The sequence below is a fragment of the Plectropomus leopardus genome, chromosome 2 (assembly GCF_026936395.1).
Source record: "Plectropomus leopardus strain MGB_pleo_1.0 chromosome 2, ASM2693639v1, whole genome shotgun sequence".
NCBI classification, from domain to species: Eukaryota; Metazoa; Chordata; class Actinopteri; order Perciformes; family Serranidae; genus Plectropomus; species Plectropomus leopardus.
Window position 1 is genome coordinate 23473828 of NC_142177.1, and position 203980 is coordinate 23677807.

The 203980-nt window shown below is 38.2% G+C and overlaps 3 protein-coding genes across 5 annotated transcripts; 1 reads left to right on the forward strand and 2 right to left on the reverse strand.

The window, feature by feature from the left end:
• Positions 1-467: 467 nt before the first annotated feature.
• On the forward strand, positions 468-167289 carry LOC121951744 (A-type voltage-gated potassium channel KCND3-like). Of its 2 annotated transcripts, XM_088088675.1 has the most exons (8): positions 468-750; positions 40697-40796; positions 68754-69920; positions 145308-145470; positions 155753-155854; positions 161461-161553; positions 162623-162882; positions 164408-167289. In XM_088088675.1, the coding sequence occupies exons 3-8, from the start codon at positions 68818-68820 to the stop codon at positions 164643-164645; spliced, it is 1959 nt and encodes a 652-aa protein (XP_087944801.1). In that variant the 5' UTR covers positions 468-750; positions 40697-40796; positions 68754-68817; the 3' UTR covers positions 164646-167289. The 2 variants fall into 2 exon arrangements, with proteins under 2 accessions (XP_087944801.1, XP_042354135.1); XM_042498201.2 differs by lacking the exons at positions 468-750; positions 40697-40796 and adding an exon at positions 66519-66937.
• Positions 2394-18909, reverse strand: LOC121949524 (protein Wnt-2b-A-like). Of its 2 annotated transcripts, XM_088088668.1 has the most exons (6): positions 18618-18909; positions 18289-18541; positions 14212-14432; positions 13093-13370; positions 11116-11380; positions 2394-7346 (listed from the first exon to the last, which is right to left on the reverse strand). In XM_088088668.1, the coding sequence occupies exons 2-6, from the start codon at positions 18447-18449 to the stop codon at positions 7117-7119; spliced, it is 1155 nt and encodes a 384-aa protein (XP_087944794.1). In that variant the 5' UTR covers positions 18450-18541; positions 18618-18909; the 3' UTR covers positions 2394-7116. The 2 variants fall into 2 exon arrangements, with proteins under 2 accessions (XP_087944794.1, XP_042351177.1); XM_042495243.2 differs by having other exon boundaries at positions 18289-18909.
• Positions 26705-44393, reverse strand: LOC121950164 (CTTNBP2 N-terminal-like protein). Its single transcript, XM_042496087.2, has 7 exons — positions 44279-44393; positions 39978-40082; positions 31719-31952; positions 30510-30617; positions 28995-29183; positions 28715-28885; positions 26705-28548 (listed from the first exon to the last, which is right to left on the reverse strand). Exons 1-7 carry the CDS (start codon positions 44315-44317, stop codon positions 27592-27594), a joined length of 1803 nt encoding a protein of 600 aa, XP_042352021.1. The 5' UTR covers positions 44318-44393; the 3' UTR covers positions 26705-27591.
• Positions 167290-203980: the final 36691 nt, after the last annotated feature.

Below are 203980 nucleotides of genomic sequence, written 5' to 3' on the forward strand. Positions count from 1 at the left end.
TATTTTTGCAGGTACAAACACAAATTCTCTAAGTTATAAGTTTGTATTTTTTCTCTTGGAACTGAAAGCTCTCATTAAGACACTCAGTTTCCTTCACAGCCTATCAAAAACAAACAAAAAAAAGTGTCAAGCTGTTATGACCGATTGCGGTTTTCTATTTACATGTTTGTACCCGTGTTATCTTTTTTGTTATATGTTATTTTTTGTGTTATCTACCTATTTATTTTGTCATCTGCTTATTTGTCTGTCTTGTTTTTGCCATTTATACCCGTTTCTTTCAGATATATTATTTTTTTCACCTGTCGTGTATCTTTTACCTGATGTTTTTTGTATGTTCGGTAAATAAAATAAATAAAAAAACAAACAAAAAACTTTACTGTAATGTGACCCCTCTGGTCATGTGACCTAGTCTTCCGGCGGAACACAAATCAAGATCGGGCGGGCTCGTTAAACAGTCTGCGCGCTGCGCAACCGTTAAAACTACCGACCTGCCGCTCCTCACCGTGCCCGTTAGCTAACTACACTTATGAATCTACGTGTGTTGATGTAGCATTTCACTACGAAGCTCGCCAGCTCACAGTCAAGTCTAGTTATTGGGTAAAGATGGCTTTGTGCTGCTCCTGCTGTAATTCATCTATCAGTCAAACGCCACTTCAGGCGGGAAGCTGTTAACCCGTCGCGGTGTTAGCTAACTGTTTGGGACTATGGCAACTCTTTCCCAAGGTGTGTACGCCTCTTCACCTTACTAAGGTAAGTGTTGCCTCTGCTAATATGCTAATAATCTGTGATGTGTTTGCTCCACTGTGTCTGTGTTTGGCTCTGCTGCTGCTGGCTGTCCTGTTGTTTCCCTTCAGATTGGTTGTTTTGCTAATTTTTGCTTTGATGCTACCTGCGTGTACCTGTGGGCCTACTTTGTGTTTGTTGTCTGACACAGTCAATTATGATGCTTTTATTTTGTTGTAAAAACTCATTTTTTCCCAGTGTTTTTAGTGTCACTGTATGGGCTGATCTGTCCTGTGGCATTTTTTCTTGTCTCTCTGAGATGTAGAGCATGATGTTTTTACATATTGGCTTTGGGAAGGCAAACATGTAACTGTTTCCTTGCACACGTTGTTTCTGTGTCATATACAGAAAGCTTCATAGTGAATTCAACGTGGTTTTGTCGTAAACATTATGTCAGATGCAGAATATGGTTTATTACCCATAAGGTTTTCACATTAACCCTTTAAAAACTGAGCATATTGGCATGATTTTGTTGAAAAACATGGGCTGAAGGCCATGAGCAATTTAACAAGTAATGACCCAAATTTTTAGCAAGAAATTAGCAAAAAATTCTAATAAAATTAACTGAAATTATCAAAAAAGTAAAAGAACTAAAACAGGAAATGACTTGTTAAAAGTGCTAAATTGAAATAAAAATAATAAATATAAATTTTTTTTTTTCTGTAACATAATTTTGAATATAATTATGATAAAGCCAATAAATAATAAATCCATAATGTTTTATCCACATACTGTAGTGTTTGGTTATCTGTGTGTGTGTTTGACATTTCAGAAGATGCTCTTGCCATTCATTTTTTGTCAGTTTAATATGTGTAGCTTGTCTAGCTTGTCTGAATGTGCTGCTGCACATCAGGTGGGTTGTTGGTGGCTTGACTCGCCTCAGTTTGCAAGATAGTTCATTCCCTAATGGTCTGTGGTGAAGAAAGAAGCCACGTGGCGTATGTAAAATAGATTTAATATAATGGTTGGTGTCTCTGTATGTAATATACCTTTTAGGAGAAGTATTTATCACCACTCTTTGTCTCTGTTGTGCAGATCAGTTGTGAAATATCAGTTTACTATCTGTATTCATATGATAAATCCACTGCTTGAGAGTTGGTTGAATGGATTTTAGGATTATACATTTGAAGATTTGAGGTGAACCCCAATATGCTCATTTATTGTATCTCACTGGGGACATAAGTATCAGCTAGATGCATACAATGGTCTTGGGATATGCTGTAAAGGTAGTTTACAGAGTTAATCTTTAGTTTGTGGGAGTCTTTTCCTTTGTCAGTGCTTATAGAAACATGCTGCATGTGAGATTTACAGCTGGATTCTCCCAGTAACAAATGATGTCACTTGGCAAGGACAGTAAATACAATAGCAGCTATAATCAAGTCCAATTTCATGTCTACATAAAGCTCTTAATTACTGCTGATAGGGTCATTGGGAGCATCCTCTATTCCAAGAAAAACAGGGAAACTACAGGGACAGATTTTCAACACTTTTCTAAAATAGTCTAGAGAGCAACAATTTCACAATGTGCACATATCAACATATTTCCCATATTGCTGTACATCATAGATATTAATCATGTGATTAGATGTGTTTTGGACTAGTCAGACAAGTTCAAGGAGAATATTAAACATGTTTAATATGAGACTGACACAACACCAAATTGTTTTTGACTCATTACCATTTGTGAACATGGATTACAACATTTCTCTCTCCTGGTTTTCCTGAATGTGAAACATCCGTGTGGACCACACGGCTAGTCTCTCCCCCGGGCCAATTTTAGCTCTGAAATGTTGTTACATTGAGATGCCCGTTTGATATCACTATGATGGTAGAGAATGCCTGCGATGTCACTCCTGTTATTTTTACAGAGTTCAACTGGATCACACATTGTGGGGAACAAAGCGGCATGGATACTATGACAGATTTAAAGATCAGCACAGTGTTATTAATGTACTCTCTGTGTATACAGCTTAGCTAATTGCTCAACAAAAATTTACAAAAGTCCTTCGGTGTTAAAATTGCTTAAAGATGATGTTACTTTTATACCTTAGAGGTGTCTTGTGATGTTAATTCTGTTGCTACGCCTGCCATCTGCCAGTCCAGTTACGCTGCTGGAAAATATACTCTGGAATTACCTGACATTGAGCCTACTGAACTTTTAAACACCAACATGGTGGGTTGCATTATCTTTATCCTCTCCCTGCCATAACTGAATCAGGGCTGAAAACACAGGCAACCATACAAGCTGTAAGAGAACGGAAGACCTCTAATAGGAGTGACCGGGGGTGGGGATAAACAAGGTTTAATATAGAGCCTGTAAGGTATTTTGGGACCTGCATTTCAGAGGTGGAAATACCTCCCTAGACAGTTATACAAAGTAGGACACTGTTGCACTGAACGCTGACCAAGGAAAAGATTGATTCAGACGTGGAAGTGTGGCATTAGCCTTAATTGAACAGTCAAAAATTAATTGTATCAGTTACAGGTAAAAACATCATTTTTTTTGTTGGCTGATATTTATCTGCAGTACATCTAAAAATGAAATCTTTTAAACTATTATTGTGAATGGAGTGAATAGACGCAAATGAAGTCATGCACAAAAACAACGACATTCCCCCCTTAACTAATCTAAATCCATAGTACAGATTAGGGCTGGCGAATATATGAATGTTGTATCAGTATCACCATATGAGACTAGATATCGTCTTTTATCAGTATCATAGGTGTTGCTTGTTCTGATTTTAAAGGCTGCATTAAACTAAAGTGATTTTTCTAGCCGTTCTAACTTATTTGTTTTTATTTTTTTCCCAGCTGGCACTCAGTGATGTAGGTTAGTTCTTCGTGTTTGTTTCCTGCAACTGGATGCTGTCAGATAGATTCAAAGAAAATGAATCTAGGGAATTAAGTGTTGACTTGTTTGGACTGAAAAGTGTTAACGTCAATTAAATCAGGAAATGAATTGATTTGTGGCACACTTTTAAACATACCTTTTCATTTTTTGGCCTGGGTGAGGGTATCAAATATTGTGAAGTCAAAAGGCTCAAGTCTAAGACCTCAGGAGTCATTGTTGTTGAAGTCCAAATTGAATTGCAACTCTTTTTTAATTTTGTTAAGTCAAAAGTTTTCAAATTTGTGACTCAAGTGTGATGCAAGTCCATGTGAGTCCACTCTGGTATTTTCTGGTGGAAACTGATTTTCTCCATATCCCCTAGCCTTTGTACAGATCAGTCCAGGCACAGTAGTTTCCAATGTGCATTTATGAATAAAATGTTACACGTTTGTAACGGACTGAAATTGCAAGTGCAACGCAGTACCACACTCAGTAGAAAAAAGGAATAGTCTTGTGAATTGTGAGGGCCAGAACAGCACAGGCCCAGGTCCGTATGTGAACAGCTCTCACCTTTCTAATCTTTTAGAAAAACACCACCAACTTGCCCTTCATTTACATTCAAAACCAGCCCTTTTGTTTGCAATTAACCTTTGACTTGTGAACGTTTGACATGGTGTGTCATTTGGCCTTGTTCAAAGCACTTTGCTTTGGCTCCGCTCCTCATTACGTGGACTTGAAAAAATGTGTTGACTCTTAGCATCCACAGCTTGTTGTCAGATTCATTTAGATCTATAAACCCCTGTGAGGATTTTGTCTCCAATGGCCTAGCATGATGTCTGGCTGCATTACCAGATGTTGAAAAGTCAAATTCAGGGGTCTGTAGCTACTTCACTGCTCTTTCTGCAATGTCTTGGCCCAGCTTTATGAAATACTTCACTTCTCACAAACCAGTCAGAGCCAGTGAGTATGCGCACGGAGGACTGAAAGCACAGTTGCATAAGATTGCATTGTAAAAGTGTTCTGTCACAATATGATGACAGAAGAAACATGCTTTGTTGGCCTTTGCAATGAAGACCAACTGGTGAGAAAATTTGCACTTAAAACCTTTAAATACAACCTACCACTGAGGAGCGTAAACTGAAGACAGAGTCCAATTACTGTTTGAAAATGGTATGAGGCAATCAAACAGATTCAAGCTCTCATAAAGATACACTTTGTGTTTTAAAATGTTACTGTATAATTAGGATATTCAGCTTTACAGTGCATATCTTACTGTTCACTTTTAGTTAAGATCTATGACAATATAGCAGCATATAAATGTTTTTAATGTACATTCTAAGGCTTTCTAGTCTGAGGAAAGTAGCAGTATCTTATTAGCAGCATAAACAGCTGTATTAAAGCTGGCAGTATTGACAGTGAGGCTAATTAAGAATTAGCTCCACGTACCACCACAAGTTACTGATAACATGAACTTTAATTTAGATTTTTTTTTTTTAAATATATAGTTTCAGGTCACCAACTGAGACAAAACAGCACAGAGAGAAAACAAAACACATTTACTGGCACATAAAGCTCCTAGTGATCCAAAGGGGAGCACTGGGTCCAATTCATCTTAAAATTAATTAAATGTGTCTCTCCTTCAGTAATCCATAGCTTTAAAAGCTAACTTGAACTTAGAATAGCATTAATGCAGGCAACCCAAATGCCAGAATAAATGTTAGCATTGTACATTTCTGCAAACCACGGATATGTAACATTTATCCATTATTATGTATTGGATATGCTGAAACTCTACTTTCAACAACGTTGTGGTTAACATGTGGTTATGTTTAGGAAACCCATATGGTTATGGATGGGAAAATATCACATTTTAAAATTCCTGTTTTTTTTTGTGTCACAATTGCTGCTGGAAATGCAGCAATGTCTTGCTAAAAATTAACCACTTTCAGTGGCACAAGTCCCACTGGAAACACAGCAAAACAACCAGTGTTGTTCTTTGTTGTTCTCTAACAGTCTGCGGTGGTCTGCAGTTTGGCAGCTGTCTTGCCTAGATGTCACGCCATCCACCTTCCCCTCACCTATACCAATGAAATGTACAAGTGTAACATATCCAGAGTTTGCGAAAATGTACACTGCCAACAGTTTCTTTTGGCTACTGGGTTGATCCAGGATGTAGCGATGTTCTTTTTTCCAGAGACAAAATAAAAAATTACATCCAATCAAGAACTTAAGCACAGTGTCTTAACTTGATGTGGCATGTGTGAGCATCAGCGACTACTGCCATCTTACTTCTGTGACCAAGAGAAACTGTAAGTAGGTAAATTTTGGCAAACAACAAAGGCTGCAGGTATGGCTGACTGGGTGTTCGGATCGAGATCATCTTCTGGTGGAGGCATGTTGTTTAGTAAGCAGTTTAAGTAACAAATCCATGAGTTTGAAGGTTCATCAGACACCAAATCATTGCACAGAAGTTTGTAATATTATGACTCCAACATTGTGCACCTGCATGTCTTTTTATTGGCCTTCACAGTGCCTTGTATTGCAGAAACTGTTTTATACTACATGTTTTGATCAGTATCCTAATTGAAATGATGAGGGGTGTGTATTTATGCAGTGCTGTTACATGTCTGAACACGGACTAAGGCTAATTGCTTGAAGCTTTAGTGTAGCATTGAAACAAAACATGGAAACAAAAGCATTCAGAGGTAGAAATGATAAAAGTTCTCAATGAGACAAAACAGAATTTTTTAGACGAATTACAGATAGTCAAACATGGGATGATGTATGAAAAATGTAAAATAGTCCATATGAAGCTTAGTTTTTTCCTGTTTAATGTGTCCTTTTCTCCCGACACTGCCAAAATTAAGCCCTGCACCACGTGTGGACACTTCAAATAAAAGTCCTTCCTTGTTCTTCTGTTCGCTCGTCCTTTCGGTTCACAATGTGATTGTCTGATCTTTGAATGAGAACTTTTTCACAAGCTCCTGCCAACTTTTTGTCCATTCATTAGAGTTGCACTCATTATCAGCAACTGTTTTTGTATTTTAGTTGTTTTGTTGAGGTACTGCACAATAACATTATCATTTCAAATGATACAATGTCAGTGTTTTTACAATATCTCAAAAGTTTTCTCCATCGTCCTTTCTTTATCTCTCTCTTCAGGCTAAATATTATACATACATTTCCTAATATCTCTGCGTCAAACAAGGTAGCATTTACAACAGAATAATGTAATCTTACGCCATTTTGTATCAAAGATTCAAAGTTCGTCTTAAAAAAAGCTCAACAAATTCTTAGAAACACTTAGTAAAGCAGCACACGGTCAGTAACTGGGCCTAATTTCCAGTTTAGCAGTGAAGTCTCTGCTTCAGGAAGTGTCAAAGGATCAAAAGCCAGAGGTATTACAGTTAAGAGATCCATATTATATATTCCATAATAAAATACAGTCATTAGTGCGCAGGTTATTGATTCAGTGGTGACTTGCGATTGGTCAGGTCTCCTTGTTAAGTTATGTCCAGCCAATCAGGTCGCTTGTGGGGCTTGCAGGTGTGAACGTCCACCACATCCTCGCAGTCTTTGCACTCCACAGCACAGCACCACTTGAACTTGCACTCGCACTTGGTGACACGTTTGACACGCATGGTGTCGTAACCCCTCCCACAGCACATGACCTCGCAGCCGTCCGTGCCTCTTGAGGACTTGTTGCACACTCTGCCTGCTGTTCCCAAGGAGCCTGTAAAGACATGCGTTGCAAATCAGTTTTCTTTTAGCTCAGTGAAACATTATATTTGGTTCACAGAAATGTTGTTGTATATCGCCTGCACTTTACTAGTTCTCCATAATTAATGGATAATTTAATTATCCATTAAAATTTAATGTTTATTTTGTTTCATAATAAAAATGGTGATTTTTAAAGAACCTTTAACAAGAGAAACTATGATGACAACCTTACCTAATAGCTTAGCCAGCTCCTAACCCATAAATAAGTGCAGTTATGTAGTTTTTAATGAATAAAAGATGTGTAATTTTTTAGAGCTGCCCCTTGAAAGTCGGAGGCTCGAAAGCATCAGTCGGAGTACCTCAGTCAACGAAGATTGCTTCAAGTTAAGCAGTGTTTTTGTCTCTGTGCAGTGTACTTCTGGGGATGTTTTGGTCCCCAGATTTTGCTGCAGAGTGAGTGCTTCTGACTTTCATGCTACTCTTTGCAGCTGCAGACATGTTGCAGTTGCATGGAGGGAGAGACAGAGACCCCACCATAAGATGAAGAAGTGGTGAATTTACAGCTCACAGCAAGTTAACACAGTACAGTCTGACTTTTGTTGATACCTAGTGTCTGCATAAAAAAAATGTATGCGATCTGCTGTTAAAAAACGTGCTATTGTAAAGACCGAGAACAGCCGTAGACTAAAGACTGTACATAACCAACATAAGGAACATAAGGTTCTAGCCTCAAAAATCTACATGCTCATAACTGAAAGTCTATGGATGTCCCATTTTTAGGACTCATCATCCAAGGGAAGCAAAATTTTCCCTATGTCACCTAAAAGTTTTACAACACTTATCTTCCTTAAAGTAACAGCAAGCCACTGTTCGCTGTGTAAATACATAGTGGAGTGATGGCATCCTGAGCAGAGCATAAGGCATACCTTAATGTGTGGTAATCTGAGCTTTTTTTGTGGTTTGTTGTTGTAAGACCCTCCAGTTGCATGTGTATGTTTCCCACAGGCTAGCTCATCGCTGTCACTTTGCTCTGTGCTCATACGGTTACTGCTTAATAGGGGCATGGGGTTGTTGTGGAGGTGTAGCGCCCACCCTCAGGTTCCTCGCGTGGTTAACACCCTTGGCTCTGTCAGCACTGTTGCTGTTGTTAAGCACTGTTTATGGAGTTTGCATTGTTAGTTGCTGGCTGCCAGCTCAGCCACCTCCATATTACAAACAGCTCTGAATTTCACAGAGCCCCTTCAAAGACTTTTTTATTGGCAACTTTGTCTGTCTGCTTTTATTCAGTAGATATTGCTATAGTTGGATAACCTGATCCTTTGGCTGAAAACAGATCCATGCTTCTGCTTGAAATGAGGTTGGTGAACTGAGTATATGAGCTATAAAACCAAAATCTAATATCTAATTAGGTTAATAGTGTACTCATCACCACAGCCTCAGCATGTGAATAAGTTCCCTTTGGTCAGCAGTGATGCAGTGTATATGTCTAGTGCTTGTATTGTGAAAATAAAGAATGGATGATGTGGAGCTAATGCATTTGTGTTGCTGGTGTAAAAGGGAAAACAAACAATGGGGTCTCCATATTAATATTCCACAATCTTCATAAGTATACGTGCAATGCTAGCTAGCTGCAGAGCAGCAGCAAATGATAGTTTAGCTAATAAGCTGTCTGTATGGTAAACAGTGCTGCAAAACAAGAAGCACTTGAGACGTTTAGATTGTGCACCACCGGCGCCCCTAAATGACACCAAAATGTGCACAGACTTTCAGGAAAGTTTAATTACATGACTATTTTGGTATAAACATTTACCTGCCTGTGTGGCCTTGCGACGCTTACTGGCCAGACAAAACATCTACCCACATTTGGTGCTTGGCAGGTGTTAATTTTGGATCCTGACTACAAGGCTCTGTAGAGCTGAGGGGGACAAGAGGGTTGGGTGATACGTCTGACTATGAGTTACCCTTTTTCAGATTACACATTATCCAGAGAAAATACATTTATTGATAGTGTAGCTTTAAAAGCATTAGAAGCCACCTTTCCCATTGTACATACAGTAACTCTGGTCACCTACCAGCTGAACTAAATTCCATATTGGAGATCTTCCAAACATTAAACACTGTAGAGCTGCTAATGTTGGCAGTTGACCACCTCTGCACACCAGTGAATATTTTGAAAGCAAAATATCACTTTTCCCACACTCTTTGGCAGAGTATTGGCTTACCCTAACAGTATAGTCTCAGGCACAAACACAAAGGTGTCCATGTACTCAGGTGTAAAATCTTAGCCTAAGATCAGATGCCACATCCAATAACAGAGCATCCCTGAAGTAAAGAAAAGAGGATAAGAGCAGATATTCCCCTCAGGCTCGAAGGAGTGGAGCCTAACACTGACCAAAGGAAGGATTTGAAAAATAAGCCTGCATGTATCCTTAGGCTATAAATTCCTATACAATGGAGATTAGTGGTGGGGAGGGTCATAAGTTCCTCTTAAGATCACCTTTTAACAAGGAAAGACTGCCTTTCCTTTGAGTGAACACACCTTCATTACCACACAGCAACCAAGCTAACAGCAGGGAGGAGTGGGACAATCCAGTTGTGCCATTATGTCCCCTCCACTAGGCTATCTTACCTAGCCTATTAACAGAGTCCTCATGCTCTATTGCAGGGGCTGGACTGGAGGAAAGAGACAGAGCTTAACAAGCAAACACTGAGAATAGATGGAGATGTTAAAGGTCAAATCATTGAATGTTAAGCTGTGAAAAAAATGCAAGCCTTCAGCGGACAAGTCTCTGACTCTCAGACCATCTATTGGACAAACTAAATACTAATTCTAATACTTATTCTTTAAAATGAAAATTGGAAATTTTGCGTTGCAAATATTTAATTTTAAAAATTATTATATAAACTATTTCGCACAAAAATGCGTCAGTAAATCTTAGAATGTAGACTGACAGTGTTTCGCTGGTATAATACCTGAATAAAATATACAGTAGGAACATGTCTTAATTATGAATTATTCCAGGGATGTCCCAATTAAGCTTTTTCTTTTAGCCTGGAATGGGTTGACTCTGGGACATCTTTACCAAACACAACGCAGAGTGGAAAATTAAAACTGTTCATAACAAGGACTTTACCAGGGACATCCTGTTTTATTCAGAGAAATTAGTTGTTTTTAGTCTGAAATTAGACAAGTAGTGATGTTCCAATCAAGTTTTTTGCTCCCGATCCGAGTCACTTGATATTGATATATATCTGCCGATGCCGAGTCACAATCTGATACTTGTATTTACCTGGATAATACAGCTGCACAATGCAATGTTTAAGTACTATGTTATTAACATACATCTAGAGTATATGCCTGACAGTTTAACTGCTCTGCAATGCAATATAAGAAAAATGTTTTTATTTTATTTATTTATATTTATTTATTTTTACAAAATAACAAACTAAAAGCTAAAAATGTTTTTACCATGGCTCTTATCAATTTCATTTAATGCAGCATTTGTTTTTCAACAAAATAACGAAGTAAACAAACTAAAATATGTCTTCATAAATTGCTCTCAAATCCACTTAGAGTAGCATTGTAATAAAACAGAACACTATTAATAAGCAATATAATCCACTTCAAAGTAGTATTATAGTTTAACTATAGCTGAACTTACTTTACTAAAGATGAAGAACAAAAATTTGAATTCCACTTAAAATGGTGTAGCAGCTCATATTGAACATGAAAATAATCATACTTCTCGATTACAAAACCGAATCTTCATTAATTCACTCACCTGCTGCGCGGTCCGTGAGACAGTAATCTGGAGAGTTCTCGACATAAACTAACTCATTCTTGGTGCTTCCTTTGAAGTCCTTGTCAGCCACCATAAAGCCTGTCCCGTCCTGGTTCATGGTCACCTCAATGGCTGTGTTGTACTTCTTGCGAAGGTAGTCCCCGGTTCGCCTGAAGTCTGACATTGCTAGCCAGCAGGTCCTCAGAGAACAGGAGCCGCTGACCCCGTGACACTTGCACTCCAGCTTCATAAAGCGCTTCACTGCCTAGAGCAGAGGTCAAAGGTGACAGGGTGTTAATGTTGCCCATGGCATGATGCAGGTGTGATCAGCACTGCTGACTCTGACTTGAGTTAACTTTTAAGTTATGGTCCTCTAGAGACTTTCTGAAACAGCCTACCCTGTATGTGTTAGGAAGGTGTGTTGTGTCTCAAACTTAATCTACTGATAAAATCAGATTCATAATGTTTGGTGTTAGATGGTGTTAGAAGTTTTTTATCTTATTTTGTGCCTGTTGAGTGTTGATTTTGCAAGAAACCAGAAGAATATTCTACCCTTACTCTCTTTCGTCAGGTTGGTAACTTGAACAGTACCACACTTGAGATCACTGGTGAACTACGAACCGTAGATTAAATGTCTGTCATGGTATATTTACTTTTATACTGCAGTATAAGTTGCATAAGAAGTTGTTAAATGCTACATTTTCTGGAAATTCAATTGAGATTGGACACGTCAATCAAAATCTAATCAGGAACTATTTTGGTAATTGCTTAATTGTTTGAGGCCTTATTCAAGTAAAAATGACAATTTTACAAGTTCTCTAGCTTCTTGTGAAAATCACTGCATAGCTTTTAAGTTAAGATGTTTAGTGCATAAGCATCATAGACCTGGGTTAGTAGGGGCCCGTCACACCTACTATTAGATTGGAAAGGCATCTATCAGTCCATGAAATGAATCTTTCTGCTAGTAAGGGCTCTCACCCAGGAGACAAGGGTTTGAGACTCATATGAAACCAATATTTACACCCAACCACAATCTTTCTCTAAATCTAAGCAAGTTGTTTCTGAAGCCTGAACCTAAAGAATGTGAAAGTGCAACTTACAAACTGGTAAAGGCCACTGGGTGGGCTCACACTGGCCTTCCGAACCTACCAGTAGATGTAGAGGGCCACTCCTTGTCCATATCTAATATGGTTTATAACCACAAATAACACACGTTTGATGGGCTGATAACATCCTAATCGAGTGGTAAGTCTGCCAAAACAGGAAATTCAAATACATTTTTGAGAGACAATATAGTTCATTGTTTTCTGGGGTTTTATCGATCACATGACTAATTGGTTAATTGAAAATTAATTAATTGGCAATTATGACAATGATCATTAGTTGCAGCCCTAATCAATATACAATAAAGTGACCTGGTAGGGATGTGTATTTTTTTCTTATCCAATAAAATAAATACCTAACAAATAAATGTTGTGTATCACATTGATGCAAAACTCAGGTACAACTTATGAGCCTTTTTTCTGGAGGTTTAAACCACGTATCTTAAGCGCAGTGATTTGTAACTCTAGCTCTCTATATATACTGTAAACTTTGATACTCCCACTCCATCTGATGGAAAGCTCTGGAAAAAAAGCTAGTGAAATACAAGATTATTTCTATGACTTTAATGCTAAAGTATCATTTGCAAGACTGCCCTCTGTGCAGTGGTTTAAAACAAACCAAAGTATTAAAGGAACGGCAAAGTGATACTTGATAGAAACAGTACAAAATAATCTCACAGTACACCATAGCATGCTTGAAAGAAAATGTTCTGTAAATAATTGATTGTGCCTATTCAGTATGAGGTATATTGTGTTAAAATTTGCTCTTGTATTTTATAGTCTCTTATAGACACAGGAATATACGTATAGAAATAAGTCTCTCAACAGCAACACAGAGTGATGCTAATTTATCAACTTAAACGCTGCTGCTCACCATCCGACCGCACCGGTTGTTGTGCAGGTTCATCAGAGCACGAGCATCTTTAACCATCCTCTCTCGAGCATCTACAAATGCCTTGGCAAATTTGATGCCATAATTGATGTTGTCGCTGCATCCACCCCAGTCAAAAGCACCCCTGTCATCGCTAGCTCGCCCTCTCTTTTGGCCATCGCAGTTGCAGATCTTTAGCTCCCCCTGGCTGCAGGCCCTGGTGATGGCGTAGACCACTCCTGCTGAAGAAATGGCGTACACAAACGCTGCCTCGCGGCTGCCTGGATGCACAGAAAGAGAAGTGTTGGAATGAAACACTTGAGAAAATAATGTTGCATTTTTCAATGGAAAAATGTTAGCATTTTTTTCTGCCGCTTTTCCTTTGAAAGTTTGGAAATATTTTTGGACGCTGTTACTGGTTTTGTTTCTTTCTTTCATAAGAATGGAGCTGTTGCCTAGGTTCACCGTGTTACTGCTCAGTAAGGCAGCCTTTCTCTAATATTTTCCAGACAGCAGGAGCTCAGAAATCAGACCATTTATGGCGGATGGTCCAGACAGAGGTAGCAGCATGTCAGCTATAACATCACAGTCCAGTCGACTCTCCTTTCACCTTTTAATTTTCACAGATGGCAGCTTTCTCAGTCACTGGGCTGTGTTTTCATTTCAGACAAGAGGAGATTTTGGGGGTTATTTGGTCTGGCTTTCCCACCCACCTCCTGTTCTCATTCCTGCTCACGCAATGAAGCAGAACACAGGCGATATGTCAGGGAGTAAAGCTTCGTCTGGCTGCCAGAAACATCTACCCAAATATTTACATCTCCTATTACTGTTTATACATCACCAGTGTGGATCTCTCGATCTGCTACTTGTTTTCGGAGAACATCCACTTTCCTAATCTTCCCTCATTCCAGAGAAAGTTAAAAAGAAACACAACACTTTCTCTTTTTGTTTGTATTCCAGGGCAAAGTTGATTTAATAAGACACCTATTAATTTTCTGCTTATCTGGTAACAGCGGAGACATTTACGAGGTTGATTAACTCGAGTGTCACTGACATAAACAACCACTGTCACGCAAATGAACCTCACAGATAGAAGTCCCAGTCACACATGTGCAGACTCACTTCGCAGCATCACCCTGCCAAACACAGTGTGGTCCCGGTCCAGCGTGCTGCAGTTCCAGCGGTGGTGTCTGAACTGGTGCTGGCACTCTTTGATCCACTCTTTGGCTCCCTCACCGATGGACTGCATCAGGTCCGGGTGCCGCTGGCACAGCTGCCGCTGCTTGTTCACCAGGCCGGGAATGTTGTCACAGATCACCCGAGCACCCAGCGCTCCGATGTACCTGCAGACACAGTAGTGACCATGATTAAAGGGGCACTTTAACACACAATGTTTATTCATCATACTGGACAGCATGCTAGCCTGTGTGAAGTTGTATAGATTATTGTCTCCAGTGGTTCTAGAGGAGCTGTGTCAAGTGAGAAAATTCTGATGTCATAATAATGCCATCATAGTTATTTTAGCTTGGTCTTATGTGGCATTCACACAGTGTTAACATAATGGCATGTAAGAGTTTTCAAGCATTATTGCAAGATGGTCACCCTGTAGCTCACTTTTTATTCACACCAGTAATAAGCCTAAATTACCTCATTTTTTGTGTTATGTATTGGTGGAGGTCCATTACCGGTAAATCCAGATACAACCAAACCATCTACCTCACTTTAAATAGCTAAATAAACTGTATAAGGTGTTTATATTTGATTGTATTTAAGTGTAACTGTCAGCAATGATGGCTTTGCAGCTATTTGGCCACTGGTTTGTTTACCCTTTAGTAATACTTGTCTCCAAATGTGGCAGTAGAGCGGGTTGTCTAATTATTGTCCATTTACAGTTTACCAAGCGAGAGATAGTGTTCCTCTCAGAAATACCCATGGATGTTTGTGTGACTGTTTTTTCTGCTTGTGATTATGATCTGAACAATATGAAAGGAAGGACTACAATTTTATAACAGAAAGTCCATATTGCCAACTTTGGCTGTGGAGTTTGAAAAATGTGAATGTTTCCCAGGCAGGGAGGGTCTTACAACGCTTAAAAGTTGCATTATGGGTCATGTTGTATCCAGCAATTTTGGAGTTTGATGCCTTTATAAGGACTAAAAAAATCAGTCTCTGCTGCTTTGATGCTACTTGAATCAGTCTTTCATGTCCTACAACCTAATGGAAGTGCAGTACTAAATCACTGGATTACCCTTTAAATGAAAAGTTTGGGGGAATGTGCTTATTCCAGAGCTCACCAATTAAAACATCATTCGTCATTTGTTTAATCTGTGCTAAAGCCAAAACGGAAATCCATTTATGGTGAATTTGTTTGTACACTTTGGTTTTTGAACACATTAAACAAACACGATTGAAAGTGTAAGTGACCTTTACAGATGTTGGTAGTTTTTATGCTAAGCTAAGTTAGCTGGCTGCTGTTTGCAGCCTCATGTTTGCCATGCAGACAAGAGGAGCTGTGTTTTGTTTAAAAAATTCCGATACCAGTATCCGTAATGTGATACAGATACCATTCAGTTGCTTAAAATGCCTCCATACTTTCGAACATTTTGATGGCACCTCAGCATACTGAACTACCGACTCCACCTCACCACACCACAGACTGTATTGATCGTAGCTGCTGCAATTGAGGGCCAAATACATGTTGCATTAAATCGTGGAACGCTTCAGGTGATTGGCTGTGAACAAAACCATAGAAATAGTCTTGTTTAGATCTGGATACAAAAAGTATCAAATGCAGGTATTGTTTTACTGGAGAAGGTTCAGTACCACTCAGCACTGGGTCATTTCAGTGGATATCTTAAAGGTGTCGAGTACTGATACCCTGCCCTACAGACAAGAGAGTGTATCTATCTTCTGTATCAGCCAATCTTCTTGGCTGATGATTGATTTGATTTCTAAAACTGACTCTATTTTTCCTCACATCCTATTGTCTACTTGAGACTCAAATATTCAGGACGTAGAAGAGATTATTAAATTCCTCACGTTCAGTGAAAAGCACCTCTGTCCCTGTGACAGGCCTTTGCTTCCTGCTCTATTCAGACATAATCCCTCACTTTGTAGCAACTCTTAAAAGGGTGGATCACATGCTGGTGGCATTGTGACACTGGGGGGCCTCTTATCAACAGGACATGAGGACAGTCATCTACAGTGCAAGTGACCGCTCAGGCCTTCCCTCCCAGGCTCACAGATCGACCACATGCAAACGCAACCCCCCTCCAACCCCCTCTCCTCCCTCCCTCTCTAAGCCTGCACGCTCCACTCTCCATCCGGATATCATTATAGTCCCTAATCGCAGCCACATTTGTGTCGCCTGGCCACCGAGACAGAAACGGGCGTAGCGGGCAGTTTCCACTCCCGTTATGGCTGTCCCAGTCCCGTTCTTAACTGCGACTATCTGCCTGAGCAATAAAGCAGAGCAGAAGCACTACTTGTGTTTATTGTGTATTGTACATACCGGCTGTGCCAAAAGACCCCTGACTGTCTCCAAGAGGACACACACATAGAAAGAGAGCGAGGGAAGGGGGTCCTCCGCTGCAAGACACACGGTGCTCATCTAAATTATTGCAATGGTTAAAAATAGGCCCTAACAATATAAACCAGGATTGACTAAGTATTAATCATGTGGACACAAGGCTTCCAAACCTTTCCTGCTCTTTGTCTCTCTGCTTCTCTGGAATTTCTCTGTGATTTAATCATTTTTTTCCTAACATATTTGCATAAGACAGCAAAGGAATTGCACAATGGAAAATAGGATAACATATGCTTTTGGCTCTCTTGGGAAATTACCATTCATAACATTATTTGCAAACGGTGCATTTTAAAATCTAAATCCATCCTTAAAACAGAGGCTTATTGTTATGGGTGCAGCCAGGGCCATAATTCAAAGATCTGCATCACTGTGGTTGGTTAAATATAAAGTGCACATCAAATACAATATCTGTAAGTGTGACCTGACACATGAGAACAACTATATCAGGTGGGTGGGATAAGGAGGGGGAGGCTTACACCCCTCCATGTTTTTTTTCTCTCCTCTGAGCATTTAAAACCTCAAGAGAAATCATCAAGGGGCATTTATTCATGCACCAGCGCCTGCACCTGCCACTTGCTCTGGGCAAGATGGATGGATAGGGGAGATTCCCTCCAACACCATTAATCTTCATAAACACATGATGACACACATATCTGTGCCCAACATCTCATTTTGCATTGATGTTTTTGAGGAAAATAGTACAAAAATTCCCCCTCAGAGATAAAAAAAAAATAGTGTTACATTTTAACCGTTTATTGGACTAGATGTTTTATAAGTTGATTATTTTGTAGATTTGTTGGCAAAAAAAGCAACAGAATGCCTTTATCAGGATGACAGTTTTAGATTATGTTTGTCAAATAAGTGAAAAACCTTTACCTCCTTAATTTTGTTTTTTTTTTTGCATTTTGTAAAGGAGAAGTTTTCATCTTTATACCTGACACAGGAAAAAAAGAAAATAAATGGTAAACTTGAGGGTAAAATTTAGGTTTTGTTTTAGTCATGTTTGCATCAAAACTTTCTTTCTACGTCACTCAGCCTTTTCGCTTTATAGATGTTTATCTAATTAATAAATAAATTGTAATTTTGAATGAAAAATATCACGACCTAAGAAAGGAAACAATGAAAGTCAATAGTAAACTTGACTGTAAATTTAAGATTTAGTTTTAGTTGTGTTTACATCTAAACTTTTTTCTGTCATTTAAGCTTAAAGTTTGACAGATATTTATCTAATTAATACATAAATCTTGATTATAAATTAAAAATATCATCAACACCTGACAAAGGAAAAAATGAAAGTAAACGGTAAACTTGAGATTAAAATACAGGTTTTGTTTTAGACAAGACTTTCTTTCCACACTAAGCCTATTAATTTTACAGATGTTTATCTGATAAATGAATAAATCGTGATTGCAAATCAAGAATAGCATTAATACCTAACAAAGGAAAAAAATAAAGTAAATGGCAAACTTGAGCTTAAAATACAGGCTTTGTTTTAGTCATGTTTTGCATCAAAACGCTCTGCTTCACTTAGCATATTAGTTTGGCAGATGTTGATCATATAATTAAATTGAGATTGCAAATTAAAAAATCAAATCGTCAAAGATTTAACTCACCACCACGATGAATCCACTCTCGGTGTGAAAATGAGCAGCAGCAGAATAAAAAAGTATATTTTAGAGATTGGTTTGGACTGATGTTGGATACGTGTCCCATGTCTGATCCCCATAGCCCCGCTGGTGTCTGATAAACTCCGAGATTTCATCAGACAAAACATGTTTCTCCTTTCATGTTTTGGCAAAAGCTGCACAGTCAGGTGTGAAAGTCCTTGACGAGTGTCCACCGTCCATCATCTGGGAGCTGAAACAACTTCACAGGGAGGAAAAGTACGTTTAAACTCCACCGCTTAACATGTAATAATGCCATACAATTTTTCTGTCCTTACATCCATAATCTTCACCGGCGTGGGAGATTGTAATGAATGAATGAATGAACGGAATAAGTCATCCGTAGTCTTGTAGTCCTAACAAATTTACATTTTCTCCTCAGTTGTAGCGCACCGACTTTAATATCACTAAATCTGCGGCTTGTGAAGCACAAAATCCGTCGTTAGCGACAGAAGAAAAAGTCGCTTAAAGTCAGATATGAGTCGAGTGGAAGAAATATTTCCGAGCATGGCAAGACAGACATTGTGCGCACCTTTCGTCCTGCAAACAGGAATGAAGATGCGCACTGAAACGCGCAGCTCTCCGCTCCGGTGCGTCAGCTGTCTGTGACCCCCTCCCTCCACCCCCACCCCTTTGTCTGAAAATTACAGATAGCGGTATGCAGACCAACAGACAGCAGGGAAGGAGATGTGTATATTTAGTCTGATAGAAGGTAATCCCTGCCTGTGGTGTCTACTGGTTAAAAATCAACACTTGTTACTTCAGAACAGCCATTACAACTCAGCCTTGACCAGTGAAATTCCCAAAATATGTGCATGCCCTCACAGTCATGTTGTTTTACATACAATAGAGTTGTGCCATGTTTCTCTTGGAACTTGCTCCCTGGGTTATTCCTTTGCTTCTTGAACAGTTTAGTTTATTATCTGAGTAGTTCTCAAAAATTATTCTTAACTTCAGAACCATTAAGGCAGGGGTGTCAAACATATGGCACATGGGCAAAAACTGCAGCCAAAGGGTCCAATCAGGCCCTGTGGATGACTTTGCGAAGTGTGAAATTTCAAAAAAGTCAGAAATACTTTAGCCCAACTAATTTCATCTCACAAATTAAAAAAGCAAATGCCACTAGACTGGGGGGGAATGTCTTAATTCTTTGTGGTTTTTCTTTGGTTTCTGGAAATAAACAATTCCTGACACTGACTTGTACATCTCAGTGAGGACATCTCTAACTACAGACACAAAATTCAAGCATTTTTATTGTAGAAATTTTGAAATATTACAACGTAAAAGTCCCACATCTCTACCTTAAAATTACTTCAAATCTGAAAATTGAGGCACTATAAAAAACATTGCTCCATAATTCCTGAGAATTATTGAAATACACTCATAGTAAAAATCAAGCAATTTACTGTATCAGTTTGTTAAACTGTAACTGTGTAACTGTCCGCTCACAGAACTCTTCATGAGTCCTTTTTTTCTTCAGCAGCAGTTTGTGGAGTTTGAGTTGTGGGGTTTGATGGTGGATCTGTTTATGCGATCAGACCTGATCAGATCGATAGATGAGGAGAGCAGCTGCTGCAGAGGCCAGCGCAATGAATGGTTTCACTTTCACTGCGCCTGGCGTTCTGCTGCTCTGTCTGTGCCCAGAGTACCACTCTGTGCTCCAAGAGTGTGGTGCAATAAATGACTGAATGTTATATGTATCAACAGTGCACCTAATGCATGGTTCTTCTCCAGAAATAGAAAATCAATATGTGGCGCCAGCTGTTGATATTGTGGCGGGACACCGCAAATACATGAATGTGTGGGGAAACCTTGGAAACCATGTTTGCTGTCAAACCTTCACTATGCTTATGCAAAATATGCCTTCTGTGCAGTCGTTGAAGTCTGTTCCTCTGCCGGCATGTGTTTCATTTTAAAAAGCAATTGGCTTATGTATTAGTCACATTGAATCTTAGATTTTAGGGAAGTGCACAGACATTGTCCCCTTCAGTAGGGCAATGTGAAAACTGTTGACACACCTTGCACTGATAAAAGTTAGTATAGTCTAGGACATTCATTTTAGAGGACATAAACATGAGAAAAACACATTTTTGAGTGGAGGAGGACTTTATTGTTGGGAAGTTGTTATTCACAGAAATTATTTGTACTGATATAAATGAAAACAAGACCAAACGTTTCCAATGATTACAGTTGGGCAAGTAGATTATTTCCAATGTCTTTGTCATCAGTGTAGAGGAGAAAGTTTTACTTGGGAACCGTCAGCTATGAGCAGTCAAGCTTTTGTGCTTTGACACATCATTAAACAGGAACTTGGTGTCTCCATAGAGATAGGTAATCCCTCCCAGGGGGCATTTTAGACATTGTTTCATATGCCTGCTGGTCTGGTGTGGTTTAGTGCTCTTGCAGAATTAAACACATGAAAGCATATTTGGTGTTGCATGAAACCCTGCTATTGACTAGTGGTGTTTAAGATTTTAACTGGTCCAAGAAACCCATTGTAAAACCCTTTCACAACTGTAGCACAAATTTCAATGCAAAATTAAACTTGTTTCCTGAAAGATTGCCCAAAGGTTTTACCAGCTAAAAGAAATTTGCCTTAAACCTTTTTTTTTAGTCTGTACAACATAGGACACAATCTGTCCTCAGAACAAAGAAAAAAAAAGAAAAACTGCAGGGAAAAGAAAACAACAAGAGGAGAGATTACTCCTTCAGGACAGATAGGCATGCAATAGATGTATGCACAGAAAAGAAAGTAATAATAATAATGAAACTATGAAGAAACAGAATGGCAACGTTGGGTAAACATACTGCTGCAAAGGTGACAAATGTGTATCTGGGAAGACATCAAGCAATTTCCAGGTGCCATTAAAACCAGTCAGACTTGAAGATACAACCTCCTCTCTAATACCAAGACCTAAAAAGAGCATGACACATATCCTACACTCAAAAGGCAAAACTCAGGGATACCACTGGCACAGAGGGTTAAGAGACAAGAGGTAAGGGCCAAGTGTCCAACCATTTTGCACAAAACAAATATTTTACAACAAATATGCAGCCTAATTTAAATTTCCTCCATTTAATCTTAAGAATAGGAAAGGATGGAGAGAATACATTGGCCTTGGTATTTATTTGTGGTCCAAATCAGACTTTGCTCACTTGTTGCAGTGTAGGTCACGAGTTCATCACAAGATGATTTTATTTTGATCCTTTGAACAAAGCATGTCACAATATGATTTTTAATCAATTCAGAGGTCTGTGATTAATATGAGACGATACCAGGAAATATCCTTATTGTCTTTTTCTTGGATGCTTACCATTATCTCCCTGGTGTGAGGCCATTAGCACGGTTTAAAATGTTTAGGGAGTGCTTGTATGGAAATAGTGACACAGGTGTCTCATGAAGATAAGATATATCAGTGTTTTCATTTTGCATCTATTTCACTGGATCGTTGATTGTTTAATTGATATAAAGTTCCAGATCAATATATCGTTAAAGCCCTACCAGTTTGGGGAGACAACTGCACATACAGTAAAAGTGTGCATATATAATTGCATTTCGGCTGACTTTTGACGTCACTAATAGCCATTTTTTTTCTGTGGGCCAACCCAGTAGCTAACGTTACCCTGGTTCCCTCGTCCAAAAGCCTTTGGGTTTTTTCCATTGGATTTTTGATTATTGAGGGAAATACGATCTGTGGTAAACAAATGTTGATGATACTTACACATTTTGTTTAGCAAGATAATCTTCACAAGTAACAGCACTTTCAGGATTTTTGAAGCCTAAATGCAGTTGCCATAGGTAAAAAGGTAATGCTAGGCTAAAAGGAACTACACTGAAGTTGCATCGCTACAACAAGGCTGTAAAGCCGTGTTCAGCGCGGTTCAGCGTGATGACGTTCTATAGTCTCATTTGCAATTGTTAGCAACCGTCTTTTTTTTAAGACACAGAAAGCTTCAGATTCTCAGTGAAGTATTTACTGATGTATTTTATGTTGTAGAACAAAATGGGAAAGCCTCTTAAGCTTTGAGTAACTACAGACCTTATTTAAGGCTTACTAAACCAAAATAACCAAAAATCCATTAAAAACCCATTGACTTTGAGACGAGGGAACTGGAGGTGCTGAAATGCTAACGGATATTCGGGTTTTGGGACTCATTACTGGGGTTCTTTAAATCTGGTGTGCTATAACATCTCATTTCTCCATCTTTAGTATGGGCTTGATATAGTCCTTTTCCAAAAATGATTAATAAGTTCTACCTTCATGCCACAAGGCTCAGGGTGGGAGAGTAAATATCTTCCTCTCAGCTCCAGGCACTTGAAGCTCTCCTGTAATGTCAGTGGAGTGCGTATTTGTAGTTCAGCTCATATCAACAGTCCCGATCCAGAAACAGGTATGTCTCATCGAGCCAGTGTGGAAACATATGACCTGCCTCAAGGACACTTCTGGCTTTAATCCCTGAGACTGCAGTTAGTCATTCGGTCGGCGGTGCTTTGTGAGTCCAGCAGGTAAAGAAAGATGCTGGCGAGACGCTATGTGGACATAGTATGTGTGTGAGAGTGTGTGAGGTCATTTTAATCAGTGCAAATCCAGGGGTGTTAGTTAGAGACCTACATAAAGGTCAGTAACAATGTGGCTGACTAAAAATACCACAGCGTGTGGACAGCGAATGTAATAGTGTGAGTGTGAATGCAAACTGTAGGATATTCCAAATAACACATTCTCTTGCAAGGGTTTTTTTTTTTTTTTTTTTCAATTTTTCCCCCAAAACAACAAATAAATGCTTATAAATTTGTGTACTTTATCTAGATTAAATTTCCATAGGCCTCAGATTGGCATCATTTCAGTTACTGCTGAATATTCTCCCCTCGTTTCTATAACACACATAGACAAACACACACATAGCCCAGCTGTTTGTCCTTCAGTTATGTCATTTCTGGATTTGGAGCGACACTCGGATCCTCATTACATGTGACCCTGTCTTTCTTTACCCCAGGACAAGCTACGGATTTTACAGTGACAACTCTATAACAAATTGCTTTACAGGGAGCAGGTGATGGTAGCGATAACACTCGTCATCCGGCCCTCCCTCTCCCTGTGTCTCGCTTTGAGCCAGCTCCAGCTGTGGTCTTCAAGAGGCTCAGTGTGGGGGCCCGATCTCCTATTCTGGGCCCATCTCATGGCTTGGGCTAATTTTGGACAGAGTAGAGGGGACGAGACGAAGAAAAGAAAAAGAGAGCAAGAGGATAAGAAAGAGATTGGACTGGTTCATGCCACGGCACAGATGAGATGACGGTGGTTATGACATTGTTGTGGGAGTAGTACAGCAACAGCACTCATCACTGACAGAAAAGAAATATGACTGCGTTTTGCTTTTGTGTAACAGGTCTGGAACGAGAGAGGGTCGTAAATTTGTGGTTTAGCTCATGACAGCTTACGTGCTCCCTCCTTGACCTCCGTTTTGTCATCTCATTCACACAACATGACACTGCAGCCATGTGTGTCTTATTGTATGTCTGCTTTTGTGCCCCGGTCATAAAGTACAGCACTTACCAAGTCGGCCCAGGAGGGACATGTGGCGGCCGGCTGTAGCAATCCTTTTCAAGTTCAAGTTCATATATTTATATATATAGCTTTATCATGAGCACGACTCACACGACCTTACGAAGAAATTATCCAGCGAATCTACTTCAGAACAGTTTGCAACAACATCAAATTTTCAAAGTCCACTCCAGGAAAAAAAAACAGAATTTGCCAACTTTCTGAGGTCGGGCACTTAAAAAGAAATGTAATCCACTGCTCTGAGATTTATTTCTAGGGGAAAAAAAAGTTAATTATTACCCCTCTTGTCATGTGGAATCCTTACAGAAATAGAGCCAAGACGCATTTTGGGTCATGACCCAGAGTTTGAATAAAAGTTTTTAAAAAGGCGTCATTTTTTATCCAAGTCATGCAGTCCTAAGCTTTAAGTCCGTGTTTGAATATTAATATTTACAAAGAAATTTCAGGTCAATGCAGATATGTATGATGTCCAAGAGGCATACTCAAACAAAGCCAAGAAAGAAACTAGAAACCAGAATATGTGCTGCATAAGCTGTCGTTCACAATTAGGGTTTCTCACAACAATCAGGCAAGGTTTTGCAATACAGACGTCTTCTGCTCAGCATTGTGGATTGTCTCGCAGCAGAGTGCAACGGTAGAGTAGAGTGAGCAACCACGCTGGCAGTGACAGCAGCGAGGACGAGGCCTCTCACAGCTCATCAACCTGAGCCTGTGTTTATGGAGGCTGAGAAAGATGGGGCTTTGCTGGAGGACCAGGCTTGCCTGTGCTGGATTTGGGATGTGGCCCTGCTGTCCTAAACTGGAATGTTAATTAGGTGAGCTGAGCAGAGAAGAGGTGACCCCGTCCCGTTAACCAGCCAACCCTTCCCCAACAACCAAGAGGGGGGATTTAGTGTGACGGAAAGCCCAGTCAGCGTGTGCTCTGCATATATCTGTTGGTTATGATGTCAGGCCACAGAGAGCATCTGTGTGTTTGTGCGTGTGTGTGTCTGTGTGTGTCTGTGTGTGTCTGTGTGTGTGTGTGTGTGTGTGTGTGTGTCTGTCTGTCTGTGTGTGTGTGTGTGTGTGTGTGTGTGTGTGTGTGTGTGTGTGTGTGTGCGTGCACGCATGAAGGAGACAGAGGCACTATATACTGTGATAGTATATAACTCAGAGAGGATATTTGTCTAGTGAATGAATCTTTTTTCATTTTTTTGTGTACTTACACAATTGCAAAGTTGCTACCACCCAGTTTCTCTCCTAAGTTGCACCACTTAAACAACATACCACTAGAAAAATGTTTACAGTGGAAGCAACACAGGGCGCAAAGTAACAAACAGCTCAGTCCACTTAAGGGTTTCACAACTTATCTTCGCAACTAAACAAGGGCAAAAGTTCTTTTTTTCAGCATACAAAAGACCACGTACACACAAATACTGAAATGTGAAATGTACAATTTGCAATCTTCACAGCATCGCCACTGAAATGTATTTGACCAATTGTAACTTTTGTTAGTGTTTAAAAACATTATAAGGAACTGAATGCAAACTCTGTTTATTGAATGAACTATGGATCTTTGTATTTTCCTGCCTGCTGGAAGCTACTTATCAAACACTGACCTCTAGAGGACATACTTTAGCAGTACAGGACTAAACACACTGTGTCCGTACTGCAGAGTTATATATCAGTGGAATTTTGAACACAAAGACATAGCAAATCAGTGTCATAAATATGTAAATCATTATCTGAAGGTGCTATATTCAAAGTAATTTTTTATTAAAATGCATTTTAGATGTTTTAAGAGATTCATTACTTACAGTGTTGTGTCTTGGCCAAAGAAACTCAAACAAAGACATTTTCATTATCCATTGAATAGAGGCATCAGTGTTTATTGGGCAGGGCAAGATATTCTGCTTATTGTTAGCACTAACAATTACAAATGCTTGGATTATCACTTAAACTGGCCAAGTATAAGCATGAAATACAACAGAATTTTAGAATTTAGAAGAATTTGTCTGCATTGGACTAAATTAGAGCTGTGATGATAAGTCAATTATTTAGTCAGCCAACACAAAATCAATTAAATAAGATAAACAAAAAAATAACATTTCAGTCGTCATTATTCAAGTAAAAATGCTCCACTAATGCCCTGGCTCCAGCTTCTCAAATGTGAAGATTTGATGCTTTTTTATGCAACCAGCAGCTCTATAGCTTGCTCTTTTGGTTGGGTGTTTTGTCCACAAAAAGTTTCCAAACCTTTTGGCACTACAGTTTTCCCTCGCAGTCGAAATTTGGCATGGAGGTCAAGTGAACGTATGTTAAGGTGTGTGCTTGTGTTCATGCCAGTTGATTAAAAGGAGGTGTGGCAATGAGGGAATGCATGTACGTACATGTTCGCAGCTATTGTGAATTCACACTTGCTTTTAGACATATGATAGTAAACTAACAATCTTTGGATTTTGTACATTTGATTAAAAGCCCTGTAAACACATTATCTCAGGCTTTGACAAATTAGAACATTTTTTCACAATATTTTTAATCAATCATAAACACTTAATCTTTCGTGGCCAGCTCTTAGCTTAAACATAATTTTATAGGCTTTTTGCCTTTAATTTGATAGGAAAGCTTAAGCTGGAAAGAGGGCGGGAGGGGATGACATGCAGCTGCTGTGGCGAGGATGTGGCCTCTGTTTATGGGGTGCCCACTCTACCATCTGAGCTACTGCATGCCCCTGACTACTCTCAGATTATTGTTGGCAATGCATTTAAAAAAGTATTTACACCACTGCCTACTTGCATCATAGAATAAAAATAAAGTACATGACAATCTTTGGGATTAATTTATTATATCTGTTACTTTCCAGCATTTACAGTACTGTGAAGGATCTGATAAAAGTATAGATAACCGACATGGCAGTTGTTATGATAATCAAAGCCATAGTTGACTATAATACTTGTGTGTTTTAATATTATTTCTTATAAATGATAAAGGCCAGACATCAGTCAGAATCACTTATATTAAACAAGATATTGTACAATGGTGTCTGCGTATACTCTGAGCCTATAAAATTATCATAACTGCAACATTAAAGTAATACATGAACAAAGCTCAGTACAGCACTGATAATTAGATTATCTGTTGTGTAGAACTATCAATATCATCAACATCAATATCTAAGGAACATTTATAAAATGAACTGTACACTTTTATAAAAAAACACATATGAGTACACACTGAATTGAGTCATACATATTATATACATTTTAACATAGATTGGTCCAAGGACAACTTGTTACTTTTGGTCTCAAGATTACAGTATTTGCAATAACAAGCAACATACTATAGGAAAAAAATAATACCTCATTAGGTCATAAACTGATGTAAAAATCTTTGGATAAATGACATCATAAAAAAGTATTATAATGTAACAGTATGGTGTGCCTAAGTATAGGCACATCTGAAACTAAATATATGAGTTGTAACTCTTCATTAGTACCAGCCCTTTAATCACTATCTAAAATAGTGAGTCAGCACTTAAAAGAAAAACAATCTAATAAATACATTAATAACAGTGTTTGAAGGGACCTCTGTTCAATGAGCATAGGATATAAATCCTGTCATGTACAAAATAATATCATCATAATTATGAGATGTGGATTAAACCATCGTGTCACAACCAGAGCAGCAACGGACTAAATTATTGACTAATCCGTTAATTAGAAGAAACCACCATGTCTAGTTCTTTGACTCCCTCCTGGCTGGAGGTGAGGCCACAGCTGCCTGACAGCGGGCTGTCGGAGAAGTGGCTGGCAGACCTGGGCACTGCGGCCGGGGAGGGAGGGGCCTGCGCCAGACCAGGCTTCTTGGGGGGGATGGGTGGAGGGTTTCCCCTGTCTGCTCTGGAGATGGTGGGTGATCTGATCCCCTGTGGAAGCGCCGCTGCGGCCCTTCCAATGATCGGGGACAAGGGCGCTGCCAGGCTACGGTAGTCTGTGCCAAAGGGTGAGTTGTTTGGTGGCATGAGCTTTGGCGTGGCGCTCTGCTGGACGGTGGTGAAGCGAGATAGGACTTGAGTGACTGTGCTGCGAGCCATCTGCTTGACTGGGCTGGCTTCTGGGGAGGAGCTGCTGGTCACAGGGGGGACGTCCTTTGGCGAGAGAGGAAGAGCGGGCTGTGGCGCTTGGGACTGAGGCTCTGGGTCTGTGGTACCCTGGAACTTATGTCGAGCAGCGTGGAAGCGCTGGTTGATCCCGGCCTGGTAGGGAGACTGGTAGCTGCCAGGGCTCGGGCTGCCTGGTGTGCGTTTGGTAAGGACAGGCGAGACACATGGGGAGGAAGGAGGGATTGTGGAGGGAAATGATGTCTGGGTCTGATGGATCGGAGAATTTTCAATCCCATTCTGTAGGCAGATGTTCTCTGAGAGTGTGTTCTTTGGACCGTGGAGCTGCCCGTTAGTCTCCATTGGACAGTGGTGACCGTTAACTTTTGGCTGCACAGGTTTCTGGCTTCTGTCTTCCTCAATGTCCTCTACTGCAATGTCTACTGCTAATTTTCCCGGAGAAACTTTTGTGGCCCACTCCTTTCCTCCTGCCTCTACTGGAGCTGTAACTGCCTCTCCAACATCTCTTGTCATATTCCCCTCCTCCAGCTTCTTTCTCAGCTCTTCTACCTGAACACAAAATGAGAAAAAAGATTGATTTCAAGTAGAAATTTGGCCGTATAATGCAAGCTAATTTTCTTCACCTTCATCAAGATTAGATGCAAGAGGTAGCTATTGAATCCAAAATGTGCAATCTGCTGCCACCTGCATGATGAATATGTTCCAGTGTTCGCACCTGTTGTTGGAGCTGACAGCAGTGAGCTTCCTCCTTCTTCAAACGTGAGCGGAGCTGCTCTCGCTCTGTGTCGAACTCGGCCAGCTGCTCCTCCACCCTCGCCTCCATCCTCAGGGCTCTCCTCCTCTCATCCTCCAGCTCATTTCTCAGGGCCTGGCAAGCTGCCGCCTCCTGCAGGAGAAAAAGTCTGTTCACCCAGAGCGCAAAATACAACCAGGCCTAACATTCGTACCAACAATAGGAATTAAATTGCCTTACTTGGATTCAAAAATGTAAATACCTTGTCAAGTTTGCGGCTCAGCTCTGTCAGACGGTGACCCTCCTCCAGAGCTCTGGCACTTGCCCACTTGCACTCTTTGGCCAAAGCGCAGGAGAGCTGTTTGTGCTGAGCCCGTTCTTCTTCGAGCTGGTCAGTAATCCTCCGCTGCTCTTTTTCCAACCGTCGGACCTGGCTTCGCTCAAACTCCAGCTACACAGACAGAGACAAGAAGCACAATAAACTAACTTGTCAGAGGAAGTAAACATTGTTTTGTAGACTGGTTGGATGGTTGCAGTTTACTTTTAAGTTTCTGAAACCAGCTCTTTTAAAGCTCCATTAATCACTCTGTAGCTCTGCTCCTATTTAATTGTCAAGGAAATCTAATGCAAACTTTTGAAATGTTGAAAAATAAAAATGCCCATTACACGCATTTAAGAAGGCACTTTTGATAATCCCCCAAATGAGATCTGAGCGCACAGAACCATTCTTGCGTGCAAATTACCTGTGTTCTGCAGAGCAATATTGTCGGCTGAGAGGAGGAAACCGTGTTTTGACACTTAATCTGAACAACTACTGTCAATGCTCCCCTGCTTGCAAGGTTCACCTGCTCGCAAGTTTCGCCTGCTTGCTCACGAGTGTTTTTTTTCTTTTTGACAGTAAGTAGGAGGACCAAGTTGCGTTCCCTAAATCACTGGTTAGCTTACCATCTTTTTTGATTGGTCGTTGTCTTTGTATCTGGGCAAGATGTAAGGAACTGCCTGATAGCACATGCGTAATAGTGTCTACCATCTATGGCAACATGACAGGGACGAACAACATACAATACTACAGTATAAGCAAAAATTTACATTACCATCAATGGTTTTAAGCAAAGAATCATATCTCCTTGACACAGTTTTGTTAGAGGTTTGTGCTATAAGCACTACTTTACGCATGGTTGTAATCTGGCAGTAAACAGAGTAGAAAAAGTAAAGGTTTTGATGTGGAAACAACATCTTGCTGTGGCCATCTAACCCATCTACAATGGAAAAACAATCTGTCATGCCGTTTCAAGACAAAGACAAATTAATGCAATGACTCTGTAACCTCTTTGGTTGAGTTTCCTTTTAGCAAGTTGCTCAGAGTAGATTAAAGTTAGGCTTTTATTGTGAAAGGTAAAACCAAGAGGGGTAAAGTTAGGATGTGTTGATGTGAAATATTAAGTCTTACTGTCTTGGCTCAGACTAAGGAGCCTTTGCGTTTTTATTTTTTTATGCGCAAGTATAGTTATCGTACTTAAAAACCTCGGCTACAGTTCAAATGCACACTAATGCTCTGACAGCTTTAGCAACTGATCAGTCATGTGACTTAAATGTTCGCTACGCCAGAACTTATTTGGTGAGGGCTTTTCCATACACCATTTATCACATTAATTCTTCTTTGACAAAAGCAAAAATGATCCCAAGCAAGCATCAAAAAGTATTTGCGAAATTGAAGATTTTCAATCCATTACAAATATGTACACTGTAGTCCACGTGACTGTTAATTAGAGTTCACCTGTTGTTGTAGGCGCTCCCTCTCCTTCTCCAGGATGTAAGTGACATCATCTCCCTCGGCTGTGTCCTCGGCATGCCTCCTCTTCTCCTCCTCCAGATCTGCAATGACCTGAAGCAAACATAGTGGGGAGACAGAGAGTCAGGAATGAAATTATCTCACATGAGTTTGGCCTGCTTAATATTACAGCCAATAACATTTACTTTCAAGCAATATGATTACTACATTTTAAGCAAAAATGCCGATGGAAGTCAAGCTAAACAGCTACACATTTTAGGTCATCTAAATGAGCACCATGTTCAGCCCGCCTGCCGAGAAAAGTATAGTCTTCACTCTGTGGTTTTACGGTGCCTGAAAGGATGGAGTGTTTCGTGTTTGTACAGTTCCAAAAGATGCAATGGGGGTCATTATTTGCGAATTTAATATGAAACGAAACAATAAAAGGCCAGAATGACTTTTTCTCAAATTAGACTTCTTACTTTATTTCAAACTGTGAGGTTTACCTTCTGTCTCATATTTTACTATGCAAAACAGTTTTATTTGTGGTCCATGTATTCAAATACTCATAATATTTAATACTGAAGCAGGGCTTGGGCCAATCCATTATGCTTTTACCAGCAAGCACTGCAAAGTTTTAAAACCTGCCTCTAGTTAATGATGTTTTACACGAAAAACTACAGGAATTTAGTGACCATACATATTGTCCTTACATATAACTCATAATGAATGATGTGCTGCTAAAAACATTATTGTGTTTATACTCTAACCTCAAGCTCACATGAAACAAAAGAAACTGTAAACGTGACATCAGTGTGCAGGTATTTAATTTTTCTTTGTTCCTGTCTGTTACCCTGCATCTGTGAAGTGCTTTTCAATGTGTGTGTGTGTGTGTGTGGCTGGTAAATAGTTCATGCTGAAAACAATGCTGATTTTTTAATTTGTTATTCTGCTGTCCCTGAAACAAACGGTTTTAATGAAGAGGGCTGATTTAATCACATTAGGTTTGTGTACCAAGCTTTTGTTGCCAGCAGTTTTTTTTTTTTAACTTTTAGAAAGAAACTCCTGGTTGCTGATTGGATTCTTCATTCACATTCTTTTAATTATTTTTGCATCACCAGGCCAGTTTTTATCTTTTATGTCTCCCAATTAATTTTTAAACTCATTTTGCTCATTTCTGCCTCCCCCAACTAAGAAACACATATCCACACCCACCCTTCGGTGCCTGCTTTCCGCTGCGGCCAGCTGGGCCAACATCTTCTCCTGCATCCTCCTGCAGTGGCTCACCACCAACTTGAGAACCACCAGAGGGTTGGAGGTGGAGGAGGAACAGCCCGGGTCCTTGTTCAGGTCCCCGACAGCCTCGCTGTCTCTCTGTAGGGCCAGGAAGGGGTCGCTGAGGTTGTACCTGCCATAGCGCTCCTGGATAAACAGCTCCTTACGTTGGGCCTGAAGAGAAGAGTGAGATGGAAAACAGAGAGGAGCAGTGATCAGTCAACTAGTTACAGTATGTTTGTGGTCTGATGGTTCTGTGGTAGGAAATGTTCATGTGTGGAAATGCTTGGCTTGGTCATGCTTCTGCATCAATGTCCTTGTTTACAGAAGGATTGTAACTTGGCTTAGTGTGTGAATCTTCTCTTGGATCACTTTTCTGGCTTCTCAGACTTGTCTGACTCTCAGCTGGTACTGGATGCTGACTCCCGAGTATACATTGTCAAATAGACATTTTTAGTAGTGGCATGACTTTAGATGACGACGCTCACCGCTTAAGTCCACACTAAAATATCTCAACGACTATTGCATGCATTGCCATTATATTTGGCACAGGCATTCATGTTCCCCAGAGGATACATTCAAATGATTTCATGGTTTTGAATGAAATATCTCAACAATCACGCAATGGATTTTCATTTAATACCAATGATGATCCTGACTTTTCATCAAGCAACAGCATCATGGCAGAATTTTTATTTGTCAAGTACTTTTTTCAAATGTATTTTGTGTGTAGTGCCGATTAGTGAATGTTAGCATGCTGACTCGCCTAACTTAAGAAATGATCCAGGTATACATCAACACCTGCTATACATCAACATGTTGGCACTGTCATTGTTAGCATGCTGTTTTTAGAAATTATCACAGAACACTGCTGTTTTTTCAGTAGCTTTGGGGACACTAGCATGGCTAATCCACCTTCTGCCTCAAATTGCAAACATGAATAGCACCAATGTATCAGTACACAATGGTACAGTTTTTAAAAAAACTACTTTAACAGTTTCAGTTAATTTAAGCAGGCAATATTTTTCAGTTAAAAATCTGACATCTCTCTCTCTTTTCAGTTCGGTTGGTGTGTTGGTGTGATTTTCAAGAAACTTGGTGGAAGGGTGTAGCGTAGGCTAAGGAAGAGTAAATACTAATCATGGGGCCAACACACTAATTATCTTTAACTTTTGTTAAAATTAGAAAGATAACATGAGACAGAGAAATGGACGGAGTGAAGTTTGCACTTGTGGACTTCAGGCACTCTTCACCTCCGCTACTTCAACTGTTTTGATTTTCTATCTCCTATTTCTAATAGTTTTAGAAATATATCCAAACATATATAATGGTTACATGTGCAGATTTGCATATCATAGAAGACAGCACTAGAGGCCTGGCGAAGGTCTGTGCTTTCAGACTGCCCTTCTAGTTTGATATTATTTGATTACATAATTTTTTTTAAGTGTTACTTATAAGTTATAGCCCCTGGCAGTAAGGTTAACACATGCTGCTGTCATTTCACTCACATTTAAAGAGGAAATTGAACACTGTGTTCTAAAAAACATGATCAGCATCTCGAATACTTCAGTGGTAAATGATCTGTAGATAAAGGAAGGGGAAGAGAGGGAGAGGAAATGCATAAAAATACAAGAGAAAGACAGCTAGAAGGAGGAAGGAGCAACAGATGGTGTGTGTGTGTGTGTCTATCTTTAGCAGGGCAGCTGCTATGGACTGGGCCTTGGCCAAGGCAGACCTGTTCTCTGTTTAACTCATGACAAAGGAGGGATGAGAGCAGCAAGACATTTCAGGTTCAGCAGATGCCTTTGGGCCTGCCGTGTAAGAGGGCTGAAGCGGGGGAAAGAGAGAGCGAGGAGGAGGGCTACAGCGGAACTGGCAATGTGTCTTTGTGAGGTTTCAACAAAAGAGGATCAAAAGATTAGAGAGAACAGTATCCTCTCTGGCAGGGTGAAGACAGAGCTCCTGATGGCTGATACCAAGATTACTTGAGAAGTTAAAAGTGTAGTCAAGAGTGTGGATGGGCCTGCACAGTAAAATTCAGCCGATTCGCTCGTCTTACAGAGTATTTAACCGCTGACTGTGTGTGGGGCTGTTACAGCTGAGCACACAGGTTTAACATGACCCCTCCCAAATTGTACTTTACTGGCAAAGAACCACGTCTACTTTAACCAGAGATGCGCCTGTCAGACTTTATCTATTCCAACAACAGTTCTGATACTCACTGTATCAGCCAGTGTCAAGTATGTTATGAACTTTCATTTTCTAGAAATCTATATACCTTGATGCATGGACCTTATTATCTTCCCCAGGAGTAAGCCTGGATCATGCGTTTGGTCGTGAGTGTGTCTGTCCGCAGCTAATCTCACAAACTACTGGACCAATCAGCCTCATATTTTGTGTGCATATTTAGGACTGCATGCTCAAGGGCCTCTCATGTTTGCTCTGATTTACAATTGTTGAAAAACCTGTTTTAATGACTGCATCATGCCATCACAGTCTGCTTACTCCCCACTTTTCTTTACCAGCCGCTAGGGGCCACCAGTTTTCTAGAACTTGGCTTGCCTAAAAGCAACAGACTTTGCAATGTTGCAGGCCACATTATGACTTTCAGTGCGGTTAAAAAACGGACATTTATTGAAAAGTTTTCTCAATCAGCTCGGTGTGATGCACTGCAGCTCCATCTGAAATGGATGAGGCCCATATTTTTTATTAGTTTCCAAGATGCTTCTGAAAGTCGCTGCAGCATGTTTGCTGGAACAGAATAATCTAGAATGACCTCGATCAACTTAGGTGGCTGTACAACAGAGACTTGCACTCAACTAAGTGCACATTTGTAGTTGAAAACATTTTTATGCAAGTTAACACGAGGGATTGCTTTTGGCATTAAAAGACTGAAACCTGTGTGACTGAATGCATGTACGTGACAGTAAAAAACGCTAATTTTGTAAAGACATTTAGATTTATGTTAAGTAACTGGAGTTAGTTAGCTCAGTTAGAAAACCAAAAGGCATGATGATGGACAGCTATAGACACAGAAGTTTGAGCCATATTCCACAACAGATCACAGGCTTTGTGATTGTCATCTTCAATAATATTAGCTGATCTGGCACAAAGACAGGAGGGCAAAGCTGCAAGGCTTTGCTGCTGTTATTTGATCCAGTCCGCTGAGGACTGTGTGAAGGCGGATCAAACAGCATGGATGGGTGAGACAGGAAATACGGGATGCTCAGGAGAATTCAAAAATGCCTCTCAGCTGTGGGCGCTATCTAAAGCCCAGTGACCACACAGGACCTCACCAGACAGTCTTGTGTGCGATGTAGAATATGTTATGAATGTGACATATAGTCTGTGTCCACACTGTTAATACCACAGGCTTGAGTGGTAACTACTTTTCATACCTTTCTGACATTTCACCAGGATATACACTCTATGACAGTATTTTTGTAGAAAAACAAACAAAAAAAACATACAGGCTATAGATGGCTCTAGAGGGCGGAGTCAAAAGTTTTGCACAACAACAAACAAGGCAATAGTGGTTTAGGTTGTATTATTGTTATTATTGTGTACATGTACATGTATACACTGTAATACATATTCATTCTGTTCTGCCATTATTTTAATTTTTCCATCGTACAGTTGTGGCTTGCTTGAACTACGCTACACTGCCGCCATGATCTCCAGTGGTACTGCTCCGTTTTATCTATATCCATAACACTTCAGAAAATGTGCATAAACATGGAAAAAGATCTGCCAAAGTTCCTTTTTGAATTCATACTTTTGATTTATATAAACATTACAGCTAAAAATGAAATACCTTCAGCAAAATTTTACATTGTCCATTTTTGATGTTGGTCTAGTGAAAAAGGTAGATATCTAGTTTTAAAGAGAAATCTTCAAAGAGAATTATGCCTACAGATTTGGCTGACAGCCCATTCCTGTTCCTGTCAAGGACTGTCTGCTCTGAAGTGTCATTTTATGGACGGAGATTAACTATGCTTAGATCAGGTTTCCATTCTTGACACTTACTCTGCTCAAGAATATATACCGACTTTCATCACTGCTGTTGCATGTAAGCCTTTGCTCATACAACAGTAAAACAAATGCAACTCACAAAGAAAACACATTTAATGGAGATTTCTGTACGAGTTAAGTGTTTTCCCTGTTATTTTCTATTTATTGAGTCTGCGCACATTTTCCTGACTGGATAATCAGCCTTTTTTCTTATTCACAGTACCCCTATTACACAAAGGTTCACTCCCAAACACAGACTCTGTGTCTCCCTCAGCTCTCTGCCCAGCCCCTCAATGCACAGACAGACTTTCACAACACAAAGGGAGGCTGTTTTCCTCTGCATCAGTCCTCCGCTGCTGCAGAGAGGGAGGTGGAAGTGAAAAGAGGGATTACAGGAAACACATTTCTAACATTACTTAATACTTAAAACCAGACCTACCAGAGCTTAGTCATTACATCATACTGTACATACAACAATAACCACAAATATTCAGCGCATGGCTGCTATGCATCACAGTCTACCTCCATTTTTCATGCTTTTGTCTGTTGGCTGCAGTTCTTGGCAACCTGTGTGCTTTTGCTTGGGAAGTCTTTGTGTCATGGCTACACTGGTTCCAGTCCAGCTTATCTTTTGCTGACACATGCCTGGACTCTTTCAGTTGTGCAATGTTGAGGACAAGAATCTGTATAATACAGAGGGAAGGTGATATATGAATGTCTTACCCTAGAGTCCTATATATTTCAGAGCTGCTTAGGTATATCACTAAATACCCTGAAATGCTCATGCATGTGAATGGAAAGGAAATGGATATCTGAGGAATACTATCCATCATAAGCAACATGGTTCTGACACTGAATCAGTCAATGCATCTCAAAGCTAGAAACAGAGCTATTTTCTGTGTATCAGTGCTGCCCAATTACCAAAGAACACACACGGTATACCTGTTTTAAGTGTGTCCATTTGGAAGCTGGAGTCAATCACACCTTGTGAACTCGACAGTTAATTAAAAGGCTCATTTCCATATTTGAGTCCCCTTTGAACTTAAAGTAAAGACTCGTACTCCTCTCCCAAAGCAAAGGGACTACTGGATCACTGCAGGGATTTGTGTGCCAAATACAAGCATTGCCAGAGACTAACTTCCTTTTGAAAGCCACAATGTGAGCAGCTGCAGAAGTGAGTCACACAGGGAAAAATCCAGCGGATAGCTCGAATGCCATTGATAGTTCTGCAAAATTAAATATAGAGGACCATAGAAAAACCACATCATTAACCTCACATCCTGTACTTGTACTATATCCCGTAACAAATCACTGATGAGAGTGTTAGATTTTTAAAATGCCGAGAATGGAGACTACAAATGAAAACTTGCAAGTTCCTGTACTTTTAACCAGATTAGCAAAGACATGAGATACAAAGGGAGTAGTGTTGTTATTACCATGGTGATTTGTGGTTGAGCTTAACTTTTCTTCACATGACATTTAGTGTAGCAGTGACATGACAGTTAAGACTGACATGAGCAACATGACTGGATCTACTTCCCTCATTACTGTAGGTCCATGAGCTGTTTTATTGTTGGAAGAAGACTTAGTTTACAGTCACTTTAGCAGTTCTGTAAGGCTGTTATTAAACACGGCACCACCTTTAGCAAAATGCTGACATGCTGATGTTTAGCTGAGTGTCAGGTTGATGGGAATGACATTAATTGGCAGGTTTGGGTTTACACACCATTGGATAAATTAAAAATTTGACCTGAACTGGTACTAGATGAAGACTCAAGGAGTCACCAAAAGTTACTGCAATTCATGCTGTGGAGAACATGAATGTTTGAATCAATTTTTTGGCTATCCATTCAGTTATATCCAAAAATGTATACCTCATGGTGACGCCAGAGGTTAAGTCATGGAATTGGCCATGTCAGTGGGATTCATCCTCTGGAAACAATGATATTTATACTACCTCTTGTGCCATCCATCCACTGGCTACTGAGATATTTTTGGGATTCATGTTCAACATTCATGTTTTTTTTTTTTTAACTTGCCCAGTAGGGCAATTGAGTCAGAAATCTACTTGCCCGGAGTCAGTTTTTACTTGCCTTTATATAAATCTTTTTATATAAAGATTAAAGTTAACTGTCATGAAAAACGACCCCATTTTATCCAGCTTTCCCTAAAACTTATTGGGCAATTGGGCAAAACATAGTTGGAGTTTTGCCAACATCCCTTAACGCAACAATAACTTCCTGGATATGCTTCTTTGTTTTCATCCGGCACCATTTTCTCACGAGGGCCCAAATTGGTACTGAGCATATGCAACTCTCAACAGAGGAAAGGAGGATACATGCTTGCTTGCTTACTCATTACCAGCCATGGAAAAAACTATGTGTTTAATTCTTTGATCGGGCAATTGACTTGCTAGATATACTAGCCCAGCATGGATTTTTACTTACCCTGAGCAATTTGGCAACTCTTATTGTTGAGCCCTGATTTCACTGAATAGGTCAAAAGTTTGACCTGCTGGTGACGCTAGATTAAAAGTCACCAAAGCAGAATTCATCCTCTGGGGGCCATGAATGTCTGTCTTAAGTTCATGGCAATCCATACAACAGTTGTTGAGATATTTAAGTCCTGATCATAGTGCTCGACTGACAAACACTGCCATGCATAGCAACATACAAAAGAATTATGGAGGGATGTTTTATCAGAAACAATCTGCGTTCATGTGAGGGCGAGACGCGTAATTCCACATCGCCAGTTCCTTAACAGCAGAACAGCAGAAAGGTATAAAGTTCCCTTTTACCTCTGAAAAAACATGGATGCTGTGCTGCAGAGAGATCAGTTTACTTCTCTTACTCCCTGTAATTGATTTCCTACAGGTCAGTGAGTATACTCTTGATTAAAGCTCCGTTAGAGTCAACACTGCAGCACTGATCCCACCCTACACCTGAATGGGTTAACAGTTTGTTCCGCTGGAGCCATGAAAGAGACACAGCCATATTCCCCTCAAGCTCCAGTTAAGGCTAATGTTTATTTGTTCACTCCTACTCTCGCTCACATTGAGTCATCAGGCACCCAGCGTGCTGTAACTCTTCTTGCCTTAGATGGCCAGATCCCAGGAGAGATGTAGGAATGTGGTCTAGACACAACACATGAACATTGAGCAGTGCGGCTTCTCTCCAGTTCGCTGGCTGCCTCTCCAGTTTGTTCTTTCAATGGTGCATTTTACACCAGGAAAGTGAATAGCATTCCACCAGCATAACGTCCGTAAAGCTCAAATATTAACGGTGAGAAGAAAATCTGCAGCGCTGTATAAATGTCTCGTCAAGCATCTTTTTCAGAACTGTTCCATCATTAAGTTGCTTATTCACTGCATATCTTAAGTTTGTGGTTTTTTTTAACAGTGTCACGGTGACACAGTTATACAGAAGTGTGTTTACAGCTGTTAAAATAAACGAACAACATCCTTAAGGCAATCGAAATGGTCACTGAGAGCTTGAGTATGTGGGCCTGCAGGACGCAGCACAGCACAGCACAGGACACAGTGCAGAAAAATAGACTGACAATCCTTTAATTGAAGCATTAACCCTGCCAAAGTAAGACATCCTAGGGTGGGAGCTAGCTGCTCTGTGTCGAACTGTGTGCACTAATTGACTTTATGCTCAGGCTCACTGAGATGTCTATTCATTAAAACTTCTGAAAAGGATGACTTCTGAGACAATGCCACAACAGACTCCATTCTCCAGAGGCAGAGACACTAGTTTGCTGTGAACAAATTGGATGTATCCAGAAGAATATTACATTAATAGACACATAGCTTTGTTGCTTCCATAAAGAGAACTTTTTATGCAGGAAATAACTGCCATTAACAGATTTTTTTTCTCCCCAAATCGTTGCCAGATAGTTATGTAGCTGGCTACAGCATAGCAGGCACCCATAACTGTATATATCCATAGCAAACATATCTCAACAGGCATCGATAACTGTGATGTTACAGCATCATCTGTTTCCCTGCTGTCCACCTTTTGTGTCAGTCAAATATTGCATGACAAACTTTTCACTAAAGACAACTGGAACAAGCCCTTTATGCAAACTACAAAAAAAGTTAAGTTAAGTTAAGTGTTAAACATTAAAAAGTTTGTGTGCATGATACTTTAATGTTATTATTATTTCACCAGCTCCATTAAAAGGTACCTTTAGGGCATCAATGACCAGGTCCCGTGCCTCCAGCTCTCCCTCCAGGATGCTGAAAAGCATCAGCAACTCTGGCTTGGTCAAACTCTCCATATTCAGCTTGGACTGTGAGGGCAAAAGATGAAAGAGAAAAAAATATTATTTAACTTATTAAAATTGATACAATAGATGTTTGTGGCAGTTCATATTCTTAGCCTGTACTTGATTTATTATTCAAGATTACTTTTCAACTCTGAAAGAAACACTGAGAAAACATCAACTAGAAAAACTGTTTTCCCACAGTAATTTCTCATTTATTTAATTCCATCTTTAAACAAAGCCCCGTGTTTTCCAGATTCCCCCACATCAGACATCCAGACAGACATCTCGTCTATCTGATCTAGCGCACTGATTTATGAGCTTTACGTGGATATGTGGTTATTATCTTAGGAGGGGGGGATGTTGCAGCAAAGACCCAGTGCACAAGTATGTAGTAACATTTTTCTCTTTTATGAAAAGAAACCAGACAACTTTTATTGAGTGCAGTTCAGACGTACATAGCATTAAAGCAGTATTATGCAAAATGCAAATGCAAATTGCATGTGCAGGTTGGAAAATGTTTATACTATCCTGACGGAATGACAGTCCAACAGCAAAGTGTACATCCCTGACAATGTTATTTATCGAGGATTTCAGTGTAGGTCGTAACCTAAACAGTGTCATCCCTATCTGTCTCGCAGAGTCTCATGGACAGCTGTGCACATGCAGTTGTGGACAAGCTGAAGGATTTGGAACTGGCAAACGCGACGTCAAAGGCTGAACAACCATGTCCACTGAAAGGTAGAGCACTATTACAGGATTTTACACAAATGTGACCCTGCAAAGTTTTATTTATTGTGATACTGTGGATTTGATGGGAGCTCATATAACAAAAAAAAGTTTTGCATACATACTTATAGAATTTTAAGCCCACATACATAGTTTAAGTGTTTAAATGTGACTTTTGGCATCTAGAAAAACTACAAAACTCAGTGATAGTTGAAAAAAAGTAGTTACCAGTTAACTTAAATGATAGAGCACAATGATAGTATGGAGTTGCTCATTTCATTTTTCTGGTGGATTTTGGATATTTGAGCCCAATGAGGTGACACAAACATGGCAACAATACAAGCTGACATATTCATCAGGCGCAGATGGATCACATATCAAAGAGTCGGCTCCCAGCATCCAAGCTGTTCCATCATCTGTCTTAAGTACTTAAATCTGACCAGCTGACAACAGGCACATGACTTTTAAGTTCAGTGTTGAAAATAATATTATACCACGTTGTTTTGTTTTTTCCCGCTGCATGCTCATTCATAATGGCTCCCGTGACAGTTGGTTATTTTGTGTTGGAAAAGTGATGTGGTCTCTTTGTAGTGTCTCTGTACTCTAATCTCACAGCTGTGTTGGTTCTGCTGACAAGCCCTGCGGTGTCCACACCTCAAACATCCAACCGCACTGCGGCCAGGAGAACGTATGCGGGCCCCCCTTTGAAATAAGATCAAAGCTGTTGATGTTATTACACTAAATGTCCTTTTCAGATCACCGTGTAGGATAGATGCACTGGCTGACTACTTAATAACAGAAGTCTACTTAAAACAGAGTAGATTCACAAATATTCCTTTTGAAAAGCGGCTGGAGAAAAATCCCACCCACTGCTGTTTGCTACACCTGAACTAGCATTCATTTAACGGCTGCGGCTCTGCTCTGAGCTCTCTGTGGTCGCCACAACTTTCCACATCATGAAGTCACCCAGAGAGGGTGGGCTGATCTCCTTGTGCACTGGTTGCATAATGAGAGACCCAAGCCAACAGCCTTTCATATCTAAGCTGGGTAGCTGCAGTATTTCCCACGTATCTTCAATAACATCAGCAGTATAGAAACCTGAATAGCAATGAACACATTTGCAGCATTTACCGTGACTCGTATGATAAGTATGCAAAAGTGAGAAGAGGAATGAGCCACGACCCTGCTGACCTGCACCTATAGCTCAATCCCTACAGCAGCGTCCACTCACAAAGAAGGCACACAGTGTTTCAGCTCTGCCTCCACCAGCACTCATGGTCTGTGGCTTAACCACAGGGGTAAAATGCTAATTAAACTACAGCATACACACCTCCCTTGGTTTTGCTTTTACGGGCTCGCTCGCTAATTTCACAGGCCGCTGTAATCACTGTGCGAAGAGTGTGCGCTGTGTTGTGAGAAATGTCTGGGCCCCAAAGGGAGCCTACATGTGTCATCACGCTTGTTTAGATCCTCATCATTTTTATATTATTTCACCTAATCCCCCCGAGTTAGAGTTGGTAATCATGTGGGTATACAAACAAGAAGCGACAGCATGGGAAACACAAATATTCCCACACGGTAGCTCCACTTCCGATGACGAAAGCCCTGTGTCCATAATCCTTTTTTATCCGTGTTTGTTTTAAGCCTGGTCAGCCATGTGCCGCGTCTGCAACACTGTAAACTCATTAAAAAACACATAGCAGCTCCTACTGCAAAAACATATGCTTCGCTGTGGTACAGAGAGGCCTTCGGTTTGTAGCGGCTGCTTCAGACTCTTTATGAGCTCAGTACAAGTGGAAAGTAAACCTCCTTCACTCTCAAATCATATCAAAGCCCATTAAAAACGACTTTTCTAAGTCCATGGACAGTTTCTGAATCCTTAAGTTGAATCAAAAGTTGTACCAACAATCAAGGCTGTAGGTTTCATTTCAATATTGTTGAGGACACACATGAAATGTGTGTATGTGGGGTTCCTCAGAAAAAATGCTGAGTAACAAATGCATAATTGTCTTTCCTTTTTTGGGATGCAGCAATCTGTGCCCTTTCTGCAACACTTTAGGCTGTAAAACGTCTAATTTTGGAAGAGTAAAAGTCCTCTGTGACTTTAATGTTTTTAATGGGGGGAAAAAAGGAAGGTTTTAAATATTGAGGGTCGCATGTGTCCTGCATCCCCTGCAAATTTACACCTATGCTTACAATTTGAACAATATAGTAGATGGCAATCGATCGGGATAATATTGTACACTTACGGTGTAATAAACTGCCTTGTGTCTGAACTTTGGTTGCATATTTTTATGAAAATTTTACGGTTGTCATACTGTATACATTTTCATGTCTACAGTATTGAAAAAAATGCTGGACTGGGAATCTCCCCTTTATTTTGGTTATTTTTAAAAAGGAGACATTAAACAGATATTTTCAATTCCATAAATTGTTTTCAAGCTTTAAATATAGCACTAAAATGTTTGTTTACATAAAAAAAAACTATGTTTTCATTCCTTGAAGGGCCATTATAACAAATACTTATAATAACTATTGCATACCATGATACTGCAACATTTTCTGAGACAGTTATCAAACCTTGAAAATCTCATACCCCTGCAAACCAAGGGGGACAAATGTACATGTTGTCGAAATAATGAGGGAACCATGAACCCTTCACCCCCCCACCCCTGAAATCTACGCCTATGCTGATATATGAACAATATTTTGGATAAAAATCCAACAGGTTGTAACAAATTGCCATCTCTCTAAACCTTTGACCCTTTGACAAACCTTTTAAGTCACATCATCTTCCAGCTGGTTTTACTGGAAAGAGATGGGGGAAAATACAAAGTGTGCTTGACTACATGGCCCAGACTTTAGCCCACAAAATGAGGGTCAATTGAGAGGAAGTCCAGCCTGACAGGTCTGCTCAGTTTCCGTGTTCTGCTAATCAGGATGGCTGACCAGATGCAGCATGTCTGGACACTGCTGCAAATTGGATTTGTTTGCCAACCTATTTTTTTGTAGGCCACTTGCCTACACACCTCACTTCCTGCCTACTGGCTTTTGATGCAGTCTAGTCTTTAAAGTAATATTAAAACAAATACACTAAACTAGAGTTTTCGTACTTATGAGTGAATAAGCGTTATTTAACAACTGGAGCCACTGTAAACAAATTCAGTCATCACTCATTAATATCGAGCAGTCATCAGCAGCAGTCTTACTGTTGATGACACATCACTGTCGCCTTTCTTCTTCCCTGACAGTATGTTTTAAGCATCTTTAATGTATTTTGCCACAAACAAAAAGCATCTTTGTGACATTTATAATCTTGAGAAGATGCAGTCCAAACGGTTCGGCCTGCAGCTTTGACGACTTTTGCTAACGTTACATCTTTTTTTGCTCTTTTCTTTTAGACCAAAAGTGGCTAAAACGCGGCAAAACATTTCAGATAATCGTCTCCAACTACAAACCGCCGACACACAAGCGTTTTCTGCGGGTCTTCTTACCTTCATAAGGCCCTCTGAGGTCTTTGAAAACTCCAGCATGAACTTTTCTCCTGACAGGAGATTTGTTTCACTTGATTTGCGTCCTCTGATCCCAACACAGAGGAACAGTTAGCGGCCGAGCAGTGTTCTAACTGACGGCTGAGCTAGCCAATAGGCGAGGTAGAGCTCTGAGCTCTGACCAATCAGGGGCCAGCTTGCGGGAAAAAAGGGGTGGGGACAGTGACGTCCCACCTCCTGGATGTTAGTTGGACTTCTTTGTTTAGTGTGTCTTGAGAGCCTGCCTCCTCCTTAGGAATTCCTTACGGGCACGTTTAGACTTTTAACACGCTATTTTAATGACTTTACACCGTATACTACTCAACGAAATTATAAAACATAACTTATGGTATGTTTGTGGCTCTAAATAGTGACTTTGTAGTGACTTTATTGCGCATTTATACAGTGTTGTAGATTCCTTTATAAAAGGGTGAAGTCAGGTAATGTGTTACATCAAGTTAAATGGGAAAAATATGGTTTTACGTCTTTGCCTCTTTATGTCAGTAAGTCACCGAACATGTTATTGCATTGCCACTGCAAATGTACATGAAACAATAATTTTGATTAGTCTTAGATAACTAAAATGGGAAAAGCAAAGACTTAAAAAAATAGGCTAACCTGGTCCCAGAACTCACAAGGCAAAAACAACGAGGGGATAACAACAAAAATGGTTGCATGATGTAACTTACAACCAAAATGTTTTTACAATACACTTAACTTTTGATTGGAAAGGGTTATGATAAAGTGCTTAATACATTCAGGTAAAATGGAACCAAAAAAAGCAAATCCAGCATATTTTTAGTCTACCAGTTGCCAAAAAATCCTGACTTTTGTAAGTGTGTGCCTCACCCTTAATATTACAGACATTTTTAATGTTTTTGTAAATAAAAAAATGTTTTAAGATGATACAGTTAGTCCATGTGAGCCACAATAGTCCACAATTAGCAATCAATGATTCATGCACATATGTCCACTGTAAACAGGCACCAAGGAAACACCATGCAAAAGCATGGCAGTGAAGGTGGACAATCTTTTTTTTTTTTTAAATAGGATGTAACAAAAGCAAAATGTATGAAGAAAAGTGGACATGACACAGCATAATAAACATTACATAAGTCCATAATTCATTTTGTCTCACCGAGGCAATAAATGCCACCATATAAAACCATCTGTTGATTTTTTTCTGTGAATAGTTCCAACATTATTAATTTTTCCAGCAAAAGCATCCCTTGCATTGATTCTTGGATTTGAGGGATTACAGTATTATTGACTGCCATCTGGTGGCCCAGTCACTGTAAGAGCCAGATTATTCTAGTCTACAGAGCTCTGGGAAGGTGTGCGTGTGGTGGTGGAGAAATGTCAGTGGGTTTCTGAGTTTACCTGGGAAATCACAAGGTTTACATGCTGTAGATGGAGCTAATATAACAGTCAGCTTCAAACTAGAAGCACTGACAGCTCTCAGAAGAGCAACAGTTGGAGGTATTAAGGTAACATACCTGACGTTTCTGAAATCACAGAAACAGACCTTCCACAACTCCTGTCTCCTAGTGGCACTCAAGAACAACACAATGTTGACTGTGGAGGTCTAATTCTATAGAGGGTGTGTGGTTAAGGTACAGCTGTGTCGTTGTTGTTTTTGTTGTTGTTGTTGTCAGCCGTGAGGCACAGCGCTCCAGATGCCATGTGACAAAAATCAGATGAGGTATTCACTGTTGAGCGCTTGAAAATTTAAAGCTGTCAAGGCCTGTAATACATAATAGCTGCCAGTAGAGTGCAATGCTGATACAACTCAAGTCAAAGTTACAGAAAGTGGTTTTGTCAGAAAATATACATACAGAGAATAGTACAGAAAATGCAGACTTTTCACCATAAAGATGAACATAATGACAGTCCGGCACTTTGACTGTTACCGGTTGCTTGTAATGCTGCAGATAAAGCTTATTCTACTGATGCACTTGTAAATCATTTCAGCTGTGATCATCCGCCAAATACTCAAACTGTGATTGAAAATATAACACAGCAATATCACTGTTGGAAAAGAGCAAAAACATGAGTGCACTTTTGTGTGTTAGACAGCAATTTTGCTCGAAGTTACCAGACATACCACCTTGTGTCAGCGCTAAATTGGCACAGCTTGCACAACAGAGAACCTCATATCTATGACTATGCAGCATCTTTGTGCCATTTGATAACTGTGTCCCTTTTTTTTTTTGCTATCTTGAGGGTATACAGGGAGCAAAGTCAGAGAATTGTCGCTCCTGATAGGCCGCTGGTGCAGGGAGCCTCTTCAGCCCCTAATAGAGAGTCTCTATTTCAGGCTCTTCAATTAAGCTGCTCTGTTCAGCCTGCTGACTGGCTGCTGTGGAGAGCTCTGTCCTTTGAGACTTTGTCCTGTGTCCTCATCTCCCTTTGCAAAACAATTTACAAGGTTACGTTTTCCATCTACTCTGGTCCGTGCAGGAAAAAAGTGGCCACAAAGGTCAGTTGCTTCAAATTGTACAATTTAGAAGGATTGTTGAAAACCAGAACGTTTGCAGAGGTTGGTGGAGAATGGCATTGGCAAAAAAAAATATACCAGTTTACCGGTTTAATAAATGCAGTGAGTGTGACTAACATTTACTTAACTACTGCAGTTTTGTACAAATTTGACGTTCTTGTAATTGGCGATTTCCATTTCATGCTACTTTATACTTCTACTCCTTCACATATCAGAGGGGAATATTGCCCTATTACATTTAATCAGCAGCCACAGTAACGCCTTAAAAAGCATTTTCCCCATAGACCATCCCTATAAAAGTGATTTCTGTAATACTGTTAGAAGGACACATGATACTGCAAACAAGATCAAAAATGACTTTCTATTATAAATTTTTGATGCATGGGTTTTCTATTTTTAAGACTTTCATTGATTGGAGGAAAGAAATCTGTGATGTCATCACAATGTGAAGTCTATGAGCCGAGTGGAAACTATGGACCTTTTTGGCTTATGTGCTTGGTGACTAGTTCTCAGCACTGAATAGTTGAAATCTTTGGGTCTGGTATCCAGATGTCCCTGACCACCTCACTAGAGGCCTTATCACTTTTTATGCAGTGTGACTTCCTTCCTTTGCTCCCATCATAATTACTAATACCACTAGGGGTTGTCAACTACATTAAATGTAAATATGGCTAGTAAGCTGCTTGCACATTTGATATATTTTTGAGGGTAGGACAATATCATCAATAATATTGTATTCTTCTGGATTTTCTTATTCTGTTTTTTTATATTTTTCTTATTTGCATTGGTATTATTGAAAAAAAAGTAATACCTAGACCCTGCAGTCATACAAATTCTTTTCAAAGGACTCAAAACTGAAAATTTTGTTGTGTCAGCATAACTTCTTCTTGTTCTTTTGTACTTTTTCACACCAATCTTCCCCCACACTCTATTTCTCATCTCTCCTGACATAATTGCTGACGGCGGTGTTTTTGTCAAGTCCATAGCTCATTTTTTCAAAGGTGTCCTGGCTTTCAGTGAGTTCCCAAATCCAAGTCTAAACAGAAAAATCAAATTTAGCTCAGCACAGACGGAGCATCATGAAAAAAAGTACGCTTTGACTTTTGAAATACTGACTTGGATGATGAAGAAAGTTTCCCCTAAAGGTCATGGTAAACTCAGATTGGGTCTCTTCAGCTGTGTGAAAGTTGTGCCAGGTTCCATCAAAAGAAAATGTTTCAAAATTTCTCTTTAAACTGCAGAAGCCAACCCTCAACATCTGGGGCCCCAATCAAGCTTTGAATGAATGTAATACCAAACTTCAATCTCTCCTACTTGTGCCGTATCATTCCCTGCTTAAGTGAAAGTATTCTGGCATTCAGAATGAATACTTCATCTCCGTTTCACACCTGGCGCATCGTAGATGCCAGACATAATGTGGAGATGACACACCACGGTGGCAAAGACATGATCAGAGGAGGGATGGAGAGAGGGAGCGGTAAATATAGCATCATAGTCTTGGCAGGAGCCGACGACAATCTAGGACCTAATCTGAGGCAGTTATCAGCATCTGTTGCCTGGCACCCAGTTCTGTGGGGGTTTTAGTTATTCATCTATTGCTCCATATCTGTCACTTTTTTTGCATCTGATTCCCCGTGCAGAGGATGCATTCAAGAGTGTAGGAGGATGTAACCTCTCAATACCCCCCAGTGAGTCAGTCTGTCAGTTATACACACATGGCTACTGTGCTCACCTGATTGCATGTGGAGCTGCGAAAGAGGTTAAGGCAGGGAAATTGATTTGTTTTGCCAGTGGCCATGTTAAATGTAAATTGCCCGAGTGCCTGACCTTGAAGCAGTCCTGATTAGTCATTTGCATATCTCCAGAGTGGAAATGTGTCTTCAAGCAGCAGACGGTGTTACTGTTACCAATGTATTTGTTTTCTTATAATGTGGCAGCAGCTGGATGTTGAATTTAATATCTAACAACTCCTTAATTATTCATTTATTCACTATATATGAAGGTTTGTGCTTACTTTGATGTAAGGTGCTGATTGGATCCTTAAAACTGTGATAAACCAAACAAGTGCTCCCTTTTTCTATATGTTGACTTCAGTAACCAAAAGATGAACATAATCTCTGTGAGGATTAACTGAAAAAGATGTAATTTATGGTCAAGACAATAAGAAATCTTTGAGCTTAGACAAACTAAAGCCCACTTAGGTATGAGCTGACAAAAATGGAGCCTACTACAAATCACTGGCTTACAAGAAAACAGAGACAAATGGAGGTTTTGCGTGTTAGATGTGATTTATCAGCCCACCGGGTGACATTTGAATCAACTTTTTTTTGACAAAGGTCCTCTCTCTCCAAGTAGACAAACCAACCCCATCAATTTGGATGTCCGCTGCAGTCTTTGTTATCAAGCCTTGTGAGTTATAAACCAAGAGTGTGTTGATCAGCATGGGGCTCGGAGAGTTTTATCACCCTGTCTGAGCTGAATACACCTCAGCTCATTTTCCTGAAGGTGAGTTGTTTTTCTAAACTATGCAGGGAGAAATTCATCGACTTAGCTTGACTGCTTTGGGGAACAACGGGGCCAACAAAGTTTGATTTAATACATCATTACAACGAGAAACAATTGCTATCTTAAACTCAAATACTCTTCAACCTAAGTGGTGTGGAAACCTTAAAATGTGACTGAGTCCTTCATGATGTAGACACAGAAATGAAAAGGATCATTGCTTTCTTTCAGCTGAGGTTAAACAAGTGTGCCAGACTCAGTACCTCAACACATAACCATGGGTTAGAGGGTTCCTCTCTGCAGCTGGTAACAGAGGTGGGACCAAGTCATTGTTTTGCAAGTCACAAACAAGTCTCAAGTCTTTGCATTCAAGTCCCTGGTCTCCAACACATTAATATATTTGTCGCGGCCCACCACGTTATCAACATCTGGCGCCACATAATTTTGTTTTTATTTTTGGAGTAGGACCGTTTATTAGGTGCGCTGTTGTATTATACTCTATTTAGGCTACTCTTTATATATATATATATATATATATATATATATATATATATATATATATATATATATATATATATATATATATATATATATATATATATATATATATATATATATATATATATATATATATATATATATATATAAATTATATATAAATTGTGGCTCAAGTCTGATTACAGTCCACACCTCTGGCTGGCAGTATGACATGATCAATACCGCACATCCAGACAACTGATAAAATCATTAAAGGCATCAACATAAAAGGGCGATGTGGCAGTCTGACGATATCATGTCTCTCTCCTGCTCCCAAATTATGCTCAAAGTACTGTCTAAAAACGGCTATTTGAATAAATAATGGCACAATACAGAACAAGCATATCTCTGTTGGAAGAGACAGCCTGTTTATCCAGGCAACCATCCAGGCTAAAAGCACCAGATAGCAAAATTATGAATGGTAATTTAATCACATAATGGGTCCTACACTCTCCAAAAGTCTAATTCCTTGTGTCTGCTCTTCAGTAGCAAGTATGCAGTGTGAATTTTAATGACGGGTATTGAGGACAATTGTTTTATTCCATTTTAAACAACTCTGTTCATGACTGATGGAAAATGATCTCCAACTGATTCAATATAATAACTCAAAAGAGAGCGCATGGATGTGTGTGCCTGATATGAATACTGTTATAAAACTGAATTACATTATCTTCTTCATAAGAAATCTCTACACTTTAAGAACTCAAAGGAGGCCCTTTATCATCTCTTCTCCGGCTTTACAATGCATGTTGACATATTTATCTACAGAGCTAGAGTATTCAAAGAGACAGTTGATACAATTTTGTGACTTTTTTTTAAAACATAATGTAATTAAGTCTGTAAAAATAAATGGAGTTCCATCAGAGGTGACTGGTGTTAGTAAGTCCATTCATTGTTGGTTAATGTCAAGTCTAATAGGAATTTAGTTGTCTGTGGCACTCCTCACTCGCAGCTGTCTGCACAGAAATGCAAAATGAACTTTCATATTCAACCCTTTTGCCAGGTAACAAATATTAATCTTGGACTATTCTTCTAAATCACACTGACAGTGATTTTTTTCTTTTGCATTGTGCAATATTAGCATTTGGCAACTACAAAATGGCTAGAGAAAAAACATGGTTGCAGTTATTTTATGTTGGTTGCAGGTATGTGACATGAAGTGCATGCTGGTCCCCTGCATAAAAGTTAAATGCGCATCCAACATACTGACGTCTACGCCCTTACTTTTAGCCTCCTTAGTGTGAGCACAGTATTTGACTGGTGGGATTCCAGCCAATGACCACTGAATTTGACTTCAGTGTTAAACATTGGTGGTAGATTTAATCAGCTAGAGCCATGGACTGTATGAAGTAATGGACGTAGCTACCTTGAGGTCACCCATTGGTTTGTGAACTGTTGTTTTGAAGCCTTGAGTTTGGCATTTTGGCTGTCACCATTTTTTTTGAGCCAGAACTGATCATATTTAAATGAGTTGGAGCTGTGGAGGAGTGAAGGGTGGATCTAACTGTAGTGACGCCTCATAGACAGCCTGTCACTCTTAATTTTGTGTAACTTTAAGCCTTAATAAAATGTAAAAGAGTGATTTATATAAAAATTCATCACCCGTAACAGTTGTCATGACTGTTGAAATTAGCTCTGAAGACCAAAATCCTCTTTTGATTTTCACAATTCAGTATAATACAATTAGTGTAATGACCTCTAAAGAATTAGTAAGTATTGATTTTGTAGAGCTGTTTCATCAAGTTCTCCATGACATATAGTTGACAAGTCTTAAAGTCCTCATTAAATGGAACTTAAATTGATGTTAGCTTCTGTGCTGTGATATTTCCCAGTTAAATAGAATATTTGAGTAGTTCAAAGTTATAAGAGGAATTTAAATCACATCCCTCACATTTGATTAGAACTCTAAAATGTGGGTGGGCTTAAGAGTTTAGCAAAATATTGATATATAGGTTCAGCCAGGCCCACAAAGCAGCTCACCTGCGGTATTATAGCAAATATATCCCCTGTGGTCAAATGCCTTTTAGGCCGCAGCGATGAGATGGTTGGGAACTCGAGGGAGGGCCAGCATGAAAAACGCTACTTCTTATACTCAGTGGGCCACATATCTCAGAATTAAACTAACTTCTTCACACACACACCTCTCTCGCTTTTAGATCAAGAGGAGGAAGTGGGAGGGATGAACAGGTTACACCTCCACGACACTCTTTTGGAAGAGACAACGAAGGTTTTGCCCACTGATATCCAGACACACCTCTCCCTATCTTTCTACATATTGCTCTGTTAACCTCAACTAACTAATGGTTGCGTGCGGTTTTATTTGTACTGTGTGACTAGCTAGTTGCCCAAAAGTGTAATTTGATTGGGTGAACTTTCGTAAATGCACATGAGTGCGGGTTGAGTCCTCAATCATTTAAAACTGTTACCTGGTTTAACAGAAAGAGAAAAGACAGGGATTTACTGTATAAAACAAACAAACAAACAAAAAAACAGACCCTGATATGGATAATTTAAACATATATTTGGCATAAAACAAGAAGCAAATCATCAGCTAATACAATTAAACGGTGTTATGGGGATTTTTAAACCATAAGGCATTTGATCAGATTTGACCAGTCACTTTTAATACAGGATGTTTCCTTTCAATATGTATATTTATCACTCTGGTTTACATAAAATACATTCAGTTGTTCTTTTTGTTTTTCCCCTCACTAATTTTGGTTGTAATTAATCAATAGTCAAAGGATAGATTGCTTTTTAGTGCAGGTGGAAGTCTCCCACAGGACAAAGTGTGGCAGGGTGTTATTCAGCTGGTGCTGCTCTGAAAGCCAGGCACTTTTTGCTTTTATGTTGAAATGGTGGTGCTATCGATTCAGTAACACAAACGGTGAGGGCTTTCAAAGCATCCCTCTACCCCCCTCCTGTATCAAAGATCTGTTTGAGGGGATTTGCGGGAGAAAACCAAAATCTGAGCAAATACTCCAAGATATCAATGAATGATGTGAAGTGTTTTTTCCCCAACTACTGTTTAGAGGAAGGTGAGCAGCAGGTAGCAAACACTTTCTGAATAGAAGATTTTGTGAGACAGAATGATGCCCGCATGTCCAGATGAAGTTACTGTTGTTTTGACCTCATCAAAGTCCGTGTGCTAAACACAATCACACTGATCTGCAGCTGGACTTGAGTAAACACCATTTGACTTTGCAGATGAGTAAAGTAATTGTCTCTCTGATGTGAAATGGCAGGCTGTGACTGCTCATATAGTGCAGTGTTTACCTCCAGCTTTGTCATCATCACTCAGCAGTCGGATTGATTCAAAGGTCCAATCAGACCCGCTGAAGTAGATTGTTTGTTTATACGTTTCTCTGGCTTTGGGTATTCTTTGCGCACTGCCCTCTTTCAGTCTCAGAAAAAAAAGGCCACAATTTCTCACTGTGGCAAAGATCCTCAGAATAAGCACCACATTATGTCATTTTCATCAGTTAAAAAGAGAAAATTGGAAAGTCTGAGATGACAGACAAATTGCAGAGTGCAGATTTTGGAACAGCTCCTGAGAGAAACTTAACGAAGGAAGAGAAAAAAGTTTTTTTCTCAGATTTGAACTGAGTTTGAAAGAATCCAAGCATCATAGCCGAGGAGGGAGAAGACGAGACTTAAAAAAAAAAAAAAAATCAATCTTATACAGAAATGCCAAACGGATGTAGGTATTTAGATAAGGTATTTACCGCATATCACACACATACCACGGCAGGGAGGAAATTGGACACAGCCAAGAATGTCTGAATCCCGCTGCCCAAAAATTTTAAGTACTCAGTCATACTTCACTCTAATCTAATTGAGTTGGAAATTAAAGCCCCAGAATAAGGTTACTGACAGAGCTTTTATAAATGAGGTATAATAATAGCCAAAGAAAATTGGATGTAATGATATCATCAAGTCAGTTTTAGGATTACCGAATCATACGGAAGGTAAAGTACCCCGAGACAGAGGAATTTAAAATGTAATTGTATTTGTGAGAAACAACAATCAGATGGATGCCAGTTGCACAATATAACCATACTGTGTGTGTTTGTGCGAGAGCTACATGTGCATCACATACATTCATACTTACTCATTAACAGAATCTCGCTTTATTTTTGATCAGCGCTGCTGGTGGTAGTGGTGCCTACTTCCTGATCACAAACTCCTGTTGTTACAGGTTAACATGGCACAAAAATGTTTTTCTAAGAACATTCTAAGAGAATGGGCAGTTAAGTCACATATTAGCACCAGTAACATATTTGTACCCATGTTGCTATGACACAAAGCTGGTTGAAAATTGGCACAGCATCCCTTTAACTGTGAAAGAATACACTGCCTTTAAAGACTAACTGCACATAAATGTCACAACAGAAATCTTCCTTACCATTATTGCTGTAGGTTTGTGACAGAGCGAAGGCTTTTACATATAATCCACTGAATAAATTACTCTATCAGTGACGGAAATGTAGCAACATGTCGAATAGACGATGTCCAAAACCTTAACTGTCTTCATCAAAGTAGCAGATTTAATATGTTTTTGTGTTTGTGACTTTTAAAGCAATCAGGTTCAGAGCATGCACATAGCTTTCAAGCTCAAATTAAAGTTGTCCATGAAAATATCATCTAAATGTCATCACAACATCGTACCTTATATCTCCCTGTGTGTGTGTGGCCGCTGACCCGCAGCTGATTGGTCAGCGTTCACACCCTGGTAGCTACTGTACCCGTTTCTTTGATTGTTGTGGTCTTTCATTTTTGTGTCTCTCCATCTTCCTCACACACACGCACACACACACACACTACTAATACTACTTATATTTTGAGCCCTCAGCATCCCAGACTTTCAGGAGTGATGACTCTTAAAATTCAGAAAGTCCACTGCCTAAAAAAAGTAAATGTTTTTGTGTTATTGTGCATAATATTTCCTCGATTATATATAAAAAATGTTTTCGTTTACATATCAGCTCCTAATGCACCCCCAAAATGTGATAGGTCTGCAACTAACAAGTATTTGATTTGATTTCATTTTATTAGATAAACTCTGAGGCAAGATAATCTTTACAAATTTCTAAAAATTCACATAAATACATTTTAATACAAAAAAAACCCCACACAAAACACAAAAATTATGTAGATAAGCAGTTCATCACACTGGAGAGACTGGAGAGTGTTTTGTCATTTTCAGCTACACTAGGCGAGGTGCTAGGGATGACAAAATCCTTCTGTCAACCAGACGGCTCACTGCTGCTTTAATATATTATCATATCTATGGTGTTCAGAGGATGAATTGTTATTACTCTGGGGATCCAGCCTGGTCTCTCTCTCAGGGCATCAAAAAAAGACTCTGGGGCAGTGGCCCTTGGTGCCAGATTTGGATGCACTATGCACCCTTTAGCAACTATATGAGACACAACACCCTTTTAACCAACTCCAATGTCAACTAAGGGTAAGGGAAAATATTGATGCCATATAGTATTAATATATTTTGCTTGTCAATATTGTGTCTCTCTCTCTCTCTCTCTCACACACACACACACACACACACACACACACACACACACACAAATTGCCAATTTTACAAATACAATTAAGCATTGGTTGCCTGTTAAAATAATTAAATCAATTCTTTTTTGTTTTTTGTTGCAATAAAATCACTGAAGTGGCATGAACAGACTCAAAACTTTCATATCTTATAAGATAAAAGTGATTCTGACCAAAAAAAAAATCCCCAGGGAACATAATTTGCAGTTAAAAAGCTAGTAAGTAGCAATATATTACAGCATATTGTATCTTGATGCTCAGCATACAGCAAAATGTTTAAAATCCCAGTGATATTGTACTGCGGCTTAAGTACTGTGATAATATCATATCATGGGGCCTCTTGAGATTCCCACACCTAATGTAAATCCATCCACATCATTATTAGATACTGAGTGTGACAGATGTGGTATAGACAGCAGGGAAGTCTGGATAGGTGGACGGGTCCAACAAGCACAGGACATTGACCTAGGAGACTGGTGTTTTTGTCCTGTGTGAACCTAAAAGTCAGTGTTAAGTTATTTTGTCACCTGGGTTGACTGACATGAATCATAAATATGTATCTGTAGAGCGAGAGATTAATTCAGGGACCACTGCCCAAGCGTTGAAATATGACAAGAATGGATAAGATCATTTTGGGTGATCCCCTGACTTTATCTCTAGCCCTACCATCAGGTAAAAGTTTATAATTTCAAGTACTTTTTTTTTAACTGACCACATAAAAACTAATGATATTCCCATTATCCTCAGTTGTAATTTGTGTTTCTGGCTAATTAGCAAATCTTAGTTTAAGCTAAACATGGTGAACATTATACCTGCTTAATTTTGGCGTAGACACTGTGAGATTGTTAGCAAGCTGCCATTAGCATTTAGCTCAAAGAACCACTCACCACCTCACAAAGCTGCTAGTATGGCTGTAGATTCTTAGTCTTGTTGCTCATTAACTTAATTAAACAAGTGTTTTTTAGAATAGCTGCAAATCAAATTTCTGTCACTAAACTAATAGGCTAAACAGCTCTTTGTTTCGGCACAATGTTATTTATTTAGATGTTATTGTGGATTTCCTCAAACTTGTTCAGTCCGCCTCCCTCCGACGACAATCTAGTGATTGTCTTGCATCTGTTTAATGCTTTGAAGTCTCTGAATAACTGTGTTGCAGATAATGATGTAAACCATTATACAGTAACTAGGTCAAGACAGGAGAGACCCAGTTGGGCTTTTACATCCTCCTGTTGTCACTTTGCCATCTATCAGCTTTGTGTTCATGTGTGTGGGGGTATCACTCATTTGCATGAGCACATGCAGTACATGCAACTGTAAATAATGAAAGTATGATGAAAACACTTCTGGCTACCACGTCAGATCCAATCTAATCTGTTACAGGATGAAGTTTGTCACATTTGAACCCATTGAGGTAGATGATTTTGTCAGCCAGGACCTCTATAATTGAAAATATTCATTACTGTATGTAATTTATTACTTTGTCATAAATCAGACTTGGAGTCCTTGGACCATTCACTGTGCTCATTAGGGTTTTAATTAAAATGCTGAACTATGATAACGTTGCTATTTTCTGAAGGGCAATGAAATATAATGGGGAAAGTTCTGTCCCTTCTCTTTTGCATTGTATAGTATGAGGTATCACCTCATATGACAAAGTAACATCAACACGAGGTCTAAATCGTCTTGGCGACATATTGTACATCTTCACATATTTACCCTATAATTATTCAAACTGAAAATGTGACTTTGTCCTTCAAGGTAATCATTTAGAGCCTTGTGTGATATTACAGCTCAGTTAAATTTATTTATATTCAGCGATGGACACTGTGGTGAACATTTGATCACTTATTTATATTTACTGTATGCTTTGTACTTTAAAGGCATATTCATTCATTCATTAACCATAACCGCTTATCCTATTAAGGGTCAAGGGCAGTCTGGAGCCTATCCCAGCTGACATTTGGCAAAAGGCAGGGTGCTCCCTTGACAAGTCCCCAGACTATCGCAGGGCTGACACATAGAGACAGACAACCATTCACACTTACATTAATACCTGTGAGTGTGTTTGATTACAGGTGTGGATCTGGTCGAAGAACTTTTATCAATGGGTGTGGGCCGGTGCGACATTGACTTAGACATATTAACTGGTAAAGTGTTGGTTCTGGTGCTGAGCTTTACAGGTATGGGGGGGTGCAGGTTTTCAAAAATTGGTCCATGCACAACTCTGCTGACCACTACCCCACAGTGCTACCCTTTAAAGGCATATGCTAATCTAAAACCAAAATCTGCTGCAGCAGCAAATATGTAAAGGATGCCAGAAACAAACAACTTTCAGAAAGAATAATTAGAGCCCAAGCGCCTAGCGGTGTGAGGACCCTCTCCAATGAATCGCATTTTTGGAGGTCTAAAAATACACAAAATTCAGGAAAATTGGTATGGTCTCAAACTCCATATGCTGCATGAGTTTCCAGGCCTGAAAACATCTACATGTCAATATTTAGTTATACGTATAGCGCCACCAACTGACAAAAGGAAACAGGCCTGGAATTATATAGTACCAGATTTAGTATGCGTACAGCCAAGAAGCATACTTTGATTGGGGGACAAACTTGTAATACAGTGTCCCAGTATCATTTTATTAATGTCAGCCACACAAATCTGATATATGATATGGGGGGAAGGAAAAGAGAACTTCGAACCTGCTCATTCGGAAGCTGCTGTGTGTCATCTTACTCAGCTCACAAGCAGCCCAGCCAGGATCACACAGGCTGGCTCCACCCTTTTTTGACTGCTGCAGCTCTGCTCTGGCTGCGCTACACGGAGGAAACACTAATTCACTGCTGCTCCCTTCCACAGAAAGACATGGCCGCATCAATTAGCGTACTGCCAGTAGCCCCGACATACATGGAGGTGCTTGGGCCCGTTCATCACTGCTCGCAGCTTTAATTTACAATAGAGAGTTGTAACATCACTGCTTTAATGTGTAATTGGTTGGTTTAACACCTGAATTTTCTGGATCCATTTACTGTTTACAAATGGGTTTTAAAACTCCCCCATAAAGCTTTCTATTCATTACTTCAGTAGTCAGACTTATGGCAATGTTTATATATGCTGATTCCTCATTTAACTCCCAACTGACTTGAATGTGATCTGCAAGTGCTGTTGGCGGGTTTGAATTTTACATAGGGTGTTTATGTGGTGTGTTTTTGCTCCGCAGCTCACATTCCTCAATTCGAAATCATTTCCCTCTAAGTGGTGGGCTTCCATGAGCAGCTGTAAACATGACAACTATCCTGCTGGTGTTGGTCAACACTGCAGCCAGTTCATCATTTGTCTCTGCCTTTGCACATTTTCTCTGCATCGCCACAACAGGCTGGATCAGCAGGATTCCAGCGTGTTACGCTGTAGCGTGGTTTGTGTTTTGGATAATGAAGCCTGGGCTTTTTTGTAAATGAGTCATAAAATGACAAATACAACCAATGCCACTGGCTTTCATCTGAACACATTTATCCACACCCACACATCTCTTTGGGTCTATAGTCTGTCAGGACTGATGGGCTGACTTGGTTTTCCCTCTTCAAGATACACACTTGTGATTTTTCATACTTGCAGTGATTCAAACTCCTCCATCGTTCTATTAGCTTCTTCCTTTGTTGTTCTTCCTGTCCCCTCTCAGGGCAACTGCTTCTCCAGCTGTTCATGCTCTGTAATTGTTCAGAGGACACCTGTGGCCCATGTCCACCTCATTACCTCTACTTCCTTTTGTTGACCGCCACATCCATATCTTTCTCACTCTATATTATCTGCCTATCGTTCTCTCTATATGATAGGCTAGTTAAATGGGAATCGTTGCATTCTCTGACTTAACAAAGACGTGATATCCGGCTTCATTCCCTATTGAATCTCACTGAATCTATCTTAAAAAATGCAGCATTATAGCATGTTTTACTGATAAATGGGTAATGGCTAATGCCTGCAAACTGATTCTTAGCAGATAAAGAAGAACTTCAAACCCTCTATAGCCTGTTTAAACCATTCCTGCTCATGATGAATGTTCAATAGACCTCAGTTTGGCAGAAACATTACAGGATACTAAACCATTTGCAATCATCATGGGTCACATCGTGAGCTCTGTTTATATACAAGTTATGCAGAGTGAGATGATGCAGAGTAATTTATTGCTATAGGATGTTTTTTGATATTCATCTAAGCATGAAAAGACATTTTGAATAATGTGAGAGAGATTAGTTTAGTGGAGAAAAACAGTGGTTTACTGTTCTGTTAAAATCAGCTCACAGCTACATTTGTGAGAGAAGACAAGGCTTTTAAAGAGTACAAGGCACCTTCAGCATGGACTCCTTAAACACTGTTGGACTCTCTATGGAGAGTATAAAAATGACAAAAAAACCCAGAGACATCATCGTATTTTAATTCCATGCATTCTTCTTTATTGTCAAAACTTGGTACCTACGTACGTATTTCGCAATGCAACTTGCTCGTCAACAGCTCAGCCCGAGATTCAGGTGTGGTATGCTAGCAGCTCATGTGGCCTCTAACCAATAGCCTCAAGCAGAGATAATTACTGGACTAAAAACAGACGTTTGGCCCTTTCATTCCTGAAAGTCCGAACTAAGGTTTGTGTTTTCGTTACATTTGCAATATTGCAACTATGCAAGTGCATTAAGAAACCCACATGACATACCCACGTCTCGTCATCATCATCTACATGACTTGGAATGAATTGGTTTTTAGACAGCTGTGTGACATGTGGCTTGGGGGGAGGTGTCATACCTGTTATTTGGATTTGAATCAGACTGATTAGTCTGAAACCTCGACCAGATGAGGTAGGTGTTCGCAGGCCTAGATGTTTTTTTATTTTCAGACTTGTAGTCTCCATCCCCAACCAATGTTGAGTTGTTTTTTGAACATATGTAGTCGTACTCCCCCTTGCAGTGTTTCAAACTGAAATACATTCTACATGTGGCGGTAACTGGCGGCATGTGTCCCTTCGTGATTATTATGTGTCCCCTCTCTGAATTCAGAGGTTTTTGTGGGTCCCTGAACGCAGTGCGGGTGAAACTCTTCCTGAGTTTTGCTTTTCTCCTCTGCAGTTTGTTGAATTTTAATTCCAAGATCAAGGATCGAGGAACAAACTGTTTGATCATCACATTCAGGATTACCTTTTGATCAGTTTGAAGTTAGGTAGAGCTGATTAGACCAGATCTATAGAGCAGAGAGTTGGTTTTTACAGCTTTTTTTGTCACATAGCTACTTACTGCTGGAAACAACACAAAGTTGTGTTATGCCCTCCCAAAGCAATAAGCTAAAATATGCTAGAACATTCTATGCAGCGGAGTCAAACTCCGTTTCATTCATTGTTATAAGAATATTGATTAGTGCAGCTTTATAAAGTTCAACTTTGTCTTGGGTCAATCCCAACATTAGTCTGCTGTTCAGTTGCCTGTTTCTTTAGCTGAAAAATAAAAATGTCAGCTGGTCATTAAAGATGGAAATTCAAAGCTACAGCAAAATATAGTAGCAAAGACCAAGAGGTGCCAATAACTTTTTCTTAGAGTTTATTCTGCCTCTTAAGGTGAAGGTGATAGTTCTGAGCACAGTTACTGTAAATTGGGGGTACTTTCTTATTCATTTATACACATAAAGCATCTCTTTGTGCTTTTAAGGCTAAGAGTATTTTCCCCGTGGACCGAACGCTACAAGTACAGAGAAAGAAATTTTAGTTCATAAGACCATGAACTCGTGAAGGATAGGAGACTAAACATAGAAATAACCCTGACACAATACATTTCTGACATAATGATGATCAAACATGTAAATATGAGATCCGTTTTAGAGATATTATCTAATTCAGGTGTCTCAGTCAAAATGAGAAACAGCTCGCATAAATGACAGCAGATGAAGCCTGTATTGGTTTCTGCACTCTCCTGGAGGTGGTCTGTGTTTAGGGGGCTGTAATTCATAAAAATTGGCTTTCATCCAATCGGCATGCAGCGACCCCAGGTGCAGGACGGCCAGATGAAAAACACCGTAAAATCTCAGCTGTTGCTTTGGCTCTGGTCAACAGAAACTGGATGATGAACTGTTACAGAAATGATGCCAATTGCTGTGTAAGATTTAAATACATGATAAACAGTGATGGATTATACCTGCATTTTCTAAATGCCAACTCCCTGCAAAGATTAAATTAAGCCTTATCAGTGCATATTCAGATGATATATGATAGAATAGGAACTTTTTTTATTTTTATTTGCTTGCCTTTTTATCAGTGGAAATTTAAGCTAAATAAGCCTAAATAATTAGATTTACTGAAAAGCCATCCAAATGTGAATTAACTGTAAACGAGCACAAACTAACATCTCGTTTTTCCTCACACTTGAGAAAATGTAGTTTTTAAGATAAAGTATGGAAGGATTTAAGCACAATGCTGCAATAAACAAAATTGCATTACCTCAAAAGACATTTAGTTTGAAAAATGGTTGACATAATTATTCGGTTGGGAAGTTATTTACATATCAGTTTCGCTCCCTGCAAAGCATTTTAGTCCGTCCATTTTATTTTTTTCCACATGTATTCTTTTAAAATATCCTTTTTTTAAAATATTTGAAAGCCTCCACTGTCACAATCTCATGCAAAGTACTATGAAAAATTGCACGTAAGTGTTCTTCTCTAAAGTTCAACTGCCACCCCAGAGGTTTGAGCGTGTCACAAAATGGAGTAAGAGTGGGAAAAATGATCCGCAGCGCAGGCAGGATTATATCGGCATTTGGCAGATTGAGGTGAAACATTATAAAAAATCACAAAATAAAAGAGTGATTCTGCTGAAGACAAAAAGTGCAGTGTCAAAAATCCAAATGGTATCGTTTCATCTTACTTCTAGCTGTGTTCACTAATATATCTTTTAGACACGCTTATGCAGGAAGGCGCTGATGTAACTAAAGATATCGCTATTTGTGTCTTCAGATTTCTTCTTTAATGATATGGTGTCAGCAGGTCCATCGTGCATCCAGTGTATTCACTGCAAAAGAAGCCGTTACTCTACAGAGAAAATATAGGGGGAAAAAAAAAAGAGAAAAATATACCTCAAAAATATTTTCATTCTTAGACTCCACGCCGCTGAAAGACCATGGATGGAACAAAAGCAAGCCTCTTTGTGTGAGACTCCCTGCAACTTTAAGAAATGTTCAAAGACTCAATTCATGAATATTTTACACGATATGGCAGAACTTCATCTGAACATCTGAGTGTACTGGAGTCCATCAATAGCCTATCTGTCTTAACACCCAGGCCACACAGTCTCAGTCCCTCTCTCCCTTTCCTCGCCTCTGTCTCTCCTCCAATGGCCACACACAAGGCCACTCATTCAAAGACCCTCCTCATCCAGCCGCAGCGGTCCCCGAGGTGCCTATGTAGTATGTACACGCTGCCTGGGATTGAAGTGTGAGATAGGAGGGAGAGCTAGTGGGGTTCTTTGCGTCTTCCTCTCTGATGACGAGGCTCTATAGGGACTCCTTTGACACCCACTCTATGCTTCGCTTACAGTTTGATGATGAAGGCTTGTTTGAGAAAAATGATGGAGGATGGAGTTTTTTTTTACTACTGGTTTAATGCTAATGCTTCACTTTTTTTATAGGAGACTTTGGGGATATTTGTTAATACAAAAAGTTGTAAAAAAAATATCTCATACTAATTGGAATATGGCAGTATTTCTCAAACTCTGTCAGTCATATGGTAATGAATTATTTTGTAAGAAAACAGATAAACTTAAATCCATTAGACATTTTAATGCATGGCTTACATAATAAGTCGTGTCATGCAGTTTTCAAAAACATAGCCAAGTATTTCTAATACTAAGTATTACTATTTAACCAAGGGTTGGAAACCCCCCCCCCAAAAAACCCAGACTTTCATGCAGGAATCCAGTGTTCGTTTCCCATCTGAATGTGATTTTTTTTTCTCTGCACTTTACCATGTGCCTCCTTTCATTTGCATTTGTTGACATTCTGGCCAGGGCTGCCATGTGCTTGTGTTGTCTAAACAAAATCACGTGTATATAGGTAGGTAGATAGTTATTTACACTACATTTGAACTGTTTATCAACATTATTATTGTAGAAATGAACTTTTTATGGAAATTGGCATTTAGCAATCAGTTTTTTCTTGTCTTGCAAAGTAAACAAAGTGCTATGTTTAAACTGCACACAAGAGGGTGCTATTATGTAATAACGAGGGGGAATTCCTGATTGAACTTTGGGCACCTGCTCAAAACAGATAACCTCAGTTACTGCTCTGGTCACTGTTTTTGCATTTTTTGAGTCTCTGTCACTCTTTGTGCTGTTTTTGAACACAGCTGGAAATGAAAGCTGCCTCAGCTGGGTGGTTGCAGATTTTGCTGGCATGTGTCTGTGTGCTTTGTATAGTGGGAGAGATGTATACATTTTGCTAATGTTACTTTCAATAGTTTAATAATTCAGTTTGATAGCCTATAAAAATGATACACACAAATAACAGTAAGTGTAAGTCTGTCACTTCATGATAAGGCTCTAACAGCTCAAACCCGTGTTTATTAGCCTGCACACTACAATGGTGCACTAAAGTAGACTCAACACAATCTACAAAATCGCATCCTCATTAACGGAGATCTCCGCTCTGTATGTATGTATGGGGGCATGTAGTATGTTATTCATCACAGTCGCTAACCAACCTGTTGTTCTATGAATTCCTTAATCAAGTCGGCATATCTGTCTCCGAGATACTTTGGATGCTTTGATCTTTTAGACACAGGCTTTGTGATGTGCGTAAGATTACTCTGACTGACGGTGGTGTAAGAAAATAATACTATTTCGCTCTGTGTGTAATTTCCTCAAAGTTTGCGCAAACATCTGCTTTGAGTCAAGGATGAACTGATTAGAATTCGATGGTCAAATGTCATGGTCACTGTGACCTTGCAACTTTCCCACTATCTTGAACACAATATCTCGAAAATGCCTTGAGGGAATTTCCTCAGACTTGGTACAAACGTCTACTTGGACTCAAGGATGAACTGATAAGATTTTTGTGTCCTGTGACCGCACAAAATATGGTTTTGGCTATATATCCAGAATTCATATGCTGATCACGATAAAATTTCCCACAATTTACTAACAGCATAAAATAATGAAGTGATGACATTTTATATCCAAAAAGTCAACTTGACTGTGATATCATAATGTTCTGCAAAAACACCTTTCTGGCCATTATTCAAAGTCAGAACTCAGGAACAGAGGGGGAGACATTTGGTCTGGTACTGAATTGGTGACACTAAACTTGGGTGTCCACCTTGAAACTGCCGATCGTATAGATCTTCTGTGCTGTCTGGTTTTAGATATGTGTGAAGCATCCATGTTTTCAAAATTTTAGCTTCTCTGCAGCAACATCCATATTTGAAGCATTTCCTACTCCCATGGCTATATTTGAGTCTGAACAGACATGAATGTAAACGGTAACTGCAAATTGACTGTTTGGCAAAGGCATACAACCACCAAGCTGTAATTCCAGTTTTGTGAATATTACATTTGAAAAAGTGAGGGTTATGTTAAACTCGAGGACAAGACATTTACATTTTCACAACAGTAAAAATTGTTTTTGAATGGCCTTCAAAATCATCAGCCTCCATACTCCTGACCTCTTAGACCTCAACAACAGAGACATTACAAACGCAAAGCACTCAATATACCAAGAGGCACTCATGTCCCACTCAATCTACCCTTCACATTATTCTGTCTGGCCTCAGATACAAGAGTTTAAAAATGGAGAAAGAACTATTTTGTTCCTTGTGACATATCAACCTCAAATGAGATACTTCACTGAATTCTACATGTATATGTGAGCCTGTGTACTTGTATGAAGAGGCATGAATGAGTATGTACATATGACTGTATGTCTTTTTTTTTTTTTTTACATTTTTGACATGACATGGTCATGTGCAAATTGTGAAAAACAACTCTGCTAAGACAAAGAAAACTATCTATCTAGATGAAAAGCAGACATTGTCTTATAGTCAGCGTCCTCCTATATTCTAACCCAGTGGTTTTCAAACAGAGGTCCAGGATCCCCAGGGGTTCATGAGGGGGTCCCCAGAATGATAGAGAGTGGATTATTTTTATTATTTCAGTAAACCCAATGTAAATTAGATTCATAAAAGTGGCTGTTTAGATTCTCCACGGTTACCTTACAGCCGGTAATGCTGCCCTGTTGGTGGAACACTTTGCTCTGAAAACATTGTGACCACCCTCCACTGTCCCCCTATGTAACCCCGGCGAGTAAGCAACTTCATTTTGAGCCTCAAAACCCTTTCAGTGCTATTTTTTTATGTTAGCATCACAAGCTATGGTGGTACCAGAGCTAACATTTAATAATACTAAAGGGGTTTTATGGCTCAAACTTGTGCTGCGATTTTGCTTATTCACAGGGGCGGACTGCGAGGCGACCAAACGGTGGAAAAAATGTTTCCACAGCAATGCTGCTGGGTTAGCATGGCCTTACTAGCACTAATCGCCAAATTAACAGCACCACTTGCTAGCTCCTACCAGACCAGGTTTCTGTACAGTGCAGTGAGCAGAAGAGAAGCCAATTTAACCAGTAAACAGCATATGGTACCATCCGAAAATATTCTAAGCGGTTAACTGCTAATCGGTAAACCACCAACAATATTTTTTTAACCGATTAACGATTAACCTAAAATCTTTTCAGATAGATGTCCCTGAAGTCTGACCAAATGTAAATCATGCAGCCCTACAGCTCATTTTTGCCCTGGGCCCTGTAAGAAGTTTGATCCAGTCATGTTAAAACCCTTCAGGAAAATGTAAATCATACTGTATAAGCAATTAAGAGTTAGTACTTTTTCTTCATGAAGTACTAGTTTACAAGTAAAGGCAGTATTTATGTACGTAACTCTCTGTAATAGGTGCAGTGTAGTGACTTTTTAAATCTCCTCCCATCAACATTGAAGTACCACTCTATTTATTGCTTTAGTAAGCAATGCAGCGTCTGAATACTGAATGCAGCCAAAGTGACAGGGTGAGAGTGTCACATATGATGGTAAAGAGAGGCAGAGGGAAGGAGGGCTGATCACACAGAGCTGGCACAGTGAGAGAGACGCACATTGTACTTTGTGCTGGAGAAAAAGGGAAGCGCGCTGCTCCTCTCCATCACGTTTCACTTTCCAAATACTGACGGCCGAATCAAAGGGGTCAGGATGTAAATATCCGCTCGAGGACGGCCTCAAATCCCGCTACAGACCGTTTTTACTGAGTCTGGCGGTCTCACAGACTGAATCATTCTGCCCCCAAAGCCGCGTTTTGGCGCTCTGCTCGGTGCCGGAGTCTGCCGACCGACTGTCGAGGTGCTGCTCGCAGCTTCAGCCCGCTGGATGGATACTCTCACTTGTTAACTGAGGACCCGGTCTTTACAGAAACTCTGTATCTGTTTGGAAGAGTTGGGATTTTGTTCCCCCCTCCACTTTTATCGGTGAGAGTCTTTATTTATTTGATACATTTTCACCCAGTTTCTGTCTTAATATAAGCTGAGGCGCGTTTAGATTTTGCATATGGAGAAAAAATGCATGTCGTGTTTATGATAGCCACGCGCATGGAAAAAGTAGTACTTTTCTGTGCACCAAACGTTTGTTACACAATATATATGCATATATGTGTGTGTGTGTGTGTGTATATATATATATATATGTGTGTGTGTGTGTATAAGATTTGTTTAAAAAAAGTAATCTGCATATCTGATATGCAGATAACTCTTTTTTTTTTTTTTAGAGATTAACTGTTTTTTTTGTTGTTGTTTCCGCTGATATGCACTGGTTATTATGATATTATCCATCAGATTATTTCTGGAACGATTTCAGGCCATTGCTTTTTTAAATTTTGAATTAAACCACTAGTAATAATACTAATAATAATAACAATAGAGCCACATATATAGATTTGAAGCAGATGCCTCTTTATTCCGATGCAACAGGTTAGTTTTGTCCCTGACAGTCAGCGTCTCCCTGTCGGTCAGTCAGTGATGCTCAGGGCAGAGAATGTACATTTCAACTTGTGTCCATTCTCATCTTGCTGAGTTGTTAGTTTCACTGTTTAATCCACTGAATTCACCACACATCTAATTTCTTATCTTTTGTAAATGTGGGCTCAAATGTTGGTTCACAAATTTAACTAAACACATTGTTTATCAGTCACCCTGGAAACAAAGTGTGCAGGATTTAGGTTTAAATACAAATTTCATAGAAACATTTTTTAGTGTTTGAAAACCTGAACAGAATTGAGCTGAGACTAGACCTCACCGTTACCTGTGTGCTACCTTATGTGTTAGTTGTTGCCACATTTCAGCCTATTTCTTGAATTTGGATGACATTTTGCGTGAATCTGGACTGAAAGCAGGGGGAGTGACTGGAAATTTAATAGAGAGGAAAACTCATTTGGAGCTCAAAATGTCACAAGCTCAATGCTGCTTCTGTCAGTGCAATGACACTCACTGTGTTTAAATCTAAATGCACAAAACAATTAGTTTTTGGTCATTATTCCAACAAAGACAATATTCCTACTAAGCTGTTTACATAGCTATTGAAAAAGAGTATCCCACTAATATTCCTGTTCACATGCAGCTGTGTATTAATGTGCCCTAACACGTCCTTTATCACATTAAAAAATAGAAAAGTAAAATGGCTTAAGTCATTTTTCATTTTACTAATTTGCAACAAAGTAGGAGTTCAAATTTCATACTAGTGGCCTTTGTTATTTCTTTAACCACCTTGTTAATAAAGACGGTGTTGGGATATTGTGCATATCCAAAAACCTGCTGATGTCTTTCATAATGATCAAAAGTAGGTGTGTTTCTTCATCTGACCAGAAATGTTGGCTTTTCTCTTGGACATAGATCTCTACATGAGCATTGGAAACTGTTGGCTAGTTGGCATGTTTACCGTGTTTCTGTGAAAACGCAGAGCTGTAAACAGACAAGATAGAGGTTGTGTGTGTGTCGCAAACTGCGATAAAAACCTCTGTTACCCTGCATATATGCACAAAGAATGGTTTTAAAAGACAAATAATACCAGCGTATCCCACATCACAATCAGAAAATGTTAAATTAGGAAAAAGGCCTAATTCGGAATATTTAAACTGAATATTCTGTTTACACAACCCACATCAAATTCAGAGTGGTACCATTTTCAAAATAACAGTGGAATATTAGTGTGCATGTAAATGTAGCCTCTGATAATGTGGTTTAGCTAGTGTGCTGCTGTTTTCAGTTTTGTTTCTTTTCCTTTGTCCCTCAGATGTTAGTTGACTTTGAGGAGAGCCAACTCTGAAGGTGAGGAGGACTACTTTGAAGACTTCACGATGGCGACAGGAGTAGCTGCATGGCTGCCTTTTGCCAGGGCAGCAGCTATCGGCTGGATGCCTGTGGCCAACTGCCCTATGCCTGTTGCACCAAGGGACAACAGTAAGAGACAGGACGAACTCATCATCCTTAATGTCAGCGGCCGTCGCTTTCAGACCTGGAGAACCACTCTTGACCGCTACCCTGACACCCTGCTGGGCAGCTCTGAAAAAGACTTCTTTTACAATGAGGAGATCAAGGAGTACTTCTTTGACCGGGACCCTGATGCCTTCAGAAGCATTCTCAACTTCTACCGGACAGGGAAGCTCCACTATCCTCGCCACGAGTGCATCTCAGCCTACGATGAGGAGTTGACCTTCTTCGGCATCATCCCTGAGATCATCGGTGACTGTTGCTACGAAGAGTACAAGGACAGGAAGAGGGAGAATATAGAGCGTCTGCAGGATGATCAGGAAGAGAACAAGGACATGAAGCTGCCCAACATGAACTTCAGGGAGACCATGTGGCGGGCCTTTGAGAACCCCCACACCTCCACCATGGCCCTGGTCTTCTACTATGTCACTGGTTTCTTTATCGCTATCTCGGTCATCACTAATGTGGTGGAGACGGTGCCCTGTGGTTCCACCGCCAACCAGAAAGACATGCCATGTGGTGAACGCTACACGGTGGCGTTCTTCTGCATGGACACCGCCTGCGTTATGATATTCACAGTGGAGTACCTGTTGCGCCTGTTTGCTGCACCTAGCCGCTACCGTTTCATGCGCTCGGTGATGAGCATCATCGATGTGGTAGCCATCTTGCCGTACTACATCGGCTTGGTAATGACCAACAATGAGGACGTGAGCGGCGCCTTTGTGACATTGCGCGTCTTTCGAGTGTTCCGCATCTTCAAGTTCTCCCGTCACTCACAGGGCCTGCGGATCCTGGGTTATACACTCAAGAGTTGTGCTTCAGAGCTGGGCTTTCTCCTCTTCTCTCTCACCATGGCCATCATTATCTTCGCCACAGTCATGTTCTACGCAGAGAAAGGCTCCAGCTCCAGCAAGTTCACCAGCATCCCGGCTTCCTTCTGGTACACTATTGTCACCATGACAACGCTGGGGTGAGTAACAGACATATACACAAACACACTCACACAGGTAAATACACAAATACACACTGTAGCCATCTTTTATCTCATGTTCTGCTTTACTTTATTTGTATCTGTTACAGAATTTAATAATCGTTTCTGATGTTAATAGATGCACTAGGTGGATTAAAAAAAAAAATTGAATAATTTATGAAAACAACTTTGAATTTCAAATGAGTGCTAAGACAGCCTGTCCCCATACTTCAGTATGCTACAGCTTATTTGAGGCTGCGAGTGTGAGTAATGGTGGGAAGTGTGGCATTTATCTACCAGTACAAACACTCATGGCATTTTGTTTGCTTCACTTAGAACTTGCCAAATAAGGCAACAGCAGTTGAATGCATACAATACATCTGAGTGTTGAAAAGATGCCCAGATACTACACAGCTTTTTGTGTGCACTAAGGACTCTATTGATCTATATTTAGTGTTTCTTTAGTGCACGGCTGCACCATTATGATTAAAATGATACTGAAGACTTATGGTTGGTCAGCACATTTAGAATTATCCAATAACCTTTCCACCTCTGCATATATATATATATATATATATATATTTATATGTATATATATATTGCATATATTACAATGTTATAGTGTCTTTTCTCTAAATTGAGACCACACCAAAAGCACAATATTTATAGTCGAGGCGTTCATCTTGAAAATGGCTTGTGAGGAATTAATTTAACTGCATTATGAAGTCGGATATGTCTGCTAGGTGCCTGGAGGCAAAGTGTCCCATGAGATCTCCTCTGTCACCTTTATTATGATTCCCCTCTGCTCTTAATCTTTCACACGAGCTCGCTGAGATTCGGCTCCATGAATGGCGGGGTGAACTTGAAAGTGTTCCCGAAGTTTGGCTGAGTGAAGTATTATGAAGGCACAGTGGAAGAATAGTTATGAGTTCCTGAAAATCACTTTTTCTCTGTGGCTCTCTTTGCAGTTAATGCTCTATATGTAAATGTAAAACTTCCTTTTGGAGTGAAATGGCATGACACAAAAATGAATATGGTGGTTTAGTAATAGATATTAAGTGACTGATCAGACAGAAAGCATTCATATGATAGGTTCACTTTTTTCAAGTCTGAAAGGCTGAAAACTCACCTGAAGAATTAAAAGCATTATTAGTCAGAGTAATTCTTCCTGCCCGTTCTCAGTCCAAAGGTGCCCCTTTCATCAGTGGCCGCTGCCATCTGATTCTGACACACAAGGCACCATTTAGGGTGTGTGTTTGAGATGCACTGGGATTTTAACTAACTCTAATCTGAACTCATTTGCAGCAATGTTGCAGTATAAATATAGGATGATGCCTGATGAGGCATCCAGTATCAGCTTTTAAGTAAAGGTGTGAACTGTCCGATGTGCAACTGTCCATAATCAGTTTTTCACGGACACCCTGCAGCCACTCAGAGTCAGGTATTCACCCAGACCGCAGTATAAGACCATAATATATAGAGTGAAATCCAAGTAGAGTGGCAGGGAGTGAGAGGCAGTGGACGGGTCAAACGAAGACAGGATTTATACCCAGGAGACAGCTGTTCATGTCCTGTATTAAACTAACCGCTTACCTGTTTGCAGTGTTGTTTTGCAGTTTATGTCACAACATATGTGAGAATGTCGTTAAACATCATGGTCATCATTAAACATTGTTAACTTGTATAAGTAATGTTATAAACATACTGATTTTTAACCCAAACCATTTTTCTAAACCTCACCAAGTAGTTTTGTTGCCTAACCCAAAAGCAGTTTTGGCGATGAAACCTTTGATTTCAGTGAAAACGGAAGTTCATTAAAGACATGTTGCATGAAACAAAAGGAAATCGACAAGCCATCCCTGAGCATCCAAAACTGATGCGAGGGGGCTACCTAGAGCCTCATAGTTTAAAGCATACTGGCCACTCATCAAGCTGCTGTATTTGACAAATCAGGAGTGAGAACATGTTGCCATAACATGATTTCAAAATTTCAAATTACTGACAATATCCATTGTTCTTTTTATTATTTTATATGAAAATCCTTTATTATCAGGCTTCAGCAGTCTGACAAATTAAGTGAATTGTTTCCAAAGTTACAGTCTCCACCCATAACTAATAATTATTTACATCATGGAGGAATCTTTCTGAATTATTGACTTGTGTATAAAATTTTAGAGGAAAGTGAAAAATGCTCATTACCATTCCCCAGAGCTGAAATTAATGCTCTCATATTGCTTTTTTTGTTTGACCAAAAGTCCCAAACCAAACGATGTTCTGGTTATGATTCTTCAAAATAGAGAAAAGCAGAATTTTAAAGGCTGGAACCAGTTGATATAAGCTTTTTTTTAATTAATTTTTTTTATCCTTGATTAATGACTGAAAGATACAGTCAGTAATTCTAATCCAATGCAATTTTTATTAAATTCAGCAAATATTTCCTCATAGTCTGCTAGCTGTCCCTTCTGTTTTTATCTGAAAATGTCTGGTGTACATACACAGCCGTGGCTCCATAAATGGGAAACAAAGAAAGTGGCTTAGACCAGGCCACATGATACTGTATCAGCCAATCAGCAACTGGGAGAGTTTGTGTTTGCGCACAGGACAGGAGGAAAGGCCATGGATGTACAAAGAGAAGGTAGTGGGAACAATGGGAGGGGTGTATTTGTGTGGGTTTTTATTTCAAATATCAAGAATCTTTTCTGAGAATCATGGACTCTACTTTTGGATGACTATACAATTAATCATTACAATAACTGTCAATATATTTCTGTCATGCAGATTATCAGTTAATTAACCCATCATTTCAGCTTTACAGTCTTTTTAGTAGGAAACACAAAACAGAATTTTGCACCAAATAGTTTGTTACTTTGGAAGATATACATTTGATTCATCTAACTCTGTTACTTACACTGATACTTTGTTAGGAAGGAGTCTCTTCAAAGTCAGTACACTCAGTGGGAAGTAAAGAAAAAAAAACAAAAAAACAAACCTCAAAACCTCATTTGATACCACGGCAAATAGAAAAGTCTCAGGCAGCATAATAGGATATAGATATATTTTTTCTTTTTTATGAATAACCTGTGCACAGGGCTGGTACAGAGGAAATCACTGAACCCATGCCTCCATCTGGAGAGAGTTTCCAAAACTTACAGGCTGAGGACCAGTTAAATTTTATTCCTGTTGTTTCAACTGTGCAGCCATTGGGTTTTTGAGTTTTTATTTTATACCTTCAGCTCTTTCAATGCTCTCAAATGTTTAATTAACTGAGATTGTATTGTTTTTAACATGTGGTATTGGAAAAAGTATCAGTACGTTTTGACAGCCTTATGAAGAACAACTATGGCAACTAATAACTCCATGTATGTAAATCTCCATGTGGTACTTATCATTGTCAGTGGCAGAGTCTGCCATTTTGGCACTGGATTTAAATTGCAAACTGGGACTGAAAATTTAAGGATACAGTAGACCTGGAAACATGTGAGCCTATCCTTATTTAGGAGGATCTGTATTGCCAAAAAAATAACCTGTTAATATCATGTCAGAAGAACTCTGTTTTCTGCTGTGTTCATTATTGAGAGTTATCTGCTCAGAGACTATGAATACTGAAAAGGCGTATGTGTGGGCTGTCATGTTGCCCCTCATTTGACCCATAACAAGATACTCAGTCATGTGACCATGTGGCTTTTTTTGCTAAACAAAGTATATTTAGTTTCCCTGTAGAGCAGTGACTTGTGTGGCTGGCAGACCTGATGAAACATTCTGACCTTTTCAGGATAGCATCACAGGAGTTATTTCTGTCGTTTATTCTTCAGGTTATGAACAGTGTGTCAAAGTTTTGTCTTTTCACAAATGAAGAAATGGAGACCAATGAAAAGTCAAGCATGGATCTCTAGACCAGAATAGCTCTATTAGTCGCTCTGCAGCATAGGGGCTTAAAAGGCTGCCTGACCTTACCTGTGCAACAATATTTGTGTGTATGAGTTTGTGTGTTTCTATGTGTATGGTGTGTTATAAGAGGGTCTTTTGTATCACACATACAAAAGGATAGAAATGCCAAGGTGAAAGCATTATGTAAATTGTGATCCCTGAACAATGTGTTTGAGTGTGGAGCCATTATGTCCGACACACAATAGACAGCAGCACTGAGAGTCTATCTACAGCTGCGACAATAGCAATCCTCATAGCTAACCAAGGACAGTCATTAAAAATCAGGAAAACTCTCAATTGATGCATGTTCAAGGCTCATGCAATCATTTTCAGAGTGTTTAAATTCAACATATTCTCTTCATACAACCACACCGTTCTACCTTTATGGTAAAGCTAGCACATATGTTTTTGTGCTAGATCAAATATCTAAAATCCAAAATCAAATCTAAAAGAACAAATTATTTTATGCTTAGGCTTTCTTTGCTCTTCTGGGGGAATATATATATTCATTTTATGCTTTTCCAAACAATATGGGACCGCATTTTTGTTAGTCAAATGCTGCTAAACAAGGGAGGAAATCTTGATATTTTTTCTGCGAAATTTCAGCATGTGTAGGAATTTCAAAAAAAAACAAAAAACTCTATAGCTCTATAGGGGTATTTTAAAAAGATACATCTGGATATAATCTACACAGTATCCAGCTGTCTGTGATTTGTAACCTCATTTGATCTAAACAACCAAATCACAGGCTTTTTTCCCCCATGAACGTGGAATAAATATGTAAAAGAGAAAAACAAAGGGTACAGTACCGTCTTCATTATGTAGAACTCCAACCCACACATACTCAACAAAAGCAATACCTAAAAATAAAAAGTACTGAAATACTGGTGCTTAGTACAGTATGAGCACCCCGACCTCCTCCAGTGTCTTTAATGAGCAGTAAAAGAGACTAATCTGTGCATAATTACAACTGCAAGTGAACAGCCAGCAGCTTTTCATAATGCTCAGTGCTTCTTCCTGCCTGTCGCCTGTCGATCTGCTCACCTGCTGAAGGGACATATGCTCAGGTGATGAGGTCACCAATACCCATCTGTCAATGCACATAAACGCCACAGGGGAGAAATATCAAAACTGCAGTATGCAGAACAGAACATAAAACAAATCCCAATGTTCATTTCCAAATCAGTATTTACTTCCACATTACAAAAATGCTGCAAGCTTTCATCAGATGTCGATTTACACCAGATACTGGAATGTGTTTTTGGCTCGATATATGTTTTGATAATAATTTTAAGCAAATCCAAAGCATTTAGCAACAAACACACATGCATGTACACCAATTTACTGTAGTGCACTTTGCATTGTCTATCCATCATTATAATCTCTCCCAGCTGATAGGTAACAAACCTTAAAGGTAAGCTTTGGTATTTTTCAACCTGGACCCTGTTTTCTTATGTTTTTGTGTCCAAGTGACTAATGCAACAGCAATTTTGGAAATTGGTCTATTATTGAGTGAGAGTATGTCAAAGTACGTCCACTAAAGGTGCTTGTTTTGGCCACTAACAGGCTCAGATTGTTCTTTTATGTTCTGCAGTGATCGTGCTCAATACTGGACTAATTTCTAAAATTGTATTTCCATTAGTCATTGAGACAAAAAAACATGACAAAATAGGATCCAGGTTGAAGGTTTTCCTTTAAAGGGCCTGACACACAAAACCGAACTCAAGGAACTAATGCAGACAAAAGCTGACTGCTGGTTGACCTCCCGTTGCCTGCCAATGGCCAGCCAGCATGTATATTTTGCACCTGCATAAGCGGAATTAACTCTCCAAACCAGCAAGAGTGTACCCCGAACAAGCATGAGTGAACAATAACACAAAAAAACTGCCCTTTAATTAGATCAGGTTTATGTTTATGAGCTCAAAAACACTACATCCTACACTCCCCATAATGCAATTCAAGATGGCAGAATAAAAAAAACAGAATAGCTGAATTGTATTTAATGGCCAAATCGGATTCGACTTACATAAATTCTGAGCTGGCTGCAGCCCTGCATTTGAGCATGTCAGAGCTGTTTTTAAGTTAATTTTCTGGAGATTTTCATGAAATCAAGCCCTTATTTTAATTTCTTCTGGCAAAACATGTGGATGTTTTTATTGTAAAGCAGTCACAGGATTTGCGATGTATTTGACTCCACGGCTATTTATCAAAAGTTTTGAAAATAAAACATGTCATTGTAGGGCAATTTTTTAACAGTGGCTCAGGTATAAATATAGCAGAGAGTAATGAAACAAGAAGAAGCAGCAGTGAGCTGTTGGATGAAGAGTTACAGGCGACAGGCTGCTCACCTCCAACTCTTCAGCGAGGTAGTTAGAGAAACCGTCCCCACTGAACGGGCGTGTTGTCTATAATATGTGTCCAAATATGGCCTCTGGCAGATATACACAATTACAAACAAATAGACACATTAATAACTCTGTGTAAACAAATCATAGGCCTAAAAATGAGAGTAGGACATAAAAAAAAACTAAACGCACTGCAACAATCTGAAAACTTCTGACAGTTGACAGTTAAGCCTTTAACGTGTTGATCAGATGAATATATATTCCAGAAGACCACATACACACATTAAAATGCAGATTAATTCACACACATACACACAAATACACAATTATTGCCTTTGATCTTGTCTCGCCTTTATGACCTGCCTCTCTGCGTCCTCCCTGTGTCTGCATAAGCCCAGACAGCGCAGCGCAGCAGTTCTGGATAATGCGCTGGAGCTGAGGGAGATGAGGGGGGAGAAAGGGACTGACTGGCTGTATAATCAGCCACTTTCACTGTCCAGGAACAGGGGTGTTAAATCAACCTCAGGTGGCTGATAAAAGGATCTCGATTGAATCTCAGCGAGGTGCGCTCCCTGCGGCTGCCTGCCGGTGCTCGCCGCTGTTGGAGCCGGCCGGATACGCGGTCATTGGCATCAGTGGGACAGGATCCAAAAGATTGATGAGGAAGGAGAAAGCCCTCTCTCTGTTTCTCTCTCTACCTTTCTTGCTCTCGCCCCGTCCTCTCCTCATCCCCCATGAGTCTCCCGGGGGAACAGCTATTTTGAGAACAGGCTCTGTGTGTGAAAGGGAGTTATCTGTTTTAACTCTAATCTGATACACGATACAGACACAATGGATGAGAGCGGCTTTTTTTTTTTTTTTTTTTACCTGCATGACAGGTGCACTGGAAGCGAAGGTTCGCTGGCACACCACCGGCTCTCCCAAGTCTCTCACGCCTCTAAAAACATTATTAACCCAATAATGAGAGAAATATTAATGAGGTGTGCATTGAAATCTGACTCTGGTGTTATAATTAGAGTGATTCTCCCAGTTGTAGAGTCCTGGTCCTGGACGGAGGCTTGTTCTGTAGCAGAAAGTGAGAGAAAATGTTGTTATGCATGTAGGTCATGTTCCCATCTCTGCCTTAATCAGTGGCTATATATAATCTGCTTCTTTCTTCAGAGAGACTTTTAGCTCGCTCCCCTCTGCGCTCTCTGCTCAACATCTCTATTAGACGATGTGGACTGGGCCTAGGGGCCGAAGGCAGGAAGAGGGAGGTCAGACGAGTCATGCCTCAGGTTCACAAGAACTCTGGCATGCAGGGTTGGACCAAACGAGAAGGAAGAGGCAGAGTGAAGTGAAAAAGGCCAAACAAAACTTTCTTTCTTTGACTGTTGCTTCAGTTTTGTTACAGTGTCCAAATTCAGGAATCATACCGTCATACATACTCATATTGCCACACAAGCTGCAAATAATGATTATTTTCATAATGAGTGTTTTTTTTCAGTGAATCCATTGAAATTAATATACATTCTGTGTATGTGCTGTCACGAGGTTCTGTGTGATGTAAAGTCTGTCATTTGCCCATGACTGCAAAGGTCATATAGTGTATGTGAGAAGAGAAAAACAACAGCATCCCAAAACCAACATGTCAAGAGACGAATGGCCATTGTAATTATGACTGTCTTCCATCAGGGATGAAACAGGAAGTAATGGGATAGAGCAATTTGTTTTGAGTTTTGAAACAGACTGACATATGATGCTGCTTCTGACAGAGGTGTCAATTCAGTCACTCCCGTGTGTCATTCTGTAGGACAAACACAAAGAAGACTCATTTGTTTGAAGCACCTGTTGAATAAAGCCCTGTCCAAGTTTATTTTAGAGTAATAACTGTTTAATCAATCTTCATCAATGGTTTTAAAAATGTTCAGAAATATTGGAGTAATGCCCATGACATGTTCCCGAGCTTAAGATGACTTCAGCAAATTGCTTGTTTTATTCAAAGTAGGGATGTCAGTTTTAGTTCATTTCGCTTTTGATAGCCCAGCACGCTTTTAAAAAAAACAAAGCAGACTGACGTGAAATAAAATAGGCCTTTCCTTTCAGTTTATTGCACCTCAGTCTCGGAGTTTCAGAGTGCACCGTGAGAAGTGGAATGGAGAGCATGTGAATGGAAAAACTGTGAGCAATTTATTGCTGAATTACAATGGAGATGAAGAATTTTTACAATAATCAGAGTATGCTAAACGCAGTTAATAAAAACAACTATATAAAGCAAGGACTTCAGGCCAAAGCAACAAACAAAACCCACCTATCTTTCATAGAGTGATGCAAAGCTTACAAACTAAAGAAGCAAACAAAAAGACAGCTTGACTCCCTAAATTAAATACAAAGAGAAAAAGGTGCTCAAATAGGCACTTCACCTTACAGCTTAGTGAGTAGCTAATACAAAACTGTGATAACAAAGTTAACAAAGCTAAAACCTGTTTGTGGCTCAAAATTGAGCTCCTTACTCACTGAGGGAGCGTGAGGGGAGAACAGAGGGTAGGCACGTTTCCACAGCAACGCTGTGGCATCACCACAGGTCGGGCTGATGTTAACAGTTTTAATCGCAGAATGAGCAGTGCCGCTAGTTAGCTCCCACCAAATCCAGTTGGTGCACAGTGCAGTAAAGAGTAGCCAAATTAACCTTTCAGCTGACATGTTATCCAAAAAGGGAGAAAATGAAAAATAAGGACATTTAGTTTACAGGAATATGAAATAAAAAAGTAAAACTTTGCATTTCATATTTGACTTGAGTAATAGATCAGTCATCAAACTTTTATAGAAAATTTCATGGAACATCTTGTGGTTTCACTTTTTGTCATTTTACAAACCAATTTTGCATGTGCTGAAATGCATCACATAATCTTTATTGACATAGAGACAGTGAACACATACACACAGACGTTTCTCGTGCGTCAACATTTCTGTTGTTTGTTTTGACCATTTGGAAAATTGGCATCTTTTAACAACAGAGAAGACGGGGTCTTTGTTTTGAGGAAGTTTGTGTTCCTCATTAATATTTTAGTAAACAAGGTTAATTGCCTAACTTGACCACTGATCTCCGTGGCACTCTGAAACTACACTTAAAGTCTGGAGCAGTGAGTTTGGTGACAACAAAGGAAGCAATAATCTCAGGCCTGGTTCTGATGAAAGGTATTCTTAACTGCGTTCTTAGCTCTGCACACAGCTCTGTGTAAAGGGATTAATTAACATGGGGTAGAACAAAGCATCCCATGTTGGGAGTTAATCAATAGTCTATGGGAGTATTTAGGTTTTCAAAGCATACATGTAAAATATAAAGTATGTTTTAAGTTTTGGGATTAAAAGGTGGTGTTGGTACAATATATCAATACAGTTTCTGGCTTTGTGTGTTTGTCTTTTGATTTGCATGATATGTAAATGATTCTAAGAGTGTTTGTGTGCTGGATGTGCTGTGTTTACAGTTAATAGATAATTGGTAACAGAAGTGAGGAGTTTTTTAATGGTCAGTTGATTCTGGAATGACATACATTGTTTTGTTAGTAATTCAGGATCTTCGTGCTGTGCTAGAACAGAACTGGGATGTCGAGCTGCATAGTTTTTAAGTGGGAATGTTCCTTCACACAAATCATCAGAAGTTGCATATTGTGGTGGTTTTCTATGGCAGCCTGTTTGCAGATAGGATTAATGGGCTATTTTGCTGCCTTGCTGAACCCCTGGGGTCAAAAGGAGTGCAGCTTGTAGGAAATTAGAAATATTCCTGCCTTTATCAGGCCACGATGCTCTTGGAGCCAATTTCCAAACACAAGGCTCTTTAATAGAAACCTTTCTAATGATAGATGTGGAATTTAATTTAGCTGCAACATGGGTTCATTTAACACCTAAACTCATTTAAAAAGAATTAAACTTGCGAAGGATAGTGGTGTCAGGGAAGCTTAATGACCTCTGGTCTTTCTTGCTATCCCTCTCTGTCTTTCTTACTGGTGTGATAAAATGACTACAGTTTTGTCCCAGTACATGTGCTCTCTGTCACACACTATGTGCTCCTTGTTACACACTACCCTAAACACAGAAATGCACACTTATTTCTAGTTTGAAGGTAGTAGATGAGAGAAACCAGTTGATAAGACTGCAGCGCTGTTACTTTACAGTAACCGGCATCAATACTGCAATCAGTTACATTTTTTGGGTCAGTGGCAGCACAACGTGCAGAAAAATCCCCTGTCAAATCATCAGCTGCTTCTTCATGAACCATGATTTAAACACAAGAGCAGCAGTCACAGCGAAAGCTTCAGAATCAGCTCGGATAGCGACAAAAAAAGGTTTCTTGGAGAACCACATAAGTGGTCTCATAATCTTTTTCTATATATTTTTAGGTGTGTATCAAAGGTGTTGATTTATAGTAATCAGTTAGATACCGTTCACACGCATAAAATAAAATCAATACGACGAAGCATTCTAATCCCATTACATCCTTTTAAGTATTTTCTATATCCAGAGTTCAAATGTAGACATGTAATCAATTCCAGTCACAACTTGTCAGATGGTGAACCAGTCTGTGAAATTCCAAACTCCACACTTTCTTAACTTCAGATTAGGGGAGTTTGTGTCTGACCACATCTCTAACTTTCCGAAGCCGACAATCTGACATTTACACCCACTTCACTTAGTGACTGGCCAGCTGTGCAGTGGTAAATAAGGAGCCAGGATTTTAACCAAGTGGCAACCTCTGAGGCTGAAAAATGAAGCCAAAAACTTGAGGCTGGCTCCTGAAGTGAGTAAATCCTCATAGACCTCTATGTTAAAATGCCCAACTTTACAGCAGAATTGAACCTGTATACTGCTTGGTACAAAAAAAGGTTTTGGTCTGACTTTCCCATTCAAGACAACTGAATGGGGGAATTTTTTTTTTATTGACTCACCCATTTTTATTAAGGCTTAAACCAACATTTAGGGCAGGAACACTTTGAGTGTCTTTGAGTTGACACTACAGTCTATAGGCGCTTTTACGAGATCATGCCATAGGGTCACAACGAAGTACCGTCTTTCTACCGCCCCTGCCTTTTTACACAAAACGCATCATTCTGCTCCAGTGTGTGATTATAGCCACACTGTAATGTAGCATCCCATTATAAGTGGCATGACAGGTATGACATGTAACACAACAGTGCTGGCCTCTAATGTGACTTATAATATATGCGTCGGCAGCACTTTCTAAACAATAACAAAGGCATAATATGTCAATAACAATTATTTATCTTCTCTGATATATGACAGTTGATGTCGTCCTCAGTTCAGTGTAACAAGCTCCTGGATCTCATTGTTCTCACAGTTTGCGGACATTTATGGCAGCTGTTCTTCTTCTTTGTATTAGCCGCTGAGCTAATAGCTGTTTTTTAAATTTTCTGCGGAAGTTTGCACACATAAAAACATCATCAAAACATCACACCTGTGCCACCCATGGTCACGTCTTTAAGGCTTTGCGTTTTAAACAGAGGTCATTACGGCGCTGTTACTGCCTCCATTCCCAGCTCAGAGGTGAGAGCTCTCTGTCCCCTCTTTTACTGATTGCATATACAGAACGGCGAGGCAGCAAAACGCCATGATATTCCCGCCTTGAGCAGACAGTGCAAATTTGGCCTATTAGTCAGATCCATGCTTTGCTCCTTTTACAGCTTCAACCTCTCATAAAAATATGGTCAATTCTGGCTCCAAAAAAAAAAAAAAAAAAAAAGACGCTAATAGCCAAAATTCCGGACTCGACAGTTAATTAATTGGGTGATGTCATGGTGGCTCTATTCCTTTTTTTTTTTTCTTTTTTAAAATGGTTTTAATTTCTCTCTTAAATTCACTTTCTCAACTTTCCACACTTTTTTGATCACTTTTTATTCGTTCATCTGAGAACAACACTATGAATCTTCCCAGAGGCTGTTAATTTGCAAATGTGAATCATCATTCCCATGTTTAATTTTTTTAAAAAATATCTCTTCCAGTTCTATGACAGTTGTCAACTTTGATTATCATAGTTCAGATCTGGTACAAAGACTTCTGCCTTTCAATGACACTGTAATGTACTGTAAGTCCAATATTCACTCTTCTTTGAGCTCTGTTATGTCTTTACCAAATCATGAGGGAAATATGTGTCTCTTTAGCTGCTAAATGCTCCAATTTGTTTACAAACTAGTTGCTAACTTTATCTGTCTGATGTCTGATGCTCGGCAGGTTGTGCGCAATGAATTTATCACAGTCTTTTTTGCTGAAAAACGCTGCCCACTGAAACTGGAAACAAAGTTGCTGATGAATATGCAAGTCTGAACAAAAACAGTGAAGTTGTTGGCCGTAAAACCAAAATAATGAGCTGAAGACACTAAAAAAGTTTCAGTCATATAATTTGTTGTTGATATAAATATTAATCAGTGCACCTTTAAAACCACTGTGGTATTTATAGAAAATTAACTTTAGCACTAATTTATTTCCAGGTGGATCTTTCTGAAGGTTTTTCCTCGCCCTCTAAAACAGTTGATATTTCACACCATCAGCGTAATAACTTGTGAAGTTTTAATTCATTTAGTGAATTCTTTTATGCGCACATTCGTCTGAAAACAAGCAATTTCGGCACCGCTGAACAATCCTTTATCCATCTTCAGAGCTTCCAGCTTGAAAAGGCCGAACTGTTCACTCTTTTTCTCTGCTGTCACTGGACTCCAATTTTTTTTTCTTTCATCTCTTTTCTTTCATCTCTACTTCTCTTTCTAGCTCTAATTGTTTATGACTCTCCTTTTGCCAGTAAGGTATAATGATTGTTTTTCATACTTGACTTGAGATAACAAAACACTGAACACAGACTGGACAGTAAACACCGGCAGCTTTTACCAGTACATTGTGTGCAAATGTTTTCCTGACATAGATGGAACATGGCTGTGTTCAGACAGCAGGACATGTCCTTTGTTTTACAAAAAATGCTTTTTATAAACCTGATAAAGTATATTTTCTTTTTTTTACCCCAACAAATGACTTAGTGGTCCTTAAACTGTGATTCAGTCTTATAAACAAAGCTAATGGTGTGAAGACGAGCAGACTCCACATTTTTTGCAACTGGGTTGGAAATTGTTTCATGTCAGCTTACTTGCAGAAGTCTTTCTGCAGTAATCAAGGGCTGTTACCGACTTTGATCTTTCTTCTTGCTTTCCACATCAAACACAGCGACGGTGCTGCTGGTGTGCGTTTGGCAGGGGATGCCAACTTTTCTGTGACAAGAAACAGCAGGAAATTGTATTATAGGAAACCACAAATTAACATATTTAGCACCTTTTAAACATTCTGCTTTTTAAGTCGTCTTGTTTGGTGCCATAAAGGGAAAGCTGTTTGGTTTCTGCTTTGCAGATATCTGTAGTCGTCCATGACATTTTCCTTTAGTCTCATGTTTGATCTCACCCTTAGAGACAGTAGTAGCAGGCTGTTAGCAAAGTGGCCTTGGAGCAGAGGCACCGAGACTCAGACGGGTGTGTGTGGGTGCTTTTGAGTGATTGAATGAGGAGCACTGAGGTCGACGAAGTGAGAAGAGATGATGTGAAATGTAGGTTAAGGGAAAGTCAAGTAGAGCAAAAGCATAGAAGAAGAACATGATATATGATATACAAATATCTTTATGTGATAGTGGGAGGAAATGGTAAGAGAGGAGAATGAAGAAAAGATAGCGGGTAGTAGGTGGAAGGTGAACAGGAAGTGAGTGAATGTCAAATTAAAAAGAAAAGGAAGGAAGCCAGTGAGGAAGACAGAAGACGTGATGCTATCTTATACAGTTTCCAATATGGTATCTCGGTATGTTTGTATCGGGGCACAAAGGAGAACCTTGAATGACACGGCATGCTCTGTACCCTGAATGAGCAGTTTATTTTTAGATACATGGCCGTTATCTCACTACACAGCTGGAGAGGGTTTAGCTCAGAGAAAGGTAAAGAAACTGTACTAATAACCTTCAATGTGCTGTGAAGGAGGACACAGAAGAGTGGAGCCGTTACAGTTTCTGAGAGGACAGACAAGGTTAATTTGACCTTACAGTGAAAATGAAATTAAGTAAAATAATCAAAACAAACAAAGAATCTTTTGATATTAATATCAAGTTACATGTAAGGGCATGTTTCACTGCCTTTGTGCGTGAGTGTGTGTCTACACCCATCTACCCTGAAGGGTGCAAATGCCCACCTGACATTATAAATAATACCAGCATGTTTATGTTTTCCATTACGGACTCAAATGCCGCTCCAGGATATAGTCTCATGCCTCCCCTTTTCACCTTACCTTTAAATATCAATTTATATGCAGCCAGAGTTCCTCAGATGAAAAAAGTAAAGTGTAGGCTTTCTTACATTTATTTGAATCAAGTATTTTTTCCCTCCTTCCAATATCAGAACTGAAAGTGACAATGTGGCTGTGTTATATTGAAACATTCATGAAGCACAAGATGAGATCCATTAACCAAAACGAGCTTTCTGATTGGATGGAGAAAGCAATCAATATTTGTTTGTTGTAGTAAAGGCACACGGGGTGTGGGAACATGACATTTTTATTGTGTCATCATCAGGGGCTGGTAAAGGTTACTGTCTTTGTTTGACTGAGTTGAGCAGCAGTTTGTAGCAATAAGAGGGTTGAGGATCTCCTGGCGTTTGATGATACAATTTGATTGAGATGGCTACAATGCAATGAAGAATCTATTATAGGTGCATCTTGATGCAGCAAAGTTTTATATTTCCATACAAGATTTATTTTTTCTCACTCTGTAACTACTTGCTATTTTTAAAAACAAAGTGGCAGCCGTTACTTCTAAAAAATGAAGTAAACGTAGAAGTGCCAAAAACCGCAGTCCCTCATATGGCAGAAATAAACATGTTCACAACCTGTTTTGGAAAAAAAAAACTGACATCCATACAGGAGGTGAAACTTTATACAACTCATCCATTTACAATTAATTAAGATGCAGAGTTATGCATAATTAAAGGCATGGGTTGTGAGTCAGAGCCACCCCTCAGTCCTCCACAGCTCGACCATCTGATCCAAATATGGTCACCTCTGGCTCCAAAAAGCCAAGATGGCGGCGGCGGAAATGCTGAACTTGAGTTTGAGAGTCCACAAACCAATGGGTGTTGTCACAGTAGCTATGTCCATGATTTTATACAGTCTTTGTTAAAAATATAGTGTATTTGTAATGATCCATGCATTGCATATTCATTTTATCTTACCTGCTTTCCTCAATGATTCCTTGACTCAGAGTCACAAGGAGTAAATGACATCTGTTTTTGTCTGCCCACATGGTAAGAACCTCTTACAGTAGCGTTATAATAACCTTACTTGGCTTATATGACTGTAACTAACTTTTTGCAGAAGTTGTATTGATTAATATTTTGGTGTAATGGCTAACCTGAGTACTAAAAAGTGACAGATCTCATCCATCAAAACCAGCATGTGACTGCACCTAAAAGGAGAAAGCATTATTGTACAAACTATGTAATAAGTCTAATTATTAAAATGACAAGTTGAACCATTTCACATAGTTTTATAAGCTGAACTGTCCGAGGCTCTGTGCTGATGTAACAATTAACATCATAAATAAGCTGTCTGACACACAAGCTGCACTCATTTACAGTTGCCATAAAAGGTATGTAAGATGACTGCCTGACCTGAATTTGATTTTTGATGCCTCCAGCTGTGCTTTTTATATAAAAAAAAATCCGTCTGTGAGCCAAATTGGAGTGAACAATGACTCTGCTTTTTCAACACGAAGAGCACTGAGAAGTGAGAAGGTAGTGAGGAATGAAACAGATGTGTCTCTTGATGTGTTGCTGTTAAATGTGATGATTGCTGAAACAATTGAATTACAGCTTCTTTAATGACAAATTCAAAGATAATGTTGGATTAGTGTAGCAGTTGCAGTTGCTGTGATCTTTGAGGTTCAGCAGCAGTATTTAAGTCATGGCCGTGGACTGACTAATATATGAGTAGCAGTAATGTAATCAGACAGGACTACATTACAGACAGAGTTTCAACAGTTATGTAGTTCCATTTGGCCTTCACTCTTATGAGAAGTGTGTGATTGCAGTTTTTTTTTTTTTTTTTTTTTTTTAATGTCGATTAAAAAAATTAAAAAAATGTTCCACTTCAGTTGCAGGTAACCTTCACTTCTTTGTACTACATTGCTTTCAGACATGTACCAAAAAGGAATACAATGCACCCAGGTTTGAGGCACCCAAAACACAGGAAAAAAAAACATTTTCTAAGGTTTTCAGTTTTATTAATTTATAAATTTATTTTCTTTGCTTGATCGGCAACTCATTTGCGTTTTCTTTCCTTTTTTCTTTTTTCCTGAAAGTATCGTATCTTGTCTTTAATGGAGGATCTAATTTACTGTAAATGGCACTTAACAGTATCTTCTTACAGCGGAAAGCATTTTTTGGCAGCATGGGTTCATCATTTTTTATGTTTTTTCTTATAAACATCATAAATGTGGTTTCTGACTCTGTTTCTAAAGCATGGTGCTGCATAGACCGAATCATTATGACGCCGCACGAACACTTCTGGGGAGGCAACTAGCTACTGATTATTTTAGTTGCAGAGATATGTGACAATGGCACATTTTTTTTATTTCTGTTGTAATTTTCAGTCATATCTGTAACATTTAAAGATACGTAGAGTAACATTGTTATCAGACATGTGACTTTTCTACTGCAGTTCTTCTGTGTTGCTCTGCTGGCATCTTTGAAAACCAAATGTACCGGCATGTAAGCTGAGTAATGTACTTTTGTGGATGTGGGCTGCAGAAAAACGTATTTTAGCCACCTTAAAAAAATCAATAGCAATTAAAGTGTGTGCTTTAATGTAGAATATTTTACTGGAGGCTGCAGTAGAGCAGCAGCTCCTGTGTTCTGAGAGGTAAAATTACAGTTTTTGTCAGTGGTGCCTGGTGGCTTTGAGATAATGGCTTCAGTTCCCCATATCAAAGGATAGTCTGAAGGCAAGGTAAAGCGGCAGAGATATTCCAAATCTAGTTTGTACTTCAACTGATATGAGAATTTTTTTTTAGGTGAGCCTTTTCTAGGTGGCTAAAAACAAACCCACTTGAGGCAGCATATTAATACAATTTACTAATATTCAGTGTCTGTAGGCATAGTATCAGTCATCAAACAGTTCATTATTGTGGGATAATATGTGCGTATGTGCCGTGATTTTCTGACAAAGTGTTTTCATGCAGTGCATCCATAACAAAATGCGAAGCAAAATTACACAGCCACTAGAGTTTCACTGATGAACGTTCAAACAGACTCAATACCTTCATGAAAAGCTCCATTCAGAATAGTTATCCCCCATCAAACAGCCCTGCAGCCCCATTCTCGACCACGTCAACATGACACATCTCTCTTGAAATGAATCAACAGCTCTGAACTGCCAATTATGTTGACATCTCTGGGCTACGATGACCTCTCCGTGTATTCACAGAATAAGAATCCTCTCTGAAGCTTGTTATCCTCACATGAGCACCGTTACTTTCTTCACGATTTCTTTTGAGTTTTGAGTTCAGGTGCTGGTGAAGCACAGTTATTGTTACTGAACATAAAAGCAGTGATAGAAGCTGTCTCTCTAGATTAATGTTTCTGTTTAGCTACCATTAGACCAAGAGCTTTTATTCCTTTTTTCAGTTCATCATGAAGATGAAGACTTGCTAAGGATATAATGTGTCGAATTTCAATCAGACACAATATTAATGTATTTCTTTTATTCTTTATTTGAATAAAGGGCTGGAAACATTTAGTCATGTGGGTTAGGGTTCATATTTGGTTTAGAGATTAATATTAGAGTTTTTTAATATATTAGGTTTTTCATTCTGTGCCTAATTTTCATGATAAATATTCTTCAGAATTGAAATTATAAAATACGCTCAAACCTCCAAAGATTACATGAATCTCTGTGAATTTTTTAAATATCCCTTTGAAAAACTTTTACTTTTTTTGTTTTACTTTTTTTCTTTTGTTTCTTCATTTGAGTAATGTTCAGTCAGTGTTTCTGCACTCATAATATACTGTGCCATTGTAATGTTGAGTAGCTGCTATTTTCACAGAAAGTTTTTGGTATTAATTAAAGAAATAATGTCGTTAAGCTATTATTGTTCAATATTGCAGTATTTAAGCACCATGATGCTCAGCATCTGGAAGTCCTTTTATGAGTTTTATGTAAATTGTTCCTGTGCATCAATTTTTGCCATAATCTTTATGGAATTATGATGCTGTTGATGCACTTTTTTGAAGCCTATCTTTATATGTTTTCATTTTAGCCTGACAGTCTTGTCAAAAGACAGGTAATTTATAGACAAGCTGGAAAAGAGTAATCACGGCTCCTCTTGTGAGAGTTATTGATGAAACAACTTGGCACAGACACTCAATGCACCGTAATACACACAACCACATGTTTATTTAGAAGAAGAGGGCTCACACAATGTTATCTTAGAACTCAGAGATCCATAATATTCATTGCTTTTTCATTATCCTCTGCGCATACTGTGTGCATGTTGATTAGAACAGCCATTAATCTCTGTCAAGGATATTATCAACATTGATTACCAGCTGTGACAAAGTAGTGAGGGCTAGTATTGTTTGCACCAGGCAAAATGTGGTGCTGGAGACACCTTGTGTAGGGTGAACTACCAAAGAAGCCGTTTTGACGTATTTGCCAGGTGTTTATAGATCTGTGTGTCTCATTTTGTCATTGAGATAACATCACAACCATGCAACATGCAGTCACGAAACTTATCAGGTGTGTAGTTGAGATGAAGTTTGTTTTCACAGTTTGTACCATTATGGCTGTTCAAAGATGGATGTGGTCCAAATGAGGGTGCTAGAAGCAGAAAAGGGCCATTGGTCCTCCCACCTTACGCCACTGGCTCACAAAACTTTACAGATGTGTGGTTGCAATCACGATGAAGGCAGAGTTTGAAGTTGGGTATGGTAAGATGAGTTGAAGCAGTTTGAGTAAACTTTGTATAATCTGTTTAAACACCACCTTCCCCCATAGGCAAGCACAGTCTTATACAAGGTTTTTTATGGCCAGAAACTAGTTATAATCTGAAAGCTGGAAAACAGTGGTGCCCCCAAGGGGATGGCTCCCCCTTACAATGACTGGCCCCCCACCGGCACAAATGATTGCAAGCAGACATTATTGTCTTTAAGAGGCTGCACTCGTGTTTTGAGCTTGGTAGGGGTATCTCGTGAACCTAGACAGTCTAATGCATCCATTGATACCATTTCAACATAGCTTGTAAGAAAGGGAGTTAGGCTAGATTTTGTTGAGGGAACAAGTGGCATGGCTATTTTTGAAGCGGTTCCTTAAACTCTCACAGCAAGATATCTGAATGAAAATGGACTCTGTGGGTATCCATGTGGCTCTCATAAACTTGAGAAGGCTTTTTCTGTTTTGTTCCTCAACATGCTATGTAAAGCTGTTTATTTGTCTTTATAAAGAAAAGCACAACAAGCCTATTTGAATAACAATGAATCGCCTAACAGGTAAAGATCAGGGCTGCTCTCTGAAAGTTGGAAAATTTGAATCATCAGACGGAGACCCCTCAGTCGACTGCAGTACCTGTCGAGTAGGTTATTTTTCATTTTGTTGGTAGTCAGTGTACTTTGAAGTGTACTTCTTGGTGGCAATTGGCTTTTTTTGGCTGCAGAGTGAGGGCTCTTGACTTTTACAATACTCTTTGGCACAAACTGCAACGGATACACACAGCGGCATGGAGAAGGAAAAGCTCTGCACCGCAAGGCTCTGAGACAACATTATCTTCTCTCTTCTGCTTTTTTTTTTTTAAAACTTTTTATTTGTCTTTTTTCACAGAAGAAAACAACATAGGTAAGACACATACTTCCTCGATTTACAATGAAAATAAACAGCTTCAGATTACGGAGAGTGATAAGTGTAAAGTATGTAACGAGAAAGGAACATTAACACAGATTATAAACTAACAAATAAAGGGGGGGGGGGCATGATGCCCTATACTTTACTCCATCATGATAGCTGAGGTTGTGAGTTTTCAATGAATCTGGTCCATTTTTCCCAGCGTTGATGCAGAGACCTTGCTTCCAGTCTTAAGTAGAAGGTCAGTTTTTCCATAAAGTATAGCTCCTTGACGATGTCCAACCACTGCCCTGTGGTAGGCGGGTCAGCATTCAACCAGTTTCTTGTGATGGCCTTTTTACTGGCCAGTATTAGAATTTTAAAAAGATATGTGTTCTTGTTATGAATAATGTCCTCTGTCATCAGGCCCAGGTACAGGGTTCGAGGGTCTCTAGGCACCTTATACTTTAAAATCACTTCCAGGGTCAGTGTAACTCTGTCCCAAAATGGTTGCAGGTTTGAGCAGGACCAGAACACATGCGAGTGATTGGCACTCATCTGCCCACATTGTCTCCAGCATTGTTGTGGTAAACCCAGTTGCTTCTCTCTTCTGCTTAGGAGTGGTAAATTTGCAGCTCACAGTAACTTAATACAACACAGTCTTTGGCTTTGGTTTGATGTTTAGTGTTGGCAAAAAATGTAGTCTCACATTTCTGATTCATTGTTAGCATAGTTAGCTTGTGTACGTTTTTAAGTGAATGCCACTGTTATGCAGAACAGAGAAGCAGAGAATTACTGAATATTCATACTGAACAGGCAAATGTGATTTGATTGACATAATTCTGAGTTGGGTATAGCCCTAGTATAGATACGTACAAAAAAGGATTGTTGTGGAACTCAAAGTGTTAACTCTAATGGTATATATCGTTAGAGTTAACATTTAGGGCCCTATTCAGACGATCTATAGCGAATGGTCTGAAGCGCATGGTGCAAATGCGTTCAAATAGGGATAATCTGGGTGCCAGGTGCGGCGCACGGCACAGAGGGGTTGTATTTAGCCTGAATTAGTCATGGGTGTGTTTTAGGCGGGACATGAATTAACCAATCTGTGCATCAGCTCCCATTCTCTTTAAAAGCCAGGTGTGCCAGGAATTGGCAGATTACGATCTAAATGATGGAGTTAGCGAATTAAAGATGTGAGAAGTGTTCTGCTGAAGAAACCGTTCTGCTTGTGTGCGAGGTGAAGGCGCGCGAGCAGATAATTTGCAGAAGCAGAAGATATCCACTAAAAGCAGCAGAGGTAAAGCAGGCATGAGAGGACATGGAGGTGCAGGATCTGTGATTTTTTTTAGAACTTCCAGAATGGCCTTACAATGCAGAAAAATGTTCAGTGATGTGAGGAGAAGCAAATTCCTGAAGTTCCTCATGGATTTGGGTTTTTGGTGTACCACTTATTTTCAGTGGTTCCAGTGGTTCAAAGGTGTGTGTGAGGAGGGAAACTCTAAAGCCGTACGACCATCTGACAAGCACTTCTGAGGAAGCATTCTGACGGCTGTAGAGCAAAGTCATGGTTGTCATTACTGTCATGGTATATGTAATTGTAGGTGTCTTTTACCTTTACTGCCTCTAATGTCAGTCAGTCTAATGTCATCAAATGATGACCTGAGTTTGCCCCTAATGATCTCTCAAAATAGTAGAAAACATTAATAGGCGTTCTCAGGAGATAATAGATAGCGGTGCCATATGCTTAAATTCCTCTGATGAACAAACTCTTGACAAGTATTGAATTGGATCTATTGAATTCAGCCCTGTAACTTTATTAAATCCATTCAGATAGTTTAAATGTCAAGCTGGAAAAAAAAGTAGCTAGAAGGATATTAAATCTCCCACAGGCAGTCAGAGTCCTGCCCCAGTGCGGACTGCAGATGAAACCAAATGGCACATCTTTACAGCAGGAAAATGTGTTTTATGCTGCACTGTGAGCCACCTTCATTCCTCATCTGAATTCCCACACTGGGTTGAATTTGGGTTTACTTGTGGAAATCTAAAAATACTGTCCCATGAGAACTGTTCATTTCTATGTTCTCCTAATGCGTTTTGTCTGTCTCTTCTGTTGCTTAAAGTTTTTTTGGGTTGGTTTTTTTTTTCCCCCCACCAGTACCCAGCTTTTCAAACTTTATAGACTGCCCATCAAAGAAACATTTTTGTGTCTTTTTCAATAAGTCTGGCCTTATATTTTCTATCACTATAATTTTGCATGTGGAGGTAAATTGAGCAAAACAAGTCCATCCGCAGAAATTATGACAACCCTTTCAAAGCCATTAAAATATAATTGTGCAGTCGACAGGAGATAATGACGAAGCAACTGGAGGAGTAAATTGACCAAGTGAGGAGCATATCAACTTTGGATTTAAAAGAGCTCCCTCCATTTCTGAGCCGTTGATAATAAATAGCAGCTTGGGCTGGCAGATTGGTTCTCCTGTGAGCAACAGAATATTCATTTGCCATGACTGTCCAGTGTATTAATTCACTGACACTGATGGACTTCTGTTTGGCTGCAGAGAGCTGGATCCTGATGGACATGCAACAGAATGTCTCAAACGATGCATAATAAATGATTACTTATTAAAAGCTATAACCTCTGATATATTTAGTTTTTATAATGACTTAAAAATCATCAATAGTTCTGTTTTTTGTTTTATTATTTTGGCTTAACTTTACTCAGCATTGGACAGATGCCATAACAATACTTTCATCTTATTTATAAAGAGAGACAGAATTCCATACTACAGCAATGAAAAAAAAATAGTCTCTTATTGATTTAACTCAGAGATATGACAGCCAATAGTTAATATTTAATTTAGTCAAGAGATGGAGAATTAAGGAACAAACTGTTCTATCATCACACTTCAGACTTCCTTTTGATAAATTTGTGGTCGGATTGATCAGAGCTCATCAGATCAGATCAGTGGATAAGAGGAGCAGCTGTTGAAGAGGCGAGTGAAAGCAAACTTTCATTTTCTGGGTAGACCCAACACTGGACCAGGAAGTGCATGGTTTCTATGGGAACGCAGCCTGTTTTATCTTAAGAAGTACAAAAAGTGATGGACTTTGGTGATATGACTTTTAGCAAGCAGGTGTCGCTTCGTCATGAGAGAGAGAGAGGGAGAGAAATACAGCTCCAGAACACAGCAACTCAAATAAATAAATTTATGGGAAACACTGGCATCCTGAGCAGAGAGGAGAGTCTCTCTACCTCTTTGTGTGTTTTAGTCCAAGCCTCTCTGTTCACTGTTGAGGTAGACAGTCTGGTCAAACGTGCATATTTGTGCATGTGAGTGTGTAACACTGTTAATTGCAATGCGATTGAGGTTCGTACATAACATGTTATTTTCTTTTAATCACGTTAATCGCTGGCTTACATTCCTGTCTTTACGAGGCTGCACTGGGCTGAGCTGTAAAGCTAGAGTGATGATACTAGAATCATTTGAAACTAGAGGACCTAAAGAACCCAGTTGAACATGTCATGATAGCTTCTCAGGAAGTAATTAAGTTAGGCTAAATTTTGGCGATTGAAAAACAGCATGACCTCAAGATATCTCAATGAAAAGTGGTTCTGTAGGTACCACTTAATCTCCCCTTTACAGACATGCCCACTTTATGACAGTCCCATACAGTTTTTTGCTGTCATTTAATTCGCAATCAAGACAAGGTGATAAGATTTGCTTTACTTTGTTAATATGGACTTCAAAGCTGCTTAGAAAATGCAAAATAATTCAATTGAAAATGTGATTAACTATGGAAATTCTGAGATTAATCGTGGTTTAAAAAAATTATCCTTTGACAGCCCTAGTTTCCATAGATATGAAGCACAAATTTCAAACACATTTTCTAAAAAAGCAAGAAAAAGCAATTGCAAAATTATATGATTTTTCCATCCACTGGGCGAATATTAGGAGTTAGTTCATGGAGATAAGCAGCAGGTGGTGCTAATTCCCCAGTAAGGTGCCACTGCACAAGAGGACATAGGGAGATGCTGGAATTTAAAAAAACAACAAAACAGTCAAACCTCAAGAGTGGAGAGCAAATAATGGAGAGTGCACCGGACAATAGAAATAGAATTTTTAACAGCTCATATTACAGTTTTGTGCTCTTTGAAGAGTTCAAAAGCATAGTGGCCTATGCAATGACCGGGCCATGACTTTTTCCATCATCACACAAACTTTTCCACTTCCCCGTAGTGTTGAAACTTTTATTAATATTGCAAGATTTTGTTCTAATTTTGGTGTTTCTATTGAGGTTTTTATGCAAAAATTAAAAATGTGCATTTAAAAAGGTGGATGGAAACACACTTACTGTCAGCTCCACCAGCACTGCCATGGTTAGGGCTCTTTATAGAGTTAGCATCATTAGCTGCTAGCTGCCAGCTCAGCCACCTGCATGTTAAGAACCATGAACAGACAATCCCACCCCAGAATCTCAATGATAGATATGCAATGAATGTTGCATACAGCTCCTTTAAAGTTGAAACTCTGGCCAAGTGCTCAGTAAGTTTTGCATGTATTAAGTGCAGGGAACCTTAAAGTGCTCTCAAACATGCTTAAACATCTCATCTAAAAACATCATTCAACATCTAAAAATTCAAATTTGCAGCAGTTTGCTTGCAGTCTTTTTAGACAGCCACCATTTCTCATGGACTCATATTCACAAAGTTTTTGTATTACATTCTTTGGATTAATTGCTTATTTGCTACTTTTTTGTATGAGTTCCTATTCAGTTTAAAAGCTGTAGAGAGATTTTTTTGGCAGTGCTTTCTGCTTTAAAATATGTGATGATGTTCTTTGGTTTCCCTGAGCTGTTTTGATGCTAATGATGATATCAGGTCAGTTTATCTTCAGGGGTTGAATTATTAAAAAGCATTTTTTTCTTTTTTATCTTACCCCCAAATACTTTGTTTTCTGTTGTCTTGAATAGTTCTGTAGCTCGTTATGACATGATGGCAGTGGGGTCACTTAAGCTCTCATCGCTGGCTCTTTCCTTTTCACCCTATGTAATTATTTAACACTTACATAACATAGTTTCATGAGTTACAGTTTTTACCTTCAATATCCAGCATTAGAATTAGACTTAGCTTGAATTGAGGTCACAATAAGATGAAAAATAGCTTCCCGGTAATTCCCTGTGACATATTATATATACACATTTAACTTTTTAACCCACTTTTTTGTATTTTTAGATCAGTGTCCCAGCACAAAATGGTAATATATATACGTCATGGTGTGCCAGTAGGCATACATAACAATTTACACCAGTAAACCGTCATATTTTTCAGTGAGAACACCTATCTGCCCTTTTCCACAACTTGTGTAACTGTATTCTGTACGCCTCTGCCTCCTCAGCATGTAGACGTTTAGCATTGAAATGAAATTTAGAGTAGAGACAGTTTGACTCTCAAATTTGTCTCAGGCTTTTGCTTTCAGGGCCATTAAACTTATTATTGGTCTCATTATATTATTATGTGTTCTTGATTTGCTTGTTTGGACACCACTGTGGTTTCTGAATTTTTCTAAGTGGCCTATAATAAGGCACCAATGTCAGCTGCACTTTTGGCTTAATTTAATGGCATTTCTTAGTGGCAAAGGGTCAAATATAGAGAGCTCACAGAGTGCTCTGCTGCTCATGACATTGTGTGTGTGCAAGCCCATTTTACTTCCATTTGTTCTGCAAAAGGGAATTACTGTTTGTCAATTCCTCATGAAACCATCCAGGAGAATGCATAGATTTGTTTTCCACGCAAGCGTCATCTCAAATCTAACAGTGACTGCCACTATTGATTTCTTGTGTTTCCATCCTTAGGAGAATTCACCTCTGCCAGTTGTATCTTAGCCATTTTTTCTTTTAATGAATTAAGACAGGAGTTAGATGATGGAACTGAGGCTTACTGACAAGTAATAATCAGGGTCTCTGGTAGATGTCACTCAGTTATATGAAATAGTATCAGATAAAGTTTTGAGTGTAAAAAGTTGAATCATGTTTGTTGTCCTATGGTAAGGTCATTGTCTGTTCTTAGTGATAATTACACTGACTGGCTTTTGCAATTGCTGACTTTCTGTAGACACAGTTTTTAATGCCATGTGTTACTCTATGTCATGTTATTCAGTATAGTCAGACCACAGACTGTGCTCAACAGGCTTGTGACATGAAAGAGTTTCTTGGCACTGGACACAAGATAAGGAAGAGCAGACATACACCAGTCACTGACTCATAAGTAAGTGTAAATAACGTTGTAATAATTGTGGGCTTAGTTATATTCAAAATATATAATAGTTAAGTCATGCTTTCCCACATATTCTTTTATTTGTGGTGGCCTGTCAAAATTAAACGTAACAAATAGGTTCTTTTTTCGGAGCTGGACTGTTTTGTAGGAATGCTGTTAAAATATATTGTTTATACTGTTCAGTTATTTATTGCACTACACTCTACAAGCGTAGAGCAACCTGTGGGCGTCAGACAAAGGGCTTTCACCCAGCAGACTATGGTTTGAATCTCATGTAACACCAATATTTATGCCCAATCATGATCTTTTTCTAAACCTAACCACATCATTTTGGCACCTAAACCTAAAGAAAGTGAAACCTAACAAACTGGAAACAGTCATTGAATGAGCCGATAATGGTCTTCTGAACCTATTTGTAGGTTTAACAGGCTGCTACTGACCCACAGCTATGAGGCTTATCACCACAGATAACTGCTATTTAATGAGCTTATAGCACCCCGATTTGATACAGATATCCATGGTACCTAGAGAATTAATCATGATTTTGGTGATCCCTTTAACTTTCTTCTGTTGCCACCAGTAACAAATTTTAAATGTTTCCAATATGTTGGTTCATAACCAAATACCACAAAATGAATGACATTGCCAACTGACTCAGCTGTACTTTGTGTTAATTGCTGAAAAGCAAAAGTTAGCTTGGCCATTATGAGCATGTAACAATGCCGACATTAGCATTTAGCTCAAACTGCATCCTTACAGTGCTGCGAGTGTGACTTTAAACTTAACTTGTTAAACTGCTTCCTACTCTCAACAGTGTAACTATGCAACAATAATATACAATCTAATATTTCCTTTTCGTTATAAGAACATTGTACGTTTTGTTAGCTACTTCAGTAAAGCTCTCTTCTTTAGCTTTTTTTTTAATGTGCAATCATCATTTATCCACTATTATTGAAATACAGATTACATAAATGCCTCTTTCTCACAACATGCGTCCTTTAATATAGCTTTACAAACTTGTTCGTTTTTCAGAGGTGGAGATTTTTTTCACGCTAAACTAAACTTTGCTTACTCTGTGAACATTTATAAATCTAGTGGAATGTGTAATTAACTGCACTTATGATATATATGCTCTCCTGTTATTTTCACAACCTTTTCTTAAATGCATATGCATAAAGGACATCTGTGTACTTCACTGATAGCACTCAGAGTGCGCCTCAGATGTCTCGCCAACTGCGCTTCCAGGCTGGTGTGTCTGTGATAAATAACACACACAGAGGGGGCAGAACACATCTAAAGGAAGGCGTACAAGACTCAGTCATTCTGGCCTTCTTTGGGCAATAAGGTAAAACTAAAGTTTCAGAGAGTTTAAGATGCTCCTTTTGACTTTGAGGTTGGATAATTTTGAGGTCCAGTACCAATAAACCAATAAATACTGCTCAGACAAGATTCAGATTTTTTTTTTTAACAAATGGGTAGGCCAATTTATGTCATGCAGTCACTGAAACAATCTGCTAAATATAGTGCACTGGTCATGGCATCGTTAAAAGGGCCCCACCTGTTGAGACAGTGACCTGTGAAGATTTCCTTTTATTTAGTTTCTGGAAATATCTCTCTCCTCCTCATCCTGTTCTCCTCAGTGGCTTTGCTTCTTCATCGTGGAAATCCTTGACATCCTTTTTCTGAGGTTACATGAGAGCTTCACTCACCTATATTTAGCTGATGTTATAATGACAACTCTGTTGGGCTGACAAAATTCAGTTACATAAACACAGCATTTTCAGAAGCACCATAATCTCTGAAGTGATTTCTCCGGCTGTGGGAAATAGAGCTCTTATTACTGACAAATACTGTTGGGACTCTAAGGACTGAAAGTTTTCGTGTGGCAACGCCATTTATTTCTCACTACTTTTGCCTTTTCTTCGAAGCGTCCCAGCTTATGCATACAGTGTCCTCTCAGAAACATTAACTTTGAGACCACTCTCCACATTTGTTGCTGCATTTAAACCCCTCTTGTAATTTAAATAAGGTGATACACTAGTTAGTAGATAAATGTACCAAATAATTCAACACAACATATTGTTGTTTGCTTTATCCTGGCACAAGTAGGATTATGCAACCGTGAAGTTGTCTCGCTGAGCCAGACTTACTCACTGGTCCAAAAGCTGAGGGTTATTAGAAATTTTCACCGTTGGACAAACAGTGTGCTGACTGCAGTGTGTCCAAAGACAAAAAGTGCCAGCATGCCAGAAAAGCTTTAAAAGCTTGTAGCTAGCCAAACAGTGTCTTTATAAAAACTTGATTCCTGCTTTAAAACCGAACAAAGATTTGGCAGAAATACCAGGGAAAGATGCAGGGATAAGAAAAGCAAATGCAAGAGCGTATCATTCCATACTGAGGTGGAGAGTTCAACAAGGCAAATAGTCTACAGCTGTGCTTTGAGATAAATGCTAATGCTAACATGGCAACATGTTCAAGATGGCAATGTTGATGTTGGAACTCCCTAAAAAAAAAAGTGTGTCTGATGTGTGTTCTTGTCCAACCTGCATTGGGTCGTCTTGCCACTTTTTGGATAAGCTAGCAAAACTGTAACTATAAAGATTCACATAAGCTCCAATTCCCCAAAGCAGTTCAGTTCAGTTCAGTTCAGTTTGCAATTTTTCTGCTTGCATTACGAAAAGTTGTAGATGGTACCAATGAAGCTGTTGCTTACCATCCTCATTTTTGGTCAGCCCTCTGTCGGGGTACCTAGCACTCTGATCCGGTGCTAAAAGGTGGAGTAAGAAAGACTGCAGTCAGTTGACTGGTTTATAGAGAACCGTCAATCTTGCTCAGGGCTGAGTTATGGCTGGTTTTGAAGCTCTTTTAAGCACTGTTTACATACGTTCGCTAACTATAAGTATAACATGAAAGGATTTTGGCAGTCCTAGCAGCAGCTGTAGACTGATTTTTTTTTTTTTAAATTCATTTGGCCAACTGCTGACAACTTCTAAGGTGAAACATTTACTTGTAATGTTACTCAATACATACGTTGACGATGTGAATCCATCAACACACCTTAAATTTCAGTATAACAACTATGTAATCTTATGTCAGTGTGGTATCTTGCATCAGTAGCTGCCCAGCCCAAAAGGCTTTCACAATGCAGACTTATAAATTTACATGTAGGCTATATACGTTAGGTGTCAGACCAAATATATAAATTATAGAAAAACATAAAGTGTATATTCTGTATACCTTCATACTTGTAGTGCGTATATTTAGTCTAGTTGTGCCTAATTTTCCAAGCTTAGAAAAAAAACAGCCCATACTTTTCCGCTCAGTCCAACTTATCATTTTCATCAATCCAAAATAATTCTGGATTTCTGCATTTTTCCAAAATGTGCATTCAGGTTATCATATAGTATGAACATGCACTCACAGGCTGAGGCAGTCAGTTGTGTTTTTAGGAAGCCCCTGCTTGATGAGCTGTTCAATATATTTAATACTTCTCTAAGTTTGCATTCAACATAATACATTATTACCTCAATTAAATTTACTGAAACAAATGTACATGTGAAACAAAAAAGGAAATGTATTATTTTGGCCAGTAAAAATATATGCTTAGAAGGTAGATTTGTGTTTAATACAAAATTTGAAATGATTTCAGTGTGCGTACTTTTTGACTATTTTCCATCACATTTTAAGAGTATCATCATAATATCAATACCTGTGATAATTTTGGTCACAATAATGTTGTTATGAAAATTTTTAACCATTACATCTCTATGGATTAATTGAAATTTTGACCTGACAATGGTACAAGATGTTAAGTGGGATGATATTAAATGATATTAGGCTACGTTTCATACTGTAGAAATTTCTCAGTAACTCACTCAACAAATATCTGGAAACAAAAAATGTGAATCAGCAAAGGATTTGTCGTCATTGGACCATGTAACCAATAGTTGTTGTGATGTCTCAATCTCTATCTCCAGAGACGAAAGAGAAGGTCTGATAGATCACCAAAGAGCTAGACTGCTAGCATGACTAAAAAAACGGTAGTGAAAATGCTAAATATTACCCAGCATATTTCTTTATTTCTAGACCGAGCACTTCCTTAATGTTAGGGATGGGAGATACTTCTTTGAGGACAGACTTTTTCACCTTTTGGACAGAATGATATTCTTGTTTGTTAAGGGGATGAAATGGTCAATTGAATAGAATATAAACCCACATAAACATAGAGCTGTCAGCGTGCACATTAACTGTCCCTGTATGTTGCCGCAAGCTCTTTTTGGCCTTCACATAATACCACTGAACCATTTCTTTCACTGGGCTATCACTCTCCCAGGACCACAGTAACAAAGTAACTAAATGTGTTATTTCCTCCCAAGGTCATTTCATTCAAGGTGTACTTTGGGAAAATGACCTGCTGCACAAGGACATTTCTTTCATCTTGGAAAAAGTGCACTGCTTTAAAAGAATGCTCATGGCTAAAGCTCTGACAATGTATTCCTCCCAGTGCCACGCGTCTTTATCCACAATCCTATGATAAAGTCTGTCGCGAATTCCCTGCAGTTGATTCATGCAAAGAGCACGATGAAAGTTCAGCATGTTTTAAAAATGTCTTTGTCATTTTCAGTTGCCGTGAGAAACTGTATGGCAGCCGATGGTGTGTTTGTCGGAACTGCCACGGTCACAGCAAAAACTCTCAAAAATATCACATCCAGCATTCAAAGAATACAATAACTGCATTCTTTTACAGTCATCTCCTGCATGCTTCTTCTCTAGAGATGAGGTCAAATCTGAAGCACTATGCAACTGAACTAAGAATATGCCTGCTGTGTGTGTTATCATTGTCAGTTTTTTACCGTATATGTCTTTGATTGAAAATAGTTTCCACTAGTATATTTTCAGCACTGACAGCAAAGGGAGCATCTGTGTTCCTATTTCTGCATACAGTGCTTAAAGCATCAAAATAGAAACATGCCGTCACATAGTAATGAATCACTTCTATGCCTTTTAGTCTATAATTTTTATTTATTATATTTATTTTTTTTATTTTTTTTAATTTTTTTTACTTACTTCATTAAGAATAATAATGTTTTGAGGCCAAGTTGTGTCTTTATCAGGTACAGAATTATCTGGTGACTGAAATTTTACTGCAGTTTATTGTGAATCTGATGCTAGTGACAGTGGAACATCATTGCTGTGGCTGAAAGAGTAATGGTTGATGTAAATTAGTTAACTAATAGATTAGACTCAATCCAGCTAACGCCACAGCACAGGTCGAAATTGTTGTATGACTTCAGAGTTAATTGTGTGCAGGTAACAAACACTTTGAACGACGAAAAGTGGAATCACATATAGTGTATACTAATTACCTTTATGAACTAGCAATGCTTGATTGAAGAATAAGATGAAGTTTTAAATTTAGTTTAAAATGATCTTGAAAGGGCCTTACAAAACATTACATTTTACTGTTTGATACCTTTACACACCCTGGGAGAGTGAAGTTGTAAATACAGAAACCCATAACACTCAAAATTATTGTTCTCAGGAACCTTAAAGCTTCAGTTTTGAAACAATTTTCGTTTGACTGTTTTGATTCAGAAGTATTGAATGCGATGACGTGGTTATGTTAAAACATTTCTTCATTGAATTTACAATACAATTACTGATATTTATTGATACTGTGACATAATATTACATATACCATAACAGAAGAGGTTGACCATATCCCAACCACTAGCTGTGGGGGATGTAGTTTGGGTGTGCAGGGCCTTGAAGTGCAAATGTTCAAGATGTGAAAATTCCCAAAAGTCATGGTCATCCAATTACGACCTCTTCAAGTTATATCTCTGTTAACACTTTGTTAAAAAATATCTTGTTAGTACCAAGTCAAACCGAAGAACCAGGGCAGCTCCTCAAAGTGAGGAGTCACCATGGAGACGAACCGACACAGTCTAGATTGTCTCCTGTGGCCTTTTCTCTTGTCATTGTCTCTTCAGACGAAGCGGCAGCACAATGCTTCATTCCCTTGAGCTGTCAGCAATGTGTTCCTCTACTGTCCTCAACACAATAGACAGGCTGTCTTGTTTGGTGCTCGTCCTGGAAAACCATGTGGCTGTGAGAGCTTTGGCTTAGATACAGGATCACCATTGCCATAAGAAATGCTCTTCTAGGACTCCATTTTTAACAGAAAATTGGCAATTATCTGGTAAATCTGACAGAAAGGGATTTATCCAAACATGTAATGTCTATTTTGCCACATGAATATGGTCAACTTCAGGTCTAACAATTGAGGCAGCTACTTGTTGTGATGTCCAGCTTTATCCTGTCGATGTATCAAGCCAGTGATGGTGACAGTACCTCACCAAGAGTGAGCTGCAAAATGAGCCATCATTTCTCTGCACACCCTTCCACCATTAATTAAACCAGGAGGATGCATAAAAGGCTTCTCTTTGTGCAGTTTTCTTGTGCTGATAGCCATCCATGAGACTCTGGGGGATATGTAGCAAGCCTGACGCAAATTAGTGTCATGGGGTGCAGAGTTTTGTCAATGAAACTGTTCAATTTAGCAGGGTTTTTACCAAGACTACAAATGTAAATGAGTCCAACAGCAGTTCATCTGGAGGGTAAAATAATTGGTTTTCTGCCACTGAACTGGAATATTGGTTATATAGACGCTTTAACTTTTTGAACTGAAAACATGTATTCATCATGCAAGAGGAGGGCTATATGCAGTTTTGGGAGGGTTACTTTTAAAATGTATAATATTATAGATTACTGAATACTTGATCTAGAATATAATTTATAACACATTTCATTAGATTACCAAAACTAATTAATGTATTCTAAATACTTTAGATTCATTTTGGAATACCCCAAAATTATCTTGCTGAGCTCATGTGTTGGGATCTGTATATTTCAAACCAAAATCATGTTCCTGACAGTGTCCTGGCACAGTGGTGCACTGCACACACTTTTAAAAATAATTTGATTATGGGAGATGTGTGCCTCATATACATTTACACCATGTTCTCAGAGCGAGTGTTGCTCTCTGTCCACACTAAATCCATTAAATATGCATTTATCATGTAAACAAACGACAAAGGCCAACTAACAGCTGTGCCCTTGACTGGAGTCCTAATCACTCATAAGATAGGCCAGTACTTTCTAACTTTCTACGTTTGTACTTTTTAAACAGAAAACACGTTTTGTATTGTGATATTTACTAGAAATTACATACATTTAGTTTTTTTTGCAGTTAAATTAGGAGGTGTGCAGATAACTCCTTATTTCAACTTCATGATTCAGCCATGTGTAGCTGTCAAAGCGAGCAACAGGAATAAATAGAGACAGGGCCTCCGACAATAGTTCAGCTCAGTAGTTGCAGCCAGTTAGAACATTTCAGTAGAAAGCAAAGTAATCCCTTAAAGTATTTGTTTTTAAAGACAGTAACTATTTTCAGAATAACACTAATTTGAACTGTAATGGATTGCAGTTACTCATATTTTGTATATTAAATACATAATGCTCTCTGTAACAGGCTAACGAGCCAAGAGCAAATCCCATAATTCATTTTGCCAAATCATGATGCATTTTATTGCATGTTGATATTGCTCATGTTGCCCAACTTGCCCTTACTGGCCCCAAGCCATTGGTCTTGTCAAACCCTCGGGAGTTAGCAATAATATTTCTGTTTTCACTTATAATTTCAGAGCCCCACTCTCCATTGTTGTCCATTTAGGAGGCTTATTATTACCTGAAAACGTCAAATATCAGTAAAATTTTAAGCCATAAGCAGGCTGCGACAGTTTTTATTGATGTTGAAAATAAAACTTAACTTTTCATGACCACTGTCTGTTTAACTGATTTATATGTGAAAAGGAGAAGAGATAAATAATTTGAATTTCATGTGACTTGACTTATGACTTGTTTGACTTAAAGCAGGAACTTGACTTAACTTGCTTGATTCTCACAGTAACTTGAGATTTGCCTGTCACTTGCACAGGTGGGACTACTTCCACATCTACTTGAGTAAAGTATGTGGGCAAAAACATTTTACCTGCACAAAACTTGTTGCAGTCCTTTGGTAATAGGGACAACCGCAATTTGACTGTTTAGTGCATGAAGAAGAGATGTCAACTCTTTCGTTCATCCACTATAATTATTTAGAGTACATTTTCAGAGCACTCGGTGTTTGAGATTTGTAGCATTCAGTCCACTTCAGTTGAGCCACACACGTTGTTTATTAACGGAGTGACACTTTAAGCTTTCATGCGATTTATGTCCTTCACTGTGGAGTCTCATTTGATACAGTAGACCTACAGTATCTGGTGTTAAAGTGCTTTATGGTTGAGTGGTTGATGATGATGGCTCAGCCCTTTTATAGCCACAAGATGACCACTTGAGCACAATGAATATTCCAGGCTTTCAAATGAACTTGCTGAGCCCACCAAGTCCAACTCTTCACACTTCTTGGTCTGTTTCTCTGTTCGTCTCCCACTCCATCCACTCCTAAATCTGCAATTAGACCCAATTTAATGTATTGTCACAATGAACCAGAGGTGCAACGGACTCCCACAGCAAACAGGCAGAGAGATTAAGCAGCTGATGTTCAGAAACACATTAGACCTGACATTTCGCCTTTCCTGGGGCAACGGAGGACCAGTTTCAAACAGCAGTGATGATAATTACTTCAACTCGCAGGACTCCTGTAGTCACAGCTGTAGATCAAAGTGATCATTGCTGTATTTGTTTCCATGCCAGACAGTTTATGAGGTGGTGCATGGATCAGGCAGAGAGCCAGTACTCCCTTGAGCCTTGAGTTTGTACCATATGTCATGAAATGCTAATGTGAGTCTACTTTGAGTAAGAGTTAGTCTTAACAATGCCTAATGTCACTACATTGAAACAGTGATCTAGAGGAGGGAGAGGACTTTAATGATAATGAATGTCAACATCGCTGATGGATGTCCACCCACACCAAAACAGGTGGCATCCTGGAGGCACAGCTATCACAAACTCATCAATAACACATTTGCTCTCATATTCTCTTTGCATTACAGCCTGCCTGTGAAAAAGGCATTCATAGATAGATAGATAGATAGATAGATAGATAGATAGATAGATAGATAGATAGATAGATAGATAGATAGATAGATAGATAGATAGATAGATAGATAGACAGATCCCTGAAACTAAAGTTACAACCACACAACACAAACACAAATTAGAAACAATCACCATTTTTAAGATGCCACGAAGGCTGAGATCCTAAAGAGCACCAGAGGTTGTTAATGCCAACAGAAGAAATTAATTCTGTGACCTTCGGGCAGTTGTGTTGTGTTGCATTCAAAGCTGATGAGAGCTCTGTGTGTGTGTGTGTGTCTGTGTGTGTGTGTGTGTGCGTGTGCGTGCGTGCGTGTGCTTGCATGTGTTTGCTACTGCACCATAGTTTCTTTAATTTTCGAGTGGATGTACGTCTGTTAATTGAAGGTTTAGGTTAGGATATAATTAGTTGTTTTGAGTACAAAGTGTATAGCAGTTGTTATAACCTCAGGGTTCACAATTTTCCGAAGTCATCAAGGTCTGCATATATACAAACTTAACACCCATTTAAGTTTATTTCACAAATTTAAAAAAAAAAAAAAACAGATAAATTACCCAAGCATTTGGGTTTTAAAACCTAATGAAATAATACAAGGAATAAAGTGCAATCAGGGCTAAAAAGTAATGACTGTAAAATCACTGCTGCAGCAATTTGAACCAATTCAGGCTTCCAAAATGATTTGTTTTAATGAATGAATGAATTAAGTTTTTTTTTTTACAGCACAACAACTTAATTGTCCCAATCGTAACAATAACGGCAAATAGAACAATTGCTTTGCTGAAAAAAATGCTTCATTCATGTGCTCCTTGAATGCTCCCATTTCCCTAGTTAGTAGGTTCTTCCAGCTTTCGTGTGTTTGTGAGCTTTAAATCGTAATGTGGAAACAACACTGACACTACAGAGAAGATTTGTCGTATTTTATTGCTCAGAGCATTTAAATAACACATTGACAACAGTTTGAAGCTTTATATAATAAAGTGATTTTGTTACAAACTTCTTGTTGCACCACCACATCCACTTAAACTACTAAAATATTGCTTTACCTGACTAATGCTCATAATAACTGTTCGAACTAATAAAGGTCACTCTACGTGGACTGCAACTAACAGTTACAGCCTAATAACATGTTTCAGAAAAAAAGTGTATTACCATGAACTGAACATTTACTTTTGTCCACCACATCTCTGCATATATGACTTCAACTTGGCACTCATGTACCAAAATTTTTTCCAACGCGCGATACAGTTGTTGTTCTGACTTAAGGCAATCATGTGAATTTTCCAAGTCGGAACTTCATTTTTCCAATTATGCCGACACCACATGAATCTATGGTAATAAACAGCAATTGAAATTGTTTTGAAGCCAGGCCAACTCCATGTCACTTTTCATCCTCTCCTTCAATGCTCACCAGCAAAGGTGAAAGTGAAAGCCAACGCCAAGTTCACACTTGTTTTTGAAATGAGCCTTGTCCATTTGGCGTTTCACTGGACTATATTGGTGGGGGATTTTTTGACTGTGTCCATGGTCTTTGAAGCTTCCTCTGGTCCCCACCTTTTGATGAAGTCCCGACCTCACCCACACCCATGAATATCCTAAAAGTAGCAAAATAATAAGAAAATACATACAGACGGCAAAGTCTCTGCAAAAAATACACCACTACAAACTTCTAGGATCATAGGGATGATTGAGAGGGATTACTTCTGAATGAATCTATTCATTGTTTTTCAAGAAAATCCCGCATAGTCTATCTTTAAATTACTTTCTCTCCCTCTGCACAGAAAGAGAATCAGATATAATTCAAAACTATCACCACATGAAGTGGGCCTTTATGTTGAGGGACATTTTGTTATCAGTTTGATTGCTTGATATTCCGTTTAAGAACGTCTGCAGCAGTTTTGAATATCTAGTACTTTAAACAGAAAATTGAATATCACTGACTGCCTGGATAACGGAGATAAATCTGTTGGCAGATGAACTACATGATCTACTTTACAAATGCAAATGTTACTGAAAAACTAAAATACACTTTTTATAATCTAACAAGACTTTACCAAAGGCCTGTGGATTTGCAGATGAAATAATAGCTGAGTAGTTTGACCAATTTTACGTTTAATTTGAGTAATTTGCAAAAGGCTTAATTTAAATAATTTGTTCATGATAACACGGTCCACATTGTGGGAAACTGCACAAATTCTTTAACATGCAATTTCTCAGAAACCCTTATTTTAAGGTAAATACAATTGCAGTCATTAAAAAGATTTTGATACAAAATGAAGCATGTTTTATGTATTAGACAGTACTGCACTAATATTATATCAGTTACATGTTTTACATTATATTCTTTACTTGTAGTTATACAATTGTACCTCTGTCCTGTTTCCAATAGTAAGAAATAAAATAACAGCACACCATATGTGCCCTAAATTTAATTATAACATGGCCGTGTAGTTGCAGCCAATCAAAGCTCATCTTGAATTCCATCAGGTCAAAGGGAGAAATACAATCTCAGGGGCCGTGTTTGGAATCAGCCATAAGCAGCTGCAAAACAACCTTCCATATGACAACAAAAGATACTGAAATTTAGTTCATGGAGTGATTATAGAACATAAAACTCAATGGACTCCGAAAGCCTCATTGGTGTTAATTAAAGTGCTACAGCCAAATAGGCCATCTGTTAATGTGATTTTAACTCTGTGGTGGTGGAGTGTACATGCGCTATCATGGTGTTAACACAAGGCTTGGGTCCCCTGGGCTGCAGGCAGCCAGATGAGTGCCTGATCACACTGCTCAGTGGTCCTCCAGAGACCTCCATAAACACTTGAGTTCAAACAAGTTCAATGTGTTTGGAGTTTCAAAGTGCAGTCGCCCGTGACTGCTCAGACTGAGTGCCTCGACTTCTCACAAACTCTGTGTGATTCCACACCAAACGAAATGTAACTTTTGAAAGAAATTAGTTTCTATAATCCTGTGTTATTGCAGTTTATATCTCAGCAGCTGCACATGTTTCAGACAATTCAGACAAATGTAACTGATCCCATAAGGCTTCTCCAGTCTCAGATATGATGTGTAATCTGATGCAGAATATACTGTACGCTGCAGGCTTGTGGACATTATGCTCAATGTTTGAATAATGAATATGCCAGACTACACTCTAAATCAGTGTTTTTGCCACGTGTGACCAAGCAGCAGGGTGCTCTCTTAAGACTATTAAAACACAATGTTCTGTTTGACCCCAGCCATCATGGTGAACTGCATTGTGTATTTATTTATTGCAAAAGGACAAATATCAGGGTAGTAATGCAGTAGATATGAGCATATTGGAAATGACAAATCAAGGCATGTATCTATCATTCAGACTCTTTTGTGTTGAAAGTCTCTGAGCGGGGAATAAATACTGTAAAATAACTGATCCGAAGTTGCTTGCAAAAGTATAGTCCTAATAAATATCTGAAGAAAACTTGGTGAGGAACTGACAAACACTGGAGAATACAGTCACTCTTGTTACTACTGAGTGATAGATATATAGTATAAATAGTCCCCTGATTCTTAGCCAGGATGTCAAGTAAGGACATTTTTCCTAACATTAATATGTTTATTAACTATGTCACTGTTTTTTAAAAGCTTTAACGCGAGGGCTTCCTCCAGTGTAAAGCACCCAGACGTGCACATAAACTGGGCTAAGCCTTTCTGTACAAAAATGCAAGTCTGACTGTAAGGGATCTTTTTTATTGTGTAATATTAATTCAACTGTGCATTGCACTGTGTATTATTTCAACTGTATAATACTCTTTTATTTGGTTCTTGCCTTTCCTTCTCTTGCATTTATATTTAGCAAGCTTAAGTACTGTGCACATATTTGTACATATTTCATATATTTCCTTTTCTAATACAACATATCTCATTCTTATATTTTTATTTCTTAGATTTTCTTATTTTTTATTTACATTAATATATCTAATTAAAAATTGTCAGGGGCGTCCTGTGGCTGAGTGGATAAATTCTCCATGCCATACTCAAATTTCTGGGGTTTAGTAAGGTATTCTGAAACTGAATCTGACTTTCTATCAAAAGCTAAATCGTTGTCGCATACTAGCCAAAGGGTTCCAAGATTGCATTTCGTCCAATGTGCTTTGCCTCTCCACATGGAGCTTTTACCTGCCACTTAAATGTTGATGGTCAAAACTACTCTGACTACAAACAGAAACCAGAGTGTTTCTGATACCAAAATCTTGTCCTGTTGCCTACAGATTCTGCACACAGACTTCTTTTTATGGAGATATACAGTTCATGTTCTGCTGTCTACACACCGTGCAACATGCTTCACAATACACTTCAATGCAAGCCTGCATCACCAACTGTGATGATGAGCTTGGTGCAAAGTCCCAGAGATTTGAACCTCAGTCCCTATAGTTTATTGCTAAAATACATAAACAGGGTTTTATCTTTTGTACTCGTTTTCCATTATTTTTATAATAGAGCTGTATATATTTGTTGTATGTAAAATGTAGCAGCATGTGGATCTTTTGTACACATACAGAATGCACACTCGAAAATAGAGACATTGGACAAAGACAAGTTTAGGAGAGTTAATCATTTTGACCACCATATTCCACAGGGGCATGTCTAGTATTAAAAGAAAGAATGAATTGAATTCTGAGAAGCGATATGCAGGTGAAAAAAAAAGGAAAGATTATTTCCCCTATGACTTCTGCCTCCTCTGCACAGTGTGTCCTGAGACTAATTTCTGTTTCCCTTTGTATACAACAACAAAAAAGTTATTAATTTACCATCCTGTGCATCCACTAGAGCCTTGATCTCAGTGTGCCATGTTGAGTCTTTCACCTGCCCAACGGAGAGAGAGGTGCAGCTAAGTGGCTGGATGCAATTTGTGGAATCTGCAGAGCTTCTGCTTGCTATGTTTGATTGTGGTAAACAAACGTCTCTTTCACTCACTGACAGCTGGACACCAAAGACACCCCCAGACAGCAAAACAAAGGTGATTTGTAAATTACAGGGCCTTGTTCTAGGTGAATTGCACTCAGTACCCGAGAGTGGTGGCAAAGGTTGACTGAGTTATTTGATTTCGGTGTTAGCCACTTCCCTCTCAGTGCGGCACAAGAGAACAAGCTTAAAGTTCAAATGCTTTCATTGGATGTCATTGCCTGTGTTACAACGATGCTAAGCCCTTTGTACTATGTCATTACCACTGGCTGAAAGGGTGTCTGTGTGTTTGTATATGTGGAAAAACAATTATCCGCTTGTGAGAGCATTTATTTAACAGCAAAACTGACAAGTTTATAACAGTTGGGTTACTGACATGCTTGCAACTTTAAACTATGATGATGACAGTCCACCACTTTGGTCCAGACTAAAATATATCAACAATTATTCGATAGATTGTCATGAAATTTTATACAGACATTCATGGTACCCAGGCCTTGCTGACTTTAGTGAATCCCTGAATTTTGCTTTAGCACCAACATGAGGTTTTCGGTTTTGACTCATGCTAACCGGCAGATGTTGAACTGACTTAAGAGAGCGGCCTTGAGATGGCAGCAACCAAAAGTTTTCGGATCCAGCGGGGAGTCAAGATGGGCTAAAGTTAGACAACCCACAGGGAGCAACCCACCATTTTCTGGCAAAAACACATGGCCTCAAAGGGTGCTGACTTTTACACACATGGCTAATTGTCCGCCTGTTAACCTGCCATTGTGAGCATGTTAGCATGCTGACATCAACATTTGGCTCAAATCACCGCTGTTCCTAAGGACAGTCAAACAGAGCTGCTAGTATGGTTGTACCTGTAGACTCTTAGCTTTGTTTAATCTTAGGTGATAAATCATAGTCAACTGGACTTGCTTGAGTTTCTTGAAGACATTTTGCCATTCAGTTCGGAACTGAAGAAACTGCTCAGATGAGAGGTGAAACGTCCTCAAGAAACTCAAGCATGTCCAGTCGCCTACAGCATAGCACAAAGAATTAGCCTGACGTAGATGACTAAGAATCTTCACCAACAACTTTGTTCAACTTGGCATTGTGGTCAAAATGTAAAGTACGTTCTGACCAGGTCTGACCCCCCACTTTCAGTGAGTTTACTTAAAAAAGTTTTAGTGATAGAGGCTTTAGTGAAAGTGCAGCAAAACAGGGAGCTGGCCTTCTGATATGTTTCTATGGGCTGCTAAAGGTTGACGTCAGTTTGAAAGGTCACGAGGTGAAGCCTCAAAGTCTGAGTGGGACTGTGGGGGCAAGTTGGCCTGTGGACTCCCCTGCTGAGGACCACAGTGGGTGGAGAGCTCTGAATGTTCTGAGCTGTTCTGTTCTCTCTCACCAACCCCAGCCTGTATGAGATGAAAGCATGGGATGATGGGAGAGAGACTGGGCGTGAGGGGGAGTTTGGAGCTTCAGAAGAATCGATAACAGTATATTTCTGACTGTTGTGCCGAAATGTGTGTAAGTTTTGTTTCCTGTTGTTATATTCTTGGCAGTTGGGCAGGGCCATGCATAAACACATGCAACCTTTTCCCTTTTTCTGTTATACATTGAAATGGCGTCCTACTTATCTTTTTCCTGGCTTGTCATTTCTATCATCTCATCTCCTCATGCTTCCAGCTATTGTGGAACGGATCTGATCAAATCCAGACGTCTACTCACTTTTTCTTTTCTCCCCACTTCTTCATAAAACCACCTGCAATGCCTCCTAGTTCCCAACTTGTTAGCGAGTTAGGACTAATCTCAAGAGACAATAATGGACACCTTGTTCCCTGTCACTTCAAAACAGGAGCCTTGCAGGGTGCCAACTAAAAGTTTTTTTTTTTTTTTTTAATTTCTCCTTCCTCACAAGTACCTTGGAACTATAAAGCTAGCCTGTAGGCTGTTTCAAAGTTCATATTATCCATATTTGAATGACTTGGTGCACACTTCAGAGCCTGTAGAGTTTTCACTCTCTAATCTCGACCTGGGACCATCATTATCTTGCCATTGCTAGTCAGTACAAAAAAAAAAGAGTGGCCTGAGAGTATTGAGTGGCCTGTAATGTAATGTTATTTACCATCATGATCCACATGGAAAAGAGGATAGTGTAAAACATCTATATTCTTCCATACCTGCTGTAAATACTGGAATTCCTGATATCCTGGGCTTCAGAAAGAAAAGTCCCTCCCACTTTCTGCATCGACAATGTGAAATGACTGAAAGTTGGAGCATGAATGTTGTTTGTTACTGAAAATTTTGATTTCTGACCACACTACATTTACTCAGTAATACACAGGTTTCTCCAAACGTTGTGTAGCAAAGTTCAAACATGCTTTTTCTGTAACAAGACAACACGCCAGGGTTTTAAGAGAAATTGCCCTGTATATGACCAAAAAAATACCACCCCCCCCCCCAACCACCACCACCACCACCACCCCGTCTATACCAACACTGGATATTCATTGCATGCTTGAAAAGTAACAATTCTGATTCATCTATGAGTTCAGGTTTGCCTGAATTATCAACTCCTGACACTCTGCTTCCATTTTCAATCTGACATTGAATCCACTCTAACCAATCTCTGTGGAGGATTTGATTCTCCACTAAGAGTAGAGCAGAGCAAAAAAAAAAAAAACTACCAGCAATATTGAGATTGCAGATTTAGCACAGCCTCCATAGCTGTGTCACTCTTACATATACCAGTTGCCATTGTTGTAATTACTCCTCATTGGTTCAGTTGCACAGCTTGACAACAGCGTTAGTCCTGCCAATGACGCTGATTCACTTATCAAGTCCCCCCATAGCACTTATTAGTCAATTTTTATTTTAACCGAGAAATCAATGCTTAGTCAAAGGAATCAGTCAGTTTGAACTTGGTAGAGTGGGCAGATTCAAAGGTCTAAGTCCAGGAGAAATTCAGGTACCAGCATGCCGTGGTAAGTGGTGTTTTTTGGTGCAGTCAAGTTTGTATGTGCCATCTTGAAGATTCGGAACCATCACTAATCAAAATGTCTGCTCACATACACTCACTTTTTTCTTTTCTTTTCTTTTTTTTTTTTTTTTTTTTAAATTTGTTACTCATTGTTAACATCACATATATATCACAGGTGCCAAGGGGGAAATCTAAAAGCAACAAAGCAGCGTTTCGACCAAGATATAAATGCTTCGGCTAACAAATTATTTTGAGCAATAGTCCACCTTCCACCTTCTCCCCCCTCTCGCTCTAAAATATACACACTCATACCTTGGATAGCACTGTGCGCTCAATCCTTTTCTATATCATTATTGCATTCCTGACAATTGTGCTACTATAATGCATAAAGTTGGCAGTTAGTTTATCAGGTCTAGTTTGGGTGGTTGATGAACGCATATTTTTGCGTCGTCACCCCAGTGCCCCCTGCATAGCTGCATTGGAAATGTTTTCTGATAAAAATATTGACGTGTTGAATACTTATTTTTCCCACTATATCTAAATTCAAAACTACCCAACTGAAAGCATCAGGCTGGTCTCTGATTTTACCCTTCAACCTGTTTGTATCTGCCTCTCCTTGCCTGCATTCCTCCAGGTGCCCAGACCTCAACAGCAGCCTGCAAAACAAATCAGGATGTGTGACCTCTAAATTATGACATTATTGGATATAATCAGTATGAGGCTGTGCAAGCATGACTCACATTTGCACAGGTGCACACACACTGTATATTTTCCACAGGGTTTTAAAGTTACTGCACTGGCTGATACTGTAGGTCTAATTTATTTAAGAGCTATAACAGTGTGCTGTATGATAGACCTCATTTATCATGTGTAGAGGCTTCTCCTGAGTATGCGCTGTGATGCTGTTTGTTTTCCATACTAAGTAGGTCTATAAGTAAATATATTTAGGTATGTCATAGTCAATTTTTTTCACAACTGGGAAATTGAGGAGAAACTGTGGATTGGTTAATTGCTAACAGAAGACACGTGGTGATGTGGTTTGATCCATTGTGGAGCATCAGTTGTTAATGTCCAGTGAAATGAGGTATTCAGTTATTTGTTGTTGTACTTTTTTTAAATGAAGTTTGTAAAGAAAGATCAAATGAGGACTTATATTGATCATACTGATCAGGAAAGGCAGAGGGTGATCTGGGTCCATTTTGTTTGTTAAGATTCATGATTTGATGTTTATTAAAATTCCCTTTAGAAATGATTCATCAATAGCTAGATGTACTGTATTGCATCCCCCCTGCAGTTTTAACATACTTAAGTACATAGTGTAATGTTTACCATGTTAGCATCAGCCCCCAGGGATGCTGCTCAGCCTTACAACCAATTTTTCCCATTAGTATTGAAGTGACAAAATCCCCTGTGGCCCAAAGGCATTTTCCCCATAGACCACCATTGTCAAAGAGACATCTGTAAAACTGTTGACAGGAAACTCTGAACTGCAAACAAGGTCAATTATGACTCTTTCTATTATAAATTTAATTTGTAAAACGTCCATTGAGCCAAGAAATGCAATTTAAAAATCTGTGATGTCATAACAATGTAAAGTCTATCAGCCGAGCGGAAGGTGTCTTTATTCACCACATGTACAGGATCAAATTTACATCTTCCCCAGTTGGGGAGCTCAAATTTCCATGCCATTACATATTGCTCACACTTCTGCTCACAGCTGGAGGGACTCACAGGGAGAGAGTGATTGGGAGATGAAAAGAGGGAAATGAAACACAAGGTGAGAGACAAAGTCAAGGGAAAATCACAGGGACGCCCACAGGAAACCCACAAGACTGTAATATATTTTGTGTTCACTCATTCCCGATTGAGTTGTAAGACGCACACATCACGTACTGTATATAGTTGAGCAAAATAGGGAATCAAGCAGTATGCAAATAACACAAGAAAATAAACAATGTTTTCTGCTGGCGCAGAATCCCTGCATTATCACCCTCATGGAAAATGTCAAATATAATTTATTCTGCCACTTTCAGGTAGCTTGGGGAAGCTTTGCTGGCTAATATTTAAAACCTATCGCAGCAGAGCAGATGTTTGCCCAGGGAAACAGCAGAGCGAATATTGTTTGTTTAAAGGCCTAGTACACGGAGAGACAAGCACAAACAGATGGTAATAGTCTTGGAATTACCTATGCGTACACTTAAAACTGACATCATAACAAAATCCTTGTCTAGGGTGCAGTTGTTCTGCCTCACATTTAGCTGGCTAATGCTTTTGTTACTGATTTGAAATGTCTGCTGCTATCACTGCCCGCTGACCTCATCTGACAGCGCAGGTTCAGCTGAGTATCTGTAAAATATAAAGTGCGATCATAAAAATGACTCTTTTTGGTTTCTTAGTGTTAATTAACAGTTAATGAATATCAGATGGCCTAATCTGATATATTTAGAGAATAGCCTCCAACTGCTGGAAAATCAAATTTGTTTTCTCTGCCTTTATGACTGTCTGTTGACACTTTTTATTTGCAAGTTATCAGATCAAATTTCCCTCATCAGACAATTAACCTATATCTGCATTGATTTTTAAGATCTTGTCTATGTACAAACTTACAATGTGTTTTCCTACTATTGAACAAGAATAGCATGATTCAGACTAGAATATAGAGAGGTGGACATTTCACACATATATGTAGTTTAGTTAAAAAAGTGCATCAGACATCAGATACAAAGGATAGGGTTTGGCATTATGATGGAAATCAATATTACAATATTGTCAAAATATTCAATAACACGGTTAAATAACTTATGCATTACATGCTGTCCTGTTCTGTTTCTGTCAATGGAGTCTGGAGACTGTGGACAGGAGTAGCCAAAAAATACATTTTAGCCTCCTAAAAAAAGGACCACCTAAATAATCAGCATCAGTTTCAGTGTACATGGTATTTAGATTATGTGACAGCTTTACTTTGCTGTCAGGCAGCCCTTTCCAAAAGGTAACTGAAGACATCATCTATGCTCTCTTTAAAGCCACTAGACTCTGTTGACAAAAACATTAATTTTACCATACAGCACACAGGAGTTGCAGGTCTATTGCCAACTCAACCATAGTTTGTTTGTTATTGTGTGACTTTCGGAACAAAACTACCGTTCTAGCCACAGCAGTATGGGGGTTTATATGTAACAAAGACATCTTTCAGAAAACTTCCTGAGGTCAGTTGGCAAAATATTTTTCGAATAGATCTCTGATAGAAAGCTACAGAATGATATAAAATAATGGAGCTGCCGGTACAATAACATGTGTTAGTGGGGTGGACAAAATATCAGAATCACAGTATAACGTAATTTAAATTAAAAAGGACCACAAACTAAAGCCTCCAAATTGACCATAGCAGTGAATCAACAGATATCTCTTTAAATCAGCATGGGTTGTTTTACCAGACTGTGTTTGTTTTTGCTGTATAATAATTTGGCAACTGAGTGTTTGTGCACCTCTCAATTTGAGAAAGCCCTGGCTAGTAGGCTACCTATTTTTATGCCTGTTTGCAACATTCACCATTGACAGACTTCAGCCAGATCATCACGTTCACCGTCATACTCAAGGCTTGATAGGGAAGTTGGCCACTCCCATCCGAGCACCTTTAAGCTAAAGGGCTGACACCCCTTGGCTTCACAGCAAACACCAGTTCAAAGAGACAAAATCCTGTGTGAGGCAGGAGAACCCAGGCATCTACTGCATCTCATTCTCTTTCATCTTCCGTACAAACGAAAGAATCAGTTACATGATGCCCAGAAAATTTATGTGAATTGTTCTATATAAGAGTTTACATTTGCGAACTGACTCGTGGTTTTCAAACTTGACCTGTCATTTTCCCCTTTGGAGGCCCCAAACTTTAATGCAGGAATGAAGCACTACAACATTTTTAATCCATGGAGCCTCAAGTTTAACTTTAGACTTAGTCGTGGTAATTACTGTTGAGCATGTGTTTTTAAGATAAGGTGGGAGTTAATTGATACCCGGAGGTAGATATTATTGCATCAGGAAAAGTGGAAATACATCACTTACAACAAAATAAAACAATAGAATAAACCCTTTAGGCAGTAAAGTAATTTCAGTGAAACAAGATAATTTGATTAAAAAACATGTCCAGCATGATTGGAGCATTTATAATAGTTTTTCTCAACAGCAGAGTGTGAAGTAAATCTGTAATCCCAGTTAAGATGGACAGTCAGAGAACAATGTTCAGAGAGGTTTTACTGAGGCAGACAGAAATAGATTTTGAGAAATTTACATGTCCCCTCCATTCCCCAGTGGGAATTATGCCCTTGGTGACAGCCAGGTCTTACCCCCAAATCATCAAATAAAATGCTCACGTAGTGGTCCTCATCATTAATATACCAGCGCACTGAGGCACCCTTTAGCAGCGCTATGAGGTGCACAAGGTGGCAAATTCTGACACACAGAGCAAACAGGGTGGTATAAAGAGCAAGGACATCCATATAGGGTGGTGGCAGGGGAAGGTGGATCGGTCAAACATACTCCAAATTTTCACCTGGGAGACTGACTGTTTGTGTCTCATGTGAAACCAAGTCAGTTGAGTTATTTTGATAACAACATATTTTGGCTTTTTTTTTTTTTTCTGAAAATTTATCAGGTGCTACTTTTATCTAAATCTAAGGAATGCACTTAGTTGGTTGTTGGTTTTTTATTAGTGGTTTTCTAAGTTTATTTTGAAAAAGACCATTTGCATGTAACCCTTTAAAACATGTATTGACGTCGCTTTTCTTGTGCTGCTTTCAGACGTCTTTCACATGTATTTAAACCTTTGAAGCCTCAATAAATTGGTGTAATTTCTTTCAAAAGCATGCGGGAAAAGCCATTGAGCAACTTGGTAAGAAAATGTACCACAAATTGTGAGATATTGTAATTAAAAAGATGTATGCAATAAAAAGCTAGGGAAAAAAAAAAAAAAGAGAATTTTCATAATTACATTTATGAAATTATGTTACAGAATGTATGTAATTTTTAAGCACTTTTTTCAGGTCATTTGTTTGTGGGTTTTTTGTTTTGTTTTGGGTTTTTTTTGTCCTTTTTTAACATTATTTTTTTCTTTTCTTAATTTTTAGCTAATTTTCTAGTAATTTTCTTTCTAAACAAAATAAATTCTAAGAATGCTGCTTTCCTATGTTTTTGAAAGCAATCAGGACAATTTGCTCAATTTTGAAATGGTTAAATAGCAGTGCCTGTACATTTCCTGTGAAAACAGAAGTTGATTTTTACAAGACACAATGTATGTAGCATGCATAAATTGACATGCCGTCCCTGAATGTCCAAACAAATGCTTTAGATTTTAATGTGCAGAGCCACTGACGACACAATATTGTTTATGCAGACTAAAGATATTAAATATAACGTAAAAAAAAAAATACAGGTTGCGAAACTGACACATGGATACATTTCTTTATTTGGTTTTCTAAACTGAGAGTCAGTAAATGAAGGCTGTTTTTACACTATGTGTCTCATAGACTACCTTGCAAGAAAAGAAGAAAAATCTCCTTTATAACACACCACAGAGGTAAAATGAGTGTCATTTTCAGTGTGTCAGAGAGGCAGTATCTTTATTTTGTTTTCTGGTGCTGAATCTGCTACCACTTTTGTCTCCGTGTTCAAAAGAACTTTACAAGTAGTGGAGGAGGTCTTTTGTTGTTGGGATTTTTTTCATCTTTGTATAAATCCAATCAGCCCAGGGGCACGATTTACTGAACCAACAAGGGAAAACAAAGATGCCTTAATTAGGAACATCAGAAGAAAGAGAGAGAGTCATTGCTGTTGTGAATGAGCTGAATGGATGCCTGTGGGTGGGTACACGTCTTTATTAATCCACAGTGATGAAAAAAAGAATTTGTTCCATACTCATTGGAAAAAATTGTGTTCAAATATCTCATTAAGCATTAAAAGATACCGATATCTGGATAAATTTGAGCCACTTGTTTTTGATACTACATCCATGCACAGTAATCAATCTATGGAAAATTATTTGACAGTATCTTTTCTGTGGCATTTGAAATTAATTGGTTTTCTAATGTTAAATGAAATACTGCATATCTTGCAAAGTGTGCACGAGATTGACTTAATGATGAAATTTCCAGCAACATTTCTTTGTGTGTTTGACCCTTGTAGACGATAAGGGTCTACAGGGGTATTTAGTGATATGTTGCATTCAAGCCTGAAAAAAAACGATACTCCCCCTTTTCTCGCTGCATTAGTGGACCCAAAGGCCGGCTGTTCTTTTTGTAAAAAAATCTTTTAAGCTAGTTTGTTGCCTCTTGGTTTCATTAAATTCCAGTGGAACAGTGTATAAATAAGAAGTAGCAGTAGAGAAGGAATCATTCTGTTTATTTATTTTTTCCCTTAAAGCCACCATCGTTTGTGCTGTTACTGCATGATGTTCTTGTTTCTGTGTCGACTTGTAGTTCTGTTCTCATTAGTTTGGTCCCTCATGAAAAAAACAACTAAACAACTCGTACCGTTATCATTTAATTAGATCCTATCTTTTACTCCTGACTTTAATTAGATATCTTATTAAAGGACTTCTTCTCTGTTTTGCTGAATTTTGTTTGGGTTCCTAGTAAAGTGAAATAGAGGCGTCCTAAACAATCCTGTTGATAAGTCTGGGCTGTCAGCACTTTTTTCTTCTCTGGATTAATGGCCTTGTAAGTGTTTCTCTTTAAGTATTAACTTTTTCTAGTACTCTGTCTAATGACACATTTACTAGGGTTTAATTTATACTTTGTCACTGCACATTCTTAACAGCTGTCTCTCAACCAAAGATGATTTGTCATACCTCGCCCCACATTTGTAACGTGGTATAGAGACAGATAGTAGAGAGACAGAGCAGTGATGACACAGACTGATCACACAGTTAACCTTTCCCGCTGCGCCGCTTCTGACAAGACGTGTAGTTTTAGTCATGGATGAGCACAGAAATAGATGAAAATGAATTTATAGCTATTTGTGTGAGTCATAGCTTCTGGTACTTTCATCGGGATTGTTTGAGGAAGTGAGTGGGTTACCATGGCAATGGCACATCCATATACGCTGCACAAAGCCTTTAGATGTTGCCTTTGTCATTACCAATTTTAACATGTACACAACAACAACCCTGTGACATTTCCTCTAAATAATGTTACATTGATGTCAACAATTTTCAACAAACCTGGAGACATTTTAACATCTCCTGGTTTCACTTGAAATTTTTAGCTCTTCTTCATGTCAGCTGATTTTAAGTTTCATCTGTGTCAGAAGTATAACCTTGTTCAATGCCAATACTCAACGCAAACTGAAGTTACTGTATATACTGTTGTTGAATGAGTGTTAATACCTCAGCTGTATGGTTAGGACAACATCATTTGTCTGCACCTTTTAAAATCCTTGCAAATCAAAGTTTGGCAAGGTTTGGTTAAATGAGGTTTATGCATTACAACAGCTTGGTCAGATTTAGAGAAACGGAAATGTTTGGTTTGCAATAAGTACTTTGGTAGGGTAGGGGTGGGTGATATATTCAATATATTCAACATAATTAATTTTAACAGTACTTTATTCAACTTCATTATACCAGTATTTTGTAAAACATTATTCAGAGTACTTTATTAACTGTAGTTTGTTTAATAACTTTGTATTTTAGTAGTTCACATAAGTTTAGAGGAGATTTCAAAATACTAAGACATATATTGTGTATTGCAATATAGCCCGAAGATATAACAATATTATTTTAAAGCCATATTGCCCAGCCCTATGGTAAGGGAAACAACAAGTTAAGTCAATTATTTATCCAGCCCAGTATCCCAAATATGCCTTAAGGGGCTTGTGTACAGCATAAAGGACTTTACATAACAGGAATGTGAGAAAAACAAACAACAAGAAAATGTGATATATACTTTTTAACTATGTTATGTTATTGACATACATAACATAGTAATGTAGTCATTAACTTACATAAGTGATATGATGAATGTACTTTTTTTTAACCCACACGCCACATTCATCCACCCAGTTACCCTCTCTACATGGACTTTCTCACTGTATTATGTCACCTGACTGTCTTCCTTTTTCTCCTATTAAAATCACTACGGGCACGAGAGGCCTTTGAACATTAGAATGATGTCTTTTTGGTAGTCTCTTTGTTACATGTCTTACCCCTGTACCTGGTTTTCTGTTCTGTCTAAATATGAAGCTGCATTCTAATAAGATTGTAGTGATACAGGACACATTCATTTTTCATAATAGTAGTGTCTCAAAAATCCTTTTCCTCTCATCCAGGGTGGATGCTAATCAAATAATGAGAAGTCTGTGATTAAAGCTACGGGTTACTGATAAGTAAAATTACATTTTTCATGCAATCCTGCCACATAACAGCATGCATCTGCTGCCCCACACAGAAATACAATTATCTATTACAAATTTCATGCTTAATTATAATTTAATTAGTGAGGATTACTTCCTCTTATACGATGAGGAAATTTAATTGGTCAAATTAGCCACAGCACGAGTGAAATGTTGGAAATTTAAAGGTGTCTCAGATATATTTGTTTTTAAGAAACGCTAAAAAAGGAGGACGCAAGAAATTCAGAAGCATCACCTTCTCCCATTTGATGGAATATTAAAGTGACTTTAAGCTGTAAAGGCTGACAGAGTTAGTGGTTAAAATAGTTTATGTTGAAGGGTGCTACCCAGAAATTGCCCTTAAGTAAGAATGATTTCCTCTTAAATCTTGAGCAAGTGATCGTTATATGTGAGATATTCCACTTGAAATGAAAAAAAGCCACAACAAGCTAGCATTGATGGTGTTTCATTTATTTTTCCACACGTGTACAGGCTATAGGTGTGTCATCTAAGGCTTAGCTTTGGCCATCATCACCCCACTGCGAGCGATCCCTGTGCTCGAGGACACATTTGAGGCCAATTATGCTGTACCTGCTGCATCACAAATACCACATTTGTATCCGTCTCTTCATGTGGACTCCTGAAGTGGGATGCCACTCCTCTTGAGTGATACAACAGTAGCTCCTTGGGTCTCCCGAGCCTCTCTGGCAGCCTACTTTCTCCTGTAACCTACTTAGGAGGCTTTTTAAAAAGATCCCAAAGAAAGCTTTTTCATTTCTGTTCTCATCTCACCTCACGCTCTCTAATGGAGCCGGATGGAGAGACAGCTGATCGGAGTTGAGGAGGGATATACCGTAAGGGCAGGTAGACATGTTGGGAGGTGGTTAGTGGAAGTGTGTGGTTGGATAGTAGAAATGTTAGTGCAAACAGAAGTGGTGCTCTGCTCTTGTCCGCCAGCTGGAGGTCAAATAAGGGGAGAAGTAAAGTGTTTGTCCTGTTATTTATTAACCCTTTGAAACGTGGGTGAATTGGCGTTATTTATTTTTGTGAACATGGCAAGACGCTAAGAAACAAACAAATAAAAAAATACAAAGCAAGAAATAACCTCAAAAACAGTTAAAAATTATAATAATTCTGTGAAGTAAGTTTAAATATAGAATTATTTTAATAATGAATATAGTTTGCTTGACATTTCCTCCTTTTTTTTAAATAGTCCTCTTAATCTACTTATTTCTTGCGATTCACTTAGGTTTCAGAGGTTTACATACTTGTGAAAAGTGTCTGAATGCAGCAAAAGAAAAGTGATATAGATCCAGGATTCAAAGGGTTAAGCATATTTTGCAAAACCAAAGCGCTGAGCAAATGCTGCCTCATGTCGCTTTCAGTCATAGTAACATTAATTTACACCTCTGCAACAAACAAAACCTTTTGCAAAACCAGATGTCTCATCTTCTGTAAAGTGTCTTTCTATCATTAAATCTTGGCAGTTTGACACATTTTCCTTTTGCAGCGTTGTGGGGTTTAATCAGCAAACAGTCTTGTTCATATCTCACAGTGATTCTTGTGCTCCCTTCCTTATTGCCTGTCACTCTACAATCACAATAGACAAACAATGTAATAGCTTTTATTTTTAAATCCTCTGTTTTGGTTTGTTGAAAAGGTCCCTTGACGTCCTTGGTTATGTTCAGCATCATGTATTTTGAAGATGGAAATGTATATGAGCAGCTGTTTGGAGAGTCGTGTCCAGAAGGGTGGCTATACTCCAGTAAACCACTTCTTACTCACTAGTGATCAGCTGCGTCTGGTTGACCATCTGTGGTGGATAACAGGTCCCTACTCTCTGACTGGCATCATCTATTTTTTTGCTTCTTCCTGCCAATGCTTCTCTACCCTATGAGATCATCTGTGTTGTACTTTTCTTGTATTGATGCAGCTACAGTGGAACAAGGATAGCATTTGTAAGAGAAGCTTGATAAGTGGAAACTGAAACTGTAGAAACACAATAACTGAGTTTTACCTTGAGACCCAAAGACAGTAACAGGATGTTCTTTCGAGGAGGAAAGTTGCAGCTTGTTTGAGAGAGAACTGAAAGGTTGTTGGTTTAAATCTTTAAATTGGCTCAGAAAAAAAGGGAAGTGCATGAATAACCCACCGCCAACAAGGCACTGAATCCACAGCTGTTCTCCTGGAGTTAATCATGGACAACAACAGGAGCAGCTTCCCTCCAAACAGTCCAAGGTGTGTGTGCAAAGCAAACTTAAGAGATAAAGTGGGATGCACTTGCTGTTTTTCACCATAACAAGGAAACATCACAATGGACAGTAAGAGACGCCTCAGTTGTCCTCTCAGTAATAATTGGATAGATTACCATACCTTGGTTTCCATCCAAATGTAACACAAATCTGAACCACATTTTCAGAAAATCATAAATGTATGAGCTTTTCTATTCACTTCTTTTCTATTCTGTTCACTTGGTTCACGAGATAAGCAGTATGTGTCACTAATTCTCTGGGCAGGTGCTGCTGCAGAAGTGGGCAAAATGAGACATAATTAAAAGGGCCTTTGTCAAACCTTTAAAAAACTGCATATTTGATAATGAAGAGCACTCTGGACAACAGAAATCGGAATTTTGAACAACATATTACCGCCATGTGCTTTTGGGAAGAATTCTGGTAACAGCCAGGTGTGCATAAGCATGTTAAAAGCCATCCAGAGATGAGGAAGAGAGCTTGCAGTGGCCTATGACGTCATAAATTATTTACTGAATCTGTTTCCATTGCACTTTGTCCAGGGTTTCCCACATATTTGTTTATTTGTGGCACACTGCCACAGCATCGTCATCTGCCAAAACATATAGATTTTCTAGTTTTGGAGCTGCATCTTTCTCTCTCACTCTTGTTCAGGACAGAACGTACTCTGGGCAGCGACAGAGCAGCAGGGCGCCAAGCTCAGTAAAATGAAACTCAACCATTCATTAATTCATATAGGTTTAGTGTTGGCTATCATTTATCCAACCTACTTTAGTTTAAACAGGCTGTGTTTGCATGGAAACTGTGCAAATGGTTCACCACTACGGCCAACTAAAGTAAAAGCAGCAGAAGGAAGTTGCTTTCACTGGTCTCTGCAGCAGCTGCTCCTCTTGTCCATCGATCTAATCTCATCACCTCTGATTGATCCAACCACAAACTGTTTAAAATGAAAGTCTTTATTATCAAAAAGTTTAAGCTCTTTAAACTTGACAAACGGCTGCTATTGAAAAAAAGAAAAAGTCAAAAGTTTGCTGGCGCTGCCTTCACAGACCTGCAAAAAGCTCCAAATTCAAAGAGGGGGACACAAAATTATCATATGAACACACACACACAAAAATGTTTTTCTTTGTGAAATTTGTGTAGACATTAATGTCCCCCTTTGGATAAATTGTAATAACTTAAATGAAACACACTTCCTTTATTTTGGTTTTTATTTTGGTTTGTTTGGCTCAGCCTCTGCTATCAGTTGTGCTTGGCAGTAAGTTTTATCATGATACAATATTATTTCGATTCTTTGGACAATGATGCAATACATGCTGAAATCACAAAGTCTGCCATGATGCGTTTATTTAATTTGATCCAATTCAGGGACCTCCAATTGATACAAGACGATATCATGAAATATCCTCATTGTCTTTTTGCCTTTTTCTTGGTTGCTTGCCATTGTCTGCCTGGTGCTAGCGCTGTTTAAATGGAAGGAGGTGTAGTAAGATGTAAATGGTAACACATATGTGCCAAGGGAATTTCAAAATATAAGCATATTGAGGCTGATGATAAAGCACCTTCATGTATTGCTGTTTTTACTTTGTATTGATAACACTGTATCATTGATCACTGAATCGATATATCAGTCCAGATTGTTGTAGTGTAACTTTGCCTCTGTGCAGGGTTTCGGGGCCTCTAGCATGATTGTAAAGCCACCATGAAAAGGCAGTGTGAAGAAAGTGTAGAAACTGTTTTGGCTTTCTGCATGACCCAAATATTATTTGTGAGGCAGAACTTAAAATTTCTCTAACGTTTTCTCAATTATCCAGTCCCTGTGCTTCTGATTAGGGGCAGTAGAGAACAAGTCAGCGATGCTGGAGAAACACTTTCGTGAGGTGTTATTGTCCATTTCCACTCCATATGAGCTGGTTTTGGATGGCCCTTTATATGACAAATGCTCCATGTAAGCACATAAACAGAAATGGAGTTGATTGAGCTATGAGTCATTCTGGGTGGCTTTTAATTTTCCCTCAAAATGCAATTGCTAATGCAAAATACTTGCATATCAAAGCAATTCCTAGGACAGTGGGTTGGCATTTCATATCCAGCTGTCCTTTGATATTATGTCAATTTAATCTGGTTCCTGCACAGTCAGTGCAGAGTTTGTTATTGCTCCGGTGATGGAGCCCAATCATAGAATTACCAGATTGGCCCATTAGGGAGGGAATGACGGGACAGCACTTCCTGCGTATTAATTGCCACATTTTCATTTCCTTGCCCCCAATACGACACAGGAGGCAAGTTCCCCAGATTCACCACTAATTGTGTTGCATTCCATCACATCATGGTCGAGGAAATTTGAGAGCCATTGATCAAGAGCTACTGCTCCTTCCACTGGATACACCCCTGGTGACGAAGATTAAGACCAGGAGGAAGAGAAGCAGAACTCAAGCAGAGATGAGAAACTAATTGGTGTCGGGTTAAATTGTTGGCTGAAATTATGACTCCTCTTGTCCAACATTAGACTCACCAGATGTCACATATTCTCGTGTTGAGAAGTTCACAGTGAACATCAATTAGAAAGTAGAGTTCACAATAAACTAGCAGTGCAAAAACTTCCAGACTGATGGGACATTTAAGGACATTCAAGTGGAATAAAAAACTTCTGAGTGCATGCACCGTATACAAGATTGATCATCTGAAACTGGAACTCATTCTTAATTTTTTTTTTCATGCCTCCATGCTGGCAATAGCTGTGGCAGGAGGCATTTTGTTTTCTGTTTGTCAGTCTGTACGTCCGAACATCCGTACATCCATTCGTCAGTACATACGTGTCCCATTCTTGTGAAATGGAATATCTTAACAATGCTTTGAGGGAATTTTTTCAAGTTTGGCACAAACATCCATTGAAACTCAGGGATGAACTGATTGGAACTGATTTGGTGGTCATGGGTCAAAGGTCATTTTGACCTTGCGTTTGTCTCATTCACATGAATACAATATCTCAAAAACACCTTGAGGGAACTTTTTCAGATTTGGCACAAACGGCCACTAGGGCTCAACGATGACCTGAAAAGATTTTGATGGTCAAAGGCCAATTTCACTGTGACCTCATAAATCATGTTTTTCACCATAACTAAACAATAAATACAGTAGAGATGACAACATTTCACAAAGATGTATAAAAGTGATGATGTTTGACACAAAAAAGGTCAAAGGTCAGCTTCACTGTGAAATCATAATGTTTTTGTAAAAATGCTTTTTCCAGCGCCAAAACTCAGAAACAGATGGGGAGACATTTGGTCAGACACCCTAATCTTGGGGGCCCACTTAGAAACTGTGCTAATTGTATAGATCTTCTGTGCTGGTTGTGGATGTGTGAAGCATCAGCGTTTTAGAATTTGTAACTTCTTTTGTAGCAACATCCATATTTGAATCATTGTCAACAGTCAGTCTCTCTGTAAGGTGGTAATTCTAGTTTTGCGGTTGTTATGATGTATTTATTGGAGAAAAATATTTGTGAGATCACAAAAAAAGAACATTTTTTTACACTAGATCCAAATTATAGGCTTTACTGTAGCAATACTCAGCATTTCATAAATAAACATGCCTAATATAGGCTATCGAGTTCCCCAGCTATTGAGCCCAAGTAGGCTGGGTATTTCTTAAGAGGTGGGAACTGCAGTGTGTGTTTGAATTGAATGAGATACAAAGGAGACCGCTAACAATGGTGAAGAAGGATTTTCTCTCAAATACATCAGTTCCTGATTAAAACACTTACAGTCTTTGCAAGCACTTGGTCAGTTTTTACTCAGTATTTCATCACTCTGAAACCAAGCACACGGAAATGTTAATCATTCAGCCTGGATAAGTCTGTCTGCCATTCACTGCAGTCATATAGTGCAACACTGTAAATCCTCTGTTCACCATGAGGAAGAATGTGATTTAGAACAAAGCTTATTGGACGATGCTGTGTTTTATGGCAATGTTTATAATTGACTCTGGCAATAATCTCTTATTGTCCTCATCCATTGAAATACAAGCTTTAGCAGGCTTAATGTTTCATTGCGGTCTTTTTATCACAATAAAAAAAAAGTCGATAGCAATTCTGTTGCCTGGCTCAGCACGGATACACAATTGTTCCTGAATGTTCTGCTGCCCCAGCACTTCTGTGAGCTGCAAATGCTGCTACATCCCTGCAGATGAGTGAAACACAAAAGACAAATATGAATTTCCTGTCACATCCTCAGGACACAACGCTTCATTACTTCTGATGATTGTGTAGCTGAAATTGTCAATGAAACCTGTCTGACAGCATAGAGAGAAACTCAGTGAAGAAGCTCGGGCTGTGTGGACAAACAGAAGCAAAGAACAGAGAGCAGTGATTCAGAGTAATAATCCACAGGGGTGGAGGGGGAATGGAAATACAAGCAGCATTGTACTGATATAAAGTTGTCAGACTGCTCATTCGATTAGTAGATATTTTCTCTCAAACACAAAGTTATTTTGTATTTTTATCCTAGAGTTCTTTTTCTGTGATGTTTTATCGTACAAGTGTCTGATTCAACAAACCCTGACTATAGACTATAATTTGCGTTTTACTCCACTGTATTTTTTGATAGATATATATTTACTACTTTCTTTGTAGATTGAGATTTTAAATAAAAACATGATAAGATTATAATACACAGCACAGTCAAAGATTAAAACCAGTGTCCAGCCTTTCAGCTTGTGCCCTCTTAAAAAATGCGGTGTCTGGTTGGGGTCGTTGTCTCATTTCAGATATCCATGAGATGCTAGCAGTTCACCAAAGAGACATCTCCCCTCTGAACTTCCCAGGCTTCTAAACTTCTTCAAATGACTGTCTGAGGACCAAAGACTGAATTATAAAATAATCAATGTATCCAATGCTCTCTCATACCTAAACAGAAAAAATAGATTCCACCCATCTTCCATGACATATATAACCATCCCAAAAGGACATATATTACTGTCCTAAGGGTCACAGTTTTAAAAACAAGCATTATGTCATGAAATGGTCTCGGTTAGGCTATAAAACCTCATGGTTAGATTTAAGCAACAAAAGTAGGTGGCTAGGTTCATAACACCCCCCCCCCCTTACATTGCCATTTCCTCAGTGAAAGCGTCCGGAATATTTCACAAAAAAAGTTCATAAACAAATACAGAAAATGTAAGAAGCAGACCTTTTTCTTATTTTCTTCCCGTGAATCATCTCACAACCCCAAACATTTATTTTGTGACCAACTGGTTATTACGAATCAATAAATTAAACTCACAGGGCATTTTTCTGTAAAATTGGTACTTTTACTGTTAATACTAAAATATATTTACATTAGCTAATAATACTAATCATTTTACTGATGTAAGATTTTGAATGCAGGACTCAAAGTGGAGTATATTATATACTCACATAAAAGTACTTTTTCCAGCCACATTGAATGCTGCCTGTTCAGAAGCAGGTACTCTTACATGACATTTGATCATTTGCATGTCAGCACCCCTGAAATTAGTTTGTGAGGCTTTCTGTGCTTATCATGTATCTGTTTTTATCACATGTAGGCAAAATTCATTCATAAAAAAGGAACCCAAATATGAAAAAAAAATCATACTGCAGAGCAAAAAGTCCTGTTGCTGTTAACAATGAGATATAATCATATCAAATATAGCAGTGTTAGAACTAGCATTGGGGGGTCGCAAAAAAGATGAAACTATTACTACAGCTGTCAACACTGTCACAACAGAGCTACATGGTGACAGAAATAAAGACAAAATAGTTTAATATGAAGTAAGATGCCAAAAATGTCTTGCTAAAGCAAAACACCCACAACCGAAATGGAAGAAGTTGCATGGATGAGAGATTATATTGCATGATGTTACACTTTTGGTGCAGGAAAGACTTGTATAAAGACCCTGAGGCAGCCGTTGGCATGTTGGCTACTTCTGAATTGTCGCCGTGCTTAAAATACCTCTGCCATTAAGATCCTTTAAAAGAGACATTGTTGAATCTCTGAGTAAACTGGTTTTCAGAAACATTTTAACCCCAAATGAATTCAAATTAAGACAACATGATTCTCAAGTCATGCAAGTGGTTCCCCCTGGCAGACTTATTTGGACATGACTCATACAGTAGGGACTTGGTCGCCTGAACAATTTTTGAATGTTGTTTGTACCTAAGAGAAAATTCTAAATTGGTGAATGTGACAAGTACAGTTAAATCTCTCCTACATGCCACTTAAGAATACATTTGTTTGTAAAACTGGTTGGTTTTTTTATCATTCAACAATTCATAACAGGACCTTAAAAGACAATTATATACAGCATATGATTTCTTATTCCTGTATGACTGCCTCTTGCATTAGGCCCCCTGTTTTTGTGAAATGTCTGAAAGACTTTGTCAATTCAAATCAGTGTCACTGACACACCTGTAACTGTAAACCCCTCCTCCTGCAAAATATCATCACATAGGACCTTTGTTTGAGCAGCAGTTGCAAGCCATGTATACATTTGTTGTTAGGTAGCAACCTACCATAGTAGTGACAGGAATGAAGCAAAGGAGAAAGTCAGGAGAAGTAGAATATTGTTTGCCATGTATGTCACCTTAGATACACCACGTAAAAAAATTACTAGAGCCAAACCATTATGTTTTTTCTAAACAAGGAATTTTGGCACAACTGCAGCATTTTACAATTTCAACCTTGTGTTTAAAACTGTGACTCTTAACAGTAATATAGCAGCTATTCTGTCATCCACCAGTAGGGGTCCAATCTACGCATACATGGTCAAACTTCGACAGAGGAAGAAAATCAGACCCCTGGCTTGTTCAAACTTTGTACTACCCTTTTGTACATTTTGCATGAATTATATAAAAGGAGCACAGAAGAGACACAGAGACAAAGAAGAAGAAAACTGAAATATGTCAGGAACTTTTTGCATTGTTCTTTTAATGTGGTTATTAATATAGTACAGTTTAGATGGTAGAAGGTAGATTTATTGGTCATTTTTTAAACAAAGTTTAAAAACGAAATTACAATTAATTAATTAATATACTGATTTGAAGTGATTTCAATTATTTCAAAAACATAATACACAGTAAGCTACCCGTCTAATGCAGGCAATTCATTGTATTCTCTAAAATGTCTAAATTGAATAAAAATTAATCAAGATCAGGTTGCAGTGCAGCCAACTGCAGTTTGAACATGCAGACTAACCCCCTAACCCCTAACCCCTGGTTTAAAACATACATTTTGAAGATATCAGAAATGGATTCAGCATCCTCAATAATTAGAATTAAATCTTATTTTTAAATAGTTGTTGTGAAACTCCTCACGTGCTGTTCTATCGGGAGATACGGGGACTTAAACCAGTGGTGAGTACGACAAAGCATTAATAATAGTAAGTTAGGAGCAGAGAAAAAGTCCGCTAGCTGCTAAGCTAATTTCTGCATTGTAAAATGCCATAGGCTTATGCTAAAATTATTAGCATGTTGAATATGTGGGGAAATGTGACCTACAAAAGGCAGTTGTTTTATCTATGGTCCTTGACAGTTATTATTGAGTTTAATACTTTAGTGAAAAGATCTTGTTAATCCATGTTTTGAAGATGTTGGGAGTAGTTTGTCTTCAAGTCAGACAGCCCTGAAGTTTTAGGGAAAAGATCATAGTTTGAATTAAAATGAAAAAACTTTTCCCGGAAAGCATTTTCAAACAGAATGAACCAGTTTTAATTATTTCCAATTATGTATATGTTGTTTTTATCTTTTCTGGCCAAAAGCAAAGAAAAGGGTGGCAGCTTCTCCTGTAATCCTGTAATATCGGCTCATATTGATCGCAGGCCTCTTAATCAAATCAAATTGAAATGTTATCGGGGGTGCACTTTGTAATATTGGCAAATATCATATCGTTGTCCAAAGTATCAATATAATATTGTAGCATAATGAAACCAGTGATATACATTCCTACTTCCTACCACTTTAAAATATACATATACATATATTGATATTGATATTGAAAAAGGAAACATTTGCACTGAAAAAAAATCACCATTAAAAATACAATTTTATTTTATTTTTAATATGTTTTAGAGTCTGATGTGTTTTGCCATGGACAATCTTCTATTTTTTTTCTTCATGTCACTTTTTTTATATGATGGCAGTTTTTTGTCAGTTAGGAGGGGTTTTGAGGGGATGGGAAAGGACAGCATGATTTACATTCAACCTACATTTTTTCAAATGACATCATGAATAAAAACACACCAGAATGCAAATAAATACATAAGAAATACTCATTTTTAGTGCCTATGTTTAATTTTTTGTGGATTTATTTTTCAATACCAGTGATCATGACACAAGCCCCCTTTTATGGCATCACATAACTTGCTGAATTCAAACTTAACAATAATGACCAATTGAACAAACATCAGGGTGAAAAGAATTACCTATATTGACAGCAACTGTCTTTAGACAGAAAAGAAGATTTTTTGACCTGTTCTTGATTTGTTTTTTTTTAGTTTGGCCTGTGTCTCATCTGCTAACATGGAGAGGATGCAGTTTTGCGTCACTTCTGGTGGAGCTGTCATGTCGTCCATCTTTTTTATACAGAAAACATACAGGTTGGAGGCAAATCAGATTATGTTAAAGACGAACAATTTATTTTTAAATCTTCAGACCAGTAAAAAACACCTAATGGAACAAAATTAATCACCCAGAGGTGCCTGAACTGGGGAGCATGGGTGGCTGAATATTAAGCAGGGAGTTGAAAAGGACAATGCATGCTTGCGAAAACCTTCCCTGGGTAAATAGAGGTGAGGAAAAATAGCCTTCATTCACTGTTTTTATTTCCTGCTATTGTGCAGCTGTTGGTCTCTCATACATCATCCTTTGGCCAACAATTAACCTCAGTTGAACCAGCTTTATTCATGCATTTATATAAACTCGCTGTTGTTAAGGTCAAGTTCTAACCTGCCCTCTGTTGCAGGTTAGTTTCTACATGTAAACTCTCCCTGTTTAGATAGCCTGTAATTTAAACAGGAGCTCACATAGGTCATGATGGATGGTGCTTTCTTTCCAGTGCCAGCAGGTCACATGAACTAATATACCACATCCCTCACGTGCTTCTGTGTGTAATAACAGACATTGTGTTGTTTCTTTTCCCTTCTGGCAATCCAAAACCCACCCCCTCGTTCTTTCCTCCCCCTTGTTTCCGTTGTTTTTCTCCCCTCTCTTCTGCCTCCCGTCAGTAGAAAACAGAAAGGTAAGATTTGTGTAAATATCAATACAGCAGGTTGTGTACCCGCAGTCTCCCTGGAAAGATGGTCGGGTCAGCCATTGCACTTTCTTGGGGTTAAGAGCAGATTGGTTTCTTTGTTGGCTTTGTGCTGATGAGAGGGAAAGAAAGGGTCATAAATGTGTCGAAGTGTGAAAGAGAGCAACAAACAAGATCACAGCGATCCTGCAGGGAGATGTTTGACCTGTGAACGCTGCTTTACCAGCAAGGAAGTTTATAAAGTGATGCTACTCAAATTTAAAATCAGGCAACACCTTTCAACAGAACACAAAATTTAGAGTGTCACAGTCCTACAATAAATAACTGAATAGATGTGACAATGCTGATTTACATGATGGGAAATGTTAATTTCTCTTTGCACCTAAGGATGGACAATTTGGCGTGCTCTGGGAGAAATGGGTTTGATTTGTCGGGCCTGTGAGACCTGACTTTGTTGGGATGGTAACTTGAAGGAACATTCTTAACTTTTTGTTTACAGATTTTGTGGAGTGGTACAAGAATTTTATTTTATTTTACTTTATTTTTTTGGCATTTATCTCTACCTCTTTGAGAGAAACATCATGATATAAACAGATGTCAGCTTAAATCAAGGATGAAGGCGAGAACTTAAGGTCATAGGACTTTTTTGCTCACAGCGTTGCTAGGACACTGTGTTGATCCAATTGTATGGCTATAATTTGTAAATGTTTATTTTGGTTGTTACAATTATGTGCATTTGCCACAGGCCTTTACATTTTGTACAACTATAGATATGTCACTTTGCACTAAATAGTCATTGAATTTACACCCCCCCAAAAAAAGAAGTTTGAATAAAAAATATTAAGTTCTGAATACATCTTAGCATTTAATGTAGCAAATATAAGTCTGGGTGTTTTTGTGTCACTACTGGTCATACTCAAATTTGGATTTCCAATGCACATGTAACCTGTGATGTCATGGGATATTTTTTATTAATTGAAGCAAAGTATGCACCTACATCCAATCTAAACTCGGAGCAGATGCTGAACCAAAAGTGAGTAAATAGTCAAAAGGTAAAAATAGCCTACACACTGCAGCGCTCCAGTTCTCACTCATTTAATGCACCAAAGTAGTTGTGGTGTTTGGAGCAATACAGCCCTTCATCAGACCTTAATATTATATTTGGTAAAAATTATTACACAAACTACAAAAATGAGACCCATTTTGTCATAAACTGAAATCTTTGTAAACCCAACTCTCTTTGCCAACTGAGTTAAGAAAAAGAAGAGGAAAAGAGTTAAGAAGAGGAGTAAAAGCTAAACTAAATAAGATGCAATTAATATGACTACAAATTTGAATGTTATTGATAATTTAACATACATGCATATTTACAATGGTCTCAAGTGTCCCCTCATGCTTATTTGTTTGGGTGATTGTTTGAGCGACTGATAAAGTGGATTGACATTCTCCAAATTCTGCACTTGTATCTATAATGGGATTATCCAACACTGATTCTAACAGCATACTATCAGAGACAATCAGATTTAAAGCAGATTATGTAAACATGCAAAGAGATCTCCTGTTTAACCTGCACTGTCACACAGCGAATGTGTGTCTGTGAGAAAAAGCAATCAGGGCCGGCAGCTTAACACATATTCCAGAGATTTATATGAATGTGTTATAGTTAATCCTTTAAAAACATAAAGGGATCATCTATTGTTGTGCTAATGGATATTTTCAATACTTAAATGTTACATGTGCAAATAATTCACCTCTTTGTTTCCTTGTCTGTGATGTTTGTTACTTTGATGATTAAATCACCAATGAAATTAGCTTTTTCACATCAATTTAACGTCATCATAGCAAATATATGTTAGTCCAAATGTCTTTTTTTGTACTCCTTTCATGAGAACTCTCTTCATTCAGCAAAATGCAGCTGAAAAAAATGCATTAGTTGATCAAATCCTTGATGTCTTAAAGCAATAAATCCATCATTTTGTGTGTCAGCTTCCAATCAATGGCACCAGATGAACACTAGAAGCATTTGACTATTCAGAAAATATTATGACGTTGAAGAGTAATGAACTAAAAGTTGGACCAAAGTAAGCAGGAACTTTCTTACTTAAAAGTTTTACCTTTTACAACAGACAGCGACAGACTCAAAAAATTTTTTAGAGGGGGTCTAAAAGCCAAAATGCATGGGACACGGACGCAACATGTCACATAGGTGAGGCAGTGGTGTTTTTTACCTGCTACGCAGACTCTGTCACTGCATGGTGACATGCATGGTGGCTGCCAGCTCCACTCTGTGTGAATTGCTAAATGCAGTATTTATGCAGGTTTGAAAGCATAAAGACTATATTAAATGGTAATGAATTAATAATCTGGATCATTTTAACAACAGGATACATTAGTTTGATTGATTTACTATAATAAATATTATTATAAATGCTAAAACACCCGCAAGTTTGCTCAACTGCTTCGCATTGTCTCTGATATAATGAGTTATTAATTTTGATCATTTTTAAACAGATTGTGCTTGTTTTCAGTTCTGTGTAGTTTTTGCTTGTTGGAAGGTCGTGGAGCAGCTTGCAAAGAAAGAAAAATAAACCGGCCTCAAAAAAATTGAAAAGAGCTGTACGATGCCCGTGCAGGCAAGCACGGCTTCCATGGTCAGTGTAGCAGCTGCAGTTGATTATAATAGACGCGCTCTGTTGTGGGCATCCTGAAGCAATTTTGCGCTAAATCCATGTCCCGTATACTTCGTTGATAAAAGAAGTCATGGTTCATAATTGGATTTAAAACTTTGGAAGCTTACACTCCTCAGTCTTTTGCTGTTTGCTTTAACTTGTCATTTCTTGTCAAACCTCTTTTCAAAATGCTCAGCTTTCTTGCATTTTAAAGAATGGTTCCAATAGTCCATTAAATTGAGCTGCGGGACCCACGTCAGCTGTAGCAGCCAGCAGTGACCCTCCATCTTCAGTCACAGCACCTGCTGTGCTGCTTTCTTCACCGCTCCATGTGTAAACTGTTGTATGTTATCCAGCTGTTTTTGTGTATTTTGTAAGGCCAAAAGAGTCACATCTCGTTTGTATTTTCGGGATGCAGCCACAATTAACATTTTAGAGCTATTAGCTGACCCCACTTATCCCGGCTTTTACAGCAATGATTCTGATTAGTAATCGTGCATTTCAAGTACCAGCTGAAAGGGTGAATTAAAACATGTTTACACAAAGTTAAGTAATGCTAAAATGTCACTATAGGACTGCACAAAATAACACTAATTTGGTGTGACTGTCTAATGTGTTGTGCTGCAGTAAATCTATGCACAAGATTATGACACGAAATACTTCAGAGAGGGTTTTAACCTGAAATCAATCCTTGTGGCTACACCTATGACTGCAGATTCAGGAAGATATTTAATCATCGCTTTAAAACATTTCGTGAGACATTGCATTGTATGTAGATGTTTTAACTCAATGGAGCTATTTTGAGCCTTTTCTTGGCATTTTGAATTGGAGCTCATATTAAGAACTGCCGCAAAGAACTGATCAGACAGAATCCTGCAGCTCTTGAGACATTGTTGTGTTAATTTTCTTTTTTGGTGCGTGTCTGTGGTTGTGAGCTTGTACTATCTTTTTGAAAAATGACATTTAGACCTTGAGAGTGAAGACATCTTGTAAAGTGAGGACATTTTGCTGGCCCTCGCTTTGGGCAGACCTTCAGAAGCCTCTTTGAGGGTTCAGACTTAGTTTTAAGGTTCAGTTTAGAATCAGGTTGAGGTTGGAGTTAGGCATTAAGTTATGAATGTTAAGGTTAAGGTAAAGGGCAAAGGAGTGCATTTTGTCAGGGAGTGCATTTACATGGACATAAATAACCTAACTAACCCTTTGAGCATGTGAACACCATATCCTGTTCATGAGAAATCCTAATACACTAGCTGGAGTACTCTTATACAAACAATGGCAGTAGTGAAAGTGTCTTGCCTCTCAGAAGATGAAGAAACTGAGATTTGTGTTTGGATAATGCAAGAGGCGTCTACAGCCACAGTTCACCTGTCCTACATGTGGTGGTGACAGTAACAGGCTGGCTCCAGAGTGGAGAGCATTAATACAACTATAGCATGTTTCAGCGATAACATTGACTCAGTATGTAGTGTGTGTAGTTTGGAGAGAGAGAGAGCAGACAGCCGATAAGTTGTGAAGTGATAGTAAATGTACGTTCTAGTGTTTAAGGAGGGAAATTGTTTCAATGATTTTATTGATACCAGTGCCATTATAGAGCCTGCTTATCGGTCCAACTCTATATCGATTCCCTCATTGTTTCTTGATCAATTTTGCGGGTGGGGCCAAAAGAAAACTCTACACAGGTTTCCACTTAAATGCAGCATTCAGAGTCTGCACACAGTGTCACGAAAATGAGAGAATAGTTAAATAGAAAAAATCTGCCAAGAATGCCAAAGTATTGCTCTAATGTTATGATAACGCAATACATCAAGAAAACCTTGAGGGATCTTTTTCAAATTTGGCACAAATGTTCACTTGGACTCAAGGCTGATATTATTAGATTTTAGGTGATATAGGTCAAGGTCACAGTGACCCACCTTGAGGGAATTTTATCAAATTTTATGCAAACATTCACCTAGACTCATCAATGAGCTAATATGAATTTAGTGTTTAATGGTCAAGGTCACTGACCTCTATCTCTTTCTCGTAAATGCAATATCCAGAGATGGTCTTAAGGGAGGTTCCTCAAATTTGGCACAAACATCATTGAAGGTCAAATGTCAACTGTGACATCATAATGCTCTGCAGATCACTCTGGCCATTACTGAAAGTCAGGAACAGAAGGGGAGATAATTAATTAGACTGAAGTGGTGACACTAATCTTGGCTGTCCACCTTCAAACTGTGCTTCTATAAATCTTCTGTGCTGACGGGGGAAGATGTGTGTGAAGCATCTGTGTTTACACAGACATGGATGTTAGTTGTAGGTGCAACTTGACTGGTGCATGGAGGAATGCAACACCTTGGCAGTGTTTCTAGTTTGTGTAAAAATCACAGGTACCTGTGCAAATAGACTGCAGTAACCACTAACCAGGTTACTTTATGTATGTTTACTTTGTGTATGTTTGGGGAAGACGAATAACCAGATTTTTCCATGCTCATGTAAACACCATAATCTAAATATGACCACAACTGGGATAACCCTCATAAACAGATTATTCATGTCCAGGTAAACCATGTCAGTGAGGGTCCTCACAAGAGTGGACGTACAGGGTTTTTGTGTGTGTGTGTGTGTGTGTGTGTGTGTGTGTGTGTGTGTGTGTGTGTGTGTGTGTGTGTGCGAGTGCGTGCGAGTGCGTGCGTGCGTGTGTGTGTGTTGATTGATGACTTACACTTCCAGTAGCTCTGGTCAATTATGTGTTTTCGGAGCATTTTCAGGTCACACAGGTGATCAATCTCCAAGATATAAGTAAAACTGACAAATTACAGTGTAAGTTCTTATCACCTGTCAGAGTGAGAATAGCACAGGCCCTATGATTAAAAAAGCTACTTTTGTCCTTTAGCTGTACTTGTGATAACAGTTTTTAATGTTCTCCATCACAGCTGTAACAATGTTTGACTTGGTTTGACTCTGCCGCTTTCAATTCTACCTCCTGTAATCAGAAATCATTCAACCAGATTGATTGCTTTAGTTTCATAGTGCCTTTTTGATGCAGCACGTCCAATCCAATTCTGTTTTATTTGATGCCCGGCGCAGATCTATCAGGACACGCTGTTCATGCCACATGTTGTGGTGAGCAACAGCAGAGTTTCTTTTAATGAAGAGCAAAACAAGCAAGGGATTGGAAAGGATAAAACATATGACTGAATAAATTCCCTCACAATTGATTTTTCTACCCGCTTAGGCCTCTGTTTCAAGCTGTGGCAGATGGAAAAAGCAAAGTAATGAATCCCCGTAGAAGACCATTTACCGGGGAAATAGCCCCGCTGCTGTGTTTCATACCTTGTTGCATCGTTTAACTACTCTTTCAGGCTTTTCCTGAATAATGCATTGTTTACTTAATTTACTCTTTACTGGCCTGTTCTCATGGTAGCATGTATCATTATATTGATTTGAGAAGGTTAACAGCTGTTCAAACCAAATATTCACCATATTTGCTTATGTGGGAAACAAGCACCTTCCTGACCTGCGGTGTTTTGCATTATTTATACACAAATATTTACATTTCTCCAACTGTCAGTAACTCATTGACTCTCTAATTAATTGCAAATATTTGAATTTGCGGTAGTTTCTTCTTCTTGACATTCATACTGCAGCTGTTCACTGCTGTTTTATGCAAATTTATATTTCTGTTTATGCATAATAGAGCCATGGGATTAGCAGAAATGCACCAAAAACAATAGAATTCAATGAATAAATAAAACACATACTGGTGTTTTAAGAGGCCCGGGGAAACAATTACATTCACTACATACAGAATAGTCGGAAAGGGCATGAGATCAGTCCAAAAAAAAAAAAAAAAATACATTGGGGAGTTGAAGAAATCCATGTAAAAATATGAGTCGTGTGTATTTTTGGTAGCAGAGAGTCCATATGGACGCTTTCCGCCTTTAGTTTCTGTTTATTAAGCCATTTATCAACCAGTTTCTTTTGGGGATGATCCAACATACAAATCACATGGACTATTATTTTTATTTATTTCTGTAACACATTTGAAACAACGTTAGCTGACCAAAGTGCTTTAAAAACCTGGGCATCATAAAAAAAGTCAACAATAGACCAAGATAACATTAATGAGTGATGCAAAAACTAGTAATAAACCATTGGACTTCAATAAGTTGAGTACATTCAAAAGCTAAAGTAAAGAGGTAGACCTTGAGCTGTTTTTTGAACAACTCAGTGGAGGACACAGCTGGACCATTTTTTATCCTTAGACACTTACAACAAATTGTGACATGATTTCAAGGATTTATTGCATTGTTGATCTGCCCCACTGCTTTGAAGGCAGTCATGCACCATCATTTTAAGATTTCAGTTTCATCCTGCTGTGTATTGCGTTTGGATTATTTTTATGTTCTTTTTGAAAATTACCACAGTAGCTAAAAAGATGAGTCTAATCATTCAATAAAATATAATGGGTTCATATCCATGTAACTTCTTGTAGTGCATGCATGTATGTGTGTGTTTATCCATCTATTTGCAGCTAATCAGGCAAACTTTTAGATCAGTCTAATATTTTCTGTGCACATGTATAACTGCATACACAAGGGCCCCTGTGGTTGTAGTGACTGTTGAAAAACCTGTTTGATTAACTGCATTATACCGTCACTGACTGCTGACTCCTCTTAACTAGCCGTGAGGGGCAGCAATTTTCCGGAAATTGGCTCTGCAAAAAACAACAAGCCTGTCTTTTCTGGAGCAGGCCACATTTTGGCCTTTATCATGGCTCAAAAACTTGATATCCATAGAAAAGCCTGTTCTCATTTTGAACTGGAGCATCTGCAGATAAGAATATGTAATGATCTGCTGCACTCAAGTTATAAAGTAATCTACCAGGAATGTGGGCTTGAACGTATTTGATTGGCTGATGAAGTGTCTTGTTGATTGGCCTTGCATCTGTGTGGCATGGTGCAAACTTTCAGGCAGCAGCCTTTACAATGATCATCAGCAATTATGTGGAAACAAAGGATGTAGTATAATAACCATTTTAAAGTGCTGTAAGAAAAAAAAGACAGTTTGGTCTATTTGTGGACCTTTTGATTGCATGGGGCATTTAAATTTTTTAATGAGAGAAAGTCACCGCAGGTGATCAACGCTGTGACTGAAGAGACAGCTCCAGAAAAAAGGGGAGGTCGACCTTTTTTTGTTTACATAAAAGCAATCACAGCTAACTGTTCATCATTTAAGTGTTTTGCCATCCATGCCCTTTAAATATGACACCCTGTTGTGCACTAAATCACTGCAAAGAGCAACGTTTGTAATATCTCACCATATCACAGGCGTAATGATGTTTGACACATCGCACTGGGTATGAAGCGTCAAACATTATTACAACAAAGCAGTCAGAGACACAGCCAGGAGAATGTCATCTCTCATCGGCTGACAGACAGTGAGCCGAGCAAACTGTGAAATCATTTGTCTGATTGTCTGGCAGCCAGGAGCAGGACTCAGCAACAATAACAACAAGCCCTGTGGTCAAATCTCCATTGCTTGTTAATAATCCGTCATATATCTGACTCTCTGCTTTCTGCTCTTACAGTTCACATCAGCCTGCCTGCTATGAGTTTTCTAACAATGGGAGAAGTTTTACCCAGGAGAAAAATTACTTTGAGTTTGTAGTATGAAGAGAAACAAGGGTGTATTTTTCCATTACTGCCCACATAATTAATAACTGAGATTGATCATTACTATAAGTTTCCATGTACATTTAACCGAACAGTGTACAAGATTTAGGGAGATTTGATGGCATCTAGTGGTGAGGATTGCAGATTGCAACCAGCTGAATTTTCTCATGGTGAGGATTCCTTCAGTGGTCATTGTTTTGTTTTGTTTTTTAATTTTAAAATATATATATATTTTGGGCTTTTTGTCTTTATTTTAACAGGACAGTCAAAAGAGGGAGTCATTAATCTTGTTAATAACTGTTGGATGCTGGTCATCCTTTGTAAGAAATAAGAAAAAGAAGTCCTGTCAATTTATGTCAGTTGAACTCATTTGTGTCATTAATGGTGGTTTGCATCAGCTGTGCCCCTCTCTTCTTTGCAAGAAAAAAAAAGAGAAAAACTCATTTTCAAAGAGGATTTAAGCAACATCACGTCCTTCCCTCTCGCACGTATTTGTTCAGGCAGAGCAGAAGGCTGGGTTTGTGATAATCCCCCAGCTCTTCAGTTTGTGGGTAGTAAGCAGGAGGTAAGTCTAGTGATTATAGTGCTTTTCAGCATGGAGAGTGGGAGCTTTGAGACGGACAAAAAAAAAAAAAAAACAGAGAGAAAGTAGAAAGCCAGCACCCACCCACGTCTGGGCAGAAAGCGGCCCTCAGGAGGCACAGTGGTCAACAGTGCATGGGGCTTACCTGTCAAGAGTCTCGTTGTGTCGAGAACGCAGTGGAGAGGAAAGTCAGGGGAGCCAAAGAGGCCAAGGAGGAAGCTAAAAAAGGCCCTTTTGACAAGTGCAAATGTTTTAGTGAAACTTTGAGGATCAAAATCAAATCCCCGTACTCAATTCGTTTTTTAAAGTGGCCCTTGAGAAAATCGGAGTCTCGAGGACTTACATGAACAGTCCCTTATGCAGCATATGCACTCATCTTTCCTCCCCCTTGGTGTCCTCCTCGTTTTCTAATTTTGCTGTTTTTACCCTTAAAATGGCACCTATCATGCACCCGCAAACTCTTTTCCCCATTGCTTCACATCACACTACTTAAACTTGATGTCAGCTGCCTCTTTCGGAGGTGATCTCAGTGTCTGTTCCCTTCCGCTTACAAGCTTGTCCTAGAAGCCTGTATTTTAAAATCAATTTGTTCCACTACATGCCACCATGGCCCACAGCTTTGGCCAGTGAGTCAACCTTGGCTTCATCTTGGCCCTGGATCCCACTGGCACAGCTTTGTTATGCCCAGTCTGAGCTGCATTGATAGTGTCCCTATCTCTCTACCTCTGTCGCCTGTTAAAGCAGCCAGTCACCTGCGTAGTCAAATTATCTGAAGCCCGAAAGAAGCGAAATACAACTAGCCTGACATCACCAGATCACATTAAACATGCAAGTTAGTCTTGAACCTGTCATTTCATTTTTGTTTTGGGGGCCATCAGTGGGCCTTAGATCAAAAGGCAGCAAGATGCAATTATATAGACCGACTACAAATCAAAGCAAATCTGCATATTTATGGAGAATCTGTAAGTAACAGGTAGTAAGCATCGATATGTCTGTGAACGACTGTTGCTGTTTTTACCATTAGAATTTCAGGGTTCCCACAGTCATGAAATTCCAGAAGTTATGAAACTAGAAAATATGTTTCCAGGCCTTAAAATGGTTTGGACTTAACAGAAAGTTTGGTATATGTATTACTTTGAAATAGTGTTTTTAAAAGATATTTTAACATTACACAAAATATGTTACAATTAAAATCTAATACTGCACTTTGTGCCAGTTGATAGAAACTTCGGTTATCTACGAAAATGTATTGGTCAAAAAATGTGTGGAAACCCTGGACTTTGGAAAATAAAACTTCAACATAAAGTTCCATGTCAGCTTCAGTCATCTTGGTTACGTAAACAGAGCTTCGTTTTACTTAGCCTGGATTATGCTTGCTGCAGTTTCTCTGGCTTGAGGATGCGTTATGTCATCACACATGTTTTCATAAATCGGGAAGGCTCTGTAAAATGCCAGTCATGGTCTGAAACATAACCCATGTTAGATAAATGGTTGTGATTGGCGTGCCCAGGGTTAGGGTGTGTGGAAATCTGTTTTATTGGGAGGGGAACTAGATGCATCTGCCACAACAAATAAAACAAAATAAATAAAACCAACTTGTAAATTTAAAGGAACACTGTGTAAGATTTAGGGGGATTTAGTAGTGAGGGTTGCAGATTGTACCCAGCTGAAGCTTCTTCTGTTTAGAATTCCTTCAGTCTTCATTGTTCAGGAGGGTGTTTAAAAAACTGGATATATCAGCAACAAATAAGCGTTTCTCCAAGGTCTTTTTTGGCATGTTGGAGACAGGCCGTTAGCTCAGCACCTGATAATGTGTGCTCACCTTTTTTCTCTGATAACTTAACATTCAGACATTCAGGAGGTTTGTACTGGGAGGCAAATTATATGCAGACGTTCTTTCCTCTCAAAAGCAAACCAAGTTGTGATTTAAAACCTGTAAAAACACTTAATTAAACAGTTTCACGTAAAAATCATTCTTTTTCCAACACTTTCTTCGGTCTGGTTGCTCCAGAATATCTGCCAGAGGGAGAAAAAAAGAGCAGATTTGCCTGATTACAAGACTGAGGGAAACAGGAGTTAAAATAGGGAACAAAGACTAACACTGTCTGTAGTCAATCCCATGTTTACTTATTCACTATATATATAATATAATATATAATCTCTATATAATAGAGACTTAATAGTTACATTTTTTCAAGTAACAAAAGGTGACACTGGTGTGTTTACAGCTCGTCTCCGCTGCCCCCAGAAACAGCCCTGCACTTATTGCAGGTCTAATTCTACAGTGAACAGTAAATTGTTATCAATTATTTTGTGTCCTCGCTGACAGCTGCAGTCAGAGTCTCATAATGGTGATTTTCTCATTTATCAAAAGCTATCCAATGTGCAGTTGGATTGTTGTCAAAACAGATTAAAATAAAATGACAAATATAGTGCTCAAACATAGGGAGTGTGTTCAAACACAGCCAGATCAGACTACTACCTCTGAGACCTGCTGTGTACGTCCATGTAGAGCCAGTAATTATGTTTCCATTTTAATAGTGTAATAGTATGTTTAAGTGAATTCCTAAAATTTTAGCAATATAAAATCTGCTTTTCTTTTAACTTCCTTTTAAAGGTTCTTGTCATCATGTTCTCACATATAAGAGTTGACAAGATAACATAATGAATTGAGCACCAGTAGCTTTGATACATTAAGGCAATTAATTTGTCTCTCCTGATCCATGAGGACTCTGTGGTTTTTTTTAACAGCCGCTACAGTTACATGCAACAAGAATTCCAGTCTGGACCTGAAATTGGGGCACTCACTGTTACAGACGCTGTTGTTATTCTTTGGACCTTTCTGATGAATAGTAGGCAGCGTGAAATGAATGCTTTGTCTGCAGTTGCAGAAGCAGGCCACACAATGTCAAGGTGTTTTCAAAAACTCTATCCTCTCTTTTTTGAAGGGCCAGCTTTTCTGCCTCATCCAACTTTCTATGACTTTTTTGGCAGTTTTTTCGCCTTGCATTTCCACTCAGGATTTCTCGTGCACAAATTGAAAATGTGGATAAAAACTGGTGGATCCGAAGATACCAGTTGTATTTTGAGTCAACGCTGTGTATCTTTTTCAGCATGTTATCTAACATCTCCTCATCCGTTTCATCTCTAGGTACGGAGACATGGTGCCAAAGACGATCGCCGGAAAGATCTTCGGCTCCATCTGCTCCCTAAGTGGCGTGCTGGTGATCGCTCTGCCCGTGCCAGTTATTGTCTCCAACTTCAGTCGTATCTACCACCAGAACCAGAGAGCAGACAAACGGCGTGCTCAGAAGGTAAATGTCAGTGTGGTTATTTCACCCCATCTGCTCCAACCAGAAGATTTGAGGGTTACATGTTGGTTAAGTAAATATGTTTGTGTTGGAGCGAGTGTGTATATACATATCACCCAATCATTAGGAGTGCACGCTGTTGATTTGCATAAGGTGAAAGTACCACGGGATTATTAGTTATTATTACGATGATGAGAGTGAATGGAGGTTGAAGTGAGTAAAAACATTAGGCAGGTGGGTGGGTGGATACTAATGATTATTCCTGAAAAACCTCTTGAAGGTCTTTTTTTTAATATATATTTATATTCAGATCATTAAAATAATAACAGAGGGTTGAAAGATCTTGGTGACTGATAATGTTCTTTTTTATGAAAAAGACAGATGACACATTTTACAAACTTGAAAAAAAAAGGTGATGGTGAAGAGGATTGACCCCAATTATGAATTTTACGTCTGCATTTCAAATAGCCGTCCTTCAGCTTACATCATCCCACATTTTTCAACACAATTTTACACACCTACACACGCACACACACATACACACACAAAGGGAAATGTGTTGCCCTTCAGACCCACATTATTCAATGTCCTTCCACACATGCACACACACTCCCTTTCTCTCTCTCTCTCTCTCTCTCACTCACACACACACACACACACACACACACACATACACACCTAAAATCCAGGCACTAAATGTTAGCTATCCACTTACCACACTCACCCAGTGGGCTTGACCTTTTCTACGGGGCGAGATAAGAGCGCTATTAAGGTAGAGAGCAGCTGCTGATAGCTAATTGAGGAGGGAAAAGTCTGATTTGAATCCATAGTGATATAAGAATCCTATGAGGCTGGTTTTCTCATTAATATATTACCTTGAATCAGCAGAAGTACAATGGGATTTTTTTCCCAGTTCAAACACAATGAAGTAAACTCCTTTGTAGCTTCAGGTGCTCCAGTTTGGCTCCATTTGACCAGTAAGCAATGAAGTAGAGGGGGAAAGTCATGCATGTATTTAACTGCTGCTCAATTTTAGAGGGGAGAAAATAAATCAAAAATAGGTTTACCTTTAAAAAAAAAAGCATATTAAGGAGGGTCATTTTTAATACTTTAGGCCACACAGCTGCATGTGATGGATGAAGAGTGATCAATAATGCACCAAAAATCACTAGATCATTACTGCAATCAAATAACATTTTGCAATTGAAGCATGAAACCTGGTTTTAATTTTTTTTTTAAGAAATCACACAAAAAAATCAAGTTAGAAACGTTTACCTCTTATTGCAAATAAGATTTCTGTACAAATGTATATACAATTTAAAAAGTAAAGATAAAGTTTACAGATATTTAGGTTTTATGTTATGTGTTTTGGTAGTATAAGAAAGTTAAGAGGAAAATAATATTACTTGTTAGTCTTGAATGAAATTGATTCACAGCACCAAAAATTGCATTGTTGCATATTCATTCTAATTCTGTTTCTGTTTATCCTTGAGTACCCTTTACTGTGTGCAACAAGCTTTTGTTATCTAGCCAGGCATAGGGAATCATGTGTGAGTGTGTGTGAGTGTGTGTGTTCACAGCTAATCTAAAGAAACTACTGGACTAATCAGTCTAATATTTTATGTGCACATTAAAACTGTATGTTCAGGGACCTCTTTGTGGTTGTAGTGATTCGCAAATGTTGAAGAATCTGTTTTATGGACTGTTTTATATCATCGCTGACTGCTGACTCCTCACGTCTCTTAACCTGCTGGTAGGGGCTGTAATTTTTTTATGAAAATCATCTCATCCAAAATCAACCCTACCCTCTGTCGCAGGCTGCATTTTGGCCTTTCGGTTCAAAAACTGACAACCATATAAAAGTTTGGTCTCATTTTGAATCAGAGCATCTTCAGATGAATTCCATACTTAACATATTAGTCCTTGTTTTTGTTATCTTAGCAACCATCTTAACTGTCAAGGCTTACGCCAAGCCGACAGTCAGCCGTTGCCGTTTGGCCAACGGTGAGTGCATTCAGCCCTCATCGCCGCAGTGTGTCCCGCACTGTTGGCCCTCATCAGCGTTTTTCGGCCGATTCAGCATGTTGAATAAAATCACTCTTGATTGGCCATTCAGCTCAGCGCATGAATGGAGAGAGGGAAGGGAGAAAATAAACACCTAAAGTCAAGAGGGACTGAGGTCAAAACAAACTTGTTATGTGAGGTAAGATTGCTTTTCTTCTGCCGTTGAGCTGTTTAGCAGAATTGTTTCCTGATGGGCAGTGTTGTTGTTCCCTGGCGCACAGTAAATAAGCTTTGTTCTTTTGGTATTGGGTTGTGTTGTTATTGTGCTAACTGGTGGTCCTCTGGTTTCCCGTTTTGATTGATAATTGTAGACCACCGCTGTTTGCTGGTATGGAGGGAATCTCCTCTCAAGAAGGCACAGAATGCATGTGCCGGTTGGTTTTGTGTGTTTCTCTGCAACTTTTTGGCCGAAACACGACGACTTAAGGCAACACAGCAGAGGGCTTTAATCGCTGCTAGTTCTCGGATGTCAGCGTGGTGTGTTACGGCTCTAAACGAGCCAGGAGGCACAATTCCACGAGAAACAGCTGCACCTCGTTCTGGCTATCGTGGCTTGTTTTGATTCCCACACGGAGTCATAACACACTGGGATTGTTTCATAGCAGAGTGTCTGCCTGCCTGATGTTGAAGACTTGTGGATTTTGTTAATTCACTTACTTTTCCTCAGTGGTTGTGGTAGAGATCTGCACTCCACTGAGTGCACGTCTCTAGTTTTATATGGATTTATAGGATTCTCCCATAAGGACATTTTTAATTTTCATAATTTTTAACACTTGTTGTAAAATACCTTTTTGACCATGATGGTCCAGTAAAACGGTTAAGCAGACCTCACTCTAATGAAGTTCTTTTTGAGTAAGTGTCTCCTCTGGTTCATTTGCCTCATTAAATTAGTGAGGAGAAACTCGGGGATACATAACCCACTATAAATGAGAAATTAATTTATGAAGCATTACCGTGCTGTTAAATGAAAATAAAAAAAACAATTACATTTATTTCAGCATTTTTGCTGCAGTCATGTGGGACCACAAATGGAAAACACTGACTCATCACTGTCAACATTTTTAAGACCAATGCTGGCCTGATGTGTTTTGCAAACTCATATACTGTATCATTCCCTAGTATTGTTCTGTGAGTCAGTAAAACAAACAGATTGGGCAGCGAGTGGGTCAGACTGATGATAGGTAAACTTTGTTAGTCTGCAGTTTGGTACTGGGCAGGCAGAGTGGGTTTTTCGGCATCTGTTTTCAACAACAAAAAAAAGTTCTCTTCATGCCAAAAACAACACTCATAGAGCATTGAGGGTTACCAAAACAGTTAAGTTGTAAGCTGTAAAATCAAAACAATAAGCTTAAAGACACTATAAAGCTCAGGCGAGAAGTCTGGTGATGTGGCTTCATCACTGCAAGCGACTCCTTTCACATGTTGTTAGTATGAAATATTTATATAAATCTGTTTTTAGTGCTGAAAGTTCACTGTCAACCTTAGAAACAGTGGGAAGAGCAACAGATTTTAAACCAATATGTTTGAGAAGTTCTGAAAGAGATCATCAGAACAATGAAAAAAAGTAACTGTTAGCTACTCAACGGTTACTGAATTAAGTGTGAGATTGTTTTCTCACCTGCTGTTTCCAAAGTTGAGAATTGAATTATTACTCCAGTATGAACATTGTGTTGCATTGTTTCTGAGCATTCACACAGTTTGTAGTTAATTAAAGAAAGAGCATGTCATTCATGTTGCTATCCAAGTGATCTGTCCCAGACTTGTTGCTGCACCAAATCTAAACTACTACTAAAATATTTCTTTACCTGACTTGTTATCAAGGTCAGTGCTTAGAATTAACTTTTCTAACTTATTCAATCTTTGTGGATGGATGGATGGATGGATGGATGGATGGATGGATGGATGGATGGATGGATGGATGGATGGATGGATGGATGGATGGATGGATGGATAGATAGATAGATAGATAGATAGATAGATAGATAGATAGATAGATAGATAGATAGATAGATAGATAGATAGATAGATAGATAGATAGATAGATAGATAGATGCTGTGCTTAAGAACAGTTTTTGAGTATCTGTACTTTCTTTTCTTTTCTAAAATCCAGAAGTACATAAACTGTGAATGCAGTTTTGTGTGTGGTTTGTGTTGTCGAAATGGTGTTCCTGTACTCCTACCTTGCACATGCACTACTCAGAAGAGAGGTCATAAGCAGGTGGCTGTATTTGGTTATGTGGTGTTAGTAATAGCAACAACAGCAAATGAGGATGAAGATTCCCCACCAGGTCATCCATGGACATACATGTTAGAAGTTTTTGAGATGAAGAATGATTCGTATAGTTTTAAATGTTTTTCTCTGTTTACTGCACATCACAGCCTGCAAGAATATAGGCATAGGCAGGCTTTGCATTCAGTGGATCATTTTAGAGTCATTAGTTTCTGTAAATGTACATTAACAATGTACAACAATCAGTTGCAATATAAAAGTACTTTGAATACTTGAGTATTTTTAAAAGCAAGTATTCCAGTAATTTAACTTAAGTAATATTTGACTCAGCAACTTTCACTTGTAATGGGGTAAAATTTGATCAGGAGTATCTATACTTTGATGAAAGTAAAAGAGTTGTGTACTTTGTCACCTTTGTATATATTACAAGCTACATGTGAGAAAAAGTAATAGGCAAAAAATGGAATTAATGAAAAGTCTACCAAAATCAACCAAACATTTGCACCATCATGCACCGTGTTTCTGCATGATATGACTCCAATTGAGCAACTTTACAACACAAGTAGTGTATTACCGAGGGGCGCATCTTCACAGTGAGAATGCTTTGCCGACCCAGGAAAGTACATTTTGTGAGAAACCTGGAGCTCAGCACGCTTTGTTGGATTTATCTGTGTAATTTACTGCTCTTACCTTGTGTTTATCTGGTAAATAGCTATAACTGTAAAAGGTTAGCAAGTCAACACATTTACCGTGCACCTGTGCGCTATTTTTATTCACTGATGCACAGAAAAATACTCCATTACCCCCATATGTGCCCCTTGTTTTCCCCTATAGTGCAAGTCTGAGGATGGAAAGAGCAGGAAAGTAGAAAAGATTTCTTCCATTCTCCCTCCTTCTATTACTCTTTCTCTCCTGGCTTTCCCGTCCTCTTCAGGTCTCATTCGTCTTCATTCTTCTCTAACAACAGGCTGCTCCAGGCTCCCATTACAATTATGTAGTCAACTGGGGATTTGACTTTACAAAAAGGTCCTCTCATGTACCCATAGTAGCTTCACAGTCAGAAAATAGAAAGTAGAGAATCTAAATTGGATTTAATGATAGTTTCCTACTAAGTACTGTAGAGAGTGTGTGTGGGTCTCAGTGTAGAGTGCAGTGTCTCCTCTTCTTAAATCAGTCACCCACAGATAGCAAAACTAGCAAGAGAGACAACCCCTAATGCAATGGATTACCCAATAAGTTGAAAAGAAAACTTCCCATGAAGAAAAACGACAGGATTTTTTATTATTGCACATCAAAGCGATGCAGCGTAGTTGCCATCAGAGTGTCGGTGAGTGTGGAGGCAGTAAATGGACTGAGGTCACACCGGTAATGGGACAGCAGGGTCAAGTGGAGCCACACAGAGAGATGGCAAGTTGTCGAGGAAATGAAAAAAAGACTGGAGATGTTAGGGCCAAACTGGAGAAGGGGACCAAAAAGAAGGAGAGGAGGTCTGACATGAAGAAAAAGAGAGAAAGAGAACTCAAAGGAGACAGTAAGAGAAAGTAGAGAAAGAAAGTATGAGAGGCTGATTGAGGTAAAGGAAAAGGTCCCTTTACGCAGTAGTTTCAAGGCTCACTTGTCTTAGAGGTGAACATTTTATGGCTTTTTCCCTCGACTGCTTCAGTCTGGCTGTCTGACTGTCGGACTGTAGGTGGTAATGCTGCAGCATATAGGCTTGATTTGCTCGGTCAACCATTTAAAAAAAAAAAAAAAAAAGACAAAGTAAAATCAGCATCACCTGGCTTTGGACAGACTGTTGAGGAGGCCCATTAAGTCTGTCTCAGACTGTAATTTTAGAGTAATTTACCTCCAGCTATTTTCCAGCCAAAAAACTACTTCCTCATCACCCCCAATTGTTGTCCAGAAACTTAAAAACACGTCAATGAGACACCCATTTGCCCTTGATGACATGTTCCTGCATTACTATCGACATGGGTGCTGCATTCATTTTAGTCAATCCCGCTGACACCATCCTGAATACTCACCAACACACCAGTGTTGGGCTTGTTACTTAAAAAAATACAGATTTTTTTTAAAAGTAATATTATTATTTAACTTTTTTGTTGTTGTTGTTGAAACCAACATATACTCCCAACTCAAATACTAATGCTTGGTCAGTGGCCCTCAGCATCAATCAAGACACCTTAAGTATGCCTTCCAGTGTCAGCTTTGGACATTCAGGGACAGTGTGTGATTTTATGCTCATTACATACACTGTGCCTTTTCTAAATAAATGTGCGTTCTCACAGGAAATGTACAGATTCTGCTTGTTAAAAGTAAAGCAAGAACACAGGTAAAATATTCATTCAATTCACTGAAATTCGTGAAAATTATTTAAAGTTTTGGTATCATAATTTTTTTGCGTCTGATTAAATAAATGTAATGTAACATACTGGCAAATGTATTTTCTGTAAGTTGACTTTTTACATTATGTAGCTCTAATTTGTATCATTTTAGGGCTGCACGATATATCGTTTTAGCATCAACATTGCAATTTGCAATAGTTGCATCGAAAGACCAGTAATATCAATTTTATGGAAAACTCGCGCATGGTTCTCATTTTCCTTGACTAATACCAGGATGCCAGGACTCTCCTGTGTGTGTGTGTGTGTGTGTGTGTGTGTGTGTGTGTGTGTGTGTGTGTGTGTGTGTGTGTGTGTGTGTGTGTGTGTGTGTAAAATTATGGTAACTGGGCTGCTGAGTGCTGCAAATGCTTTTCTGAAATGGAAATTGTATTATTTGTCCTTGAAAAGTCATGGAAAAGTGTTTGAATTTTGTTGATGAAAATGTGTGGGAACCCTGGTTCACACAGCTGCAACTTTTCCCTCCAATGTTCTGAAATAGTTTCGTCTATTATAATATTTGTCGAAAGTGGATTTTAGACTTGTGACTTTAAACTCGTGTCTCAAGACTTCACTAAACTTGACTTGCTCGCAGCTTTTGGACTCCAAACAAGTCAGAATTTCATCAGCTCAGAGTAGAGATTCCTTAGACAACCATTTGGGCTCAATGGACCATCAGAGAAGGCGAAATACGCATCATCACATCAGTAGGATCAGAGTTAGTTATTCTTTCATATTTTTTTCTTCCTTGTGTCAAGTGGAGCTTTTGATCAATAAGAGAAGCAGGCAGCACTCGACAGCATTTTCCCTTTCAAAACCATTCACACTTTAGCTGAAGCTACGCAGAAAGAAGCAGCTGACGGTTGTCTCTTCATCCCCCCCCCCCTCTCCATTTCACACACTGTGCACGTCCATACACAATCGTTATTATTGCATCTCAGTCTGCAGCATTCCTCAAACCTTCACAGGTATCTACAGTCTGACGGACAATTTCTGAAGCAACCAAACTAATTCCATTACTTTTGATTCGTGTCTGGGAAGCAGATATTGCTCTGCCTGTCTCCTGTTTCTGAAATGCATTTATCGGGGAGAGAGAGAGAGCAGCAGGACAAGGTTAAAGAAATCAGTCACCTTACGTGTCCAGGAGCACTTAAGGCAGAGGTATATCGCATAGAGTAGTCCTAATATCCTCTTCATTTCAAGAAATCCCCAACAGGATTTCTCTCATTTCCTGCCCGTCTCCCTCACTCTGCTAACTTATCACATCTGTCTGTTGGAGGAGTTATCACTTTTATCTTTTTGCTACTCCTCATCGGAGGCGAACTGGCTTTGAAGATTTTATATGCAGCAGACAGGTGCATTGTTGTAAACTCCTCAGCCTCTTATGGGCAGAATAAGCTAATGCAATAAACCCTCCATTAGTTGTGTCTCACTTTCTGACAGATGACATCAGCAGGCTGGCTTTGCTTCATTTTGCAGTTATATATTTCCTTGTTTTAGCATTTTTATTTTTTGATTAATTTTTTTTCATGGTTCACTGGCTTAATTGAATCTTTATTACTGTATTTTGTAAGGATCAAACCGAAATGCTTTAGATTGTGTACTCACATGAAAAATACTGCTTTAGATCTGAAGTCAACATAAAATTTAATGAAAATAAACAGCGATTTAAAATAACAGTATCAATGGAACAAGACAAGGCAAAATAAATCATGTTTGTATCAGAAAATGATATCAGACTGATTGAAAAGGTAAATAAAAACAAAATGAAAATAAAAACAATGTTAAATAACTAATTTCTATGTGAGATTCATCTACTTTTGTTTCATTGAGTCTTTGAAGGAAAATCTACTTTTGATTGATTCTATTCTGTGTCAGGCCAAAAGTATGTGGACACCTCTCGCCTCATTCGTGCCTCAGTGAACCATTATTTTATACAATCAATTAATCTTTCTTGACGCTTATTTTCTAATGTATAGCTTTTATGTCTTAGACGATTAGTCCCTCTCTTGGTTGTTTTGTGAATAAAATACCAGAAAACAGTGAAAAAAATTGATCATAAGGTTATAAGTCCATGGGTGACATCTCTTGTTCGTGTGACCAAGAGATGCAAGAAAAAAAGCGAGATCTTCACATTGGAAAAGTTGGAGACAGAGAATGTTAGCATATTATAATTTATGCTTCTGCAAAGTGATCTAATCCCTATTTGCTATATTTTGATGGCCTTTTTTTGTGTATCTTGATTCAGAAGGGGTCTGCAGTTTGGTTTCAGCAACACATAAAAACTTGGTTAGGGTTAAGAAAAAGATCATGGTTGATGACGTGAGTTAAGTTACACTACAAACAACTCGTGACTATTGACTGATGTGACAAAACAACTCAACGATGACTTGTAGCTCCACACAGGAAGCCTGTCAGACCCATCCACCACCCCTCCACACTAATCATGACATTGGAGTTGTTTGGAAGGGTGTATTGTGTATTGTGCGTTCGTATCTGACCAACCATTGTTTTTTTTAAGCCCTGGTCGTGAAACTAGGCTCGCTTTAGCTTAAAAAAAAAGTTATAAAAAATCAATAATAATAACATTTGCCACTGAATTTTCCTATAATTGACTTACTGGTCAATGTATGAGCTGTTTCAGCAGTAGTCCTCATGGTCTTGTTTACCTTTTGGTCTGGAGCTGTTTGTCACTTGAGCTCAGCTGTTTAGTAACATATGAGTAAAATTATTGCCTCTAATCTTGTCCTGTAAACCACAATTCCTGTCTTAAAGCGGCTGTGCCAGGTTGAGTTTAAAAGCTAGTGTGATGATGCTGGTATTATATGAAACTAGATGACCTAAGGAATCCCATGATGCCAACCATGTCGTGCTAGCTCCCAGGATGGACGTTTCAAACTTACGCTAAATTTTTCAGATGGTAAACAGGCATGGCCATTTCACAGGTGTTTCTTGACCTCTGACCTGTGGATATCTGAATGAAAGTGGGTTTCTGTGGTTACCCATGAGTCTCCTCTTTACACACATGCTCACTTTATGCTAGTCCCATGCAGTTATTTGCAGTCATTTGATTCCTAAACAAGAAAATCTGGTAAGAAATGCTTCACCTTGTCAACATGGACCTCAAAACTGCAAAATATTGGAACTGAAAACAGGTAATTAAAAATGCGATTAATTGCAATTTCAAAAATTGACTGCCATTCTGTTAATTAAAAATCAATAGTGTTATTGAGAATCAGTACAGTATCACAAAACATAAAACCATGATTCTCACGTGTATTGATGTTTTCTTAAACCTCCACAAACTAGGTCGACAAAAACTTATTTCCCAGTTTGGTGTGGACTTCTGCAGAGAGCCCTCTGTGTCTAAATACTTTTGGCCATGTTGTGTACCTTTAAAGTTTGGCTCTCATACATAAAGACAGTCTTCATGACAAAAATCAGAAATTTGCGGGGTAAAATCAGTACAGTAGTATCTGTGAAAATTACTACAGAGCTTGGGTGATGAGTTGGCAGATTCTCACCATTAAATACTGCATTAGTCATCTTCTGTGACCTCCCGCCCACCCTGTCTGATGATGTGACCTCTTCTTCTTCTTCCCACGCCCAGAAAGCCAGACTGGCCAGGATAAGAATATCCAAGTCAGGCAGCGCCAACGCCTTCCTCCAGAGCAAACACAACGGACTGCTGAACGAGCTGCTGGAGCTGACGGTGAGAACGACCTCTGACCCTCTGAACACTCAGATCCACCAACAGCAAAGTGGGCACGATGATTACTGGGAAGTCATTTCAAATGTGTTCATTACGAATGACATGAAATGTCAGCAGATTATGAGTCCATATGGGAGATTAATCATATTGTTCCTTGTCAAACACCCATCTACTAATTATTTCAGTTCACTGCAACTCAATAGCTTAGAAGCAGCAACCTTACATCTGCAGTATAAACACACCACACACACACACACACACACAGACACAAAATGACAAACATTACTGCTATAATTAAGCAAAGGACAATTTGGAAGTCATTTAGAGGCTATAAAAGAGCAGCAGAAGTTGGAGTCATTACGTTCTGGTTGTCATACAGGGCAGGAGTGATAGCAGAGGAGTTATGCCAATAATCCCCCATGCTGGCGTTATCAGTGTAATCACACAAAGTACTTTTCTTAGTTGTCTTTTAGTCCTCGACTCGATTTAATCCACGTCTGTAAAACCGGCAAAGTCAGACAACAGAGGTTGTTTTCACTTTGCTTTGCTTGTTGTGTCGCTCTTGGTGATAATTAGATGGTTGGTGCATTAAAAAAAAGAGGCTGCAGCAAACTTCAAAACTGCAGCAGTGAACAATGAGGCAGCGGAGGACATTTACATTCCCCACTCACCCAGACTCCTGTTACTACAAACAGTACAAAATGTTTCTGTTTTTCCTCCTTTCTTTGATAACAGACAACTGCAGTGTTGTTATGTTCTAATCTTTTGTCACACAATACCTTAAACCTGAAATAACAGATTTTTGTGGCGACTGAGGGTCAGCAAAGACTTGTATATCCAGCAGACACAGAGCAACATTGCCATTTATTTCATGTCATGTTTGTGACAACTTATTCACTATATAGTATTCACTATCATTTTATCTCTGTTTTTGGTTCCTACCGACCAGAGAAATATATCCGACTCTTTAGCTGCTAAAGGCCCTCTTTCTTCCCCGTCGTTGACTTTGTGTGTCTGCTGTCTGTTGCTAAGTAGGCACTGTGCATGTATTGTGGTTGCTTTGAAGAAATAGTTAAACATTTTTAGAGGCATGCTTATTTGCTTTCTTGCTGAGAATTAGATGAGATCATTACCGCTCTCATGTCTGTGTGTAAGTATAGAACCAAAGCTGTAACATACAGACAGGAAACAGGGGGACACAGCTAGCATGGAGTTCAAACATGTGGACATTCAGGCGTCTACCAGCACCTTTTACCAGCTCACTAAGCAACACATTATATGTTATTACTTTGATTTCTGGGTAAATGTAACTAGAGACCATTTTGCAATAGGAGCACTCTGGCTGCATTACAGCTATCTCTGACTTTAAACAAATGTGGGGTCACTTATGTAAAGAGTGTGTACTTAAGTCAGCATTCGGGCTGTATTTGACTCAGAATTATGCCAGTCGAATCTTATTTGGCTGTTCAATACAAATATTCTACGGTGCGTTTTGTTTTCCATCCAACATTTTAAAGTCTGAACGGGCTCAGTTGGAGGTTCAGTGTCACAGTGGCACTCAGGTAATTTTTTGCTGACACTAAAACTCAAACAAAAACCAAAGACTATCGTATTAGCTTTCTATGGGTTGTAAATTCACAGCTTCTTCACCTTACAGTTTGGTCTCTCTCTCCCTCTGTGCCGCTGCCTGCCTGTCTGCATCTGCAAAAAGTAGCGTGAAAGTCAAGAGCACTCACTCTGACGCAAATCTAGGGACCAAAACGTCCCCAGAAGTACAATGCACGGAAAAAAAAAACACAACGGCTCGACTTCAAGCAATCTCAGCCAACCGAGGGTCTCCCTGACTGATGATTCAAGCCTCTGACATTCATGGTGCAGCCCTACTGAGCATAGAACCAAATTTTGTCATTTCTGTTATTTCTGTTTGTGTGTGGATTAAAAAAAATTGGAAAAATGTGTAAATTTATAGATTTCAGAGGTAAAAAATTTAAGCTAGATTTCTGATTTGCAAAGCTATTCTCCTTTTGGCTCTTTCTCCACACTGAACTTTACATACAGACATGAGGTATTAATCTACTCATCTAACAGCAAGAAAGCAATAACTGTATTTCCAAACACGTCTAACTATTCATGTAAATTACATGTCCTTCTCTTTAGTCCCACTTGCAGACATCAACCCGAATTCTACTTTTTAAAGTAAGCACCCTCCACCATGTTCTTCTCGTCCATTCTTATTTTTGTTAACTCCTCACCCACCATAGAAAAATGTTTTTGATAATGCATGAGCAAATTGGCTTTATTCTTTCCATATAGTCCATCAGTCTTGCTTTCAGTGACACACTCCCCTCCTTGCAGATGGTTACTAAAATGCATTTGGATCTAATCGAGTCCAGTGTGAAAGCTCATGGCTGTCTGGAAGTGGTTAGAATTATCATATAAATGCCATCTGTGAGTGCCGAGCGACCAACATCCCTCTGCGTGTGTGTGATGAGGCTGCCAGAGTCCTGCCGCATCAAATTACGGTGGTGTCACTGCTGTCAGTCAGTCAGAAGCGCTGCGTGGGTCCGGGCTTGGAGTGAGTGGCGATATATGACAAAATGACTGCTTTTCTCACAACCTATAGTTAGATTAGAAGTTCTGGTCTGCTGGTCTTTTTCAGCTTCCCCTGAAGGCTTTTTAATTTTCTGACAGCCATTTATTTGTTACCCAGATCACAGGCTCATTATTGTAGAGGGTGATTTATTGATAATCCTGTCAAGTTTTATTATAACCCTTCACTGAAGGCCTTACAGCTGTATCCCTTTAGGTGCTCTTAATTTAATTATCACTTTTCACTTTAGAGTGACAGGATTTGTTCCGATTTGCCCCGACGGTTAATGCTAAATTACTGCCCACGTCACTGACTTTTCGTAGTGATTGTGATCCAGTGATTCAAACAGGCCTCAGTCAGATCGAGGGATTTGCAATCACGCTGTTTCCGTGCCAATAAAGTGCTGCAGGAATGGGTCCTAAAACTAACAAAATGAGCTAGCATTATAGTCAGTGGATTTTTGAATGGAATTTTTTTTGAAGTCTTTACATTTCTTAAAAAAAGACAGTAGCTAAATAAGAGTACAGCACATCATCACGCCAAACTCGGCTTTAAAGCCTCGTCGTGGAAGCTAAATTTAAGTGATGTGACTGCAGTGTACTTCATTTATAGCCTAATGTCAGCTTTTTGCTTTTGGATATTTTATTTATACCTCAAAAGTCAGAAAATCAGTGTTTACTTGTGAAGATTAGCTCGCAGAACCAAAACGCAAAAAGCATCATAAACTTTGTCACCGAATTTCTTTTCTGCAATAGTCCAGAATCCAAATGGAAAAATCCCATTGGCTTATTGATTAGGGATCTAAGACGGCACTAACTTCTGCATCATCCTACAAAGAAAAGTCCCTGCAGCACTCGTTGGAGGAGGCGTTGGAGACAGCGGTGGTCTGTGAAGCCACTAAATACATCGCATTCATATTACTATATAACCTATCTATTCAGTTCTGCTGTTTTTTAAATGTCTTCGCTGTGTCCCACAGTTGGTCTCACTTGACTATGCTACACTGCCCCATGATTAGTGGTACTGCTCCATTTTGTCCATATTCTTAAGCACAAATATGTATGGACAGTACAGACAGAAAGCTCCATCTATGTCTGTAAACACATTTAACATTCAGCATAAATGAGCCTTTAGGCAGAACTGTCTGGTATCTGGTTGATCTAACACTTCAAACAATACCCCTCATTTGTAAAATTCAAGACACATTTACAAAGCCAGAATTACCGCCCTACAGTTATATGCCTCCGTGCACCTGTCAAGTTTCTCTTGCGGTTTACATCTATTCCTCTGAAAACCAAGTTGCTTCTCAAACATTTTTGCCCCCGGGAGAACAGAAGATCTATACAACAGCACAGTTTCAAGGTGGGCACCCAAGATTAGTGTTACCAAATCAGTATCTGACCAAATGTCTCCCCTTCTGTTCCTGACTTTTGACAATGACCTTTGACCTATGACCACCAAACTGTAATCAGTTCAATGTTGCGTCCAAGTAAATTGTACCAGATTTGAAGGAATTTCCTCAAGGTGTGATCATGTGAATGGGACAGAGGGACAGAAAAACCAAAAACACAATGCCTCCAGCTAGAGACTAAAAGTCTGATAGAAATGTATCGAAAATGTGCTTAACAAATTATAACAACCACTTTAACAATTTTGCATGTAAAGACTTCAGCAATTGACTAAAGCCTGGATGTTTTGAGAGATAAAACTATTCAATAGAAAATCAGTATAATGCATTTTGATCAACATGACATAAACCATTGATAGGACAGGAAAAAATAGACTATTGTATCATTTGCATGGATGTGCCAAAGCATTTGCAATTTGTTCAAAAGAATGAGAAATTGGTTATGATGTGCACAACTGACTAGATGATCTGAAGGCTGCAGTTTTGAGGATTTCAATTCTTGTTTGAGAAATGTCCAAAACAACTGACAAGAAACCTCTGTGACGTTAACATGTTCAGGGTCACATTTCAGAAGGACTATCAAATCAGATTCTTTCTTGACATGAAAATAACCTTGAGCTTTGAGACATATTTCAGTGTCTATATAAGTCTTTATTATAGGGCCTGTGCCACAGGGCAGATCCACACATTGAGACATCAGAAGGCGTAGTTTTCTCTTGCCCACATCACAGTATTGTTCATGTGTCTGGAATCTGAATGAGAGTCCTTGGGCTGGATCGCCACCCACCCAAATCCTCTGAGTAACAATGTGCGCTGTGGGGAGGGAATTAATTTGTTTTCAGTTTTCATGTTTTTTGGCAATTGTGATTACTTTGAGACTAAGCTATATTGGAGCCGGAGCTTTGAAACCAAGTCCCGTTTGGAGAAATACCAAAAAATGGTTCCATAAGTTTTTCTGTTTCTGTTTTCCTCAGCTCTCTGTTTTTCCTCTTTCTGAAGCTTCATACATCAATAACTGTTCAGCTGCCTGGAGCCTCGCATGACGCTCAGTGGTACCTACTTAGATAATTAAGTAAGAGAGCTGGCAACAACACAGTTTTTTATTAGTTCAATAAACTGAAAAGGGGAGTTATTTTGCAGCATGCTTACACAAGGAAACAAACTAAAGGCAATTACAGTATTAACAGCACAAAAGATGCACAATGGAGACAATTAATTATAAACAAACCATTTGCCAAGGCTGAGGGATCAATTCACATCCAGCAGAAATTTGGTCCACTATGTAACTAATTGGCTAGCAAGTTTTTTGAAAGCAAACAGCAGGAGTTGTTGGCTACCTGCTCATAATGGAAATGAGAGAAATCAACAAACACAAACCAAAATAGTCCAGTTTAAAATGGGAGACACGAAGCAGAATAACAGAGTCACATCTGACATTTCATTACTGACGACAAAGTTCATATCAAAGAGTCATTTTGTGGACAGAGTGAGAAGTTTTCATGAGTGACGAGGATATACCAACAATGTAATTTTTCAACATTCATCAATTTTGTGTGTGTGTGTGTGTGTGTGTGTGTGTGTGTGTGTGTTTTTGTGTGTCTTACTAAGGATACAGAAGAGGATGAGCAGAAGCTGAATAAGTCCACCTCTCTGTTAGAGAGCCAACACCACCACCTACTGCACTGTCTGGAGAAAACCACTGTGAGTACACTCGAAACACGTCTTTACCTTTGACTCCAACACTTAAAGCTTTAAAAATCTGCCACCTACTCAATTAGGTTAAAGAAATGTGTTATTTGCCATTTAAGTATTAAATCATGATAATAATGTTTTCTACCAGTGGAAAAAAACTAACAAAAAAGAATCTTTGCTTTGTTTTCCTTTGGGGATACTATTTGCAGTTGACAAAAGGTAATAATCACAATATATTTTACTGCAATACTCAGCATATCACAACATTGTATTGTGACGTAAGAATGAAGATAATAGTGCATCCGCCCTGGCTCGCTACTGTGGGTAGGTACAATCAATTAATGTCAAACTCTGTAGAATGTAATGTAGGCTATATCAGGGTTGATTGTTTTTGTTTGTGTAAAATGTCGTAAAAAATGTCCTTTAAAAAGTCATTGTGTCACAAATAATCATAGTATGTCATGAAAAGTTATAGTTTTGTATGTTATACAAAGTCATAGTAAAGTATGTCAACAAAAGAAAAGGTTATTGTATGGGAAACTGCACACACAACCCACAAAAAAATCTGAATTCTTTAGCTCTGAAGTCTTCTAGAGCAAATCTTAAGGAGTCATCGGGGAGTTGTATTGCTGTTTAAGATGTCTAATGCGCTGACAGTAATGTTTTCCCTCCCGCCGTCTCATCTGTGCCTAAGTGTCAGCTGGAATGCAGATTCTTGTCAAAAAGTTCCAATTTGACACTTTTCAATAGACATTTTATTTAAGTTATATCTCAAGTCTGCACACAGTGATGTGAGTGATTTGGATGTTCTGTTTCTCAGTGTAATCTGACGTGTAGAATTTTTATTTACAAAAGGTTTTAGTGTTAAAACCCACTTGTTTATATTAAGCAGTACCACCATCTCTGCTCTCCAGTCAGCAAATACACAGAGTTTGTGAATGGTCACGCTTTGGTGTGTGTATTTCTAAAATTAGAAATTATATATCATTTAGTCTTTTATTCACTTAACATGCTGTTTAACTCACTGTGCCAGTCCCTCCCTGCCTGTCTAAACCACCACCCTGTTTCATCTCTCCAGGCTCATGAGTTTGTGGACGAGCAGATGTACGAGCAGAACTGTTTAGAGACGGCGCTACAGACCTACCCCTCACGCAGCCCCTCGATATCCAGCCTGGACAGCTCTGTGGGTACCTGCTGTGGCCGCCGGGTGAGGAGAAACACTCCTCTGCCCAATGCCAGCCTGCCCTCCAGCCACCCCGATCCAACACGCCAGAGCCCCCTGCAGGAGCTCAGTGCCATCCACATACAGTGTGGTGACCCACCGTCACACACCGCCAGGTAAAAGGACAGAAACACACAGCAGCACTTCCATGGTGTTTGCTACACTTTGCCAACTAACCTGAGGGTAAAATAGTTTACAAATTAGCACTTGACAATTACACTATGACATTTTGCTGACATTTTTGACGGCATAGTCAAGTCAAGTCAATTTTATTTTTAGAGCCCATTATCACAAAACATGGTTTGCCTCAGAGGACTTTACAGTGTACGACATCCCTCTGCCCTTAGACCCTCACATCAAGGAAAAACTCCCGAAAAAAAGAACCTCTGTAACGCGAGAAAAAAAAAGAAAGGAAACCTCAGGAAGAGCAGTAGAGGATGATGAGGGATCCCTCTTCCAGGATGGACAGACGTGCAATAGATATCGTAAATAACAAATGAAATACAATGATGTCAAAAAGGAAAGAAAAAGAGAGAGGGGGAGAGAGGCACAAACTATACTATATTGTTTTTGTGATGCTTTTGTGAAATTTTTGACAACATACTATAAAATGACGTTTTGGTGACCTTTTTGACAACATACTATACTATGATGTTTTAATGACATCTTTGTGATATTTTCAACAACATATATGTACTACACTGATGTTTCAGTCACATTTTTGACATCATATTATACCATGAAATTTTGATGACGCTCTGATGACCTTTTTAACGACATGACGTGATGACATTTTTGACTACATAATATACTATGATGTTTTTGTGACCATTTTGACGACATACTATACTGTGAAGTTGTGGTGACATATTTGACGCCATACTGTAATATGACATTTTGGTTACATTTTTGATGACATACTATACTTTGACGTTTTTGACACACGTTCGACGCCATGCTATGCTATGACATTCTGATGACCTTTCAGACATCATACTATAATATGACGTGATGACATTTCTGACAACATACCATACTATTCTGACGTTTTGGTGACATTTTTCATGACATACTATACTCTGAAATTTTGATGACATACCATACTAAGACGTTTTTGTGACCTTTTTGACGACATACTATACAGGTACGTTTTGCCATCGTTTTTGACAGCATACTATAATATGAGGTTGTGATGACTTTTTTTCTTGTTTTTTGACAGGCTTAGCCATGCCTTTTTTATATATTATACCATGACTTATTCTGGACATACTTTTTTGACATACTATACTATGACTTTCCATATATATTATACTAACTTTTTTTTAGATCCATTACTATGACTTTTTTTTTAACACTACCATACCTCAACATCCTACACTGACTTTTTTTATAGAACTTTTTCCAACATGCTTTACAATGACTTTTCTTCACATTTTATACTTAGATGTCTTTTTTAGACATGCAATAATAGGACTTTTTCAGTATGTTATACTATGAGTTTTGCAGATTCATACAACTACAAGACAGTAATTCAAGTTGTAACATAATTCTGTGTTTACAACTCTGACTTATGATTGATTGAATGAACATTATAAAATCGATATTGTCTCACTTACCCACTCTATTTTTCTACTCCTCTAGTCGTTCAAACCTCAACCTGAAAACCGATGAAAGCAGCAGGATCAACTGCAAGGGCGGCCGAATCACCACAGCAATCATCAGCCTGCCATCGCCCCCCGCTTTGACGCCTGATGCCGATGGCCTCCGTGGGCCCCCACACAGGAGGCCGCCCCTACCCCCGGGTCACCCGCCAACTCCAAGCATCCAGACCACAACAAGCTCAGCAGGCACCAACATAGTCAAAGTCTCTGCTCTGTGACTGTCTGGGTGACGGATGTAACTCAGCCCAGCAGGAGGGAAAAAGGAGAAGAGAAGGAGGCGAGGCAGGTTAGACTACCTTTATAAGACACACCATGTCCCGTCTCACAGGGTCAACAAGAAGAGCGCTGTACTCAAGAGGAGTTTTAGAGAAGACAGATGATGTGGAGACATTACTGAGGTAGAAGATTGTAGATATGTGAATGGAGAGTCACACGCTCGTCATGTCGTGTATGTACTGTAGATACGGACAGAGTCGCTGCATTTCTAATAGTTTTTAACAGCAGTACAGATGTTTCACAGCAGGTACTGTAGAAAAGATTGAAAGACATTGTGCTATTAGCATATCCGTACTTCTACAGATGCTGTCAACGTACAACAAATTCACAGTAAATTTAACGTGAATTCACAGTGAAATAGTGAAAAGGCTATTTTGTTGACTTTAAACGTGTTTGAGAAAAGCTGAAGAAAAGTGGTGACCGTGTTTACTTGAATTTGATTGGTCTCGTTTGTGTTACGTGTTGTTTGTCTTAAGTACTTTGAGGAAAAAAAACTACAAAAAAACGTTTGAGTTTTCTTTACAGCATCATTTGAAAAATCACAGAACCTACGATGCTGCTAATATCGTATTGCTGAAATGTGAGTTTGATGTGCCAGACACCGCAAAGTGTTTTTTTGTTGTTGTTGTTGTTGTTGTTTAAAATAGTATCAATTTGAGTCAAACCAAAATGTGTTTTTTAGTTGCGTCATGTTTAAAGTAAAAACAGATAACTTTTCAAGCGTTTCCCACCTAGCATATCCAAGATGTATTATTGTTAGAATTACTGTTGCAAAGATAACTAGATTTTGTTTTGTTTTCCGCAACGCCTAATCAAGACTGTCATTGCCCAAAGTACGACCACATGGGTCATCCGTACAAGCAGCAAATACAACCAGTATTTATGTTTATTGTTAAGCGGCAACCTCTAATGGCTCACAGTAATTATGATGGAAGCAAAGCAGGATGTCAGGCAGCATAGTATATAGAGTAACAAAGTCTGGGAAGGCTGAGAGGATAATTAAGAGTGGTTAAAAACTCGTAGAGTGTGGTAGGCTGCAATGTGTGGTCCGCCTGTCAAACTGTTTACAAGGTCAATTAAGAACTCTGAAGCATTAAGTAATAATCTAAAAAACAATATGTTGAAATAAGTGTCTGTTAAGTCACTCCAGTATCTATCCCCAGATGAGGTTACACTGTGGGAATTGAGCCTATGGCTCACTGATAAAAACCCTCTCATTTGGGTATGACAAACTGGGAGTCTGTGGTGACATTCTCCAGAAAAATGCAAGTTTTTGACAGCTTGTCACGTGTGTTATGGTTACCTATATCAAACAGACAATGTGTTCATTTGTCTTTATTGTTTTTCTAAAGCAGAAACCGCAGTTAAACTTCATGTGTTTATTGATCATGAAGCACCAAGTGAAATTGTTTTAGATATGTTGGAATAATTTGTGTTGCATTCCTGTGTTTTGTCAGGTTTTGAAACCGAGGTGAACGTATTTGTGCCAAGATGGTCACTTTTCCGTCCTCTGTAAGAACAACACAGTAGTAGTAGTACTCTTTATGCTGCTATATAAAACATTACAAACTTTTCATATAAATTTTCCTTTCACTGTTAATGCTGAAAATAATGAGCCTCTGCTCCGTCGTGGTGTTCGTAACTTGAATCTTGGTTGACGCAGTATCTACATAATTGACCTAATGCAAAGCCAGGCCTTTGAATGCCGTGCGCCAGTCACATTTCGTGCAGATACACTATGCACTCAAGAATCCTGCTCTTACACCTCCATAGTGAAGCATCAGAAATTTAGATTTTCCTGTTTTTTGTTTTTTTATAACTTTAAATATGGTCAAATGTGGTAAATGCAACACTAGGCGCATTTCCATTAACCCTCAAATTGCGCGAAATTAAATTGCGAATACAGAAGACTGTAGGCCTAATGGAAACACATCAGTTTCGGAAAAACTCATGTTTATCGCAAAAAAATAATTGCGCTCGCATGAGGTGGTATTTCAGATGATTCGAAAAAGGCATATTTCACAAAATTGCAATGGAAACACTTTATTGGCTTTTATAGCTCATGATGTGTAACCCAAAGAGGAAGAAAAAGCACAACAAAGTCTAATGACATTCTACAAAACATGACTTGGTATGTGTGGATGGAGGAAAAGACCGAGATCTTCTTAATTTTTATATGAGACAAAGAAATTAGGGCGATATTAGATTGGTTTTATTGATCGGCTGCAACAGAAATAAACCTGCCAATGTTTTGGACATCCATTGCCATGGTTATTGTAATGTTATCGCGAGAGGAAAGTCGCGACAGGTCAATAGGGCTTTTACAGTATCATAGATCACCACCATGCTTCAAAAACAGAAAGTACTTCTTTCACATTGTAGTATGATTACTTGTTGTTAATTTATAATGGATTTGACATCAAAAGGCATTGTGGGGGACACTTTTTTAAAAAGTCTTGGCATTGCTGTTTGTGTTGTTTCTTATATTTTTATCCTTTTGAACTGAGCTTTTCTGTATGTTTGCTGTGTTTACAGTATTCTGTCAGTTTATTATAACAGCTTTGAAGTGTCAGATGAGAATTAAAATCTGCCACAACAATATCAGAAGTGGAAGTGTTTATTTATCTTCAGTTATCTAATATCTTTTCAGTTTCACTCATGTTTGGTTTTTTTTGTAATTCAACATCAAGCACAGTTTTAGCATTAAATAGCTTGCCAAGACACGTCAAGGCATAGGATTTTGCAAAAACACCATAATATAGCGTGACGGAAAGACGACCAAAATTTCCATACTATAATATGGTGAAAAATGTCAAAATATGACATGTCCTAGAAACAGCGTAAAACACCTAAACAACATAAAATTATGTGCCAAGACAGACCATAGCATAGAATGTTGCAAAAACGGCCAAAAACACCATAATATGGCATGTTGAAAAAATAACCCAAAAAGCAGGGCTATAGTATGGCAAACATTTAAAAAAAATAAGATGTCCCAAAAAAGCTGAAAACCGCATGAAATAGTGTACGAACACATACCATGGCATAGAATGTTGCATAAATACCCAAAACACCATAATATGGCATGTTGAAAAATGACCCAAAAAGCAATACTATAGTATGGCAAAAATGTGATACTACATAAAGAGCTGAAACCACCTCAAAACAACATAAAATAGCGTGCTGAAACACGCCGTAGCATTAAAACGTGGAAAAATGGCCAAAAAAAACATAATTTTGAATGTCGAAAAAATGACCAAAGAAGCAAGGCTATAGTATGGCAAAAATGTCAAAAGTGACATGTCACAAAAACAGCTTTAAACACCTCAAACAGGATAAAATAGCGTGCCGTAACACGCCATAGCATTAAAACATGCAAAAATGGCCAAAAACACCATAATTTTGAATGTCAAAAAAATGACCAAAGAAGCAAGGCTATAGTATGGCAAAAATGTCAAAAAGTGACGTGTCACAAAAACAGCTTTAAACACCTCAAAACAGCATAAAATAGCGTGCTAAAACACGTTGTAGCATTAAAACGTGTAAAAATGGCCAAAAACACCATCATTTTGAATGTCGAAAAAATGACCAAAGAAGCAAGGCTATAGTATGGCAAAAATGTCAAAAAGTGACATGTCACAAAAACAGCTTTGAACACCTCAAAACAGCATAAAATAGCGTGCTGAGACACGCCATAGCATTAAAACATGCAAAAATGGCCAAAAACACCATCATTTTGAATGTCGAAAAAATGACCAAAGAAGCAAGGCTATAGTATGGCAAAAATGTCCAAAAGTGACATATCACAAAAACAGCTTTAAACACCTCAAAACAGCATAAAATAGCGTGCTGAAACACACCGTAGCATTAAAAAATGCAAATAATGGCCAAAAACACCATAGTTTTGAATGTCGAAAAAATGACCAAAGAAGCAAGGCTATAGTATGGCAAAAATGTCAAAAAGTGACATATCACAAAAACAGCTTTAAACACCTCAAAACAGCATAAAATAGCGTGCTGAAACACACCGTAGCATTAAAACGTGCAAAAATGGCCAAAAACACCATAATTTTGAATGTCAAAAAATGACCAAAGAAGCAAGGCTATAGTATGGCAAAATGTCAAAAGTGACATGTCACAAAAACAGCTTTAAACACCTCAAAACAGCATAAAATAGCGTGCTGAAACACGCCGTAGCATTAAAACGTGCAAAAATGGCCAAAAACACCATCATTTTGAATGTCGAAAAAATGACCAAAGAAGCAAGGCTATAGTATGGCAAAAATGTCCAAAAGTCACGTGTCACAAAAACAGCTTTAAACACCTCAAAACAGGATAAAATAGCGTGCTAAAACACGTTGTAGCATTAAAAATGCAAAATGGCCAAAAACACCATCATTTTGAATGTCGAAAAAATGACCAAAGAAGCAAGGCTATAGTATGGCAAAAATGTCAAAAAGTGACATATCACAAAAACAGCTTTAAACACCTCAAAACAGGATAAAATAGCGTGCTGAAACACGCCGTAGCATTAAAACGCAAATAATGGCCAAAAACACCATCATTTTGAATGTCGAAAAAATGACCAAAGAAGCAAGGCTATAGTATGGCAAAAATGTCAAAAAGTGACATGTCACAAAAACAGCTTTAAACACCTCAAAACAGCATAAAATAGCGTGCTAAAACACGTTGTAGCATTAAAAAATGCAAAATGGCCAAAAACACCATCATTTTGAATGTCGAAAAATGACCAAAGAAGCAAGGCTATAGTATGGCAAAAATGTCCAAAAGTGACATATCACAAAAACAGCTTTAAACACCTCAAAACAGCATAAAATAGCGTGCTGAAACACACCGTAGCATTAAAAATGCAAATAATGGCCAAAAACACCATCATTTTGAATGTCGAAAAATGACCAAAGAAGCAAGGCTATAGTATGGCAAAAATGTCAAAAAGTGACGTGTCACAAAAACAGCTTTAAACACCTCAAAACAGCATAAAGTAGCGTGCTGAAACACGCCGTAGCATTAAAACGTGCAAAAATGGCCAAAAACACCATCATTTTGAATGTCGAAAAATGACCAAAGAAGCAAGGCTATAGTATGGCAAAAATGTCAAAAGGTGACATGTCACAAAAACAGCTTTAAACACCTCAAAACAGCATAAAGTAGCGTGCTGAAACACGCCGTAGCATTAAAACGTGCAAAAATGGCCAAAAACACCATCATTTTGAATGTCGAAAAAATGACCAAAGAAGCAAGGCTATAGTATGGCAAAAATGTCAAAAAGTGACATGTCACAAAACAGCTTTAAACACCTCAAAACAGCATAAAATAGCGTGCTGAAACACACCGTAGCATTAAAACGTGCAAAAATGGCCAAAAACACCATAATTTTGAATGTCGAAAAATGACCAAAGAAGCAAGGCTATAGTATGGCAAAATGTCAAAAAGTGACATATCACAAAAACAGCTTTAAACACCTCAAAACAGCATAAAATAGCGTGCTGAAAAAAACCGTTGCATTAAAAAATGCAAATAATGGCCAAAAACACCATAATTTTGAATGTCGAAAAAATGACCAAAGAAGCAAGGCTATAGTATGGCAAAAATGTCAAAAAGTGACATGTCACAAAAACAGCTTTAAACACCTCAAAACAGCATAAAATAGCGTGCTGAAACACACCGTAGCATTAAAACATGCAAAAATGGCCAAAAACACCATCATTTTGAATGTCGAAAAAATGACCAAAGAAGCAAGGCTATACTATGGCAAAAATGTCAAAAATTGACGTGTCACAAAAACAGCTTTAAACACCTCAAAATAGCATAAAGTAGCGTGCTGAAACACGCCGTAGCATTAAAACATGCAAATAATGGCCAAAAACACCATCATTTTGAATGTCGAAAAATGACCAAAGAAGCAAGGCTATAGTATGGCAAAATGTCAAAAAGTCACGTGTCACAAAAACAGCTTTAAACACCTCAAAACAGCATAAAATAGCGTGCTGAAACACGCCGTAGCATTAAAACGCAAAAAATGGCCAAAAACACCATAATTTTGAATGTCGAAAAATGACCAAAGAAGCAAGGCTATAGTATGGCAAAATGTAAAAAAGTGACATGTCACAAAAACAGCTTTAAACACCTCAAAACAGCATAAAATAGCGTGCTGAAACACACCGTAGCATTAAAACGTGCAAAAATGGCCAAAAACACCATAATTTTGAATGTCGAAAAATGACCAAAGAAGCAAGGCTATAGTATGGCAAAATGTCAAAAGTGACATATCACAAAAACAGCTTTAAACACCTCAAAACAGCATAAAATAGCGTGCTGAAACACACCGTAGCATTAAAAAATGCAAATAATGGCCAAAAACACCATAATTTTGAATGTCGAAAAAATGACCAAAGAAGCAAGGCTATAGTATGGCAAAAATGTCAAAAGGTGACATGTCACAAAACAGCTTTAAACACCTCAAAACAGCATAAAATAGCGTGCTGAAACACACGTAGCATTAAAAATGCAAATAATGGCCAAAAACACCATCATTTTGAATGTCGAAAAATGACCAAAGAAGCAAGGCTATAGTATGGCAAAAATGTCAAAAGGTGACATGTCACAAAAACAGCTTTAAACACCTCAAAACAGCATAAAATAGCGTGCTGAAACACACCGTAGCATTAAAAAATGCAAATAATGGCCAAAAACACCATCATTTTGAATGTCGAAAAAATGACCAAAGAAGCAAGGCTATAGTATGGCAAAAATGTCAAAAAGTGACGTGTCACAAAAACAGCTTTAAACACCTCAAAACAGCATAAAATAGCGTGCTGAAACACGCCATAGCATTAAAACATGCAAAAATGGCCAAAAACACCATCATTTTGAATGTCGAAAAAATGACCAAAGAAGCAAGGCTATAGTATGGCAAAAATGTCAAAAAGTGACGTGTCACAAAAACAGCTTTAAACACCTCAAAACAGCATAAAATAGCGTGCTGAAACACGCCAGTAGCATTAAAATGCAAAAATGGCCAAAAACACCATCATTTTGAATGTCGAAAAAATGACCAAAGAAGCAAGGCTATAGTATGGCAAAATGTCAAAAGTGACATGTCACAAAAACAGCTTGAAACACCTCAAAACAGCATAAAATAGCGTGCTAAAACACGTTGTAGCATTAAAACGTGCAAATAATGGCCAAAAACACCATAATTTTGAATGTCGAAAAAATGACCAAAGAAGCAAGGCTATAGTATGGCAAAAATGTCAAAAAGTGACATATCACAAAAACAGCTTTAAACACCTCAAAACAGCATAAAATAGCGTGCTGAAACACACCGTAGCATTAAAAATGAAAATAATGGCCAAAAACACCATAATTTTGAATGTCGAAAAAATGACCAAAGAAGCAAGGCTATAGTATGGCAAAAATGTCAAAAAGTGACATGTCACAAAAACAGCTTTAAACACCTCAAAACAGCATAAAATAGCGTGCTGAAACACACCGTAGCATTAAAACGTGCAAAAATGGCCAAAAACACCATCATTTTGAATGTCAAAAAATGACCAAAGAAGCAAGGCTATAGTATGGCAAAATGTCAAAAGGTGACATGTCACAAAAACAGCTTTAAACACCTCAAAACAGCATAAAATAGCGTGCTGAAACACACCGTAGCATTAAAACATGCAAAAATGGCCAAAAAACACCATCATTTTGAATGTCGAAAAATGACCAAAGAAGCAAGGCTATAGTATGGCAAAATGTCAAAAAGTGACGTGTCACAAAAACAGCTTTAAACACCTCAAAACAGCATAAAATAAGCGTGCTGAAACACGCCAGTAGCATTAAAACGTGCAAAAATGGCCAAAAACACCATAATTTTGAATGTCAAAAAAATGACCAAAGAAGCAAGGCTATAGTATGGCAAAATGTCAAAAGTGACATGTCACAAAAACAGCTTTAAACACCTCAAAACAACATAAAATAGCGTGCTAAAACACGTTGTAGCATTAAAACATGCAAAATGGACAAAAACCCCATCATTTTGAATGTCGAAAAAATGACCAAAGAAGCAAGGCTATAGTATGGCAAAAATGTCAAAAAGTGACATATCACAAAAACAGCTTTAAACACCTCAAAACAGCATAAAATAGCGTGCTGAAACACACCGTAGCATTAAAAAATGCAAATAATGGCCAAAAACACCATAATTTTGAATGTCGAAAAATGACCAAAGAAGCAAGGCTATAGTATGGCAAAATGTCAAAAGTGACGTGTCACAAAAACAGCTTTAAACACCTCAAAACAGCATAAAATAGCGTGCTGAAACACGCCGTAGCATTAAAACGTGCAAAATGGCCAAAACACCATCATTTTGAATGTCAAAAAATGACCAAAGAAGCAAGGCTATAGTATGGCAAAATGTCAAAAAGTGACATATCACAAAAACAGCTTTAAACACCTCAAAACAGCATAAAATAGCGTGCTGAAACACACCGTAGCATTAAAAAATGCAAATAATGGCCAAAAACACCATAATTTTGAATGTCGAAAAAATGACCAAAGAAGCAAGGCTATAGTATGGCAAAAATGTCAAAAGGTGACATGTCACAAAAACAGCTTTAAACACCTCAAAACAGCATAAAGTAGCGTGCTGAAACACGCCGTAGCATTAAAACGTGCAAAACTGGCCAAAAACACCATCATTTTGAATGTCGAAAAAATGACCAAAGAAGCAAGGCTATAGTATGGCAAAAATGTCAAAAGGTGACATATCACAAAAACAGCTTTAAACACCTCAAAACAGCATAAAATAGCGTGCTGAAACACACCGTAGCATTAAAACATGCAAAAATGGCCAAAAACACCATCATTTTGAATGTCGAAAAAATGACCAAAGAAGCAAGGCTATAGTATGGCAAAAATGTCAAAAAGTGACGTGTCACAAAAACAGCTTTAAACACCTCAAAACAGCATAAAATAGCGTGCTGTAACACGCCATAGCATTAAAACATGCAAAAATGGCCAAAAACACCATCATTTTGAATGTCGAAAAAATGACCAAAGAAGCAAGGCTATAGTATGGCAAAAATGTCAAAAAGTGACGTGTCACAAAAACAGCTTTAAACACCTCAAAACAGCATAAAATAGCGTGCTGAAACACGCCGTAGCATTAAAACGTGCAAAAATGGCCAAAAACACCATCATTTTGAATGTCGAAAAAATGACCAAAGAAGCAAGGCTATAGTATGGCAAAAATGTCAAAAAGTGACGTGTCACAAAAACAGCTTTAAACACCTCAAAACAGCATAAAGTAGCGTGCTGAAACACGCCGTAGCATTAAAACGTGCAAAAATGGCCAAAAACACCATAATTTTGAATGTCGAAAAAATGACCAAAGAAGCAAGGCTATAGTATGGCAAAAATGTCAAAAAGTGACATGTCACAAAAACAGCTTTAAACACCTCAAAACAGCATAAAATAGCGTGCTGAAACACACCGTAGCATTAAAACGTGCAAAAATGGCCAAAAACACCATAATTTTGAATGTCGAAAAAATGACCAAAGAAGCAAGGCTATAGTATGGCAAAAATGTCAAAAAGTGACATATCACAAAAATAGCTTTAAACACCTCAAAACAGCATAAAATAGCGTGCTGAAACACACCGTAGCATTAAAAAATGCAAATAATGGCCAAAAACACCATAATTTTGAATGTCGAAAAAATGACCAAAGAAGCAAGGCTATAGTATGGCAAAAATGTCAAAAAGTGACATATCACAAAAACAGCTTTAAACACCTCAAAACAGCATAAAATAGCGTGCTGAAACACACCGTAGCATTAAAAAATGCAAAAATGGCCAAAAACACCATCATTTTGAATGTCGAAAAAATGACCAAAGAAGCAAGGCTATAGTATGGCAAAAATGTCAAAAAGTGACATATCACAAAAACAGCTTTAAACACCTCAAAACAGCATAAAATAGCGTGCTGAAACACACCGTAGCATTAAAAAATGCAAATAATGGCCAAAAACACCATAATTTTGAATGTCGAAAAAATGACCACAGAAGCAAGGCTATAGTATGGCAAAAATGTCAAAAAGTGACATGTCACAAAAACAGCTTTAAACACCTCAAAACAGCATAAAATAGCGTGCTAAAACACGTTGTAGCATTAAAACGTGCAAATAATGGCCAAAAACACCATCATTTTGAATGTCAAAAAATGACCAGAGAAGCAAGGCTATAGTATGGCAAAAATGTCAAAAAGTGACATATCACAAAAACAGCTTTAAACACCTCAAAACAGCATAAAATAGCGTGCTGAAACACACCGTAGCATTAAAAAATGCAAATAATGGCCAAAAACACCATCATTTTGAATGTCGAAAAAATGACCAAAGAAGCAAGGCTATAGTATGGCAAAAATGTCAAAAAGTGACGTGTCACAAAAACAGCTTTAAACACCTCAAAACAGCATAAAATAGCGTGCTGAAACACACCGTAGCATTAAAACATGCAAAAATGGCCAAAAACACCATAATTTTGAATGTCGAAAAAATGACCAAAGAAGCAAGGCTATAGTATGGCAAAAATGTCAAAAAGTGACATGTCACAAAAACAGCTTTAAACACCTCAAAACAGCATAAAATAGCGTATGAAACACACCGTAGCATTAAAACGTGCAAAAATGGCCAAAAACACCATAATTTTGAATGTCGAAAAAATGACCAAAGAAGCAAGGCTATAGTATGGCAAAAATGTCAAAAAGTGACATATCACAAAAACAGCTTTAAACACCTCAAAACAGCATAAAATAGCGTGCTGAAACACACCGTAGCATTAAAAATGCAAATAATGGCCAAAAACACCATAATTTTGAATGTCGAAAAATGACCAAAGAAGCAAGGCTATAGTATGGCAAAATGTCAAAAGTGACGTGTCACAAAAACAGCTTTAAACACCTCAAAACAGCATAAAGTAGCGTGCTGAAACACGCCGTAGCATTAAAACGTGCAAAAATGGCCAAAAACACCATCATTTTGAATGTCAAAAAAATGACCAAAGAAGCAAGGCTATAGTATGGCAAAAATGTCAAAAAGTGACATATCACAAAAACAGCTTTAAACACCTCAAAACAGCATAAAGTAGCATGCTGAAACACGCCGTAGCATTAAAACATGCAAAAATGGCCAAAAACACCATCATTTTGAATGTCGAAAAAATGACCAAAGAAGCAAGGCTATAGTATGGCAAAAATGTCAAAAAGTCACGTGTCACAAAAACAGCTTGAAACACCTCAAAACAGCATAAAATAGCGTGCTAAAACACGTTGTAGCATTAAAACGTGCAAATAATGGCCAAAAACACCATAATTTTGAATGTCGAAAAATGACCAAAGAAGCAAGGCTATAGTATGGCAAAAATGTCAAAAAGTGACGTGTCACAAAAACAGCTTTAAACACCTCAAAACAGCATAAAATAGTGTGCTAAAACACGTTGTAGCATTAAAACGTGCAAAAATGGCCAAAAACACCATCATTTTGAATGTCGAAAAATGACCAAAGAAGCAAGGCTATAGTATGGCAAAAATGTCAAAAAGTGACATATCACAAAAACAGCTTTAAACACCTCAAAACAGCATAAAATAGCGTGCTGAAACACACCGTAGCATTAAAAAATGCAAATAATGGCCAAAAACACCATAATTTTGAATGTCGAAAAAATGACCAAAGAAGCAAGGCTATACTATGGCAAAAATGTCAAAAAGTGACGTGTCACAAAAACAGCTTTAAACACCTCAAAACAGCATAAAGTAGCGTGCTGAAACACGCCGTAGCATTAAAACGTGCAAAAATGGCCAAAAACACCATCATTTTGAATGTCAAAAAAATGACCAAAGAAGCAAGGCTATAGTATGGCAAAAATGTCAAAAAGTGACATATCACAAAAACAGCTTTAAACACCTCAAAACAGCATAAAGTAGCGTGCTGAAACACGCCATAGCATTAAAACATGCAAAAATGGCCAAAAACACCATCATTTTGAATGTCGAAAAAATGACCAAAGAAGCAAGGCTATAGTATGGCAAAAATGTCAAAAAGTGACGTGTCACAAAAACAGCTTTAAACACCTCAAAACAGCATAAAATAAGCGTGCTGAAAACACGTTGTAGCATTAAAACGTGCAAAAATGGCCAAAAACACCATCATTTTGAATGTCGAAAAAATGACCAAAGAAGCAAGGCTATAGTATGGCAAAAATGTCAAAAAGTGACATATCACAAAAACAGCTTTAAACACCTCAAAACAGCATAAAGTAGCATGCTGAAACACGCCGTAGCATTAAAAATGCAAATAATGGCCAAAAACACCATAGTTTTGAATGTCGAAAAAATGACCAAAGAAGCAAGGCTATAGTATGGCAAAAATGTCAAAAAGTGACATATCACAAAAACAGCTTTAAACACCTCAAAACAGCATAAAATAGCGTGCTGAAACACGTTGTAGCATTAAAAAATGCAAATAATGGCCAAAAACACCATCATTTTGAATGTCGAAAAAATGACCAAAGAAGCAAGGCTATAGTATGGCAAAAATGTCAAAAAGTCACGTGTCACAAAAACAGCTTTAAACACCTCAAAACAGCATAAAGTAGCGTGCTGAAACACGCCATAGCATTAAAACATGCAAAAATGGCCAAAAACACCATCATTTTGAATGTCGAAAAAATGACCAAAGAAGCAAGGCTATAGTATGGCAAAAATGTCCAAAAGTCACGTGTCACAAAAACAGCTTTAAACACCTAAAAACAGTATAAAATAGCGTGCTGAAACACACCGTAGCATTAAAAAATGCAAATAATGGCCAAAAACACCATAATTTTGAATGTCGAAAAAATGACCAAAGAAGCAAGGCTATAGTATGGCAAAAATGTCAAAAAGTGACATGTCACAAAAACAGCTTTAAACACCTCAAAACAGCATAAAATAGCGTGCTGAAACACGCCATAGCATTAAAAAATGCAAATAATGGCCAAAAACACCATAATTTTGAATGTCGAAAAATGACCAAAGAAGCAAGGCTATAGTATGGCAAAATGTCAAAAAGTGACGTGTCACAAAAACAGCTTTAAACACCTCAAAACAGCATAAAATAGCGTGCTGAAACACGTTAGCATTAAAACGATGCAAAAATGGCCAAAAACACCATCATTTTGAATGTCGAAAAATGACCAAAGAAGCAAGGCTATAGTATGGCAAAATGTCAAAAGTGACATGTCACAAAAACAGCTTTAAACACCTCAAAACAGCATAAAATAGCGTGCTGAAACACGTTGTAGCATTAAAACGTGCAAAATGGCCAAAAACACCATAATTTTGAATGTCAAAAAATGACCAAAGAAGCAAGGCTATAGTATGGCAAAAATGTCAAAAGTGACATATCACAAAAACAGCTTTAAACACCTCAAAACAGCATAAAATAGCGTGCTGAAACACACCGTAGCATTAAAAAATGCAAATAATGGCCAAAAACACCATAATTTTGAATGTCGAAAAAATGACCAAAGAAGCAAGGCTATAGTATGGCAAAAATGTCAAAAAGTGACATGTCACAAAAACAGCTTTAAACACCTCAAAACAGCATAAAATAGCATGCTGAAACACACCGTAGCATTAAAACGTGCAAAAATGGCCAAAAACAACATAATTTTGAATGTCGAAAAATGACCAAAGAAGCAAGGCTATAGTATGGCAAAATGTCAAAAGGTGACATGTCACAAAAACAGCTTTAAACACCTCAAAACAGCATAAAGTAGCGTGCTGAAACACGCCGTAGCATTAAAACGTGCAAAACTGGCCAAAAACACCATAATTTTGAATGTCGAAAAAATGACCAAAGAAGCAAGGCTATAGTATGGCAAATATGTCAAAAAGTCACGTGTCACAAAAACAGCTTTAAACACCTAAAAACAGCATAAAATAGCGTGCTGAAACACGCCATAGCATTAAAACATGCAAAAATGGCCAAAAACACCATCATTTTGAATGTCGAAAAAATGACCAAAGAAGCAAGGCTATAGTATGGCAAAAATGTCAAAAAGTGACATGTCACAAAAACAGCTTTAAACACCTCAAAACAGCATAAAATAGCGTGCTAAAACACATATAGCATTAAAAAATGCAAATAATGGCCAAAAACACCATAATTTTGAATGTCGAAAAAATGACCAAAGAAGCAAGGCTATAGTATGGCAAAAATGTCAAAAAGTGACGTGTCACAAAAACAGCTTTAAACACCTCAAAACAGCATAAAATAGCGTGCTGAAACACGCCGTAGCATTAAAACGTGCAAAATGGCCAAAAACACCATCATTTTGAATGTCGAAAAAATGACCAAAGAAGCAAGGCTATAGTATGGCAAAAATGTCAAAAAGTGACATGTCACAAAAACAGCTTTAAACACCTCAAAACAGCATAAAATAGCGTGCTAAAACACGTTGTAGCATTAAAACGTGCAAAAATGGCCAAAAACACCATAATTTTGAATGTCGAAAAAATGACCAAAGAAGCAAGGCTATAGTATGGCAAAAATGTCAAAAAGTGACATATCACAAAAACAGCTTTAAACACCTCAAAACAGCATAAAATAGCGTGCTGAAACACACCGTAGCATTAAAAAATGCAAATAATGGCCAAAAACACCATAATTTTGAATGTCGAAAAATGACCAAAGAAGCAAGGCTATAGTATGGCAAAAAGTGTCAAAAAGTGACATGTCACAAAAACAGCTTTAAACACCTCAAAACATCATAAAATAGCATGCTGAAACACACCGTAGCATTAAAACGTGCAAAAATGGCCAAAAACACCATAATTTTGAATGTCGAAAAAATGACCAAAGAAGCAAGGCTATAGTATGGCAAAAATGTCAAAAAGTGACATGTCACAAAAACAGCTTTAAACACCTCAAAACAGCATAAAATAGCGTGCTGAAACACGGCCGTAGCATTAAAACGTGCAAAACTGGCCAAAAACACCATAATTTTGAATGTCGAAAAAATGACCAAAGAAGCAAGGCTATAGTATGGCAAATATGTCAAAAAGTCACGTGTCACAAAAACAGCTTTAAACACCTAAAAACAGCATAAAATAGCGTGCTGAAACACGCCATAGCATTAAAACATGCAAAAATGGCCAAAAACACCATCATTTTGAATGTCGAAAAATGACCAAAGAAGCAAGGCTATAGTATGGCAAAATGTCAAAAAGTGACATGTCACAAAAACAGCTTTAAACACCTCAAAACAGCATAAAATAGCGTGCTGAAACACGTTGTAGCATTAAAACATGCAAAATGGCCAAAAACACCATAATTTTGAATGTCAAAAAATGACCAAAGAAGCAAGGCTATAGTATGGCAAAAATGTCAAAAGTGACATGTCACAAAAACAGCTTTAAACACCTCAAAACAGCATAAAATAGCGTGCTGAAACACGCCGTAGCATTAAAACATGCAAAAATGGCCAAAACACCATCATTTTGAATGTCGAAAAATGACCAAAGAAGCAAGGCTATAGTATGGCAAAAATGTCCAAAAGTGACGTGTCACAAAAACAGCTTTAAACACCTCAAAACAGCATAAAATAGCGTGCTGAAACACACCGTAGCATTAAAACGTGCAAAAATGGCCAAAAACACCATCATTTTGAATGTCCAAAAAATGACCAAAGAAGCAAGGCTATAGTATGGCAAAAATGTCAAAAAGTGACATGTCACAAAAACAGCTTTAAACACCTCAAAACAGCATAAAATAGCGTGCTGAAACACACGTAGCATTAAAAATGCAAATAATGGCCAAAAACACCATAATTTTGAATGTCGAAAAAATGACCAAAGAAGCAAGGCTATACTATGGCAAAAATGTCAAAAAGTCACGTGTCACAAAAACAGCTTTAAACACCTCAAAACAGCATAAAATAGCGTGCTGAAACACGCCAGTAGCATTAAAACGATGCAAAATGGCCAAAAACACCATCATTTTGAATGTCGAAAAAATGACCAAAGAAGCAAGGCTATAGTATGGCAAAAATGTCAAAAAGTGACATATCACAAAAACAGCTTTAAACACCTCAAAACAGCATAAAGTAGCATGCTGAAACACGCCGTAGCATTAAAACATGCAAAAATGGCCAAAAACACCATAATTTTGAATGTCAAAAAATGACCAAAGAAGCAAGGCTATAGTATGGCAAAATGTCAAAAAGTGACATATCACAAAAACAGCTTTAAACACCTCAAAACAGCATAAAATAGCGTGCTGAAACACACCGTAGCATTAAAAAATGCAAATAATGGCCAAAAACACCATAATTTTGAATGTCGAAAAATGACCAAAAAAGCAAGGCTATAGTATGGCAAAAATGTCAAAAAGTGACATGTCACAAAAACAGCTTTAAACACCTCAAAACAGCATAAAATAGCGTGCTGAAACACACCGTAGCATTAAAACATGCAAAAATGGCCAAAAACACCATCATTTTGAATGTCGAAAAAATGACCAAAGAAGCAAGGCTATACTATGGCAAAATGTCAAAAAGTGACGTGTCACAAAAACAGCTTTAAACACCTCAAAACAGCATAAAGTAGCGTGCTGAAACACGCCGTAGCATTAAAACGTGCAAAATGGCCAAAAACACCATCATTTTGAATGTCGAAAAATGACCAAAGAAGCAAGGCTATAGTATGGCAAAATGTCAAAAGTGACATGTCACAAAAACAGCTTTAAACACCTCAAAACAGCATAAAATAGCGTGCTGAAACACGCCATGGCATTAAAACATGCAAAAATGGCCAAAAACACCATCATTTTGAATGTCGAAAAAATGACCAAAGAAGCAAGGCTATAGTATGGCAAAAATGTCAAAAAGTGACATGTCACAAAAACAGCTTTAAACACCTCAAAACAGCATAAAATAGCGTGCTGAAAACACGTTAGCATTAAAACATGCAAAAATGGCCAAAAACACCATCATTTTGAATGTCGAAAAAATGACCAAAGAAGCAAGGCTATAGTATGGCAAAAATGTCAAAAAGTGACGTGTCACAAAAACAGCTTTAAACACCTCAAAACAGCATAAAATAGCGTGCTGAAACACACCGTTGCATTAAAGCGATGCAAAAATGGCCAAAAACACCATCATTTTGAATGTCGAAAAAATGACCAAAGAAGCAAGGCTATAGTATGGCAAAATGTCAAAAGTGACATGTCACAAAAACAGCTTTAAACACCTCAAAACAGCATAAAATAGCGTGCTGAAACACACCGTAGCATTAAAACATGCAAAATGGCCAAAAACACCATCATTTTGAATGTCGAAAAAATGACCAAAGAAGCAAGGCTATAGTATGGCAAAATGTCAAAAAGTGACATGTCACAAAAACAGCTTTAAACACCTCAAAACAGCATAAAATAGCGTGCTGAAACACGCCATAGCATTAAAACATGCAAAAATGGCCAAAAACACCATCATTTTGAATGTCGAAAAAATGACCAAAGAAGCAAGGCTATAGTATGGCAAAATGTCAAAAAGTGACATGTCACAAAAACAGCTTTAAACACCTCAAAACAGCATAAAATAGCGTGCTGAAACACGCCGTAGCATTAAAACGTGCAAAAATGGCCAAAAACACCATCATTTTGAATGTCGAAAAAATGACCAAAGAAGCAAGGCTATAGTATGGCAAAAATGTCAAAAGGTGACATGTCACAAAAACAGCTTTAAACACCTCAAAACAGCATAAAATAGCGTGCTGAAACACACCGTAGCATTAAAAATGCAAATAATGGCCAAAAACACCATAATTTTGAATGTCGAAAAATGACCAAAGAAGCAAGGCTATAGTATGGCAAAATGTCAAAAAAGTGACATGTCACAAAAACAGCTTTAAACACCTCAAAGCAGCATAAAATAGCATGCTGAAACACACCGTAGCATTAAAACGTGCAAAAATGGCCAAAAACACCATCATTTTGAATGTCGAAAAAATGACCAAAGAAGCAAGGCTATAGTATGGCAAAAATGTCAAAAAGTGACGTGTCACAAAAACAGCTTTAAACACCTCAAAACAGCATAAAGTAGCGTGCTGAAACACGCCGTAGCATTAAAACGTGCAAAATGGCCAAAAACACCATCATTTTGAATGTCGAAAAAATGACCAAAGAAGCAAGGCTATAGTATGGCAAAATGTCAAAAAGTGACATGTCACAAAAACAGCTTTAAACACCTCAAAACAGCATAAAATAGCGTGCTGAAACACACCGTAGCATTAAAACGTGCAAAAATGGCCAAAAACACCATAATTTTGAATGTCGAAAAAATGACCAAAGAAGCAAGGCTATAGTATGGCAAAAATGTCAAAAAGTGACATATCACAAAAACAGCTTTAAACACCTCAAAACAGCATAAAATAGCGTGCTGAAACACGTAGCATTAAAAATGCAAATAATGGCCAAAAACACCATCATTTTGAATGTCGAAAAAATGACCAAAGAAGCAAGGCTATAGTATGGCAAAATGTCAAAAAGTGACATGTCACAAAAACAGCTTTAAACACCTCAAAACAGCATAAAATAGTGTGCTAAAACACGTTGTAGCATTAAAACGTGCAAAAATGGCCAAAAACACCATCATTTTGAATGTCGAAAAAATGACCAAAGAAGCAAGGCTATAGTATGGCAAAAATGTCAAAAAGTGACGTGTCACAAAAACAGCTTTAAACACCTCAAAACAGCATAAAATAGCGTGCTGAAACACGTTGTAGCATTAAAAATGCAAAAATGGCCAAAAACACCATCATTTTGAATGTCGAAAAATGACCAAAGAAGCAAGGCTATAGTATGGCAAAATGTCAAAAGTGACATGTCACAAAAACAGCTTTAAACACCTCAAAACAGCATAAAATAGCGTGCTGAAACACGCCGTAGCATTAAAAATGCAAAATGGCCAAAAACACCATAATTTTGAATGTCGAAAAAATGACCAAAGAAGCAAGGCTATAGTATGGCAAAAATGTCAAAAAGTGACATGTCACAAAAAACAGCTTTAAACACCTCAAAACAGCATAAAATAGCGTGCTGAAACACGCCATAGCATTAAAACATGCAAAATGGCCAAAAACACCATCATTTTGAATGTCGAAAAATGACCAAAGAAGCAAGGCTATAGTATGGCAAAAATGTCAAAAAGTCACGTGTCACAAAAACAGCTTTAAACACCTCAAAACAGCATAAAATAGCATGCTGAAACACACGGTAGCATTACAACATGCAAAAATGGCCAAAAACATCATAATTTTGAATGTCAAAAAAATGACCAAAGAAGCAAGGCTATAGTATGGCAAAAATGTCAAAAGTGACATATCACAAAAACAGCTTTAAACACCTCAAAACAGCATAAAATAGCGTGCTGAAACACACCGTAGCATTAAAAAATGCAAATAATGGCAAAAAAAACCATCATTTTTAATGTCGAAAAAATGACCAAAGCAGCAAGGCTATAGTATGGCAAAATGTCAAAAAGTGACATGTCACAAAAACAGCTTTAAACACCTCAAAACAGCATAAAATAGCATGCTGAAACACACGTAGCATTAAAACATGCAAAAATGGCCAAAAACACCATCATTTTGAATGTCAAAAAATGACCAAAGAAGCAAGGCTATAGTATGGCAAAATGTCAAAAGTGACGTGTCACAAAAACAGCTTTAAACACCTCAAAACAGCATAAAATAGCGTGCTGAAACACGCCGTAGCATTAAAACGTGCAAAAATGGCCAAAAACACCATCATTTTGAATGTCGAAAAAATGACCAAAGAAGCAAGGCTATAGTATGGCAAAAATGTCAAAAAGTGACATGTCACAAAAACAGCTTTAAACACCTCAAAACAGCATAAAATAGCGTGCTGAAACACACCGTAGCATTAAAACATGCAAAAATGGCCCAAAACACCATAATTTTGAATGTCGAAAAATGACCAAAGAAGCAAGGCTATAGTATGGCAAAATGTCAAAAAGTGACATATCACAAAAACAGCTTTAAACACCTCAAAACAGCATAAAATAGCGTGCTGAAACACACCGTAGCATTAAAAAATGCAAATAATGGCCAAAAACACAATAATTTTGAATGTCGAAAAAATGACCAAAGAAGCAAGGCTATAGTATGGCAAAAATGTCAAAAGTGACATATCACAAAAACAGCTTTAAACACCTCAAAACAGCATAAAATAGCGTGCTGAAACACACCGTAGCATTAAAACGTGCAAATAATGGCCAAAAACACCATAATTTTGAATGTCGAAAAAATGACCAAAGAAGCAAGGCTATAGTATGGCAAAAATGTCCAAAAGTGACATATCACAAAAACAGCTTTAAACACCTCAAAACAGCATAAAATAGCGTGCTGAAACACACCGTAGCATTAAAAAATGCAAATAATGGCCAAAAACACCATAATTTTGAATGTCGAAAAAATGACCAAAGAAGCAAGGCTATAGTATGGCAAAAATGTCAAAAAGTGACATATCACAAAAACAGCTTTAAACACCTCAAAACAGCATAAAATAGCGTGCTGAAACACACCGTAGCATTAAAAAATGCAAATAATGGCCAAAAACACCATCATTTTGAATGTCGAAAAAATGACCAAAGAAGCAAGGCTATAGTATGGCAAAAATGTCAAAAAGTGACGTGTCACAAAAACAGCTTTAAACACCTCAAAACAGCATAAAATAGCGTGCTGAAACACACCGTAGCATTAAAACGCAAAAATGGCCAAAAACACCATAATTTTGAATGTCAAAAATGACCAAAGAAGCAAGGCTATAGTATGGCAAAAATGTCAAAAAGTGACATATCACAAAAACAGCTTTAAACACCTCAAAACAGCATAAAATAGCGTGCTGAAACACACCGTAGCATTAAAAAATGCAAATAATGCCCAAAAACACCATAATTTTGAATGTCGAAAAAATAACCCAAGAAGCAAGGCTATAGTATGGCAAAATGTCAAAAAGTGACGTGTCACAAAAACAGCTTTAAACACCTCAAAACAGCATAAAATAGCGTGCTGAAACACGCCGTAGCATTAAAACGTGCAAAATGGCCAAAACACCATCATTTTGAATGTCGAAAAAATGACCAAAGAAGCAAGGCTATAGTATGGCAAAAATGTCAAAAAGTGACATGTCACAAAAACAGCTTTAAACACCTCAAAACAGCATAAAATAGCGTGCTAAAACACGTTGTAGCATTAAAACGTGCAAAAATGGCCAAAAACACCATCATTTTGAATGTCGAAAAATGACCAAAGAAGCAAGGCTATAGTATGGCAAAATGTCAAAAAGTGACATATCACAAAAACAGCTTTAAACACCTCAAAACAGCATAAAATAGCGTGCTGAAACACACCGTAGCATTAAAACATGCAAATAATGGCCAAAAACACCATAATTTTGAATGTCGAAAAAATGACCAAAGAAGCAAGGCTATAGTATGGCAAAAATGTCAAAAAGTCACGTGTCACAAAAACAGCTTTAAACACCTCAAAACAGCATAAAATAGCGTGCTGAAACACACCGTAGCATTAAAACATGCAAAAATGGCCAAAAACACCATCATTTTGAATGTCGAAAAAATGACCAAAGAAGCAAGGCTATAGTATGGCAAAAATGTCAAAAAGTGACATGTCACAAAACAGCTTTAAACACCTCAAAACAGCATAAAATAGCGTGCTGAAAAACACAGTAGCATCAAAAAGTGCAAAAATGGCCAAAAACACCATAATTTTGAATGTCGAAAAAATGACCAAAGAAGCAAGGCTATAGTATGGCAAAAATGTCCAAAAGTGACATATCACAAAAACAGCTTTAAACACCTCAAAACAGGATAAAATAGCGTGCTGAAACACACCGTAGCATTAAAAATGCAAATAATGGCCAAAAACACCATAATTTTGAATGTCGAAAAATGACCAAAGAAGCAAGGCTATAGTATGGCAAAAATGTCAAAAAGTGACATGTCACAAAAACAGCTTTAAACACCTCAAAACAGGATAAAATAGCGTGCTGAAACACGCCGTAGCATTAAAATGCAAAATGGCCAAAAACACCATCATTTTGAATGTCGAAAAATGACCAAAGAAGCAAGGCTATAGTATGGCAAAATGTCAAAAAGTGACATATCACAAAAACAGCTTTAAACACCTCAAAACAGCATAAAGTAGCGTGCTGAAACACGCCGTAGCATTAAAACGTGCAAAAATGGCCAAAAACACCATCATTTTGAATGTCGAAAAAATGACCAAAGAAGCAAGACTAAAGTATGGCAAAATGTCAAAAAGTGACATATCACAAAAACAGCTTTAAACACCTCAAAACAGCATAAAGTAGCATGCTGAAACACGCCGTAGCATTAAAACATGCAAAAATGGCCAAAAACACCATCATTTTGAATGTCGAAAAATGACCAAAGAAGCAAGGCTATAGTATGGCAAAATGTCAAAAAGTGACGTGTCACAAAAACAGCTTTAAACACCTCAAAACAGCATAAAATAGCGTGCTGAAACACGCCATAGCATTAAAGCAAAATGGCCAAAAACACCATCATTTTGAATGTCGAAAAAATGACCAAAGAAGCAAGGCTATAGTATGGCAAAAATGTCAAAAAGTGACATGTCACAAAAACAGCTTTAAACACCTCAAAACAGCATAAAATAGCGTGCTAAAACACGTTATAGCATTAAAACATGCAAAATGGCCAAAAACACCATCATTTTGAATGTCGAAAAATGACCAAAGAAGCAAGGCTATAGTATGGCAAAAATGTCAAAAAGTGACATGTCACAAAAACAGCTTTAAACACCTCAAAACAGCATAAAGTAGCGTGCTGAAACACGCCGTAGCATTAAAACGTGCAAAACTGGCCAAAAACACCATAATTTTGAATGTCGAAAAAATGACCAAAGAAGCAAGGCTATAGTATGGCAAAATGTCAAAAGTGACATGTCACAAAAACAGCTTTAAACACCTCAAAACAGCATAAAATAGCGTGCTGAAACACGCCATAGCATTAAAACATGCAAAATGGCCAAAAACACCATCAGTTTGAATGTCGAAAAAATGACCAAAGAAGCAAGGCTATAGTATGGCAAAAATGTCAAAAAGTCACGTGTCACAAAAACAGCTTTAAACACCTCAAAACAGCATAAAATAGCGTGCTGAAACACGCCATGGCATTAAAACATGCAAAATGGCCAAAAACACCATCATTTTGAATGTCGAAAAAATGACCAAAGAAGCAAGGCTATAGTATGGCAAAAATGTCAAAAAGTGACATGTCACAAAAACAGCTTTAAACACCTCAAAACAGCATAAAATAGCGTGCTAAAACACGTTGTAGCATTAAAACGTGCAAAAATGGCCAAAAACACCATAATTTTGAATGTCGAAAAAATGACCAAAGAAGCAAGGCTATAGTATGGCAAAAATGTCAAAAAGTGACATATCACAAAAACAGCTTTAAACACCTCAAAACAGCATAAAATAGCGTGCTGAAACACGCTATAGCATTAAAAAATGCAAATAATGGCCAAAAACACCATAATTTTGAATGTCGAAAAAATGACCAAAGAAGCAAGGCTATAGTATGGCAAAAATGTCAAAAGTCACATGTCACAAAAACAGCTTTAAACACCTCAAAACAGGATAAAATAGCGTGCTGAAACACGCCGTAGCATTAAAAATGCAAAAATGGCCAAAACACCATCATTTTGAATGTCGAAAAAATGACCAAAGAAGCAAGGCTATAGTATGGAAAAAATGTCCAAAAGTCACGTGTCACAAAAACAGCTTTAAACACCTCAAAACAGCATAAAATAGCGTGCTGAAACACACGGTAGCATTAAAACATGCAAATAATGGCCAAAAACACCATAATTTTGAATGTCGAAAAAATGACCAAAGAAGCAAGGCTATAGTATGGCAAAAATGTCAAAAAGTCACGTGTCACAAAAACAGCTTTAAACACCTCAAAACAGGATAAAATAGCGTGCTGAAACACGCCGTAGCATTAAAAATGCAAATAATGGCCAAAAACACCATCATTTTGAATGTCGAAAAAATGACCAAAGAAGCAAGGCTATAGTATGGCAAAATGTCAAAAAGTCACATGTCACAAAAACAGCTTTAAACACCTCAAAACAGCATAAAATAGCGTGCTGAAACACGCCATAGCATTAAAAATGCAAAATGGCCAAAAACACCATCATTTTGAATGTCGAAAAAATGACCAAAGAAGCAAGGCTATAGTATGGCAAAAATGTCAAAAAGTGACATGTCACAAAAACAGCTTTAAACACCTCAAAACAGCATAAAATAGCGTGCTGAAACACGCTATAGCATTAAAAAATGCAAATAATGGCCAAAAACACCATAATTTTGAATGTCGAAAAAATGACCAAAGAAGCAAGGCTATAGTATGGCAAAAATGTCAAAAAGTCACGTGTCACAAAAACAGCTTTAAACACCTCAAAACAGCATAAAATAGCATGCTGAAACACACGGTAGCATTACAACATGCAAAAATGGCCAAAAACACCATAATTTTGAATGTCAAAAAAATGACCAAAGAAGCAAGGCTATAGTATGGCAAAAATGTCAAAAAGTGACATGTCACAAAAACAGCTTTAAACACCTCAAAACAGCATAAAATAGCGTGCTGAAACACGCCGTAGCATTAAAACGTGCAAAAATGGCCAAAAACACCATCATTTTGAATGTCAAAAAAATGACCAAAGAAGCAAGGCTATAGTATGGCAAAAATGTCAAAAAGTCACGTGTCACAAAAACAGCTTTAAACACCTCAAAACAGCATAAAGTAGCGTGCTGAAACACGCAGTAGCATTAAAACGTGCAAAAATGGCCAAAAACACCATCATTTTGAATGTCGAAAAAATGACCAAAGAAGCAAGGCTATAGTATGGCAAAAATGTCAAAAAGTCACGTGTCACAAAAAAAGCTTTAAACACCTCAAAACAGCATAAAATAGCGTGCTGAAACACGCCGTAGCATTAAAACGTGCAAAAATGGCCAAAAACACCATCATTTTGAATGTCGAAAAAATGACCAAAGAAGCAAGGCTATAGTATGGCAAAAATGTCAAAAAGTGACATATCACAAAAACAGCTTTAAACACCTCAAAACAGCATAAAATAGCGTGCTGAAACACACCGTAGCATTAAAAAATGCAAATAATGGCCAAAAACACCATAATTTTGAATGTCGAAAAAATGACCAAAGAAGCAAGGCTATAGTATGGCAAAAATGTCAAAAAGTGACGTGTCACAAAAACAGCTTTAAACACCTCAAAACAGCATAAAATAGCGTGCTGAAACACGCCGTAGCATTAAAACGTGCAAAAATGGCCAAAACACCATAATTTTGAATGTCAAAAAAATGACCAAAGAAGCAAGGCTATAGTATGGCAAAAATGTCAAAAAGTGACATATCACAAAAACAGCTTTAAACACCTCAAAACAGCATAAAATAGCGTGCTGAAACACACCGTTGCATTAAAAGATGCAAATAATGGCCAAAAAAACAATAATTTTGAATGTCGAAAAAATGACCAAAGAAGCAAGGCTATACTATGCAAAAATGTCAAAAAGTGACGTGTCACAAAAACAGCTTTAAACACCTCAAAACAGCATAAAGTAGCGTGCTGAAACACGCCGTAGCATTAAAACGTGCAAAAATGGCCAAAAACACCATCATTTTGAATGTCGAAAAAATGACCAAAGAAGCAAGGCTATAGTATGGCAAAAATGTCAAAAAGTCACGTGTCACAAAAACAGCTTTAAACACCTCAAAACAGCATAAAGTAGCGTGCTGAAACACGCCGTAGCATTAAAACGTGCAAAAATGGCCAAAAACACCATCATTTTGAATGTCGAAAAAATGACCAAAGAAGCAAGGCTATAGTATGGCAAAAATGTCAAAAAGTGACATATCACAAAAACAGCTTTAAACACCTCAAAACAGCATAAAGTAGCATGCTGAAACACGCCGTAGCATTAAAACATGCAAAAATGGCCAAAAACACCATCATTTTGAATGTCGAAAAAATGACCAAAGAAGCAAGGCTATAGTATGGCAAAAATGTCAAAAAGTCACGTGTCACAAAAACAGCTTTAAACACCTCAAAACAGCATAAAATAGCGTGCTGAAACACACCGTAGCATTAAAAAATGCAAATAATGGCCAAAAACACCATCATTTTGAATGTCGAAAAAATGACCAAAGAAGCAAGGCTATACTATGGCAAAAATGTCAAAAATTGACGTGTCACAAAAACAGCTTTAAACACCTCAAAACAGGATAAAATAGCGTGCTGAAACACGCCGTAGCATTAAAACATGCAAAAATGGCCAAAAACACCATCATTTTGAATGTCGAAAAAATGACCAAAGAAGCAAGGCTATAGTATGGCAAAAATGTCAAAAAGTCACGTGTCACAAAAACAGCTTTAAACACCTCAAAACAGCATAAAGTAGCATGCTGAAACACGCCGTAGCATTAAAACGTGCAAAAATGGCCAAAAACACCATCATTTTGAATGTCGAAAAAATGACCAAAGAAGCAAGGCTATAGTATGGCAAAAATGTCAAAATGTGACATGTCACAAAAACAGCTTTAAACACCTCAAAACAGCATAAAATAGCGTGCTGAAACACGCCATAGCATTAAAACATGCAAAAATGGCCAAAAACACCATCATTTTGAATGTCGAAAAAATGACCAAAGAAGCAAGGCTATAGTATGGCAAAAATGTCAAAAAGTGACGTGTCACAAAAACAGCTTTAAACACCTCAAAACAGCATAAAGTAGCGTGCTGAAACACGCCGTAGCATTAAAACGTGCAAAAATGGCCAAAACACCATAATTTTGAATGTCAAAAAAATGACCAAAGAAGCAAGGCTATAGTATGGCAAAAATGTCAAAATGTGACATGTCACAAAAACAGCTTTAAACACCTCAAAACAGCATAAAATAGCGTGCTAAAACACGTTGTAGCATTAAAACGTGCAAAAATGGCCAAAACACCATAATTTTGAATGTCAAAAAAATGACCAAAGAAGCAAGGCTATAGTATGGCAAAAATGTCAAAAAGTGACATATCACAAAAACAGCTTTAAACACCTCAAAACAGGATAAAATAGCGTGCTGAAACACACCGTAGCATTAAAAAATGCAAATAATGGCCAAAAACACCATCATTTTGAATGTCGAAAAAATGACCAAAGAAGCAAGGCTATAGTATGGCAAAAATGTCAAAATGTGACATGTCACAAAAACAGCTTTAAACACCTCAAAACAGCATAAAATAGCGTGCTAAAACACGTTGTAGCATTAAAACGTGCAAAAATGGCCAAAACACCATAATTTTGAATGTCAAAAAAATGACCAAAGAAGCAAGGCTATAGTATGGCAAATATGTCAAAAAGTGACATGTCACAAAAACAGCTTTAAACACCTCAAAACAGGATAAAATAGCGTGCTGAAACACACCGTAGCATTAAAAAATGCAAATAATGGCCAAAAACACCATCATTTTGAATGTCGAAAAAATGACCAAAGAAGCAAGGCTATAGTATGGCAAAAATGTCAAAAAGTGACATGTCACAAAAACAGCTTTAAACACCTCAAAACAGCATAAAATAGCGTGCTGAAACACACCGTAGCATTAAAAAATGCAAAAATGGCCAAAAACACCATCATTTTGAATGTCGAAAAAATGACCAAAGAAGCAAGGCTATAGTATGGCAAAAATGTCAAAAAGTGACATATCACAAAAACAGCTTTAAACACCTCAAAACAGCATAAAATAGCGTGCTGAAACACACCGTAGCATTAAAACATGCAAAAATGGCCAAAAACACCATAATTTTGAATGTCAAAAAAATGACCAAAGAAGCAAGGCTATAGTATGGCAAAAATGTCAAAAAGTGACATGTCACAAAAACAGCTTTAAACACCTCAAAACAGCATAAAATAGCGTGCTGAAACACGCCATAGCATTAAAACATGAAAAAATGGCCAAAAACACCATCATTTTGAATGTCGAAAAAATGACCAAAGAAGCAAGGCTATAGTATGGCAAAAAGTCACGTGTCACAAAAACAGCTTTAAACACCTCAAAACAGGATAAAATAGCGTGCTGTAACACGCCATAGCATTAAAACATGCAAATAATGGCCAAAAACACCATAATTTTGAATGTCAAAAAAATGACCAAAGAAGCAAGGCTATAGTATGGCAAAATGTCAAAATGTGACATGTCACAAAAACAGCTTTAAACACCTCAAAACAGCATAAAATAGCGTGCTGAAACACGCCATAGCATTAAAACATGCAAAAATGGCCAAAAACACCATAATTTTGAATGTCGAAAAAATGACCAAAGAAGCAAGGCTATAGTATGGCAAAAATGTCAAAAACTCACGTGTCACAAAAACAGCTTTAAACACCTCAAAACAGGATAAAATAGCGTGCTGAAACACGCCATAGCATTAAAACATGCAAAAATGGCCAAAAACACCATCATTTTGAATGTCGAAAAAATGACCAAAGAAGCAAGGCTATAGTATGGCAAAAATGTAAAAAAGTGACGTGTCACAAAAACAGCTTTAAACACCTCAAAACACCATAAAGTAGCGTGCTGAAACACGCCGTAGCATTAAAACATGCAAAAATGGCCAAAAACACCATCATTATGAATGTCGAAAAAATGACCAAAGAAGCAAGGCTATAGTATGGCAAAAATGTCAAAACGTGACATGTCACAAAAACAACTTTAAACACCTCAAAACAGCATAAAATAGCGTGCTGAAAGACGTCGTAGCATTAAAACATGCAAAAATGGCCAAAAACACCATCATTTTGAATGTCGAAAAAATGACCAAAGAAGCAAGGCTATAGTATGGCAAAAATGTCAAAAAGTCACGTGTCACAAAAACAGCTTTAAACACCTCAAAACAGGATAAAATAGCGTGCTGAAACACGCCGTAGCATTAAAACGTGCAAAAATGGCCAAAAACACCATCATTTTGAATGTCGAAAAAATGACCAAAGAAGCAAGGCTATAGTATGGCAAAAATGTCAAAAAGTGACATGTCACAAAAACAGCTTTAAACACCTCAAAACAGCATAAAATAGCGTGCTAAAAACACGTCGTAGCATTAAAACGTGCAAAAATGGCCAAAAACACCATAATTTTGAATGTCGAAAAAATGACCAAAAAAGCAAGGCTATAGTATGGCAAAAATGTCAAAAAGTGACATATCACAAAAACAGCTTTAAACACCTCAAAACAGCATAAAATAGCGTGCTGAAACACACCGTAGCATTAAAAAATGCAAATAATGGCCAAAAACACCATAATTTTGAATGTCGAAAAAATGACCAAAGAAGCAAGGCTATAGTATGGCAAAAATGTCAAAAACTCACGTGTCACAAAAACAGCTTTAAACACCTCAAAACAGCATAAAATAGCGTGCTGAAACACACGGTAGCATTAAAACATGCAAAAATGGCCAAAAACACCATCATTTTGAATGTCGAAAAAATGACCAAAGAAGCAAGGCTATAGTATGGCAAAAATGTCAAAAAGTGACGTGTCACAAAAACAGCTTTAAACACCTCAAAACAGGATAAAATAGCGTGCTGTAACACGCCAGTAGCATTAAAACATGCAAAATGGCCAAAAACACCATCATTTTGAATGTCGAAAAATGACCAAAGAAGCAAGGCTATAGTATGGCAAAAATGTCAAAAAGTGACATGTCACAAAAACAGCTTTAAACACCTCAAAACAGCATAAAATAGCGTGCTAAAACACGTTGTAGCATTAAAACGTGCAAAAATGGCCAAAAAACCATAATTTTGAATGTCGAAAAATGACCAAAGAAGCAATGCTATAGTATGGCAAAAATGTCAAAAAGTGACATATCACAAAAACAGCTTTAAACACCTCAAAACAGCATAAAATAGCGTGCTGAAACACGCCATAGCATTAAAAAATGCAAATAATGGCCAAAAACACCATAATTTTGAATGTCGAAAAAATGACCAAAGAAGCAAGGCTATAGTATGGCAAAAATGTCAAAAACTCACGTGTCACAAAAACAGCTTTAAACACCTCAAAACAGCATAAAATAGCGTGCTGAAACACACGGTAGCATTAAAACATGCAAAAATGGCCAAAAACACCATCATTTTGAATGTCGAAAAAATGACCAAAGAAGCAAGGCTATAGTATGGCAAAATGTCAAAAAGTGACGTGTCACAAAAACAGCTTTAAACACCTCAAAACAGCATAAAATAGCGTGCTGTAACACGCCATAGCATTAAAACATTCAAATAATGGCCAAAAACACCATAATTTTGAATGTCGAAAAAATGACCAAAGAAGCAAGGCTATAGTATGGCAAAAATGTCAAAAAGTCACGTGTCACAAAAACAGCTTTAAACACCTCAAAACAGCATAAAATAGCGTGCTGAAACACACGGTAGCATTGAAACATGCAAAAATGGCCAAAAACACCATCATTTTGAATGTCGAAAAATGACCAAAGAAGCAAGGCTATAGTATGGCAAAATGTCAAAAAGTGACGTGTCACAAAAACAGCTTTAAACACCTCAAAACAGCATAAAATAGCGTGCTGTAACACGCCATAGCATTAAAACATGCAAATAATGGCCAAAAACACCATCATTTTGAATGTCAAAAAAATGACCAAAGAAGCAAGGCTATAGTATGGCAAATATGTCAAAAAGTGACATGTCACAAAAACAGCTTTAAACACCTCAAAACAGGATAAAATAGCGTGCTGAAACACACCGTAGCATTAAAAAAATGCAAATAATGGCCAAAAACACCATAATTTTGAATGTCGAAAAAATGACCAAAGAAGCAAGGCTATAGTATGGCAAAAATGTCAAAAAGTGACATATCACAAAAACAGCTTTAAACACCTCAAAACAGCATAAAATAGCGTGCTGAAACACACCGTAGCATTAAAAAATGCAAATAATGGCCAAAAACACCATCATTTTGAATGTCGAAAAAATGACCAAAGAAGCAAGGCTATAGTATGGCAAAAATGTCAAAAAGTGACATATCACAAAAACAGCTTTAAACACCTCAAAACAGGATAAAATAGCGTGCTGAAACACGCCATAGCATTAAAACATGCAAAAATGGCCAAAAACACCATAATTTTGAATGTCAAAAAATGACCAAAGAAGCAAGGCTATAGTATGGCAAAATGTCAAAAGTGACATGTCACAAAAACAGCTTTAAACACCTCAAAACAGCATAAAATAGCGTGCTGAAACACGCCATAGCATTAAAACATGAAAAATGGCCAAAAACACCATCATTTTGAATGTCGAAAAAATGACCAAAGAAGCAAGGCTATAGTATGGCAAAAATGTCAAAAAGTCACGTGTCACAAAAACAGCTTTAAACACCTCAAAACAGGATAAAATAGCGTGCTGTAACACGCCATAGCATTAAAACATGCAAATAATGGCCAAAAACACCATAATTTTGAATGTCAAAAAAATGACCAAAGAAGCAAGGCTATAGTATGGCAAAAATGTCAAAATGTGACATGTCACAAAAACAGCTTTAAACACCTCAAAACACCATAAAGTAGCGTGCTGAAACACGCCGTAGCATTAAAACATGCAAAAATGGCCAAAAACACCATAATTTTGAATGTCGAAAAAATGACCAAAGAAGCAAGGCTATAGTATGGCAAAAATGTCAAAAACTCACGTGTCACAAAAACAGCTTTAAACACCTCAAAACAGGATAAAATAGCGTGCTGAAACACGCCATAGCATTAAAACATGCAAAAATGGCCAAAAACACCATCATTTTGAATGTCGAAAAAATGACCAAAGAAGCAAGGCTATAGTATGGCAAAAATGTCAAAAAGTCACGTGTCACAAAAACAGCTTTAAACACCTCAAAACAGCATAAAGTAGCGTGCTGAAACACGCGTAGCATTAAAACATGCAAAATGGCCAAAAACACCATCATTTTGAATGTCGAAAAAATGACCAAAGAAGCAAGGCTATAGTATGGCAAAAATGTAAAAAAGTGACGTGTCACAAAAACAGCTTTAAACACCTCAAAACACCATAAAGTAGCGTGCTGAAACACGCCGTAGCATTAAAACATGCAAAAATGGCCAAAAACACCATCATTATGAATGTCGAAAAAATGACCAAAGAAGCAAGGCTATAGTATGGCAAAAATGTCAAAACGTGACATGTCACAAAAACAACTTTAAACACCTCAAAACAGCATAAAATAGCGTGCTGAAACACGTCATAGCATTAAAACATGCAAAATGGCCAAAAACACCATCATTTTGAATGTCGAAAAAATGACCAAAGAAGCAAGGCTATAGTATGGCAAAAATGTCAAAAAGTCACGTGTCACAAAAACAGCTTTAAACACCTCAAAACAGCATAAAGTAGCGTGCTGAAACACGCCGTAGCATTAAAACGTGCAAAAATGGCCAAAAACACCATCATTTTGAATGTCGAAAAAATGACCAAAGAAGCAAGGCTATAGTATGGCAAAAATGTCAAAAGGTGACATGTCACAAAAACAGCTTTAAACACCTCAAAACAGCATAAAATAGCGTGCTAAAACACGTTGTAGCATTAAAACGTGCAAAAATGGCCAAAAACACCATAATTTTGAATGTCAAAAAAATGACCAAAGAAGCAAGGCTATAGTATGGCAAAAATGTCCAAAAGTCACGTGTCACAAAAACAGCTTTAAACACCTCAAAACAGGATAAAATAGCGTGCTGTAACACGCCATAGCATTAAAAAATGCAAAAATGGCCAAAAACACCATCATTTTGAATGTCGAAAAAATGACCAAAAAAGCAAGGCTATAGTATGGCAAAAATGTCAAAAACTCACGTGTCACAAAAACAGCTTTAAACACCTCAAAACAGCATAAAATAGCGTGCTGAAACACACGGTAGCATTAAAACATGCAAAAATGGCCAAAAACACCATCATTTTGAATGTCGAAAAAATGACCAAAGAAGCAAGGCTATAGTATGGCAAAAATGTCAAAAAGTGACGTGTCACAAAAACAGCTTTAAACACCTCAAAACAGCATAAAATAGCGTGCTGTAACACGCCATAGCATTAAAACATGCAAATAATGGCCAAAAACACCATAATTTTGAATGTCGAAAAAATGACCAAAGAAGCAAGGCTATAGTATGGCAAAAATGTCAAAAACTCACGTGTCACAAAAACAGCTTTAAACACCTCAAAACAGCATAAAATAGCGTGCTGAAACACACGGTAGCATTAAAACATGCAAAAATGGCCAAAAACACCATCATTTTGAATGTCGAAAAAATGACCAAAGAAGCAAGGCTATAGTATGGCAAAAATGTCAAAAAGTGACGTGTCACAAAAACAGCTTTAAACACCTCAAAACAGCATAAAATAGCGTGCTGTAACACGCCATAGCATTAAAACATGCAAATAATGGCCAAAAACACCATCATTTTGAATGTCGAAAAAATGACCAAAGAAGCAAGGCTATAGTATGGCAAAAATGTCAAAAAGTGACATGTCACAAAAACAGCTTTAAACACCTCAAAACAGCATAAAATAGCTTGCTGAAACACGCCATAGCATTAAAACATGAAAAAATGGCCAAAAACACCATCATTTTGAATGTCGAAAAAATGACCAAAGAAGCAAGGCTATAGTATGGCAAATATGTCAAAAAGTGACATGTCACAAAAACAGCTTTAAACACCTCAAAACAGGATAAAATAGCGTGCTGAAACACACCGTAGCATTAAAAAAATGCAAATAATGGCCAAAAACACCATAATTTTGAATGTCGAAAAAATGACCAAAGAAGCAAGGCTATAGTATGGCAAAAATGTCAAAAACTCACGTGTCACAAAAACAGCTTTAAACACCTCAAAACAGGATAAAATAGCGTGCTGTAACACGCCATAGCATTAAAACATGCAAATAATGGCCAAAAACACCATCATTTTGAATGTCGAAAAAATGACCAAAGAAGCAAGGCTATAGTATGGCAAAAATGTCAAAAAGTGACGTGTCACAAAAACAGCTTTAAACACCTCAAAACAGCATAAAATAGCGTGCTGAAACACACCGTAGCATTAAAACGTGCAAAAATGGCCAAAAACACCATAATTTTGAATGTCGAAAAAATGACCAAAGAAGCAAGGCTATAGTATGGCAAAAATGTCAAAAAGTGACATGTCACAAAAACAGCTTTAAACACCTCAAAACAGCATAAAATAGCGTGCTGAAACACGCCATAGCATTAAAACATGCAAAAATGGCCAAAAACACCATAATTTTGAATGTCGAAAAAATGACCAAAGAAGCAAGGCTATAGTATGGCAAAAATGTCAAAAAGTGACGTGTCACAAAAACAGCTTTAAACACCTCAAAACAGGATAAAATAGCGTGCTGTAACACGCCATAGCATTAAAACATGCAAATAATGGCCAAAAACACCATAATTTTGAATGTCAAAAAAATGACCAAAGAAGAAAGGCTATAGTATCGCAAAAATGTCAAAAAGTGACATGTCACAAAAACAACTTTAAACACCTCAAAACAGCATAAAATAGCGTGCTGAAAGACGTCGTAGCATTAAAACATGCAAAAATGGCCAAAAACACCATCATTTTGAATGTCGAAAAAATGACCAAAGAAGCAAGGCTATAGTATGGCAAAAATGTCAAAAAGTCACGTGTCACAAAAACAGCTTTAAACACCTCAAAACAGCATAAAGTAGCGTGCTGAAACACGCCGTAGCATTAAAACGTGCAAAAATGGCCAAAAACACCATCATTTTGAATGTCAAAAAAATGACCAAAAAAGCAAGGCTATAGTATGGCAAAAATGTCAAAAAGTGACATGTCACAAAAACAGCTTTAAACACCTCAAAACAGCATAAAATAGCGTGCTGAAACACACGGTAGCATTAAAACATGCAAATAATGGCCAAAAACACCATAATTTTGAATGTCGAAAAAATGACCAAAGAAGCAAGGCTATAGTATGGCAAAAATGTCAAAAAGTGACATGTCACAAAAACAGCTTTAAACACCTCAAAACAGCATAAAATAGCGTGCTGAAACACGCCATAGCATTAAAACATGCAAAAATGGCCAAAAACACCATCATTTTGAATGTCGAAAAAATGACCAAAGAAGCAAGGCTATAGTATGGCAAAAATGTCAAAACGTGACATGTCACAAAAACAACTTTAAACACCTCAAAACAGCATAAAATAGCGTGCTGAAAGACGTCGTAGCATTAAAACATGCAAAAATGGCCAAAAACACCATCATTTTGAATGTCGAAAAAATGACCAAAAAAGCAAGGCTATAGTATGGCAAAAATGTCAAAAAGTCATGTGTCACAAAAACAGCTTTAAACACCTAAAAACAGCATAAAGTAGCGTGCTGAAACACGTCGTAGCATTAAAACGTGCAAAAATGGCCAAAAACACCATAATTTTGAATGTCAAAAAAATTACCAAAAAAGCAAGGCTATAGTATGGCAAAAATGTCAAAAAGTGACATGTCACAAAAACAGCTTTAAACACCTCAAAACAGCATAAAATAGCGTGCTGAAACACGCCATAGCATTAAAACATGCAAAAATGGCCAAAAACACCATCATTTTGAATGTCGAAAAAATGACCAAAGAAGCAAGGCTATAGTATGGCAAAAATGTCAAAAAGTCACGTGTCACAAAAACTGCTTTAAACACCTCAAAACAGCATAAAATAGCGTGCTGAAACACGCCATAGCATTAAAACATGCAAAAATGGCCAAAAACACCATAATTTTGAATGTCGAAAAAATGACCAAAGAAGCAAGGCTATAGTATGGCAAAAATGTCAAAAAGTGACGTGTCACAAAAACAGCTTTAAACACCTCAAAACAGGATAAAATAGCGTGCTGTAACACGCCATAGCATTAAAACGTGCAAAAATGGCCAAAAACACCATAATTTTGAATGTTGAAAAAATGACCAAAGAAGCAAGGCTATAGTATGGCAAGAATGGCAAAAAGTGACATGTCACAAAAACAGCTTTAAACACCTCAAAACAGCATAAAATACCGTGCTGTAACACGCCATAGCATTAAAACGTGCAAAAATGGCCAAAAACACCATAATTTTGAATGTCGAAAAAATGACCAAAAAAGCAAGGCTATAGTATGGCAAAAATGTCAAACAGTGACATGTCACAAAAACAGCTTTAAACACCTCAAAACAGCATAAAATAGCATGCTGAAACACGCCGTAGCATTACAACATGCAAAAATGGCCAAAACAACCATCATTTTGAATGTCGAAAAAATGACCAAAAAAGCAAGGCTATAGTATGGCAAAAATGTCAAAAAGTGACATGTCACAAAAACAGCTTTAAACACCTCAAAACAGCATAAAGTAGCGTGCTGAAACACGTGCAAAAATGACCAAAAACACGATAATTTTGAATGTCGAAAAAATGACCAAAAAAGCAAGGCTATAGTATGGCAAAAATGTCAAAAAGTGACATGTCACAAAAACAGCTTTAAACACCTCAAAACAGCATAAAATAGCGTGCTGAAACACGCCATAGCATTAAAACATGCAAAAATGGCCAAAAACACCATCATTTTGAATGTCGAAAAAATGACCAAAGAAGCAAGGCTATAGTATGGCAAAAATGTCAAAAAGTCACGTGTCACAAAAACAGCTTTAAACACCTCAAAACAGCATAAAATAGCGTGCTGAAACACGTCGTAGCATTAAAACGTGCAAAAATGGCCAAAAACACCATCATTTTGAATGTCGAAAAAATTACCAAAAAAGCAAGGCTATAGTATGGCAAAAATGTCCAAAAGTGACGTGTCACAAAAACAACTTTAAACACCTCAAAACAGCATAAAATTGTGTGCTGAAGCACGCCATAGCATTAAAACATGTAAACATTGCCAAAAACACCATAAAATAGCGTATTAAAAAATGATCCAAAAAATCATAAAACGTGCAACCACGGCCCAAAACACCATAATATAACAAGATGAAAAATGAACAAAAATGAAATAAAATAGTATGATGAAAAATGACAAAATGACATGTCCCAAAAGATGCTGAAAACAACATAAAATAGCGTGCAGAGACACCCCATATTAGAATGTTGCACAAAAAGCCAAAAATGCCAAAATATAGCATGTCGAAAAAATGACCAAAAATGCCATACTAAACGTATGACGAAAGATGAGAAAATATGACATCTTCAAAAAACATCTGAAAACCACATAAAATAGCATTCCGAGACACGCATAGCACAGGATGATGCAAAAACGGCGGCAAACACCATTATATAGCATATCAAAAAAACAACGGAAAACGAAACATGTCAAAATATGACGTTCAAAAAACAGCTGAAAACCACATAAAAGAGCCTGCTGATACATGTCACAGCATAGAGCGTTGCAAAAACAGCCAAAAACACCATAATAATATCGTCGAAAAAACAAACAAAAATGCAATACTATAGTATGGCGAAAACTGTCAAAATATGACATGTCCCAAAAACAGCTGAAAACAGCAGAAAATAGGATAAAATAGTGTGCCAAGCCAAGCCATTATATAGCATAATATGTTGCAAAAACGGACAAAAAACCCATGATATAGCATGTTAAAAAAAACAAAAAATGCACTTCGATAGTATGGCGAAAAATTTGTCCAAAAAACAGCTGAAAACTACTTAAAACAGGACTGGCCAGCCTCCTCCTGGATTCTTGGAACCGCAGAGCAGTGACTGAACTTGAACCTCTTTTCTTCAGCCAGCAACCCAAAGAACTCTTCTCCCACTCCTGGATTGGTAAGTAACATCTGGGCATTGCATTAGGACAAAGTACAGGCTGAGCAAGACTGTTTACTTTGTCTTTTATCATATCTTGTTCACTATGTGTTGATATGAAAGCTATTGAATGAGCTGTTGTGATCTCTTTGTTATTAGGTTATAGGTTAGTTTGGATTCAGTTTTTTCATGCCTCACACAGACAGGGTCTTGCATGCAACTAAACACCTTTTTTTTAACCAAGGCACCTTAAATACATATTAGATTCATATATACACTCATAAATTGGCTCTCAACAGAAGCACACAGAGAAAGAAATTAAAGTTTGTTAAGTCGAGACTCGTCATAGTGTAGAATGTTGAAAAAAACTGCCAAGAACATCTTATTGTAGCATGTCGTAAAAATGATCCAAAACGTCATGGTACAATATGTCGACAAATGAGGCTTTCAGGGGAGCTCGTGTCCTTCCCAGGGCAGCTGAGCTCCCTTTAGCTCCCCCATAATTTGAGTATGACATTTTTTTCAAATTTTCGACAACATATTATAGTATAACATTTAGGCTGATTTTTGACAACATAGAACAGTATGACGTTTTAGTCAGATTTTTGACAACATACTTTAGCGTGAAATTTTGGTCAGATTTTGAATGACTTACTGTACTATAACATTTTGGCTACATTTTACATGGCATACTATACTACTACCTTTATTTTTTGACATTTTCAATGGCATACTATCCGAAAATGTTTTTTTCTTCAGTTTTTTATGACATACTATACTCAGAGGTTTCTGTGATATTTTCAGGCATATGACGTTGTTTAGGTCGGCCGGCCGATTATGAGTGATTGCATTCTATATTGCTGTGGAATAATGGAGTACATAGACTACTTACTAATTTACTTTCCAAATTCAGCCCCGGCTACATCAAGGACACCTGCAGGTACCTGCTCAAACTCTCCTCTTTACTATTAATATAGACTCATTATACACCAACATCAAAACACATTTGGGTCCAAGAGAAATTAAAACATATTCCAAAACACCCGGATCCATTGAAACCCGACCCGTCTGAAACTGAATTAGACTCATTCTTCCATATCATGATTTCACTTCACCTAAAAATCAAACTTAAACAGAAATTGCAAAAAAAATTACGGTTGAATTTGTTGGACACAAGGGTCCTTTGTTGCTCCAAAAACCAAACAAAACACCTAGCTACCAAAGTATACTTTTTTCTTTTA

Excerpts from the sequence above, each read along its gene's own strand:
- LOC121949524 (XM_088088668.1), bottom strand. The coding sequence starts at position 18,449 with ATGTTTTGTCTGATGAAATCTCGGAGTTTATCAGACACCAGCGGGGCT. Across the intron at positions 14,433-18,288 it reads AGAGTGGATTCATCGTGGTG|GTACATCGGAGCGCTGGGTG; the intron begins GTGAGTTAAATC and ends CTGTGTCTGCAG. Across the intron at positions 7,347-11,115 it reads TCTCACGGACCGCGCAGCAG|GCTCCTTGGGAACAGCAGGC; the intron begins GTGAGTGAATTA and ends ATGTCTTTACAG.
- LOC121950164 (XM_042496087.2), bottom strand. The coding sequence starts at position 44,317 with ATGCTGGAGTTTTCAAAGACCTCAGAGGGCCTTATGAAG. Across the intron at positions 30,618-31,718 it reads CGGAAAGCAGGCACCGAAGG|GTCATTGCAGATCTGGAGGA; the intron begins GTGGGTGTGGAT and ends TGTTTGCTTCAG. Across the intron at positions 29,184-30,509 it reads GGGAGCGCCTACAACAACAG|CTGGAGTTTGAGCGAAGCCA; the intron begins GTGAACTCTAAT and ends CTGTCTGTGTAG.
- LOC121951744 (XM_088088675.1), top strand. The coding sequence starts at position 68,818 with ATGGCGACAGGAGTAGCTGCATGGCTGCCTTTTGCCAGGGCAGCAGCT. Across the intron at positions 155,855-161,460 it reads ACGAGCTGCTGGAGCTGACG|GATACAGAAGAGGATGAGCA; the intron begins GTGAGAACGACC and ends TGTCTTACTAAG. Across the intron at positions 162,883-164,407 it reads CCACCGTCACACACCGCCAG|TCGTTCAAACCTCAACCTGA; the intron begins GTAAAAGGACAG and ends CTACTCCTCTAG.